The 264,542-nt window shown below is 40.2% G+C and overlaps 12 protein-coding genes and 2 long non-coding RNA genes across 26 annotated transcripts in view; 8 read left to right on the top strand and 6 right to left on the bottom strand.

The window, feature by feature from the left end:
* Nucleotides 1-18,926, bottom strand: part of LOC146556808 (electrogenic aspartate/glutamate antiporter SLC25A12, mitochondrial-like) — a 23,268-nt gene extending 4,342 nt beyond the window's left edge. Inside the window, exons 1-14 of one of the 3 annotated variants that reach the window (XM_085249202.1) lie at nt 18,776-18,926; nt 18,217-18,270; nt 15,476-15,618; nt 14,936-15,051; nt 14,130-14,269; nt 11,042-11,188; nt 10,714-10,852; nt 9,747-9,840; nt 7,639-7,723; nt 6,332-6,413; nt 4,894-5,052; nt 3,863-3,915; nt 3,560-3,640; nt 277-417 (exon numbers count right to left, since the gene is read on the bottom strand). In XM_085249202.1, coding sequence (XP_085105328.1) covers nt 277-417; nt 3,560-3,640; nt 3,863-3,915; nt 4,894-5,052; nt 6,332-6,413; nt 7,639-7,723; nt 9,747-9,840; nt 10,714-10,852; nt 11,042-11,188; nt 14,130-14,269; nt 14,936-15,051; nt 15,476-15,618; nt 18,217-18,270; nt 18,776-18,787 — 1,446 coding nt within the window. In that variant the 5' untranslated portion in view covers nt 18,788-18,926. The other 2 variants (XM_085249204.1, XM_085249203.1) reach the window with 2 other exon arrangements.
* Nucleotides 18,927-23,773: 4,847 nt separating this feature from the next.
* hat1 (histone acetyltransferase 1) lies at nt 23,774-42,658 on the top strand. Of its 2 annotated transcripts, none has more exons than XM_085249221.1 (11): nt 23,774-23,875; nt 25,256-25,327; nt 25,459-25,534; nt 29,082-29,202; nt 35,784-35,960; nt 36,110-36,231; nt 36,824-36,928; nt 37,301-37,407; nt 37,953-38,104; nt 39,024-39,110; nt 41,894-42,658. In XM_085249221.1, exons 1-11 carry the CDS (start codon nt 23,869-23,871, stop codon nt 42,062-42,064), a joined length of 1,197 nt encoding a protein of 398 aa, XP_085105347.1. In that variant the 5' UTR covers nt 23,774-23,868; the 3' UTR covers nt 42,065-42,658. The 2 variants fall into 2 exon arrangements, with proteins under 2 accessions (XP_085105347.1, XP_085105346.1); XM_085249220.1 differs by having other exon boundaries at nt 23,776-23,875; nt 39,024-39,140.
* A 654-nt stretch (nt 42,659-43,312) lies between these two features.
* On the top strand, nt 43,313-54,591 carry LOC146556806 (uncharacterized). The gene is made up of 4 exons (XR_014888926.1): nt 43,313-43,499; nt 52,913-53,128; nt 53,223-53,343; nt 53,421-54,591. It is a non-coding gene; the product is annotated as an uncharacterized LOC146556806 (long non-coding RNA).
* Nucleotides 54,592-62,815: 8,224 nt separating this feature from the next.
* Nucleotides 62,816-71,742, bottom strand: LOC146556804 (uncharacterized). The gene is made up of 2 exons (XR_014888928.1): nt 71,486-71,742; nt 62,816-62,946 (listed from the first exon to the last, which is right to left on the bottom strand). It is a non-coding gene; the product is annotated as an uncharacterized LOC146556804 (long non-coding RNA).
* Nucleotides 65,215-69,217, top strand: dlx1a (distal-less homeobox 1a). The gene is made up of 5 exons (XM_085249231.1): nt 65,215-65,560; nt 66,096-66,164; nt 66,468-67,059; nt 67,360-67,559; nt 67,888-69,217. The coding sequence occupies exons 3-5, from the start codon at nt 66,750-66,752 to the stop codon at nt 68,137-68,139; spliced, it is 762 nt and encodes a 253-aa protein (XP_085105357.1). The 5' UTR covers nt 65,215-65,560; nt 66,096-66,164; nt 66,468-66,749; the 3' UTR covers nt 68,140-69,217.
* A 1,586-nt stretch (nt 71,743-73,328) lies between the features above and the next one.
* Nucleotides 73,329-75,938, bottom strand: dlx2a (distal-less homeobox 2a). The gene is made up of 3 exons (XM_085249230.1): nt 75,401-75,938; nt 74,784-74,968; nt 73,329-74,627 (listed from the first exon to the last, which is right to left on the bottom strand). Exons 1-3 carry the CDS (start codon nt 75,717-75,719, stop codon nt 74,301-74,303), a joined length of 831 nt encoding a protein of 276 aa, XP_085105356.1. The 5' UTR covers nt 75,720-75,938; the 3' UTR covers nt 73,329-74,300.
* An 11,868-nt stretch (nt 75,939-87,806) lies between these two features.
* Nucleotides 87,807-106,396, top strand: itga6a (integrin, alpha 6a). Of its 4 annotated transcripts, none has more exons than XM_085249578.1 (26): nt 87,807-88,046; nt 95,669-95,793; nt 95,914-95,993; nt 96,081-96,342; nt 96,461-96,592; nt 97,531-97,741; nt 97,954-98,147; nt 98,231-98,325; nt 98,874-99,001; nt 99,088-99,177; nt 99,263-99,324; nt 99,400-99,566; nt 99,876-100,016; nt 100,111-100,229; nt 100,514-100,676; nt 101,863-101,949; nt 102,041-102,120; nt 102,218-102,292; nt 102,384-102,486; nt 102,979-103,155; nt 103,277-103,372; nt 103,448-103,558; nt 103,660-103,752; nt 103,848-103,976; nt 104,922-105,045; nt 105,551-105,682. In XM_085249578.1, the coding sequence occupies exons 1-25, from the start codon at nt 87,859-87,861 to the stop codon at nt 105,027-105,029; spliced, it is 3,216 nt and encodes a 1,071-aa protein (XP_085105704.1). In that variant the 5' UTR covers nt 87,807-87,858; the 3' UTR covers nt 105,030-105,045; nt 105,551-105,682. The 4 variants fall into 4 exon arrangements, with proteins under 4 accessions (XP_085105704.1, XP_085105705.1, XP_085105703.1 ...); XM_085249579.1 differs by having other exon boundaries at nt 104,922-105,049; nt 105,551-105,674; XM_085249577.1 differs by lacking the exon at nt 104,922-105,045 and having other exon boundaries at nt 103,280-103,372; nt 105,551-106,396.
* A 4,205-nt stretch (nt 106,397-110,601) lies between these two features.
* On the bottom strand, nt 110,602-113,183 carry nup62l (nucleoporin 62 like). Its single transcript, XM_085248894.1, has 3 exons — nt 112,732-113,183; nt 111,092-112,615; nt 110,602-110,999 (listed from the first exon to the last, which is right to left on the bottom strand). Exons 2-3 carry the CDS (start codon nt 112,607-112,609, stop codon nt 110,841-110,843), a joined length of 1,677 nt encoding a protein of 558 aa, XP_085105020.1. The 5' UTR covers nt 112,610-112,615; nt 112,732-113,183; the 3' UTR covers nt 110,602-110,840.
* A 294-nt stretch (nt 113,184-113,477) lies between these two features.
* pdk1 (pyruvate dehydrogenase kinase, isozyme 1) lies at nt 113,478-119,476 on the top strand. Its single transcript, XM_085248895.1, has 11 exons — nt 113,478-113,960; nt 115,011-115,152; nt 115,255-115,326; nt 115,416-115,600; nt 116,467-116,556; nt 116,664-116,741; nt 116,862-116,938; nt 117,035-117,133; nt 117,260-117,370; nt 117,695-117,808; nt 117,912-119,476. The coding sequence occupies exons 1-11, from the start codon at nt 113,852-113,854 to the stop codon at nt 118,050-118,052; spliced, it is 1,218 nt and encodes a 405-aa protein (XP_085105021.1). The 5' UTR covers nt 113,478-113,851; the 3' UTR covers nt 118,053-119,476.
* Nucleotides 119,477-120,043: 567 nt separating this feature from the next.
* On the bottom strand, nt 120,044-147,973 carry ppp1r9ala (protein phosphatase 1 regulatory subunit 9A-like A). 4 transcript variants are annotated; one of them, XM_085248625.1, is made up of 20 exons: nt 147,816-147,973; nt 145,268-147,298; nt 132,071-132,203; nt 131,388-131,508; nt 130,964-131,068; nt 130,454-130,589; nt 129,112-129,270; nt 128,962-129,015; nt 127,619-127,848; nt 126,660-126,756; nt 126,441-126,570; nt 126,161-126,312; nt 125,541-125,865; nt 125,396-125,453; nt 125,238-125,309; nt 124,718-124,919; nt 124,172-124,216; nt 123,230-123,346; nt 122,167-122,355; nt 120,044-121,182 (listed from the first exon to the last, which is right to left on the bottom strand). In XM_085248625.1, the coding sequence occupies exons 2-20, from the start codon at nt 147,128-147,130 to the stop codon at nt 121,024-121,026; spliced, it is 4,347 nt and encodes a 1,448-aa protein (XP_085104751.1). In that variant the 5' UTR covers nt 147,131-147,298; nt 147,816-147,973; the 3' UTR covers nt 120,044-121,023. The 4 variants fall into 4 exon arrangements, with proteins under 4 accessions (XP_085104751.1, XP_085104753.1, XP_085104752.1 ...); XM_085248627.1 differs by having other exon boundaries at nt 129,193-129,270; XM_085248626.1 differs by lacking the exon at nt 124,172-124,216.
* A 9,235-nt stretch (nt 147,974-157,208) lies between these two features.
* Nucleotides 157,209-194,145, top strand: rapgef4a (Rap guanine nucleotide exchange factor 4a). Of its 3 annotated transcripts, XM_085249304.1 has the most exons (31): nt 157,209-157,353; nt 160,516-160,658; nt 160,750-160,838; nt 161,368-161,514; nt 175,335-175,407; nt 178,310-178,371; nt 179,388-179,438; nt 179,512-179,618; nt 181,044-181,165; nt 181,264-181,447; nt 181,527-181,611; nt 182,115-182,175; nt 182,312-182,388; nt 182,507-182,653; nt 183,583-183,698; nt 184,616-184,701; nt 185,072-185,150; nt 185,276-185,426; nt 186,126-186,214; nt 186,380-186,410; nt 186,502-186,580; nt 187,229-187,375; nt 190,379-190,476; nt 190,714-190,839; nt 190,973-191,151; nt 191,228-191,318; nt 191,404-191,454; nt 191,558-191,645; nt 191,761-191,825; nt 191,922-191,976; nt 192,629-194,145. In XM_085249304.1, the coding sequence occupies exons 1-31, from the start codon at nt 157,286-157,288 to the stop codon at nt 192,754-192,756; spliced, it is 3,075 nt and encodes a 1,024-aa protein (XP_085105430.1). In that variant the 5' UTR covers nt 157,209-157,285; the 3' UTR covers nt 192,757-194,145. The 3 variants fall into 3 exon arrangements, with proteins under 3 accessions (XP_085105430.1, XP_085105431.1, XP_085105432.1); XM_085249305.1 differs by lacking the exon at nt 179,388-179,438; XM_085249306.1 differs by lacking the exons at nt 157,209-157,353; nt 160,516-160,658; nt 160,750-160,838; nt 161,368-161,514 and adding an exon at nt 168,578-168,815.
* Nucleotides 194,146-196,975: 2,830 nt separating this feature from the next.
* map3k20a (mitogen-activated protein kinase kinase kinase 20a) lies at nt 196,976-224,583 on the top strand. Its single transcript, XM_085249810.1, has 20 exons — nt 196,976-197,104; nt 198,566-198,755; nt 200,931-201,018; nt 204,410-204,511; nt 206,058-206,123; nt 206,214-206,242; nt 207,197-207,334; nt 211,167-211,253; nt 212,181-212,255; nt 212,332-212,438; nt 214,447-214,582; nt 220,327-220,371; nt 220,466-220,496; nt 220,604-220,743; nt 220,850-220,912; nt 221,000-221,089; nt 222,943-223,059; nt 223,199-223,273; nt 223,375-223,525; nt 223,621-224,583. The coding sequence occupies exons 2-20, from the start codon at nt 198,597-198,599 to the stop codon at nt 224,334-224,336; spliced, it is 2,415 nt and encodes an 804-aa protein (XP_085105936.1). The 5' UTR covers nt 196,976-197,104; nt 198,566-198,596; the 3' UTR covers nt 224,337-224,583.
* An 864-nt stretch (nt 224,584-225,447) lies between these two features.
* cdca7a (cell division cycle associated 7a) lies at nt 225,448-229,066 on the top strand. 2 transcript variants are annotated; one of them, XM_085250210.1, is made up of 10 exons: nt 225,448-225,468; nt 226,116-226,259; nt 226,344-226,466; nt 226,554-226,757; nt 226,837-226,908; nt 226,993-227,184; nt 227,289-227,417; nt 227,519-227,668; nt 227,750-227,886; nt 227,969-229,066. In XM_085250210.1, the coding sequence occupies exons 1-10, from the start codon at nt 225,448-225,450 to the stop codon at nt 228,000-228,002; spliced, it is 1,206 nt and encodes a 401-aa protein (XP_085106336.1). In that variant the 3' UTR covers nt 228,003-229,066. The 2 variants fall into 2 exon arrangements, with proteins under 2 accessions (XP_085106336.1, XP_085106335.1); XM_085250209.1 differs by having other exon boundaries at nt 226,837-227,184.
* A 35,072-nt stretch (nt 229,067-264,138) lies between these two features.
* Nucleotides 264,139-264,542, bottom strand: part of sp3a (sp3a transcription factor) — a 12,060-nt gene continuing 11,656 nt past the window's right edge. Inside the window, exon 6 of the mRNA XM_085249591.1 lies at nt 264,139-264,542. This exon is cut by the window's right edge and continues 1,704 nt beyond it. The gene's annotated coding sequence lies outside the window, so the exon portion shown is untranslated.

Raw genomic sequence — 264,542 nt, 5'->3', positions numbered from 1 at the left:
AAAATTACAAGCAGAAAATATTAAAGATGTCAGTCTCCACCTTTTTATTTAGAGGGATGTTGGTTGTGAATTTAATGTATCAAACAATTCATCAAATCAAGAAAAATCTGTGGAAAAAATGTTAGATGAGAAACTTACAAGTGACAACACCATGGCAAACAAAAATAAACTCATGTTGTTGGCTGCTTGTGTCTCGGGATCATCGGAGTACCTTTCACTGCCCTTGTATGACAGTTAAAGGAGGTTGATGCTGCAGACGTCATGGCGCTGACCTACCTTGTAGAGGCCAAAGAAGCCCAGGTCCCTCACAACAGTCAGGGCACTGACCCTTGGGCCAGTAGTGATCTCTCCAGCCACCTGCAGACGGATCTTAACAATCTCCAGAGGATTGGTGAAAATCACCTGGGAGCCTCCAGCCTGCAACGGGAAAAAAAATAAAATTAAACAAACAGCTGACTTGTGGCTTAAGAATGCTAGGATCAGGGTCTCTAAGTGGATTTTCAGTGGTGTGTGAGGCTGCACAAGTGAGGGGTGAATTCTGGGTGAAATGGTAATGATGTGTAAGCATTTCTTCCCCACAGGGATTCTAAAATCATCTCGGTAAACCTCTTGCACAAAGAATACTTTTTTTTTCCTCCTCCTAAATCTGATGTGATATTGTCAGAGCGTGGCCTTGACAGGAGGAGGAAAAAGCAAGCATTGATAGAAGAACAACCGGGGTCACAATAGAGCAGGAGAAGTCTCGGCTCATGGTTGGGAGGCTCTGACCCTGGCACCAGCCCTCTGCCCCCTCGCCTCCCCCGAGGCACCTCCTGTGGCAGGGTGAGTGGCCCAGCCTGGCCTCGGCCCGCACACTTCCCCAATTCACCCCTATTCCCAGGGGAGAGCGCTGAATCACCCAGACAGCTCAGAGTCCAGGAAAGCGATGCCCTAAAGGCACGGCACCCTCTGACTCAGGCACATTTATCACCCGCCCCACATCTAATCAGGCCTCAGGATGCCTGCTGGTGACATTCAGGGCAGGGGTCTTATCTGTAAACATCCGAGCAAAGGTCTAAAAAAAGCTCAGGCATATTTAGTCATCTTCAGAGTGGACGGGGAATATCCGCTTCTCTGAAGATTGATTCACTCGTCTGCTCCCTTTTATCTCCTTCAGTTCTGTCTGGTGGAAGCAATTATTTAACAAATTATCAGATTAAGCAGACTTCAAACTCTCATGAAGCAACACGAGAATATGGGGAAAGTCATAAAATACATTTCTATCAGGGTCCACAGATGGAATAACTTCTTCGCAGCAAGCATTGTAGTGGACACCATCCTCATCCTGTGCAAAGACCTGCACGGTGACTACGCCTCAGGTTCGTACCGCGTTGTCAAACTCAATCACAATGAGCTAGACCCCGCTTCATCCAGGGCCCTCCAGGGCCTCTTCCTTCAATTGCACCCTGACAGGGGTCACGACCCCGCAGACCTCAGCTCCTCTGAGTCCAACCTGCGGCCTCTGCTCCACAGCGCTCCTGCTTTATTTCAGCACAGCCGGCACAGAGGCATCTTTAATCCGATGATGCAATGACAAATTGCTACACAGAAAAAGGAATCACACCTGACCGCAGTCGCCATTTCAGACGATTCACAATCATAGTTTCTGTTTTGGGAAACTTCCGATGTGCTGACATTAGACGCTGAATTATAGCAACCTCTCTCACTTAATAAGAGTCACCATGGCAACAGTAAACACACTGGCAAATGAAGTCAGATTCAATTTAAAGCAAAAATCTGTAAATGAAATGAAATAAAACCACGATGCCTCCCTGTGTTTACAAATCCAAAACGGACACCTCACAAAGATCCAAACGCAGGTGAAAGACTTGTCTTTCAAAAACTTTAAACAAGCCGGGGCACCTTCTCCTTTAAATGGTGTGGTTACAACCAGAAACATACGCACAAAACATTACAACAAAACAGGAGTGTCATTTTTCTTCTGTGGGACTGTAAAAGTGCATCAAGCACTCTGCTTAGGTGCAAAGACAGGGTGACTATAGTCTACTCTTTTCATTACTCCACATCACCACATTAAAGAGGGAAACACTTCTTTCTGTACTATGTATTTATAATGTTCTGACCTGCAAAAAACTACTTACTCATCATGCAATAATATCTTACTTTTATGATTGTGGCATATGTATGTCTGTTCCTCTTAGACACATTGATCAGTCTGGATGAAACTCACTGTACAACCTGCCTAGGGTACCAGGATTATCAACATGTTTATAGCTTTTGGGAATAATTATATCCTAATAATTTGTTTAGATTATGCACAGTAGCTGATCTATGAGAAGTGTGCATTGTTTGTAAATACATTTTGCTCAATTTGTAGTGCAGTGGCACTTTGGGGCCACTGGAAAGTGCTGTCATCCATGTTTGTTAATAAGTGTTCATCAAACAGTGATAGTAATAGTGTCTGATTGATTACCTCGTCTTAAACGTATGTGTATATTATCATTTCTTTTGTGTTTCTGATGAATGGATGGACTATATACACTCATGTAGTGAAGATAAAAAGAATAGCAGTAAGTGAAACTTAACATACGTGTCTGTTTAAATACATGATTGAAGTGAACAAGTGCTGCAGGCCTCGTTAGTAACAATAAAGATATATACTTTTTATATATTTGTACTTTTAACTGACCTCTCTGGATGGTGATGCAGGATGTGGACTTGTAGAATGTTTTGATACTCTTATTTTAATTGGCTTTACACAAGTATTTTATTTTGAAAGATATTTGTGTTTTCCTACCTGACAGCTATGGATGGTCATGATTTACAAATATTTAAATGGTCATTAAGCTAAAAACTGAACTAGAATGGCAAAAGCCTGGCACAGCAAGGCAGTACATGAAGAATACTGAAAGCATTATGCGCCTGAAATGCTCATCCTTACTACCGACAGGTAAGATTAATATTGTGGTAGTCCTAGATTTCATTCAGCTGCCTCCACATTCAGTCTCTCTGACATGCCGACCTCAACTTGCAACAAATAAGAGATCTGGTTCCCGTGTTACTATGCAGAGCAGAACCAGCTCCCCCATCTTGGGCTTCCCAGCTGCAGCTGGTGGAGCTGGATCCATCCACTGGAGATATTTTAGAGACTCACTGGAGATGCAGCTAAATGACACTGAGGGCAGACATGATGGAGGGATGTTTAAAAAAAACCCAACGTACTTACATATAACACCAGTAAAGTAAAGTTGAATACCTCATCCGCACGGCATATAATGATCGTTTCATGCATGTTAAATACATTTCTCACCCTTCACATATGTTAAAACAAAAATTAAAACACTAAAAGAGCAGTATCAGTTTAGCTTTGGATCTGAAATACTTACACATTTAATTTCTGTACTTACTTATGAACCCAAGACTACAAAACGCACATAATCACTGCACTATTTTTTTTTTTACTCATGGATACATCGCTTATCTTTAAGGTGTCCCTTCACTCGGTTTTGAGTTCATCTACAGAGTGAATTTGAATGATGATCGCCTCAGTAATGCTTACACATCCACCAGCCAGAATCTCTGCAGGAAGAGGGATGGTATCATCCTGGTTGGTGAACTTGTCTCTGACAAAATCGTTCACCTGAAGAAAAAATAAAGGAAAGGAGACACAAAGAAGAAGAAGAAGAAGTCAGATGAGACACAATCGCAGTCTTGATGGCAGGGCATTAATGTTAACTTGTGGTTGCAGTCGCATCTTGATTGCAAAGTGTGTCTCTTCTTCTTTGCATGTTTTTTTCCATTCACAATGAATCGTTCAGAACAACTTTTTGAGCACTCTAAGCTATGCAGTGGAATGACTTGCCGTGAGTTTGATAGCTTTCTCCGGGGCAACGCCAATGAGCTGCGGGAGGAGACCTGCAAAATATTATTCATAGATACCATTAGAATACCTGACAGAGAGAGAGAGAAAGAGAGACAGTCTGGCTGGAAATGAATGCACTTTTTTTTTTTGTATCTTTGCTGAATGAATACATCCACTGACAGCTAGAACAATATAAGCTGCGGGGTTCTTGTGCGTGTAAAACAAACCCATAAATATTTACAGATGGTGCCTGATACAGCTGATGCACCAGCATACAAAGGTCCCACTGAAATTGAACAAAAGTCCCCAAAAATATGACACGGCTGCTCCATATGGGATCAGCATCGCGGAGACTTGATCCTGCTGTTAGCGGGGAACAGAGAGAGCTGTGTGGTCACGTACAAGATCGAGGGGGGAGGCTGGGTGCTACAGTGGCGATAACTGCCATACTGTTTCACCGTCTGTCCTTCATCAGGCCAGATAAACTTCTGAAGGAGCTGCTGAGTGACTGCTGCTGGTGTGCAGCCAGAAAACAGCCGAGCGTGTCTGTCTCTGAGTCAATCACCCTCTTATCATGTGCAAGAGATGAGGAAGGAGGGCAGGGGGACGCAGATCAGAGCAACAAAGCGCTGCAGCGGTAGAGGCAGCAGTAGATGGCAGTCTTGACTTCCCTCATATGAAAGAAGTGTTGTATATCACAAGCCTTCAGCACCATTATCACCACTCAGGCAGAGGCAGATCAGACACCGCTGCTGCTGTTGCTACATGAATACTGCTGGTCATTCTCCTCGGGCAACTCTCCCAGGAGATAATGAAAACGTGACCCCTGGGTGTTGCTTTATTCACTGCTGAACAGGGAGGGCAAAGGTTTCTGGTATCAATTAGCGAACCATGCTCCCGATATTAGCGCGCTGGCGAATGTTGATGCTTTCCCATCAGATGGTTTGTTTTGCACGACACCCACATGTTGGCTTGCACAGAGATTTCAGGTCTTTTCATTTACTGAAAAAAATAAATCTGTAAATGATTACCTCTGTAAAAGCCGAAGAAGCCCTCGTAACGGAGCACTTTCTTTGCGCAGTCGAAGCTGTTCTTGTACATCAGCTCTCCTACAAAGGAGCCGGTGGAGCGCTGGTTCTGCATGCGCGTCTTCACCAGGTCAATAGGGTACACAGCCGTAGCGCCGGCAGCTACAAACATTAAAAAAAATAAATAAATAAATAAAAAAAACACACAATGAACTAGTTTTGGGGGGGTTTCTGCTATTTTGGAAAGATTTTTTTTGAGCATCTAAACAATTCAGAAACCAAATTCACATTTTACTTGTGGCAAATGTGACAAAAAGAGCTGCAGTTTGTTTTCTGATTTGTGCAACTGGCAGACAAGAAAACCCAAAATGACAAAGAAACCCCCCCTTTTTTCAGTCTAGACAAGCTAGTAAATGTTTGATCTTTGTGCTTCTAACAATGAATTACTATTACTTTTTAATTTTTTTTTAACTCAATTAATAACCTGTTGATATTGGACAGCCCTTGGGAAGCCCTCTAATGCATACAAGCCATCACTTTATTTATCTAGAGTCCTACACAACTGAGATGTACAGCAATAATTCTGCAGCTACATTTGGGGATGGTTTACCACTTCAAAGAAATCATCATAAAGCTTAGAGTAGGAAGTCCTGCAAAGTGGACGACTGGGTGAAAAATACAAGATGAAATCAAGTTTAATGAGAAGGATTTGTGGAAAAGTAAGGAGAGAAGAGTGTTGAAGCTTTTATGTTCTCTGTTATTTCAAAAGAATGCACCTTCGAGCCTTTATTGTTATTGTAAATAACTGTTAAAAATCGCGGTTTGGCGGGTGTGAACTTTCTCAACTCCTGAAGGGAAGCTTGCCAGAAAAAGTTTGAGCAACACTGCACTAAACTGTTGTTATCAGTTACACTCGCCATGTCTTGTTTGGCATCAAGGCCTGCTGTAATGATGATTCCCAAACGTGCAAACAGAGAAAGCAGCACAGTGCGTGAGAAACAGCTCATTCCTGGTGGTTTCTCTGTATGCCTCATGACTTACAGTATATCTCTCTCTGACCTGGCCTGAATTGGCTTCTGCTGAATGATGACTGAAAACTCTTTGCGTATTTAAGGAGAACAAGTGCACACACACACATACAAAGGCCGTGTTCCTATCTGAGGGGCAGTTATGTCAGAAGTTCCTTGTATCAGTTCCCCCCAGCGTAATTAGAGAGGGAGATTCCAGGGAGTGCGGTTCCGGAAGATTTGTGTCATTCCAAAGCTTCGACTCCAACGACAGCCTGGAGCCACGGTGGCACGGCAGCACAATGCCGGAGCCTCACATCACAGCCCTTCTCCCTGCAGGACAATGGTCGGCCCCGGGGCCTCGGCGCGGCAGCCAGCCGGCTAAGGTTACCGCTCGGGCGGGCCGGGGGCTCCGCCGCAGACATGTCACTCACCTCCAGCGATTGAGCCCAGAGAAAACCTGTAGGCAGACTCCGCAGCCTGGAGCCAGATGGGCCGAGACGTTTCGTGAGCGTGCTGTATAGGAGAAAAAGACACCAGCGGTCAAATGAATCTGGAGAAAGACAGGAGGGGGGATCAGACACTAAACATGAATCGGCTGGCTATTAAACTATAGCGAACCAGATACATTGTGGAAAGAAAAATGCTATAGAGTACTCAACGGCGGAGGAAGGCGATGGAATGCAGACATGTCACATAATGTCTGATTCATCATCAGCCTGTATTAAATGTCACAGACAGACTAGCTCTGGATACAGTAAATGACTGTGTGAACCTGCGGCTGAGTTTTCCACGCATGCGACATGTGGGAGGCTAAAAGCTAAAAATGTCTTCTTTTATTTTTATAACAAAGCATAATTTCTCCCTTATCCACTTGATCTCAGGATTGGTGTTTGATGTTGAAAGCAAATGCCTTTGTTTACACTGGGAACTGATTAGCCTCACAACCCTTTTCCATGTCCAGATAAGAATCTACATGAATATTACACAGTCCGAGCGAGACATCGTCAAATGTGTGTGCAAGTCGATGTATTTAGCAACTTCTCCTGCCACCAGATGAGCAGGGAGTGGAGAAGATCTTTTTTTTTTTCCCTCTTCCCAGATGCTTCCACCCAGAGTTGCATGCTAACAAGATCGAGGTCTTGATCAAAGGGTTTAAACAATTAGCCTACTTCCACAGAAGGGCAAGGCTGAGAATTGCAGCATCCCCCCCAAAGGAATCAAATTCCAGACCTCTGAGCACGAGTCCCAGGAGTGGCCTGAAAGCTCTGACCACAGCCTGATATAGAGCCGTGTTATCCGGTGGAGGCAGGAACTATTTTGTTCTGCCACATCCACCTTGACTCCCACTCCCCTCCTGCCATTAGCAGACTTTGCTAAAGGCTCCTAAAACTTCTCAAGCCCCACACTGATAAAAGCCTCTTATTAGCGTCTCAGATGTGTGATTGCAGCTGATGTGTATGTACAGCCATACTGAATAAAATAGGCAGTGCCTTTCATGGAGAGGCGCAACGCAACAATCCATTCCTCCTCTTTGACTATAATTGGAGTACTTTTATCTGGGAGTTAAAGAAATGCACTTCACAAGGGAAGAAAAACATGGGCACTCTGCTAATTCAGCGACTGAACAGTCTTCCTTTTTCTCGCTTCTTTCTGAGAAGGAAGCAGGGCGAAGAAGTGGGAAAGGCTTTGATGAAAGGCAGGAGGATGTGAGGTGTATTAGAGGAGTCACTCAGGCTACCTGTCTGTGGCTCTCTGCTAGGTGGTATGGCATGTCTCCTTCCTCCAGCGGGGCAACTCTCTCGATATCTGCGTGGTTCAGCCGCCTTGAGGGGGAGAGAGAAAGGGATTTAGTCCAGGAAAAAGCAGAAAGCCGTGCATCTACTCTGAGCGGCAGCCAGTGATGTAAGATTTTCCACAGACCTTTTACTGCCATATAACTTAAAGTTCCTGCTACTCGAGCTTATACACACAACAGACAAACAAAGCTGGAAGGGGCCCAATGAGTAAATGAAAGTGTTTTGTTACTAAATGCTGGAGATCCAAGTATCCCCCGCTGGTCTGATGCATCATAAAGACTGCATTCATGTTTTATGTGTGTCTTGTTAATCAGCCACTGGAGCAACCATTGTTAAACAGAATGAGCAATAACTTTATCTTTACGACCAATAAACAGATGTTTATAACATATTCATTCCATTCGTGTCGGCTTAGAATAAAAACACGAGCTTGTGTAAATGTAAATTTGAGGGAATAGCAGGAGAAGCTACCTGGGCGACTGCATTAATGACAGTGGAAAAGAACATTTCTGCACTTCTTTGGACTCCACCTCGAGTTTGGTTCGTTCCATTTCATGTATTCCTCACATATATGCAGGTCGGACTTTGGCAATTTAGGAAAGCATTAGTCTGCTAGAAATCCAAACTACATTTAAAAAAATGACACAGTCAAAAACCACCCAAGTTAATCCAGGAGCTGGAATAATTATTTCCCCATTTATACACATAAACACTACAGAAAAAAAATAAAATATTAAGAAAGTTTGTCCAAGTTTCTTTTTGTACCCTTTTAATGAGAACATATTCATAATTTAGTTACAAATTTAAATGCCGCACTATGTACAAGAGCACTTTTTCAGCTTGTCCAACATGAACAGGTACAAATAAAAGAAACATTGTATATTACAGTACAAATATTCACTATTAGACATCTGTTTATTAGCATGTGTACTACTTTTTCAGTAAATCTTCATGAATAATTATAAAACACTTATTAATGCTTCATATACATGAAAACATTCTTCAATTTGTAGGTCATTAACTAAAGGTTTTCCATCAATATCCTCCTAGTGTTTTTCTTTATAATGTATGTTTTACTCAGGAGTCGGGACGGTCATTCTTCTTTAATAACACTTATTAAATACAGTCAAATGCAGTGGTTGCTGTTATAATAACGTCCCCCCACAGACCCGAGAACCGGGTCATTGCACTGTAATGTGTTCAGTATGGAACTGGACCAGGTTACCATTTACTCTTTCCCATTAGATTCACTTCACCATTTATCAGTTATGGTTAGTAAACTGTCTCAACTGCTTATCTATAAATATAAGCTTTTAATTTCAACCACTCCTTCCATTATGTTTAGCTAACTAGTTTTTTCTTAATATGCTCATGTTTGCTCAATAAATTCAACCTAATTACACCTTTAGTCAAGAATTTCCTAGTTTTTAAATCTAAATTTTCGATAGGTCTTTCCTTTGATTATCTATTATGCAGTGAGCGGACAACACTTTTAGTGGGGTGTACAACTTTTTTCCCTACGTACTTGTTTATTTACCGATTTTTATCATTTACGCAATCCTGTTTTTATTTAAAAATAACTTTTCTGCACAAACCTATGGAAGCTTCCATACAAACCTGTCCAGGTCAATCAGTTCTTTAATTAACTGTATTTTCTTGCTTTTTTTGTAGTTGTTTTTTTTTAAATGAGTTGAGCCTTTAGTTACTGTGAAAGTACTACTAGCGCTATTATTTGAGCATCACTGGTGTAACGTAATACAACTAAACTAGGGTTCATATTTTTTTTTAATAAATCTATATTAAGTGAACTTATAAAGCAGTTGAGTTATTGAGAGGTAATCTCTTAATGGCCTGCTAATTGCAAAATGTTTGAAATACAGATTTCACATAAGCATGGAAATAAGCTAATGGTAAATACAAGCACCTTATTATAAACTGTTGTCCAGTAAAGTCTTGTTACTCTTTAGTGTAAACGTGTTGTAGCCTGAAATATGTTCACTGACCAATAAACCAACTCCACAGGTGACAACAGAATAACTGGAGATCTTACCCAGAGTGAGAGTGGAGACCAACGAGCTGATACAGGATGTCAATTTCCATCGGAGTGATTTGACCAAACTTATTTGCAGCATGAACAAACTCCTCTACAATTTAACAAAGACAGGAGACGATGCAGTCACACAAACTGGATTTCAAACATCAGACATGAGGCCGAGAGGATAAAAACATTAGTTATTTTCTACTGGAGGTTTGTGTTATATAGTATTTGCAAATAATGGTCCTTGTATTTTTTTCTTTATGTGGCTCTTTGTTGCAGAAATTTTTTTAAAACCATTAAAACCAGTCCTGTGTGTGCTTTACTTCTTCCTCGACTACCACTAACTGAACCACTCTCAGCAGCACCCTGCACGGCTCTGCTATATGGGATTTATATTCACTTCTTTACTGCTGCCTGCTGAGAAACTCCATTGCCATCAGGTGGTCGTTCTAAAAGGAAACCTAATGGTAGTTGTTGAGAGAGGGGAAAGAGTTTGTTATTCACTTCCTCCACACCTTTAGTTACAAGTATGCTCGAGGTGTACAATGATATACTTTTCGGTGAAGGACAGCAGACATGCAAGTGCTCGCTTTAAACTTAATGATATTTGACATGCTCGGCAACAAATAACAATAATTATTTGCAAATACTGTTTGCTCAAAGTCTTTTCTACAAGGCGAAATACCAATGAAGAGGAAGCAGAAGTCTAAAGTTTGCATCTGAATGGGAAACACAACTGGGAACAAATGTGACTGACAGAACGACTATCAGTTACTCAGGTATACATGTGTGGGGAGGGGAGGGGATGATCTGATTACCAGATTGAAAATGTTCATTTACCTTAGTAATTTAGTGCTACAGTAAATGTTTCCTGAGTGTTCACTCACACCACTCTGTCAAGAAAGTTAAAATATGATCGAACATCTCACATCACATTTACGATGCAGACGTGATTATTTCGGGAGACGCTCGGCAGTACCTTTGGTGACGAGAGTGTCTTTGTGCGTGCCCGCCACCGTGCTGTAAATCTTGCGGATCAGCTCCATGTTGTTGAGGAGAGCATTGAAGGCATTGAAGTAGGAGAAGCTCACCATGTGGGAGGTGCTCCCTCCCGCAGCCTACAGCAAGACCAAAAGCCTGTCAGACCTACTGGATAGGAGGGACTACGGATGGATCTTATTATGTTCCTTCAAATCTTCCTTAACCAGCTAAATGACAGCAGCTCAGTAAGACATAAATCACTAACACAGATGCTAACTGTGAATTCTTGTGTCACTGTTTAAAAAAGGAAAATGTAATAACTCAACTGAAACCAGATTCTCCTCGACAAACGGAGTCAGCATGTGGTGCCTGATGGTGGCCATGATGTCACTGAAGTCCAAGGCAGTGATGGTGCCGCTTTTGCTCTTGTCTTTTTGTGCAAATGCCTGGCGGGCGTGCTCAAGCTGCAGCTCCTGTAGCACACACAGACACACAAGGTTAAGATGCTAAAAAGGAAAAAAAAAAAAAAGCAGAGTGCGTTCCCAGAACCTTGGAAGAAGAAAGTACAATAATATCAGTGTTAAACAGATGTGAAAGTCATGAGATGTGACCGTGTTAGACAGATTTTCTTTTTTGTTAATAGCAGTCGTTTCTCCAGAGACTAATGAAAACCACGTCCCGGGTAGTCTGATCCCGCATTCGAGCTGAGCGGCTGCCGAGGCGGCTGGCAGGTGTGTCCGCAACAAGATGATTCAATATGACAACCGTGCAATCAGAAGGGGATGCAGGGGAGGCTGACCCCGGGTCAGTGTCTGCTGTCAAAGCTCATCGCGTATAACCAGAGGACTGTGGAGGAACTCCAACACCGAGGTGCTTCTTCATCCTCATATTCTTGCTCTGATAACCTAATCAGTGGATTTATTCTCACAATGTTTGCTGATTAGAATGCTCAAAACTGGTCATGATACTCATTACACAGACATGTACTTTTTTTAGACTTACAAACACTCTGTGAACTCACTGAAGTTTCACATTCCTGTGAAAGAGCCCTAACTTTCAATAACAATCGGATCTACTTGCATCAATTTCAAGTAACGCTTAGAAGAAATGTAATGTGCTCGGACATGACAGAAAACAAGACAATAAAAATGATACATATAGATGAAATTCCGCACGCAGAGGAGTGTTTGGTGTAGTGGTGGGAAGCTCCAGTCAAGTATGATAAACCACAAAGCGCTCTGAGAGATCCCACACTGAAGTGGAGACAGAGTGCAGCCTGCATAACTCTTGGACCACCCAGCTTCTGCCTCAGACCACAGCCCTTGACTCTGAACCAGGTCGCTGCACTAGCCCCGCTCCCGCTTTTTCTTTTTGACAACACACACACACACACACACACACACACACACACCGAGCAATAATCAATCAAGAAAAATAGCAATTTTTGGGCATTGTTTGACAGTTTAACAGTGAAGCGAAGTTAGGAAGGAGAGAGAAAGCAAGGGAGGACACATAGCAAAGGGCTGCAGACTGGATTGAAACCTGGGCCACTGCATGTCAGCTGCAACTGAATGGGCGCCTGCTCAACAAGTGGGCTAAACTGATGCCCAACTTTAACTGTCTTAATGGCACAACAGGCTCCCTCAAACCCCCAGAACTACTGATTACACTCCCCTCCCTTTTAGTTATGCCAACTATATGCATGGCATATAGTCCAATTTGACCCCAAGTGGGATGAAATCCCCACAGGAGAAACGACTTCATGTTTTCTGATGCTATTGAAGCACTTTTGGCTGCTTTTCTGTACAAACTGTTTACTTTAAATACAGAAGATACTAAATTAACCTCCTAAGACCCGAACTCTTCCACGGCATGCATTTTTAATTTCTCTTTGATATTTGGTCACATTGGGGCCCAATTACCAGATTTTTTTTTTAACCTTATTTTTGTTTTTAAGAAAAATAAGAGCCACATATGAGGATATTCGTTTAAAGTTTTGATAGAACAGCAGCAGTATAATGTCCTCGTAAGTGGATATCAGGCCCATGTAGAGCAAAATTGAGTATTTCGGTCTAAATAACCCAAAATGTGATGTCCACATATGTGGACGACAGGTCCTAGGAGGTTAATCAGATTTAGATGAGAAAGTTGGATTATGTTCATTAAGTATTATCTTTAAAGACTTTTGCACTTATTTAGAGGGGACATGTTCTTAAATTAAAAAAAAAAGTCATGAAAAGAGCGTGAGATGTATATTTTACACTTTTTGGAATAGTGACGTTGTTGTGTGTTTTTTAAAAACCTTTTGATAGATACTACTTTTTAGACTAAGCAAAAGAAAAGTGGCTCCTCTGAACACAGATGTACACATGTAGATAGTGCAGGGGTCACTTCTGTTTCACTGGAAGATGCATCAACGCGGCCGCCATGTTTGACAGGGAATGCAGTTTTCCATAATATATATTGTATATATGTCTACAGAGGTCACAGGTCATCATTAGTTTTCAACTTTGTTTCAGTCCACCATTCCATATTTATAATATTATTGTTATAATATTAATAATATTATTTGTTTCCATAACAAAATACTGGCAATACTGGTTTCCATCCATTCATCCAAAGTTGACTAAGCATCAATTGCTTAGTCAACTTTGAGTCACATGGGGGCTGAAGCCTATCCTAGACGATATCTCATGTGATCCTGGGAGAAATCGCGCGCTTGCACTTTCACATCTACAGCCAATAAACAATTCGCCTAACGTGCATGTTTTTGGACTGGAAGTCAAAGCCAGATTACCCAGAGAGAACCCACACAGTCACAGGGAGAACGTGCAAAGCCAGGCAGCAGGTTCAAACCCCAAACCTTCTTGGTGTGAGATGAGAAACTACCACCCACTGCTCCACCATACTGCTTAACTTTTGGCAGGAATTTAACCAATCTGCTTGTCGGTAATATTCTGCCAAAAAAAGTTTGTGAAAATTAAAAATTGATCTAACAAATCTCGTCATTACAAAGACAGAACTGTGAACGTCAGACATGTAATGAAAGCTGCAGAAGAACACCAACAGAGTTAGAGCCAATTTAAATGACAGAAGGTAGTATTAAGTCAGCCTAAAAAGAAGGACCAGTCTACCAACTGAGATATGAAATGAACCACCCCACCGCCCCACCCCTCCGAGCAAGATAGCAGTAGAGGAGATACAAATTTCACAAGCCTAGATGCAGCTTCTGTTATCTGGCTTCTGTAGACGTAACATACACAGCACAGATTAAACAAATGAACTTATTTCCAAAATGTAAAATCATTCCTTTAATTTTAAAAATGGACCGATGCTCATCTGTGAAATTTAGCTCATTCCTTTAACACGCTGCACATCAGTTTTGACATAAAGCGCCAAGATAAAAATACATACCTGCAGAAATTGGGTGAACTCTGTGTAGCTGAGGTTCTTGTTCCTTTCATGGCCAAAGTGTAGCCTGATGAACTCACAGTCCCAGTTAAAGGGAATGTGGTGATGGACTGTAGTCTGGCTGAAGATGTCACGTACATTCTCTGGAAGAGAGAGGCCCGAGTGAGCAGTAACAAAAGACAGAAGGAAAAACCTGCAAGATGAAGCTGTAATGTCCATCTCGCGTGCTCATTCCCTTTGCAGAGAACCCAGTTAAAGGAGATGAAAGAGTCAGTTTGGATGGCGAATCTGAAGAGGCTGTTACATTTTGAGGGTCGTGAGTCCTTCCAGGAAATTTTCTGTATAAGCTCTACTCTCAATTCCAGAGCACGACAGCAGCTTCTTTGTAAGACTCTCTCGGTTTATGACAGACTAGATTCATGTCGAATGGAGCTGGGTATAATGTGATGTTTCACACAGCTCATTGCAGCACTGCCCAGAGACGAGACCTTAAAAAGGTCTCACTGCTAGCATATTTAATACTCTAAAGAAGAAGCCCCCAAAAGCTCCGATACTCCCATATTTATTGACTATACATGCTTACACACAAAAAAAGAACTTCTACAGTGTTTAATCATCCCCACCCCAGTAGTTTCTTAGTGTTTTTCATCATTATGTCATCAATGTTTTCTTTCAACAAGAAGCACTTTAAATTCCTTTTAATTATCTACATCAGGTCTACATCTTAAGTCAGACGTAGGTATAATAACATTATCCAGTTTAAATTATCCTCTGTGCTGAAACACTGACATTAACTACCATGCACATACCAAATGAGATGTTCCCTGTACCAGTCTTGTCAAACAGCTGAAAGGCAACTATGAACAGGGCATCGGGGGCACATAGAACTGCCTCAAAGGCCAGAAACTCCTGGAAAGAGATCAGTCTGTTTGGAGAAGAAAGAAAAAAATGAATGATGAAACATATATGGATCTTCAATATCAGTGTCCAGGACACGGACTGACGTTGAGGACAAGGCACAAAAAGCATTAAAGGTATACGTTTTATAGCCAAGCTTCAGTTTTCATTCTTAGCAACAACACAAACTAGCCAATGAAATAATGTTACTAACACTGGTTATACATTGATATATATACACGCATATCTATCTATCTATCTATCTATCTATCTATCTATCTATCCATCCATCCATCCTTTATTTATCAGTGAAGAAAAGAAAACGTTTGACAGGTTGTTGATGTACTAAAATAAATATCTGTTTATAGCAAAAAACAAAAACAAAAGATAAAAGATCTAAGCATAACAAACTCTTCATGGCAACCTTCATCGCACGACTTGTTCTTACTCACCCATCCTTGGTGGTGTCAGCCACTCCGGCTATCAGCTCCACAGTTTTGGGATTGTGTTGAGGCTGTGTATGCAGACCCAGGTAATGCTGCACAAAGTCCTTGGGGGTCATGTAATGCTCTCCATCCTGCACCACGTTGGCATACTGCAAAGAAGAAACAGACAAGCTATAAACAAGACTCAGTGTGGATCCATATGTGCATTTAATCGGAGAACCAGTAAGGCTGAAATTTTACTGTGTGCATAAAAAGAGGAAGATGTGGACATATCCCTTGTCTCTGTAACAATACGATGCATCCCGCTTCCTTTAACAGCATAAAGGAATCTAAGTTTATCGGCCCTATAGAGCATTTTAAGCATATATATAAAGCTTTGCCATAATGACAGGCAGCATTGAAAAAGCATCTCTGAGCTTTGTCATCTCTTGACTTCATTCTAACCATGAATCTCATTCTCGTACAAAAGACATGTTGCTACACACATAACAGACAATGATGCATGCTGTGCCACTGAAATTGCAAAGAAAAAAAAAGAAAAAGAAAAAAAGAAGTGTTATTGTGTGAGAGGAACACTGTATTACAATGATTTACCCCTTACTCATTCAGAGCAACGCTGCTGACAGCCCCTCTCTTTTTCAGGAACACCCTGTTCCCACTCACACACTTGCACACATTCAAACCTGGAAGCTGCAATACAATCTGCTGGCCGCTGAGCAGCTCCAGTGGCCTCCGTGTGAGAGGTTCAAGGCCTTTCTCAGGGGCTCCTCAGGGATGGGAAAATGTTTGTTTCACTCATCTCACCAGTGAGGGACTTGAACAGGCCCGCTTATCCAAAGTCTTAAGTTAGCAGGATACATTTTTCTATGATGTTCTATGTTGTTTTATCCTGTACAGTGGTGTGAAACGTGCTGTGCCACAGTATACTATGTAGAGATTTATTTGAGCGTGAACATCTATGGATGCCTTGTGTTTTGGGGGTATATGGTGTTACAGGGCTAAACACAAGTCTAATGAGGACGGTTGCTTTGGTATTCCGGTCTCGAGGTAATACTACTGGGGAGCCGATGTGAGAGGCCTTGCTTGTTGGAAGTAATAAAGATATGTCCCACTGTGGGTACTCCGTGAGACCTCAGCTGTTAAAAAGATACCCCTTTCCTATCTGTTGTTCTTCAGTTTTGCAGTCAGAGACAAATTAGCTCAACAAAACGTTGTTTAAAGTCCCCACAAATACCAACTCAGACAAAAGTAGCCTACAAGGCTTCTAGTATCTCCTTACATGCCCCAGTATGGCATAACCATCCTTTTAAACCTAGTCAGCTGAATGGGGCATGTTCAGCCTGGAGAGCAAAAGATACTGCAACTCTGACAGTTTGCATCCTTCCAAATTTACATTATTTTTTCATTACCTTCAAATTAGACACACTTAATGTCTAAGTTTGGGCAGCAGTTTGTTAACAGAGTTTTGGGAAGAAGCAATATCCCTTATTCATAGGTGTTCCAACACCACATGGTAGTTTGATTTAGTACAAGGTGATGCATAGCCTGTATTACTCCAAAACCAAAGTGAACCTCATCTTTCCATCAGTATCCTCTCCATGCAACAGTGCCTCTCACCAACTTTCTCCAGAGAAACGACAACTCGGACGCTCCATAGAAATTCCAGAGCTTCCACCTGACATGCAGATTGAAACTCTAGGAATGATGACTGGCAAGAACCTATAGCGGCAAAGATTGAAAAACTGTCCAACATTTTAAAAATAAAAAAAATTAAGTGGTGTAAATCCTTGCTGTTTCATGATATGCAATTCTAACCTCCAAATCTACTTGCAGTTAATAAAATGCATATAACAGAGCCTTGTGTTGCAAATGTGTTTTACTCCACTCTGCTGACGCAAAGCATGCAATACAGTGCCGTGCTGAACGGGAGATCTGGGTCACGCTCTAAGACATAAGGTCATTTTTAGAGCCCGGGTTGGTTTTCAAGTTGGAGCAGAGATAGCTCTGGGAACACAAGCACCACATGAACTGGCAACAGAAAGGCCACACTCATGGGCCCGAGCCAAGCTCAGACAGAGAGAGTACGACATGAACCCAGCTGAGAGTGTGGGAGGAGACCCCCATGCCAAGTGTTTTCAGGACAATTCAACGCAGTCTGCTGAATTAATCTTTTTAAGTGAAAATATTAATTCCGAGCAATTTATTGCCACATTTCTCCATCACATGATTGTGTATCTATTCACCCGCGCAGTAGGCCTCAAGTAGTTCTTAATCAAATTATACAGGCAGTCAGAATGAGCTTCCACTAATTAACTCTTCCACCTGAATATGCAACACAAATTACACAGCCCTGTTCTAGCAGAGTGAAGAGATGTTCAGGGACCATAAGGTGACTTAAGAAGTTGACACTCCAAACAAGACCTGGTGGGGGTAAACAAACTAACACCCTAATGCTGGGAATTGGTTGTCTCGGAAGAACGAAGAGGAATTCTTTAAGTTTTAAAGATAAAAAAATAAAATAAAAAGCACACACACTCTGCACATGCAGAAAGTTAAAGCCAAGGACGAATCTCTGTAGTAGCTGATCCATAATTAGTCAGAGTATTTATGTGACCTTTACAGAGCTACGTGTCCCTGTGGACGCCACACAAACTACTCACTCACTGCACCAGTAGGCTTTTAATGTATTTGTTTGATTTCATATGAGTTAGTATTAGAAACAGTTTTAATCCTGGAGCAAGCCTTACCTTCAGAAAAACAGTCTTCAAGTCTTGGGGGTCTGCCCTTTTGGTTGCTTGCACCTGTAACACACAAGTTGGAATTTGTTATGAAAAGCAGTTGAAAAACTGACCATACCACGTTAATGCCTGTAGTTTTTGGAGCTCCAGCAGGCAACTCTACCATCAATAAAGCTGAAGTTCAGTCTGTCACAGTTTAGCTTTGATTTTCCCCCCTTTTTACGCATCGATCGCAGGCTACTAACAGCAACAGCCTGGCACTGCATATGGAAGTAGCCGTGCTGCGATCCTTTCAGACAGCAAAATCCCATCAAATCTCCCAGAATCAGAAAAAAGCAGCAGAGAAAAAGAAATTACAGCTGTCTCTGCGAGGCCGGGAGAGATGCGCCTGTGTAAAGATGTAGAGCTTAAATAAAAGGGGGGGAGGACACCGCTGCGTTTCAGACTGAGGATTTGAACCCAAGCGTCCGCGCAGACGAGCCGTCCTCGGCATCCGACAGCGCAAAGCTCGCGGCCGTTTTATTGCCTTTAAAAATTATTATCTGATAAGAAATATTGACGGAGTCACCTTGACCGCCATGCTGGATGTGACGTCAGCCGCAGTGGACTAGCGCAGGCGCTGGGCATCGGGATGACAGCGGAGGTCCGAGACAGCGCACTATTTTTAGCCAGATTGTTGTCCTTGCTGTGAACAAGGCGCAGCTGAGATGGACGCTCCGGACAGAGACACTTGGTCAGCAGATGTGTTACAGCATTTCCGGTCTGCACGGGGTCAAGTGAGGACACGCTGTACTGTGTGGTAGCCCTGCTCATAACAAACAGCAGGACAGAGAGGTGAAAAGAACAAATGTGGATAAAGTCTCTAAACCGGGAGAGAATATCTTAATTTTTAAAAAATGCGTTATTTATTTAATTATATCGTGAAAAATCATATCGTAAAATGAAAAATTCCCATAAGAATTTTCCACAGTTCATATTCTTATAATAGTTTACTCGGTTTAGGACAATATAAAATAAAGAGAGAGAATCATTTTGGCGAAAGTGATCATATATGCTTAAAACCTCCACGTAAAAATACAGTTTCAGACATCAACTATCATATTTGTGTGTAGCCATGGTAAAATAAATAAAAATAAATAAAAATTACACCCCACGTCAATTCTAAGGTTTTATATGTCAGGACAATAAAACATATTCAAAGCCAGGACTTACATTTAAGTAAATGTATCCTTATCAGTCTCTCACATCACTGAAGAACATTGCTTCAGTTCACTGTTTTTATGCACAGCTCTCTTAGATCCCACCACAGCTTTTCAGTCAGGTTGGGATCTGGTATCTGGGCCATTGCAGCACTATGACTCTTTTTCAGTCATTCTGTTGTAAATTTTCTACTTTGACCATTGGATCGTTGTCCTGGTGGATGATCCAGTTTTGTCCGAGCTTTACCTGCCAAACACGTAGCCTCGCCTTTGACTCTAGAATACTTTAGTGCACATAGGTGGTCTCAGTGACTGCTCTATAGGTCCTCTGGCTGCAAAATAAGCCCAAATCGTCACTCCTCCATTGTGCTTGACAGTACGAGGTGTCAGTAGGCTATGTTTGGTTTGTGACAAACATGGTGCTCTGCATTATTAACATCTTGTCTTTGGTCTTGTCTGTCCAAAAGACATTTTACCAGAAGTTTTTCAGATGCACCTTTCCAAACCTAAGCTGTGCTGGCATGTTCTTTTTTGGGAAAACCCACCAACCCTTCCAAACAAGCCATACTCAAGGCATATTACGCTGTAAAATAAAGACCCTGTCGTATTAGAGAGAAAACTCCAACAATGACATGATTGCCTGTGAACTTGAATTAAATGACAGTGGGAAGGAAAAACACCCTTTTAACAGGAAGAAACATCTGGCAAAACAAGGTTCAGGGATGGGCAGCCATCTGCCTGGGGGTGAGGAGATATTGGTGGAACCACATCAAAAGTCACCAGCAGAAACTAATGAAACCACATTTCACTTATTGTTGGTTCTTCTTCAGTTCCAACAACATTTAATACATCCTGAACTGTCATCGATGGTCGGCCAACAGTTGCGTATAGCCTAGCTCATTGGGACTCTCAGGGTAAAACATCTGGCAAACATGTTTCACTGTAACATGAATCATTTTAGCAGCTCTGGTTAGGCTGCCTCCTCCAGCTCCCTCACAGATAAGAGAGCTGGTAGCTATAGTTGGGTTTGAGGTCCTGCTTTGGACTCGACTTGGAATCAGACAAAAATGGGGGTTCAGAAAGGTGGTTCTTCACAGGTTTATAGGTTGACTAGGTTTTGTTTTTCTATAATGTTACTCAGTATAACAGTGATTTTTTAAAGTGCAGTCTTTAGCTGTAATTGTGTGTCTTTATCTTTGTTGTGGTGCTGTTATAATTCTTCTTCTGGATGGCTCCCTTAGGGGTCACCAAAACAGGTAATCTGATCATCTATCACACCAACCCTCTACACGTCCTCCTTTACTACATCCATAAACCTTCTCCATGGTCTTCCATTTGTACTACTTTAACTGATCCCTTTAATTTGAATGTATTTATCCATTTCATAATGATAATGTGTCAGTCCTGGTGCTTGAGGCTTGGAAGGACCTGAGACTACCACAACCAGGTTGACTGAGAACCTATACATACACAAGAAGCCCTTTTCTTTCAGCGTCTTGTTTTTCTGGTTTTAAGGTCTATGATAAGGTTTATTTAGTTTTGAAAAAGTTTTTTCCACATAAAGGACTGGTGGATTTCCGTGTGCAACAGGGAAATGCAGTTAAATGCAACATTTCCCTTCAGTTACTGATGCATTATTTTATCCAAGTGTCATGGCCTTGAAAGGCAATGGCAGTTTGCAGTCCCTGAAGCAGAACCTGAGACTTGACAGTTTATAGTTCTACAGTTTTATTTGCATTTAATTAGGAGTGACAAGTGAAACGTGTAGGGGATTGGTGGGACTGGAGAGAGAATTAGTCCAGGCCACAATGTGAGTCATCGATTGCTTAATAGTGCAGATCAGTATTCTTACTTGGAAGAAGGAAGGAGAACACAAAGGGGGAGCTACTGGTCAGGTTTCTGTGGGAGTTCAGCACCACTGGAGGGCGAACAAGCAGGCGAGTCAGAGAGGTGAGTGTTTGGCCAGAATCTTCCAGATGAAATAGACCAGTTTTGTGGAAACAGGTAAGTGTATCTTGGAGGGACTGTGCTTTTAAGTTGTACAAGAACGACTGGAAAACAAGACAGTAAGGATGTAATCACTGCGTAAACTCAGTGGGGCACTAAAACCATGAAGGCGCCTGATTACCGCTCTACAATAAACAGCAATTTGGCAGAGATGGAATACTGGAGCTGGTTCTTAAATTCAGTTAGATGATGAGTCTGATACAGCAGGCACAGGAGACCCCACCTGCAGGTGAAGCCCAGGCATGTCCAGACCACCCATAAACTGAAGAGCAGTGTTAGAACAGAGGAAAACTACTGACGAGTGTAGGTCGCACCCAAGTCTCTGAGTATTATCTGATATAAGTTAACATAGTTTAGTCAGTGTTCCTATTATTTTGTGCTTAATCATAGTTATAACATATCAATAAATGCCAGGGTTCAAACTAATAACCTTACAGCTTGGCCATATCATTTTATTATCTGAGCTACTTTTGCTAACCACTGCCATGCCACTAACGCAGCCAATTCAAATGCAAACTATTGAATACGGTAGTAAATGTCTACAAGAGGAATTCCTGCACAAAACCTTTTTAATACTGCAATGTTATATTTCCTAACTTCCTCCACAGCGAGGACTTCTCCAAAAAAAGGGGGGGAAAAGTCCAAATGACTGTAGTTTGAGGTTCAGAGATCAAGCAGCATGCATTGCCTCCATGCAGACACAATTTGTTACCTAAGGATTGTAAAAGGTATAGTATTGTTCAGGAAAAGGATAATCTAGTGCTGATAGTGTGGTAGAGGTAAAATTACAGTGGCTTAAACATGACTGGGTAGGTCATTCATTGGTGCACCTGCAGGACAGAATAGCTTAGGCTGGGATGATAGCACAACATTACCTGGGCTCAGAGGGATGTTCAAAATTGCACTTTCCCCTAGAGAGTAAATTTCTGTTTATTTCATTGAGATATCACAGTAGTCTAACCTAACCACTTTCTTTATTCTCACCAACTTCACTGTCCAAATATGTTGGACTTTTATCCAAAATGTGCTGTTTTCCCCACATTTGTATGACAGTAATCAGCTGTGCATGTGGTGTGGGATGATTTCCCCTCGGGCTTTCATTTTACTGGATTTTTTTTTATTTTTTGAAGAAGAAAGAAAATATGAAAATACACATTTAAGTTAAACACATTACTGCCTTGACTCAGTAAAAATGCCTTTAACTGGGTGTTTAAGTCCACTGGATTTTACTCTTATTTCACATGACAAGTATAACTCTGATAATACTTTCTTTTTTTTTTTTCTTAGTCATAATACATTTAGATAGATATTTAGATGTTGAAACATCAACATCTAATTCTGTTTATATGTCATCACATAACACATCTGAACCACCTAAATTTCAGTATTAAGATTTGTGACTGATCTGAGTGGGAAATTGTATAGGTGAAAGTCAAAACTGTCTGGTCAATAAACCTCATTCTTGTCATTTTAATAATATTAGTATCATATCTTTGCCTCTTAGAGTAATGCAGCTTTAATATCATACTTAAATAATTGGAGTTAGTGATAATAAAGTTAGGCTACCTTCATTCATTATCATTATTTGCTAAATTTTAAAGATATGTGACATAACTACTTATCATTTATATTTGTCCTGCATTTTTCTAAGGTACAATCATGTGAAAAAGAAAAGAATACCCCCATTATACAATAGCTTGTAGAAACAGCTACATAAGCAATAATTTTCTGGTAAAGGTAAATATGTGTATATCATGTGTGTTTAGTTTTAGCCAAATGGGGTGCTGTGCATTATGGCCAAATATCTTATGTTTAACATTTTACACACTATCTGAGGCCTGTACAGTCTGAGATGGAACTCTTGGGTTTTCTGCAGTTTTCCTGAGCATTGCAAAGCCTGAAATTGGTTTGAATTTAATAGAATGTCCACTCCTGGGAAATGAGTTAACACACACATGAATGCTCCAGTCCAGCAAAATGCCAAAAGTTCTATTTTTTATAGGGATGGACACACTTGTTGATCAAGTTCATCAAGTGTTTATGAAAAAAAGGGCTATGAGAAATTACAATACGGTGTAGCATGTTAATAGCTAAAAAACAGAAAAGTGTTCCTTTAAGAAAAAAAGAAAAAACAGATAATCACTTTGATGAAACGATGAACGTATCTCAGTTCAGTGTTTTGTTTTTTATTTGGCGTGTAACGACGTAATCGTAACTTTTTTAACTTTTAGTTTAATCCTGTTTTTAGATATTCTGTTTTAAATCTTGTAATAACTTATAATACATTGTTGATATTTTGTGAAAGAAAAACTTTAAATGCTTTAATTTCTTTTACACTTTACTAAAAAAAAAAAAATCCACATCCTGTTGTCACGGAAACACGCTTACCCGGAAGTCCTACTAATTCCGCGGGTCTTTTGGGACAACACTGCTACGTACAACACAGTGTGCAGAAATGGCGGGTAAGGTCGCTAATCGTTTTAAGGTTGGGTTTCCTTGTCTTTGTTTTAATGCTGTTCACTGTCAGGTGGACTTCAGTGCTGCTTTAAGCTCGCTGGAGTTGTAAACCAGCTCGCGATGTCTTCGAAAACACAACGTTAGATTTCGGAGGCAGCAGCTGGCCTGTTTGCTAACGTTAGCACCCCGTTATCAAGCTGATAATGTTTGTATGCTTGTGTGCTTCTGTAAGGCTTTGATTTCAGGTTGAATATAGGCTTTGAATAGAGGGATGATGCGCATGTAATGTTAGTTTAGACCATTTTATGTAACGTGGAGTAGCTGACCAAGTGTTTATATTCTGTTTGCGTGCCTTTATATAACATCTTGACACATATTTTGAACTAAGAGGCTGGCATGCTTATTTGATAGGACCACACTAGTAGCTCATCCGGTCAGAGCACAGAATCTACAGTTTTACATCGTGGTAAATCTCTGTTTGTCCATGGGTTGCACAACTATAGTCCAGTTAGGTATAAGTCGGGCTTGAGGCAGAGTTTAAAAGAGCTGTTGATGTTTGCAACAATAGGGTTCTTGGTGGCAGGTGAGGTTGTTCACATCATCAGTCATAAGCTGGAGCAGTGGCTCTCTAATGGCCAGCCTCATTCTGCCGACTAGACATTATTGTAACTGCAAAAGTAATAATGAAATTTAAATTTACTACATTATTACACATCAGTGGCCCTTGTGGAAAGTGGCGAGGAGCTAAAACCTGTCACTTTTTATTTCCCTCTTGATAAACTGAGCAAACTCTGTTTGCAGTAGTGACCCACAGGTTGAGAAATTAGGACAGGCAGAAGTCCCTGCTGACTATGATGTTTGCAGATGACATTATGATCCGTAGTGAGAGTAGGGAGCAGGTGGAGGAGAGGCTGGAGGTGTTCTGTGGAGAAAAGAGGAATGAAAGTCAGTGGAAGCAAATCAGAATACGTGTGTGTGTACGTGAATAAGAGTTAGATGGATTGGAAGGAGTGGAGGTCATGAAGGTGGATGTTTAAATACTTGCGATGAACTCCGTGAAGGAAGAGATTGTACGAGAGAGGTGGAGATGAGTGTTTGGGGTGATTGTGGCAGGAGGAAGTTGGAGAGGCTGAGATGGTTTGGACATGTGCAGAGGCGGGATAGTAGATACATTGGACAAAGGATGTTGAAGATGGAGCTGCCTGGCAAGGAGATAAAGAGGAAGACCTCAAAGTAGATTGATGGATGTACTGAAGGAGGACATGCAGTGGATTTGTGTGACAGAGTTGGTGTGATGTGATGAGGTGGAGTCAGATGATCAGCTGTATTCTCAGGGTGAAATGGAACAATTGTTAACATACTTTGTTTCCTCTGTGTTGCCCCAGATGTAAACACCATGGAAAAGAAACTGGCTGAGTACAAGTGTGACACCAATGAAGCTATATCCTTGAAGCTGGGTAGGTTTTGTTTTTTCTTCATTTCCCATGTTGTGTTAATGAATAAATGCGTGTATACATTTCCAACATTTTGTGGTACGTTTTCCTAATTTCACACTTTAATTGAACATGTTTTTTTCCCCTTCACTCAGTTCGCTTTCCAGAGGATGTTGACGACGACAGCACCACATTCCACCCCGAGTACAGCCACCAAGTCTTTGGAGACGAGTGAGTATTTATAATGATACAAACATAATGTTATCAGGTTTAAAAAATGCAGTTTTTTCTATGCATAAAAACAAAATTAGACAGACACCTTAATGGTAGTTACTAAGTCTGTTCAAATCCAGCTCTCAGGCCCTCTTATCACTCAGGTGTTATGTCAGTTTACAGTTTAGTAAAATAAAACTACAGGGCTCAATACTTGTAGCAGTGTGACTATAAATTTTGTTTTTCACTATACATTTCCCTTGGCTTGTCTTTCTTTGGCTATAAAGTCTAGCGTTCCTTTTGGGTTCCTGCGTTGACTTTATAAAGATGTATTGAAGACATTAACAGTAATTGGCCTCCTTAAGAAAACATATTCATGAATCTTTAATTAAGACGCAGTAAACAGTCAATACATGAGCTGACTGGTAGTGGTTACTGTCTGTTTACATTTTGTGATTTAAGCAATAATTATAAGTGGCATGAATTTGGAGATTAATCTTGCAAATGCAGTAATATGAGGAGGAAATTATGGATGATTTTAGGCCAACAAGTTCATTTAATAACAGCACCCAAATTAAACTCACCTTCAACATCTTTTGAACAAGTAATTCTTTCACAGAAGTTATTGGTGATATAATGACTTGTAACTGTTTACTGCTGTTTGAGCTGAATGGTGGCTGGTTGATCTCTGACACAGAGTCTGCAAGAAATCAGCAAATTTTTAGATGTATAATAAGCATGAAGCTGATGATGATACAAGTTTTTTTTAGGGAGTCCAAAATTCAGATACTGTGCTACATATGATCAGTGATTTCTGGTGTTCTCTTGCTAATGCTGCGCAGCGCTGGACTGTGAGCACAGGTCCTACCAAAGAACGTTAGGACGTCTTGTCACCGTCCCAGATTCTGACACTTTGTTCTGCTGCATGCAAAGGAGCAGATAACAGTCTCTTCTACAGCCCGTACCAGCTCTGCTCTTGTAGCAGCCTGTCTCCTCCACTTATGCATGGATGTGCCATCCTGGTGAAGTTGAACTGCTTCTGTAACATGAATGGAATGCCGGTACCATCTCATGCTACCAGTAGTGACAGGGACACCAGGAAAAAGCAAAACTAGAGATAAATCGAACAGGTTGGCTTAGAAAAGAGTGGCGGTTTTGTGGCCACCACCTGGAAAACCATTTCCCTTTTTGGGGGTTGTCTTCTTGTTGCCTCTCCAGTCCCTTCAGCTTGCACTGATTTAGGTGAAATGGAGTCACAATCATTTCTGCTTCATAACTGGACCGATCAGTCTCCCCGAAGTTTAACAGAGTTTGTTTTATATTGTGATTAAGTGTTCCTATAATATTTTTTGAGCAGTGTAAACTGGCTGCCTCCCTAGAATTGATTTGTTCAAAGCTCTGCAAGCTGCGGCGAGATTAGATCTACTAAAACTTTATCCCAGTTTATTTAAAACTGACACACTTTGATGTTGTGCTTCTAGAAGTCATAATAACTTTGCCTTTTAACCATTTTTCAAAGTAAATATTTTTACAAGAGTCATATCGCACGCTTGTCTCTTAGTCTGACTGGAAGCAAACACAGGGGTGGCCTAAAGCAAATCACAGCTCGTGGTAGTTGAGAGACATTGTTCGTCTGGGACAAGCCACCAATCAATCACAAAGCATAGAGACAGAAAACAATTAAAGCTTGTATTCACACCAATGGGCATTTTTTATTTGCTAGTTAACCCAGCACTTATGGAAGAAGCTGGTGTGCCTGAGGAAACCCGTGCAAGCAGAGGGAGAATACACAAAATCCACACAGACAGGCCTCAACCAGTAGTGGGTCTGAATCCAGGACATTGTTGCAGAGAGGCAGCAAAACACCAGATAACAAAGTTGCAAGTTTATAACCCTGCTAAACATTAGGATCAGTGTCTACATCATGACTGTCTACATCCAAAATTCAGGAAAGGGAACAGTTTCAGAAGTACAGCAGAGCAAAACCAGTGTTAAGAACTGGATCCATCCATCTGCTTGTTCATGGTTGTGCGAGTGGTTCTGTTGCAGAAGAAATGGATCTGATCTACAACTTCACTACTGCTGCTAGTTTGACAGCAGCTCAGGAGATGTTATTGGACTAAGGCATTTCACAGATGGTGATAAGTTTCGGAGCATCAGACTTCACATGCTGCACTAAAATATACCTCTTTCCATATATACTTTAAAAGACTGAGCCATAAAAGTGGCAGTAAACTTTACCAGACATCCAGTCTTACATGCTGTATGTATTAATCAATATCAAAGTGGGCTACTTTTATGATGATTAATTTGCAAAAACACTGCAAGACTCAGAGGGCCCTGCGTATTTTTATGGACATGCCAATTCAAAGTCAGCCTGTATATACATCCACGTCACAGTGGTTCTCCTTTGTTGATAATAAGAATGATAAATAGTTCAGTCATTTCAGAAATGCAACAAAGCATGCTATTAGTGATGTTAAATGTTATGACAATGCAAAAATGAAGTACCAATTAATCATAAATGGCCCACTGCAGAGTCGTCACATAGCTAAAGATTTGAATCATTTTCACCTATTAGTAATGTTGATAGGCTAATTTATTTTAAAGCCTCTGGCATCTTCATTATAAGACTCAAATGTGTCTCCATACAGTTGTAATAGTAAAGGTCCTGAGCCTTGCACATTTTCTTTGCCCCTGTCAGGGTTTATGAAGTGTGATTCGGTCTGATAAGTGGCCCCTGGAGTGCATGAGTTACTCCACATTTAAACTGCCCACACCAGTGGTTTGATTAAGGATTTTTACTTGCATTTTAAGGTAACACATCCCCACCCCCCCCCCTAGTTTTAGTCAGTTAACTGATTTTATTAATGACTAGCAGAAAACTTTGCTGTTGCGTCACTGACAGAAAGTTTTAAAAATAATATACGTGATCTTTTTATGTGATTCTTCCTGATGGACAGCACACAGTGATGTTTCCAGTGTCGGATTCGCAGAAAGGAACATAATGTGCGAACATAAATGATAATTGGTCTTGCATGTTATTGTAGAGCTGCGAAATTACTGTAATGTGATGCACAAAAGAGGCACTGAACCGGAGCAACACTGCATTATTGGCAGTGACACCTGTGTCGGCGCATAGACTTACAGTAGCACGTCGTTAACGTTTCTAAATTGCATTTCCAAATTAGTCAAAACTAGGATTGGTTATTTTTGCACTTGCTGCAATCAGCTCAAAGGGAACTCTGTAATTGGGGCATTAATTATTTCGGCAAGCGTAATTGCTAGTAAACCTTAATCACAGTTGCATAATGATGAATCTATTTTGTCATAAACTGCCAGTGATATAACGATGAACGAAACAATGCAGCACAGCGAAATAAGTGACCTGTGATAAGCATTTATTATAAACTCCAGGTGTATATTTGTTTTTATGTAATGGGAATAATTGATGTTCGTTATTGTCCCTCTGAACATTACACAAAGCAGTCCTTTTTACAAATCACTGCCCGACTTTTTGTAATCTTGTTTGGATTTTTAGTAATTTCAGTCACTTTCTGTGCAGTGAGGTTGCTTTTGGCTACAAAGGTCTTCAGATTCAGCTCTTCTACGCCGCGGGGAACCTGAGTACCCTCTTCAAAGTGAAATATACCTCAAAAGTCACAGAGACGTTCGACTGTGTGGAGGTAAGTCATTTCTTTATGCCGTTCTTTTATCATACTTGCATCAGCCTCTTTGTTGTGTTATCGTGGGGACAATAGACAATAGATACCTGTGTTCTGCTCACTGTTTATCACAATCAGAGGCCGCCAGTATAGACATAAACATAAAAATAATACTTGAATATGAAGAAAAGATGACAAAACTTTGCCTCCTGCTGAAAAGTAGTGTTTTTCTTTCCAAAAACTGCTCTATTGTGCTTTTAATAATTATGTAAAACACAGTCTAGCCCGAGAGTGGATTTTTCACTTAGTCATTTATTGTGTAAGTGTTGTTGAGTCATGACGCCTGCATCAACACAGTCTTGCTTTATTTAAAAAAAAATTTTTGTTACAAAGTTTCTACATGCTAAATACCAGCTGCTAAAAGTTTGAATTTCATTCATCAGGTGGTAGATAATCAGTGAGAAACTCGTGTTACCCTGTGTCTGCGTAAGAATATGCTTGTCTGGTACAACTGTGTGAGTGGAGTCCAGTCATACCGATGTAATACACAGCACTGTAAACAAACATGCCACAACATCTAGTAACAATTAACCAGAGATGTTTTTAATGTCCAAATCAAGTCAGCTCAGTGTACTGATCCAAAACTTTGGGGGGGGGGGGTACTAAACGCTATGTTCAGCTTAATCCAGCTCAAAGTGAAACAATTCCTTGATAAAGATGCACTTCGTACTCTGTACTGTACCCTGGTTCTTCCATATCTTACATATTGTGTGGAAGTGTGGGGAAATACATATAAAAATACAACTAATCCATTAGTCACAGTACAGAAACGAGCACTGCGTATTATTCACAAGGCTGGTTATCTAGATCTTACTCACAAATTCTTTCTTCAGGCAAAGTTACTTAAATTCCAGGATCTGGTTAATTACAATACATCCATAATTTTTTATAAAGCTTTTACTAAACTTTTACCGGCAAATTTACAAACTAGATTTGAAATTCGAGAAAAGGTTTATAATGTGAGAGGCTTTGGAGAATTCAAATTACCCAGAACTCGAACAACCCGTAAAGGCTTTTGCGTGTCTGTATGTGGTGTGAAAATCTGGAACAGTCTGAGTTTACAATTGAAACAATGCAAAAATATTCATAGATTTAAATTTCTCTACAAACAGTTGGTCTGGTCACAGTATACTCAATGATGGGTTTTAGTGTGCTCTGTAATGTCTGTTCTCTTACCATTGCTGGTATGGATTCCAAAATAAAAAAATAAATAAATAAAGTGTGCGTATGTATGTACATATATGTACTTGTGTGTGTAGATATATATGTATGTATATGTATGTGTGTTTGTTACTTGTAGTTATTACTGCCTGTTACCTGTGGTAATGCAATTTATAATTTATATATTCTGTATTCAGTTATGAAGGCTCTAATTGTTGGTTGCGAGCTGCCGCTTAGATGCTTGTATGTGCCCGGAGCTGTTGATGGGTCTGTATGCAATGATGGGCGTAGCTGCGGGAAGTTTATTGTTTTTTTTGTTGATGAGTGAGTATAGGGGTGGGATTTAATAAGTTTTCTTCGTCCCACTCCTTTTTCAGGCAATTTTTGTTTTTTGTTTTGTGTATTTTATGTTCAATATAGGTATTTGTTGTGCCTGAAAATGAATAAATAAATGAATGAAATGAAATGAAGTGTACAAACAAGCCGACTGAGCTAATGGAAGTCTAGTGCGGAGGTGATAAATGTCTTTCTCTCTCTCTCTCTCTCTCTCACACACACACACACACACACACACACACACACACACACACACACACACACACACACACACAATTTTGTCACTGAATTAAAAGCAAGGTGGAAATGTTCAGGAGAGACGAGGTCCAATCACAACTAATTGAATTGTGTGGAAAGGCAGGACAAGTTTGGAATTGATCCAATCAGAAGTAATCTTGCCAATCTTATCCGTTTTCTAAACTTTGAACAAGGCCTGAAACTGGCTCTCAACCCCCTACTTGCTCTCTTTGGTACAGTGGGTGAGGATGATAAGTATGTTGCCGGCGCACAATGTCGGGTGCTGTCCTTTGGTTCCCTCCTGGCTAGGTGTGCCATTTTGATGAGGTGGAAGGCCACTGCCCCGCCCACCCATGTTCAGTGGCTTGCTGATCTTATGTCGTGTCTCAGTCTTGAAAAGAGCCACTGCTCCATCCAGAACCAAAAGGGCACATATGATAAAATCTGGGGTCTTCTTCTGTCAAACTTCTCTAACCTTGAATTTAAGGATGTTCCTGCTGACTAACAGATTTGCTTATTCCGTAGAGGTCTGATGTGTGTCTGTGTTAATGGGAATGTGAAGCTCAGTGATGTTGCAGCTAACTTCTGTGTGGTTTGTAATGAAAGGTCTTGTTAGTATCAATCACCCCTTCCGGGTTGTGGTGTTTTGTTAACTTTTCTTTTGCCTATGCTCTAACGTGAGAAGTTCTGCTCTCTATTCAATGTAACCAGTTTTTGCGTTTCCATTCTTTTTCCTTTTTGTAAACTGTATACACAATCACTCAACAAAAACACTTTGAGTCGAAGTAATCTTGTGCAGTAAGGTTTGATGTGCACATTTGATTTCCCCCATACAAACAGGGTGGGTACTGCTACCTCCCATGCTCCCTGTTTCATGGAAGCACGACACAATGTCAACACCCGGGAGGAGGAGAGTAGACATATGGAAATGTTTTGCATTTGATGTCACCTACAATAAGAATCTTCATAAACCATGTGGCTCAATTGTTGTTGATTTAGTCCGCTATAATCTTACACTCATCTAAATCGAGACTAAAAGTAGAACAGCTTAGGTAACTAAAATTTGACTAAAACAAAATCAAAGTTTGCTGTTAAAATTAACACTGTATACCGTTTGAATCGGTCCGGTTCGTTTGGGTGGATGTGAACACGCTAACGCGGTAATCACACTTTAGCATGTTGGGTGGGTGTGGTACAAAACTGCTTACAGCCTGAAAGGACAGTTTGATCTGTCCTTTAACAGTAACAGTTACCTGATAAGACGCATTAGTTACATTTTATGCAAAAAAAATGTAAAAAGAAATAAAAGAAAAAGCCTCTGTGCGTTAGGCTTTCACTGGGTCACTTTATGACCAGCTAGGCTTGCAGTCCACTGATGGAAACTCTGATAATGATAAAGAGGAAGGTGTTGCTAGCCAGGCTGCCAGCCTGGGACATCGTGTCGAACAACAACTGTATTTTTATTTGAACAAAACTAGATGACGTCATCAAATTCAAACTGATTCTTTCAGTTCAATTTTTGAAAAGGATACACATTCGCAGTTTATTCATACAAGTTTATCATTTTTTGAAATAGCAAAAACAAATAGCTGAAACTGCAACTTCGTCTCGAAGTTAACTTTGATTTCACCTTCCTGTATTTAGATTCTAGTTTAATTTGTGATGCCTGCTTCCATCACACATAGTCTTAAATTTAAAGCTGTCTTACGAGCGTCTTAAAAGAGTCCTAAATTTCCTCTGTAAACAAACAAGTCAACTCAGCTCCTCTCTGAATCCACTTTGGTAAACAGTAGAAAACTGTGTAAAAGATCTGAAGCGCCTACGACGCATTTCTGTTAATCTGAGAAGGGGGGGAGACATGTATTGTATTTTTGACAGTAGTTTTGCGAATGTTAGATTCGATACCCCGTGTCACGTATAATTTGTGTGTTTTGAACTAACAGCAGGTGACGGGAAAAGCGTAAATGGAACAGGATTTTATTTTATTTGTCAAAACATATCAAAAAAACAGCTCAACATATCAAAGTATGGCACAAAAGATGTCCTTATTAATCTGAACTTTTTAACAAATCAGGCTGTAATTTTCATAGACCAACACGAGGCAGCTTCCCTGAGGCGTTTCCTCCCTAATTGTGCGATCGATTACACTTTAAGGGAAGCAGATAAACCTAAGGCGCTTTAACAGAGGGCCCTCGCAGCCTCTCCCGGAGGGGAGAGCGTGACATTATTCCAGTTAGAGATCTCCTGTTTTGTTAGACTAAATCTCATCACACCACGGTCCCCTGTGTGTCTGCGCTAATCCCACTCCTCCCTCTGAAGAGAATGGTTGTATAAGCGGGGGTCCAACACGAGGCATTGATTTTTAGAGCTTTCTGTAATGGAATCAGCAGGGGGAGTAATGTGACCCGGTTGGATGTATCGTACACGTATTTGTAGGAGTGAATTATTGCTCGAGTTAGTGACAGTTGAGCTCCTTGAGGCCGAATGTGTGTAAACGTATCAAAAAAGGAGATGCTTGTTTTATCTAACGACGGCTGCTGATGACTTTATAGTTAATTTTAACTCTCGTCTGCTTAGTATGTAAAGTTTCCTGCCATTTCTTTTTCTTTTTCCCTTTTTTTTAATTGCCAGTCAGAGTTATTTACATATGAACAGCCAGTATTTGGACAAAAGCGGACAGTAAAGCGAAATGCTTGTCCTGGGTTCTCTTCTTCCTCTGAGACTTCACAAAAGGCCACTGGCAGCTTTGAATATTTCCTCACGCTGTCAAACATGCAAAATGAATACCAGAATTAGCAAGGGCCCCTACTGAGGTCAAATGATTCAACTGGGGGACATCTGTCTTGTCTGCAAGCAGCAGGGGGGCTTCGCTACTGGACAATGTGGCCTTCAACTGGTGGTAGTGGAAGTGCTGGTATAACTTAGTTTGGTGTGTCTGTGCATGCGGTGAAATTATAAATAACCTCATATGGAATATACAGACATGATTTCTTTCCTCTCAGGCAAATCCCCCCCCCCCCCCAAAAAAAGGCAACCAATTTACGTTTTTTAAAGGTAAAAGACAGCCATTACCTGTTTTTTAAAGCCGATATTCAGACGTGAAATGTGATGGCAGTGTGTGTGCCTCTACTTGGTGTTGACCCCTGAGTGTTCACCTTGTTAAGGGTTTGAGTGCAGCTGGTGTAGAGGCAGAGTGCGAGGGGAGCAGCAGAGTTCAGGCTGCATCTGAAGAGTGTTTGTCTCTGAGTGCGTGTGGACGGTCGGGGTGCGGTGCAGCTGGTGAGAAACGAGGGGAGGCTGAGATGGAGTTGATGCAGCTGCCACGCTGATACAAGACTGATCAAAACTCACCTTTCTCCCCTTTAAATCAGTCCAAACCCCCCCACACCCCCCACCCGCCATACTGCTGGACTTTTCCCAGAAGAAAAACAAATGTAGTACCAGATGTTTATTCCACGCAGGCTGGTAACTATAGGAAATTGCTGAATACCTCTAATAGTTTTATATTAGCCTCATAATCCACGTTAATGTGTAACACTTTGACTGTAAACAGAAAAATGACTGCAAATGTTCAGCGTGGCACGGCCTCAGGATTGGATTAAAGAGATGGAATAATGCCGACACAACAAATTAGGTGGTTTGTGCTCCCTTTGTGCTTCTTGTTAGAAATCAAAGACATTAACAAAGTGTTCTAAAGGAACATTATTAAGTTATATTCATGCCAAACTAAAGCATCTATTCTGGAAGGCTGTGCAATTTAGTGTCTAGTATGTAAGAGAGTGGCCAGCACAAAGAGACTTGTTTGTCCATGGCCTTTTAAGTGTGGTCCTTGTTCCCTAGAAATGTGGCCGAACAATTACAATGGCTAAGAGGCATTCAGCTGCAGGTGCATTACTTCCAGTTAGATATTAGCTGATGTCTGAAAGGGGGGAATTAGCAGTATGTTGTATTAGCCTTTTGTAGTGCATTTTGCTCAGACCTTCTTCATTTCCCAGTTTTCAATGCTGAGCAGCAAGGGTCTCTGTGCTGAAATAATGCCCATCACACATGTAAATGGTGTGAAAGGGCTGCTTAGCAAAGTGTTCTCATGTCAATCCTTGTGGAAATGGATACAATGCAAACATTACAGCTGAACTAACCACACGTTGCACTGAGTAAAAAGTCCAAGGGTAGGACCTCTTTGTCTCGGAGGCTCTTTGAAAACGCAGGGGCAAATTCATTTGATTGGGTTCACTTGGCAGGATTAGAGGAGAGGCCTCTATTATGGATGCCCAAAGGTTTGTTAAGTTGAGATCAATTCACAAGATTTTATTTCCCAGTGAGAAGCAGAAATGCGTTTATTGTGGCAACTTCATCACATATTCATGGTTTAACATAAGTAGTAAATGTACTGATTTAAGTGGGCTTTTCATCGTGGAGGGGCGGGAGGGAGGAGGGTGCTGCTGTGGTCTGCTCAGCTGACAGTTTTAATTGCCTAATGGTTTTCTTTTCATTGGCGCCAAACACGTATGCTCCCGGTTGGAGTTTGCGGGATATATTGCACTCTTTTTCAACGACAAAAATTACCACTCGGAAAAGTCCCCTAGGATCAAACTCGAAACCCTCGACGTGTTTGTAGACGTCAACTTTTTCCTGAAGTTTTATGATTATTCAGCTACATAAACGACACCACTCTGGTTTAGCGCCAATATATACATATATGTATAAATACGGGAAAGATGCAGAGATAGGCGAGATTAGGTGTTGAATCGCTAAATGTGTTCACCTTGTGTTTTATTGTTTTTGGGTTTTTTTTTTTCTTTCTCCAGGCTGATGACGTCGAGGGGAAAATTCGGGAAATCATTCCTGCTGGGTTCACCTGCAACACCGATGACTTCATCTCACTGCTGGAGAAGGAGGCCAATTTCAAGCCCTTCGGCACCCTGCTTCACACGTACACGGTCCACAGCGAGGAGGCAGGAGAACTCACGTACCAGATTCACAAGGTGGGGGACCAAAAAAGTCATCAAAGCAAACCCGCAAAGCCTTTTAGGTTTTAAAATCAGCTTGCTTTTTCATCTGGCGGATAGTTTTGCATCACAGCGATGCAGATGAGATTTAAACCCTCTTATTTTCGCTGCATTCGCCCCCACAGGCTGAGGTTACCTGCCCGGGATTCCGGGAGTACCACGAGCGCTTGCAGACCTTCCTCATGTGGTTCATAGAGACTGCCAGTTTCATTGACGCAGACGACGATCGTTGGGACTTCTTTCTTGTGTGAGTGCCCTCCTTAATTGACATCAACCCCCCGCACACACAACGCACGCACGCACACAGAGCTCTAGCCCGCAGCTTTTATTGTGTCATTGAAAAACAAAGCCCCCCTTTGAGGCGCTTGTGACCAATTACCATGCCAGTTTGATTATATTTCCCCCCGGTAGGAGAATTGTTGATCAGGCAAGAGCTTCCTTTGTGCCAGAAGGCCTTTTCAGATTTTTCAGGGGCAAGAGCTGAATTGAATACTGTTGTCTTTTGAAATACTGAACAATGTCTTAACAGTAAAAAGAGCCTCTGCCAGTGTTTTCTTTACCCTGGCACCTATTAATGGTTACAATGGGGAAAATGGGCTGAAGTGAGTTTGAGGAGCTCAGTCCGTCCTCCAACCTCTTCTCTTCCTCTAAGTTGCAGTACTCCAATTAAGTGCATAATGTATTCAGGTTGCAGCAGGTGTACCAATCGCGGCGCTGGCTTCTCCAACGTGCTGATGTCAGGGGGGTCAGGGGTGGGCACGGGAACAGAGAGGCTAAAATGGACACTGCATGGGAGTGTGCCTGTAATTGACCTGTTTTCCTTTGTGTTTTATCTGCAGATTTGAAAAGTACAATAAAGATGGGGAGACTCTCTACGCAACTGTTGGCTACATGACAGTTTATAATTACTACGTATACCCAGACAAAACCCGACCACGTGTAAGGTAATTGCCGGGGCAGCACGTGCCTTCCCATTCTTTTGTACGAGAAAGGAGTGGAAAATTATACATTTCTTTATCCTCTTCCCAAAGAGCCCAAATTACTGGCTTATATAGCCAACTATTCAACCAGATTTTGTTTCAGTACCAAACCAGGGTGATTTGTATCTGAAAACAACTTTATAGATAAGCTTTTGATTTGATTTGATTTGATTTGTTGCATTGATGGATCCGTGTATTATTTTCTGCTTTCAATCAAAGCGAATCTGCTCCTGCTGAGAAAAACAACAAATTCTGAAGAAACCTGTTTTCTTCTTGTTTTCTTTTCCTTTTTTTGGCATTTATATTTGTGTCTGTGTCTGACCTTTAACTAAACAGCCAAATGCTGATCCTGCCTCCGTTCCAAGGAGAAGGTCACGGAGCTCAGCTTCTGGAGGCAGTACACAGATTTTATTGCAGCTTGCCCAAAGTGCAAGACATCACAGGTGAGCATCTTACTTATTTTTAGTTATTTATCCCCCCCCCCCCCTTTAAAACGCAATTACTATGTTGAAGAAGGTGGGATAAACATTTAATCTAAGATCCAGGCGTCACCCACGAACAGTTTAAACGATTTTTCTCTGCAGTTGGTGGATCCAGACGGTGAGTTAATTTGGAGGGCTGGCTCGTATACCAGAATGTGCTCTATTGAAACTAGTTGGATCGAAATAGATGCTTTGCATGGAGATGGAGGGTGAATACTAAAGAGGCATCCCAGCCTTTTCTTTTCAGAATGAAAACCTATTCAAGACAGAACTTAAAAGTTTAGCAGTGAATAGGAAGAAGGGTTCCTGCTAACAGTTCCTCTGGTTTTTTGCCATATTTCTACTTTGAAAAGTTCCAAGGTGTGAAGTATATTGTTGTTTCTTTCACTCCTCCTCTATCTTAACACACTGGGATTGAACCAGGCCATCTGTGTCAGGGGTGTTGAAAAATCAGATTAACACCATCAGCTCATTTGAGTCTTATTGCGGTTTTTGTCTGTTCACAGCTGAAGACCCCTCTGAGAACTATGTGAAGCTGAGAGACTACGTGCTGGTGAAGCTTTGTCAGGGCCTGCCATCCTTCGCTGTAGACAAGCTGCACCTCGGCTTCTCAGCTGACATGATCAAAGAGGCGCAAGACAAGCTGAAAATTAACAAGGTGCCGTATGAGGGTGCAGCTGTGATAGGTTTGCAAAATTGAGTTTTATTAGTGAGGAAGAAAAGGTTTGATGACCTTTGTTATGTTTATTACTTTTTTTAGAGCAGAGATCCAAAAAGATTTTATTTGTTGTTACCAGAGGTGTGGAAAAGTCTCTGAAAGCACAGAGTTTAGTGCCTTAGTCCTGCTATTCTCTGTTTCCTGCCATATATGCACTGTTACAATAATGGATGGGAAAAATATTAAAATAATGTGGTCAGCGTTGTACAAGTCATCACTTCAGACTGCACTAAATGCTCCGTTTCTGGGGGTTTTCTCTACTCTCAGATCTGTGTGGGAACACAGCAGCCTCAGACACATGCACAAACCTTCTATTTGCCAGTGGAAGCAAATCCGAAGACAGTTGCGTTAAAAAGAGGGAGGAGCTTAAAAGCGGCTGCGCCACAGTCCAGTATCAGATAAATATTCAATATGTTGAATAGGGCTCCAAACACAGACGCAGGCAGTTCATTTCAGTATCAAATACAAAAACTGAGATATGCTTTTTTTCTTTTCCGCTGTTAAATATGTGCACGGTTGCAAATGTTAGCAAATCAGTTTGCACGCTTTATTTACTTACTGAGAAATGACCTCCCAAAAATACATAAATACTGCCTATACTAGTATAGTATATAGCATAGTAGCAACTCATTTTGTTCCTTTGCTCTAAATGCTACTCAGTTCTCTGTTCTTTGATGCTGCTGCATATCATATCATATTTTTGTTTTTTCTGTTTTTTTCTTTTACAACCTGCCCGTAACTGCTTAGGACTTCCTGTAGCCATTCAGCTGGGAAGTGTGTTTGACTCCTGTTGAGGCGTAATGATTTATTTTGAAAGTAATTAAATGAAAATAATTATCTTGTTTTTTATTGTCTGCAGAAACATGCCAGGCGAGTTTATGAAATCCTACGCCTCAGAGCGACAGACATGAGCGATGAAGACAAAGCGAGAGAGTACCGCTTAGAGGTGAAGAAGAGGCTGTTCGGACCCTACAGGGTGAAGTTTTAATTTTCACAGCTTCGCCGTGGTGTACTTTACATGTCAGTGTGGAGCGGGTCCAAAAAAGTGCCTGCAAAGTGACATTCAAAGTGATTCCTCGGTGCATTCGAATAAATCTGAACGTCAACTTGTCTCTGCTGCTGTCAAACAGGAATCCAGTGTGCAGTCTTCCACCTTTTGTTAGCATAACATTATAGCTATTCAGTGTAGGAAGAAAAGTGGCCCGTGTACTGCACACACTTGATCAGCTTACAGCCCCGTATTGTCACTGTTTATTATGTTACCTTTTAAAACAGCAGAAAAATTGATCTTCAGTCCTGTGAAAATTGATAGAATACTAGTGCCGCATTGTTACAGCCACAATAGGGCGCACCAGGCGTCTGTGGTTTTGCTGCCGCTGGAGCTTTTTTCTATTCAGGCACATGTCATTAGTCGGGATTTGCATTTCTTTGAAGGAAATAATTTTCATGAAAGTGTGTTTAAAGCACTTTGTCAGAAAGCTGCTACTATTCAGAATTCACTCCTTTTCATTTGATTCTTATCAAATGGTTTCTTGATGGACTTTTTTTTGGGGGGGGGGGTTGAGAGACTGAGCGAACAGAGTATCGAAAATGTCCGTTATTCTGCGTCTTGATTCTTGTCAGTGGGAAATGCTGTGTCTATGCACCAGAATAACTCCCTGCATCCTGTTTGGCTTGTGATATTTTATGTCCGATCTGCTCGCTGAGGCTTTGCATACTATCCATTAGAGACTTTGCTGTCATCAGGGCAACCGCATGTCTCAAAAAAGGCAGAATGTGACATGGAAAAGACCTATGCGGCGAAGTGGGAAGGAGGAATTCCTTGGGAGAGTGGCAACGAAGGATCTGGTGGCCAGATGCAGAGCCAGATTTTCCTTCCCTGAGGAGATTTTGCATGTAGTTAGCTGAATGGCAGAGCTGCTCTGTGAACGTGAAGGGGGATTTTGCATTTCTGCTCTTACCGCCAATTCCCCAGCGACTGTGTGTGCATGCACGTGTGTGCAGGCTTTTCACACAGCCGATTAGACTGCACAATGTAAGAGAAAATGCACAATAACACTTTTCAACACGACGTTACGGTGTGATAAACAAAAACTGTAGCCTTTAACAGGTGTGCTGATAACACAGATCCCCAAACACCGTGTACCCTTTGCCCAAGGGTGACTGAAAGCAGGTCATCTTCTTATTAGAAGGTTGGGTGTTGCTGCTCTAGTCTTCGTGCCAAAGGGGAAGAGAATTCCTCCTGATGCCTTCATCAGAAATCAGACTGTGTGTATAATGTTAGCTGGAAAGCACTTAGACATAGAAAAAAGTGCTTTTATTAAGGTGTGTGTGAACATGTGAACGACACACGTTGTATAAAGTCAAGTAGAAGAGCGGTGTATATATAAGAACCAGTCCATTTACCAATAAATACAGAAATAAAATAAATTACTAAATTGGAGTTTGGAGATGGGGAAGGCATCGTGTGTGTGGTCTGATTTATTATGTTTGATGCTGCGTTTGCAACGTGTCTGTCGCATGTTCATTATCTAACCTAACCACCCATGTCCAGAAATAGCAGCGATCAATTTCACTTCTTTTTCAAGTGTCAAGACATATAAATGATAATCACTGGTTATTAATTCTCTAGAGGTATAAAATAACCTAAAGTATATTTCTGTGTTGTATAGTATGTGTAACAGATCTTTAAACTTTAAAAGCTACTTGGCATTTAAGATGTTGTTTTTTTTATTTTTGTTTTTTTGTTTTTAATTTTCTTTTGAACGTTGTTTGCCTTTGTTAGACAGGACAGTTCAGAGAGTAAAGACAAAAAAAGGACCAGACCCCTGGAGTAAAGACTCTAGTCTATGCTTCACGGGTTTTGTATCAATCAGGTAAACCTACAGCAGAACCATCTCACCTAGAAGCAGGACCTCTTCTAGGTGAGATGGTTCAGGTGTATTTTACCTGTAGGCAGCCCCCGGGTAGATGAAGGACAGAAATTGGTAAAGCCCCCACAACTCGGACCCGCATAATTATGAGAAAATGGATTGATGGATCTCCATTGTTCACATTTTTGAGCTATTTAACGACTGTAAACTTCTGCCGTCGTCTTCTGTCATGAGGAGGATTTCAGACACTGTTTGATGGATTACTGTACACTAAGAACCCTTTATTAGAGAGTAACTCATTCTCTAACTTTCCAATAACGAGCCATGCAGTCAAAACCATGATGTTAAAGCCATTGAAAGAAGAATGTGTGTTACACAATAAAGACCGAATAAAGAGATGACTCCAAAGATGAGAGAGTAGCATATACAAAGACTTTAATGGAGGTTATTTTTCTGATATTTAATCAGTTTTTCATATAAAAAGACTCCAGTGCATTGAAGTTTAAGTCTTTTTTGGTATTGGAGGGTTAAAAAAAACCCTCAAATCTTTTCATAAACCAATTAAAAGAAAAATTATGCTAAGTAAACATTTTAAACTGATGACTTTCTGGCTGCAGTCTTTCTTCTCTATGCCAGACAGCAGCTTTAAACTCTTCCTCTATACAGAGTTTGTCTTTAATCAAAAACAAGACAAAAAAACTGCAACTACTATGCTGAAAAGACAAGAGAGCCTTCTTTAGGTGTTTATCCAACATGTGCTGAAGACACAGGAGAGCGTTTGAGCCAAAATTTGAAATCAGAAGAATTTGTATGCATGCGGCCTCAGCCACTGATTTATGTCATTTATTTTGTGCAGAAGAATCAGAGGGAGCTGGCGAAGATGAGGAAGTGCCTACGGCCAGAGGAGCTGGTGTCCCACATGAGTCAGATGGACACTCAGACACAGCACGAGGAGCTGGAGAAGAGTTACCAGGATGTTGTGGAGGACTACAGGAGAATCATTGAGAGGCTAGCATCACAGGCCTGATCTGACTGTGAGAGGCTCCTGACCTGGAGCGTACCCGCTCCCACATTACCACAGGCTTTTTGCAGCAGCCAAGAAGAAGACCTCTTGATGCAGCAAAAAAAAGGAAAACAAATAAAGAAATCACTGTTTTAATTGAAGAGTGTCACAAATGTATAGTAGCTGGTGATAGGCTGTAGTAGAAAAGGGCCTTTCTGTTTCCCAGCTGGTGTTGATACAGTAGAGGTGAGTAGTGCAGCCCAAGGGCAGAGACTTCCTGTTTGCTTCATGTGTTTAAATCACAACGTTTGACATGAAATGACACGTAATATTTCACAGGTGATCAGAGGTACACTGTCCTGCAGAGAAACCCTGCTTCTTTTCCATCATAGACATTTTTTAAGAGCTTTTGTCAGAACAGTTCCCTGTGTGTGTGTGTGTGTGTGTGTGTGTGTGTGTGTGTGTGTGTGTGTGTGTGTGTGTGTGTGTGTGTGTGTGTGTGTGTGTGTGTGTGTGTGTTTTGAAGCACTTCATACTGAAAGTTAAAAAAGAAAAGTGTTTTTTGTATTTTTGGTGTGATTCTTGTCATTGAGAAGAAAATAAAATGGAGCAACTGAGTTTCTGTTTTTGGTCGTTAAGCTTTATTTGATATAATGATTTTCTGCTCAGAAATACAAATGTACTGTTTGAAATAAACAATTTAGCATAAAAATATTTTGAAAGCAAATTAAGAAGACAAATTAAAATGTGGTCTATAGCACTGTTAGTGCTGCAGGATTTTTTTAAGATTATCAGGTTAGAATATGAATAGCACCAATAGGATTAGAACTACTTTATTTGGATTCAGTGTACTTCACCGATGTATTTACATTGTTCCTCCTGCTTTTTTACTCCACTTTGTTTTGGATGCAGTGATTGCACTTTGTACTCACTGGTCAACTGTGGCACAGGAAGTAGAGTGGTCTACTAATTAGAAGATCAGTGGTTTTATACGGGCTCCTCTGTATGTCAAAGTACACTCCCCCCCCCCCCCCCACCTCATTGAGCCCGCCCCTCATTGAGCCTGGTTCTGCCTGAGGTTTCTTCCTGTTAAAGGGGAGTTTTTCCTTCCCACTATTGCCACATCCTCAGATGGGTCCTCTGATTGTTGGGGTTTTCTCTATATTATTGTAGGGTCTTTAACTTACAATATATGAATGAGTTACTGCAAGTACTTTAAATATATTTAGTAGAATCTATGTACTATTAAGCTACTTAAGTAGGATTTTAACATTTACTTAAGTAAAAACAATTCACCTATTTAAATAATAGGGTTTAAATATGTGCAAATTTGGGGCGTGGTCACTAACTAACAGGTGTAGCCGTATGCTAGGTGTCGCCTCTGCTAAGAGAAGAAACTGAGCTGGACCTTCTAAAGTGGTCTCGTGTTTTTAATTGTACTAACTGTGCTGCAGTTTTGGTGAGTAAAAGTCTAGTGATTTATTTACGTGTTAGTTACGAGATGTCGGTATCTAGTTAAGCTTGTTAGCATTAGCTGATAATTCAGTGCTCCACACTCCTGCCTTAACAAGATCATTTTTGGCTCCAAGCATCCAGATGGCTGATCTACAATGATTAGCCAAACCCGAATTGTTAGCCTATAATTATTAACCGTTCGTGATCCTTAGAATACAATGTTCTGCTTTAAAAACCCTAGATCCAGGCAAGTACAGAAGCACCCACCTAAGTCTTAAGCATTGCTGCAGACCAACACACCCACTACCACGGGGAAATGCCACTATCCTACAGCTGGGACCTCCCCTAACAGATAACTTGCCCTCCATCACTGTAACATAAGTGCCCATGCCCTAACCCACACATTGTTAGTCAGGTAGCTTTTGTTTTTGAAACATTTTCACTCTACTAGAATGGCTTTGCATGAACCGCTGATCAAAATAATGCATATTTATGTAATTTTGGACCTTGGTGCAGCCTCTGATGGAAACTTAATTTCTTCTGATCAGCTAACCCTGGCAAACGTTAGGTTTGCCGTGTGCCTGACCACATTAAGGATATCCCTTCTCTTTGATATCATGCAGATCCACAAGTAAATGGTAAATGGCCTGTATTTGTATAGCGCTTTACTAGTCCCAAAGGACCCAAAAGCGCTTTACACATTCAGTCATCCACCCATTCACACACTGGTGATGGCAAGCTACATTGTAGCCACAGCCACCCTGGGGCGCACTGACAGAGGCGAGGCTGCCGGACACTGGCGCCACCGGGCCCTCTGACCACCACCAGTAGGCAACGGGTGAAGAGTCTTGCCCAAGGACACAATGACCAAGACTGTCCAAGCCAAGGCTCAAACCAGCAACCTTCCGATTACAAGGCAAACCCCCAACTCTTGAGCCACGATCGCTCCGAGTAGAGAAAACGGCCTGACACGGAGCTTTTATAGCAGTGTGAACTGTGAAATCTGTGATATGATCCTCTGGCATATAACTCTAGGAAAGCACGAAGGTCTCCTCTAAGGATTGACAGAGACAGACTCCCACACTGTTTCCTCACTGTGTGTGTTTTCAAAGGCGTAATAATTGTATTTCACATCCTCAAGCAATTCCCAGTCTTCTGATTAATGCTCTGTTCTTCTTGGTTGCATTATTTAATTGCACTTATTTATTTTCAGCTTTGAAACTAAATAGAGGGGTGTATTCATCATTTTGTGTTATCATACCCCCCTTCATCATAATCTTATGCTCAGTAGTGATGCATTCTTGTTCTTGTAAAGCAGTTTCCACCTTATAAATATGTCATCAGTGGAACGTAGTAAGGAAAGTTAACAACAGCCTTTCTATATACTTGTGTAAAATCTGCAGTTTTTCCTCTCTAATGCCATATCATAGATCGCAACTTGCCTGATTAATTCATTTTCCCTTGTGTGTTGTTATCCGTGTAAGGGGGGGAGGGGATTTTTGACCAGGCACCCTCTCACAGCTAATGCAACTTCTGATTGGTGCTGATGTTGAGTGTTGAGACTAATGAGTATTATGCTTTTCAATTGAAAACCTTTGTGCCACTGTATTGCCCCCGCTTGTGCAGATCACTGTGATGAATACCCATCATACTTTAAAATACTTTAGCACATTGTCGCTAAATGAAGGCTGCCAGGTCAATTTTCAATTTTTTTCCCCCTCTCTCCTCTTGAAACAAGACAAAACCTTGGAACCCTTCACATCCTCTAATTCAGACTGATTGAATCCACTCATGGCCACGAGGGGCCTCATCTCACTGTAGTTTTCTCTGCTTTTTCTGCTGTGAGTGCACATTTTGCATTGCGCTGCATAAGCTCAGCCGGCTGACCTGCTAGTGGGAAGTGGCATTATTGTTTAGTGAGTTTGTATGCTGTCTCATTAATTCCACTTTCAGACATTGTCAGACTCTCACAGCATGCTCACAGCTTCACATATCTGATGGACAAGGGCAACAAACTGCTGTGGATGTGGCCGGTTTGGAGGATTTGCAGGCCCCTTGCAGTTGTCAGAAGGGTGTGAAACCTCTTTTGACCCTTTAGACCACACAGTTGAGTTTAGAAAAGCTTAATTATGCTATCCTGGGTCTGATGTCTGTTGCATGTCTGCATCGTCATGACGCAGTATAGAGGAGACTGATTCGGTAGAAAGGAAACTGTGGCATGTTGGGAAATATGCATTTTCACTTACTAGACCAAGTGCATCTAAGGAAATGCTCACCAGGAAATATTCCAGTCACAAATGCTCGATTTTAATGCTGCTGGGTGAGTTTAAGATAAGACAGAGCCCAGCTAAGCTACACTCATCAGCCACTATTAAAAGACGTTCCTTTAAAGCCAATATCTAATCATGCAATCACATGGCAGCAACGTAGTGGATTTAGGCACATGCTCTAGACGATCTGCCGAAGTTCAAAGTGAGCATCAAAATGGGGTGAAAAAGGTGATTTAATCAACTTTGAATGTGGCATTCTTATTAGTGCCAGATGGGCTGGTCTGAGTATTTCAACTGGTGATTTGCTTTGATTTTCCCACACAACCATCACTAGGGTTTACAGAGGATTGTTAGAAAAGGAGGAAATATCCAGTAAGTGGCAGGTAAAAATGTCTTGTTGATGCCAGACATCAGAGGAGAATGGTCAGACTGCTTCAAGCTGATAGGAAGGGAACAGTAACTCAAATAACCACTGGCCACTACCAAAACACGCAGAAGGTCATTTCTGATGACGCCACACATCACTACCAAAGCCTACCTGACTATGTGCATCCCTTCATGACCACAATGATGGTTTCTTGAACATGACAATGAGTTCACTGTACTCAAATGGCTTCCGCAGTCAACAGATCCCAATCCAGCAGAGCACCTCTGGCAGTGGCGGAACAGGAAATCCACATCATGGTTGTACTGGTGTTGAAGAAAGTATTTGATTAATCATCGTTATTGTTTTTCAGCTGAAGTTCCAATAATCACTCCTCGCTTAGATTAACACGTTTTTATAAAAGAAAAAAAATATCCACTTATTTTGGAGAGAGAACTATTTTGGATACAAATCAGCAACTAATTTTAGTTTTCTTTCTCATTTACTCTCAATCCAACTGGAATATAATTAACAAAAGGTCAGATAGTGACACTTTCTGTGCTGTTTTTTTTTTTATTGAAGTGAATTTTTATGTTGAAATCCTAGTTTTCAGTTCAGGTCAGTTCTGAAGCCATATGAGCTGACACACACACACACACACACACACACACATATACATATCAAAGTCATCATAGTCCAGACTAACGTGCGGTATCCAACATTTCTATTCCAGTTTATTCACCCTCTGCAGTCAATCGGCCACTCGGGTGCAGTGAATTGAAATCTGAAGCAAGCAGTGCACTTTCTGCCGGAGTCGAAGCTATTACCGTGGATCCAGCCGTGGGCCCTCGGTTGCCGTGCTTTTGTAAGGGGGGGATACAGCCTGTTTGCGTCAGAGTGGAGATGTGGGAGGTTGATTTATGTCTGAAAGTCTCAGGGGTTTCAGTCTCCCCTCTCTCACTTTTCATATTTCACCGGATAAAAAGAAAAAAAAAACTGATGTGCATTAATGTTTGCATATCCTTGCTGCTCTTGATCATGTTTAATCATGCAAATAATTGCATGCAACCTGCATTAAAGCAGGCAGAAAGGCTTATTGCCAGTTCTTCTGTGAAATAACAACAACAGTATCAAGCTTGACTTAAATATTTAGTTTCACTTGTTGGCATTTGTGCTACTGTGACCTTATGGCGCCTGTACCTCTCTCCACTGAGGCAGACAGTCAGGGAGTTTGGACCGGAGCCCAGCTGTACTGAAGGACCTGCTGAATATGATACCTGCGTGGAGGAGCTCCAGCGTCTTAGCCCCCAGGTTCCCAGGAGAGAGCCAGGGAGGAAAGTTAGAATCCCCCCCAAACCCTTCCCACCCCCTCAACCCTCTCCCACCACTGCTGCTTTTCTTATCGGGTATCCATTTCTTTTGTGCTCCTTGGTTACCCACATACCCCCAGGCTACGGAGCCCCCTCGTCACCGCCAGTGAACCTGGCCAGTCCCTTTTCTCTGCTAAATGAGTCCTCTTTAAGATAATGTTTGATGCGTTGACAGCCAGAACCAAAACAGTGTAAAGGAAACCAAGTTTGACATCTTTTAATTGTGCGTCAGAAAGCACATATTGTGGTTTCTTGGACTGCTTTCAGATCATGCTGCTGATATGGTAATTTGCTCAAGTGAAGGATGTGATGAAAGTACTGCTGTTGATGGGTTTTGTAGCAGAAGTCCCCGGAGTCCAGTCCGCTGGTTCCCCTCTCCTTAAACATGACGTGATTGGTCATGTTTAAGTGCAGATTTAAACAGTGTTTGTTTCATCAAATCATCTTTAGTGTCAGCAAATTTGAAATGAGCAGCGGCAACAGTTGAAAAGGTTTTTCACACGGGGAATCTTTAATGTCCGCCGGCGTTCATAATGCTGCAGAACAAACGGCATCAGACGAATAAATCCCAGGAAGCTGACAGTGGTTTTTCCGAAATGCATGGTAATTGATTTCCATCTGCGTAGGACCAGAGCTTGTGGTTGTGATTACATGTGTCGGCTAAATGAATTGGGATCATGGTGCACTTCAAATCAAGCGTGCTTTACTCCGGGTTTCTATTCAGATGACATGAAAATGGATCAGTTGGTGTACATAAAGTGGTGGATGCTGTTGTCGTGATTGACAGCTGCGTGACGAGGCTTGTTATTTTTGTCACAAGCGATGCATGTTTGCAGAATAATCTTCTTGATAGCCTCATAAAGATGATGTAGCTTATTGAAAGGCTTAATTTATCGCATTGTTTTTAATCCTCCTCTCTTTCTGTTGCGCTGGTTTTAATTGACTTGTGGAAATGCAAATGACCCTACGCTTTTTAAATATTATCACACACTGACTGGAACCTGCTGTGGCATTCGGTTTTCATTTACTCCATTTGTGGTACCAAAATATGACATAACAGCATCTAGCAGGAAGTTGGGCTGTTTGTTGGAAATCCACGGAAGACCAATTTTCAGCGTGTGTTTTAAATCAAAATTAGTTGTGAGTAATTATTAGATGGAAGAACGGGAAACATTCATGTGTCAGTGTTATGCACAGCATGGAGGATTTAATTGTTAGTTATTCCTATAAAAAAAAAATCAACATTAACTGCAGGCTTTATGTTTTGATCTGCACATGAATGGCCCCCTTGACTAAAGCTGCTATTTCTTAAGAGTGCCTTTCTTGTGCTGCAGGACCTGGCTGAGTATTAATCTCTTAAATGAGCCATGCTGCGGAGCTGGATGAACATGTGCTTTGCTAGATGTAGTTTTCTAATTTAAACTGTCCCATTAGGCTGTAATTGTTGCTATCTGAGGTTGGGACAGAGCCGCGTGGGAGGCGAGCGAGAAGTCAGACAGAGATGCTATCGGGGCCGAGGAGACAGGAAGCCTCTGTGTAATCACGTCAAGTTGGAGATCAGGGGCCGAGATCAAGCCGAGCGGACTGAACTCTACTTGTCTTCTGCTGCGGTGAAGCTTCTCGGTGACTGCTGAGCTGCTGTGAACGTGTCTTTGTCGTTTCCACGGGGGAGACTCGGTTTCACCTGGGTGTTTACGTGTTTGAACGCTTTAAACCTTGAGGGCGCTGTCATAGATTTGATATGCAATTTGTGCCCGAGGAGATCAGTGGTTAGTTTATGTCTAAACAGGGGGAAAAGGGAATGGTGGCTTTTAGGAATAACACCAGTAGGGGCCAAACTTGTGAGGGCAGGTTGTTTTCTGAGCTGAGGTTATGGATTCCTGTTTGATGCTGTCAGTTTAAACAACTTCTCAGAGTCATAACAGGAAATTAATGTTATTATTTGGCTAAAGACAAAAAAAAAGAAACCCTCAACTTTTTATATAAAACTTAAGGAATTGAATTGGATAACAACGGTGGTATGAAGACCTCTAAGAAGGTTCTCAAATCTCATAATGACACATTCAAAATCAGTAGCAAAGTCCAATCGGGAGAATTAAACAAACACATATGAAAGGTATTTTTTTTAGTGTACTAACGTAGTAACGGATACGTCAGTGTGAGTGTACGGTGTGTGTGTACGGTGTGTGTGTGTGTGCCCTGCAGTGGTATGAGGAATGCTCAGTAAACCTCAAAAGAAACTGTGGATAATGAGATGACCGCTCTTGCATTGCACATACTGTATGTCACTCACAGTGCAATACCAAAGCACTCCCAGAACCTGAAGCACTGGAAAGCTCTCGCTGTGTTTGTTCCATCTGAAGTCAAGCTTACTAAGTAAATAGGAATGCTGCACACAGAGCCACGCTGACATTTGCCAGATGCTCGGTGCTAATTAGGGCCAAGTATTCCCCCTCGGATGGAGTGTGTGAGAAACCGTAAGTGCACTGTTGGCCGACCTGTAAGACCTGACTGGGGAGGAGTTCTGAACGCTTGAAAGTAAACTCGGGATTGTTATTTGGAGCAGGAATTTGTTCTGTTTTCGTTTACAAGGAAAAGTACATGGGTTTTATTTGATGTAAACTACCATGTCTGACTGAGTGTTGAAGCTCAGGGTCTCCTAGAAGTTCTGCTGATATGCATGGACTGATATTATTCTGCCTCTTGACTCATTTAAGATACTTTTTTGCAGCTTAGTGCTGCATGTGGGGGTGTGCCACGGCAAAACACAGGTGCTGAGGCAAAAAAGAAGCTTCTACCCTGCTGCTAGTTTCCCAACAGTTAGCTGCATTTATAACATTTTATCATCTAGCTTCCACATTTTCAAGTTTACTGCCTCCAACCATAATCTATCCAAAGCCTCCTCCATCCCCAGAAAGATGATGATGATGATGATGATGATGGTGGTGCATTAAGCAGGAAGTGAAAGCAGACCTGAAAGCTCCAGCCACCCACAGACCCACCCTTTACCTCTCCTAACCCTGCTCTCCCAGGCTGCAGCGGGGCTCTGTGTCCTGGCTCCTGTCCAGGCTCTGGTGCTGTGATGGGGAGGGTCACGGTTTGTGTCTGACCCCGGGCCTGCATGTTGGATGTTGTTGTTATTATTAGAGCTCCTTGCCCCCCCGGGCAGGCGGGCGGTCCCCAAAGCAGGAGGAACTGCTGGGCTCTGGAGAGGCTCTAGACCTGGAGAACAGCTGTGCGGGTTAGAGGCTGCTGGGGCCCCCTGGGAGGGTGGAGCAGTTACTGGGGTGGGGGTGCGGTGTTCTTGCACCTACCCGCCAAGAAGCAGTTTCTTTTTTTGTTTTTTTTTGGGACTTACTGCACAACCAACATATACACTAGCCCATTAATTGGCCTGCTGACTAATGTACTTGGACCAAGGGTGGTAACGGGAAGCTTGCAATATGTTACAGTACATCCAAAAAAATCACTCTAGAAACTTTGACTTCAAAACTGGGGTGAGTTTTTTTTTTCAAGATGGGCTGTGTTATGTTAGTATCTTAGTAAGAGCAGTGGCTTACATTCATTTTTTTAAAGACCTATTGGCCTGTGACCCTATTTGAAGCAAAAGAGCAATAAACAGACCAGGCTCTGGGTCTAAATAGTGAAGACAATGAGGAAGTGTCTTATACATAATAGTAGTTAATTCCGCTGCACAAAGACATCTGATAGTATGAGAAAATTACTCAAATTCTCAGCTGATCTATGAAAACTTCCCTAATATGTTTTAATTTGCAGTCTGTAGTTTTGTTTTTTTAATACAGGATTAATCTCACTTTGTAAATGATGCTATTTAAAGTAAAACAAACAATAAAGCATATATGTATGTGTGTGTGTGTGTGTGTGTGTAGATAGAGAGATACAGAGAGATATTAAGATATAAGTAGATGAGTTGTTACTAAGCGTGCAGTATCCTCAGTTTCTTGGTAGCATCCACGCCTCAGGCAACGAGCAAAATACTCAGATCAAGGCTTGGAAAAAGGTCACCATCAGTCACCATGACGTCATGATGACTGTTTCTACCTTTACAGCTCAGGATTCCTCCACAACTCAAAGTTTTAAAAAGAGCAGCATTACAAAGATGTTTGGAAAACTGCTCACTGTCTTGTGTGATGTGCATTGAAACCCATTTGAGGTCCTGGCTCTCAGTTTGGGGAACTACCTTTTAAGGCCTTTGTGAAAGCCGCTTTATGAATTATCTTGGTATTATCTGTTAATTAGGGTTTTTTTGTAATTAATATCACAGAGTCCTTTAATTATGTCCGCTCACATAGCAAAAATTAAAAAAATATATCAGACATTTTTGTATATCGTATTTATGGTGGACTATTTATTTGTATTGAACAGGTGCTACTCGGTGTGTGAGTGCCTTTATTTTGAAAATGCGTTTTAAAATGTTTCCTGTGTTTCATATATGCTGTATAATTCATATGAAGCGAGGAGAATTTTTATTTGTTTAAGCCATTAGTTGGTTTGTGAATGAATTACAGCCATAAGAGGCCAAAGGGTATTTAAAAGACCACCTTCCCTCTCTCTGCCATCTTAATTCTGCCTATTCTTGGCAGGTCTGGAGGGGGGGCCTTCTAACTGTGTAAATAGCTCTGGAAATTGCGTGTGGCCTTTGACTGTCTCTGTAATTGCGAGCCTCTTGCAGTATTTTGCTTGGCAGTCTGAGAGGTTAACCCCTGAGGGCTAGAGGCCTGAAGCTCTCCGGCTGACTGGCAGAGGGCTCCTCAAAGCCCCACTTGTTCACCTCCCTGCCTGGGCAGCTCTAAGCCACCGCTGATCCTCTTCTGGGCGAGAGGGAGAGAGTGGGAGGCAGTGCCTCATTCAGCTGTGGCTGAAGCTCTGAAGGTTGAAGCCTGGAGTGTTAACAGAAACCTCAGTCCTCCTGGGTGCACCTGGGACGGCAGTAGCTCTCATAGCTTTGTCACCTCTGCTAGAGAGCGTGGCTAAGTTTGGGCTTTTAGCCATAATCAGATTATATGGATGCTGGTGTACTAAGGGCTTGATCAGTTTCCCCTAAAAACCTTTTTCCCATATTCCCATGAAATTGTAAATATGGACTGTAGCTCCAGTTAATTGTGTGCAGATGGATGCACCTGGTTTCATTATATTTAACGGGCGCTTGATACAGTTTTGCGCTTAAATTTAAATTCATCAATTTATACACGGGATCGCTGTTGATTTACAAAATGCATTTGGCATCACTGAGAGAGAGTCGGATTAGGAAAGTAAATGTCGAGCATTTGGAAATGGCCAAAAATAACGTTGTGTTAAACTGATTTGATCTTAATTCTGCACATTAATCCTCTGTTTGGAACGTCTTCATCTCCGAAGAATTCCGGGTTCACGTCGGGGATTTGTGTTAAAGGTGCAGCCTAACCTGTCTGCCGTGATGGATGATGTTGCCGGATGAAATGGTCTGTAAAGATGCCGCCTCTTCTGGAGTCCCAGCATAAACTGTGGAGGAGAAGAAGAAGAAAAAAAAGACAACATGTGCAGTTTTGCCTCCTCGGATTCCCACATTGTTCTTGCCAGCTCTGCTCCCCCTGGGCCTCGAGAACGACTCGCTACACCCCAGACAAAAGTACACAGGCAGAAAAGAAATATCAAGGCACAAAGGCTCTTTATGTAATGCTGTCAGGCTGCATTGATTTTTTTTCTTCCTGTATATTTGACAGACAACATAAAATCGTTGCTTCATGTCATGTCAAGCTGGGCTTCAGAGATTGCATCGGCTCTACCAATACCATTCAGTCCTTTGGAAGAGATAGTTCTCGGTCTATACTTTGTGGAGAGGCTGTGAGTAATTCATTTGTGCAAATTCTGAATGTGTTTGTTGCCTTTACACAGTGACACATATACAAACCGCTCCACAGAACGCAAACCTCAAATCTGAGAGTTTGTTCACTGGACCACAAAGCAGTGGGTTGTGCAGCATCTGAGGCCTGGGTCTGTTTTATCAGTCTGACTCTGGATGGATGAATTCAAGGACTGAAGCAGGAATGGGGTGCTGGTTTGTCTCTGGGTTCTTGTGGAAGATCAGCAGCTGTGTAATCAGACCTGGCTCTGACCCTACCTGTCCGGACGTTCCTCCAAACCCTCCATCATGTCCCGGTGTCACGCACATGCTGATGAATCACTGGTCGCGTGCAACCTCTGAGCTGGCTTGACCTGCAGTCCTGATTTAGTGAGGATAAGACATAACTGCCAGCACTGTCGGGACTTCCAGGGAATACAGTACATTATTCTTCCTCCTTAACATTCATCAGGGGTTTATTTAAACTCTGCCTGATTTATAGCGGATCTGTGGCCACTCAAGCTGTCCAATAAAGAGACAGATAATAAGGCCATCATAAAACCCCAGCTTTCAGCGCAGATCTGAGGTATTTTTAGTTTACATGAGAATGCCGCATTTTTTTATATTTAACAAGGGAATGCTGTACACAAAAGTGCATGTTATGCATTATACTTTTCGGGAAGGATATTAAAATTAGCTCCAACGTAAACATGTCAGTGAACCAGTAATGCGGTTATTCATGTATTCTTTAAGGAAAAAGAGCATAACTGGGTTCTGTTCAAGCACTAACATGTAGAAAATGGGTTTTCAGACTGTCTGAAAAGCTGTGCACAGTTTTGTGCTTTTATTTTGTTTTATTTTTTAGCCCAGTTATGTCCCTGCCATAGTGCATTTATAATATCTGTTGAGATAAAATGTAGCTTTTTATTTTCTATAGGTTTACTGCTATTCATAGCAGCACAATCATATATTTTATTAGATATTCTATTTATTAAATCTCCAATCAAATACCAAACTGCATCACTTTCACTTAAATTACAAATCCAGACGACAGTTTTATCTAATTAGTTACCGTCTGCATGGGCTTACCCATTTTATTCTTCATTGTTTAATTCAGTGTCTACTTTTTTGGTCAGTGCAAATTGAATATGTTTTTGTGCATTTGTGCACTCTGCACTGCTGCAGCATTGCATATATAAATATGCTATACATGTTGTTGTTTTCTGTGTGTCTATTCTGTTGTCTGTTAAGAGCCTAATGTCTTGTATGTGTACACATACTTGGCCAATAAAGCTGATTTTGATTATGCATTACATATGTTTTTTCTTTTGATGCACTTTGATACACTGCTTACTTTTTACAGTAGTAACATGATTTTAGGGCTTTTTTTCCCTTTAACAATAACAATATTATTGAAATCGCTTTAGAAACTATAAAATATACTGATATTTTGGTAAGTAAAATTCATCTTTAACTTTCTTTGTTATGAGTTTTATCTCGTTTTTGGTGAATAAACACTGAGTCTGTAACACTGACTGTGCAAAAGCATACAAATAAGATATTATTCTATGTAATTATCATTATGATACCAATAAAATATCTTTTAGTACTGCTATATTGCAACACCAATATATTAATTCCTAATACTACTGCATTATAACATAATGACTTTTACTCAGGTGAGGATCCAAGTACATGTTCCACCTCTGCCCTCTGATAAAGAGCCCCAGTGAGTGCTCACATGGTTTATCTGATGACTGAATGTGACACAGTGGATGGAGCAGCCAGTGTGGAACATGTGGATGCTCTGTGGTCCCTGTTGAGAACACTAAGCTCTGTATTTGCCCTCCTCTTGCTGAGTATAACAGCCTCTCCAGCCCAGGTTAGGAGAGGGGCTCCCTGCAGCTGCTGTCTCTGAGGCTGATTAGCGCAGTGATGAGCGAATGGGGGCTGGGGGAGAGGCGCGCACACACACTATGAAAGGGTTAAGCAGCCGGTTAGGGAGGAGACCTGCTCTGTGTCCAGGATGTTGAGTGCTGCAGCACGATGGTGTGCTGTTACACTGCATGAGGCCTCGGCTCTACTTGGGGTTCTGATTGGGTCTGTAAGATCACAACAGCTACAACCTCCCCCCCAACCTCGCCACCCCCTCCTCCCTCAGGGTTTTTCTCTCTCCACATCCTCCCTGTTGATTATCACCACTGCCAGAGCTGACTCTTGCACTCCAGCTGCTGTCCACACTCTGGCTCTGGGGCTAATTTATCCAGGCTGCAAGGAGGGAGAAAACTTTCTCACACAGCACTGAGAAGCCAAGCTGCTGCACACCAAAACCATAGCTCGTTGCCCTCTGTGCAAACCACCATCAACAACTGCTGTTTGCTTTTCTGTCAGGCTTTCCCTGGTGGTGCATTTAAACAATATCCAGAGCTACAGATGTTCAGAACAAGTCCTCTTTACTTGGAAATAGTTCATCAGTGCAAAACAGACAGCGGAGGTTTCCCTGCAAACCACCATGTGTTGCTCTCTGCAGGTGTTTCCTCTGAGCAAAGCCAGGGCGGAGCGCTGCCTTCTCTGTCCAAAAGGTTGACTTTCAGCAGTCATCTTCAATGTGAAACTCAACCCTTAAGCTCTTAATATAAAACACACATACAACGTCTCGCTAGCTACTGTGAAGCTTTGTGTGCTTCCTTCACAATGCAACCACGAATAACAGACGTCAATGATGTGGGGAGGATTGTTGATTTCTTTTTCCAAGAAAGCAGACGGATGGATGAAAGAGAGCTGGAGTTTCTACCTGAATTGCTATTTCTGCATTAGGGTTTTTCAAGTTATTGTTATTTGATAAAAGCGTAGGCTAAATAATTCACACAAACATTGTCATAAAACGGAGCTACGAAAGCATCTATTTGACTTTGTGAGGCTGTGGGGGAGAAAAACATAGTAATTGACCAGTCAGACAAGTGACTTTGGGAGCAGGACAAAAAAGCTGGGACTAAAAGAAGAAAGGACTAAAACGTTGCCTTCAGGCTTCTGAGGGAAATTTGAATTTGAAATGTTCCTTGCAGAAAATGCTTGTGCAATTGTGCAAATCTGTAATTAATTTCTAAATAACTTATCATGGGAGATATTACAGTTTTGCATGTGTGTTTAATTCTTCGTGACAGTTAATAATTTAAACAACATGCACTCCATAAACATTAGGGCTATTCTCTGCCTTGGCATATATCCATAAACCACTTGGAAACTTGCCAGTGGCTCTCGGGTGTAGCCTCGTCTTACTTGCGAGTCCTTGCCAAAGCGGTATTATATGAGTGCTGATGGGGAGAGTCCTCTGTCAGCCCGCGGGGCTCCGGTGTCTCTCTGCTGTCAAGGGTCGTGCAGACAGGGTAACCTGTGGCTTCACAATCCCAGCCGCTGCCCCCCTCAGCTCATCATCTCATGTTGAGAGCATTGTGACTGAACAACACCCGCTCTCATCTTCATGTACTTTCCTTTTTTTGGTCTCATTCTCTCTTATTAACACAGATTTTGTAACATGTATGTGTATGGCAGTCCGCATAAAAAAGAAAAAGAAAAAAAGAGGATGTGAATCAGAGGTACACGTCTCTTGCTGCTGAGAAGTTTATCGACACACTTTTTCACGGTGTAAACTTTATAAACATTAGGGCATGTGGTAAATCTGTGGTGGGAGGGAATTTTTAATTTTGGGATTATACCTTTAATCCTGCCTAACACATTAAAATAAGTTGTGAGATAAATGTACACATAGCATGAACCCCTGCAATGTAACTCAATGATTCAGACATGATGGGGTTTTAATATCAGATGTGATTTGTTCACACGCACGCACGCACACACACACACACACACACACACATGAAATCCATTGTAGGAGAAAGAAGATTTATCCTGCTTTCCTCCCCCTTCCGTATAGAACTGTTCTTTCCATCATCTTTACTGTGAACAATGTGGTCACACTACACCTGACAGGTATTAAATCTCTCGTAGTCATTTTACCCTGGAATTCCCCTTTCTTTCAATTATCAATTGCAATTTAGAAATCAAACACAGCGGCACTGTTCACCCGCGGAGGAGTCATGAGAAGATCGCGTTTTCTGTTTTTCAGAGAAGCTGCACAGCAAACACTTCCATGGAAAGATGATGTATTCTTTGAAAAAAGGTGATTATTATTCCACCACGTGTGATGCAAACAATCCAGACTACATGGGTTTGTGCTGAAAGAGAGTGTCCTATTGGAAGTATTGCATGTACGTAGCTTGAGTTGGTACTGTACAAGCTCCTAGCAGGAACATTTTGTGGCTACTGCCCGAATATTAATTCAGCGTTTTGTTAAACTAACCACAGAGATATCATCTTGGGCCTCAGAAGGCAATTAAAAAGAAATTAACTCAAATTGTGTCTAATTTTGTGTTGTCTGCTATTTTCGTGTTTATTTTGAATAAGCTTTCTTGGAAACTCCCACTTTTTAATTGCACCAAATGCTTATTTTAGGGGTTTTTCCCTTCTTTTTTCCCTTGCCTTTCCACTGGTCAGCAGAAAGCTAAGATGCTATCAACGACCATGTCAGCATGGCTGTATACACTGATCTGGCGCATGTATAAATAATTCACATAGGTCAAGCTTTGATCCTCTGATACAGCCTCTCGGATTGCCAGTGGTGGCAGGAAAACCAGAAGATTGAAAACGAGGAATGCATCAAGGGGTGTGCTGTTTACTTGTAGCACGGGCAGCTGGTTAGCCACCCCTCTGCCGGTTTACACCCCCCTCCCTCACTTTTCAATTCCAGCCAGACCCCAGGCTCGGCTACTAACTGGGGGCTGGAATATTGTGCACTGGGGATCAATGCAGCCCTGAGTGAAATGTCAACTGTGGCCCTGCGATGTGTCAGGCTGTGAGGGAGTTGTAATGGCTATTGATCCACTGTGCGCTTAATGCAGAGCTGCCCCGCCATGATGCGAGCCAGCTGCAGCAGAAAGATATGTATGAGATGAGCTAAAAGTGAGAAAATAGAAAAGAAAGAGCCCACAGTTTTGTCCCCCTCCTTCCATCCCTCCCTCTCTGGCTGCAGATTGATCTTCCTCTTCCTGCTGATTCTAACTGGGGTCTGTCATTATCTTACTCTGTCATTAGGGGCTCCATTGACAGCCTTGGCTTGTCTGTGTCACTCTATTGAGACAGCAACACTTTTCCCATGCAGTGTTCCCTACATTTATTAAAGTCTCTGACAGCCTTGTCTTAGCTTTCTCCATAGATGGCTGAGCTTCAGGCTGCACCACAGCCTGAAGCTCAGCCTGTAATTGGAAGACGAGGCTCTCTGTCCCTGGTTAGTAATATCTGTGAGGTACAGCTGTAGGTCAGACTGGTTTATATCAGACTGCTGGTTATGAAGTACAAAATCAGACCACCTGTGTCCGAGGGTCAGTGGGAGCAGTAGTATAGACCCTACATTTATGCCTTTATCTATGAATCACATGAGGATGATTGGAGTTTTCTTGCTGCCGCTGCTGGGAGAATATTTTTTTTCTCCAAAAATGTAAGGGTAAGAGCCGGTGGGGAAAATTAAGAGATGAAAGGGATCACATATTGGCGAGGGTTATGCGTTTCCCATTTTGCAAAAGTTTAAACTTTCTATTCAAACTTTTGTTGGTTTATTCCCACCTGAATAAAATCATCCGAAAGCTAAACTAGGATACCAGTATAGGAGTATGGATTTCTGATTATGTATGTGAAATTAGGACACACTGTCTCATACCCAGTGTGCACTTTTAGTTATTACAGCCAAAGTGAGTTGTGATGGTGTCATATTCTCCAGCTATAATTGGCTGCAGACCCCAATAATTTTCACACAGTCCCTAAATCACATTTTTGCATGTATTTTGTGTTTAACTGCACGGTTTTATCAGCTGAAGTGGAGCTAGTTTTCCATTCATACATATATGTATACCAAATAAGTACAGCAGCTTCACAGGGCTTTAAGCAAAAAAGCAACTACAGCACATTGAACAAAAGTCCTATAGCTGGACTTTTGAGGTTGTAGCCAGAGCCACAGTGCACTGCTGTTACAGCAGATTATTTATGTTTTATTCAGACTCCATAAACGAGAGTTTCAGCAGCCTTTTATATCTCAGAATAACAGAAGGTTATTTTGGCTGCTAGTTTTTTTCTGTTAGTAAATGAGTATGAAGTTTAACCATATTCATGGCTCGCTAAACTTGAAGGACCAAAAACCTTTACAATAGCAACTAAATCAGCTGAGATATGGACAAGATAGTAACCAGTGCTGTAGCCTGACAGATGAAATTAAACCTCAGCCTTTCTTTTAATTGGCCTAATAATTTTCAGACGCTCCCTCGCTGCGGTCAGGATGCATAAACTTGTTTGCAAAACAACAAATTTGTGCTCAAATGTCTCAGCTGTTGCTGCTGCTGCTGCTGCTGCTGCAAAGAACAGCAAGTAAAGTGATTTGAGAAGCCAATTTGGTTCAGTGCCAAGGAGTCCAAACTGTTTAAATACCTCACCAGCTTTCCATGTGAAACAAAGTGAAAACAGCAAATGAAAGAGCCCGAGAGATGCAACCCAAACAGGCTCTTACGGTCCTTACATAACCTAAATATCTGATCACATGATTATTGTTTTGTTGTTTTCTCTGCTCCCAGACTATTACCGTAGAGATTTGACAACTTGAAAACATTTCTGGAGGCTGTCAGGAAGTTCACAGTGGGGTGCAGCGAACTGAGATTGGTGGTTTATGGAGAGAGCGTGTGTGCGTGTATTTGTGTGTTACACAAAAATGAAGCTGAGTATAGGCTTGTGCCGGGACCTAGCTGCTTTTCTGTGTTACTGGAGGCACAATCAAGTAAGACCGGGGGGTCTCTGGCTGTCTTGGCCCCGTAACACACAACACTGCTCAATGGGACGGAAGTTATTGGGGGGTTGGGGGTGAAACTGATGACATGGTGTGTGACAGAGACTCATCATTTGAGTGCGATACAAGTGTTTGAGCTGCAAGGCTGTAATGTTGCTCAGCTTGTCTGGAAAGATTTATTCTAGATTGCAGGGCCCGAGGGGTCAGTGGATGCACATGCGGGAGGTTTACCTGGGAAAAAAAATGGACTTTTTCTTTTAAGGAGGGGGGAAATGATGGTGTCCATAATGAAACAATTCACAAGAATCAGCTGGCTGAGAGTTAAAAACAATTAGTGTGGATATCTGACTACTTCTTCATCTGCTGTTTCCCTCAAACACAACAGCAAGTGTTAATGTAATGTTTCCTTTAATGGAGATCTACATAGGCGGGCTGCTTCTGAGAACACAATGCATTTAGGTCTCCACAGAAGTTGGATTTACAGCCACGTTTCTGCCTGACAGAAAAAAATGCTTTTATATATTTTTCACCCACCAAGGAAGGAGAAATGTTTAATCCAACACCCACTGCGAAAGGAAAAAGTAATGCATATCTCACTATCTCGTCTGTCTCGCAGCGAGATGAAATTGAAATTTTAATGCATTTCAGAGTTTTTTTTTTTCCTCCCGAATGGAGACGTTGATAGACACCAGGATGTCATATTTACAGTAGGAACACTCATGGTTTAATGCACTCTACAATACTGCCATCTCCAAGTTCTTCGGAATAAAACATGCTCTCGAACATAAAGGAAAAGCCAAAGGTAAAATTATTCCTCAAGCTTTCTATCAAGCTTCTGCATTCATGGCAAAGTCTAAAGGGCATGTCAGTCCTCCTGCCTCTGAGAGAGGTAATTATCCTTTTCCTGTCAGAGAACAACAAATGATAGCCAACTATGGGGGTGCATTTTCAGGAGCTGAAATTTGTCAAAAGGAAGGAGAAGGAGGTTTAATTTTCTGGCAGCTGCATATCTACTTTTATCATGTTTTTTTTCCCCCACTGGTCATTTGTTGCTTTTTTTTTTGCTCTTCACATGAGCTCGCACAGTGTAGAGCTGTTTGTTTATGTCTGCGAGCTTCTGAGGGTGTATTTATGTGCCCTGCATTAACATACCTATTTATAGTCCTACACTTTCTTACAGTCATCTTTTTTTTTTCTGTTGTGACCATTTCACAGATTATATATTGTCCAAGTAATTTCCCTTTCAGCATCTGTGTTTTTTACCTTTCAGAGAAGGCAGTGAATGGAGGGAAAATTATCACAATTACTCATATAATTGAGCCGTCTTTGTAGCAAGTGCAGCTTCAGTAGCCCCTTTTTTCCATCAGCCAAAATGGTTTCATTATATGGGTTTTTCATATTCCCTGACACAGGGCTCTGCTGAGGGCCTGGCACGTGGATGAGATGCAGGATGAACAGAGCGAATCATTAAGGTCACAGTAGGAATAATTATCCCAGCTATGGAAAGAGCATCTACAGCCTTTTTTCTCCCCCAGCACAAATGCAATGTCCACGGCTTTTAGTCACAAAGAACTTTGTTACAAATGGAGCTTCCACCTTCTACTTATACAAAGAAGAGAGGGGGAGAGCAAGACTTGTATCAACATGACAATTTTCCATCATTAAGACTAATGACAGGCACAGACTGTGGGGATCAAGGGGAGCACAAAAAAGAGAGGCGCATTCAGGTGTTGGCTGAGTGCTGACCTCCTTCCTGTCTTTGTTGGAGACTTAACTCTTAACAAAAACTAAAAAGGGTTTCAGACTAAAGGCGCAGTGGCAGCTGAACGTCAAGCAGCCCAGCTCTCCATGGGCAAATGACTTAATTGGCGAATTTGCATGTTTTCCATTTGTGAGGAAATTAATTCAATAAGGCCTGCATGTAAAGATGTTTAATCAATCGTTGTTTTACTGTAGGTGAAATAATTCTCCGTTATGGATGCATTTTATTGATTTCTACCCCTGTCATCCATCTCTCTCGCATCACTGCGCAGACTAAGACTTTAATTTTTCACTCATTTTTTTCTCCATCTAATTTGTTAACGTGAAAGTGGAGCTTAACAAGTGGGACTCTGCAATATGTCCACAAGTATGAAGCATCCGCCTGACACTAGTTTCTTTTACAGTTTAGCTGAATTAAGTAAAAGTCATATTTTTCCAAGTCCTCTCTCTCCCCAGCCTTCCCTCAGGTAATTGGTCATTTTGCAGCCAATTTTGGTCAGGTTGGATGCTTGCTGCCATGGCCTGACCCCTGCTGCTGCTGTAATGGGGACAGCATTTCTACCAGTTCACTAGGAGCCTTTCCACGCCGTGACCCCCAGCTTTCTGAAGAAAGAGCTGCTCTGAGCACTAAGATGGAAAGAAAAAAAGGAGTTTGAAATGTGACTTTTCAGCTCTGCAATGAGCCACCTTAAGTCAGTCAGCCAGCATATTAGAGGTATATTAGGGAGGCCCTGCTGGATATGAAAGACTTGGACATCATGTTTTTCCACAGGTGTGAAAATCAAGAAAGGATATTTTAAAAACAAGCAAATATATAAATATATATATTTTCAATTTGATTTATTGCCTCCAGGCTTCAGCACTTATAAGAGTGTCAGTCACTTCCGGAGCAACAAGTCCAGATTGTCCAGTTCCTCCCAAAGTGATGAGAAGCAGGAGCTCATGAGGTCACCAAAGCCTGAAAACAAACAAAAATAATGATTGTTATCCCGAACAATTTCTTAGTTTCATTTTTTAAATTGTTTAATTGTTTAAACAAGGAGAGAGAAAAAAACATTTTAGTTTGCTATTAAAATATGACAAAGTGCAAAGTTAACTTTGTCCTGCTTATAAACTGTCAATTAAAATCAAATGAGGAACACAAGCATGTTTTAATTAGGATGTGAAATTGAATGAAAAAAGTCACATTTATACAGGAAGAAAATGAAAATGAAAAACTCTAAATATATTTAAAAAATTTTCATTTCACACAACATAAATGATGAGCTGATAAAATATACTGTCAACTCCGATTATCACACAGAAATGCACCATTTGCTATTAAAACATATTCTGAGGGAAAAAAACTGACACCAAACTAATTTGAGTTCAGCTGTCCAAAATAAATTCTGCGTCCTTCTCTGTTTTATATAAACAGTCAAATAAAACCCAACATGATTTCATCTTCTCCCTCTTGACCCCTATGATAATGCAATAAATTAACCAATGCGACAATCTTGCCTCTCAGATACTATGATTCATTTTTTGTTGTTTTTTTTTTTTTGTTTACACGTAACTCGGTAAACAAAATCAATTCGCACTTTGATGCCGCATTGAACATGAAAATAGACATTGAATCGAGTTAATTGTAGTGCATCTAGTTTTCGTTCATTGAGGCTGCAAATTACAGGATGGCAGCGCGAAGCAACGCCAGAGAAGAAGCAGGACAAAAGGCAATTTCACTTGTCTGATCCGCTGCCTTTAAAAACGTGAAATGCAACCTTCGTATAGTTTGACATTTCTGCTGCAGCTCACTCACCGAATTGCATTTGGATTTGATGATGTGCTGAGGCCTGCTGTATTCATCTTTATTATTATTAATAATAATAAGATTTTACATCAGTTATATGGTTAGTGCTGTTTGAGATATCTGTGCCCTATAACCATTTAGTAAATAATAATAATAGCAATAAAAAAAAAAAAAGAAGGATTTGCACACTTCGGAAATAATTCAATATTCTCAGAAATTCTAAAATCAGAAGGAGGGGGAAATATACATATCCTAATAGGCATATTTGATCTTTTGCAGTTTAAGGAAGAGGAATTGCGATTTTATTTTATTTAAAAAAAAAAAAGGATTTAAATTTCCCTGCACCTCCAGTGTTGGTAATTAATCATCACTCCCATGCAGAGCCTGCAGGGTGCACAGGGAGCTGAGCCTCCACACAGCATGGATGCACAGTTTACCAGCGCACCGCGGTCGGGGTAATATTTGGCGGCTGTTAAAATGTGGGTTGGTATGGCAGTTGAGGAGGGCTTTCTATCACCGGACTGAAATGAAGTCTGTGACATCTTGGCCCGTTTACCCCACCACCACCACCATCACCACCACAAGCAGCAGCAGCAGCCCCCCTCTCTCTTTCTGTCTCTCCACCTCTGCACTAACCCTCAGGTGAAGAGCAGCAGGTGTTAAAACACCCTCAGCCACAGAGCTACTCACTCCTAATGAGTCCTGCCTCCGCGCTCCATCCATGCATGGAGGACTTTATTTTTAGTGTGGCTAGTTAGAGCCGTGCTGCCCCGCTGCAGGAAGGACCGCTGTGGCCTGCGCTGCCCTCCTGCCGGCGTGCGCAGGAGTCAAATTATTAATGAAAGCGGTAATATTATCACCGCGCCTGCCTCGTCCGAGCCACACCGAGGATGGCTTGAAAAAGAGAGAGAGAGAGAAAAAAATCCCCCTTAAATAGGAAATAAATAGTTGTCAAATTAAGTTTGTAAATGTTTGATTCTGCAAGAAGGATCAATGGGATGAATATAATTTATGCAGGATGTTTTTCTCCTCGTCTCCAAATGACATAAAAATCTCTCATTATTATTGCTATTATTAGGGTGTTATTTTACATTTTTCTGCAAATTCTGCCTCTATTCTGTTAATGGTTTTGCTTCACAGCTGTCTGTAGATACTATAATCGTGGGAAAATAATGACAGTTATCAGTCGCACCCACCAAGTACCCATAAAAATCTGTCCTCTGTTCTGGAAGATGATAATTATTGGTTGTACTACCATTATCATTGTCGTTGTTGATAGAGGAAATCTTGAAGCATTTTTCGAAAGTAATTCCAGAGAAATCACTTCAAATTGGCCTATTTTAGGGGGGACAAGGGACCAGCTTTCGTTATAGCCTAATATTTCACAGAAATCTTTAAATTCAGGCATCCGCAGCCGCCTGGCACATTGTGGCACACGCGCCGTGATGTCAGCGCCTGCATTTTGATAACACATTTTGCAACTTGCTAGTTCTGCTATGAGTTCAATTATGTAATTATACTGATAATCACAGTGACGGAATTTAACTGCCTTTAATTTGTTATTCAGGTGGAGATGGAGGGACTACGGATGGAGCAGCCAGGCTGTGTTTCTGCTCTGCGCAGACACCAGAAGAGAAGCAGCCTACAAATGAAGCCTAATAAAATGAAGAGCTGCTGCTGCTGCTGGATACTTTCTTCTTCTTTCAAGTGCATCCCGCGGAGGCTCCCTGACCCCGGATGATGCGGATTTATTTGCTTTTTTTCATGACTTAAAAAAAATTGAGTAAGTGAACAGATATGTATGTGTATCTATATTTTAAATTGCAGCTCCTGTACCAATTTGAATTTTGTTCTAAATCTGCCGCTGAGGGAAATTGCCTCCAGTCTTTTCAGTAGTAAGTTCAATTAAATCAAACGACAATTATTCTTGTTAGGCTGTGGGAGGCTGGCCGCACCCCATCCTCACTTAGATTCATAATAATCAAAGGTGGCGGTGTTTAACTAAACTGTGATCAGTAAATTGACTGCGGCAAAAAGGGTGCGTAAAGATGTTTGGAAAGCATTTAAATGCGACTAGAAAACGTGTCCATCCGGCCTAAAAAACAGGGAAAAAAGAAAAAGAAAAAAAAAGATGCGCAAAAATAAAACCGCAAGTTTGCCTAAATTTGCAAGACTAAATTTGGAAACTGTAGTTTAAATACAAGCAGTATCCCCGGGTTTAATTTAAAGGGATTGCTCTGCTACATTTGCCGTAATATGCTGTGATGCTGTGTTGTTGTTGTTGTTGTTTTAGTTGGTATTATTCTTGTCATCATCAGGCCTCAGACAGAGAAGCTTCTCATTTCACATCATTGCAGACTTTGCTGTTTCAGTCCTTCTGCTGCCAGGTGAGACCTCAAGTTGCACTAAGTGTTAAATACATGACTAATTACAGGCCTACTTATGAAAATTGAACGCTAGTGTTATGCTAATACGCGTTCACTCCTGATGCAGCATTGGGAGCTGTGATCATCATCTTAAGAAAAAAAGGCTTTAATGCAGAAAGAGCAGCCGAATATTTAAGTTTATTGGCCTTTTTTTTTTTTTGCAGTAGCAGTATCACTACTACAAATAATAATCATGTTATTATGGTGAATCTTGACATGTCAGGAGGAAATCTGAGGTTTTGCGGTTTTCCTTGACTTTATCAGGTTCTTCGGACCTAGCCTCAGCGTCACCAATCGGCTTCCCTCTTGGAGAGAGTGGACCAATCAGCGACAGTCTTGATGAATATTCATGAGTCCGAGATTCAAACCTTTGAGCGAGTTTGTCTTGGTCCACAGCATCATTCCTAGGACTTTTCACGGGCACAAACTACATTTTCTTATGAATGGAAAGAGAAAAAATCTGTTCGGCTTAAATTGGGATCCGTCCTTCACTGAGATCATAGAAGGAAAACAACAAAAGCGAGACAAGGGGAACCGCCAGAAGAGATGACAATGACTACGATTCCAGAAAGTCTTAATAGCCCTGCCTCAGGAAAAACCGTTTTCATGGAGTTTGGACCCCCGAGTCAACAAATGTCGCCTTCCTCCATGTCTCACGGACACTATCCCATGCACTGTTTACATTCTGCAGGTCACACACAGCACGACAGCTACAGTCCAGCCTCGTCGTTCCCCAGATCCTTGGGTTATCCATACGTAAATTCCGTCGGCAGCCATTCCACCAGTCCATATCTCAGCACAGTACAGACTTACCAAAACAGCTCGGGACTCACGCAGACACGATTAGAAGATGCAGGTAAGTGTGCCACAGAGTGCTCTGGATCCTAAATATCAACTTTCTGTGCTGGTACGGCTTTCCACTAGACGGTGTAGGCAAAAAAGACGACCCAGATGTGGAATTAGGCTTGGTAATTATTTATTGCGTAAGGCTATAAACAATGTATGCAATTAAGGGTAATTATACCTAAAGTACAGCCTGTAAAACTTGCGCTGCAGTATTCATTGCTGTGCAGCACTCTTTGCTACAACTGTCTCCTCATTTTTCTCCCCTTCTCTGCTTCTTCTTCTTCTTTGCTTTCTTCTGTGTCTCTGCCAGCGCCAGAAACAGAGAAAAACACAGTGGTGGAAGGCGGAGAGGTGCGCTTCAACGGCAAAGGGAAAAAGATTAGAAAACCAAGGACTATATATTCGAGTTTACAACTTCAAGCCCTGAACAGGAGATTTCAACAGACTCAGTATTTGGCGCTACCGGAGAGAGCTGAGCTCGCAGCGTCGCTGGGTCTCACCCAGACACAGGCGAGTGTGATCCGCACACACATAGCTTCACTGCGCAGCTGCGCCAACGACGCATTTCTGCACATTTTTAAATGTTTTTTTTATCTCTCACAGCATACATTCTTCTTCTTCTTCTTCTTATATTATTATTATTATTATTATTATTATTATTATTATTATTATTATAGACTATAATTTATTTAGTGTTGTTTATTAATAAAGATAATTTATATTTTTTATTATCATGTTTTGCTTTTCACTTTTCACGTGCGTAAAACCGCGTAAAATGGTTATATATATTTACATATATTTTAATGTCTCTCTTTAAAAAAAATATATATATCTGCAGGTAAAAATTTGGTTTCAGAATAAAAGATCCAAATTCAAGAAGCTGATGAAGCAAGGCGGTGGTACGATCGACAGCAACGCTTTGGCCACCGGCCGTGGACTTTCCAGTGGTTCTCCCTCGGTGGCACCTGTCTGGAGCTCGCCGACCACCGTGAAGACTTCAATGGGCACGACCGGATCTTACATTCCCAGCTACACCTCATGGTATCCAACCACACACCAAGAGTCTATGCAACAGTCACAGCTCATGTGAGCAGAGAGCTCAGCATCAGGATGGTGAAAGGCCCAGCAGCCGCTGAGCGCGGCTCAGCATTGACAATGCACAACAAACAACAAGATTCCCGGAGTTTGCTGCCGCATCCCGCCAGCTGACACAGAGGCCTCCTCATACCGAAGACGGCGAGCAGAGATACAGAAGAAGAGAAGAGGTCAGACAGAGTGAAAAGGCGCACAATGCGCCAGAGGGCAACCAGTCCGTGACCGTCCCTGACAGCGGAAATCGCAGACAAAAGGATCATTTGTTTTTTTTTGGCTGCTTTTGTTTGTTGTTTTTTTTTGTTTTTTTTCCAAATGTCGGTTTCTGTTTGTTTTCAAACTCATATTTGTGTGAACACTTCGGTTGTTGAGCTGTAGGCTACATGTTTATTAGAAAACACGTGTTTGTTTACGCCAGATTGTCGGGGCCCAAGGTGATGAGTCAATTTGCATTCATCGACAGTTAAAAGGGCCACTTAGGCCACAGCAGAGTTTCTCTAACCAAATAATTAACGATAAATTCCAGCGGTAGCCATCAAGCCGCTCCACTCACAGCGCATTCAACCGCAGAGCACAGGGTGCTGTGCGCAGAGCCTCGAGATGCTACTATGTTGTTTCTACGTGTTTGTTATTTAAGTTAAATTATTCGGGCTAGTTTTTTCTGTTTGAGGTCAGTCTGTGTTCAGTTTGTAAGCGTGTTTGAAATGACAACACTGTGTTGTTAATGCTGCACTAACGCAAGCAAAGCTTTTCTATGCCGTGCCCCGATGTTATGTGAAAAATGTAAAAGGCCTGACGATTTGCTGCTTTAGAAAAAAAATTGTCCTGAGGGTGAGCAGCTCATTTGTCACTGTATTTTGTACATAATTTTCTTTTTTTCTGTTCCTTTTTTTGTGCTGTATACTGGATACGCTGTGAAACAGGGTTTAGGCTTTGTGTAGCTTACTCGTCGAAATGTGTTTAGTCAACATAGGAAATATTTAGTTTTGTATTGATCACCTTAATTTATTTATCTGTTTCTGAAGTTTATGTACATAATGTGCAAAGTTTCAAAAGCAGTAAAATATGATTTAAATTATGTCAAGAACGGTGTCTGATTCACCCCACCTCTTCCTCCACCATACCGCCATCACCACCACCCCTCCATCCTCCTCTACCCACCCTGGCCCCTGAAAAGAAAGGCTTCAGCGTGGTGCAGGTTTAATGCGAGCTGACACAAAGGAGTATCATGTTGGCTATTGTAGCAGACACCATGTGAGCGCGTTTGAATTAACTGCAAAAGGGTCCTCGTTTAGATTTATGGTCATGTCTAGCGTTTAGCCTGCATGTGTTTGTGCTGCTGCTCGCTGGCTGCAGATGTTGTCAGACCTCTGGAGTCAAGCTCAGAATTAGAAATCTGGCCTCGCATGTAAAAATGCATCAAGACAGTGTTGTTACGAGGCCTAGTCTCTGCAGTGTGTGTGTGTGTATATATATATATATATATATATATATATATATATATATATATATATATATATATGATTTAACCACCACTGTGTCATTCAGCAAAATCGCCTTTCAGCCCTTTCTTAAAGATAACCTCCTTTCTGTTCTACTCTTTAACGATCCTCACTTTTTCACTTTTTCGTCATGAGAGAGATCAATTGGGTGTGTTAAGTGAATAATTGCTCAAGAGGCAGGTGCTGCAACAAGAAAAAAAAAAGTCTGGCAAAGGGCGGATCAGATGGAGATCAGTGAGAGTGAAAAGTTCAAAGGCCTTCTTGTTTGTTTAACACGGCCGAAGGCTGTGGTTAGAAATAGCCATCTACATGGGAAAAAAATGAAATAAATATTAATAATATTTTAAAAAGAAGAACGAGATCTGTTTTTCGCGCGCATTTCGGTGGTGATATAGGAAACAAATTCATTTATTATAGTTGGATTTTAGCAATATTCATAGAAAATCAAATAACACTTGGATGCATTGGGGAAAAATCAAAGTAAACGATATAAGTAATTAAGTAAATAATGATTTGAATAATTAATATTAAATTAAAGTAAAAAAATAAAAATAAATATTAACATAAATTAAAAATAAAATAAAGAATTGAAAAATATATTACAAAAATTAGAGTTTTGTATGTGCCTGCAAAGAAAAAAATTCAAAAAACAAAACAAAGAAAGAACAATTTTTTTGATGCACGGATGTGCTCGCTCTTGCAGCTGTCACAGCTCCATGAATAAATAAATGTTATTATAATAGCAAATTCGGCCTAAAAATATTATTTTCTGGCATCTGCGAAGTCCGTTTAAACCTGACTCAAGCCAACATCCAAAAAAGTAACCAACACAAGATTATTATTATTATTATTATTATTATTATTATTATTATTATTATTATTATTATTGTAGAACACGTTAAACTAGTAAGCGTGAGTAGTAGCCTTGTTTTTTATGGCATGCTTTGCTTCGATGCCGTCTCCTTTGTTATTCTAATACAAATCTTAAACATGTAGAGCTCTTTGTGTGCAGCCTCACATTTACAACAGGCCTTCGTATATTTCGATACCATTAGGAAAGCAGAGCTGCTGCTGCTGCAGTGAACATAAATCTGCCTACCTAGCCTTAGAAAAGGCGCAGCTGCACATCCAAGAGGGTCAGTGTTATTTCGCTGTATTCTCCCCTTGATTATACGAGCTGAGCCCATCAAACCCAGCATAATTACAGTAATTTCGCCCTTATTTATTCTAATGCAGTTTCCTATCTCTGAGGTAATTATGAGCAATTTTTTTCGCACCGAGGATCTTTCTGCGTTGACAAAAGAGATAGCGCTCTGAAAGACATTTTCTGCTGCAATAGGAGGGGGAAAAAAGTGAAATAGGTGAGGTGCCATTTCGTCACCGTTCCCTTTAGACTTAGCCTATGTATAAGACTGACAAATTGCTTGCAGGTGTACATCACCGAGTTGTCAATGCGAAGAGGCTTCAAAATGAGCAAAGCACAATGTAAGAGTAACGAGTGCAGCGACTATAAAGAAGAACTTCTCTGTCTCCTCTTCCTTGCATCTTCTCTCCATGTGAGCGGCTTTCTAAGCCATGGGAGATTTCAGCTAAAAGAAGCTCCTCGGTTGCACTTTAACACTGAAGTTGGAGATAAAATAGTCCACGTGTAATATATTTTTCTTTACCCCTCCTGCTTCTTGAGGATCTAGTCTTTGAAACGGCATCAAAGAATCAGCATCATTCACGGATGAGAATACAAATTAATAAAGGCTGTGCGCAATGAAAGAAATGGACAAATCGAGCCTCATTGCGCACTCGGCGAAGCCCCTAAAATGTAAGAAATAAACATGTGGTACACACCTTTCAGCTTGAAATTGAAGAGACAAGCTTGCCCTCTCTGGATTTTCAGATATCAGCATGGAGGCAGATCAGCACCACCAGCAAGAAGCAGCAGCAGTCCTTCAGCACAGACTCAAGACGAGCGCTTAAATCCCACAAAATGTGTCCCATGTGTCGGTCTAAGCTATAGCAGCAGAGTTCAGAATATGACTGAAAATGTCTGCTTTATTTCCCCTCTTTATAGCTGATGGGGAAAAAAATGTAGATTATTAGCATAAATGTTTACTCCTCATTACGCTGATGACATTGTGCACTCGAGATCTTGGTAATCTTTGGGGGAAATTATGAGTAATTTTTTAAAATTTAAAGCAGCAGTTACCATGCAATTCAGGCTAATTCTGCGTAGGCTCCACACGGATATAATTACCGTCGAGTCAAGATGTTAGGCTAAAAACTATGCATTGATATTCCCATTTATTATGTACATACAACTTTGACAATGTTGATGCTTGAAATAGCGGGAAATTGTCTTGTGTAAAAATTACACCCCATATTAGGACATCTAAAATTGCGAAGAATTATATAGTAATTGCAGGCTTTCAGATTTGAAAGCCAGAATGCTCAAACCAGAGCAAATGTGGATGAAATTACAGATCAGGGTATAAATTAGGATAGGGGGGTATGGCATTTACAAGTTGCCCAGAGAAATGCAAAAAGTATAAACCACAGCAGCTCTAATCCATGAATGAAATCACAGGGAGCAACAGAAAGCACCCAGAACCCCCCCCCCCCCCCCCCCTTTATTTTATTTTATGACGCAAACAATAAATTAAAGCAAGCAAAATGTGTTATTTTGGAGCATTTTTTAAGTGCACGCTTGTACACTATTTGCAACACTGATTTTTTTTAGACGTATGTACATAGGGGGGCTGCATGTGTCTGATACTGTCAGCCCTGGGGGGGGGGGGGGGGGGGGGTTGGTTGGTGGGGGGCTTCATCATGCAGATACAGCAACCGCTGACAAGCTGCAGTCTTAATTATGTACAAGGAAGAGGTCCCACTTTATGGCCTGTAGTCTTTTGAAGAGAAGCGTGTGGGACCATGCACCGTATATCACCATCTTTGTGTGGGAGCCATGTGTAAATTACACGAGCCCCGCTCTACCTGTCTGTTGGAGTCAAAACATCTCTAATAAACATTTTCTCAATTAAATCTATAATAAAACAGGGTTTCCTGCATGGCTCCAATAAATTGTTTTTTTGGACGTATGCCTGTGTTTTCCATGTTGCCCACAGGCCCTACAAGCAGCCAAATAATGTGGGTCAAGCTGCTCGTCTTCGAAGATCAGAGACCTCGCTTGTGAGGCGTGAGAAATGTTTCCATGATGTTGTAGCTGCAGGCTGTCTTGGCTCTCGAGTTCCTGTCTCTTTTCTCTTGTTAGGTTGAGTTCATAAAACGTCTGGAAAGCGGCTCTGTGACTCCACAGAGTCTGACGAGCTTGTGCTCATTCATACCCACCCTCGTCTTCTCCTCTCGCATGCCAAGGCGTGTTGGTGATGTTGTCGCTCTAAGCTCGGCGTGCGCCCCCCGGGCCTATGTCTCTGCTTGCCTGCCTGCCCGAGCCTCGGTTCGGATAAGCAGCTGCTGGCGGCAGTCAGAAGTAAATTTCAACCGAGACAACTCAGGAGTCCCCCTGGATGCCCTGGAGCTTGTCCACGCTCGTGATATAGCACCACAAGACCTTCATGTAACTACAGGCTACATTTTTACAACAAATTATTTCCTAAGATTTTTTATTTATTTATTTTTAAACCCATTTAATAAAAAAAGGCACAAATTTAATTAAATGAATAAATAAATAATAATAAATAAATCTTAATGCATCGACATGCCTTCATTTTCTAAAATGATTTATTTTTATTTATTTACTTTTTTTTTTTGAGAGGGTAAATCCAGCTTTAGTGAACATAGAATGTATTTATACACACATACAAACTCGGATGCAAATGCACAGAAAACATTTTATTTAAATAAAATCTGGCCATATATGAAACACTGCTAAAATAAATAAGACCAGAACAAAAAAAGAAAATACAATTTAGTGTTGATACAAGTCAGAGGGCGGGACAATCAGTAGCTCACGGTGGTTAATGGATGAGGAGCCAGAAAAAGACAAAAAAATAAAAAATAAAATTAAGTCAAAGCGAGGTGGGATATGAAAAAAAAGCTGTTGTAAAATATTTACAAACGTGGATCGGAACACTTATCCCCCCGGACTATTCAGATGAACTACGTGAGGAATGGATAAAGGTAAGCTGGTTTTGTTTTGATCGCACAACATAAATGAGGTCATATTGCAAAAAAGGCACCATACAGTTAACTTGTGCTACATTTGTGACAGGTTGTCCTGCGATTCATGTTTTATTTTATTTTATTTTTTTGCAGGGATGGCAACACACATAAAAAAGGAAGAGAAAAAAAACAAAAGAAAGAAGAAGAAAAAGTGACGTCCAAGTAAAAGTATATGGGCTCGCGCCCATGCTGTGATTGCTTTGGGTAATAGTGGTTCATTCATCACTCACATAAACAAAATAAATAAATACAAAAATAACTGTAGAAATCTGAGTCTACCATTTGTAAGCACGAAAACTGGCAAGGTCCATAAACCTGTCTGGTTCCATGAAATCTCCTAGATGCTGCGCGTAAAGTTCGTATGGTGCAAGCACGAGGTCTGCAAAATGAAGGTAATGGCATTTTATTTTCTCTTTATTCACCAGTATTGTCCGATTTACACCCGACGTTTTCTCGTTCTCTCGCTCGCTCTCTCTTTTAAATTTCAGAATATTGTCCCAGCGCTTATGGCGGAGTTGTGGTGATGCTGAACCAGAGGAGGCTGCAGATGCGTGGCAGAGTTCGTAGTTGAGTACCAGGAGTAGTTTGCCAAAAACGACGAAGGCGCAGTTGTGTTTGGAGGGCTGCTGCTCTGAGGTAAACTAGAGCTGACATTGTTCATTCTTTGAGTCTGTGGAAAGTCCCAGGCGGTAGTTGGTGGAGACGTGCACGGGGGAGATTCACTGGAAGCAACATGTTGTTCTGGGGGGATTTCTCCACTTTTCCACAGCTTCTTGAACTTGGAGCGGCGGTTTTGGAACCAGATTTTAACCTGAGAAAAAAAGAAAGAAACTAATTTAAGCTTAAAATCGATTATAAGCGATATTTCCCCCTTAAATCCCATCTTTGTCAGTTTTAATTTGTTTTCACACTGAGACATGCAGTGGATATTTGACAGCGCATGAGCCCACAGATGCAGACTACCCACCTGTGTTTGCGTAAGGCCCAGCGACGCTGCCAGCTCGGCCCGTTCTGGTAGAGCCAAATACTGAGTCTTTTGAAACCTCCGTTGAAGTGCAGCCAGTTGGAAGCTTGAGTAAATGGTTCGAGGTTTCCTGACCTTCTTTGGTTTTCCATTAACCATCCGGATTTCTGGCTCGCTCTCATCTTTCTCTGAGGGAACATTCAAATGCAATTCACGTTAGGCACGAAGGGTTTGGGCATTTTTCAGTGTTGCAGAACTGCTAGGCGTATTTGCACTGTTGTCACTTTAGGTTTGTCAGATTTGTGTACCCCAAATACCTTAAACCTGATTTGATTAAATTATGTATATTTATAAGGCCCTACTAAAAAAATACAAAAAGCCAAAATAGGCCACTTTGTGGATCTGTAGGCTCTTTCTTTGGAAATAAATAAAACAGTTTATCGTGTTACATATTCATACAAGAAAAATAAAGCATCAATACATTTTAGTCAGATAATAATATTTTGTCAAATACTGTGCATACAAATTAACTCAGACATGTTCTGCAGTGCGTTTTGGTCAAAGACAAAGCCACTGAATACATGCAAAATGCTCTAAAACGAACTTGAGAGCTCGCCTACCTGTGTCTGCGGGAGTTGGCGATGAGTTGGAGCCATAAGAACCGTATGTACCATACGATGAGTTGAAACCGAGGTCGTATGACTTTGCGTTATATGGCACAGAACTCGTGGCGCTGCTGTGGTACTGGTAAGTGCCCAGTTGTCCAAACGGTGACCCGGCGCAGTGCCCAGGCTGCTGGCCGTTGTAATAGCTGCTGTCCGTCGCCGTGGAAACCGGCAGAGTCGGGGACTCCTGCGATTTGTGCAAGCTGTGGTAATTGCTTGAGGTAATCTGGTTCGAATGCATATCAGTATTTAAGTTCTCGAAAACTCCAGTCATCTTGGAACTGGGGGAGAGCAGCCCACTAACCTATGCAAAAAAAAAAAAAGAATATCGCAAAAATCGCGACCTAGGCGATTGCGCGACAGGCTGTAAAGCACGACTCAAATCTTGCACTGATGACACCCTTTCGTGAATCAAAACGCATCCCCGTGTATACCTTGGCAAAATCAGCGCAAGGTGTGTCCTTCTCACAGTGGCCTGTGATTATCTGCTACGGTCGGCGGTGGGAGCGCATTTATGAGAGAGTGAGAGGGAGAGCTACTGTGTCTGAGGCAACCAATGAGTAAGGGCTGCACGACTGACTACTCCCCACCGCGTCCACCCTCCATTATTTCTTCAGGTCTGTCTGTCCCAGTTGTCTGCGGATAGTTTTACATAAAAGCATCTCAAAAGGTTTAGCCTGCAGAACCAGGCCTGATCTCCACGCGCAAACTGCCGTTTAAAACCAGATGAATATTGATTTTGGACAATGGATAACACCTACTGCACGTTAGGAAAACGATGCATTAAACTGGGCCAAGAAGCAGTTTTTGGCTTGCAGTACAGTGTATGTTTTTTGTTGGAATTTGTTTATTAAAGCTTAACAGTTCTTTATAGTAAAAAAAAAAAACCCTGAGCAACAGTAACACTTTTCTTCTTTTTTGTCAGAAGCAAACTAGATAAGGAGGGGACTGTTTAAGGGAAATCTCAAGGAGCTGACACAAAACCAAACCTTGTGGATATCGCCTAAAGGTGAAGGTTTTGTTGCTGTGGAGAATAACTACAGCGCCACCCAGAGGTCATAAAATTTACTTGTTCACAAAATCCCTTTTGTTCACTTACCTCTCTTTTTCTGTCTGCGCACAACTCTAAAAATAAATAAATAAATAAATAAACTAATGGTGATTTAAGCTACGTCACATCCGCGTGAGGAGTCCAGGTGTGTTGGTCGTTTGACACTGTGATGCGTTCAGATCTCCCGGAGATCCTGGGAAAGTTCAGGTAGTGACGGAGCGGAAGTGCAGTTGTCGCCATAAGATGGCAGCATAGTTCCTTTTATTAACACGCCTAAAGCCTAAAGCAGGCTGCTCTGTGTTGATGAGGTTAGCACCAGCATGCATCTCCACAAAAACAAGTCTCTCTCTGGAGGTTTATAAAGAAACCTGCACTGAACTCTGGCTACTCTTTATATAGTCATAAAGTGAAAGCCTAGAGATGAATCATCTCTGATAGTCTCCTCAGTCTCACAACGTATAATACATAACAACCACAAATACTGTCAAAATACCCTCAGAAAGTTCAACTCAAACTCCACACGTAAACTTTGTGCCACAAGTTGCTTAGATGTGTTGCTTAGCAGCTAACAGCTGACTACCCAGTCAGTTAAAAGAAGAAGTTTTTAGTTGAAAATGCACAAATCATCATATCTTTAAATAGAAGCCCACAAGGATTTCACAATCTAGTTCCCAAAGTTTCTAAAAGTAAAATGGGAGCAGAGCATTGTAGCTCTCCTCTCCTCTCCCTTGTGGAACCAGCTTCCAGTTTGCATTCAGGAGACAGAAACCCTCTTCCCTCTTTGAAGACTAGACCTAAAACTTTACTTTTTGGCAGACCTCATAGTTAGGGCTGGATCAGGTGACCACCCCTTTTATTTGCTGCTATGGGCTCAGACTTCTGGTGGACTTCTGACACACACTGAGCATTTCTTCTTTATTCACTCCTTTTATTTGTCCTTATTTCTCTTTGTGCTTCTTTTCTTTCTTCTTCTTCCTCTCCCCACCTAACTCACCACAATAGCTAGCTATTCCTTCCTGAGCCTGGTTTTGCTAGCTTTCTCTTCCTGTTAAAAAGGGAGTTCTTCCTTCCCACTATTGCCCATTTCTTTATAATAGTGGATCATCTGACTTTTTTGAGTTTTTAACTCTAATCTTGTTGGTTCTTTACCCTGCAGTATAAAGCACCATGAGGTAACTGTTGCTCCAAAGTGGCCCTACACACACACATATATAGTGATATATATATATATATATATATATATATATATATATATATATATATATATATATATATATAATGAACTGAATTAATCAAGAAATCTACTAGATATGACCAAGACAGATACACAAGCGAGAAGGATACAAATCAGTAATATCCATAGTTTTGGTGACAGGTCAAATAGAAATGCAGCAGAAATTATGAATTCATGCATCCTTGCAGCACCGTGTGTTTTAAAGTCTGCTTGATTATGAAAGAGCTGATTTCTAAATCTGTTGTTTCGAAGTCCAGGTAAAGATGTGCTGACACCAAACTAAAGCACATTCATCTGAGGCTTAAAAACATTTTTTTAAAACTAGCACTCAACTATTAATGACAGTGACAAATGAGTTAAATCTTCTGTATTATCAGTGAAGTTCCCTTTTAATTTTCTTTATCTGTGATAGCTCCGAGCAGTCACCCTTCTGATTCAATAAATCATCATCCATTATGACCCAGTTCAGGTCACACGAGTAACCATTTCCTTCTCAACAGTGAGGGTGTAGCAGGACCCCATAGCTCGAGTTCAGGGGGGATTCCATCAGTCCATTGTTTTGCTGATGTGGGCAGTCCTCTGTCACCATAGGTCAGTGTAGCTGCATGTCACTGCTCATTAGTGGAACAAAGTCTCTGCATTCAGCTGCCCCGTCATCATCATCAGAGCCAGAATGAGCAGAAATTCTCCAGGAGAGTCACATGGAAACCTTAAAAGACTGGAGAAGGGGGACACGAGTAGTCATACAAGAAAATATCTTCTTTTCATAGTTTGCTTGTTTGCTTCTTCCGAGTAAGATGCTTATGCTGTGTGTCATTTATGCCACAAAGAGGAAGAACTAAACAGCTTTAAAGTCAGTTGATGGGATAGAAGATTCCTCTGGAGAAGGCACAAATCATTAGATATTGGGATTACAGTGAGTGATTTCACAGTACAGTCACAATCAGCATCAGGATGTGCCAAAACAACAGCTCAGGCTCCGTGTGCTAACGATAGGTGACATTCCTCCCATACCTTTTCTGTCACCCTTAGGAGCAGTTCTTTCTTGCTGCGTCAAACTTTTCTGTTTTCATGTCACTCGCGTGTCACTCTTAGTGACTATAAATGTGATTTCATCCCTCTGTTGCAGAGCAGCTGGTGTAGCGGATCTTCCCCGTGTTCGGTGACATGGAAATGATGCCAAATGACTGCAGACAGATGTAAGCAGCTTTCATTGTGCATGTCAAATTTCCTATTTTTACACGAGTTGCTCTTGACCGGCTTTCAGCACAGTAATCAAACAAGCTTTGCGCACACACACACACACACACACACACACACACACACACACACACACACACACACACACACACACACACACACACAGAGTTGCATGTCAGTTTATTCCTAAAGTAAAAAAAAATTAAATAAATTTTAAAAATAACAAATAACAAGAGTGAAAGCACATAAATCTTTCAAAGCAGCTATGGCAGAAAATACTTCATTCGAATAATATATTAGCACTCGTATTATAAAAGAAATTTACTGTTTCTTGAATAGAAAGAGAAACTGTTACGCTGCTTCAAATTACAACATGTGTGTTGCTTGTCAAATATAACCTCAGCATTGTCACAACTTTGTTCAGACTTTATGTCAAGACTAAGAATACCATGAGGACATACATAGTAATTACTAATTTCTCAATCTAGCCGCACCACAAAACCTCTGTTGTTCTCCTTTTCAAGCAGTCTGCTGTACATAGAAACATCACATATGTTATCAAAAATATTTAACAATTTCTCTTTATAACTTCCTGTTTACAAATGAGTTAAAGTGTATCTATGGCATCGAGGTGTCACATAAACTTGTTAGATACAGAATAGACAGTCCAAATGATTAACTCTGACAATCATGGTTGAATTACAGTCTATAGGCTATCAGCCTGATTTTACCCTTTGAAAAGAGTGAAAGATGTGCTTATAAAAGGCCAACAGTGCTTAATATTGACAGTTTGTCACAGTTTGTCTTGAGGAATCAAAGTACACAAGCCAGGAAATCACTGTGAGAGATAAACACCCTGACATTTTTAGGAAGTATTGATCTCAAGCCTCACTTATCTGTTTTTATACTCAAACGGCAAACAGAGTCTGAGTTCTTCCTGATGTGATACCATGTGCACATCCTGAGTTTAGGTTATGGAAAACAGAAGTCAGAAAAGTGAAAAAAACAAAACAGAAAACAGCATACCCCTCCATGGCCGCACAGTGTCTAGTCTCTGTTTTTACTGCTTGTGCAAAAATAACAATACGGGCAGTACAGGAGGAAATCTCCTGCCATCTGGAGCGGATGTCAGACTCATTATTGACTGACCTGTTTATTTAGATACTAATTGCTACTGGTGCGAGGATATAATGGAAAGTCTGAAATCCTAAATAAACCCAAAGCAAGTTTAATTTCACTGTATTCTGCACGATCCGTTATGCGCAGAACAATGATGATGATGTTTTGATGATCTTTGCAGGAATGTTGACAGAAGCTGGCGAGAAACTGATGTTATTCTTCACAGCGCTTCGAATCCCACAGAGATAATATGCAAAGATCGTTCTGCAGGTTTTGGTTTTCATCATGTAGATCTTCTTTTTTATTACTCTTGTTCTGAGATATCACATCACTCTGCTTGATTTCAGATGATCAAAGGTAATGCCCACGATAGAGGTATCTGGCGTTTCGTGGCGTACATTTTGCTGGAGATTTGTCACATTTCTAAATCAGTGAGAAAGATATCAAGGTGAACCACTCAAAAGTTGCTCTGTGCTTTCAAGAAGCTTACCCAAAAACTAAGGACTCTGCTACTCTTCTGCACTTTATATACATTGTTTATGTACACCTATATGAGCTGTTTATATTTTTGACTGTTATCAGTATGTAAAGTTACATTTAATCTATTTGTTGCAAGATTATTTTTAATATAACTCACAACAGCTAACAGACTTGTGTAGAGTCAACAACCTGTCTCTGAACGTGGACAAAACAAAGAGATGATTGTTGACTTCAGGAGAGCACAGAGAGATCACTGCCTACTTAACATTAATGGATCCTCTGTGGAGATCATCAAGAGCACCAAATTCCTTGGTGTCCACCTGGCGGAGAACCTCTTCTGGTCCCTCCTGGTCCAGCTCCATAACCAAGAAGGCCCAGCAGTGTCTCTACTTCCCGCGGAAGCTGAGAAAAGCCCATCTCCTTCCACCCATTCTCACCACATTCTACAGAGCGACTATCCAGAGCCTCCTGAGCAGCTGCATCACTGCCTGGCATGGTAACTGCACCGTATCGGATCGCAATACACTACAACGGATAGTTAGAGCAGCTGAGAAGATCATTGGAGCTTATCTTCCCTCCATCAGGGACACTTACATACCCGCTCCATCCACAAAACCACCAGCATTGTGAAGAACCCCACACACCCCTCACACGCACTCTTCCCCCTGCTGCCTTCTGGAAAGAGGTACCGGAGCATCCGGGGCCTCACTAGCAGACTACGGAACAGTTTCTTCCCCCAAGACGTCAGACTCCTGAATGCTCAGTGAACGGACTGAAAGAAACACACACGCACACCTGCATACACATCACTACCAAGCACTTATCTGCAGTATCTCTCTCTCTCTCTCTCTCTCTCTCTCTCTCTCTCTCACACACACACCTACAGACACCAAGTTATTTTTGCACAATACTCAGCATTTTGTACATTTCCATTGCACTGTCTTGTCTTGTTTATTTTTGCATTTCTTTTTGCACATTGCACTTTACGTAGTCCTGTGTTTGTCCGTTATATGTCATATGTATGGTTGAAATGACAACAAAAGCCACTTCACATGACTTGACTTGATTTAAGAACGTTTTTGGATTGTAATGAAATTTGCATATTTTTGAAGTTCCCCTAATTTTAAATATGAATTAATGTATTAATATAGAGTTATTTTAAGTGTGCTTGTGGTAAAATATGTACAAAAAATGATGCCTAATTTAAAAAATTTATAAAACGTAATTGTATTTAATTATATCCTGAGTACAGTTGGAGAGACACCAAGGTCAACTTAAGTGGTTTTATTTCATTTAAAGTTACAGTCAGCTGATTTTAAATGGGAGAAAGGCACTAAATGACACATTATGATAATTTTCCAGATGTTTTGGGCTAACTGGGGCCAGCAGCAGCAACTCTTTCTGCATTGTCTCGCTGAGCGAAATTCAGGCAGGTTTAGACAGCAGTAGAGTGATTTGGATGTTGCTGATCTCCCGCTGTGTCAGCTGGAGCATTCATCACCCTGGCAACCCATCCTTTTCCTCAAATCACATAAATTCTCTCTGCAAAATGCTTTCACTGAAACCAAACTAAGAGCGGGCAGCTTCTTACAGAGTCAGGAGATAAAATCACCTGTGGGGTCTGCATACATTCAACTCGCTTCTCGCAAACATGGAAATGTGTTCCTTGACCTCTCCGTTTCAAAGGTTGAGCCTGTACTGCGAGGCTCCGGACATACGTGGAGTTTAAGTTGGAAACCTCCAGCGGGGACTTCATGATTGAGCATGTGTTTCCTTAGAATTAGTCACGGTGACTTTTCCCCTCAAGAGAAGTTATTTTTAACAACAAAGGCTTTCATGTTGAGCAACAGCAGCCAATAACAATTGAAAGGAAGTGTTAAGCTTTAAGCTCCAAGCAGATGCTAAGGTTAATGTTTGGTGCATCACACTGAGGAAATCTGTGCTAAAAGCCTTATGGTTGTGCTTCTGTTAAGCACAACATATAAGATTTGAATTCTTGCTTAAATCAGTGGAGGAATAGAGGAAAATATTCACAACCTCTTGGACGTGAAAAATGACATTTAAACCCGAAGGAATTAACAAATCCCCGTTCCTGATGTGACAGCTTTACATAGCTCTCGTTTCCTCTTTGTTCAGGAAAACCTGATTAATTAAAAGATGTGGTTTTCCCAGCTCATGTAAAAAGACTGCCTAGCGTATGATATGATTAGCATGACATAATGATAATACATCCCAGAGGGCAGTCCGTTGCACTAAAGCGGAAATTATTTCTCATTTTGCAGGGCTAACAAAGGAATTCCCTGTTTCATCTGCACAGCCTGGTTGAGAAAGATTTTGAAGAGGTCTGCGAGGTCCCACTCCCCTCACTGCTGACCCAGTAGCACCGTCCACCCCCGCCAAACCCAGGAGCCATAAATGGAACCAATCATTTGTGCGAGGGGAGTGGAGCAAATTTACTGCGGATGGTCTCCTTACAAAGAGCCACACCACTGTCACAACAGGACTGGGATCAGCTGCTCCAACTTTAGGGCATGCTTTACACAGCCACTGATGCAGACACAACTTCTGTTATCACTCAGCATTCATGCACCTCTCCGGTGCCTGTCTGCACCCACAGAGAGATACCATGTTCACTGTTCAGGCTGCTAAATTATAGGCATATCTCTTAGGGACACCACAAGTTGTTTGGATTTCACAACGTACCTAAAACGAATTCGAGGTCAGTTCCCACTCTCAGTCCTTTAAAATCAGGGCACTCACTCTCTTGTTGAATCTGTGGTACTCTACTTTAGTTTATTGTACTCCTGTTTGTGTCTTAACATATTTAACATATAATATAAGCATGGTGTATCACCTCGTTGAACGATCCATCCAACTGTTCTCTCTCTGGTTATCTAATTCAGGGTTAAGGGAAGCTGGAGCCTATTCTAGGTGACACAGGATGAGAGGCAGGCTACACCCTGGTTTAGCACAGAGAGCCGCATATTCATGCCTGTGGTCACTTCAGATTCGCCAGCTAACCTAACCCCATCAGCGTCTCTGGGAGGAAGCCACACAGACACAGGGAGAACATGCAAACTCCACACAGACAGACCCCAGGTTAGAGTCAAAGGTTGGACCTCCTCACTGCGAGGTGGCAGTGCTAACCACCACATCACCGTGATGCCCTTTGCCATTAAAAATAAAATTTCCTCAGCCAAACATTTATTGCTATACGTCCAGTGTTAACCTACTTTTATGAAGATCTAAAAGAAACAAAAAAATAAATTCAGTAACCAAAAGATGTTTTCTGCTTTTAATAACTTTGACCGTCATTCTGTCACCTTCAATAAGACTTGATTTCTTGGCTCACCAGCTGGCAAATTGCTTATGCCAGCTGTATGCTCCGGCCATGTTTTCTTGTGGGTTTGGTTTTGTTATGCTGACTTAATTTTGAAACTGATAGAGCTGGCATGTCCGCCTCGCCGGGAGTGTTAGTATTAGAGTTCCTGAAACTCCAACAGTTGATTTGACACCTTCACGCCTACAAGGTGGCAAATAAGTGAAATCCAAATTCAACATGAACACTTACACCACAGTCAACATCTCTGAGAGTGAATTGTCCTGAATGCTGCACAAAAAAGTGAAGCTCATGTCTAAATTAATATTCAGTTAATGTAAACTACATTTAAATATTACAGATGTCCTCCAAATTAAGTGGCAACATCCATCTGTTTACGTTTCGTTGCAATCATCAGTGTGTTGGCACGCCAGCAAATTGCCTGCACCAGCTGTGCCTTTTGGACATGCTTCCCAGTCTCTCCAATAACTTTGGGTTTAGTTTCCTCCATCAGTCTCTGACATGTCGACTTTGGTGCTGTGAAACTTAAGCTCCTCGCCTTTCTGCCTTGCCAGGATCTGAAGTAAAGGGCAAAGTTAGACTCAGCAAGAAATAGTATAAAGATTTGAAATGACATGCTCAGAAAGGAGGAAGATGTTGACATAAAGATTTTATTCTTAGATGTTATTGTAAACAGCTTTGTGAAATGATTACATTTCATTTAATTTTATTTCAAATTCTGCTGAATACTTGAAGACTTATTTAAGAGGTATTTCCCCCCCAAACACCTTAAAATATTGGCTTTACAGGAAGTTGATATGAGGTCAAACACACAGATTATGTTATTTTTCTGATCTGTAACACATCAGTAACATTGATGAGTTGCAACTGATTAAAAATATTATAATTTAATCCTGTAATGCAAAGTGTATCATATTTGATAGAGAAGTTTTTAAGACCCCTACATGATCAGTGTAATATTTCCCCTGAAAAAACTAAATAAATTGCACAAAATACAAATTCTGCAAAAATGATACAAATCCTAACCCATATATGCAAATGTATAATTAATTAAGCTTTAAAAACCCTCCAGTTTGAGTATTTTATCTGGCCTTTATTTCATTGTTCAGGCTTTATAGGACTGATATGTTTTTGCTGCATGTAAGTAAAACTGAAATCTGAAAAACAAATTATTGTGAACATTAAGAATTAAATTTGCTCACTTCTTTTAAGTCAGTGCAATAAGCGTGCACTCATAGAGAAAGGGGACTCCGGTTCTCCAGTGACTAATGAAAGCTGATATTGTTTCCAGTGATTCGACCTTGGGGGCCTCGCAAATCTTTCTCAAGTGAGTGTTCATTTTGCTCATACAAAGGTGCAGCTAATCTGTGAAGAAAGCCCTCGGCACCTGCAGGGGTCCACCTGTCTGACCTCTTTCTTCCCGCTGACCTGAGACAATGCAAAGCTGGGCGGCTTCACCTTCTCCCACAGCTTGTGTTACACAACCACCCAGGGCAACAGTGGACATGAAAGTGCTGTTGCTTTCAGGTGAACTCAACACACCTTTTAACTCTCTCATAGACACGTAGACAAAATCTAACAACAAAAAAAACCTCTTAGTTTCTTTACTGAGCATAAAATGAACACAAAAAAAATGAATGATTATGAATAATTATTGGAAATAATAATATCTGCAAATAAATACACTGTTTATGCTGAATAGTCCAGATGTTAATAATCCTAAATGCGTTGTCAGAGTCAAGAATGGTGTATTAATCAGCATTAAATGCTTTAAATTACAGGAAGAAGGTATAACCTTTTTTTGCTACTGCCCTGCTGTGAAGTTAATATTGAGCATTTGCCATACCAGATCTTGACTGTAAATATAGTTATCTATATTTTAATTGATCTGCTATAAAAAAGTTTTATGCCCGCACTCAGTGAAGAAAATGCGGATGACATCAGTGAACATGATCTGATCTGACGCATCTGTGACCGAACCCACCAACAGAGATGCCTTTCACATATCTTACACTAGAACCCCCCAATCTCTTGCCACATTAGGAATGTGGCTAAGACCCTGACGCAGACCCCAACCCCCTCACACAACCCCCGCCCGACAACACACACACACACACACACACACACACACACACACAAACTGGGCACTGGGCTTTCTAGTTTCAACAATGCCCACATTGTGTCGTCTTCTGCTGTGTAATTGTGGCCCAGTGCGGTTCAAACTTCACACCCGCACCGGCGAACAGCAGCTGATGCAGCGGGAGAAGAGAGCAGACAGAACAATGGATCTGTTTAATGCTCCTGGTTTTGGAAGATGTGACACAAAACGAATCAAATGACAATTTTCAGGGACTCAGCAGCTTCTGCTCAGCTGTTTGTGAGACTCCTTTATCATTTCCTCGTCTCCAGAGAGAGTACTCTGCGATACTTCAATAAGAGTTAAAACATGACCAGAAGCAGAAAGAGGAGCTTCGGACAGGAATGACTGCTGATTTTACTAATTAGTTATTTATGAACACGAGGCAGAGCAGGTGCTGCTAATGACAGCCCAAATAAATATTTAATTATGATTTTCTTAGACGATTGAATACAAGATTTTTTGTGATAGATGCTAACAATGGCAATTTTAAGGTAGTATAGCTATATAGTGACCTGCAGCATCTCGTCTCTGTTGTCTGGCTGAATTTGGAGGCTTTATTTGTCCACCTGATGCAAACATTTGCTGTTTACGTGCGTCCATTCAGCACAACCTGCATCAGTGCGTTTAATCTAAAAGCTGTCTTTTTAAGCATTTATCCGAGAAATAATAAATAGAGCAGTTCTTATGGCATTATTCTTGTTATGTGTATTTTTATTATACACATTTTATCCAGGAAGTATTCTTAAATTCACTTGTGAGAATATGAGGAATTCTGTAAAAGGTGGGTCATTTATTTGATATTTTTAAGGACTATAATTTAGAGTAAAACACGTGTCATAAATTAAGCCTGCTTATTTCAGCTGAGACTAAAAGATATTCAGTTTCTAACGTGTAATTATGACACTGATACAGTGGGGCAAAAAAGTATTTAGTCAGCCACCGATTGTGCAAGTTCCCCCACTTAAAATGATGACAGAGGTCAGTAATTTGCACCAGAGGTACACTTCAACTGTGAGAGACAGAATGAAAAAAAAAAATCCATGAATTCACATGGTAGGATTTGTAAAGAATTTATTCGTAAATTAGGGTGGAAAATAAGTATTTGGTCACCTCAAACAAGGAAAATCTCTGGCTCTCACAGACCTGTAACGTCTTCTGTAAGAAGCTTTTCTGTCCCCCACTCGTTACCTGTATGAATGGCACCTGTTTGAACTCATCATCTGTATAAAAGACACCTGTCCACAGCCTCAAACAGTCAGACTCCAAACTCCGCCATGGCCAAGACCAAAGAGCTTTCGAAGGACACCAGGAAAAGTATTGTAGACCTGCACCAGACTGGGAAGAGTGAATCTACAATAGGCAAGCAGCTTGGTGTGAAAAAATCAACTGTGGGAGCAATCATCAGAAAATGGAAGACATACAAGACCACTGATAATCTCCCTCGATCTGGGGTTATGTTACAAAGTATTGAGTTGTATTTTTGTTATTGACCAAATACTTATTTTCCACCCTGATTTACGAATAAATTCTTTACAAATCCTACCATGTGGATTCATGGATTTTCTTTCACATTCTGTCTCTCACAGTTGAAGTGTACCTCTGGTGCAAATTACTGACCTCTGTCATCATTTTAAGTGGGGGAACTTGCACAATCGGTGGCTGACTAAATACTTTTTTGCCCCACTGTAAGTGATTCAGTGACACACTCCGCCATCATGGCCAGAGGTGGCGCCGTGGAGTACCACCCTAACCCGGTGGGGTTCAAACAGAGGCAGCTTTCAGTCATCAATTGACAGAGCAGAGAGGAGCCTAATTTTGGGACGGTTGGGCAGATCTGTACGACGCTGCAATGCTGCCGCAGGGAGGACGCTCTGCTGCTCACGCTGCACTTTTATTCTTCGTTTATGTCCTGGAGGCAACTTTTGTGCTCGGCTTTAACCTGGACACCGATCATGTCCTCAGGAAAGACGGAGAGCCTGGGAGCCTGTTCGGCTTTTCTCTGGCCATGCACCGGCAGCTCAACCCGGACAAAGTCATGTGAGTGATGTCTCCAGATGTTCACGTCTGTAGAGCTGTCTGAGCTCCTTGGAACAGGTTCATTTAACAAGCAAGTTTAGGGACTTTTCTGTCAGGTGGCATCAGCGCAGAAATTCAAATGTGACTGGAAGTGCTGTGAGGACTGACTGGCTTACACTCTACCTACTTTCTGTTTAAACTTTAAATAATGAGAGAAAATAACTCTTTAACCCTCTCACGTGTTACAGTCGTGCGTTAGAGCAACTTTCTAATACAATGTCCTTTAACTTTATCTTTTTTTTTTTTTACCCAGTTTTCCCCAAACCCCACAGGGTTTCTCACACGTTTTGTTTCAATTCTCGGTGATATCAGCAGTTTCCCCGCTGATACTTTGAATATGAAGTAGGGAAACAGCCAAAGGATAACAAGTGAATTTACAATGCTTGTAGTGTCATGCAAATGTGCCTGCAGGGTCAAACCGAGGCAGCACTGCGAGGAGAGAGGTAATAGGAAATAAAAGGGTCTCAGGATTGCTTTGCAAACGAGTGGATTTTTCAATGTACATAAAAAGGATCGAAGCTATTATTCCTGACATTTCATTCACCGATTACAAACAGCCAAAAAATTTCCATTCAAGATGCTATAATAATGTGGCTTTCATTATTCTCTTGTCTTTTAATCTTCTAGGTTTCCTGTTATCAGCTTTGTTTGCTGGCGTTCTGCACGATCCTGGCAGTTTTTAGATTAGATTAGATTTTTGCTCTTGTGAGACAATTAAGAAGAGAAATCAGAACATGCTGACTAATGCAGCCTCACTCACATGTCAGTGAGTTTTGTTTGAGCAGTGCAGAAGGGGCAGAATCGACAGCGGTGTAGTGACCCTGATCATCCTGCCTCCTCAGTGTTGAGAAGAGGGTGTGGTGTATAAAAATGCTGGCACTCACGGGACCCTGCAGCAGCATGTTGAGAAAAAGAGATCAGGGATGAGAAGCCCTGATAACACGTTTACAAAAAACCCAAGAGATTCCTCAAAGACGGCAGAGATTACTCTTAAATTGTGTAATTTAATCTAACTGCTGTTTTGACCACCGTGCCAAGACAGGTCATGTTGAAGTGAAGTTTTTAAAGCTGGATTTTTCAGATCGCTTTTTCACAAACATTTCTTTGTTCACAAAGAAGCATTCAAACTGAAAAGAGGAACTTTAACATTTGTCTGGCTTGGCAAGTCTAAAGGGAGGGAAAAGTCATGAAACTGATGTCATATTTGTCGGGCAAATAGAGCCTTGAAATGTGACACTGGCTTGAGAGTTTGTTTTCAGCCTGTAAAAGTCTGGGGAGCGTGCCTCTTTTACATCCTGCTCAGTGAGGAAGCAAACCTTATTTAGGGGAGGAAAAACCAGAGCATCTTTTTTTATGTGAAAGGAACCTGAATATTTCAGGTTTTGGACTGTTGTTTAGACAAAAAATAAAAGCTTATAGGGAAAGCTGAGTGATGTGAGCATTTTCATATAGGAAATGTTTTCTTCCTAATCACCAAGCTCAACAGCTGTGCAGAAGTAAGCGCACATCTACCTGACAAGAGGCCTGTGCTTATTACAGGATGTAAACATAACCGCCTCGCTTGGTTGAGCTGTAAGGGCAGCAAGCTGTACGTTTTCATATGCTTGTCAGATATAGTTTGCAGTAAAAAAAAAAGAAAAGAAAACAGTACTCACAACAAGGTTTATGGAGCTTCAAGTAACTTGGTTTCATGAGCTGTTTTGTGTATTCAAGAGAACTCCCTTCAAAACAGTTTACATGTTTAAATAATGCCAGAAGAAAATATGCACTGCTAAAGAAATGTATTAGACCAGCTCTCGTAAAAACTAGAAGACACAAATATTTCAGAAATCTTTAAAAAACTTGTTTAAAACTAAAAATGATCCAAATTCATGTTTTCATACCGAAGTTTGAGTCGGCATGTTGAACTCCTCTGATAAGTCAGAGATAAAGCAAGCATAACCACTTGAACCACTCAAACAACTTCTTCTTTGCAGGAACCACTTTTTTTTTTTCCACATGTGAGCTAATTAATATTTGATTTAGCATTACTTAACCAGCCACACCCCCAACCACAGGGGGCCACAAACCAGTGTACTACCAGTGCCCATAAAAGGGGAGGGTTGTGCCAGGAAGGACATGCTGTGTAAGCTCAAAGATACGCATCATCTGTAAAATTTCCATGTTGGATCAATCAAAGCCTGAGTAACAACAGCTGTCACTTGTGCAGCTGACCAGCAAGATGTTAGTGGAAATTGTGCTATTGTTGGCTGAAGACAGATGAGGACATGCATGGGTTGGTGTGACACTGGAGGAGGCTAGGAATAAGGTGAGATGGAGGTAGACAGTCCACTGTGGGAGACCCCTGAAAAGAAGAAGATAACTCCACAGAGTAAGAATGAGTCCTCCTGATCATATAAAAGAAAGATATGTTTATGGTTTTATGTGGTTTTATATGGTTTTATTTAAAAACTGACTTAAATAATTACTTTGTTGTTTTAGTTGACAAAACGTACAAGCACTGAAGTGACTCATTAATTGGAGCCCTAGTTACAATGAGCTCACATTCTTCAGCTCTTCTTGGTTGAAACTTCAGACACTGAGACACTGAGAAAGTGTAGCTGTACGGAAATAATAAAAGGACAGTAATGACGTAATAAACAGCAGCTCAGTCATGATCTTAGCTCTAGATCCTTGTGTGACCCTGAGATAATCAGTCAGACGAGACAAGAGGAAGCTCAGCAGAACAGCAGAACAGCTCTGCGTGACCTAAAGCTCTGAGGACCTCTGAGCCGGCGAAACCGCAAGTCAGGGATGCGTCACGCTGTCCAACATCCGTCGCTCCCGATTTTTTACGAAAACGTGTCATGACAATCGCCGGCAGCTGCAAATCTCTGCTGGCTATCACTACTTACTGTGCATCAGTCTGATTATGATAAATCATATGTGACGAGAGGAATGCTGGACTTCACTGGCTCTTTTTTAGGCCCTCTGCCCTGATGAGCGGTAGATGTAACTCCTCTCATGCCAAACCTACACAGGCTGAATTTCAGCTAAAAAAACACATTTTTTTGACTCTTCTGATGATTAAAGTGCTGGTGAATTTAATAATCAGGAAACCATCGCGTTGGTTAAGTATAGTCATAAGGTGTTTTGTTTTTGTTTGATTTCTAAAGAGATAATTAAAGCAAAGTAGACTCTCATTTCCATAAGTCACTGAAAGTATTGCAAAAAGTTGCTATTTGGCATTTTGATGCCTCTTTCATGAGTAATATGTTAAAGATGGTTTTAACATTCTCTCAATGAAACCAGACTGGGCATGCACGGCCATCTGTGCACATGTAACCCGATAGATTAAACGCATCAGTGAATCATCAGTGGAGATACTCCAGTCAAACTTCACACCAATGTCTGGCTAGTGTCAAGATAACAGATAAGTGGTCAATAAACAGACCCCCCGAAAATCCTCTAAAAACTTTAATCGTTACTTAAAGTTGACACGATTCTGTGATGTGTGTCAGCCAATCACAGGTCAGCAACAATCAGTGTGCGATGTGTAAACTGAAACAGTTGGAACAGCTGTGAGTTTCTTCTTGCTTTGAGTGCACAGCTGTGAAGGCATTGGAGCACATCTGTTAACAGAGACCAGTGAGATCACTGTGAAAGCCAACACCCGCCACTATGCATTTACGCCGCAGTGAAAGACACCCCACATGATGACTCTGAGTGGGACATTTTACATCTGACATGGTTACATTTTTCCTCAGTAGCCCAGAAAAAACGAACAAACTTTCACACTCTTTCTTCATTTCTTGTTACTTACATACACATGCACATCCATGATGCTAATATCAGCATGTGTGGTCCCTGTTTCGTTGATTAGGCTGTGTTTTTGGCAGTTTACAAATTGGACCGTGCAAATTCTCACATGTTGCTCAATATGTTTTTTGTACTGAGTCTATCCTCATCTGTTCGGTATTAGTGTCTTTTTACTGTCCACTCTCAGATTAGGCTTTTTCTTTGCAGCTCTGCCTACATTCTCGTCACCTCCTCACTGTCACTGTTGGGGGTCTTTATTTTACAGGAGCCATTCATTAAAGCTGCGAGCTGAGGATGCTTTCTCAGTTTAGATCGATGTACTTGTTTTCTTTCTTGGTTGTACACAAAGGCCTCCCACTTCTGTTTCTATTCTGGTTAGAGCTTTTTATGCACATCTTCAGAAGAAAGTTCTGTTGGCAATATCATCACATGCACCAAGACTGACAGATACTCAGCTAACTACGTTGTTGCTTCTTTAATCATCAGTTTTCAGCTGTGCCAACATAATTAGCTTTTTAAGGTGATACAGTTGAATTAAATAACATGATGTGCTACAGGAACATAGGAATGATGGATCTTGAAAATGGGCTTCCATAGGCACTAGATATGTTGATATTCTGTTAAAAATGTCTTTATGACTGAAATTATATTTCAGAAGGAAAAACAAACAAAGCAAAGTGAGGGGTTGATCCTGACAACTACAGGTCATCAGTCAACGAGCATTCCCTTCATATTCCTTATTTCTAACACTTAAAATGACCTTTGTTTACAAAAGGGAGTTAATGATTTCATCAGCGTGGCCAGAAATGAGTGACTGAGCAGACTGGCAGAGAAGCTGGCGGTCCTTTGCAACCACAGGTATCAGATGGCCGATAAAAAGAAGGCAGGTTTTTCTAATATACTAAATATAGTTTAGATCTGAACAGGGCAGGAAATAAAACATACCACAAAGGAACAAGTAGGGGAAAACTTTTAACATTACATTTATTCTTTTATTTATTAAGTCATACCTTTTTTTGCACTTTTAAAAAAAACCCACTTTATGGTCTACTGTGTTGTGTTTTGTGTGTTTTAGTTGTGCTTAGGTCCAACATGTGACCGTTTCCAATTTCATTGAACCAAGTATGACTGTGCAATGAAAAGAAAGTGTTATCTCTTATCTTATGTTACAGCAGCTGCAGAGTGTTGCTTAAAGAGCTCACAAACACAGTGGCAAACACACCAACGTCCAGCTGCTTTTAAGATTTATTGAATGAACCTGCATTTAAAATAACTTTGATATTTCTTAGTTTTATCATTTACCCATAATCCCAAACTGTAACAAACTGTAAAGATTCCTTTTTAATATTTGCATGTCGCCGGGTTTTGTTTGAGAGGATGTTTAACGGCTCTGTTAGGAGGGTCCGTGTTGAGCAAATGAAACGCAGCGGGGCCGACCCTACAGATCAATAGGTGGGTCAGAGTCAGCTGCAGTGAGGAAGAAAGAGAGGATTTCCTTTCATTCCTTAAAACAAATTCCTTCATTGTAAGCTTGATGGTCAGCTAACATGTGAAGTGTTTAGATGACTGTTAGTGTAAAATGCGTCAAACTATTGTTTTGGTGCCAACTGGTCCCCAGTGACTCACATCCTGTAGTCTGATGTGTTCTGTTCACTGGCACACAGTTACAGTGTGTTAAAGTTTAAAATCAATCAAGCCTGAATATCAGACGTCTGTATCAAATGGCAAGTGTCACAATTTTCTGTTAAGAGCTGTGATTTATGTTAAGATTTTATCTATTTGTCTAAATGATAACAATAATATCATCCACTGTGTCTTTGACCTGTGCAAGTACCACAACACTGAGTGGAGGGAAGAGTTGTGGTTGAGTCTTGATGCATGCTCAATCATCCAGCTAAGGAAATCCCTGAAAGTTGACGTAGCGTTTTAAGGGGGAGAAACGCTTCATCCAACCAACTTCTTCAGTCTGTGGATGAGGTGATAGTATTTGTTAAAACTTATATGGCATACTGTTATATATGATGTGATTTTACTTGATCACAAGTAATAACCTTTATTTCCTTTTATTTTTAACAGGCCATCTCAGTTGTGTGCTCAGTGTTACTTTTAGTGCAGGAAGTGGTTCAACCCCACTCTATCTGATCAAGACTGCTTGTGGTTTTTCTCCCTCACTTCCTTGCACATTTACTTGACTCTGACACTGTGTAAAAAGTCACACAAAGCAGGTGCTCACTGCATTTCATACCCAGATACAGTATCTAATTGCAGATGCACTGCAACTGTATTTGAAGCTGCTGAATGAATCCTAAAAACGTTTTTAAAAAGTGTTAACAATTACATTTTCAAGCCAAGTAGTAAAATGTACTTTATGAGAAGCGCTGTATATCAGTGTATTTTGTACAGTTAATTCATAGAAATTTCATGTTTTTAGACCCTTTCACTTTCTTCCTGAAATAACTGTAAAACATGTTAAAAAACGCGTAAAATGTGACCGTTGCACACTGCACTGCACAGGAGGGACCATGATTCATGTGCAGTAAAAGCTCGAAAGAAAAACATAAAAATATTCAGATATATTTAAGTGCAAATGTAGGTGTATAATCAGCATAATCACACCCAGTCTTACTATTTCATAGTCCTGTAAAATAACCTGGTCTGCACATAATTTTTGGCAGAAACAGGCTGGGGTTTTTGAAAACTATTTGTTCATGCATTTGTCTGTGTTTCTTAAATCAATCTGTAAAAAGACAGTCTGTTGAACCCCAGTGACCTGTGTGTTGGTGCTGCGTATGTCATCGTACCGGCTGCTGAAAACATATAAAACACAGAATCTCTTTCTGAGATGTTAAAAGATGTGTGAGTCTCTGCGACAGTGCGGGGTTTCAAAGGGAAGTGTGTTTAGAAGAGAGCAACAACCACAATACTGAAAAGCAATAGTCTGGTTGAGTTCCCCCTTGCCCTCTGCAGGGTGTGAAAACACTAGTTTATTGCCATATTTGGAACTTCTCTAATTTTTGTTCCTAAAAAATAAAAGATGCTCCTGAGAGCCAAGAAAACAAAAATGTTTTGATGTTTTATTTTATTGTAAACAGTTTAAGAATTGTATTGTAGTATTGTAGCTTAAAGAAACATGCTTTTCAATTGTCAATTGTTATTTCTTTTTGATCTTCTGCTCCTGGTAGTGGACGTCTGGTGCTGCTTGATCCCAGAAGGATATGATGTAATGATATTGTTTTCATTTTTGTCTGGCTTTCTGGTGAAAGTTCTTTTTATTTTACGAATTTTAAAATGAAGCAAACACATCTGAGCATTAAAACATTATTTTAACAAATAATTTCTCATAGTCAAGCTTTTGTTAACCGGCATTCTGCATATCTGATAGTCACCTAAAGCGGGGTTGTTAGATCATGTCACCCATTGTACTAATAGGGATCATGAAAGGTATGACAGAGAACTGAGTGAGGCAGAAGGGAATTTACTCAGAATTGTGGAAGTGGAGCCATAAATTAGCCTCAGAGATAGGCATACTAGCACTTGAGGAGCCCCAGCAGGGCCAAAATGATGACAGCTGTCCTTTAACCATCAGTATTGCACTCATTTGTTGTTTCCCTTCATTATCACTGTTGATGTTTTTATATGTTTTTATATGTGTGTGAAATTCTACAAGCTGTGGCTTTGTTGAATGGTATCCCAGCAAAGGTAACTAAAGCAACAGTTCCCAAACTTTTTATGAAATAAGTTTTGGATTAAATATATTTCTGTCTTGTTTTTTGTGTGTTTTTTAGGGTACTGATTGGTGCACCCAGAGCCCGGTCTTTGCAAAACCAAAAAGCCAATATCACTGGAGGCCTGTATAAATGTGAAGTCACCCAGTCTAGTAATTGTGAGCGTATCAAATTTGATGATAATGGTGAGAACTCTGCCTGCATACCTACCTAAACAAAATCCACTGCCTTTGTAATTTTGACAATTTGTAGAAACCAAGCTTTCCAAGTAAAATGTTCAATTATGTCTGTTGGCAAATTTTCAGCGGATCTGAGACTTGAGAATAAAGAGAATCAGTGGATGGGGGTGTCAGTGAAGAGTCAGGGACCTGGGGGGAAGATTGTGGTGAGTCAAACTAAGTATTAAAACCATCGTTCTGTGGATCCTCGTGCCCTGGTTCAGTAAAGGTCTTACTCGTATCTTTTTCTTCAGACATGTGCTCATCGCTATCAGAGGCGTTTGAATGTGAATACTCCAGAGGAGACTCATCACATCCCCGGACGTTGTTATATTCTGAGTCAGGACCTAACCATTGACCCTCAGTCTTCTGAGGATGGAGGTGAATGGAAATTCTGCGATGGCAGACCTGAAGGCCACGCAATGTTTGGAACATGCCAGCAAGGACTGGCAGCTACTTTCACCAATGACTACCATTACATGGTTTTTGGAGCAGTGGGAGCTTACAACTGGAGAGGTCACTATGTGATTGTGTCTTTATATGCTGTTTATCTTCATTAGAGGATTTAATTTTTGTACATGAATCTCATTTTTTAATCCTAATTTTTCTCATCACTTTGTGCTCTTAAATCTAGGGATAGCGCGACTGGAGCAGAATAACAGTACTTTTCTGGACATGGGAATATTTGATGACGGCCCATATGAAGTTGGGAATGAAAAAGTCAGGAACCCTGATTTTGTGCCTGTACCTGCAAACAGCTACCTCGGTGAGTTGAACACCCACAGATATTTTTTTTTCCGTCACTTGTTTGATGTTAGTTCATTAATTTCCTCAAGCAAACGTGAATGAGCTAAAACAATAATGTAAAAAAGAGTGAGCCAAAATTCCTTTAAAAAGATGTAAAGACCAATATGGTCATACGGAAATATCCAGATAAACAGAAGTAACTTTCTGGGATTTCCTTACCTGGATGATTATGCATACATGAAGATATTCATCAAGTTATTATTGCTGCTACACGTGATTTTACAAACTACTGAATTCTGGGGTGTACTTAGTTTTTCAGAGGACTTCAGAGAGACCTGTAAAAACTTTGGTTTTCATATCATTGTATAAAGGGGGTCAGGGGGTCCTTTGTCCCACTTTGGGGGGAAACTCCCACTGGGTTTAAATCTGGGACTCTCCGCCATTTGACCTTAGAACTGAAGAAGCTTCTCGGATGAGAGGTGAAACGTCTTCAAGCAACTTCAAGAAGTCCAGACACTTTTCTTGCAAGCTCCTTTGACTACGATGACCTGGATGACTGAGAACCTTCACAGACATTGTATAAAAGTACAAAATTAGGCTTACCAAGCAAGCATGTCCCTCAAACCTGCTCAGGCCAACATCGAAAGAAGAGCTTTGATTGTCCTTCAAGAAGCCTGGAGAACTATTTCTGAAGACGAATTAGAGAAATTACAAGAAAGCTTGTGTCAGAGAGCTTTGAAGAGTAAAGCTGGTCATACCAAGCACTGACTTTCAAGTTTGTTAGATGTTCAGACTCACATGTTTCGGCCTTAGATACTATATTTCCATGTATTTTTGTGTATGTGTCAATAAACTGCTGCACCTACTTTCCATTTTTCTCGCAAAATATAAAGCAATGAGAGGTAGCTCAACACTTTTGCACAGCACTATAAACCTACTTCATTTAACACACTTTAGGATTCTCCCTTGATTCGGGACACCACATCACCACTAGGGGTAAGCTGACAGTGGTGGCTGGAGCGCCCAGGGCCAATCACAGCGGAGCTGTAGTCCTGTTCAAGCAGGACATGGTAGCAGGAAACCTCTCAACGGAGTACATTCTGCATGGTCCGGGTCTGGGATCCTGCTTTGGATACGACGTGGCTGTAGTGGACCTGAATAACGATGGGTGTGTAACATTTCTGACTGCCTTTGGGTACATTTATTAGATTGTTCAGAAGAGTAGACTCGATCCAAACTTAACAATTCACAAAAGAGTATAAAACACATAAATTTCAGATTTGCACAACTTTCTTTAATATCACTTCATTAAAAAAAATATTTTCCGTTTTTAAGTACTTTTAATAGCGTTTTTTGTTTTTTCACTCTATGTGATACTAGGTGGCAAGACATAGTAATAGGAGCCCCTCAGTTCTACATGAAGGGTGAAGACATTGGGGGAGCTGTTTATGTTTACATCAACAATGCAGGAGTTTGGGAAGGAAACACTCCTGTCCGTCTAATAGGGACCAAAGACTCGATGTTTGGCGTGGCAGTAGAGAACATCGGCGACATCAATCAAGACTCATATAAAGGTGATTAAGCTGACCTTTTTGCGCTGTGTTTGTCTTGTCTTTGTCATTTGCAGTCACATAAATTGTGTTTTTTCCTCATACAGACATTGCGATTGGAGCTCCGCAGGAAGATTCTGGGACAGGAAAAGTCTACATTTATCACGGCTCTGCACAGGGGATCAAAACGACCCCTGCACAGGTGGATATTTGTTTAGAAAATTATATTACATCAGTGTTTTGTTACAGTCTGAATGCTTTCATGAAGTCTGGTTTATGCTGTTGCAGAACCATGTTGCTAGTGATAAACCTCTAAAGCTAGCTGCCAAAGTTCAAAATGACTTTTTTTTTCCACCAGCATATTCCTGATGAACCTAATAACGGCTCCAAATGAATAAAAGTGTTTCTCCATAACTGCTGGACTTAAGAAACATCGGTTTGGTACAGTTTTTTAAAAAATAAGAAGAAGAAAAATACACGGCTACCCCTAATAGTGAGCCTTAACAGTCTTGGAAAAACAGGATTTTGCATCTGAAATTTTTTTCAGACTTGGGATCAAGAGATAGAAAGCCTGTGCTACAGCATTTTCTCATTATTAATATTTCTTCTTGCTCTTAAACTCAGACATACTAAGGTAAAGTAAAATCTTCAGCTAGTTTAGCTGCTAATTTAAAAAACCTCATTGGGACAACTTTGTCTTTACCGTGTTTCTTTTCCTCGCTTAATTTCAGTTCCATCTTTATTTTCCAGATCCTTTCAGGGAAAGACCACAACATTCGATTTTTCGGCTATTCTCTTGCAGGAAACATGGACCTGGATGATAACTCTTATCCAGACTTGGCTATAGGCTCTCTGTCAGATTCAGCTATGATTTACAGGTAACTGTGGCCTTAACCGTTAGTTTAAATTTAGTTAAAGTCCTACTGACCTCAATCACAGTTTTATTTAACCATCTTTCTTTTAGAACAAGGCCAGTCATTAGCCTCAACAGTGTTGTCAAAGTGTCTCCAAATGAAATAAGTCTTACAAATAAGACGTGTGGGGACCATGTTTGGTAGGTGTTCTTATATTATTATATTCAAACAGACTTCAGAGTGAAAACCTTCTTTTTCCTAACAATATCTGTTTTCTGTCCATAGTTTCACTGTGATGGCATGCTTTTCCTACAAAGCTAATCCTGCATCTTATAATCCAAAGCTTAGTATGTAAAAATTTATTACATTATTTTTCCATTTTCAAATTTATTTTTTTCTAACATTTTACTTCAACACTGCAGCTGTTAGCTATTCTGTGGAGGTGGACAGAGCTCACAGGAGAGGACTGACTTCCAGAGCGATGTTCTTAAACGACTCCAGCTCTGAACTAGAATACCAGTTCAACGGCACCTTAAAACTCAAAGAGCAAAATCAGCAAAAGTGTATCAAACTAATAGCCAGACTTAAGGTAAATCAAGTGTCACACAGCTACATCACTGAGAACAAGCTAGAAGCCTCTCTCAACTTTAAACTGGAGAAATTATTAAAAAAATGAAGACATGGACGTTGACGATAGTAATAACAATTTCTTGGAGATGTCAGTATTCGAAAAATGACCGTGCATGAACATATGTAGTGCTAACTTTGAGGTCATTTATAATAAATGAATAGTGAAATTATATAAATCAAAACTGTAATAGTATATATTAAAACAGAGACAGTAACAGTAAATCATAATAATAAATGCATTAAAAGCCTTTTTTTGTGATTCACGAAGGATAACATCAAGGACAAGATGCGTAGCATTCCCATTGAGGTGTCGGCAGATATAAGTACAAAACAAGAGGAATCAATCAATGGCCTCCCTCGCATGATTCCCATTTTAGACGCCACTCAACCGAGCAAAATCATTTCTGAGGTAAAGGCAACTTCTAAATGTAAACACTAAAACTCATTGTGTCGAGTTTGTTATGTAACATTTGTATATTTGTCGTCATTTCCTGTTGTTTCAGGTGAACTTTCTAAAAGAAGGATGTGGAAGCGATCATATTTGCAAAAGTAACCTAAAGATGAATTATAGTCTACACTACAAAGAAGCCAACAAAGAGGAGTACCCCCCGTTAAATAAGAGGTTAAAACTCATTCTCAGACTGTAGTAATATAAAGTAGCATTGATTGAGTTTTGTAATGGGACCAGTTGGACTTTAAAACCCACCCTGCTTTTTCATGCTTTGGCCTTTTGGATGACACACATCAAAGTGAATGGTTGAGTCTCACTGGGCCACCAACCCTACTTAAGCTCAGACATGCTGATTGCACAACATACACAGTTTGCTACACGATTGTTATCACTGAAGAAGCATGTTTTCTTTGTTTTTGTTTTTTTCATCACTGGTCATGACTGTGTGTCTGCAGCAAGAACGGCATCCCAGAGTTTATTGTGAAATCCCAGAGGAAGGACTTGGCTGTGTTGGTGACAGTAAGCAACATGAATGGTGACGATGCTTATGAGGCAAAGCTGGTGGGGACCTTCCCAAATACCATGTCATATTCTGGAGTCCGCACCGATCAAACAACAGTAAGTCGACTGTAAAATTACTTTGTTGTATTGTAAGAAAGTTACAAAATTTAAAGTCCTTTACCTGCAATTGATTCAAGCCCTAAAAGCATTAATCAAAATACTAAAAAATGACTTCCACTGTGGCTTAAAATACCTGGAGCATTTCCGCTGTTTAATATGCAGGAGGTATGAATACACAGTATATGGATGATGATGATGAGAGAGGTGGGCCTGGCAAGAGGAAAATCCAGTATTCAGATAATTAAACACAAATCCCTGACTGATTGAATCCATGACAGTGACTGCTTGTTCCACTCTTCTGGCATATAAAAAACAACGTAATGGGACTGTTACGGGTTTAAAAGCTTGGCCTTCTTTGTATGGAAGCCCGTTTCCGCCACTAAAAAAAAAAAGGATCCATAACTCAAAATTTCGAGTTATTTTCTCGAAATTCCGAGTTATTTTCTCAAAATTCTGAGTTATTTTCTCGAAATTTTGATTTATTAACTCAAAATTTTGAGAAAAGCAACTCGAAATTTCGAGTTAGCGCTGCCAATCAGTAATCTACGTGAATGACGTCATTTCCTTGTTACCCAGAAGCTGAAGCCCTCAGCTACAAATGCTACAGCTAAGCTACCGGTATTACATCCAGTCGTGAATACACAGATTGCTGAGTGTTTTCAGCCTGGCTTCACAAATGATGAAATCCCTGTGTTATTAGCTGAATCACATGGTGTTACTATCAGCAAACGTACTTGCGAAAGCGCCAATTTGTTGGGATCCGTTTTTGAGTGCGCGTTCCTCTGCGCCATATGCTTCTGGGTAACAAGAAAGCGACCTCATTCACGTATATCTTTGATTGGCAGAGCTAACTCGAAATTTTGACAAAAGTAACTCGAAATTTCGAGTTATGGATACTAGCTTTTTTATTTTTATTCAGTGGCGGAAACGGGCTTCCATATCTTTGTGCATGTTCTTTAGCGTTTGTAATAGTTTGCATGCTAGCAGCTAAGCTCAAGTACAGTTCTACATCATCAACAAGAGAGTCGCCCCCTGTTGGCCCTTTGGAAAATTGCAGGTTTAAGGGGCTTTACCTTTTCTAAAGCCTAGTGGCTACATCCATCTTTTATATACAGCTTATGACTGCGTCATAAAGTAAATACTTGGATATATTACACACGTTTTCCGATGTGTTCTTTTCTAGATGGAAAACCTGATCACCTGTGATGCAAATGTAAACAGCTCTCAAGCAGAATGTGAGCTGGGAAATCCTTTTAAGAGAAACTCAAAGGTACAGAAATGTCACGCTCCTGCGCTAATGCTTTCTAAGACACTTGGCTGTTGTAATTCATATGTAAGAAATGCTACTACTTTTTCACAAGGTTACCTTTAAAGTCATCCTGAGTGCTGCGCATGTGACTTTAGACACCACTGAGATTGAGATCGACCTGCAGCTGAATACGTAAGTAAAGATGCTGAGATTCGCTTTCTGTTATGTGCTGCACACTTTCAAACTGGAATGTGTTATTGTTATTAATATTACTATCCTTTTCGTTTAGGACCAGCTACCAAGAAGCAATCCATGTAAAAGTAAAGTGTAAAGTGATCATTGAATGGCCTTTGTCTGTCTCTGGGTAAGTTTGTTCTCGCAGAGATTCCTTGACTTGTTTGACTTCACCTTTATACCTATACAGGACCTCCAACCTTCTCGCTTGTTGTCATCAGGGAAGCTAATCCTACCCAGGTGTTTTTTGGAGGTGTTGTGAGAGGAGAAAGTGCAATGAAGTCAGAAGAAGAAATTGGAAGTTCGATTAACTTTACTTTCACTGTAAGTTCATACATTTCACCTATTTTTTTAATATTAATATTGTTTTCATAAAACTTACTGGTCACTTTATTGGGTATACCTGTTTGTTAATGCAAATATATAATTAGGTACTTACATGCGAGTATTGTTGCTGACCACGTCCATACCTTCATGATCACAGTGTCACAAAGCTCATACCCTCTCAAACTGGTTTCTTGAACATGACAATGAGGTGATTGTACTCAAATGGCCTCCAAAGTTACCAGAACTCAGGCCAATAGAGCATCATTGGGATGTGATGAAACGGGGGATTCAGATATCAGATATCACGTCAATATGGACCAAAATCTCAGTGTTGAATATTTCCAGCACCTTGTTCAAGCTATAATATGTAGATTTAAGACAGTTCAGGTTAAGGGAGATTCAACCCAGCGCTAGCAACGTGTACCTAATAAAGTGGTTGCAATGTTTATGTGAAATTGCAGAGTTGTTTCCTGTTAATTTCTCCTCCAGATAAACAACTCGTGGAAGCACTTGAAACCTTCTTTCGAAACCTCACTAAACATTTTTTGGCCCAAAATTCAAAAAAATGGGAAATGGCTTCTGTACCTGATGAGCATCACTTCTGAAGGACCAGAGAAAATCCATTGCTCCCCTAAAACTGAGATCAACCCTCTGAATATTGCTCAGGTAGCATATTTAAGCGTTCAGCTTCATGTGTTACAGCTGAAATTAGACCACTGATGAATGGGCCATTATGACACGCCTGCCCTGTTTGATTCTGTGTTGAATTAACGAGATGTTCTTTCAGCAGTCCTCTGTGCATCGAACAAAACGAGAAATTATGAAAGAAGAAAGAAAAACTGGTGGAAAAACGTCTTCGCTGAAGGACAAGAAGAGAGTTTTTGTAAGTGATATAAATGCACATGCACAGTTTAATAAAAGTGTTTATATGATGTTTAACTGTGTATTTGCCTACTAGTCCTGTGAAGATGGGATGGAAAAATGTGTGGTGTTCAAGTGCCCCCTGCAGGGGCTCGATGGTACAGTAGTCGTATTGAGATCCCGTCTGTGGAACTCAACCTTTATTGAGGTAATAAACAGCATTTTTATTGTTTTCACATGTCTCTTCATGTGAGATAAATCAAATCTCATGATTTTGCTTCATTAATAATTGTTGTTTTTTGCACACAGGAGTATGCCCCTAGTTCAACCTTGTCAGTAAAAGCCACACTTGAATTTGATACTCAGAGGGAAAACGTCATACTGACCAATCAAAACACAAATGTAAGCAATTCAAGCTGCATAACGACATTAACCTTATTGCTGTGTCGGTCCCAACTCAGTCTCTCGGATTTCCTCCCTTTTATGTTTTTTTCCAGGTGAATGTGAACGTGTCTCCTGACGATGAAGCAGCTAAGTATCAGGGAGGAGTTCCCTGGTGGATCATCCTGGTGGCAGTTTTCATAGGACTCTTGATTTTGATTCTACTGGTTTATCTGCTGTGGAAGGTGAGAACATGGATGTCACACCTACAGTTACACAATGGACATGGATATGAGAAAAGAACATGAATTTAGAGAACCCCTCGTGAAAATTAGCCAATTAGAAAAGGTAAATGAAGCCTGAAAATAAAGCTAAAGATACTTAAAAATAACATTTTCACCTTTTTTGCTAGATTTTTATGCTCTGATTGCCTTTCTCGGTTTGGTTTTATTGTGAGTATATGAGATATTGATACACTATATGGACAAAAGTGTTGGGCCCCACCTCTTATTCTTTGAATTCGAGTGTTTTCAGTCCAATCCCCACAGGATTATAAAGTCAAGCACCTAGCCATGCAGTCTGCCTTTGCAGACATTTGTGTGGAAACATGGCCTGTATTTGTATGGCGCTTTACTTAGTCCCTATGGGACCAAGACACATGGCTTTCAAAACAAGTATTTCGGTGCCTTGACATTAGTTGCCAGCCTAGCTCTGGTCAGCTGTAATAAAATCTGCCAACCGGCTCCATTAATAAAAACTTTCCCCCTTTTTTCACTTTACAGAAGGTGAAGTGTAAAAATGAAAATTCACTCTTTAATTATGGCAAAGAGCTCTGCACTGGAGAGCTTGTCAGCTCTAAATGATAGTTTATTGTTAGATTTGCATTAAAAGTTTCCATCCATATAAATCTGTTATTTGGTGACTAAAATACACTGTTGGGTAAACTCACTCAGGGTCTGGGTGGGTCATACCAAAACCTGGACATATAACTGATAATAAAACTCGCCACAACACAGTTTTAAGAAGGTGTAAATCATAACCCGAAGTTTAATATTTTCTACACGTTTGTTATTTGTCATATAACATCTGCACATCAACACTGGACTCCGGAGGAAGTATTTGCTTTAAAAATGTATGTTTGCTCCTGCTGGACATGTTTGTAACACTTCACCACCCTTGCTCCTCCTCAGTGTGGTTTCTTCAGGAGACCATCTAAAGACCAGTACAATGCTGCATATCAGAAGGCAGAGATCAACATTCAGCCGTCTGAAAAAGACAAACTCAGTGCTGAGGACTGATATATGCTCTCTGAACGTGGGTAAAGTCAGCATGGCGTGTGGTTACTGCAGTGACTAATGAACTTGCTTTTAAGCAAATTCTGCTGACTTGTTGAAGGAAAATTCAAATCAGACTCATATTGCACGTGTTATTTGTGGGGAAAAAGTCACTTTGCTCCTAAATTGAGTGAAATAGACATGCTGAAGAGAGATATTTTTCGTCTACATAAGAAAATAAATGTATATATATTTTTTTATTAATAAGCTCTTTGTGCAATATGGTTCTGTGGATTTTTCAAGAGTAATGCATTTTCTCGCCAGTAGACTTACTGGTTTCCCCTAGTGCTTCTGCAGGCGCTTTTCCTGACATCCCTGCACCTGTTCTGCTGCAAAAGTCAAGGTTGCAAGCATGCTCTGTTGCCACTGAGCATGCTTCCTCAGCATTTCTGCACAGCTCCTTTACAGACTGTGGGAATATTGCTGATACATTTTTTTTAAAGTTATTAATGCATTGTGTTTTCTTTAAAATTTCTCTTTCCTAGTGTGGATTCTTCAAACGCTCCAAAGAAAACGACAGCGTCCCTCGTTACCACGCAGTGCGGATAAGAAAGGAAACTCTTGAGCACAAAGATGGAAAAGTGAAACACGATCCTTTTGAAAAAAAGCAGTGGATGACGACTTGGATCGACAATGAAAGTTACTCATGACCTTTTTCTGCTCAGATGTTTGAACAAAGACAAAACTGATCTTAATTAATAATTTCATTAACATGTTGCTCAGATATAGTTTTTTTTATTGCTAAATGCAGATAATGCTTTTTACACTGTATAGCCTATGAACTATTTTTTTCTAATCGTTGTATATATTTGAATATGTCTGCGCATTTTATATTTATACTTTTTTTTTTGTTGAAAAAAAGAAATCAAATCAAGCAACCAAAGTTTTATTCACTCATGTCTGAAGCCAAATAACAATGGGCAAAGTTTACTGCTGTTTTTAAAGTTGTACTGTCTCACTGGAGGCCTGAGGTCTGTTCACAGAAGGTACAGCCAGTCACTGTAATATGAATGTAAATGAGGTTTTTTTTCTGTGAATGGTAAGTATGTAAATTTTCTGTTTTTTCTTCTTTGAAATGACATTTAGGTACATTGTCTTGTCACAAACAATAGATATTTGAAAATAACTGTGTGCGAGTCTAATGTGAGAGCAGCTCCATTTTTCCTCTCTGCTCACATTAGCTCACCTTGGTTCTCACATATGAACTCCATCTACTGTACTACGAGCCTCACTTTTTGGTCTCTGTGGGGAATTCAAAGCGAAGACGGTGAAAATCAAGTGAAACGCTTTAATTCAAAATGCCTTAAAAAAAAGTTTTTGCCAAGTAAAATAAAAATGCTTAAAGAAAATCTTTTCCTGTTGAATTTTCTTGTCATGAACATATCTGACATGAAAGCAGGACTGAAGTCAGTTATCTTTATAAAGTTATTTCACATTCAGCTGTAACAAACTCCTTTCTAATAGCGAGTTTTCAGATAGTCAGAAATCCAAACACATGAAGTATCTGATTTAATTCAATCTTATTTATGCACTGCCAAATTACAACAACAATCACCTCAAGGTGCTTTATACTGTAAAGTAGACCCCACACTAATACAACGGGGAAAACCCCAACAATCATATGATGCCATATGAGCAAGCGCTTTGGTGACAGTGGGAAGGAAAAACTCCCCTTTAACAGCAGAACCAGGCTCGGGGAGGGGCGGCCAGGGGTGGTTGGGGTGATGGAAGGAAGACGGGATAAAGACATGCTGTGGAAGAGAACCGCAGATTAATAATAAGTAGTGATTCAATGGAGGTGTATAAACACATGGTGAGTAAGAAAGGTGTCTGAAAAAGAAATACTCAATGCATTATGGGAATCCCACAGGAGCCTACACCTAATGGAGGATAACTAAGAGAGAATTCAGGGTCACCCGATCCAACCCTACCTGTATGATTTAGCAAAAAGCAAAGTTTTAAACCTGTTACTGAACAATTAACGATTAATTCATTTGCAGGTTTTGCAGGTTTTACTACTAAACGTAGTAAAACCTGCAAAACTACCACTGCCACTGCTTTTATGTTAGAACATGCATTTATATGTACTGTGTTTGGAGATATCACAACATGAAGAACTTAGTATGTTTTAAAAAGTGTTCTATAAATAATGGTATTATAAATTATTGTTCAGCACAAGATCTGAAAACTCTTTGCTGACGATAAGAGCCCGACTGATTTAGCAGCCAGTATTAGTTATCTGCTGATCTATCCGTATGAGCATTTTTAATGGCTGATAAATATAAATTTTACCCTTTAAAGTCTGAACCATGAAGCAGTTGTTAGAAAACTCTCATTTTTGAAAATCGAGTTTCTAGCCATTAAAATTTTTTTTATTAAATATTATTTTGCATACATGAGTTTTGATTTGTATTATATTTTCTTCATTTGCATTTTTTATTTATTTATTACTTCCAGACCCATTCTGCCCGACTCTTCCAGCCCAGTCAGGCAGAATGTAAATGAGTAATTACATAAAACATAACAAACAACTATTTATGGCACTAAAACTTGGACTCTACTGGCAGAATCACTTCCTCTTAATAAAAGCTGTAAACTGAAGAGTTAAGAGGCTTCCAGCACAATTTGTCTGCATTTTTAAAAAATAACCAGCAAATGAAAACTGAAATCTTAGCTTGGCTATGATCATCATCAGAAATGTATGGCTTTGCAAAGTGTAAAAAGTCCAGTGAAATCACTAGTTACTCCAGATTTTCAATGAAATGTGTTTTGGGGCTCTTATTGTGGTGAGCCCAGCTTCACTACACAGGAGTAGAAATTGATAGAAAGCTTTTTTTTTTAACTTGCTTTTTAAAAATAAATTTAATTGGTTTTTTTTGTTTTTAAAATTCAGTTTCATTTTGGTTTGATTCCACGGTGGGTTTCCTTGCTTCAGTTTAGCTGTCATTGTTTGAAAGTCTTTAGTTTTTATTAGTTTGGGTGTTTTTAATTTGCATATGTCAGAGACAAGATTTAGGAAAATCAGTACAGGTAATACCTTAAAAACAGAAATCTTTGAAAGCAGTTGACTTTCAGTCTTGAAGGCATTCAGAGTCTCGATAATCATCAAAGTCTCATCAGTTGTAATATTGTAATAACCGATGCTAAAACTAAGATTTACAGTAATTGTTTACTTTTCAGCTAGTAATAATTTCTTGAAAGTTTTTATTATAGTTATAAAAAACTTTTTTTCTTGTTTGGGATCCAGAACAAGTTTCTTCTTCAGGGAAAATAAAGTGTAAAGTAAATTAAAGTTATATAGTGGTGCTACTGGATTGGCCTACAGTGGGGCAAAAAAGTATTTAGTCAGCCACCGATTGTGCAAGTTCCCCCACTTAAAATGATGACAGAGGTCAGTAATTTGCACCAGAGGTACACTTCAACTGTGAGAGACAGAATGTGAAAAAAAAAATCCATGAATTCACATGGTAGGATTTGTAAAGAATTTATTCGTAAATTAGGGTGGAAAATAAGTATTTGGTCACCTCAAACAAGGAAAATCTCTGGCTCTCACAGACCTGTAACATCTTCTGTAAGAAGCTTTTCTGTCCCCCACTCGTTACCTGTATGAATGGCACCTGTTTGAACTCATCATCTGTATAAAAGACACCTGTCCACAGCCTCAAACAGTCAGACTCCAAACTCCGCCATGGCCAAGACCAAAGAGCTTTCGAAGGACACCAGGAAAAGTATTGTAGACCTGCACCAGACTGGGAAGAGTGAATCTACAATAGGCAAGCAGCTTGGTGTGAAAAAATCAACTGTGGGAGCAATCATCAGAAAATGGAAGACATACAAGACCACTGATAATCTCCCTCGATCTGGGGCTCCACGCAAGATCTCATCCCGTGGGGTCAAAATGATCATGAGAACCGTGAGCAAAGATCCCAGAACCACACGAGGGGACCTGGTGAATGACCTGCAGAGAGCTGGGAACAAAGGTCACCATCAGTAACACACTACAACGGCAGGGAATCAAATCCCGCAGTGCCAGACGTGTTCCGCTGCTGAAGCCAGTGCATGTCCAGGCCTGTCTGAAGTTTGCCAGAGAGCACATGGATGATACAGCAGAGGATTGGGAGAATGTCATGTGGTCAGATGAAACCAAAGTAGAACTTTTTGGTATAAACTCAACTCGTCGTGTTTGGAGGAAGAAGAATACTGAGTTGCATCCCAAGAACACCATACCTACTGTGAAGCATGGGGGTGGAAACATCATGCTATGGGGCTGTTTTTCTGCCAAGGGGACAGGACGACTGATCCGTGTTAAGGACAGAATGAATGGGGCCATGTATCGTGAGATTTTGAGCCAAAACCTCCTTCCATCAGTGAGAACTTTGAAGATGAAACGAGGCTGGGTCTTCCAACATGACAATGATCCAAAACACACCGCCCGGGCAACAAAGGAGTGGCTCCGTAAGAAGCATTTGAAAGTCCTGGAGTGGCCTAGCCAGTCTCCAGACCTCAACCCCATAGAAAATCTGTGGCGGGAGTTGGAAGTCCGTGTTGCTCGGCGACAGCCCCAAAACATCACTGCTCTCGAGAAGATCTGCATGGAGGAATGGGCCAAAATACCAGCTACTGTGTGTGCAAACCTGGTAAAGACCTATAGTAAACGTTTGACCTCTGTTATTGCCAACAAAGGTTATGTTACAAAGTATTGAGTTGTATTTTTGTTATTGACCAAATACTTATTTTCCACCCTGATTTACGAATAAATTCTTTACAAATCCTACCATGTGAATTCATGGATTTATTTTTCACATTCTGTCTCTCACAGTTGAAGTGTACCTCTGGTGCAAATTACTGACCTCTGTCATCATTTTAAGTGGGGGAACTTGCACAATCGGTGGCTGACTAAATACTTTTTTGCCCCACTGTACATGCCAGTTTAAGCTGTATTTGGCCCATGAACCAAAATGAGTTTGACACCCTGCGCTAGAGGCTAAGCCAGCCGACTTACCAACAAGTGCCAAAATCGGGAAATAGCACTTTAATGAAGTCCCAGAAACTTAATTTAGACCCTGATCCTTGTGATGGAAGCGCTTTGAGTATCACCAAATGGTTCCTGCAGGAAATGATTACTGATGTAAACATTTTCAGCTGCCAGTCTAACAAAATAAAAAGCAACAAATCCTGCATCCATTTCAGTCCAAGTATTATGTGGCCTGTTCAACGTGCCATGTTGACAACCTTTGAAAAACAGTTATCTTTAGTAATAAGAGATATGGCTTGTTTGCACCAGAAGGTGGCATGGTAGTTCATGTTTGCCTTATTTGTCCATCAACAGTTTGTTTTTTTGTTTACTGCACAAACTTAAATCTGTAAATAGAACAAATCAATTCCATCCACACCTCTCTTATCAAAATATATATGCTTAGCTGTAATTCAGCTATTACAGGGGCACAGGATATGTGAACAAAGCACTCCCTCTGACACAGAAAATAATTTTGTATTTAATGCCCGATAATTAAAAAACAAAACAAAAAAAAAAGACTTCCATTCCAAAGGTTTATTTAATCAGACTTTTTAGAACAAACATAACAATTGACATAGAAGGAGAGGATCCTTTTCACTACTCTAAAGGCAAATGCACTGAAAATATCAATCTTTATGCAACCAAGAAAACTCAAAATAACAGTAATGAAGGTTGGATCTACACCATCTAAAGCCCTGATGACACCCCTGATTACAGAGTAAAAATGTAAGCACACAAGTAAAAGTATTTACTGCAGATCAGTCGAATGTTAACCGGAAGGTTTTCTCCTGCTCCTTTCGTTGGGTGTCGCAAAGTTTGGACACTTCCTCGACCTTTCTCTGCAGCAGAACAGAGTTCTGATCGATCCACTGAAGTGAATCCATGTGGGCGTTGAGGATCTTACAGATCTGCTGCAGCTGATGATGAAAAAAAGGAAATTAGACATGAATTACGTGAGCAAATCTTTGTTAATCTTATCGATTATCAAAAACCGGAGGCGTCATCTTACCGGATCACTGGTGTCAGCCGGGCCGCTGGACGTGTTCAGGTGCTCGATGATCTCCTTCAGGTCCTGCGACATCCTCTTCAGCTGTGCGTCCACGTTCTCAGCGAGCTTGTATGTTCTTTCACGCTCCTCGTCGGCATTCTGCATGTAGATGGTTCCACTTTGCTCTTTTACCGACTCCTCGAGGGGACAGAGCAAATCTTCCAGCTCCTTCTGTTGGGACAGGATGAAATCCAGCTCCTGGTTCAGCCTCCTCTGATCCAGCTTCACTTTCTCCATCTCCTTGTGGAGGGATGTGATCTTCTCTCCGTTCTCCACCAGCATGCGGTCCCAGGCATTCACCTGAGTTGCCTGCTGTAAGAAATGTCTCTCCTGGTCCTCCAGCTCAAGACTCCACTTGTTAATGTGCCCCTCTAGCTGGGCATAGGTCATCACTGGAGGAGCTGTGCTGGTGGTGCTGGCAGTGGTTGTGGCTGAAGCAGCTGTCGTGGTGCTTGTGATCGATGAAGTTTTGGCTCCCAGCAAGAAGCCTGTAATAGTACCTGTCGTGGAGGCTGCAGCTGTAGCGGTAGAGGGGGGGGCAGATGTGGTGGTTGCTGGAACCAGAGGTTTGATCATAAAAGTCAAACCTCCACCAGTAGCCGTGGTTGTTGCTGTGGATGTGCTTGCTGCTGAAGCTGAAACGGCATTGAAAGCGAAGCCTGGACCTGCAGCTGTGGCAGTAGCTGTTGTGACAGGCTGAGCGAAGAGAGAAGGCCCGAAAGATGGTGGGGCCTGGGTGGATGCAGGAGGAGCTGGGGTTGATGACGGTTTAATCCCAAAGGTAAACCCTCCACCCTGTCCTGTTGCGGCAGCGGCGGCAGCAGCAGCAGCGGCGGTGGAGGTTGGCTGGGCAAGGCTGGAGGGAGCACTGGTGCCGAAGCTGAAGCCTCCACCTGTGGTGCTGGTGTTGGTTGTGGTGGTGGAGGCTGCCGCTGATGTCACCTGGACCTTGGTAGCTCCGAAGCTGAACCCTCCAAATGAGAGGCCACTTGGTGCTGTGGAGGCTGCTGGTGCGGCTGTTGCTACAGGCTGGGTTTGAGCCTGAGATGCAGCTCCAAAGGTGAAGCCCCCTCCTGCAGGTGCAGTAGCGGTGGTCTGCGCAGACAAAACTCCACCCAGAGTGAACCCCGACCCTGCTGCTTGAGTCGCCGTGGAGCCCAAAGTCAACCCTGAAGCTGCTGTTGTGGTTGGAGGAGCTGCATTCATTCCAAAGGTTGTGGTGGGTGCCCCAAAAGAGAAACCCCCGCCGGCTGCTGTGGACTTTGCTGGGGTGCCAAAGCTGAAACCACCGGTGGGGTTGGTAGTGCTCTGGGTCTGGATGGATGAGCCGAAAGTGAAGCCCCCTCCGGTGGCTGCAGGAGTGGACGTTGTCAGTCCAAAGCCGGTGGTAGGGGCCGGGGCCGGGGCCGAGGCTGTGGTTTTCTGCGTTCCGAAAGTAAAGCCCGAAGAGGGCTGCCCAAAGGTGAAAGCGCCGCTCATTTTCTCCTTAAAGATAAAAAAAATAACATTATTAAAATCGACGAACGCACAAAATGGTTACTTCCTCGCTGAATCATTTAGCTTTTGGCGGGTCACAAACACACAGACCAGGGGGAACTTACCGAAGAATCGGCTTCTCTTTTACGACGGCTTTCTAGACGTTGGCGTCTAATAAAGTTGACTACACCCTTCTTAATGTCACTTTAGTCGTAACAACTTTAGAAAACTGGCAACATATCCTTCTTAAAAACGTGGCCAGCTGCCTCGACACTTTTTCAAGTAGGCAGTTCAGTAGTCAACTAAAGGAAATGACGGCAGTTGGCCTGAAAAACAAGCTGTTTATTTGCCCTGTATTTTGTCTAGCGGAGTACAACCCGCCTTTCTTAGTAATATTGGCAGGTCTAACGACCAATTAGAATTATAATTTCAGACAACTCAAACTTTGATTGGTTTGGCTTGTCACCTAGCAGACATACGTCGGAGATTAGGACGCTCACGTTATCAAAGACCAAATTAACAACAAGAGGTTTTACGTTTGTACGCAGTTCGAGCTGCTTCCCACCAAAATCGAAAGTTACATAAAATGAACATTATTCTATAAAGTTAAGATACAAATAATTCTAAGTAACAAGAAGGCGCGTTATTAGAACGGTTTTCTAGAGCAAAACGAATATTGTTCTATTTTGTTGCACACGCCTATGTTAGTTTAACTCAAAAAATTGCTTCAAAACCACAAGAAGCCAGTTCACAAACTTCACGGGAACTTCTGAAAAACTCCTCGATTGTTTTTCAACGTTAACAGTTTGGCTGTGTAACGTTTAGCTATAACGTTACACCAAATTTTGGTCAATAAAGTTTGCTTGAAGAGGTAGCTTATCTTGATGTCGCTGTGACGTCTTTGAATTTACTGGCCGCACACTCTCCTTTCCACGGCATCTGACCAAGAGAAGCTGAAGTAAAAGGCGATTTAGGAAAACAGTGCCGAAGCTCTGAGAATGGAGGCTGAAACTGCACCAAATTACGAAAAAACAAATCATTAATTACTTGTGTGTTGGCAGGCTGTTAAGGTTAGCTAACAAGCTTGTGTCAACACAGATTAGCAAACCAAGCTGCAGCCCTCGCTAGGCTCTGTTGCTGTGGATGCTAATTGCAATTAAACCTAAAAAAAAAGAGTACCGCTTGTTTAATTATTTATTAAGCAGCAGTCACAGCTGGAAGTGAAGCAATACAAAACGTGCCAGCATGAGGATTTTAAGGTTTCTGAGGAGCAGCGTGTCCATAGGGAAGGACATCGACTACTATTCCAAATTCTCACCATCCCCTCTATCAATGAAGCAGTTTCTGGATTTTGGTAAGAAGCTGCAAGACTAGTAGATATTTACTAACATAATGCTTTACTACATCGTTAACGATACTCTGCCCTAAAATAAGGAGAATCATCATACAACGTGTATGATTCATACACATCCAGGAAACTATATGGAAATAGAAAAAACAAACTAATGTAAAGTTAAACCGAGGATAACTGCCACACAAACGGTCCTAACACAGGCTTTTCCTTCTGTGATGTAAAGGTAGTTGATACCACAAGGATGTATTTCACAAGACGAATGATACTCTTAAAATCATCTAGCCTCCCCTTATTACACTTCCTCGTATTAAACAGGAAGGGATTTTAAAGTATCTCTTAACACATGACTAATGGGATATATGCCCTGTCTGTGTAAGTCAAGCTTGAAGACTTGAATGTAAGAGTGAATGTTAGGCCCTTGATTGGTTGATTTTCTCTATTTCATACTGAAAATGGTCCAGTTTGCTGAAACTATGGAAGGTTTACAGTTATAAGAGGTTATGGAGCCTGAATGGTTTGGGGGTAGTTTTGCATCTGATATGTAATCCAGCCTTGATGCTAACTAGAAGTGGGTGACATGGAAAAACTTTTATCATGTTACATTTACAGGATTGTGCAAAAGTGTTGATTTATTTGAGTAATGCTTCTAAGGACCAGACTTTATTAGTGTTCATAGTAATCCTTGCATTTGTTTAAACTGGAAACTGGACAAGTAGGGCGCAAAAAAGAAGTGCCAGGCCTAAAAACTATCTGCAGCAGATGTCTTTGTAGGTTCTCAGTCATCCTGTTCATGGTAGTTTAAGGAGCTGGGAAAGAAAGTGACTGGACTTCTATAAGTGTCTTGAAGACGTTTCACCTCACATTGGAGAGGCTTCTTCAGTTCCAAAACCAAATGGCCGACAGTCCCAAGTATTCCAGTTTCCCAGTACATTTTTTGCCTTGTATATTTGTATTTATATGTATCTTTGCACATGTTCAGTAGCTTGCTCCACCTGTTTCCCATTTTTCAAGCAAAATTATTAAAAAATGTGCCTTTTGTTTCTCTCTCAGGTTCAGAAAATGCATGTGTGAAAACATCCTTCAACTTCCTCAGACAGGAGTTACCTGTGAGGCTGGCCAACATCATGAAGGAAATTAACTTGCTGCCAGACAACTTATTGAGGACGCCATCAGTCCGATTGGTCCAGAGCTGGTATGCAGGTTCTCCTTTTTTTCCACTTAATTTTAACGAATTAACAGTATTTAACTCTTGCCAGTCTGTGAAATACAAAAAGATAATTTTTCCCCCATGTAGGTACATGCAGAGTCTTCAGGAGATTCTCGAGTTCAAAGACAAAAATGCAGACGACGAGAAAGTCACATATGAGTAGGTTTCCTCTTTTAACCACTGCAACAGCTCATCTATTCCTGCAGATTCTTTTCACGCATTGCCTTAACTTTTATGTCTTCAATTAGTTTCACGGATGCTGTGATAAATATCAGAAATCGCCACAATGATGTCATTCCCACCATGGCTCAGGGCGTTGTGGAGTACAAGGAGGCGTACGGCACAGATCCCATCGTCAGCCAGAATGTTCAGTATTTTCTGGATCGCTTCTACATGAGCAGGATTTCCATCAGGATGCTGCTCAACCAGCACAGTGAGCACATGTTGTATTTTTTGTAATGTGATTGCTGAGCTGTACTTGTTTGGAAATGAAAGCCCTTGGGTTCAGGAGCCAGACTTCTGTGCTGAGAAGATATCTGAGGTTTCAGGCTGTCTGTGTCGTTTTAAAACTCCTGCTACAGTAAACCAGGAATCAACAGACCCCACCCAGTGTCATTTTCTGGCAGTTGCACGAAAACTAAATGACTTGTGTTTTATTTACAGACAGCAAAGACCAAAACAAGCTCACTTGCGTAAAGCTACGCTATAAAAACATTGTAGATAAATAAAAAAAATATGGCTTATTTTGGACATCGCTAAATATTGTGAGTCATTCAGAAGGGGCTCAGAGTAGAGTTTCCACTTTTCCACATCTAAAGGAGCCAGTTCAAGTGGTTCAGGCATCTGACCAGGATACCTAATCAATGCATGAGGTGTTTCAGGTATATCCTACCAGCAGAAGGCCCTGGAAGAGACCTAGCACACGCTGGAGAGTTTATGGCTCTCTTCTGGCTTAGGAACACCTCAATGTCCCCCTGGATAAATTGGAGGAGGTGGATGGGTAGAGGGAGGTCTGGGCATATCTGCTTAGGGTGGACTCTGTGACCTGAACCCAGATAAACAATGAGTGGATGGAATTTCAACCAAAGTTTTTATTAGAATTTCCTGCATATGGCGACACTGGAAGAACTCGTTACGGCTCAGGTCCCCTCAGGATGGTACTGCTCATCAGTTTTGTTTTAGCTCTAATCAAAAGGTCTCACATGAAACCCTGAACTTACAGAGACAAATATCAGTAAGTATTAAGACTTCACAATGTTCATGTTGTGTGTTTTTTTTTTTTTTTTTTTTTTTCTGTAGCTCTGCTCTTTGGAGGGAAGGTGAATCCTGCACACCCCAAACAGATTGGCAGTATTGATCCACACTGTCGGGTCAGCGAGGTTATCAGAGGTGATATATTCTTATATTTATAGAAACATGCCGGAGAAAAGTGTTAATCTATGCTGTTCTTCCAGTTTGCAAGCGCCATGTAACAAAAACAAACCACTTCCTTGTAGATGCCTACGAAAATGCAAGAAACCTTTGTGATCGGTATTACATGAACTCTCCTGAGCTGGTCCTGGAGGAATTCAATGGTAATTTATGTAGTTAGAAGAAACAACACAAACAGTTTCAATGATGCCGCTCTTTGAACTGGTTAATGAATGAATTGTAACGTAATCAAATGTTTTCCAATCATCTGTTTGTCCTGATAGCCAAAGAGAAGGGGAAACCTGTCACCATGGTCTATGTTCCATCTCATCTGTATCACATGGTGTTTGAACTTTATAAGGTGCTTTTTAAAAGCCTGTCTTCATATATGTCAGCATTTTATATTTCAAAATATCTCTTTTCCAATGTTAAACATTTGGATAAACACTTGTCACAGAACGCCATGAGGGCCACCATGGAGTTATACGGAGATGCCATGGAGTACCCTTCTATCCATACACAGGTTGCTCTGGGAACTGAAGATCTCACAGTCAAGGTAAATGTGCAGATAAACTCCTGTACAGTAAAGGTTAAAGCAGCAAACTTGGCATTGAAAACTCCTTCAGGTTTTTGTGTACGTTTCGGAGGAGCTTGTGTTTATTCATGCTGTTTGCTTTGTGAGGTGAGCGACCGTGGAGGTGGTGTGCCACTGCGTAAAATCGACAGGCTGTTCACCTACACGTACTCGACTGCTCCGAGACCCAGCATCGACGGATCTCGTGCTGCTCCTCTGGTGAATACTCCTAATTTATCATCACTAGTGACTGAATCAGTGTCAAAGAGAAATCAATCAGTGAGTGTTTGAAAATGGAAACAGCTGTACCAGCGTCTCCACAGCTGGGGTAGGTATCCAGCTATCCCGTATACGCCCTGAAGTTCTAGAGTTCCTTTTCGACACACATACTTGGCTTTTGCAGGGCTTTCACACGTCCCACCTATCAAAACAAAAAGCACTGCTGCAATTTTACCCTATGTTCCAGAGAATGCTGTCTTTGTCATGGAGCTGCTCTGTTGTTTCAGACTTTATCTGGATGAACTCTGCTTCATTTCTCTTTAGGCTGGTTATGGGTATGGCCTGCCCATCTCACGACTGTACGCTCGCTACTTTCAAGGAGACCTCAAGTTGTATTCTATGGAGGGTTACGGAATCGATGCTGTGATCTACATACGGGTAACCCAGTTTCACAGAAGCAGCATTAGTGCCTCTTTTAGAGAGAAGAGCACATTCCTAAAGTATCTTTTTTTTTTTTCTTTCCCCTTCAATCACGTTTTAGGCACTATCCACAGAGTCCATCGAGAGGCTCCCGGTGTACAACAAGTCAGCCTGGAAACACTACAACACCATCCACGAGGCAGACGACTGGTGCGTCCCGAGCAAAGAGCCAAAGGACATGACGACATTTCGTAGCTTGTAGATCAAATGTAAATGAAAGTGCGCAAGAGACGTAACCGAATGTGTGAGCGTGTGGCAGTAATTACATCAAACCCTTCAGTTATTTACAAACAAAGCTTAAAGAATAATAGAACAAAGTTTTAGTGCCATATAATCCACATGGAACAATGGCTTTGTTATGATCAGTACTTTAAAGTGCAGCAGCTCTTGGTTTTCCCCATTCATCTTAAATGTTAACTGTTATCTACCAGGACCAGGTTTCAACAAATGCAAGCTGTATGTTTTTTATGTTTTATATTTATATTCGACATGAAAAACTTGCAGGTGCAGAGAAATCAACAATTTAAACATACATTCATGTTTTCTCTTTAAATGATGAACAAGATGGTACTGCACAGCTGTCAGCGCTCTCTGGTGGACAAAGCTTGCAAAGGTGTCATGTTTGTCTGATGAGCTAAAGATCACCTGATGCGTTTATCAGGACACGTATAATTTTTGTGATGCTTTAAGAATAAGACTTAAAAGCCATGTTGTATTGTTTGTATTAGCAGAGGTCTCAGCAAAACAAGTGGTCTGCAGGGTTCAATGCCATCGGGGTCGGAGGACAATGTATTAAAGCTCTTATGTGAGGTTGTCCTTACAGGTATCAGCAAAAGTTTAGTTTGCTTTGCTGCTTTGAAGTTTTTCCTTTGTCTGGTTTAATTACGGTGAACTTTAGTTTCTCCTGTTACAGTTTATCTGTGCGTAGAGTTTCTCTCCCCTGTTTTTGTGGAGTCTGTTACTTTGAAAGAAAAGCACAGCTGATGTGAAATTAAAAGCTTTGCTTTTTGTTAAGCTGCTGTCTTCTAAGCACTTCTCGTGTTTCTTTTGTTTATTTATTAGGGCATTTCTAACAGGGTATTTGGTTAAAGTAACGTGATGGAAAAAAGGTTTGATTTGCTGTCTGTAAATTGTTGTATTGCACTTGTTTTACATGCTAGCTTGAGAATGTTGGGGGTATTTATTGGGAGGGTTGCAGCTGGTGTGGTTTATTGGGTCAGTGTTTGTGGTTTTCTGTTATGCTTTAAAAGAAGATACAACCCTGAACTCTTTTCCACATGATTCTTCTGTGTCCTATAAGGAAACTTAATACAGTATTTTAGTGCTGTGGTTGTATTATTTGGGCTCATTCAGCTAAACTGACAGAAGTCCTTGTTTTCCATGTTACACTATCTGCAGTTGTCTGAGTCATGTTCAGTATAGTAGGTTATTTTCCAGATAATTACTTTTGTTAAAATAGCTTTGTGCATGCAGAGTCGAGGTGAGACAAACTTGTTTATTTGTGATCACTGATTTCTTTCAAGTATGTAATTAAAACTGTAACACCAGCAGTTTGACTGTTGAAGGCATCAGATATGAAATCATTGCCGTGGGGCAAAAGTTTCAATAAACTGTTACAAACACTGACTACTGCCTGTTTTTAGTTTTAGACCACACGTCTGCTGGATCGAGGCTTATGTCACATGTTTAACTCATCCGGCAAATTGACTGATGTGCTGCCACGATGAGGCGTTTGTTATTGCTCTGACAGTATTGGTCAGAATGTAACTGGACTTGCACACAGTGATCTCATAACAAGTTTTCACACAAACTGAGTCCAAGAGAAAAATGGCTTTACTTTCTCAAGACTCACTCCTCCTCCTCTATTTTTAGTCGAATGAAATTAGTGCTGGATACGACTTTTGCAAGCTGCCTCAGCTACAGCAAACCAACGATGACAATAACATCACTTTCTTTACACTCACCTGTGAATTGTGTGCCAGATGAGCAACATCACTGACATCTGGTTAAAGCAGACTTTAATAGTCTGCAGCTGTATATAAAAGCTGTAGCAACATCTTAAGCAATCAGTCGAATATTCACCTCGTTACTTGGGTGGGTTTTGACTCAGGTCTGTGAAGCTAACCCTGAGACTGTTGTGCATACAAGCTTTGCTTTTTGAAAGAGCAGCAACATAAAAGCACACAGGCCACATAAAGTGAAAATTAGTTTATTGACGTTGCATACACCAAGAAACATTTCTCTGATTTTGCGGTTGCAGTCCAATGTCTCAATCGATACGCAACGTGGAGTCATGCTTGAGAGGAAAGGAAGCACTTCGGTTTCGCGGTGAACTCTTTACTGTTTAGACCTCAAATCCCGCATCGCACAAGTCATTGTCACAAGCTGTTTAATGGACCAGTGAGGTGCACGTGTAGCAGACCTGCACGCTGTTTGTATTTACATGGAGCATCACTAACGACACAGACTTGGGGACAGCAGAGCAGCATTCACCTTGTCCCAGCTTGATTTCTTTTTGCTTTTCCATTCAGCAAAAATGATGGCCTAGCTATTCTACTTAGTAGAAAATTTTTGATAATATAAAATGAACAATGATATTTAAGTAAAAATTAAAAAAAAAAAAGATATGCAGTTAATAGGCACATGTATAAAACTCATTTATACATTTAAAACCTTGTAGCCCCTTGAAGCTTAAAAGACAAATATAGTGCTTTTATCCAGCTGTACATTAACCGTTCAACACTGAAACGGGCATATCATTTTAGAAAAAATATAAAATGCTTTAACAAAAAAAGAAAAAAAAAATCAGTATACATTTGACTTCGATAGGTAAATGTGTGCATGATCTGCAGGAACTACATTATGTCTCAATACAGACTTTAATAATTATCACTTCTGACTTTTTAAGTGGTAAAAAGGCTAGGATCTCTTTTTTGGAAAACGTTTTGACGTTTGCCATCTTTGAGTTAAAATTTGATTTTGATGATGCATTTTGGAGAAAACAAACAGTATAAACATAAATCACAGCACAGGGCTGCTCCTGGCACGGATATGTTCTGTGGCTGCCGGCATGGACAATGTCACGTTATTTTAAAAACAAACAAACAAAACATTTCTCTCCGGATTGTGATGTTGATGAACTTTATGCAATGCATAATCGCCGAAGTGACGCCTCAGCAGACGGAGTCACTGGACAGGGGCAGTTTTGCACTGCGTCGAACCTCCTTCTCTCGTTTCTCCCGCTGCTTCTCCAGCTTCTCTTGGGCCTTCCGCATGTCCTTCAGCTTTTTCTTGATGGTTGAGCGATCACTCTGACTCGTCACTCCAAGTGCCTGACAGAAAAAAAATTAAAAATAAATCAATAAATCAAGCACAGACTTGGGGTAAATATAATTCCACCACATTTTCCATACCATTACTGAAACATTTCAAAATTAGGACATTTCAAACCATTTATTTCATCACAATTTAATTACGTTAACTGTCAGAAAATATCACAAAAAAACCCTGGGATCTTCAAACTGACATGTTTAGTAGAGAGACAGCGCTAACTGTGGATGTATGGAGAAATTGATGCCGTCCGTGTGTTGTCACTGCAAACCTCTCCTGTGCTACTAGGGACTACTTTTTCACAGCAGTTTTTGAATTTATCACTGAGTAAATAACAATCATTACCTCAATGTAAGGACTATATGCCAGCAAATGTTTAAAGGAAGGTTTGCTGAAACCACCAGGATGCATGTGAGGGAATGTAAAGTGGGAAAGCTTGAGGAACAAAAACCTGACCACATCAAAGAGTGAGGACCCAGGAGGGAAACAAGTCCTGGAGTTTTATTTGTTTCTATGAGCTGCCATTGAATATAAAACACCAGGTGATGACCACAAGGCATTTATGCCACACACCCACCCCCATAAATGCTGTCCACGATGTTGGCCTCTTACACAGGTTATATCGTAGGCTCCACAAAGATTCACTGCAGAAGTCTGAATCAGCTCTAACGCTGCCCTTTTACAAAGAAACAACTTTTTTAAATATACTTTTAACATATTTTAGTTTCAAACTTGTGTTATATGAAATGCAAATGTAGCAGTGAAATCAGACAAATATTTAGTCTTATAAACACCACAGTCTGACTAATACGCTTCGTGACATGACTTTAACCCCACACCCGTTAGAAATGTGAAACCTAAATCTGGCCACAAGGTGGCAGTCACAGGCTGACCTGACTGAAGATTTTTTTCTATAACAAACTTTGTTTGATCAATCTACAACACTGACTCATTTGTAAGTGCTGTATTTGAATTTTGTGTTTTACCTTTAATTTGTCGCTGTCCAAGTGTAAGAGCTGCTGGCCGTCCACTCCCTTAGCGGTGAATTCGGGTGTGTACTGGTCCATATTCATGCCCATCAACCAGTGACAGACCTGTTGATTGGTCCAATCAGACACTGGCCGGTTCTGCCACTGATACTCTTTTCCTGTGGCTGCTGGTTCATCATCCAAAGTCTGCAGAGGAAACATATTAACAAATATTAAAATCCTCATACTGTTGCTTCTGTTAGAGCAGCAAAGAATTTATACCACCCTTATACCACCTTTTTTTTGGGCCACATGTTTTTTTTTTTTGTTTTTTTTTAAAGATTATGACTCGAAATGCTGGGAAAATACATTATACAGAATAAAGATGTATAGTTCATGTTCATCGACTAAATAATGCCATGGGCTTGTGTTGCCTTGTGTAATGCAAAGTATAGTGATGGGTGTTGAGCAACAAATCTAAAAATGTCAGCAAGCTAAAATTGCAACTTTGTGTAGGTGAGAAAATTTTGCCAGGAATTATGAGCTGGTCGAGACACCCGAAGAAAGCCAACAAAAGGACATATCCTACGAGTTGATTTGCATTTCCTAATCTAGCTCAGAGAGAAAAACAAAAGCGTGCAAAGACAGCAAAGTACCAACAACACTCTGATGCATGTCAATGTCTTTATGTTTTCCTGAGACACCTGAAAAGAATTGACGACATCAGAAAAAACAGACAGTGAAACATCACTCAACAGGCAGCGGAGCAGTCAACAAGGTTCTGTGCGCTGCCAAAGCTTGTAAAAAAACAAAAAACAACAAACGAAGCACTGGTTGCACAAGTTCAAACTATTAACATCAGCTAACAGAAAAAGCTAAGCCACAAGACTCACTGTAACACAAAACAAAAAGATTTAACAGGCACACATGCAGCTCTCTTATATTCCCTCTCCATTCATGACTTAATCTGTACTATGAAAGGAGGGCGAAGCTCAAAGAGCATGCTTGAGAATGTCCCCTTTCAGCAGCATCAAGGCGTCCCACACGGCTTTTGTGACTGTGCAACAAGGAGAGCACTCACCTCGCTGGAAGAGAAGATTAAAGTGTGTGAGCGCCCAGACAGATTGGGTTCAGCAACTAACCCAGAGATGTCTGAACTGGGACTGGCAGGGTTAGAATCATCTATGACTGAAAAACTCTGGAACAAGTGGAAACAAGGAACTTGTTTACTAGAGTAACACAGCACCACTCAGCAGTTCTTTACGAGAGGCAAACAAACAGCATTAAGTATGAGGGTTAAAAGCTAGGTTGTCTTGCTTAAGACTGAAATTAAGATTTAATCTTATTACTATGGCAGCAGTCCATGTCATTGATTATAGGCATTGATTGACTGTGATCTTCAACATGTGGAAGGATTAACTATGTAAGAAGTACTGAAGCTGCTAGACTAACACTAATCCACCACCAAAACTACATCGACAACTTCTGAACTACCACAGCTGACACTAGAACACAAACACACAATTATTCAGGTATGGGGTAATGTTTTAATTAATTTGATGCTTGGATCATTCTTAGATATAATGCAGACTCAACTCTGGGTTAAATTTAGAGAGAGGGAATTTTTATCCAGGCCTCCAGGTTGTTGCACCAACTAAGAGCAAGTTCATATGCAGTTAAATTTTAAGACTGTTAGTTACAAGGTAGCAGTGAGTGCTGGATTTTCACACAAATCTCTGAGTAGATTTCTGATTAGCCAGCGCAACAGTCCCTGGAAACTAGTTTTGGCGTCTCTGTTTCATTTAATAAAAGCCAGAAGGCTCTCTCAGCTATAACGAAGGAAAATTAGACAAAAGTTTCCTGAAACAGTACCACATACCCACTACAAAAAACAAAATAAAACTGTGCACTATACATGGGATGCAGCTGAGGTGAGAACTTAGGCATCCAGAGCTATGATTGTTAGTATTTCTCTACTGTGTCATCTAAAACCAAAGGTGAAACAAAAATGTGCATACTGTACCAAATCTAACGAGCGACTGAATAAAGAGGACCAGGAGAGATTTGTCTGTTTAAAGGGAAAAAATGCCATAAAGCACACAGCAATAGAACCAAAAGCAATTTTTTTCCCAGTAATCTCCTTTTGGTGCGATCATGATCTCATTAAAGAGCATTCTGGGAATAATCCAACCACACAGCCTTAAATGAAAATCAGACTTTTCACTGGGGGCAGCTGATGTGTCACTACTTCCAAAGTTACTGAAAAGGGAACCAAATCCCTCACTGATGTGTCTCTCTAATGGCAAACTCGTGGATCTACTTATTAGAGCCTTTGGAAAGCACAGTGTATCTGAAGAACAAGCCCACAACAGGAAGTCAGCCTAACACTGTTTTATATAATAATGATAAGACTACAGTCAAGCCATCAGTACTGAGAGCTGGTCACTCTCTTTAAAGTTCAAGTGAAATTCCATAAAACAGTGTTAATCTATTAAGGCTGTGCTCGATACAAATATTTTCTCTATATTCCACGTTTACTTCTTTACATACATTTTCAGGAACTTCATACCTTATTCTTGCGATCTTGACTTTGCTCGCTGCCAGTTTCATTGGCAGCATATGCCAGGCTGTTGCTGGAGGAAGAGGGCTCTCTGTCTCGGTCCCTGTCTTTGTCTCCAAACCAGGAGAAAGGCATACAGGTGGGGATGGAGGTCATTGATTCTGCAGGGGACAGGTTCCCTCCAGATTCCTCTAGTAACTCTGCTGAGCCCCTGGTCATAAAAGAAAAGTTTAAATGTAATTAGAGAGACACAAACTTACACGTGTTTATGCTGAAAATGCGCCACATTCTATAAAATTAATAATTGTTAATAAACACCAGCTATTTGAGTAATGAGCAAGCAAACCTTTGGAAGATTTGGAATCAACAATGAAGAAAACCAAACAGGATTTCTATAAATACTGCAAAATTAAAATCTTGTTCACCTTCCAATGTGGCAAAAGCAACGTCCCCATAAACAAATCAGACTTTTTCAAATATATTCATTTTTTTTATAAACTAGATTCAACTGTGAGTAGCCATAAAATACCTGCTGTCCAAAGATGCCCTCATTGCATCTTTCTCATGTTTTCTTCCTTTTCCACCCGACTTCCTGAGACCCCTGTTTCGATCATTGGAAACATTCATTTAGTTAGTTTAAAAAGCCAAAAGCTTACACATACAATAGTGCTTGATTTGGATATTTACCCAAAGTCTGGAAATCTTCTTTTAGGCTTTCCTCCACTTGAAGGCTCATTAAACTCCTCTGTAATGAAGCAATAAATTTCAGTCTTGGGAGCAATGCAAGAAAAAGCCTTGCTATTCCACACATCTCAAAACAGACCTTGCATACCTTTGGAATCTTTGATCTTGCCTTTGGACTCCCTCTTCTTCGCATTTCGTGTGATACCAGAAGGAGACTGTGGTGATGAGCTGTGTTTTTGGGGCGACAAAGAGGAACTTTCAATGCTTTCAACACTCTCTCCCTGTGATGGGGACAGAGATGGGCTATTGGAATGCTCTCCTTTACTCCTGGAACCATCTCTAGTCTCGCCTGGATCATCTTTCTGTCCATTCCCAGGATAGAAGACCGGCACTGGGAGGGACAGACTCTCCTGGATGGACCTCCTCCTGCAGGGAGATTGTAGCTCCTCCTGCTCGTCCTCGCCGTCACTTTCCTGTTGGGACCAAAACCATAATTTACAAGGACAATGCAAGGAAGAGGGGATAAAAGCTATTTATATAATAGCTTTATATAAGCTCTGCCTCCAAGTAATGTTTGGCTGTTGTCTGTCTCAGTATAATGGCGCACTATTATATTGTTTATTAAAAAAAAGAGAAAAAGAACAACATTCCCTAGCCTGTCAGTATGTTTAAACATCTTCTGGACAGAAGTGGTCTCACATGGCTTACAGTTCAATCACATGCCGATATTATGCTCTTTGACAGGATCACAAGCTTTTTCTTTCAGACCTGTGAGTATGACGAAGCCACAGCAAGACTCTCCTTCAGTTTGCTCCGAGACGGAGGCTGACGCCTGGACTTCTGAGCCAACAGGGCCTTTTCTCTGTGTGCACTGGTGTTCAGGCGCTCCGTTTCAGGAAGCAGCTCACTCCAGTCTTTTTCTATAGCAGAGAAAAAAACAAATGCACACCTTTTCAGCAATTTACAAGAGTTCAGAGTTTATTTGTACTTATGAATGATTTACAGATCTCAAAATAAAAGTGTGACATGTACACTTCAGTTTTGGTACCTAGATTTGAGTCAACAGACTGTGTGTGTGTGACCGAGTGCTGGCTGCTCAGTCTATCCTCTGCAGCAGATTCCTGAACAATCTGACTCTCCAAAGCTGACTGAGCTCCTCTGGACTCCAGGACAGCTATCTGTGGACAAAGCATCACACTCTGGTTCATTTCAGTATCTTACAAGTCTGGTTATATATAAGCATTTATTTTTTGAGCTGCAGTCTTACTCTGTTCTGCAAGCTCTCCAGCTGCTCCTTGTACCACTTGTCTTTTTCATCTAGACTTTTTTTCAGTTCCTCCTCTCTCTTCACAAAGTCAATCTCTCTGGGGAGGAAACAAGGAAATGTGGCTCCCATCAGGATTTAAGCTTATAAACATGTTCAGTTTTATGTGATTATCACTAAACCATGCAATTCCACAGAGATATTTTCTGCGGAGGATCACAAAATAAGAGGCTAAGTTTAGACCCAACTGTTTTTTCTGTTGTTTTTTAATGCATAGACACAAATACATATACTCTTAATTTACACATATACTCTTTTCCAAGATCTTCCCACCATCCCTGAGTTACATGGTTGATCTCAAGCGACGTCAGTGATGTAAATCCATGCAAATAATAAATAAGCACTCTCCCACACAACACAGAGACATTATTTGCTGTCACACACTCTCAGACGACTCTCTTAGACCAAAACAGTTTTCCAAAAAATATTTTAAGATGCACCGCAAACGACTGCCTTCTGGGTGTTTTGATAATGCACTCTGTATAAAACGAAGATAGTGAAATACCTCCGTTATAACGTAACAGTATGGCTGTTAATAAATGTCCATTTGGTTGTAAAGTACTGTGTTGTTACTGGAAATCCCCCTGGCTCCCTCTAGTACTTGCTTCCAGTTACAGTGTTAAGCTCTGTTCATATTTGGTGCTAACAGGCATTGTGGGTGATCAAATCACAATTGGGGAGCTCAATGTATGCAATTTCAAATGTTCAGTTCACAACTGGTATTATCTGTATATCCTGTAATAACAATTCTATAGTTTGAAACAACAGAAAGGCATCCTTCTCACATTTGCTCATGAACTGCTTCAATCAGATTTGACCAACTTAAACCAACTTTTATAAACATCTGAATTCAACAGCGATGGTTTTTTTAAACAGTGTTTTGTAATTTATGACAAACTTACTTTTGCTGGTAATCCTTAAGCAGTTTCTTGGCTTTGTTGTACTTCTTGTCCAGGGTCTCATACTGGGTCTGAGTCTCAGCTAATTGTTCATTCACAGTCTTACACAGAGCCTGGGCTTCCAGCCAGTAATTCTCCAGCTTAAGGATCTTGTCATTATTCTCCTCAATCTTAAGCTCCAGTTCAGACTCCCTGGCTTCCCACACCGATTTATCCTCCTCTGCTGCCATTAGCTGTGCAGAGAGATGGTGAATGTTAGGCTACGTTCACACTGCAGGTCTTGATGCTCAATTCCGATTTTTTGATCAAATCCGATTTTTTTGTCTGCTCGTTCACACTACAAATAAAATGCGACAGCAAACGCGGCCCACATGCGCAAAAGAAGACGTCACACACAACGCACTCTGTTTAGACCCAGAGCAAACAATATTGTTTGACTGATGGCCGTTAATATAAAGACTTCGGACTTTACGTTTCCCAATTTTTGCTTTAAGTTATTTACATAATAATGTAGATAACCTAATAATTATCCTTATTGCTGTTTTAGAGGAGCGGTGCTTCAAAGGATAGTTGCAGATTTCTGTCAGAATCTGCAGATTATACAGTACAAATAAAATGTTCACGTTTCTCCAACGTTGTCTTCCCAACAGTTTCACTGACATCTACACGGGATGGCCAGGAAGCGTTCGTGATGTCTTCTCCGGCGCTGATAATTGGCGTCTGTCTTGTGTCAGTGATGTAAAAGACGGATTTAATGCGACTTGACCATTCACACAGCAGTCGCTTTCTAAAACATCGGATATGTATCGGATTCAGGACCACATACGAAAGTGACCCAGATCGGATTTGAAAATATCGGATTTGTGCCGTTCACACTGTCATAGCATGATCGGATATGGGTCGCATAGGGTCAAAAAAAAAAAAAAAAAAAAAAAATCGGATTTGATGCGCTTTCGCCTGCAGTGTGAACGTAGCCTTAGTTGGGGTTGGTAAAATAACTTAATAGATGAGCAGTGTTATTTTATTTGTTAAATACTGACTAAAAAGACACACGTCACAAATTCTGAATGTGTTTTTTTTTCCTCCACAAGTCAAACTTTGGGGTATGTAAGGTTTACTAACTCAGACTTCTGAGATGATAACTTAAAAATCTGGCCAAAAATAAATACATAAATAAATAAATAAATATTATTGCAGACATGGGTGAGCAATAAAAGAAACTCAACTTTTTCTATTTTGGTTTCTTTTTTTTTTTTAAATAAAAATAGCATGGTACATATTATTTAAACTTAAGTTTTTATTACTACTGTATTATGTTATATGTTACATCAAGAGCTTCACCATACCTTTTCTTTTAACTGGTTTATTTCAGCTGTGGCAATGTTGTGTTTGAGCTGGAGCTGGGGGAAAAAGAAAATTGAATATTTTGTTACCTACATTATGTTCATTAAACACTTGAGTATTAACTTTAAATAACCAAATGTCGATAGTAATGCCTCTTTAAACTTGAAGGCCATCTGAGAGCTGTTCATGTTGGTCGGCATAAACAGGGACTCCGAATCAGGGAGTTCAAACACCTCTACATTTCGCCCAGGAGAGAAATTGGATCCCAGAATCCTTTCATCCATTCCATCGTCGTCTTCATACCGGTCCTCCTAAAATGTGATATCACACATGACATTTGATATTGCCAATAGCAACACACCCTCTGTGCACAGGACAAAGGTTAGCATGTGTCAACATTGATCCCAATGTCTGGAAGAAACACTGTAATTATTTTATCATATTCAAACACCTGTAGGTTGACTACACCTATCTGCAGTAACAAATGTAAATACTATGATGACAATTTTAGTTCATACCTTGGCTTTTCTTTCAAAGAAATTAATTTAAACAAAAGAAAAAGAATATCTCAAGGAAAGAAAATGTCACTTGCATTTATTTATTTTTGAGCCAAGCCTAATGATGTGATCATTAACTGATCACAAACAAAGAGGTGAATTCACCATTCAAGCATGCTTAAACTGCCATTAACAGCTCCACATGGGAAATCACTGGAAGCGGATGTGACATTCTGGACAGCTGTACTGCTCAGTTTTAGAACTGTTACAGCGTGAGCAACTGCTATGAATTAAATGAATAATTAAATGAATACTGGAATTTTGTGCTCCTTTTTCTCAGAATCAACCCTTAAAACATGGAGCTTTAAAAAAAAAAGGAAAAAAAAGGGGGTGGGGTTGCTATGCTTGATAAGAGTACAGTGTTTAAAATTAAGTGAATGAATTTAATCCATCTTAGAATGAGTCAAAAAAAAAAATTAAGAACAATGTGGATCACTTTAAAAAAGTGCCTGAAAACCTCCTGTTTGCACTGCATATCCTCTCGCTCTCTCTGCTGCAAAAGCTCAGGCCTGTGGCAGCTTGAACTTCAGAAAGCAAACATTTCACAACTCCAGCAGACAGACGGTAGTTAAATGAACACTTTCCAACACAGCCGAATGGTGACACATGGTTTACTCACAGCCAGCTGCTCATTTGCTGGTTGAGCTGAGTGGGATAGGTCAGGGCGTGGCAAAAGGAGATAGTGCTATTATCGTGGCATGTGAGCTTTATAATAATTACCAGTTTTCAAGCAGCAGACGCTTAATTTTTCTTTGGACGGTCTGATGTACAACATGGTTTTACAATTTCTGTTCACAGTACTTTAATGATGTCATGTCATCACTATGGGAATTTTCACATCTCTATCTTTCATCCCACGTGACAACAATATAGCATAAGGATGACCAATGATTAATCCCTTAAAGATATGAGAGGGGTGAAGGAGCAGCTGACTCACCTCTTCTGTTGAATGTTCATACGGGTCATCCAGGTCTTCCTGCTGCTGCTGCTGGTTCTTCTCCTGTTCTAGTGTCTCACTTATGAGGCGGGCTACCTCGCTTTGTGTTCCTGGCTTCTCCCGACCAATCAGAAACCTGTTAATGTTAACCTTGTTAGTAAACTATTTATCATAATACTTTACATGCTGCTTTGAAATACCACACTGCAGAGCATCTGTTATGCCTACTAGGGGGAAATGCAAATTTTGGGTTGCATTTCAGGCCTCCCCGTGTCACGCAGGGGTGTTTGATTTTCCTATGATAAATCAGTAATATAATGCATACTTTGTGCAACCTTTCCTCAAAAGAGAAAACAAACACACCTCACCTCTGACCTCTTATGGGAAAAAACACAGACTCAACTACTAGCTTTATTTTAATATTTTAAGATAACAGCGATACATTCTTGTTACCAGTAAGGTATTTTAACTAAAGTTGTTTTTAATTAAAGTTTTGGAGTTTGAACTGACCTGACTGTGCCTTTGGTGTTCTTTAGCACTGTGGCAGCAAACAGTTGAGTGACTCCCACCAGACTGATACCATCCACCTCCACTATCTGGTCATTGACCTGAATGCTAAAGACAGAAAATGAGGTGATCACAAAATGGAGTATTTCAAAGTACTTCAAATGGGGAGTTATATTACACACCCCTTCTTTAGATGACAATAAAACACATCTAAATATCACAACAAACAGAAACCGAACGATTACTAAAGTGGAGAATTTCTTGAGTATATCCATTAGCTTCGTTGCAAAGTTATAAATAAACATGTTTTTTCAGGTGTGTCAGTAGCTGTGTGACATTACACTGTGGTGTAGTACACGGTGCATTTTATGCATTTTTTTTTTTCTTCGAAGTCTAATCAGAAGAAGGTTGGAGCAGTGTGACTCACCGTCCATCTTTCTCAGCTGCTCCACTCTCAGTTATGGTTTTCACAAAAATCCCAAGCTTTTCCAGACCCTGGTCAGCTCCCACTCCCATTCCTATTATGCTGATACCAAGCCCATTGTCTCCTGGATAAAGAGAAAATAAGCACATTTTAAAGAATGGGTAGAAAGAACTGCATAACAGCAAACTTGAATTCCCACCTTTTAACTCTAGATAGCCTCCACATGTGAAAACATAAACGACTGGGTGAGCTCATCTGTAGCCTGTGCTATCGTCAACCTGTGAAACTGCTGGTGTTGAATACAATCTCTAGGAGTGTCGTTGACTTTTGGGGGGGTTTGGCAGCTTCATGCCATGTGTATACTTGGAAGATGAAGATGTAAAGCTTTGGCACGTAGAGTTAAATTTAATAATATTTTAATACATTAATGATTGGCAAGCTATCACCTCTCTTTATATTTTCAATGTCAGCACATCCTTGCAAAATTGTTTTTAGGTCTATGCACACCATACGCCATCATTTGATTAAAGAAACTGCTGACTGTCATAAATACTATTAATGCAAATCTATTCCAAAGTTACAATGGTCAACTGTTAAGATCTGTGAACATACGGTTGGCTTTGGAGAACAAACTTATCTTATTCTTTAATATGTGTTATTTATTCATTTAGTTATGGAAAACCCACCTTTCTCAATCTCCACGGGAAACACGTCCATCTTCTCCACCCTCTTCTCCAGCTCATACTCTGCAGATGCTGCAACTGGGTCAACATCATCGTTACGCCGATCGTATTCCTCATTAGAGAAGGTACTGAAAACCTGTGGCAAGAAAAATAGTCCATGGCATCAACAGAGTCGTTCTACGTCCTGACCTGGCAGATAAGCATCACACAAATTTATGAGTTAAATCCACAGGATCCTCACAGGCACAGGCTTTTTTTTGTTTCTTTTTAATAAATCTCGGCAAGCTTAACAAGGACACATTCTTGATATGGTTTGGGGAAGAAGGAATTTCACTCATGCACTGATCTTTGCTAGAGAAAATAAGTCATCAGTTCACTCACTACTTAACTGTAACAACGTGCTGGGCGACAGCTGAACCCATTGACTTGGACCAGTTTCACTAACATTTGCTCTTTCAAGTTCTGTTACACTTTCACCATTTTTGTCACCATTGGGTTTAACTTAGGATATATAGTAGCTTACATTTATAGTATTGATCTTCATGTCTTGAATCAAAGTAAAATGTCAGTGACACTAAAGCTCAAGAGACATTTTAAAACATGCTCTATGTAAGAAGTTGTGAACTTTGCAAGCAGGCTTCACAAAGTACTGGATGTGTCCCAAAGGCAGCATGTGTGTGCAATTATAAAGCACACACAAGCCGTATGTCAGAACAAGAGCAGCATGGAAAGCGGGGCGCAGCTGGGGGAACCAAGCAGTGGATGTAGCAATGATCAATATTCAAAGACGACAAGTGCGGCCATCAGCACAGGAAAAAGAGACACAGGAGAAAACCCCCCAAAAACATTAGCCTTGGTTAGCAGGCATTATCCAGGGCTCGGAAACAGCCCCATGGTTTAAAACACACAGCAAGACAACAAGTTCCATTTATCCATTTAGCAGAAATTATATTCATAATCCACTTTGAAAAACAACAAGGGTCAAGCCAAAGTGAGCAGCATAATACTGGGAAAAATGGACATTGATCGCCATCTGTGGTCACTCAGTTATTAAAATATGTAACCCAAAAATACTTTGATTAAAACAAGAGAATTTTTTTCCAGCAAAATGCCATAAAGTGAAGACAGCAAATTACATTTGGTATTACAGATATAACATTACTGTTTTTAAAAGAAGAAAAGAAAAAGAAGTAGATTACAGTTTAGCAGACTCCATCAGAAGCTAATGCCTGATTATGCATTGGTAAGATAACCCCCCTGCTTGGCATTCATTGTTAATCTTAATCTGGGTGGAGTTATAATGATGCCAGTGTTTAATAGTACATCCACGCAGGTATGTAAAGGTTTTAGAGAAAACCGCTCTAAGCCAGAAGGCATCTTTTTCAGGAAAGGCCTCGGATATTTCAGCAAGACAATACTAAACTACATACTGCAGCTATTACAACAGCTTTACAGTAGACAAGTACGTATGCTGAGCTGTACTGCCTGCACTGCTGTTCCCAGATATTTATAGACTGTTGCAAAAAGAAAAGAAAGAATTGGTGTTGTAGATTAAAAGCAATATTATTAATTTCTCAAAATATAAATGTAGGGTTCTAAAAAATGTAGGTTTTTTGTTTCATTAACAGAGCATTCTCATGAAACAATTTATTTATTTTTTTTTTTTTTAAACAGAAAATTTCACATGAATCTTGTAACTATTAAGCAGATGTATTGTGCTCTAGTGTACATTCCTGGGAAACACTAAAACAAGAATCCTAGAACAAAAGATGACACAAACAAAAAACAGAAACTACAAAGTCTATAGGATTAGACTGATTGAGACATTTACCTTCAGATTAAATGATGTAATTAAATAAACATTTCCACTGAGGTCTAGATCCTGCAGCATGTCAAGACTTGAGGAATCAACCACAAACAATCTCATCCTTCCTCAGTCTTTCTTTCTCCTCACAATGTAGCCTTTGGATGAAGCCCAAATACACTGCTGATAGCAAGTTTCCCGAATAACTCACTAAGCTTTATGTTAAATCTGTCAGAGTGAATTACTGCAACCATTTCTGTTTTACAACATCCCACTGATTATCATCAAAGTGGACACATGGAATACATAACACTGCTTCCTTTAGCAGTCTTTTACAGAGGGGAATTCAGACACAGGTCAGTTATACCTTAATGTTCCTCACGGCTTCATTCAGACATAACCATGACAGTGCTGCAGAGTCATTTCCTGTTAAATCCTGTCTCAGTGACGGGGATAATTTATTTTTAGTATTTCAAGAAGTTACTACTGCTGTGCAATAGCACATGCAATTATCTTGCTTTGGAAAGCATGGGGTATATCCAAGATCCTAGAACCTGTTCTTTTATATGCTATATTACATATCTCCAGCAATTTATTTATTTAAGCAGTGCTATGCAAAAGACCCACATCTGAATAGCTTTTGCAGTGTGAGACCACTGTGAGGAGTCTAGATGGATTTATAGTCTAGGAAGAAACGCTATTACTAGTTACACTAGTATAGCATTTCAAACCCCTTTAAAAAAAAAATAAAAAAAAATACCGTATTTCCCGGACTACAAAGCGCACCTAAATATTAGCTGCACAAGCTAAAATCAGGAGAAAATCCTGTTTTGTACATACATTAGCCGCACCTGACCAAAAGCCGCAGGTGTTTCAATGTTGACTTATCATATGTAAGAGAATATGCACAAAGGGAATTGTCAGGAAAGAGATGGCTGTTTGGAGACATCACTTTTATTAATATTTTGAAAAACAAGTTATGGGTACATATTTGCACATGTAGTACATAACAGTAGCCTACAGCACACCAGAAAAATAGATTTGGACTACCTTTTAGGCTCAGGTGCAGTGACACAGCTTTAACAAGAAGAAAAGTCAGTCATTCACCACCATCTTTCTCTTCTTCCTGCGCACTAAAACCACCAAAGTCCTCTTCTCCAGTGTCGGATACAAACAGGCTCAGGATGGCTTCGTCATCCACTCTTCTTCTCTCCTTCGTTGTCACTTTCAAAACCAAAGAAATCCTCATTGTCAGTGTCAGAGTCGAACACCCTCAGAAGGGCCGTGGCGGTGTCCTCCTCTCCATCATGCAGCAGTCCAGCCCTTCAAAATCCGTTGGTGATCGTGGATGTTTTCACACTTTTCCACGCTGTCAGAATCCACCGGTGGAGTTGGGCATAACTTGCAAGTTTATCGCCGCTCATCATCCACGACTTCCGCTGAACGCGTACCGCTACTTTGAAGTTTGTTTTTCGCGCTACTTCGTACGGCACTACGTTGCCTGGCGGACGGACATGTGACTAACATACCACTCTTGAACCCCGATCCTTCCGCCAGGCAACGTAGTGCCGTACAACAGCGGAACACACAAAACAAATCGTCTTACGATATGACAAAAATCACGGACAATCCATAGAAAAGCCGCACCTGACTAAAAGCCGCAGGGTTCAAAGCTTGTGCAAAAAGTAGCGGCTTATAGCCCGACATTTACGGTACTGAAATAATGTTATTCCAGGTGTAGAATTAATATTCCTGTGCTCCCTTCCCACATGTCTTTTTTTTTTTTTTTTTTAAATCTACATCAAACTAAAGCAAGGTGTCTATACATAGTGTGAAGCTTACATATTTCTATTTAACAACAAGCCACTCAAACACATGAGGGTTACTAATACTGCAAGTCTGTGACTGTCTTTATAAATAGAAGTGGCAGCTATTAATTTACGCAGTTTACATGGATTTATCAGAACTCAGCAAAAGTCTTCACTAAGGATAAAATCTACTGTTTGGTTTATACTTTAAAGAGTTAGTAGTTGAGGGATGAAAATGTAGGTTAATGGAATGCAACAAGCACCACTGAATCCTGGTCTGTGGCATTAGCTGAGGAGCAGCTTGGCTTCTACCCCATACCTTTCCCTGATCTCTCACGTCTGACTTCCCTGTTGCCATGGACTCCTGGGCCTTTTTCAAACAATGTCCTGTTCTGTCCAGAAACCTAATCACTCAACCGCTGTCTTCTTTGCAAGAAAGAGAAAAATCTATCTTTATTAGCGTCTCCCTTTACAAAAACACCCTTAAACACAGCTCGCTGTTTCCAGATCAGACAGATAAATTCATTTTCATTTTATGTGCAGAACATGCCCAGCACAGTAACCACTTGAAATGTAAACACGCAAATGTCGATCAGACAACTGACTCCAACAAGTATGAGAAACCAAAGAATGGAAGAACTAAAAAAATTCCTTTAAGTTTATACAGAACAAGGTATTTAGTGCGCATGGGAACCAGACAAATCCAAGAGCTCGTGTTTCATTTGCTCTGGTTCCCCTCCCGATCAAACAAATTTCCACACAGACTTGCTCGTGCTGGGCCAATCACAGCTGTTTGTGTAATATGGGTGGGTTTAAGATAATGATCAGCCTCTCCTCACACTGTAGTTTTCTTACATTTTGCCATCATTTAGTAGTGCATCACATACAAGGTTATTATACACAACTAAAGGCTCAACTATCACGCTTTCTTATTTTAATAGAAAACTGGACTTGAAATAAAAATGACCATAAACTGAAAGAATACTTATTTACTACCTTTAGAAAATACAAAACTGTAATGCTGATCATGTGTTTTGTTACTTCTACCCTTAATTGACCCCTTTCTTTGATTTCTGGTTCTTTGGTTCTTTAGTAAATTAATAAAATAAGACGTACTTTAAGTATGCCATCTATACGTTTCCATGTCTTTCAATACACTAGCTGTCTGCAACATATGATATCTTAACAACTCCCACAACTGTAATGGTTGTCTGTTCTCTCCATGTGGGCTCACATGCACAGATGGATACATGCCCACACCCAAACTGAAATCCTTTCCATCTTTCCCTCCCCACAACAGAATACCAGTGTGGGAAATGAGTCAGCAGCTGTGAGGAAAAGTCAACCCAGAGAAATATTTTGCCAATGCAAAAAAAACAAAAAAAACAAGGGCTGACCACTGATTTGGAAAGCTCATAATGTAAGCAGACCTACAAAAAGACAACAAATCAAAACATGCTGTGGGAGCTAGATGGGGCAGGGGTGGTGGTCTGGCACAGATCAGAGAGTAAATGGGAAAAAAAAAGCAAAGGGGCCCAGTGCTGTGATCCTGGGTAAATGCACCAGCAAACAGAAAAATATGCATCTACTACTTCCTGCATGCATTCTCCTAAAATGAGTTTGTAGAGTTCACCATGACTGACTGTAAGTCAAGTTTGAGTTTGCCTTTTTTAGACTTCAAAGTGTAAAGAACTGCAGCAGGAAGAGGTGGAGTCTGAGAAGCGCACAGTGCCATAACAGAGTCAAATTTCCAAAAGGAGCGCAAACATAAACAGGTTGAACAGGTTTGTTTATAAATAGCACAAAAGCCACTTTTGTACAGCAAGAGCTTCTGAAAACTACAGTTATCTTTGAGTGAAATATACACAGCATCTGTTAAATGTGCTCGCTGGTAAAGGGATAATGAAACCGTTTAAGGCCATCACAATCAAGACTCATCCCATGCCAAGCTGTTTAATGAACAGCATTGAGCTGACGGCATTAGTATTCTGCCCTGTTTCGTCAGAGTCACTCACCAGTCCAGGTGGCTGAAGCAAAATCGAATCCCCTCCATTTGTTGGATTAGGGTGGGACCAAGTCAGACAAATTCCCGAACACAAGACCCATTTTAGTTAGGAAATGGAAAGCATAACGCTAAGGGGTGGATTGGCTGCAGAGGGTAGCATCCAAATGTCAACCCCCCCCCCCCCTTTTTTTTTTTAAACTTTCTATGTAAAATACAACTAGAAGGACAAGCCTTCTGCCTTGCTTCAATTAAGTTTAGCTTGGCAAAAATGGGGGGGGGGGGGGGGGGGGGACACTCCTGGCTCTCCCGGTTTTTCACCTCATTTTAAAGTCATTAAACTGTGATCTTCATGACAGTTGAAATGTCTAAAGATCCCAAACAAAAGCTTTACTGCGGGCATATGGGACACCAACCAATAAAAGAAGGTGCGTGCTTGGGCAGCAACCCATGTGTACAGTGTAATCACCAACAGTGCAAACAAAGAAAGATGTGCTATGAACTGTACAATCCTAAACCACACCCTGTGTGTTTGAGAAAGGACAATACAGTCACTTGACCAGCAACTGCTAGTAACACTTCCTGTGACTCTGTAAGTGCAGCAAAGCAGCAGGTGCAGATCCTTTTTTTGTGTGTTATGAACCACTTATGTATAATGTTCAAATTTCTTTGTGTGCAACACAACACACAAAACCGTGACAATTTGGACAGATGTAGAAAATATGTGGCCCGACAGTGATTTTGCAGACTTTGACCCCAAACAGCTAACACACCTACAGGAGAGATTGTTTATTTTAAAGAGTTCATTTGATCATGCTTGATGTTTTGCTCTATTACAGTGTTCAGGAAGAATGAGAAATCCAGGTTATACAAACATACTGTGCTACACGAAGATTTGTTTAATGGTTTATAGTAGAGCTGGGCGATATGAGATTTTTTCATATCACGATATGTTTTTTTCATTTCAGGCGATAACGATATCTATCACGATATAAGCCAAATAACTATATTTGTAAGATTTAAATGTGCCGTTGCTCACAAGTAAAATGTGAAATAATCAGCAGCTTGTTTTTATTTATTTATTATATTATTTATTTCCCATAATAAGTTCAACAGGGTAGATGTACTTAAGGAACATGAGACTTTTTCAGATAAATAAAGGCAAATATTGCAAACTACACAAAAGGCAGCCGCTAAAGCGTTTAAGTTTCAAAATAGAACAAACGAAACAGACTAAATTGTCAATTCCACTTAGAAACAAAATATTAATTCTAAAAATAAATCTTAGTTTGTGTTACAGAAGAACAGACAAAACTGACTAACTTTTGTCAATATCAAATAAACTGAGAACTAAAAGGAAATTCTCAATCTCTCCTTGTTGTATAGCTTAGCTTTTCAAACAGTTTTAACGGTTACTTTAGTCTGACAAAAGCCGAATGACGAATTAGCGTTTCCAGTCAGAGACTGAGGCTACGTCCACACGTACACGGGTATTTTTGAAAACGGAGATTTTCCGTTTTCGTTTTAAAAAATAATCCCGTCCACACATAAAGGCAGAAATGAAGGAAAACGCTGCTATGAACATGCCAAAGCAGCAGGTGGCGCTAGATTCCTAACCGTGCAGAAATGTTGGCCAATCAGAAGTCTAGAAGCCTCGGTGGGAAAAAGTAAACAAAGCTGGGGCATAGAAGCAGAACCGAGTCGTATGTGTGGAGGGACAGTAACTGTGTGTATATGTAAGCATTTAAACACTGCAGAGAGTAGAATTAACAGTATTGTAGAAATTCATTTCACCGAAACAATAACGTGGCGCACAGTGTGACGCATGCACCAGTTCATTGTATTTCCAGACTTGCTTTCGGCACAATTTACAGTGCACGCTACTCTGTTTTTTGTCAGACTTGAAATAGCCGAAATACCTTCACACTACGGAACTTCTATGGCTCTTCCGTTCGACAATCTCTCCGGCGTTGGAACCATTATCTGTTTTCTCTTCGGTCACGCTCGGTTGATTTTTCTAGTCGGCACACTCATTTCCTCCATTACCCGCTGGCTGCTTCCCAAACAAACACACATGCGGCTTGGCACTTGTGCTGTACGTTACAAGTCACGCGACGTGACGCTGCGGCTGTGATTGGTTCGGCTCTGCGCTACTTAATTTGGATTGGCTGATCTTTTTTTTTTTTTTTTTTTTAAGAGGACAAGAGCGGCGAGGTCTATCGCGATAGCTTAATTTCTCTATTGAGTAAAAGTTATATCGCGATACATATCGTTATCGTTCTATCGCCCAGCTCTAGTTATAGGCATGTCCTTGTTCAGAATTTGTTTGGTGACGATTAAAAACAGACAGTCGGCTCCCTGAGTGACCATTTTGCTTTTAAATCCGAGTATGTACGATATGATATATAAGAGCATGTAGACTTCATCAGACAGTGTCACAGTAACAAAAACTAGACTTCAACAGTGCAGTGCCTTGGTAAATGACTCCAGTGTTTTGGCAGTTTTTCCTTGTGTAAATGGGCCACGTTAATGTCAACATTTCATTGTTATTCTGTTGTCTAACAACAGGAGCAGAAAAATATGCCCGTAAGAAGAGACTGATTGTGAATTCAGCTGTATCGAAATATGATATAAATGAGTGCAGAGAAGAGAGAAGAAAACAAAACAGATGTAAACTGAACAGAAAGCCAGCTGTGTTTAGCTGCAATGAAAAAGACAAAGCAAAATTAAGTCCAAGTAACACACGACTCTTCTCTATTGGTTATAAATTGGTCAAGTTTCCACAGTTCATGGCCAGCATTTTATTTTCCTGGAGATCTGATCTGTGTACAGTGATTAAAGCTAATCATTATGTTGACCACATTAGATGCACCAGGCAATGTTTGGTTTCTTTTACTGAAACTATCAGACTCAAGGGGGAAAAGCAAAAAACTCCTATTACCTCAGAACACCAGGTTACTGTTGTTCGAGTCAGAATTAAGATGTTTGTACATTAGTCATACCAACACATTAACTAGTTATGCATTCTGCAAGGTAAAATTACTGTTTTTGTTATCAGCAGAGACTGATGGTTTTAACCAAGACAACAGCTTCAGTTCCTTTTTATAAAGAGTGGTCTGACAACAGCTTCTACCTAAAAAAACAACTTTAAATACAGCCTACAGTTAAACTCCTAATGATCTTTAAGTCTGCTAAAATACATTTTGCTCCTGTCCATGCACAGTAGTGCATGTTAGCAGCATGCTTTGATACTCCGTTATCAGTAAATTCTAGCTCAATTCCAGCCTATTAGTTACCCATTTTCTAAGTAGAAAGAGGGGGAAACTGGCATGCAAACGTTCTTGTTACAAAGGGGCTGAAAGACTGCTGGGAATAAGAGACTTTACATATTCACAACTCGTACTTTCATTTAGAAAATTCTCAGCAGAAATGTATTTTAATGATATGGGACCTGTAATGCAGTAGTGCAACATTTTATCCTGCTGATTCAGCTAGAAGGCCTCACAGGCTAACAGCACAGCAACATTTCCTTGTCCTACTAAAGTGTAACTATCCTACCTGCTTTATTTTCAACACCTTTATTCATCTTATATAGAACATCATGAGTATCATATTCGTGAAATGCATTTGGTAGTCAATCATTTGGTATTTTACATGTTGCTGGACTGCCTTAGAAGAGCTCTTCATCCAGCGTGATTCGTTTTGACACTGGACATGTCTGTCTTTCCTCCATAAAGAGGAAAGACATGTCCAGTGTCTTTCCTTCATAAAGAGGACCTTTGTTTCACACAGCACACCTCCTCCGTCAATAATACTCAGGTTACTTAGAGAGTTAATACTGTTCTGAGGCAGAGTACAAAGAACTTCCTCTCTCCTAGTCAGCTACAACTCAAGTGCACTCAGTCCCAGTGCCAACTATGACTAATAGACAGTGGAGAATGATGCTGTGCTAGCAAAAGGCTTTAGTTTTCCAGGTAGGAATGTTCGCTGTGGGACAATCATGAGAGCACAACCAGCCCACGCTGTTGTGGTCCAAATCCGGGCAGATATCATCGTTTTAACAAACTCCTGCCCTATGATGCAGTGTGTGCATCAATCAGCCCTACTTTTCAAAAAGAATCACAGTCTAAGTAGAGCCACATAGAATATCCACCTGATCACATATTTGTCTGTTGCATAAGGTATCTGGTTTTCAGTTTCTATATTTGGGCGTTCATTATCTTTTGTTTTCAAATGGGAAACTATTTAACCACACAGCCCTGAAGCCTCAACATACTTTTCACTCCAGACAATGATCATCATGTCATGTCACGTCATTATCGACATCTTGGCGACATCAGTGAAAGATTCCACCACTTTTCTCAGTCTTTTAGCAACTCTTTCCCAAACTAAATAAATAAATCACCAACCTAAAAATCTATGGACAGTAATGCTGCCAATCTCAAGTCTTCTCCACCACGAGAATGCTGCTCAGTCTGAGCTAGCTAAACTGTACACACAAAGGTGTCACCCAAAAAAAGTCTTTACATAGCCTGAGGAAAAACGTAAGAAACTTGGTTTCTTCTGTCTTTTTCTCAGAGTGATACTTGTAAATGTAGCTAAAAATCACAGGCATCATCTTCAACTTATATCTTTAGTTACTTGTCAAGTAACGTCTCAAATATCTGAAGCAAAAACAAGCTCGTATTGTGGACAGCACTCATACTAACTAACATTAGTCCATACATGTAAATCAACAGGGAAATTCATTTTAACATCATTGATCAAAATCCATCCAACCTAACCACTTATTTACCTGAGGAGGGGCTGGAGCCTATGCCACTGACAAAGGGTGAGAAGTTGCGAGTCAACCAAGTAAGATTAATAACTAGGTGTACTTACTACACTGCCGACTTGCCCACATCATGGATGACAATATCCATAATGTGCATCCACATACTGTCCACACAGCAATCAGTGCTCTGGTTAGATGTGCCACATATTGATCAAAATTGTGGTTCTTTTTCAGAATTGACTATGTATGCACCACCTGATGCACCATCAGTGAAGCAAACATTTTGACCTAGCAAACTATGACACACTTGTTTTTTTGTTATGAACAAAGTAACTCATTCGTTAGTTGAGAAAACTGATTTATATATAATTCATTATATATAAATCAGTTTTCTGAAAACGAGATGTCCAAGGCTAAGAGGGATAGTGGATATACTGGCCAACGGATGTTGAATATGAAGCTGCCAGGCAGGAAGAAAAAAGGAAGACCACAAAGATTCATGGATGCAGTGAAAAAGGACATGCAGAGCATTGGTGTAATAGAGGAAGATGCTAGGGTGGGATTGACACAAATGAGCCACTGTGGTGACCCCTAAAGGGAGCAGCCGAAAGAAGAAGAAAACAGTATATTAAAAGGACTATAATTTTCATATTGTTCACATACTTAAGTGTCATGCCAGCAGTTTAGTATGTGAAAATTTGGAACAAGCCCTGCAGATGCCCACTGATACAAACTTACATATGAACTAATTTAACCTGATATCAAGGAGTTCTCTTTTACAGACAGTGAATTGCTACAGAGAAGACAGCTTAGTGTTTTGCTGTGACATGTGTCTATAAAGCTGTGTTTATTCCTGTCATAGCTAGATTTTGGGGGGCTAAGGCACACAGTTTGTGTCCCCTTCAGGCCAGGTCAGCTTCTGGTCCCCTCTCTCAGGACCCCCTACCAGGATGACTGGGATAGGGAGGAGGACCCCACACCCTCAGATAACAGCACATTTCAAGGCCTGGATAAACACTGGGCTGTTCAAATGCTGTGTGAAATCTGCTGGTGTGATTCGTTTCCCCTGTTTTAGCAAAAAGTTGATGAGATATGATGACAGTTAAGTATCAGTAGCAGGAAAAAAATAAATAAATCACTTCTGCTTCACACCCCCTAATAACTAGGTGGTGATGTTTGCGCTCGTGATCTGTGTCAATACCAAAAGAGATTACATCAGCTGAAAAACAAGAGTGCAAACGTCTACAATATATAAAACAAATGATAGTACAGGGTTGTCTTTGCTACATCTAAATTCAATGTGATGCATTATCCCCTAGTCTAGAAGTCTGTATATTCCCACTTATGTGCCTACTCTAGGAAGATGAAATTCACCACTGCTTATTTGGGGAATTATGTTTTTAAAACAGGGACTGAAAGAGAAACATCCCAGAGGAATTTGTGCAGAGGAATTTGCTACCCCCCCAACAAAACCCAAAACAAACAAATACAAAACAAAACAAAAAAAGAAACAAACTAGCATTTAAATTTTTTAATTGGCCTTGTTAATTGACAATGCCTTTGCTCAAGTATAACTGATATTTGTGTTTATGCAGTGGTGGGTAATAACAGGAAAATTGAATAGTTTAATAAGGTGACACAGACTCTTTAATGTCCATGAATTAATGTTTAGAAGGTTCCTTTAGGTCAGGGGTGTCAAACTCAAATACACAGTGGGCCAAAATTCAAAACTGGAACAAAGCCGCGGGCTAACATTAATATTTATTGAGAAAAAAAAAAAATCTTCCTCTAGATATAAGAATGAATCTTTTCTTATGGACTCAAACAAGTTTTGCTGAAAAACTGAATATGGAACAAGCAAAGCTTAATACTAAACAATATATATATTAGCTGTATAATACCAGTAGGCCTGCTCCAATAGTAATTTGGTATGGCTTCGCGGGCCAAATGACATTAGGCTGCGGGCCAAATTTGGCCCACGGGCCAGAGTTTGACACCTATGCTTTAGGTGGTGACTAAGCCTGGAAAACCCCCATCTCTGGGTAAAATGAGATGAGTCATAAGAAAGAAGTCAAAAATATGTTAATTACAATTGTCCTCTCAATGTTCACCAACACCAACAAAACTAGAGACTCAGGTGGACTATAATGTAAATAAAAAATAACAAGTGTTACTGTTAGCCAGGGTCAACCAAAAAGAACTGTTGGACAAACTGGATAAATACGCACATCCATGTTGGACAGACATGAAAAATTCCTTATGACAGAAACAAATAATTCATGATCAAAAGGATAACCTGTCTAAATGAGTTAAAAAAAAAAAAAATTTGTACAGTGCAGTTTCTATGAGTCTACCTCCTTGCAGTCTTGTTCAGCAACACCTACTCTTGGACGCTTTTAAGCAAAGTCAACATTATTATAAAAAATATGACCAAACAAAACCACTACCCCCCTTATCCCCAAACAGCTCCCCTATTAGTCATGGGGATTAGGGAGACAAGGTTGTCAAACTACCTGTTTTCCTTGACCCTATGATTAAATGAAGCATCGTTTAGATTTTCTCAGCTGTGGCAAAACTCATCTGATGATACAGTGCAGCAGCTGTGACGTCAACAAGTCCAACAAAAGCATTCATTCTGAGCATACACTCATTTGTCTTGTGTCTTCTGGGAAACACCCCCAGTCAGACACCACTGCTGAGTCAGTGCGACGGTGGTTTATAATGAAGGTGCTGTGCAATTTGTTTTAGGTTTTTTTGTTTTTGTCTCAGATGAGCAAGAATGCTTCAGATGCAAACAACACAAAATACTTACCAGAATGGGATCCGTAGAGAACTTGATTTTCCTTTTTAAGGGAGGCTCTTCCTCATCTGACAAACCAAGGACCTCATAACAGTCATCGTATTCCCCATACATCTGATCCTCCTCATCTTCCTCCTCCTCTTCCCTGAGGACCTGGTCCACTTCCCTGTCATCCACAAACGCTGCATTTTCTATACCATACACTACTGGAGAAGCTCTATCCTGTATGCCCTGGCCCACCTGCTCCTCCAGCTCACCCTCTTCTTCTGCTGCTGCTTCATCATCTACGTCACGTGTGTCTTCACTATCCCGACTCACAACTACATTGTCTTCCATTCTCTCTTTCAGCCCAAATTCCCCATTATCCTCTAAGAGTGTACCTTCGCCTACATCCTCTGCAGTCCATTGTGCCTCTTTTGTGTCATCTCTTAATAAGACCTGGTGGGCAGGGGTACAGTTCAGTTTTTCTGGAGCATGGGTTCTTTTCAGGTCTAACTGCTGATCTTTGGGTTGCTGAACCTTCTGAGCCTGAAACACATCGTCATTATTCTCATCTTCATTCTCCTCACTTTCCGAGGACTCATGCTGAACCACTACCAGTTCAGCACGTACCATGCCCACCCCTTTGGATTCTGGAGAGGAGTTTTGACTGGGAATCTTGTCCCCAACAGGACTGCGTGCTACACGGTCATTACTCTTGGCTTTTTCAGGGTATTTGCCCCCGTTGTCATTCTGTAAGCCACCAGCTGATGGAAGAGGCTGTTTCACATCCCTTGGGGGTGGACTTTGTGGTTTGCCCCTCTCTGAGTCAACAGATGTCCTACTAAATCCATCACCAGATGATGTCAAGCACTTGTGACCATGGCTAACTGGGCTTGTTTGCTCTGGTGAGAGAGGTTTGTGGGTGGCATCGGTTGTAAAAGAAACTGATTTGGATGCTGAACTGGTAGCTGGAAATGTTGGTTTTGGCCCAATATTTGTCCCTAAAGGTGTTGGTTTGTTGTCTCTCTTTTTGTTAGTGGCATCAGAGAAAGAGTCTACGGCGTCTTTAACAGGAGATGTAGGTTTATGTAAGGTGTCCCCTGTTGGAGAGGTAGGCACTATGTGTGCAGTGGTACTGTGTTGTTTAGCAGATGTTGTGCTACTGTCTTCTGAGTCATTCTCAACTATATAATTCTCCAACCTCTTTGACAAGGGCCCCGCATTTAGTGACACCCGAGGCAGTTTCTCAATATCAGCCTTCTCATCTGGCCGATTTTTAACTGCAGGTGAAGGAGTTTGCTCTGATTTGTTAGTGGTCTCTGATCCTGATACTCTCCTTGTGCTTTTCCCTTCATCAGAGGCACTTCCAAGTGACAAACGATTTACTACTCTGTTTGGAGATTGTTTTTCCACGGCAGGCTGCTCTTTAATGCCCCTTTCAAAGAGTTTTCTGGTCACAGAAAACTTCTCTGCCAAGGCCACTTTGTCAATCTCAGCATCTTCTCCCTTGGGCGTTTTATCCAAAATGTGCGATTCTGGGCTTGCTGCACTGTTCAAGTTAAGTCTGTGAGTGCTGACCGGAAACTGCACCTTTGGTGGAGACACCTGGGTTACATCAGACTTTAAATTCACTTTCCCATCTTGGCTCTCCTGTTGCTGACCATCCATCTGTAGGAATATATTCTTTATCTTGTTCACTCTGGTCCCAAAAGGCCTCCCCCTTGAGTCCTCCCGGTTGTCACTGGATCCATTTGCAAAGGTATTAGACGCATTTTCGGACTTTGTCCCATCAAAGGAGCACTTAATGGCGTGGAAGTCAGACTTGTATGCATTTCTGTGAGGGGACGCGCTCCTCAGGCTCCTCTCGCCTGCTTTGCTCTCCGCTTTGATCATTCTGTTTGTTTACGCTGCACACAACTCTTAAAATCCAGCTCTGGAGAGAGTTACAGTGTTTGACGGTGAGCAATTGTCCCTCGACAACTTTACACAACTGATGTCATGGGTCCGGCGGAGAATTTCTGGAGCACGGTTGTATCAACTAAGCACAAGCAGTAAAGTCTCCTACAGAGAGAAAAGCAGAGCAAAGTCTATCAGTGCATGGACGAAACAATGCGGTCTCACCACAGCCAACGACAACGTTAGCTATTTTAGAAACTGCACGCAAACAGGTCGTTCAACTTTCAAATCAAAATAGCCTGAAATGTAGCTTCAGGTAAGCCTGCAACTTATGTTGCACTTCATTTGGCTAGCAACTTGGAAAGGTTAGCGTGAACAGCCGATTGTGTGTATTAGCGCTAAGGTACAGCAACATTATGAGGCTCTAAAGCCACTTTAATGAACTACGAACTTCTTTTTGAACAAATTAAACCGGTTAAACATTACTCAAAACGTCGGCACCGCCAAACATTGATTTAAAAAAAAGCGCGACCAACTTCAGCTTAGTCGGCCAACAGTTCAATAGGAGCGAACGTTGGTATCTCGCTCTCGACAACTCATTGTGGCAATTCCAGCACGAGTTGTTGACAATATTTCAACATAAAACACCACACCAAGGTGAACAACTTTCTCAGCCTCTCACCTCTTTGTTGTTCCATCGTGCTAGCCCTCTAAAACTCGTCAAGCGTTTCAGTTTTACACTAGCAAAGTTGTCCCTTCTCCTTGCTCACCGCCATCATTCCCCCGCTCCAGCGGCTTTTTCCCCCTGCCTCCTCTTTGCACTTCCAGACCTGCCGCGGAGCTGCGCGCGCACACGAGTCTTCTGTCTGTCTGCACGGGCGCGCCGCTGGGACAGACGGAGTGATCGGGAGCGCGCGCACATTCCAGGACTGTAACCCACCGCTTTCCTCGCTCCACCCTCCACTCTATTTCTCCACAGACACGAGGAGGAGTGGAGGGAAAGGCGTGGGAAGCTCACCCTAAAAGTCAGAGAGCTCACCTAAACCTTCGGGCGGATAAAATGGAAACCTTTAACAGTACTCGTTGCAGAACATGTAGAGCATGTCAACAATACTATTATTTTTCTTTAGATAGGCCCCAATGAAAAAGGCATTTCCTTACAACCTTTCCAGTAGAATGGGATCTCTGACTTTTTGCTGTTATAATATGTCACACATTAAGTTCAGTTTGGCCAACATACCACAGCAGGAGCACTCCTCAAGCTGTAACAAAGTTATGATACCGTTAGGTGTATCTGGGCTTCGGATTAAAGATTAATATAAAAGCAATAAAATAAGTTGGTAGTGTGGACCAAACAGATCTGAGATTAAACAGGCGAAGGCTGTGTAATAAAAAATGTCAATGATCATAGTGTCACGTACGGTATTGCACAAAGGTTTTGAGCCACCATTCATTTTTCTATATTTCACTTCCAAGGAGTCAGGCTTTCTTGTAATTTTTAAGAAGAATATTTCTCCAGGCTTTATATAGACATAGTTGCTTTTTCACTCATTTCCAGCCCAGCCTTTGTATCTGACCATTTTCAGAGGAATGTTTGTGCTTACACTAAACACTGACCTATGAATCATTCAAGCATAAAAAGCGCACTTAACGCAAGAGATGGAGTGTTGTGTCTACGCAAAACTGTCACACACAAAAACACATAATATTGTGCCCCGATATTTTCCTATTTCTGTTCCTATTTCTTTAACTGAATGTCAAATGTCAAACATAAGAAACTGACAGGCATACAATAATATTTCTGAGTCAACAAGCTGATTCCCAAAAAACTTGTGTACTGTGTCCTTAAGAAATCTAAGGAAACTGGACAGAAGAAATGGCAGGCATAAGAAAACAGCTGAACTATATCTGAAAGTCATGTCCTTAAGAATTGAGAAAAAAAAATCCAACAAAGACCTGACACAGAATGTCAGGTCAGTCATGAATTGGCCCTGGAGCTCAACATTGCAGAAGTAGTGTGGGATCATCTTGAAAGAGAATAGCACAAAAGGCAACGATCATCCAGCTTTGACAGCTTTGAATGTCTTTCAAAAAGCCTGGCCTGTTCCTGAGGACTGCTTATGAAAAGACAAGAAGTCTTATCTAAAAGAGCTCGGGCTGTGTTGATGAATAAGGGTGGTCGTACCAAATATTGAGTTTCAAATGCATTAGAATTGTACAACCTCTGCATTTGCTTTTAATTACAACGCTGACTTGTATGTTTGCATTATTGTTTAAATAAATCAATGAATTTGCTTCCAACTTTAATAACAAAATATAAAGAAATGAGGGGTGGATCAAGACCTTTTGCACAGTGCTGTAATTGAAAATCGTCTCTGCTTTTATAGCTTGGACATCTTTGACCTTCCTCAAAGGCCCAAGACCCAGGGGAGTCAGTAGTTTCTGGTATCAGATTAATAGGTCTTTTGACACCACACAGGTGGAGCAATAAAATGAAATTGTAGTTTACTGATTTCATGCTGAGCTTTTCACATAAGGACGGTCAGTGTTACACTGGGATATTTGAGTAGAACAGAGTGGTTGTTAATATTAGCTGCACTGACATTTTTTTCCTTCAATCACAATTCAAAATGTGTGAAAAGGGCCCATTGTTCAGAGCAGATAATACGGTCATGTAACGCAAAGAAGTCTTATTCTGTGAGCGAGAAATGCATTTCTATGCTTGCCTTTCTTATCATTCTCTTATCACATCTTTTGACCACTCAGATTTATCTCAGGAATGATGCTGGGGTTGTTAAAAGCCTTCAATTCTAAAGCCACTGGAGCAGAGCTCATTTCATGATAAGGTCCAAAGTATACATCCTGTATGTCCTCCAGGCAGATGGTTAGAAATTTACAGAAATGTATAGCTTCTGGGGGGAAGTGCAACCAGGAATATGGCAAAGCAGAGAAAGTTTGTAACACATAATCATACAAACACACGCTAAAGAGCCATTTTGGGTTAAAATATGAAACAGGAAGTGCAGCGCTAAACGCTAAGAGACAAATTAAACAATTCCAACAAGACCAAACTGAAATGCATACGGTTAGGTCCAGAAGATTTTTTTGCAATCTTACCTTTTCCGTCTTTATGACCAGTTGACACTTGTTGATTCGAAGCACTGAACTTGAGTTCTGTAGATGTTCACTTTAACTCTCAAAACAAGGTTACAAAAAGATGCTGATGCTAATGAAGAAGAGCATCATTCGACTGGAAAAACAATATAAATCTATCAGACCGAGGGCAAAACATTTAGGACTGACTAAATAAAAAATCTTGTACATATTAAAAAAGAAATAGAGAGAATGCTTTGACCTGTTCAGCAGCACAACTTTTGCAACCTGTTCTTTAATCTGTGCCTTTTCTATTACGTGCCTTTCTCTTGTTTTGTATATATTTCTCCTGTTTGTTATTTTTTCTTGCTGTCTTACTATTTATATTTTATTCCTACAGATTTGGTGTGAAGCATGGACAATAAAGGGCCATTCTATTCTATTCTATTCTATTCTATTCTATTCTATTCTAGCCCTGGTGGACCACAAAAGATAATTAAAGTGCATGATGGTAGAATTATTTCTATGGTTAAGAAAAACTTCAAAAACACCTTCATAATATCAAACAAAGTCATAAACACTCTCCAGGGGGTGGGCGTATCATTGTCATCAACAGACGCCTGAATACAGAGAGTTTTCAGAAGGTTTTCAAATAGGTGCAAACCACTGATTATGTTCAAGAACAGAAAGGCCAGATTAGACTTGGCAGAAAACTCTGAAAAGAGCACGCACAAAATAATTCTTTAAACAGAGGAAACCAAGATTAATTTGAACCAGAATGGTGGGGGCGAGAGAACATGGTGGAAGCAATGTTGTGACATGGGCATATTTGGCTGCCAGTGGAACTAGTCACTAGTTTTTATTGATGATGTGACTGCTGCTAGAAGTAGCAGGATGAATTCTGAAGTGTACATGGTTTTAAGCACCGGTCAGATTCAGGCAAATGCTGGAAAACTGACCAGGCAGCTCTTCACAATGTAAATGGATAATGGCTGAATGCATAATGGGAAAACAACCCAAGAGAAATGTGATATTCAACTCAACAGAGCTTTTCAGTCCCTGAAGACAACTCTGAAGAGAGGACTCACAAACAAGCAGCAACTGAAGGTTGTTTGTATAGCTGTGGGCGTGACAGAGCATCTCAAGGGAGGAAGTGCAGCATTTAATGATCTCAATGGTTTGTAGACTTCAGACATTCATTGGCTGCAAAGGATTTTCACTCAAGTATTAAAAACAGTCCTCATATTTCAAATCACTGTATTTTGTTCAATTACTTTTGAGTTAACTTTTGTTACACTCTTTGAATTAAAGGTGAAAGTCTACAAGTTCATATTTTAATTGTTTGATTTAAAATCCACTGCGGTGGTACGCAGAGGCAAAACAAACAAACAAACAAAAAAAAAAACCTGCAGAAACTGCATAAATATATTGACTACAAGTGCAAGGCAGTTTGGCTCAGCTGTAGTGTGTAGTGTAATACTTTGCTTGTGTTAATTAAAAATATAACACGGACTAACGGTGTCATGAATTCAGCAATGTCATGTGTCTCAGCAGTGATCGTGACTTGGTATTTCTCCATACAACACAAAGTCTGTCAGAAGTATCTACTGAGAATATATATGACCTCAATAAAAAATGGGTCACCAGCAGAGATCTTATATCCTTTATGTGCTCGCTCTAGCTTTAATTAGTATTTTGGGTCAGTTTTTAGTACCTAATTTCATATTCATTATGCTTAAATTATCTGTCAAAGTGAGTGTACAGGGCAGTCAGTTTCTCATCGTAGCAGGATAAAACTCCCAAAACACAAAGCCTGCAGATTTTACTTGATATTCACTTTACAAATCAGGTCCCCTCCCAGGAGAGCCATAGTTGTGCGAGTTAACTCTCCACTACACAGTCCATGTACAGTGGTTTGATTCAGAAAAAAAGAGACATTCTCTCTTTTGAGCTCAGCTACAAAGATGCTGAATGAGAGCGCAGTCAGATTTCCTCAGTGGCTAAGAACCTACATTGCAAAAATATCATCCAGTCAAGCTGACCTAGGAAACAGAAGCCAGATCAAGTGCGAGAAGACATCAACGGAATATTTGAATATTTTGTTACAAACTGGCGAATCAGAGTCCACCTTTGAATTAATAATGGTATATAGATTTTAGCTTAGCAGATATTTGTTTGGATGTTTTAAACATGTGTAGTGTTACATTTGAAGAAATATTTATATGTGTTGAAGACAGTCTGTAGTAAGTGTATATGCAACTACAAGGAGCATTATATAACAAAATGCAAATAGATTAGTAATTATTGATAAAGAGAAACCAGACAGTAGCAAGAGCTTTGAGCAGATGGTGTTATTTATTCAGCTGCCTAAGGAATAATCCCATCTACATTTTTAATTGTATAAGTTATGAAATATTAAATGAACAACTCTGATTTTTTTTCCTATCACAGATCACTACTTTAGGATCCCGATTACTAAATTCTCCTCAGAGTATATTTATAAATAAAATAAGAAAGCATTTTGGGCTGTTTTAGCCCATCATTGTAAATTTGCGCCTTAAAACATTGATGGAGACGTCTCTGGAAAAGATCCAGTCCTCAGGCATTTCCTCTGGAGTTATCTGCCCTAGCATTCCATCTGAGACGTGGTTATCTGATATATAAAGTTTTATGTAGCTCCTTAAAGCCGCTCCCATGTAGTTTATGCAAGCTTCTTGCTTGTTTACGCCGTACTGCACGGCTTTCAAAGGTGTTCTGTGCTCATTTGTTTTATGTAAATCCAGTGACATTTAACCGCCATGGGAATGCTGAAACTCGTGCTGGAACAGTGTAAATTATGGAGCACATTGCTTTAAACACAACTTCTTTTGAATGTGGCATTGTAATTCAGTAATTTAGGTCTACAAACACATATATCATGGCTCAGAATTATTATCTGACAAGAAGAAATTTAACACGTTTAATCCTGAAGATACTTTTTTGTGAAGCACGGATTTCAAAAGAGTTATATACCAGCAGTAGCAAATATTTCTCCAAATGCTCATCAGCATTTTGAAATTATGCTGTGTGTGCACATAAGGGTTGCATGTGTCCATGTGTTTACCATTTTCAGCTTGCAGGAGCATCTCCTAGCAACTGTGGGCCTGAAAAGCCACATACACAGTCAGTGGGCTCAGGATACGATGGCACATTGCAGCCAGTGGTCCCTATAGCAACATTTCAAACACCATCGAATGCACGGGGAAAACCAAATGGAAAAAGGAGCAGGTGAGCTGCTGAGAGTGGAACCTTTGAGACAGTGTCTCAGACTCTTGCAGGCACAAGAAATACTCCACACCTGGTGTCTTGTCTTTTTTTCTGCAGAACTACTCTTTTCTGTTTTCTTTTACAACAAATATTTGTTTGCAGCAGAAAGAAATGAAAACCCTTTCAGTCGTTACCTTCGTAAATCTTTTTGTTATGTCTTGAACTGATAGCTTGCAGAGTTGCAGTGCATGGCAAATTACTGCAGCGCATGTTGACGTCTTCGCACATTGTTATGTGTTGGTCCATTGCTGCTGTGAGTTAGTGGTATGCAGCATTACAGGAATGTGTGTTTTGTGTTATGCATGCCCTGGCCTGAACTCAGCCTCACACCTCAGCTATTTATTTTAACAAGAAAGGGCAAGACATGTAAGTTCAGCTCACTGGGAAGAAAAACATGTGGGCTGACAACGCAATCTTAATTTAAGGTCCACTGAAAGATCAGAAACAGACAGAGAAACACCTAAAAGTTTCCTTCAGGTGCAGGGCACAGCTCCCTTTGGTTAGACGCCTACATTTTTAAAATCAAAACAAGACTGAGTGCACTTCCCTTTTCTCTGCTCCAGGAATCGAATAGGTTTGTGCCCGGATTCATCTGTTCTTAGGTGTTTTCTTAGAACAAATGCTGACATCTTGCTGTCGGTAAAGGAACTGGATTTTAAATATTGGCTTGGTGAAATTCTCCTGAAGGAGAACCACTTTGGAACCGGTGTTGGGTGCAGATCTGATGTTTCGAAACATTTCCTTTATCTTTAAGATCTTCCATTTTTATCACTGTCTTATTATTTATGTAATGCTATCCCCACAAAGAAGGTTATGCAGTGTTTGCAAGCGTGTCATTACTCTGTCTGTAAAAAAAAAAAGAGTTTTGAATGAATTCTGATAAAAAAAAAAAAATCTTGTAGAGTTGGGTCATATTAACACTTTGTTGAAAATTGAAATTTGTCTTTCACCCACCAAGGTCACCAAGGTCAACTTAATGATTTGTTGGTCAAAAATTAACATTTGACCTCTGACCTCTCCTTCAACATCAACAGATGATCTGAAGGTCAAAGTGATAATAATGCTACATAGAGTTATTTGAAATGACAATAGTTGTCAGACTGACAAGAACATGCTGGCATGGGATACATTTGGAGAAAAGCTGATTCATTTTATTATGGCTTTGTTGTGTGTATTACAATAAGACGTTATAACCATTTAAGTATGTAATAATATGAATAAATGTACAATATTTCTTAATAATAATAATTATTATTAATTGAAAAAAATTAACTTGTGATAACAAAAAAATCACTTGATATTTATTAAACATAATTTTAATAAATGAACTTTACTAAACGGGAAGATGAATGCTCGGTATTTACTGTATCTACTCAAGTAAAAAAAATAAATAAATAAAAAAGTAATTGTACTCAAAATTATATCAGTTATATTAAATCTTCCAGTAGTCACAGATTTCAAAAGGCCAAGTAAATCTTTGCACTTATTTTTACTGCACTACAAACATCTTAACGTAAAACAAAATGAATATATAGAAAGTACAAGATTATTCCTGCTCTGGTCGAGGGTTTTACTCTTGGACTGCTTCTTGTTTGGTTTTTCTCTCAAACTATCCAAACCTCACCCTGAAAGGCATTAACTAAATATTTAGTTAAATGATGGAAACAGGACTATACTTAGAAGCCCTACTTTTATTATGATTTAGTCAACTTGTGGATGAAACTTTCTTTACTTGAGATTAGAGACAAAAATCTTTTTTTAGGAAGAGTTTTCTTTTATGCCTTTTAGTGCTGATGACTTGTGTTCAGTAAAAATTAAGTAAATAAATAAATAAATAAATAAACCAATAACATAAGCCTGTAACTTAGGTACCAAGGTATCTGAGCATCAGATGATGGAAAAGAAAATAATTACAGAGGCTTGGTATTTCTTTCTATGAGGTACTTTGTTGCCAGGGTAACTGAAGTAAAGCAATGGGCTTTTTATTATGTGGCTTGTCATAACAAAGCCCAATTTTCTCATGGCTATTATGAAAATGTTCCCACTTTGATATGTTGGAAATGTCATCCACTATACAGGGATGAGAGGCGTGCTGCAGTCAGTTAAAACAGCCATGTGTACTCAGATAGTTTGCTTCAGTGTTTTGGACTTGACTGTATGCAGTCTGTAATTGATCAGATCCACAATCTATAAGAAAAAAAAGATTTTGTTGCCATTTTGCATCTTTACACCATCACAGTGATTTTAAATCAGACAATCAAAATGTGATTTAAGTGCAGAATTTCAGCTTAAATTAAAGGGATTTAACTTAAACTGTTTAGGTGGTAGCTATTTCTAAGCACAGACCTCCATTGACAGACCCTCAAAATTAAACAAATATTAAATAAATAAGGGATTGTTTTAAATACATGTCCTAACATTTCCAGTCAATGACTGCGTGAAGTCCAGAATCTATGGATTTCACCAAATGTTGTTTCCTCCCTTGAGATGCTCCATTAGGTCTTTTGTAAAGCCACCTTTGGATGCTGCTTGTTTGTGGGTGTCTCTCCATTCAGTTTTGTGTTAAATGTCTGAACAGCATGCTCCACTGGGTTAGATCGGGTGACTGGCTTGGCCGTCGAAGACTATCCTATTTCTTTGCCCTGAGAAATCTTGGGTTGCCTTTGCGACTTTGGCTCTTTGTCCATTTGCACTGTGAAGAGCTGTCTGGTTAGTTTTTCAGCATTTGCCTGAATCTGAGTGGAGCTTATATCCCTGTACACTTCAGAGTTCATCCTGCTACTTCTATCAGCTGTAACATCACACGTTATTCTGTGGTCTTCCGGGTCTTTTGTTGTTGTTTAGTCAACCTGTTATTCCATTCTGTTTATAAAAAAATTAAAGTGGTTTGCTGTTGGTTTATTTTTGCATCACTTTGGACCTCATATTGAAAATGCCAGTGGAAAACTGAACAACAGGTCTCACCTAGCCATGGAGCTGCTTTTCAGTCAATTTTCCAACTAATTTTGATCTTCTGAAAATGGGGAAACTCAGAAAATAAGGTCTGTAAAAACCAATAAATCAAAGCTGAAAGTCTGCACTTCAATCACATCTCGATTGTTTGATTTTAAACCATCTGTGGCGGTTCACAGAAGCAAAACTACAAAAGCTTTATCACTGTCTAAATACTTATGAACATTAATGTGATTACGACCAATCACAGGTCACCTGTATGCCCTCCACCTCACCTTTGCAACAGTATCCTTCAGTAGAGAAGTGCCACTTTGTGCTGACTCACCTCATTCAAGCAACAAAAGCTGCTTCTATTTACAGCTCTCGGTGTAAGTTCAACAGCTCTAAAAATGAAATGACTGGAAAATTCCAAGCAACAGTTTGATCTTAACACGAACACTGGGACATACTGATCTATGAGACTGCGTTCATTTTACCTGCATGTGCCTAATAGCAGAAACTGACCTCCATTGCTGAAAAAAATAATGAGTGACCGAGCTCTGTTTCCCCCCAGCCACATCTCTGCTGAAAACTGTTGCCGTCCTCAGTTTGAGATTTTCTTTCTTAACAACATAGCTTTTCACTACAGCTGCATAAAACCCGTCAGTGTGGGCTGTTTTTCGTCCACGCTGCTCCCGCCCAGGTAAGGAGGGACAGCGAGGACTGTCAGCAGTGAGTGAGTGAAGGCAGATGAAGCTGCTGTCGTTGGTCCAGCCCTCTCCTCCGCATTAGCAGCAGCAGCAGCAACAGCAGGATCGCAAGATGGTAGCAGCGCACACTTCTTCACATTCCTCGGAATCTGCCGAGTGGATGATTTGTCTGGATAAGAGGTAATCACTTTATACCATTTCACCCGACCCATCTCAGGCTAGTGTAAGAGCGATGAATTAACGAGGAAATATCGCGATTTGGATTTTTATCCTGTAAGGAACTTGGGCGTTGTGTTTCAGTGGCTGCATTTAAACATTCAAATAAACGGAATTAGGACGTCGTGAGTCCGATCACAGCTTGAGTTAGTGCATCCTTGGACGCGCCAAGGTTACCTTTCCTACAGCCTCTGACCTCACTGTTGACTAAAGGAGTCACGCACAGTGATCCACTTAGCTGTAGAGTTGGGGAAAGCAAAGGCATCAGCTTCAGACTGGGATTTATTAATTATGTCAAATTACTTGCCAATTACTTGGCTCTTTGATGCATTCTACTTACTTCAATTGCTCACTATCTGGGATTATTGTAATAATCAGCAGCAAACTGCTTTCTGTGACTACTGGAAGATCAAAGATCAAATACTGATATCATTATAATAAGACATTAAAAGATATTTAATATGTGTCATGGTTATAATGTATAGTACTTTTTTATTTGAGAGAAATTTGTTCTGCAACTTTTGCCGTGAGCAGTAATGAAATTGCTGAATGCAGGCGGACATAGAGGATTATTGCAAGGGTGGCCAAGCTATGACCATTAACTATATTGGAGTCCTTCAGCTAGCAAAAATCTTTTTTCTGCTTGGCATAATGCTGCAGGAAAATCAGTCAACTTTTCAATCTTGTGCTCTTTTGACTTGATTGTGCCAACATGGCAGCCATGTACAAGTATTACTGAGGACTCATATAAAGTACTGCTTCTTTCTGCTGCTCCCTTATTCACAAACAGTCACCACAGCAGGTAACTCTGCGTGTTTAACCTCATAGATTTTTTTTTTAACGATTGCCCCTCCTTGACTCTTTCTATCTTCTGCTGGATCAAACAGGGATCTTTCACTTTTTAGGTGAATGTGTTAACCTCTACACTATGAAGTCAGAAAAACTGCAGGCAGGCTGGCTTCACCATTTGTTGTGTTGATGGTTTTGTCACAGAGATGTGGCCCTTTAGTCTGTTTTGGCCACGGCCACATCTATCTATCTATCTATCTATCTATCTATCTATCTATCTATCTATCTATCTATCTATCTATCTATCTATCTATCTATCTATCTATCTATCTATCTATCTATCTATCTATCTATCTATCTATCTATCTATCTATCTATTTTAATTCTTACTGCATGTTTTTTTTTTTTTTACATTATTTTTTACATTTACATGCTTAGACAGTTTGGCCAATATGCAAGTATATACTGGATGCAGCTCAGGTGTTAGTGGGTTGCTTACTATTGATCTACAGGATGATGACAATAAGGGGTGCAGCATATATCAAAAGGTCCAAAGTACAACAGCTACACACAGCAAAGTGACACAGGGTGCCAGACGTGTTTACACAGTAATATCCTCTGCTTGCTTGTAGAAGCCACCTGTGTCCCTCAAGTCAAATGGTTCTTGGGTGACTCACCTTTTCCAAACAGCAAACAGCATCCATGAGTCACCCTATCATTCATTTGACACTTTTACATTGAAATTCAGTGGATGATAGACATCTAAGTTTATCCAAACTGCTTGATTATTTAACAGTTTGGAAAAGATTGGTGAATACGAAAAGCAGTTGTGTCATTTCCTGAACTAAGCTCACAGACAAATTACATCTCACTCATCAATACGCTCATTATTTGACATCTCAGGTTGGATTACTGGTCATTAGGTTGATCATTGTTTGCATTGTACAAATTGTAACAAGCTTGCATGATGAAGATAATCGTTTCTCACTTGCACGTCAAACTGGCACTTTCTGCTTTTTTCTCTGTTCTTTCTGTTTTTTTCATCTAGGTCAGTTTTCAAACAGACACTGGCTTTGAAAGTCAGGCTCCCACACATCTCGCTCTTTCTCGCAGTCTCTCTTTCTCTTGCCTTGTCCTGATTATGATAATGCAGGGTAGAAAAACAGAATACATTCAAAGCGGCTGCACTGCTGAACATAGGGTCTTATCAAGGAGTACATACAATTATAGAGGCATAATGTGAGGTTAAAGGTTTCCAGGGAATACACGATGAAAAGTCTTTTTTTTCCCCGCAAGCTGTTACTTAGTGTATTGTAAAACTATAGAGCAGTACATTTTCAAAAAACAAAAGCACAAAGGTTGTTTCCATCTTTGAATTATTGATAATGTTTGGTTTCACTTTTTTTCAAAAGCCGGACCTTGTTTCAAAGGTGATGTAAGCTGCAGTTTATCCACCCACCAGTTACATCAGAGGCTCTGGACTGAGTGTAACAAAAGTGAGACAGGCACAGAACAGAGAGGTAAAAATTCAGTGCAGGGATTAGTGCAATAACAAATGATATTCAGTTTGAACGTGCCATTAAAAATGGAGTCAAAACTGGGTCAGGCTTTTCAATTTAAATAAAAGAACAAAAGAAATTTTTACTCTAAGGTCTGTGCAACTTTGGAAATAAAGCCTTTCTTATTGCTGCAATGCAACTCATGAATGCAGCAGCCGTGCACACTGGGAAATTGACAGTTATTGTTTGAGAGGAACGAAATTATTGGTTCAACAAAAATCTGACTGTAGAATAAAAACAAATTGTTCTAAATGAGACAGATGCGAGAGATAATCTCAAACTAAATTTGGTGTGCTTTTATTAAAGAGTACATATTCTGTTAATTGCTATATTTTTATTCCTGGACTCAGTTAAAATAGGTTTGCATGATCCACAGCTTAAAATAACCCATGCAAGAGTCTTGAGACTTTCTTTTAATTTTTAAGGTGCTCTTGAGCAATAGTTGTCCAACATCCAAACAAGAGCTTTCGAGAAACCTGGAAAACTATTCCCAAAGACTACTTAATTACAAGAAAGAATTTGTCAGAGATTTTGAGGCTGTATTGAAGAATAAATGTGGTCATACCAAATATTGACTTTCAAGTTTGTTAAATAGAATAGTACAGTGTTAGAATTTAATGGTGTCTACTGCAGACTTCATGTTTCAGAGTTCAAAGTAAACTTTACTTAAAAAAAGGTTCAGTTGCTTTGAATGATGCAGGCTCTGCAGCTCTGCAGTTAGCTTTTCATGTAGATTTTTAGTTAACTGTACATCACGCTGTTCTTTGTATTTCTCCAGACCAGCAGAGCGCTCGGGGGCAGATGTTGACATAATCCTGGCACGGCTGAAAAATGTGAAGGCCTTTGAGAGATTCCACCCCAGTTTGCTGCAGCAGATATGCCTGTGCGGATTTTACGAGTGCTTGGAAAAAGGCATCACCAGTAGGTGAAAATGCGAGCTCTGAAACTAATCTGAGGACAAGACGGTGCATCTATTTTTATCTTCTTTTCTCAAACTGTTCCCCCCCCCCAGTATTTCGACAAGGAGATATTGGCACGTGCTGGTATGCTGTTCTCTCAGGTTCGCTGGATGTAAAGGTGTCCGAGACATCAAGTTATCAGGTATAATTTCACGAGCATTACATAAAGCCCCAGATTAAAATGAAGGCTGATGAAGTAATTGATAATTAAAAGAAATCGCTCTCTTCTTTCATACGTATCACACAAGATCACACTCATCTTAATCAATCTTAGCTTCACACACTAATGCTCCAAATTTGCACCCAAAGCTGAATTACTCTTTCTGTGAAGATCTCGGTAACTTTGTAAGCAAAGCTCCACCTGAAATTCATCAGACTTGAAAAATAAAAGTTAGATGAGGGAATATTACTGACCATTTGTTAACAGTGGAACTTTGCACACCTTAGCCTATTTGTCTGGGTGCTTACTGGAGTGATATGTTTGTATCTTGTTGAGTGTATGGAGTGCTCAGGAGTTCTTTAACCTTCGAGAGTTGTGCGATCGGCATAAATTCATTTGCTAAGAATATTACATTTGAACTTCACAGCATTCTCATCTAGTTGAAAGCTTTTAATCCCAATGAAGGAATGATCTAAGAGGAATGTGTGTGATGTTGGTGTGTCTCATGTAGGATGCTGTTACTATATGCACACTGGGGACGGGAACGGCCTTTGGGGAGTCAATCCTGGATAACACTCCCCGACATGCTACCATCATTACACGGGAATTCAGTGAGCTCCTACGCATCGAGCAGAGGGAGTTTAGGTCTCTGTGGGAGGTATGTGCCTCGTTTTGCTCCGTCTATACTTGTTGCAGAGTACAGAAATTATCTGGGTCATTACGATTTGTGGCACATCTCAGATATCAAAGTCTCAAAGTAAGATTTGAAAATGCTATGGAATAAATGTGTCCATAGGAACTAACTTCTCTCATTTTAGTGATAAACAGAAAATTCAGACCGCTTTTGATCATTTGAAGACAAAGCAGCGCCTTATCAGCTGAGTGGGTAGCTCAAAGGCAGCACATGCTGGTTTCCAGTTATCATTTAATTTGTGAGTAACTGAGGGGGCTGCTTAAAGTCAGAGAACAGCCACCTGTCCTAGCTTGTTCTTGTTGCAGCTGAAATGTTAAATCTGAAAACTGTGACGAATTGAGCTGAGCGTTCTCCAGAGCGTAGGTGGTGTACACCACCTGTGGATCAGCGAAGGTTGGGTTATGAATTTATTGTTGGGCCTCTGGAGGAAAAAATCTGTCCAATTCTTTTACTGTAACCTTCTGCTAGTGCTCCGTCTGATTTTGACTTATGAGTGGTTGGTTTATCCCTTTTGACCACTAGATGGAAGTGTAGCTCTGAGGAGAAACTCTCTCTCCAGCCTTGTGTTTTCACTCACACTAGCATCATTTCAGCAGTCATTCAGTGTAAGTATAAAACTGGGCAGTAACATTCAGTATAAAACGTTTAAATACTGTAAATTAAAGACAAACATAATGTTCATGGACCGCTTCAGTCAGAAATATCTCACTCGTCTTTCTGTCTCCTGCTACTGTGAGCCGGTGGGTGCCATGCTGTGTAGAAGTTCCTCTCGTCACTCACCTCCCCCTCAGCTGGGCTGGGTTCCTGAGAGAGAGACAGCCCATTTCCTTTGGGACCAAAGGGCATCAGCAGGTTAAGTTATAGGCTGTGTCTGTTCCAGCACACTGACCATCAGAAGCTGTGTGTGGCTGGATACTTTAATTTGGCTGTGTGTATGCTCACGCGGAAGTTCAACGGGGATACACATTTCACCTCTGCCCCCGGGCGACCTCTTCAGTTCGGTTCGTCTCAAATTAGATTTTCGAGCTTCTGTATCTGGTGTCCAGATTGTCTTATCTCACTCTTGGATCTTTCTGGTCTTGTTTGTTACTTAATATAAAGACTCACTGCAAAGTGATGGTGAAGATGCTGTTTGGCGCATGAAGATAAACAGATACTATTTTTTCGAGGCTTCTGATTTTTTTAAATTAATGAGTGTCTATATTTGGAAAGAGTTTCCCACAGCACCAGTTTCAAACTCAGGTTTGTGAAGGGCGTCACACCCATGATAGATACATTCCTTAGATAATGGCACTGAAATGCTTTCTGCTCAACCTTGGTCCTCTTTGTTGCTTGTTTGACGGTCCATTCTTGTATTTTCTAACTAATAATATTACAGTATAAGTGTTTAAATCTAACTTTAAGACTTGGGCTTGTAAGTATTATTTTGCAGCATCACAGGTACAGCTGTTAAAAGGCAAGGATCTTACCAGGCACTTTTCTGAGTTCTCCAGTGCTCATTATGGTTTTAATGTAGTACGTTTGCACATGGAATTTTGAGGCTTTTTAAAAATTTCTCAAGGTAATTGGTATTTTTGTGTAGGAAAAAAAGGATAATGGGTAGTTTAAAGTTGAAGCTCTCTAAATGATATATGTCCTACGCTGAGATGTCTCCCGTCCTTGCAGTGTTTCTTGTACAGAACTTCATCTAAAAAAACAGAAAAGTGATTTACAGCATTAGCATCAATACATGGATCTTCTATTGTTAGATGTGCTGAGTTAGCCAGCCTGTACCTGAGCAGCACTGCGGTCAAAATTCACACAATCGAGACAGATGATCATTTCTGTATTTTGCAGTTTGTTGGTCATACAAACAGTTCGCCTGAATGTTCTTCCAGGCATATGTGCTTATTTTTTTCCTCCTAGTTTTACTGCAGTGCTGAACGATTGTTTAAGGTGTATCTTGTTACTGGTGGCATCAGACATCAGACTGTGTGAGCCACTTCTGATGTGCTGTGGTGACTCTAAGTTTCCTGCGTGTCTTGATGGTTGCTTTTGCAGATAAAGCTCAGCTGCTTCACAGGGTCTTAATTTAAGCTGAATTGCATTCTGTGGTGCATGATGAATGTTAAGCTGCATGAGGTCAGTGTTCTTACTGCTTCCAGCCCCTGAAAGATTGGGTGAAAAGAAGAATACAGCTTGATTACAGCTAATGTGAGGAGATGGGAAAAGAGTGATGCTAAAGGAAATATATTACCTGCTCCGGTCTGAGCCAAAGGAAGCATTTAAACAAAGCTACACGCCTCCTCCTTCACCACCTCCTCCTCCACCACCTCCTCCTCCCTACAACACAGAACTGTCCCCTTGCCTTTGGCCAAGCAGTCTTAGAAAATTTTGCAAGAGTGAGAACAACACTAGCTTTATTTATGATTATACTCGTGAATAATTTAGTGTATTTTTTCTGTAGGTGTTTCAACCTTCTGTTTGGAATAATACAGTAAATAAAAGAATTACAGAGAGGTGACAAATTGGATAAACGTAACATAGTAAATGCATTTGGGAAAATACTTTGACGTGCCTTAGCACGTTGATTCTTCAAGTCTCCGGAAGTCACTTGGAGTTATAAAGTACACTCACCATTCACCATTTTCCCATTAGAAGTGCCTCAATTCTTTGTGGAATAGATTCAACAGGGTGCTGGAAACATTCTTCAGAGACTGTGGTCCATATTGATATGATAGCATCACAAGGTTACACCACCTTTGTTGCCTTCAAATCTATTACATGACATGTTATCCTGCCTAAAAACCACTTATATAAGGCATGATGGATCCATGCTTTCATGTTGTTTACACCAAATCTTTACCCTGCCACCCACTGCATCAGAACTCGACACAGTGTGCCAATTTTGGCTTCAGTTGTCTGTTTACAGCTGACAGGTGTGGCACCTGGTATGGTCTTCTGCTGCTGTGGCCCATCTGCTTCAGTGTTTCATGTGTTGATTATTCAGGGATGCTCCTCTGTATACCTTGGTTGTAATGATTGGTTGTTTGTATTACTGTTGTCTTCGTCTCAGCTTGAAGCAGTCTGGCCATTCTTCTCTAACATCTGATATCAACAAGAGTTCTCCTAGAGAACTGCTGCTCAGTCACTGGATATTTTCTCTCTTTCAGACCATTCTCTGTAAATCTTAGAGATTGTTGTGAAGAAAAATCCCAGGAGATCAGCAGTTTGTGAAACTCTCAGACCAAGTCGTCTAGGACCAACAACTGTGACACATTTAGTGTCACTTGACCCACCTTTTGCCCCCATCCTTGACCATGTCTACATTCGCAAATCTAATGAGTCGCCTCCAAATTTGAAAGTCGCAGTAAGGAGCAGTTGAACAGATATACCTAATAAAGTGGCTGGTAAATATATATTATCTCAATTGGTGTTTTGATGATGGTTGTCTTGTGAAATGGTCTTTCAGATGATGATAAATTACGTCAACATCTGGTCCACAGGGGGTCAAAGGTTCAGGTTTTGTCCTTTCATTTTCACCATTTTCACCAGTTCATATAAATAAAGGTTTTCTACACTAATGTTAACAAGACACTTTGCTCCATATTTGTTCCTTAAAATGTTGTATGTCTTGGTGTATGACATCTATGCATATTAAAGCCTGAGCGCCCATGCGTGCAATTTTAATATTTATGTTCTTATGCTGAATCGTCCGAGCACCGAGAGCGCCTTTCATGTAGCTCGGCACGTGACAGAAGCTGTCCGTGTGCTTGTTTGTTTAACATAGCAGACATGAGCCAAGCTCAGCATACACAGGGAGGCTGACTGAAGCATAGACGGCCTGGTCATCAGCTTACTCTTTACTTTGTTTCCTGCTTCCGATGGCCACTGTGATTGAAACAACACAATTGTAATTTGTGCTTGTTGGGTGGCAAGGCGGCTGTATTACAATCACATCAGCCTGGGGGCCGCCTGGACGGGAGGCTTTGTTATCTTCTATCAGATCTGACAAAGGGAGTTTTATAGGCATGTGCACACTCAACATATAGTATATTGAGTAAAATGGAATTACAGATGCTTATATGTGTAGTGTTTTCATCCTTAGGGCAGGTCTGTTGGTTGCTGAGCCCAGCAGGGAGGTTGGTATGTCAGTATCATCAGTCTATAGAAGCAACCCGGTGTGCAACCCGTGGAAAAAAGTGATGAATAGGAAGTGGCAGGGATGCAACATGCCCTCTAGAGTCTGAGGACTGGGTAAGGGGGAGGTTGGAAAAATCAGGCCACATATATCCTCTGATAGGAGCGGTCGGTGGATACGTGCAACGAAAGGGCAGGAAGATTGTATCAACATAGTATAATTGCCTTATCTCCGCCCAGAGTTGTTACATCATCGTAAGCCTGCAACATGAATTTCTGTAAAATAAAACAGCACCTGTGAAGCTGCAGCTGCCCTTGCTGATCTTTGTAATCCTATTCAGCTAGACTAGAAGAATTGCTCCGTGGATAGCAATGTGGCTGACTGACTCATCACAGTCATTGTGTCAAGAGGATGAACCCTGTTGACTTTGTTGACACACGTTTATTTTTTATTTTTTTACGGCAAACCAGATTTTACAACCAACTATGATAACACTGCCAGCATGGCTGCTTATTTTTCTTAATTCACAAAAACAGAGCCAAATTGCAAGGCAGAGTAATGCAACCAGCGTCCCCGACCTCAGTTAAGCTTGCAAGTTAAGGCACATAGTCCTACAGGTCAAATTTGTGACACGAGAGGAAAATAAGGAAAATGGGATATCTTCTTCTTCCACTGTCTTTATCAGCTACAAAAGATAATTTATGCTATTGCCTGTTCAGTACAAGCCTGTATTAATTCAAATTCAAGATTGTTAAATCAAAATATGATTTGATTTGCAAAATTCTCTTGAAGTTGTTGCAGAATCTAGGCCCCTTATTGTTCTCTCGGCTGGATGTGACAGGCTGTCAGATTTGACAGTGACACACTCACCTACACCTGTGTGATCAGTGTGTGTTTCAGCACCTTCTCTCATTAGTAATCCCATTTTCTTCTCTGTCTTAGATCAATAGCTGTAGAAACTGAATAACTATTTAAATTTGTAGGTATTTTCATATTGTCTTATGTTGAGAAATTAGAATGTAAATGACAAAATACTTAATAAATAAGTAAAATGACTCTCGGTTGTTTTTGATGGATTAAGAGAGATAAGACATGTGATGTGACTAATTAATAATTAAAATATTTTTAAAATAAATAAACATCCATTAGATGACACTTGGTGTAGTATTTTGCTTTCTGGCTTCTTTTACTTTCTACTTTTTCACTTTGCTGATGATATATTCTTTGTATGCACTCCCTGGCCATGTCATTAGTTATACCTTGCTTCATTAGTTAATGGGGACTCTCTTTTAACTTCATGCTTTAAATATTTGTAGCATAGATTCATCAACGTGCTGGAAACATTCTTCAGAGATTTTGATCTATATTGGTATCATAGCATTACACAGTTGCTACAGATTTGTCTTTTCCACAATTTGAATACAGTTAACTCTATGTCATGTTTGCGTCAATCAATCTCAGGTATGATTTAGGCTCAAAATGTGCCCTAAAGAATATAAGGCAGGATGGATCTGTGCTTCGATGTTGTTCATGACAAATTCTGACCACACCCTACAGGAGACATCCCAGATTGGGACCTTCTAAAAATGCGATTTAAACTTCAGCAGGTCATCTTAATCGTGTTGTTGAGTTGCTGCCATGTGGTTGACTGATCAGATATTTGTGTTAACAAATAATTGAACAGGTGTATCTAATGAAGTGGCCAGTGAGCATATAGGTTAAACACTTAATAGTGTGAATAATCACCTCCAGGAATCCAATATGGCTGTCTTGTGGCTCCGATAAGTAACAAAGTCAGAGATAAGATTCAGATTTTCTCTGTTCTTGAAAGGGACATTGATATGAATTTAAATCTTTATGTATCTCTACTACCGCAAATATGAAGCTAGTATTGGGTTATTTTGATAAGTTACACCGGGAAATACGCAAAACAACATTTTTTTTCCTTTTCGAAAAAACACAACACAACTGATTGGTTCAGTGTCTGTGCTGCACAGTTTTTATGTACTTCTTCAGCCTTTTATAAGACACACATAAGTTCTGGAAATGCAATAAAAACAACTCATTAACTGTCAACTCACACATTTTTAATGTCATATGTCAGACAACCATAAAAAGGCAAAATACAAAAATGAGCAGTGTTTTAACTCTGTTTTAACTGCAAAAAGCTGTTGTTTTATGAGACAGCACAGCTGTACTGAGTCATATTCTGTTTAAAGATTGGCACAATTTTTCAGTGGAAAATTAAAGTGCACTAAACTGGAAACACTGAACTGTTTTATATTACTTATTGGGTGTAGCTCAGCAGCCTATGCTACTCATTCAGCATGTACTACCTATGTATTTTTAATTAAAGTTTTTCTTTATATTGTATTCATAGCTTCTTGGTATTCTAAAGTATTTTTCAACCATTTCCCTGTTTAATTTCTTAATATTGATTGAAGTATATTGAAGTATATACTTCAATATATACTGGCAGATGTCAAACACCTGACAAACTAGAAGCAGGGTGGTACTTTTCCAAGTATAACACATAATGTGCAAAGCCACAAGACTTTTTCTGTCTGCAGACGAAAACATCCAAACATCCAAATATCAGTTTTTAGACTTTACTTGAAATAAAAATCAAACCACAATTCAGCTTTGATTGGCACATCTGCAGTTCATTGCAGTCAGTTTTATCTTCCTGAACATTAGTCTTCGCATCCTGTCTGTGATTGGCTTTTGCTCTTGCTTTATGAAGGTGGCCATGCTGAAAATGAGCAGGATTGTGTGAATAGATAAGCTTGAGCTTGTGACAGAGAGAGGGAGAGAGAGGGAGAGATTGAGCATGCTCTCCCGTGTGCTCGGTGACTGGAGTTGAGTAATCACCTAGCAACTGCTGCTCAGAAGAAGTCAGCAGCTGACTGGCACACTGCTGAGCTCTCCGGCTGAGACGGTCTGCTCGCACTGCTCTGAGAGCAGTTTTGAGGGCGTTGCTGGATCCTGCTGGACCATGCTGACTGTGACCTGCGACAGACTGCTTGATACCCTGGAAATCTTAAAATCAGACATACATGCTTGGAGTGTTTGCCAACATCTGGATTAAGAGAGCGTGGCGAAGCTTTCAGTAGCAGGCTGCATGGGACTCTGGTAGCATCTTTAGGTAACATTTGCAAAGCTTTCCAGCGATAAAAAATTGATTTGTTGCATTTGAAACAAAATGTAGAAATGAAAAATGCTTCATAGAAATTTATCTTTCTAGTTGCAGGATAGTTACCTTGTAATTACCGGGGCAAATTTAGATATATGAGGATAACCTGAATGTTCAGTTTAAAAGCTTAAATTTACTTTTTTCAGTCCTACCTCATGGTTTGAATTTAGTTTGGAAGAAAATCTATAACTGTAGAAATGAAGCTCTTTTCCCTAAATGGTTTCCCTTTAACTCAAAGCATCCCTATAAATATTCAGAATAACTGCTGAATACTTTCAGAACAGTTTGCACTACGTTTGCTTATGTAATCTCTCGTGAATCATTCAAAATACAGGCGTGCATTCATGCACGGTGATGCTCACAACGCAGTAACGTACTCAAGCGTGAAAGACCGTGAAGGAACTTGAACTGAGACTGCACTGAGATGACCCGGTTAATAGCTTCACTGATCTGCTGTTATGACATAGATAATATAAAACATATATGTCATCTCTTTAAAGTACACCACCTTTGTGCATTAGATGCTTATTTTGCAATTTTCAAATCACGGTGACAGTTTTTTTAGTTGTTTAATGCATATGGAAAAACATAAAATGACATATCATAAGAGAACAGGGTTAAGAGATGTATAAGAGCACATCCAGACTTATTCATTTGATCTTTCAAACGCCACTATACTTACACGCTCCTAGCTAACGTGACGCTTACAGCATTACGTGGCTCGTCTGTCAGTTTGAACCGTGTTTTTGGATGTTTGTGACCTTTTCTGGTTGAATCCTTCCTAACAAATTAAGATGAGCAAATGGAAATCTAAATTTTGGCTCTTTAAAAAAAAGTCAGATGTGCACTAATGACTGTCAGTGTTTGTTACTGCACAACAAGCAATCACCAAGGGTGATATTAGATATTACACTTACACAAAATAACAAAAAAATAAAAGTAGTGATCCTCTCTGAGAGATTATGATGCAAAATTAATTAAAAAATCTTGACTTCACTATTGTTAATCTGTGGTATTGCTCAGAAGTGCAAGATTACCTTTTCTGTTGAAATCTGCTCACTTTTAGTCTCTATAGAGTGAATGTGGACAAACATTACATTTGAACCTTTTGTTTTCAGAAATTTCAGGAACATAGTTTTTTTATTATTTATAATTCTTTGAACTTCATCCTTTGTTCTGGGTTCAGCTTTGAAGATGCTACTTCAAATGAGTAAATTCATATTTTTAAAGCATGTTTATACCTCATTTCTATACTTCAGGTTGAAAAGGGGACCTTTTTAAGCTGCTCTTTGAGTTGAACTTTTTAGATCTATTATCTATAGTTCTGCTTTTACTCCGAGCATTCGACTCCAACGATGAGCTTTTTCTCATTGCAATTGTTTGAAATATTTATGAAATATAGAGTTTTTGCACAAAGGTAAAAACCAAACTTAACAGTAAGTGAAATGTAATTGTAAAAATGAATAGAAAAAAATGGATGAAAACAATATTCCCATGTTGAATTTACACCACAGTGTCCTATTTCACCATGTTTGATGTCCAAAACTGTAAATAATTGTAAATAATAATTTCATGATGTGTTGGTCTGCTCTATTATCAGTTTAAACAGCATCATTCTTAGTTTTGAAGTATTTGTAAAATTACTGATCTGCTTTAAGCAAAAGTTCATGAATTTAGTCATGGAAATAAAACAGTCATTCATTTGGATAAAGGGTTGAATCAAAAACTGTGGGCTGACTAATCCATTGTGCTTGCTGACTTAATGACAAACTGTGAAGGATAATTTGATTTGCATATCTTATTTGGTCTTTCTAATTGATGCTTTGCACATTATGCTGTCAGAATCAGCTCAAGTACAAGTGTGGATGTTATTTTCCAAACTGCTTGTGAGTCCTAATACGGACTCTGTGTTAAAAACTTGAACCAGTACATTCTCCCTTCCTAAAGATACTTTCACACAACCATCATCAGGGTTCACAGAAAATGGACTTAAAAGAGAAAACATCCAGTGAGCAGCTATTCTCTGGGTTAAAATAGCTTGGTGATGTCACAGGTCAAAGGCGAATTGATAAAATGCTTACAGCTGTTATAACACTTGCCAGCAACACTTGTTACAACCAACGTATGCAGAACATCATCTCTGAAAGCAGAACACATTGAAAATTAGAAAATTAGAAAAAACATTACTGCTACAACATTTGGATAGTTTGATCACAATTTGTTGTAAACAACATGAAAGGTGGTTCATGTTCACTTTGTGGTGTAATTGCTGTGAATAGTGTAGTGCTGTATGCGCCCCTGAGTGCCAATCAAGCATCTTTTTTTTTTCAATGCAATTCAGTTTTATTTATACAGCACCAAATCACAACAGTCGCATCAATGCACTTTATATTGTAAAGTAGACCCTACAATAATACATACAGAGAAAAACCAAAGAATGTCTTTCCCACTGTGAGCAAGCACTTTGGCAACAGTGGGAAGGAAAAACTCAATTTTAACAAGAAGAAATTTCCAGCAACGGATGTATCGCCAGATATGTTATTTATTTGTTTATTTATTTATTTATTTTTGCCTGTCCTGTTTGGCTCTTTTGCCATCATAATTATTGTCTAAAGGCAAAGAAAAATGTCCAACAGATTTACTTTACCAACCCAGCCTTGCCGTATTGGTCTATTTGAGTCGCCTTTTATTGTTTATTTTATTTTAACCTGCTAAATACGGGACAGACTTGACTGGGGAAAAGAAAGAGAGGAATCAATCAAGCATCATTTAAAGGCCAAAGCCTACCTGAGTATTGTTAGTGTCCATGTTGTCATGGTTGAAAGATTTCTGGATCCAAGTTACCTACCAAAGTTAAGGACTTTAATTATAATAAATGATCAAAAAGGCTGAATCAAAGTTGGCTCTAAATTCAGTCTTAGGAATAAGGTAATGTCTGAGAGGCACAGTTAGACTGGGCAGGTATGGCTGAGTAGGGCTACTGCGAGTTTGGTGAGTTTGATGAGTCTGGCAGACCACAGAGCAGCAGATGCTGTTGCTATTTTATTGAGAAATAAATATTTGAATTAGCATTTCAGAGGAGCAATCCCGGCACATTTAGACAGCTTAATAAACGAGCCTCATAAAATGTCAGAAATGACTTTTGCGCCAAATCTACTTATCAAAGTAATTGTAGTATAGCTGCAGTTTGAACCAGTCTAGCTGATCTGCGAGCTGATTTGATGCTCTAATAATCTTCTAATCTGGATGAAAGCAATAAAGGCCAGTGAGTGAATAATCAGACTGATTCATTTCAGTTAAGCAGCAGTTTGACATTTCAGGAAGTACGCCTCGACGAGATTGTTGCCTCTCTAATGTCTGGCTTATAAATGCTAATTTTCTCCAGAAGATACCGACTAGATTGTTTTATGTTGTGTTTTTATACATTAAAAATATAACTGTCTAACTATTTGTTTAACTTGTTACAAAGAAATAAGAAATGTCCGTTTTGAATGTTCCCTTTGCAGTATGGTAAACGAATCTGCATGAAGCTTTACTATTTCTTAAAAGAGCGTAAACATGAGAGTATGGATTTTTAGAAGCAAAACCACAACTAACTGTTATTACTATTTGATGCATTTATAAAAAAGAAAAAAATACATTTATTAAATAAAAGAAAATGATATACATTTTGAACTAATTTTCTCATCCGAGACTTTTATGAAAAAACGAATATGTTTTTTTTTCATTTAATATACCATCAAACCAGAAGAAACTGAGTGAAGAATGATGATAAAAAATGACATCCGAGTGAGAAACTTCTTTTTTAATGACTTAAAAGATTTTATTATTACATGCCTGATGTTTTAAAATAAAACAAAGACAGTTTTTATACAGGCAAAAGGTTAGACAGTCCTGAAAACATGGCAGGTTACAGTGAGCTGGTATTAAAACAATTCCCTGCAGAAAATATCGTGTTGTGTATCACAAGAGTCAAAGACGTCATTACGAATAAAATAGAAACTGATTGCTTTTTACACACCTGACAGTGGTCCTAATCCCCCTCGAAAACAACGCTCCCATCCCATCTGCTGCATTCAGTCCCTCAGGGAGCATGGCTTTACTGGCTCAGAGGGATTGAGTTCATTTGTTCATGCGTGCCTCAGTTTAATCCTAAATCCTTTAATTGTCAGCCAAGATTGATAGAATTGCCGGACTCTGACTGAATCACTGCTTTTGCATTGATTAATTTAAAATTAAATATCTTGTTTTGCATGTTCACAGCAGGCACATTATCAAAATCGGAGCTTGGAGAGCTTATATCTTTTAGTATCTTGGTGAGCAACAAGTCAAGTTACAACCTGAGGCCACTGAGGTATATCTAAAAGGCTTGAGGGAAAAGGTTGTGTGCCACTGAGGGCTTGCTTAAGTGATTAACTGACTTCAGAGTGCAGAATTGAGTTTAAAGCATGACCTCTGAGTACGCTGCCATCAGAGGAACAAAGGGCTCTAGAGTTCTTGCCTTCATTCAGTCTCCACTGACCAGAAGATAGGATGGTGGGGAAAATTGGTCTGGCACTAAGTGGTCCTCAATCAGTTTTTTATTGACCTATTACGCAGTGGCTGCAGCACATAATCAGTTTTTGTTTGTCTTTCACCCCATATTAATCTTGAGTTGTCAATCTACTTGGCAAATTCCTATTAAGAAGATATAATTTTAACAATCAGCTGTGTTGGAGTGATGTATTTATGTATGCAGATCTCGTTATTTGATTGACAAAGTTTAAAATACGATAACAAATGCACACTCACTCAATGCTTTATTATTTGTACCTTTTTAGTACCAGTTCAACCCAATTCTGTCTTCAGATATGCTTTAGTTTTTTGTGGAACAACAAAGAAACATTCCTCAGAGATTTTCAGATATGCAGATTCTTCAGCTGCATGTCCATGATGAGAATCTACCACATCCCAAAGGTGCTCTATTGAAGCTCCGCTGACTATGGAGGTGACTCGCATACAGTGAAATCATTGTCATATTCAAAAATAAAGCCTGAGTTAATCTGAATTTTGTGGCACATTAACCTGGTGCAAGCAGCCATCAGAAGGTATACACTGTGTATGGACCTGGTGTGGTCTTCTGCTGTACTTTCAGAGATGTTCTTCTGCATACATTGCATGTTAAAAATGGTTATTTGAATTACTGCTGCCTTCCTATCAGTTCAAAGCAGAACTGTTGCTCACTGAATCTTTTCTCTTTTTAGACTATTATCTTTAAAGTCTAGAGGTGGTTGTGTGGGAAAATCCCATCAGATCAGCAGTTTCTGGAGTTTCAGCCCGTCTTCCGACAACAATCACGGCATGTGCAAAGTTCCTTAAATCCCCTTTCTTCCCCAAATGCTCAGATCGTACTTTAGCCGGTCACCTTGACCATGTCTACATGCCTAAATGCATCAAGCTACTGCTGTGTGACTGGCTAAGTGTACGTTATTAAAAGGTAGTTGTCTGTACCATCTAACTATACTTTACTTCCAAAGCTGGCTGAACACAATTTGTACAGTAATATGCTGCTAGGAAAACAGTGTTAGTTTAAAAATCACAGAAATAATTTGGAATTAAATGGTATTCTATGCATCTTTTTAGTGTTTTTTATTCCTGAATTTGAAAAAAAAAAACCTGTCTCGCTGGTTACTGTTGGAGTGTCCTATTAGTGCTCCAGTGTCATAAACATTGCATTTGTAAGTGCACGGGTGCAGTATGATGTTCATTATGTAATATCTGTGCTGCCTCAGGACACAATTATGGTACGAGGGAAGTATACTTGTATTGTCTTGCTGTGCTTGTTCTGTGGCTCTCTGCAGTTGGAACAGCATTAATGGACATGTACTTAGTGGCAAAAAGAAATATGCAACATACAAGAGGTATTTGTATGTGGTTTTCCCCTATTTTTAATAATTATGCACTGAACCGTTCTTACATTTGCATGTTAGGACTAATAAGAATGAAATATCATCAGACACCCGAAACCCTCATTGACTTTTTATTTTTTCCACACAGCCTAGAGACAAGTGATGACAGTGGGGGTGATTTCTATTCCTCTTGTCCTGCCTTTGTTAGACAACACATTAATGAGAGGCAGAGATGGGAAATGCTGGAAAAGAGGGAGCTAAAGAACATGGAAAGACATTTAAGAAGTATAGATTTTTGAGTCCTAGAGTGATTCCTGAGACACATTTAAGTATTTTTCCAGTTATTGTGATCTTTTTGCTGCCATAGATCATCAGCCACCTTGATGAGTCAGAAGCAGCTAAATAAAGGCCATCGAGAGTATATTTTAATTTCAGTTTTGGTGTAATAATGATGGATTGACTCCACCTGTATGCATTTATTTGATTCCTATTGATACATATTATATATATATTATACAATTTACTTTACATTAAACATTATTTTATTTACAAGTGTAACTGGTATTTGCTTTTATTTTTATAGAAATATCATCACTGTATGGCTGGACTACTCGCCCCACCCTATGGTGTCATGGAAAGCGGTTGTAACGCAGACAGTAAGTGACCTCGTTTGGACCTAACAACTATATATTTCATTCCTAACTTTGTCAGTTATTATTAGCAGTTACGCCATCATAATCAACAAATGCCTCAAAATCACAGCCTGTCCTGTGATTTTGAAGCGTTCACTGAACATTGCATAAAATGTCATGCTAACATTCAACTGTAAAATGTCGCAGTGCTGATGCTCCGACACGTTTAAACACAGTAGCTTGTACAGATGGTTATAGTCTTAAAAGCTTGTGGATTTGTTTTACTTTCAGCAGCTTTTATGTCACAAATGATAAAACATTTTTGTGGCCGACGGTGTAGAGAGACAGGAAATTTAGAGAAAGGGCGCCTCCGTTTCACTAAATGAAATGGAGCAGGAGTACAGGCAGAAAAAAAGTACTCACTGCTGATGTGCTTCCTAATTGCTCGGCTGTCATGCCGTCCTCAAGTTGATTCAGTTTACTTCAGTGTTAGTATGTTGATTGTTTTCAGAGTTTATCAAGATGAAGAAGAAATTCTTCATTTTACAGTAAATGGCTCCTCTGACTTTATAAATGTTTTTACAAACAACCAATTTTTCTGCTCCTACGAATAAAAAGGATCTTTTATTGTATTTCTTTCTGACTAACTCCATTACTGTTGGAACCTCTGGCATTGTGTCGAGGCTGATACTATTATTTCTGCTTTTCTGTTGCAACCTAACTTGATATTGACTTTGCTCTGCTCAAACAGAGCACTTAACTTGCTTCAAAGTCACGTATCATAAAAATGATGAACGGCAGTCCATAAATCCATAGTCTGCTGGTTTACCAACACTGGGGTCACTGTCTATTGTTATGTATTTTTAATGATGATGGACATATTTGAAAGAAAATGCTTTTTAAAGATTTTCTTGTAAAGAACTCCCAGCCTCAAACTTACAGTCCCTAAAGCTAAGATTTTATTAACTACTGTAGCTTTTAAAAGTGGATGTGCCTTTTTGGTTGCTGCATGCTTTGCTGCAGCAATATAAGAGCTGGGGTTTGAGTATTTTTGCAGCATAGAGTTGAGTACTGAGGGGTTTTACAGCCTGAACTCGATGCACGGATGCAGAAAGACATAAGTCACACAAGCACCGGCGGCTCGAGGCTGAAGCACTCTCCTGTGCAGAGGCTCAGCCGCTTTGTTACTGTCACAGCAAATCAAATGAATTAAACATGTTTTAAACTGTTTTCTTACAGTGCGCTTTTAAATCACTTTGTTATTAACAGGTCAGCATTGTTTCCTTCACTCCAGTCATGCACTCCACCTAAGCATGCATTTGTTTGGCCACTACAATGGAAAATATTTCTTTCCTGGCAAATGACTAACACTTGGTTTAACTTTCACTTTACTCTACATTCCTGGTTGAATGAACGGACTGATATCACAGCTTTGCAAACAGAATGATGGGCAGATGTGTTAACTTCTGTAAACATGCACAAATTCTATACAAACACATAACATGAAAAATATAATTCATACTAAAACCGTGCAAGGCTGGTACATGTCTTTAATGTTAGCATGAAATGCAATGACCCTCTCTGCTGCTGAAGGTTTCAATAAAATGCAGAAATCCTCCGGGCTGAACCACGTATACAGTAGGTTATATAAGATGTTTGTGCTTTCAGTGTTTTTCACTCTTTTTTGCACTTGTGGTGAGGAGAACTTTGGGGAAATTTATTTTTTTAAGGATTAATATTAAACAGAAACCATGATGTCAACTGTAAAAGCAACTATGTATGGAGTTTTTTCACAAAATGTTAGGATGTAAACATTTTTCCATCCTGTACTAAAAGTGAGTACTTTTATTTTTATTTTTGACAGTTGTTTGCACGCTGGCAGTAGAGCAGATAAAATGTAGAAAGAAATGAAACAACGCGATACAATTTTAGGCATGTAGATATTTTCAAGACATCTTTGAACGTGGTTTGGTTGTTGGTTCTTGACAGGCTGGTTGGAGTATTTCAGAACACAACTTACAGTATTGGTTTACAGAGAATGGTCAGAAGAAGAGCGGGAGTTCTCTTCGTAAATATGCCTTGTTGAAGCCAAAGGTCAGAGAAACATGGCCAGACTACTTCAAGCTGATTTAAAGGCAAGAGTAACTCAATTAACCATGTGTTACAACCAAGGTTTGCAGAAGAGCAACTCTGCATATGTAACACATTGAACACAGAAGCAGATGGGCTGCAGCGGCAGAAGACCACAGTGGTGCCACTCCTGTCAGCTGAGAACAGGAAACTGAAGCTACAGTTTGCACAGTGTCACCAAAACTGGAAAAACACCAAAGATGTCCAGCTGAGAAATCTGCAGCAACTATGTGATGTTATCGTGTCAATGTGAGCCAAAATCAGCACCTTGTTGAATGTATGCCATGAGTAATGAAGGCACTTCTGAAGTCAGGGTGGTCCAACAAAAAGAAATAGTATGAAGAAAGTGTAGTAATGCAGGCCAACATAGTCTGACATTCAAACCACTGACAGTTGTTCTACAGAGTCTATGGAGGAACCTAATTATTCAGCATAAAAAAAATGACCATTGAACAGTCTAAGGAGCTTGGAAAGAAAAGCTTCCGAGAAGCTTCTCGGATGAGAGGAGGTGGAGGTGACTGAGAATCTTCACACCACCACTGAATATTCAGGATGCAATTTTTAATTAAAAAATTCTAACAGAACATGTACAGTATATGCAACTTTTTTGTTTTCAAGGATTAGTTGATTTTTGTTATAGTAAATTTGAGTCCCCTGTAAAGCTTCTTGTGTGTGTGTTTTACTTATAACTTTAGCGGACATCTCAGTGATTATAAAGTCTTTTTTTCTCTGCAGCTTTGCAGGATCTTTACAGATCCTTCATGACTAACATACATCCTCTGTTTTTCCCCACCAGGACTGCCTGACAAAGAGAACATAAGCAACAACTCGTTTGTTGTCTCCAAACCTCTGAATAAGGTAATTCCTCTGTCTCTATTTAGGATGAAACCTTTTCATTTTATGAGGCCGCAAGAGCATCCTGTACTGTTGCTCACCTCCTCAGTGGGGCACAGAAATAAGTGTGGAATGTGAAGTTTGTTTAAAGTTGCTCTAAATATAAACACAGTACTGGATTTCTCGTCTCCATCCAGAACAGTTCCTGTCCCCTCTCCTGCTGTCATTTCCTGACCACTGAGTTGATAACGCTGCACTACAGCAGATTTATGGAGCTACATGCGTTGTTCACTTATGGAGTTTAGCCACATCACAATCGCTCTCTTGCACAAAAAGAGAAACTGAAAGTGTGCATTCTTGTTATGTAACCGACAAAGACAGAATTAATTTACTATAACATATATAAATAAGCCCAGTTTCTTTGGCAACTGAGTGGTCTAATGTCTTGTAAATAAATGATGAGGCTTTAAAGCTTTCACATAAATGCATGACTTGCACTGCTCTCTGAAGCATTCAGAATGCATTTTAAATGTCAAAGTCCTGCAGCCCACCCCATGGCCATCCTCAGCTGGAAAAATCAAAAACAACAACAACAACAACAACAACAAAAAAGCACTCCCAGACTGTAATTCACAGTATCTGTGTCCCATTAAAGCAACTGAATGCATCAGTCAAGACTCTGCTAACGGAACGGTATGGAAAGTAAATAAAAAGTAAATAAAAATCAAATTTGAATGCAATAAAATCATAATGTCAGCTGTGAGTCATGCAGTAACAGCGAGGATGAGATCCTGTGGCCCCACAGTGAGAGGAAAAACATCAGACCGGACTTGTCTCTCTGACACATTGTTTCTTCCCCGATGTATTTTATCGCAAATTACTGGACTGTTTTGTTCTTTGGCGAACCTTCAGTTTTACCCACTTTGTGAGATTCAGTGTAATGCCATCAGTAGATCCTGAGTTTCAGTGTCATGCATGAGGCATTTTATTTCACCTCCTCTCATTTTTTTTTTTTTTTTATGTTTCACTTTATTTTGCAGAAGTCATTCATTCAAAGTCCAGCCAAACCCCACCCTAAATGCTTTTCTCAGGTAGTAAACACAATCACTGCACTCAGTCAGACTCCACAGTGTGCTGAGATTTAACTAAAATTCTACCGTGCAGGTCCCCTCCGAGAAGATCCTCCGTGCAGGGCAGATTCTCCGGAATGCCATCCTCTCCAGGGCGCCTCACATGATCAGAGACAGGAAGTACCATTTGAAGACGTACAGGTTAGTTCAATAAGGAGAGATCATTAGACAGAGATGAACATGATTTATTGATGCAGAGAATTTAGATAGAGGTATTTGGTGGTTAGACTTCAACAGAAGCCCAGCGGTGATAGGGAATAGAGCAGGACCCCCCCGGGTTTAGACGCTGGTGGTGGAGATGATTTAAGATTTAAAGTAGACGTTGTGAATTAGCCTGAAGAAGGCTGGGAGAAAGATGATTGGACTAGACCAGTGATGTCACAAACAGCTTGATGGCATGGGAAAGTGGAAGTGATGTGAAGCTTAGATTTAGCTGGCAACACCTGGGAACAGAAAGATGTGAGACCCCTTATTGAACTTATGCATAAGCTTCATTTGGCACCCCTTTGTTTTTAATGGAAACACTCAAGCAAAGTGTATTCATTAATTTTTTTCTATTTTTATCACTCTCTAAAAGCAAAGAAAGCAGTTGAAGAACATTAAGGATTTATGCCAGTATCCAACATCAAAAGCTGGGATGTGTGGGATGAACTTTGGCCAGTGTCACATGGTTTAGTATGGTGTTTTGCCTGAGTAGAGCTGACAGCTATTGGACTGAGGAGCTTCACCAGGTAATGTCCAGAAGAGATCAGGGTTGTTGTGCAGGTGTGAAAACACTTCATGGTAAAATCTCGAAACTCTAATCTGCATTGTAACCAGAGGGGCACAGATGAAAACCCAGCCAGTGGGTGGCCATCGGTTCTCTTCCGGTACTCGAGCTTCCTCCCACAGTCCCACAGTTATTTTGGTGATTCTAAATAGCCCATAGGTGGGAGAGTGAGTGTGAATAGTTGTTTTTCTCTCTGTGTTAGCCCCGTGATAGACTGCCAACCTGCCTCTCCCCTCAGTAACAGCTAGGATAGGCTCCACTACATGTTCTGGAGCTTATTTTGGACTGACAGGTGCAAAAAGGGCAGTAAACACACTTTTTGCTTCTACTGCTTTAGAGTAAATGGCAGCCAGGTAGATTTATCTGGTGAGAGCTAAAAGGTGAGTAAATATCATTAGTGGATTCAAAGAAATGATAATGTTGAACTGTGTTTGCCTGATGTGTAAATGTAAAGGTTCACCACGTCTTAGTGTTGCATTTATAGTTTGTTGTCAATCATCAGTTATATTTATTTTAAGAAATCTTCATAATTTTGTTTGTTATGAAGACATTAAATGTATTCACATAATATTCAATTTTATTTACCACATCTATCAGTACAAGCTGTAGACAGCGGCTGAATATAAAAGCTCTTTTATAGCAAAGCCCTGTTTGCACTTCAAGAGAATAAAATATAACAGCAGAAAATCATGAAAAAGGAAATCAGTTCATAAAACACAGAACAAACAGAAAATCAAAGTGATCTTTCGTACCTGCTCAGCCATGTAGGAGCTCATATAGGCATTTGTCTTTCCTAGGCGGTGTTGTGTGGGGACAGAACTGGTTGACTGGCAATTGCAGCAGAGCTCATGTGTCCACTCTCGCGCTCAGGCTGTAGGCATGTGGCAGGTGCTGCTGGAAGAAGGTGTTCTCAACCACGGTGAGGCTCTGCGTGATGTGTGTCTGCACGTGTGCAGCGCGCGACCCAGTGATTTGAAATTGAATGCCCGCTGTCTGCGCTGTGTTTCTGTGATGCAGTGGACCAGGAGCTGAGCTTCCAGGACAAGTACCTTTTTTACCGCTTTCTGGACGATGAACAGGAGGATGCCAGTTTCCCCACTGAAGACGAAAGAAGGGAGAGCCAAGAGGAGCTACAGGATACCTTGCTGCTTCTCTCGCAGATTGGGCCTGATGCCCATCTGAGGATGATCCTGAGGAAACCGTAAGAATCTGAAGCAGAAATCAGTAAAGGAATAAAAAGGGTGATTGTTTCATGACTTCTTTCATCCTCTGTCTTTTAGTCCATCTGAAAGGACAGCAGATGATTTGGAGATCATTTATGAGGAGTTGCTTCATATTAAGGCCTTGTCACACCTCTCCACCACTGTGAGTACAGTTTACCTGCATTATGTGACCATATTATTCCTTCTCTTAATGCACAGATTGAAATTGCATCTTTCTCCTGGTGAAAAACATCATATCTGGCTCATTAGGCCTTTTGGTCCCATTTGAGTGGTGAGAGTGAAGAAAAATGATGCAAAGATGAAAACTTGCGTATTAAACACTCATTCACTGATCCTGTCCAAGAACACTTTGACATACACGCTGGATAAGCAAGGCATTAAGTATGTACTGCATAGCTTCAGGGGATTATTCTACAACTAAAATCATCCGTTTGTCTTGCTGCTCGGATTCAGCCAAACCAAAAAACAAGATATGTGATGTGGGACTGCTGTGCGTTTCACTCACATTCAGTTTTAAAGAAATCTTTCAAACACCTGTGCTGCATTGAATAGCTGGAATATTAAGCTTTGCACACATACAGCATGCCTTTACTTTTATTTTGGCTGCTTTCTCTTAATGTTGATCCTCCTGATCTTCCTCTGCAGGTGAAGAGAGAGCTGGCCGGAGTGCTGATCTTTGAGTCCCATGCAAAGGCAGGAACAGTATGTAAGTAATCTGATAAAAATAGTAATGTGTAATAGATGCATTGTTAATGCTGATTAATGATTGAATTTGCTCAGCACACAATCAGTATTAATTCAACAAAGACAGCCTATATGAAATCAAATCTTCTCTCCCTTAGTGTTCAATCAGGGTGAGGAGGGCACATCCTGGTACATCATTTTAAAGGGCTCAGTCAATGTTGTCATCTATGGAAAAGTAGGTATTTTCCTCTTGTGAAATCATGTTAGTTCTAGAGACATCAAACTGATTATACTGCTTTGACCGGGACGTTGATTCATCACCCAGTAACTGATCAGTATGCCGTCCTGGACAGGGTGTTGTTTGCACTCTTCATGAAGGAGACGACTTTGGGAAGCTGGCGCTTGTCAACGACGCCCCCCGCGCCGCCTCCATTGTCCTGCGAGAGGACAACTGTCATTTCTTGAGAGTCGACAAGGAGGACTTTAACAGGATTTTGAGGGTTAGTGTCTGTTTAAACTCATCTCATTAACAATGAAAAAGCACCAACACCCTCTGTTGGCAAAAATGTAGTAATGCATCCATAAAAGTTATTTAATGCATCTTTTGTGATCGTATGCCAGTCCCTTGCACCCACTAGCTCAATCATCCCACTAAATATGAAATATGTTGATAATGACCTCTTTTACTGATTTGAGGTTAATTAGGTGTGGATGTAAACTAACATCTGGGAGCTCTGACACGTCATAGATTTCCTGCTTGAAATAGAAAATAGAAGCAGAGATTTTTGTTCTAGATTAACTACGTAGTGATGGTCTGCAGATCTAAATGTGTTGAAATTACACATGTAGTGACTGATGGAGTGACATCACATGTTTTTTTAACATATTTTATTAAAGTTGTTAAACGTGTATGATTGATTTACAGAATATCATATTAGGTCTGCATTTGCTTCTTTGGACCACATTAAGTGTGTTAAACATGCTATTAAAAATGCTTAAACAAACAATTAAAAAATTGTACTGAAATTTAGTATTACAGATAGTTTATGCATGCTTATTGCATGGCTCAAAATAGTGCAATGATGGTTCTGAATATTAAATAAATAAAATAGGGAATGAATAATAAGAATAATAATAAGAAAAAAATTAATTAAAAAGCATATATTTATAGTAAAATATCCAAATATGTATAAAAATTGTAAATATCATATAATAACTGATACTTTACATTTCTAAAGAATAACATTTTCACGAAGCTGCTTATGTACTGGCAAACACGTCACTACTGTTTAACACTGTTTAAATGTGACCTCTGGCAGGTGACCTGGGTCGATCAGGTCACATGACTTTATAAACTGAAACAACATTTTCATAGGTCAGTGGTCTCCATAGTAAATGCATTACTGTGTTTGTGTTTATTTGTATGAAGGATGTGGAAGCCAACACTGTGCGACTGAAGGAGCACGGTCAGGACGTTCTGGTGTTAGAGAAGAGCCTCAGCAGCAGTCGAACATCTGTCCAGGGATCCTCTTCCTCTCATTACAAGTAAATATGCCCACCACTAATGCATGTATAGTACAGAGCTGCACTTTCTGGCAGTTGTCTGTTAAACTTGTATCCTTAACTGTCTTCATGTTACAATATAAATTAAGTTGCTGCTTTTATTTAACAGCAAAGAAAAATTGATACTTAAAAATATTTAAAATTGTTTCAGCCATCCTTTTTCTTTGAAGTAATAAGTATGAGCTTTAAAAAAATATATTTGTCCAATCACATGACTATCCCAGGTTGCTGCAGGAGTGATCCTTTCATGGTCACTTTTGAACTTGTGATTACATTTGTGAACAATAGGAAAAATGCTGGACGCTAACAGTCAGTGTGACCAGCAGATAACATGCAGGCAGCACACACACAGCAATCCTGTGAGCTGCAGCCAACGAGCATTATCTTAATAGAGGCATCTGTCACTGCAGCACAGTTGCTAGAGAGACATATTAATGGTTATGATGGCCTTGCTCCTAGGGGGAAAAGAAGACCTGGCAAGTCACAATTACTTGTTTAGGGTCGCCCTCTAATCAACTCCACTCCTCAAACGTAAGAGTGTCAAGACTGTGTTCTCCCCCATGAGTGGGGAAGACATGGCGTTGCTTGTGTAGCTCCCTCTTGCCATGCTGTTATCAAGTAATGAAAACAACCGAGGCTGGATTGTGTTGATTCTCCTTCACGTAGAAGATGCCCCCTCATTTTTTTTTCTCCCCTCGGCTTTTCTCGTGGCACTTAGCCCAGACTCCCCTTCATCTTCAGCTGGCCAAGAACACTGATTGTAAATAGGATTGTTATCAAATGAAGCAATCACAGACACACGTTGAAGGAACAGTCGAGGGCCATAGCTGTGTCATCAAGCATTAAGAGCCAGTGTTTCTTGATTAGTGAAGGGTGTGTTTTATTCTGTTTTCCTGCAGATACAACGTAATGTCTGGGACGCCGGAGAAGATTTTGGAGCACCTCCTTGAAATGATGCGATTGGATTCTCAATTCACAGAGTCAGGTACTGCTCACCATGACACATCCCATGTGTCGAATTAGTGCCATCTAACACGGCCTGTCAATACGATGATCATTTATTGTGGAGAGTTGTCACCTATGCAACATTCTCCTCCGCCCTCGCCGGCTCTGTTTCTCTCCTCTGTCCTCTGCCGACTGTTCTGCACTGACCCGTTTGTTCTTGCCTATAATTAGCCACACATCACAGGGCTGATCTAATTACTCTCGCTTGCGTGGATACATATGGTTTTCATTCGTCGGCAGAGGTGACACAGACGGGGCCGCGAGGATCAAGGCCCGATGCTACTCTTTGATGCTCTCTTTCGCTGGCTACACAGGTGTTTGACATAAGCGTCTTTCTTTTTTTGTTACAGACTCAGCCTTAGATGACTTTGTGCTCATGCACTGTGTCTTCATACCCAACACTCAGCTGTGTCCGGTGTTGATGTCCCAATATCCTTTCAGCATTATGTTCCCTAATTTTTTTTTTATGTTCTTTACCATTCCTGTGAACCTGAAAACATAGAGCTCACTGGTTTGCTGCAGCTACATTGTTTCAATCTTTAACTGCTGTGCAGCTACCATGCCCAGGCCTCGCAGGGATCTGAACAGGAGAAGCTGGACTACACGCTTAATAACAAGCGCAGGGTGATCCGGCTGGTGATGCACTGGGCTGCCGTAAATGGGGATCACCTGCAGGAAGAGGATGTCTCAGGGTTGTTTCTGGAGGTCAGCCTAAACATATATGAAGGTTGTTCTAACCTCTGATATAGGTACAGAATAGTCACAACAGCAGAACCGTCTGCAGCTCTGACCAAGACTTGTTCCAGTGTTTCAGATGTGTTCCTAATCAGTTTGCTTTACTTAAAAACAATTAATTGTTAATCATCTTCTTAGATTTTTTGATTCTTGATAATGATAAGATTTTGAAATGTTTTAATAAAGCGAAGGCGCCACACCACTAACCATAACTGATAAATTGATAGAAAATCAGATTTATGTCTGAGTGCATGATGTTCAAATCCAAGAATATCCACAGCTATAATGCTGACAGCCACTCTTTTGTTTCATGGTTGATATTAATTATTTACAACCGTAAACACATACCTTTGCAGTTATCCAAGGTGTTTGCACCTTCTGCTAAGTTTAATTGCACTCTCTCCTCACTATAAATAAACAGACACATGTCAGAAAATCAAAATCACTGAAACTGCAATTTTAAATGTGCATTTATTATAGATGTGAGCATTAGAATATACATATATATATATAAACTCTTATTAAATGAAAGGACTTATGATTCTTGATGATATGCTAACTTAATGTGGTGTGGTGCTTGAGAAAAACTCTTTGTAATTGTATGTTAAAATGAGTTTTAATTAGTTCTTCTGAATCATTGTTTTGCTCAGAGCTTGCTGTGTTTTTCAGGAGTTTTTCATGGCAGTATCTAATGATGCCAAAGCCTTTCCTGCCCTCAGGGATCAACTAACAGAACTGGAAAGAATTGTAAAACGCAAGTAAGTCAGAGCTTTGTTTTTTTGTTTTTAGGTTTTGATATGGATGAAAGGTGCTGTATGTGGTTAGTGTTGAGAATTTAAAGGAGAAAGGCTCTTTAGATAATGATCAAACTTAACTAAAGAGTCATTAACTGTTTTTTTAAATATTTTTATTTTATTCTTCAGTGCTGAAGATGCCAGATCCTCACAGAAAAAGGTATAAGACCGACTCTTTCTGTTCCAAATTAAAGTTCGTGTTTTTTCAAACGTCTGTGAACCTAAACTGTGAACCTAAAATTCCCACACAGCACAAAGTCCTGCTGCGGCATTTCAGTGTGGGAGAGGAGAAGCTTCAGAAACGTCAGCCCATCAGGAGTAACGATGAAAGTGAGTTGTGGATGAACATCCACTCTCCGGTTTCATAAACATGGATAGCTGGGCTGCTGACTGTCACATTCAGCTATCTATTTGGAACTCTTTATCATGCAGTGATAGCGATAGTCAGTATTTTGAAATAGCGACAGAGGTTCGCTACTCATAAACTCAAAGGATGTTTTCTGTTAAAGCATGATGATTTGGTACCGCTTGTTCTTCAAGTCATCTCTCCAATCTCCAAAAGACACACTGAAAATTGTTGTTCTTGGTTTGGTTTTTGTTCTTTGTACTGATTTAAATAATTTGTTTAGGGGCAGTTCAGTGGTGCAGTGATTAGCGCTGTCACCTCGCTCAGCTGGAGCCTTTCTGTGCAGAATATGCATGTGTGGGTGCTCCAGTTTCCTCCCACAGTCCAAAGAGATGCTTGTTAGGTTAATTGGTGACTTTAAATTAGTTGTGAGGATGAGGATGCGAGAGGTTGTGGGTGTCTCTCTCTCTATCTCTGTGGTAGCTGTGCTAATTTGGATAAATGTTTTGGTCTCTTTAAGGCCATTTAGTGTATTATAGTGACATCTTGCCTTTTTCTCTTCCTTGCTACTTTACCATGCCATCATTCCTTCTTGTTTACAGTCTTATTTTTGTTCTAATTCATTCCTTCAGTCCTGTTCAAAGTCTACTGCTGTGACCACACCTACACCACAATCCGGGTCCCTGTAGCCGCTTCAGTTAGGGAGGTTATCGGTGCTGTGGCTGACAAGCTGGGGTCAGCGGAGGACCTGCTCCTGGTCGGCCTCAGTTCGGCAGGAGGTGAGAGCAACGGCAGTTACTTGTCAAATGATTGGAGATGACAAAAGGTAGAGCTAAAGCCGGGTGATGTATTAATTCTTTCTGGGTGATGTGTGACCTTTTGCGGTGAGTTTGGTGACGGTAATAGGCTGCTTTAGTAGGGGCTAAAGAATGGCCTTGAAGTGGCCCAAGAAATAACCTGAGCTCAGTTTTCCTCATTACATTCAGCAGAAAGCTGTTGGTTCAAGTGGCTGCTCTTTATTGTACTGATATTTGTGTCCGCCAGAAAGTACTAATGCAGCTCTGCCTTCCTCTGAACTTGACCTGGACTTTCCTTACCAGTGGCAAGTCAACAAAGCTGAGGCTGCTCTTATTTGGAGTGGATTATCACAAGGCTCATAAAGAGCATCCAGAAAGTTTTCTGGATCCTAAAATCGATATATTTATTTTTATAGTCACAAATGTACACATAGTTATCCGCAATGAAAAAGCAAAGCAGGTTTTGAAGTTATTCTCCGGTGCCTGTGCAACTGTGTCGGATCCACTGATAAAAAAGAAAAGATACAAAAGGACAACTGTGTTAGAAGGAAAAAATAAAACTATGAGGTAGAGAGAGAGATGTCATCAAGGAACAGATCAAGCAAAGGACACAAGAAAATTATGCTGCATTGAAAGTACCCATGAGTGCAACATCCTCTATTATTCCTAAATGCTGGATTTAAAAAAAATAATTCCCAACAATGTGTGGATGAAACTAGGCATCATGTCATTAATACCATCTCTGCAGTCAGAAACAGTGCTGTGGGGTTGTTTTCCTGCAGGGCATTGAGACTGGTCGGTATCAAGTAAACTTTTTTCCAGGCTACTCAGGATCTCAGGCTGGTAAAAGAACAATACCAAAGAAAAGCTCCCTTGGTCTCATTTATAAACTGTGCCTGCTAAAAAATTCTCTTCCCCACGCATAAAATTATATCTATAAAGGATGAATTTTGGAATAAATCAGACTTTTTTTGAAAGTGAGCCAAGCCATATGTGAAATGGAGATTTTAAAAAGCATGACGGGACTTATCATAAAAGAAAGCAGACTATTCTTAGCAAACCTAGCTATATTAAAATGAACTATTTATTATTCACAAACCTCACTGCAAATTTACTATCTAATTGTATCAGTCCTTTCATTAATGTTAATAATATTTGTAGCCAGTGTTGGTGCCAAAATCACTGGAGCTTTGCATAATGATCTGCTTTTTTTCTGTGAACCGATGTGCTTTTGTGCTTCTTTTTGTTTGTAGTCTGACTGTTTATTTTTACCTCTGCCAGAGTCCTTTGGTATGAACTTCCCAGCTCAACCTGCATTACTTTTTTATTCTTCAGTAGCCTTTCTTCTCTTTGTTAGGTACTGACACCAAAGACACCTTTTTTGTTTTGTTTTCTCCGTGTCTCTGGTTAGGCAAAATGCACATCTTCCCCTGTTTAGTAAATGGATGAAGATGAGAAAAAAAAATAAGAGGTACATGTGGTCAATTTTAGGTTGACACTTATAGAAGTCTTTGTGTTAGAGCAGCTTCATAAATCTAATGAAAAGAATGTGTATGCACTTTTCGTCCTTTTTGCATACACAAAGTTGGTAGTCATGAATTTGAATGATTATTGTGCGTCTGATCTGTAAACTTAAACCCAACAGTGCATCTGGTGAGACCTGAAAGCAGCACTAATGATCTACAATCAGGCTGGTTGAGTTTGAATATTTCTGCCAAGAAAAATCTGGGCATGACTTTCAAAGAAAGACAGCCAGGTTTATGGGATCAGGTCTGTTAAGTTTGTAGGAACAAGTCTGCAGGCTATTGCTGCTGCTAGAGTGTTTAAAGGTGTTTTAACCAAGTAAGCTAGCAAATATGATGTTAGTCTTTTATTGGTAATGCATTTGGATAACACTTCATGAAATATTGTGTCTAGATATATATAAATAAATAAGCACAATTTATCTGAATTTCAGGACCAGGAGCACACCTCATACATACACCTTCCAGTTCTTTGTCTGTTTGTAATATAGAGAGGGCCGGTACTACAAGCTGTTCTCGTTTCCATGCTTCCCTTTTTCAGTTCATTCACCTCTCATAAGAACATGCTTACAGTTCTGTCTGAGGCCTTCCCCAAACCGCAGCCTGAATTCATGCTCATGCCATCTGTTCCAAAAGTTTCGAAGCATGACTTCAATTCAAATTAGTAGTGCCAATTCGCAACAATAGTTATACTGTAAGGTAAAGCCTCTAGAATATTAGAAAGAAGACCGCTACTATGAACAAGCATTTGGCAACAGTGGGAAAGAAAAACGTCCTTTTAACAGCAAGAGACCTCTAGCAGATGCAGCCTCAGGGAGGGGCAGCCATTTATTATGACCAGATGAAGGTGAGAGGAAAAACAGGAGAGTAGAGGGATTCAGGACGAATGCACACTAGAAGACAGCCAAATTAATAATTACTAATTTTGGCTTGAACCTCTAAATTGTGGTCTATAAATATGGATGGTCAAGGGTCCAAATGTATGCAGTGTTTTCTATCAAATACACTACAGCAAAACTAAAGCTTTAATCACCTGGATATATATATTTTAAAAAAAAAGCATATGCAGACAAAGACAGGTTATTCTGGTTGTTTGATACTACACACAGCAGTAAATATCTAATGTCAGCATGGTAACATGTTTGCAAAGAAAATACTATTTGATTTCTGAAGTTTATACATGCCAATTAATTCTGATGGTATTAATTCTTTCATTATTTGGACAAATGTTTAAAAAAGAATTGGAGGAAATGTTTTGGGATCACATAAGGTGTGATCCTCATGCTAAAAATAGAAAAAAGTAACAACTAAATAGGGCACTGAGCACCTGCATGCCTATTCTAAAATCTTTTGGCAAGCCATCTAATGGTTATTATTTTTCAGTCTGAGTGAAAACGGTAGACAAATGGATGTTTTCCATTCATTTTTTTAACCTTTGTGTGTTGTGGTCTTCCTTTTGCAGAGAAAACCATCTTTAAGCCCAGTGATATGTCGGTGTTCTCCACACTCAGCATTAATGGACGGCTGTTTGTGTGTCGGAGGGACCAGTTGGATTCTTTGGTGTGTTACAAATTACATTTACATGAGAAACTCGCATATTAACATGTAGTTCAGCTGCAGCTCCAACCCCAGCTGTACACTATATCAATATCACCCAACACGTCATGTGTATGAACTCATCTACACTCCCAACCAGTTGGCTTTAAACACTTCATCAAATTGATAGAAATGACAGTTAGTTTAGTTCAGCTTTCAGTCTCTGTTTTATAAATGTAATGTGTTTTTCATGCTTTGGAGACCACTTTACCTGAGCAGGAGGGTCCCTCTACAGGATCACTGGCCAGCTTTGAGTTAATGAGCTCTAAGGACGTGGCTTACCACATGACTTCCTATGACTGGGAACTTTTCCACTGTGTACATGAGGTATTCAACAGCAACTGAGTCTGATTAGAAGAGCTGAATATATATCTTCTTTTATTTATTGGTATGAAATATTCAGTTACTTCACTTGCTTATTTTACATGAAAATCAGTTGTTTTTCTTCTGCATCTTGCAGCTTGAACTCATCTATCACACATTTGGGAGACAATATGTGAAGAAAACCACTGTGAACCTGGACCTGTTCCTGAGGAGGTTCAATGAAATTCAGTTTTGGGTGATCACTGAGATGTGTTTGTGTCCTCAGCTGAGCAAGCGAGTACAGCTTCTTAAGAAGTTTATCAAGATCGCTGCCCAGTATGTGGATTTCATGTTCTAGTTCAGTTTGTAGTTTGGTTTATTTGCCACACTAATTTCATGTTTCCTGTTAAAGCTGCAAGGAGTACAGAAATCTGAATGCCTTCTTTGCTATCATTATGGGCCTAAGTAACCCGGCTGTTTGCAGACTGAGTCAGACATGGGAGGTGTGTATTTGTGCATTGTCCGTCTTTGGAAAACTATTAATTACTCAACTGCAAGGAAACTTTTGTCTGGTGTTTTTGTTCACAGAAACTTCCCAGTAAATTCAAGAAGTTTTATGTGGAATTTGAAAACTTGATGGTAAGCTCCAAAGTAAAAAATTTAAGATGAGCCACCTGATCAGAGTAAAATATGAGGTTAGTGTCCAGACTGTGATTGATCCACAGCATGACTGTCTCCACAGGATCCGTCCAGGAACCACAGGGCGTACCGGCTAACAGTAGCCAAACTGGAACCTCCCATCATTCCTTTCATGCCCCTGTTGATCAAAGGTTAGGCCAATTTATTGGGTGACAGTTTATCATTTTGGCCTGTAGACCACAATTGTTTCGCTGCTGAATTGCTTCAACAGCTTTAACACTTTCCAATTGGTCCTTTTTTTTCTAGACATGACATTTACTCATGAGGGCAACAAAACATTTATCGACAGTTTGGTCAATTTTGAGAAAATGGTGAGGCTCTGCTGCGCATCTGTGAATCTTTTTTTTTTTTGTTCTTCTCAGCTAATTGGCGATATTTGCTGCTGATCATTGCTCTTTGTCTTGCAGCGGATGATAGCTAACACAGTGAAAATAGTGAGATACTGTAGAAGCCAGAGATTCAGTAAGTTTTAAATGTTTTCTTTTTTTTTTTTTTTTTTGTACTAATTTCACATATGTCGCACTTAAGACAACAAAAGGACACTTTATAAAATTAAACATAAAAATAAATAACCAAAATATATCTTGGAAACACAATATCAAAAAACTGTATGATGAAGAAACAACAATAAAAGACTTTATGTCCTGTTAATTTGATGTCTTTTAGATACATCTTAGAATAAATCTGCAAGCTGGAATAGAACTAACAGAAGAGGCCGTTCTTCTAGAAAGCACATTGGGAGAAATTCTGACAACGACTAGCTTCCCATAATTTTAATTTCTTATTTCTAAAATAAAAAATAAAGTAATATTCTCACAATAGGTCGAGAAAAGTACCTGTTTTGACTGACTGACAGCAAGCTGTAATATTGATCTTTTGAAGTTTAGTTGGAGTATATTATTGGTATCGCTGAACCTTTAACATCTATATTCAATCATTTATCCAGCAGTTTCCTATTAATCCCTTTATATTGATTGCCCGTACAGCTTAGATATACTCAATCAGCACAAATATTTTATTAAAAAGCACAAATATTTTAGGTTCCTATATGATGAACTTACAAATTCTTCTTGCATTTTTTTCCTGACACTGCCCATCTTTTCAATTAAATCAGGTCCAGAGTCACCACTGCCAAGCAAGAACCACCCTGACGTTTGGACTTATATTCGTCAGCTTAACGTGATCGATAACCAAAGGATGCTTACTCAGCTCTCTCATGGACTTGAGCCCCGCAGGTCTTGAAATCCACTCAGGGACAGAAACATTACACGAAGACACTACTCCATGACGTGATGTGCGCTCGCTTGGGATGAGTTTACTTAGTACAGGATTGAGGACCTGATGTTGTATCAGATAATGAGATGTTGTTTCAGAAGCCTGCCTTGTTAAGCTTTTTCTTACAGTAATTAGTGATATTTTAGCAGTAGTTGTTGGCGGGTGACGTACCTCCTCGTATCATTGTCGTACAGATATCACAACAAACAGCATGAAGAAATGAATGATGTTTGGAGGGATCTCATTCATCAAACTGTGTAAGATTTTAGATGTAAACGCTATATGATGCTGACGCTTACAGGTCTCAGTATTCCTGATATTCAGCTGTTTCGTATATTTTGTATCAGACAATATTTATATATATTTACGTTTTTAAGACTCTTGTGTTGTAAATTGTATACAGATATTTATTTTGACAAGCATGCAGAGGATTATGATTGTTTTACGTTTTTATTCATGTGAGCACATTTCTCTTTAAAGCCTGAGATATCATAAGTGTCTGAAAACCTTTTTGTGCGCTCTAAATAATAAAAAACCTTTAGATGTATTTGTTCAACTTTATATTTATTATCTAGTATAAAGACAGTTTGGTCAGTATAGTGTCAGTGTATAACATTGAAATCAACCAAGACAACTCATGAAACGTTTTCTTACATCTTATTGAATTAGAGCAGCAGAGCAGCAGCAGAACAGGTCAGCTGATCACAGTCTGTACATTATGAAAATCTACTGGAGCACAGAATAGAAATGACTGTGAGCTGTTCAAATCATTGTCGATATCTACGGAGGAGGTCAGGAGAGTGAGTGAGTGTCTGCAGCCATTTGTAAAACATGGTGGAAGCGCTGCAATAATTTGGAGCTTCATTTCAGCCAGTGGTGTTGGACCTCTTGTCAGAAATAATGGAAATATGAACACAAATGTACCATCAGATTTTGATCCACCATGCAATACCATCTGGACACCTCTGACTGGCTTCATTTTTCAGCATGACAATCATCCCAAAAGGCCTACGCAGTAAAAAAAACCCAAACAAAACAAAATCCAAAAGAGACATGGATAACAAAACAATGGAGTATTATCACTCATGGACTGGCCTCCCCAGACCCCGAACCTTAACATCACTGAAGCAACATGGGATCTTAACAGACAACAGAACAAAAGTCAGCCAACATCCAAAGACGAGCTTTGAATGGCCATCAAGACATGTCCATATTCCCGAAGACTACCTAAAGAAATTACAAGATGTTTACCTAAGAGAGTTCAGGCTGTGTTGAAGAATAAAGGTGGTCATACAAGATATTGACTTTCAAGCTAATTTGAATGGTATAAAGAAATAAAACAAAAATATAAAGAAATGGGAGACTGACAGACTGCTTTCTATCTTGTAAATCAGGTTCTGCTTTAAGAAATAGTAATTTATTAGTGCTGCTAAACTTCTAGTGTATATTTGTTTAGTTAAGAGTTGGTTTAAATGACTTTTTTCTGAAAGCTTAAGCTGAAAATATTTGGGGCAGCAAGAAGGAATTAAATGTAAATTAATTCTTATCTCAGGTTTAGCTTTGAGTGATTTGGCGTGTCTGATCAAACATTAATCATCATCACTTCCATTCATTTCTAGAAGTGCATTAAACATTTTTATTGTTGACTTATACTGTTGACCTGTGAATTGTGTCAACAGTGAAGCAGATGGTTGCTTTATATTTTCCATTCGCCACTACATGAGGAAAGAATGAGTCATTGACAGCTTTTAAGTTTGCAGAAATGTATTACCTAGATTTAATATGCGATGAATAGAGAATCAGTGAATCTGATATCTCACAGTGTTTCTGACGTCACAGTGGAGACTGGAGAAGTACTCATATTCTTCCTCCTGGAGCAGGGGTGTCGAACTCCAGGCCTTGGGGGCTGGTGTCCTGCATGTTTTAGATCTCACCCTGGGTTAACACACCTGAATCAAATTATTCATTCATTTTTAGGCCTCTGGAGAACTTCAAGACATGTTGAGGAGGTCATTTAGCCATTTAAATCAGCTGTGTTGGATCAAGGACACATCTAAAACCTGCAGGACACCGGCCCTCGAGGCCTGGACTTTGACACCCCTGTCCTAAAGCATGTTGTAAATGTACAGTTAAATTTATAAGCTGTATTATTGTTATTAGTGAGGAAGCTCTGATGTTGCTCTGATGTAGCTGGCCAAAGGTTTCCTGATGGTAAACACTTATAGACAGTTGGGGTACATGTGTACGCAATAAATCACAACCTTGAACTCATCTGATATTTTGTTTATAAAGTCTCGATGTGGAGCAACATTAGTTCTTGTGGAGTCAAAAGTAAATTGAAGTGAATGAAAAATTGTTTTATATAAATTGTACTTTATTCTTAAATGCTTTATTAAGATGAAAAATACTTTTGAAGGGTTTTTGAGTGATATATTTCTGTATTAGTTCATATAGATAGTACAGTACATTTGAATGATTCCTTTGCTTTACGTGGTCTTATTGATTAAGAAATCCACATTGTCATGAGTTTACATGGATTAAATGAGTGGTTGGTGATCTTATTGATTTCCCACCAAGCTTCCTGAGTTGCTGAAATGATGAAGGTCTTACAGCAATTATGTTTTTTGATAGATTGGGACATGAGTATAGGTCTTTAATAGAGAGAAATGCACAGAATGACTTTTCGATTTTAAGTCAAGGATCTTGTTGCATATCTGAATATATCAATTTTATTACGTCGTGTCATCACCCAAAAAAAAAACAACAAAAAAACAATCTGACAATCCAATGAAAAGATTTAACACTGCAGACTGATCTAAGCTTTTGCACATATACAAATACATCTGAAAACATCTGTGATGAACAACTGCATAGTGCAGTTAATCCAAGATAACATTATGCATAGATCACATATTAACAATTGTAGAATGTACCTCGTGGGCTTCAAGGATACAAATGTTCCCAAATTTCTAGTAAATTTCCACTTTCCAGATTTCTGAGTCACAGCTTTGCACTGCGCTCACCTTTTTGCCTTCTATCAGTCATCTTCACCTATAATAACAACCTAACCAAAGGGACAACCCCATTAACCCCACCTAGGCTGACCAGGAGGTTTCATTTCAGAACCTGGTTGCTGTGAGAAGTCACACACCTCATCAACCCTTAACTTTCTTGACAGTGGCAATGCAGAAGTCTTTGGGTGTAGCCTGGGTTTAATTGCTAATTGTGTATACCTGAAAAGGTGTTGACAAAGACATTTCTTAGACTTGATTTGGACTGTCAATGCCTTTTAGAGCATTTAGAGTGGTCTCATCCAGATAATGTCTTTTTCAGGGAAACCCTTCCATATTTCAGTGAGACAATGCTAAACTACACACTTTTATTACAACAGCATGGCTTCATTTTAGAAGAATGTGGTTGCTGAACTGGCCTACAAGACCTTTCTACAACTCTAAACATTTGGCAAAGAAGACCCAGAGCAATTAAGCAGCTAGAATCTTATATAAGGCAAGAAAGGGACATTCCTCTCGCAGAAGTCCAGCTGATCGCTCTTTTCAGATGTTCATAGGCTATTGTCCTGATGCATGCTCAATCATCCAGGTAAGTAAATCCCAAAAGGTTGATTCTGTTCATCTGGACGTAGTGTTTTCAATGGGAGAAAGGTTTCGTCACTCATCTAAGTTCATAGGCTATTGTTATACAAAGAGGACATACTGTGCATTATTAAGCACGACCCTGTCCAAACCTTTTTGAAATGTGTTGCTGCCTAGAAATGGCCTTACTTTTTCCCGAAAATTGTAATTTTCTAATTAGAAACATGTATGATTATATGATTTCTATTATTCTATTGTGTATAAAATATCAGTTTCTGAAACTGCAAATCATCACATTATTTTTTATTTACACTTTACACGTTTAAAAAAGAAATTGCGGTTTTAAAAGACATTTTAAAACATTTTTACAGAATCAAATTAATTACAACTATTTTGTTTTTAGTGTACCACTGAGCTGCCCAGTAAGAGCTTGTTAATGAGAAAGAAATAACTGTAATATCCATCACCACGCACAATGTAGGCGTTCGTGCTCGTGTCCAGCAGGGGGAGCTGTTGCCATCAGTATCAAAAGCTGGATGCTGTCCAGTTCAGCTGGCTGAAAGTTGTGCAACCAGTGAAACCACACTGGATCGGGGAAATCAAGCGACGTCACGTGAGATTTCCCGGAACTATCCTTTCTTTCGCAAAGTTTGTCTTGTGCCCGGTGCTACCTGCGTGGAGGAACAGCCGCTCCGGAGCGCCAGCCTTCACACTGAATGTCGGTATGTGTGTTTCGATAATGTTCACCAGTTATCCAATTAGTCTCAATGAGCAGTTTCGACATAGGCTCACTGTCCAGCAGATTAAATATAATGCGAGTCTTGTTTGATATTAAACACACATTCGTGCAGATGTGTTGATGCGGGCTGTTGAGTGTGACGTGGTGCATTAATATAAGACTGTTATAAACATGTAATAATAACAAAGTAATACCGCTTTAAGTTTACTCCTAATGTTGCTCATACTGTATCTAGTTGTTGTTGAATGTTTTGAGCAGTGAGTTAACCCTCACTCAGGTATTATCTGCATCTCATACACAGCATAGTAACTGAGTAGGGGTTAGATTGGTTAAGATTGTAACATCTGCATATAACCACACTTTTAGCTGTGAAGAAGTGACACAAAAGCTGACCTCGCTGTCTCAGTGATTAATTCATCATTTAGTTGAGATTACAGTGACTACCTGTGGTTTGACATATGGCTGTCAGGCCTTATTGTTGCGGCGCTTGCAGTCGTGTTTGCTATTAAGTGAGAAACTGCCAGCGATGACTGCAGGAGTACTCCCGTATCCCTGTAACCCTGGCTTCTTGAGTGGTCAGACAATACTTGGGGGGCTGGTCCACTGAGCAAATTGCTGCCAGGCTAAGTATAGCATGAATACAAGTAAATCAGCAGAGAGCAATGGCTCCCCTCTGTGACAATGGTGGCATTTCCCGTTGTGATGGATAGTAATCCCAATGAGGACCCAGGTAACAGCCTTTTAAAAGCCGTAATTGCTCAGCTGTAAATGGGAAACCTATGAACAATAGCAATGCTATAATTTCCTGTAATGATGGAATTATTTCTTTACAAGATGCTTTTATGTCGCTACAGACAAACAAAAGGATATGATAATAAATCTGTGTGGTGTCCGGTTTGGAAGCATTATACCACTAACCCTGGCTTACACACACATCATCATGTTTGGCCTCAACACAAGCAAGAAGAGCTCATCTTTTCTGTTAAATAGAGAAAGAGAATATGTGGATCTCTCAAGGTGTTTTTGTCTTGAAACAAAAGAAGCTTTTATTGTCAAAATTGTATGATCTCCCAGCTTGTTGTCCTACTTGAACCAAACCTGCTGGAGTAATCTGCGACTTTAGCTGCATGATCCCAGCATACCAGACATGCCTTTGTCCTTATACAAGCAGAGTCTGGACCCTGAGTCCATTGCTTACTGGTACTGATGAGGTGGACTGTATGTGTAAAAGTGGAAGAGACAGGGGGTGGTAGTTTAAAATGAGCGATATCACCCTGCAATGCTCAATCAACCGATGGCAAAGCAGCCTCAAACCTGCAGCCACACTCACAAATGGTGTTTGACAGTGAAGCTTCGCTTTGATGGATTAAGTTTGTTTTACCGCAAAGGATTTTGTTGTGAACCCAACTTCCTTCCTTTCCCGTAATTCCCCTCGCTCTTTTAGGAGCTGACTTGGAACTGAGTGCCATTATGAGATGATGTCTCCCAGCTCGTCTTTCGTGCAAGTCAATTTCGATGACATCCACTTCTTCGAAAACTGTGGTGGCGGCAGCTTTGGAAGTGTGTACCGGGCCAAGTGGATTTCCCAGGACAAAGAGGTGGCGGTGAAAAAACTGCTCAAGATTGAAAATGAGGTAAGAATCTTAATTACCTGGATCTTTTTTTTTTTCATATATATTTTTAATTGTCAGCATAGTAATCATTTTAATTGCTATCCCATTTAGCGAGATCTGGTGACTTCTGTACCCATCACTCATGGTCATTATACTCCCCCTCTCTGAGCAGTGTGCTGCGAAAGAAACATTATAGCCAAATGAAAGAATGTATTTGGTCCAATTACAGCAAAGGCTGCTCCTGAAGTGTCTTTGAAAGCACAGGCCTATTGTCTTAAAGACAAAACAGAATTATCTTTGAAATCTTTTCAGGGAAATCGTATTATGTGTGTCGGCCTGTGATCGGATGTTCAGAAAATTGTTCATTGTTTCTTTTATGAAATTGTAAAAGATCACAGATATCCATTCAACTTCACTCAACTGTTGGGGAGAAGATTGTTCAATGGGAATAATAATGTAATCCTTGCACGTTGAACCAGATGTTCCTTTAATTATAGTGTTTGGTTGCGATTAAATGAGATCGTTTTATCAGGTTCATTCAAAAAAAAAAAAGAGGTTACACATTAACCTTTCTGTGCCACGATTATGCATTGATACGTCTTTGTATACGCTCCAGAAGACTCCATAGGACCATTGGCGTCCAGTCAGAGTTTGAGAGCCATGCCACTGAGTTCTGTAAAAGTCTGAAAAAGTCAAAGTCTGCTTTGACCTTTCCTGTTGGGGCATCAGGATAACCAGCAAGTTCTCACTTCTGCTTTTTATTAAATTCTTTTTTTTATGAATTCACAAATGGTGACTCCTTCAATCATCCACTTTAAGTTAACTGGGTTCTAAATGGATTGCAGTAAATCTTATACAAGCACTCATTTCTAGGTTAGGGTGGTGGAGCTTTTATAATCAATTTGAGGAAGTATTTTATGCAGTTATCAGGTCATAATTTTAACTTTTATACTTTGGGATACTTTGTGGTTTGGTGTTAATAACAGTCATGTGAAAAAAAAGTTCTCACAGGACTCTGTGCAGTCCTTTGAATAACCAAGCATTAATTCCATAGGAATTAAGAGGTTAAACAGCAGCCAAATGCACGTAACAAAATGATCATCAGCAAGTGTGATCAACTCTATAAAGTTAGAAGTTTTGACAGTTTGCTTGTTCGGGGCATTCAGGGATATGCCGCATTCTTTCCAGGACCAGATGTCCCAGTGAAATTACCCCAAAGTCAGATTACGCAGTGCTCTGACAAAAAGCAAAAAACCCAAGAGCTGTATTTCAGACTTTACAGACCACAGTTAGCATGTTAAATCTCAAAGTTCGTGAAAGCACAATTCAAAAAAGTCTGAACAAATATGGCTTTTTGGAAGGATCATGAGGAGAAAGCTTCTTTTGTCTAAAAAGAACATGGTAGCGCAGCTTAGGCTTGTACGATTGTATCTGAACAAACCACAAGACTTCTGGGACTATTTTTGACAGAGAAGATGTTTGGTAATGTTACATGTGTACGGTGAAATAGAGTATATCAGCATGAACACCTCATACCAACTGTCATGCATGGTAGTGGGAGGGGTGATTTTTTAGGTTTGTTTGCAGCTACAGGAAATGAGCACCTTGAAGTCACTGAGTTGATCTTGAACTTCTCTGAATACCAAAGTATTCTAGAGTCAAACGTCAATAAAGTTGGGCCATGCAACAGGACAACAGCAAAGGAAAGAATGAAGGTGTTGCAATGTCCAAGTCAAAGTCCAAACCTCAACAGCAGATTTGTCAAGAAGTGTGGTGATACGAAAGACTGATGAAGTCATACAGAAAGTGATTATTTTAAGCTATTGCTGTGAAAGTTGGTTCTGCAAGGTATGTCATCATGAGGTGTAGTAATCAAATATGTAGCTTGTTCGTAAAAGAATGTAGTTATCTGTAGCATAGTAAATATGCTATAAGGAAAGTATACTCAGTGCATGAACGGTATGTGCAATTCTGCTATGTACATGCTGAATAGAGTGTGAATGTTGTCATTTCCTGAGACTTAAATGAACCTTTGGTAAAGGTGATTTAAAGATAAAATATTACTTCACACACACTGAAATCATGTGTGTACTAAATTATTGATCCAGACTTCATTTATTTAAACTCTAATGCAAATAAGGCTTCTATTTTCTCTTCTATTCTCATGAAAATTCCTTGTGTGTGTTCACTGGTCAGGCTGAAATCCTCAGCGTCCTCAGCCACCGCAACATCATCCAGTTTTACGGCGCGATTGTCGAGGCTCCCAACTATGGAATTGTCACCGGTAAGTTTATAAATAATGATGCATATTTACAGCAAAGAAACCTCAGTGAAAAACAGAATACAACAGAGCCACCAGATAACATCATGATAGAAAAGGCAGCAGCCAAATCTGTTCGCACCAGTTGCTCAATGGAGCAGAAGTTTCTATGGAAGTGTGAGTGAATGCCAGAGGCCTCAGGACGTGCACACATTCATACAGTAGTTGTGTGAGCCTGTTTTCAGTTTTTGTCTAGGTCAAAGACCGAAAAGAATAAAGCCTCAAATGCTCGTGTAGCTGTGAACTGTTGTAAACAAGGGGCCCATCATGCTCGCATCTATCAGGGAATCCTGCAGAAAAGTCGTTTAAATCGAGCCCCAGCTCAAAAATGTGCCTAACATATTGTTCGACCTTCACTGCAGAATGGTGTATATGGAGTTTGACTGTTAAATGTGCCTAATGGTGTCGCTCAGTATAGGTAGAAAGGATGCTATTTTTAGGCTCGTAATGTAGTTACTCATTCGATATAAAAGATTAAACTTCGCTTTGCTTCTAGTGGTGAACTGACACCTAGAGTTTCGGTTTCATTGTGCTACTATGAAAAAAAATGCCCATGAGATTCAGGAACTGCTGCATGTTTGGAAATCCTGGTTCTTCCCTTCATCCATCATCTTTCTAATATGTTGTCTTTGCTTTGACAGCTCACTATCTGTTTACGAAACTGTAAAAAAACAAAACAATGAATGAATGAGTGAAACACCCTGACTCACAACAAACATAAGGCATCAAATATAAGATCTTTGTTCTTCTGAAGAGGAAAAACGATAAAGCAGTAGTTTACATGAGTCTCCACTAAATACTTCAAATCGCTTTGAAAGTAAAGCCACGGGATGCAATGCACTTTTTTTCTCTCTCTATAAAACATGGCTCTATTTAATAAGTGTGCGGCGTTACAAACAAGTGAGAGAGACATGCTAACAGATTGTGGTTTTCTGTATTTACCTTTATGCTAATGTTTTACAAGGGTGTTGCATTTCCTCTGCAGCTTGTAATATCTAATAATGAAAACATGTCAGAGCGATTCATGATAATCTTTGTTGTCCTGGAAAAGAAATTGAATCTTTAGCCATGGTTGAAGACCAGGCCAACTAATATTATGATATAAAAGGAAAGTTAGGAAAAACAAAATAATACAACAATAAAAAATATTTTACAAAAAGTAATAAAAAAAAAATTGCACTTTTAAAGTTTGTTGACATATGAGAGAACAAGAGGTAGTTAAATGAACAAAAGATAACAATAAAACAGTAAAATTCTTGATCAACTTCAACTGAAAGATAGATCCATCATTGTCAGCACCGGAAACAATTGTTCTTTAAAAGCTACATTTTATTGTGGAGTACCTCAGGGTTCCATCGTGGGTCCCATCTTGTTCTCTCTGTACATGTTTTCCCAGTGTCAAATGAGCCATAAAAATATCTCAAGAGAGATTTCTCATGCACTCATTTCTACTACTACCTTAGTTCTGCTGGACACTGAGGACTTTCTCAAAGCAATCAGAAAGGAAAGCAAAATTTTTTAAACAGTTTAGATTATTTCATGCAAATCGAATTTCTTTTGACCATGCAAAACCTTCCTGTCATTAACTGCTGCTAGCCACATTCCACTGTCCCTTATTTACAAGGGATTGCCACAGCGGGTAGTTTTGCATGTTTGATGTGGCAAAACTTTTGACCTGGATTTCCTTCCTGATGAAAATCCAGGATTGAACCGGGATCTTTTGTGTGTTAGGTGAAGGTGTAATCTACTACACTATGGAGTCAGTAAAATGTTATTACTTAAATTATTTTGTGTAGCGCAGTTATGTAAAACCAAGTCCATACTTTCAGTGTAATTATTTATCTGTAGACGTTATCTAAGTGTTCTAAGTGTCTCTCATATAGAAGTGTAGAAAGACCTTTGATATTCTTAAAGAGGTGCTCTTTCACACACGGATATTTGGCTGCATCAGAAAGAAAACTAAGATTATTATGAAAAGGCTAATCAGGCCTAACCACATTTTGTAAAATGTTATTCATTTGCCATTTTCTATGTAATAGTGTTAAAAAAGAAAAAGCACAAAAGAATCAGAAATCAAATCAAAGTTTAGTGGAAAAACGATCAGTGCACTCCACTCCTTTGCAGGATCGGTTGTACTACAGAGCTCCGAAAGGGAAGGTTTTGTTGTCAAGGAGTAGGTTGTGGTCTCTATTTAATAAGGCAGAATCTAATTAGCAGCAGATAGAGGGGAAAAAAACGTTTGCCGTGCTCACATTCATCATCTCTGTTATGACTGTGTTGACACACAGCATCAGTTCCCTCTTTCTCGCAGCCACTATCTACAACCTATCTGAGATACCTGATTGTCTCTGTTGACCTGCAGGAGTTTAACAATAACTGCCGTCACTCAGCGGCTTCATAAACCTGATGAATTATAGGAGAGTATTGTTTCAGGGTTAAAGTACATTTGCCAGTTACAGTCATTTTAAGGCGTTTTTTTTTTTCCTTCCACTGATTAAGACTCTGCCGTGACACTACGCTAAACTGAAAGTGCATTTTACATTGAAGCTGGCACAGATTATCTAAGGAATGTGGATGGGTGCAAAGTGCAGAAGGAGACATGTATTCGCAGTTGAACTAGCTGCATGATGTCTCACACATGAGTTTGCTTGTCCATTTTCATTCAGTTTTTCCTGTATCAAAGTCAAAAAGCAAACAAAAAAGGGTCAACAGGAAACTCTGGCTCATAATAATAATAAAAGTCCTCGGTGTATTTTATGGTTGTTAATTATGTTCCTATCTCGGTGCTTGTGCGTGTTTACAGTATTGTGTTGGGATATGATGGGGTTATTGCGCACAAATGGAGGGTCCCTGCTGTTTAGCTGGTGCTTGTTTATCTCTGTTGAAGGACTTTACTTCACAAGATTGCCTCTGTCTACACATAGTAAAGCTTAAAGTTTGTGTTCCTGTTTCAATCTTTGTTTCATCATAGTTGTCTTTTAGTGTCGTCAGCGGTCTTATGAAGGAGATTTTGCAAAAGTCCACATAATTAGCAAGTTTCATACATTTCTAATGGCCCATTAGAAATGCACGAATCCTTTGACAACAGAGCACGAGCAACTTTGTGTTGTAGACATTTAACAGCCATGTCCGGAGGGGACAAGAGAGCTCGTTACGACTGGTGCTCACCCACAGCGTCAAGCCGTAGCAATCTAGCGAGACACTCTATGAGTGGTGTGGCCGAATATCCAATTTGTGTTTGCATAACCCTTTCGCATACTGCACTCATATGCATGCTGTAAAACTCGTTTTACCACTGTAACATCATTCATTTTTATTCATTAAGCAGCAGTATAAAGTTTTCGTGTTTCCTCAGAATATGCAAGCGGCGGCTCACTCTATGATTACCTGTCCAGTGATGTCAGTGAGGAGATGGACATGGGGCAGATCATGACATGGGCTGCAGAGATCGCCAAAGGTAAACTTCAGATGTATCTTACTAGTAAATAACAGCTGAAATGTTGTGAGATTGATTGATGAACTTGAAAGCTTAATTCTTACTTAAGGACGGTAGTAAATAATTTTATTTTATTTCATTTTATTTATTTGACAGTTATTAAAAAAAACAACGGAGTTAGCTCCATAGAATTTCTGGCCAATTCTTAGAAATGCAGCTTATAGAATAAAATGAGGTATATTAAAAAATAAAGAGACACACAATTTAACACCCAAAGTAGTAAAATGAATACTGATATTAGAAGTTTTTTCTTAGCTTGTTATATGTTAACCAGCCATACAGTAAATAGATCTACTGCATTAGCAGCAGTCTTGCAGTTCAGTTTTGTAGTGATCTGCTTGAGCTGTGTAGTCATCCTTCATGGAAATATAAAGAAAATGAGTCAACAAGGCTGCAGGTTGCAGCTCCATGCCTCATTGCTCATTGCTGATATACAACAGGCATGCTTTAAATGACAATGTCATTTAAAGCATGTATTATCTTCTCATCAGAGCAACTACAAACCCAATTTCCCCAAAATTTGTGATGCTGTGTAAAATGTAAATAAAAACAGAATGCAGTGGTTTGCAAATCTCATAAACACATATTTTATTCAGGATGGAACAAAGAAAACACCGGATGTTTAAACAGAAAATGTGCCATTTTAAGGAAAGTATTAGCTCATTTTGTATTTGATGTCAGAAACACGTCACAGAACAGTTGGGACAGAGCCATGTTTACTACTCTGCACTGTCCTGGCTTTCTTTAACAACACTCTGTAAACATCTGGGGACTGAGGAGACCAGCTGCTGGATTTTTCCAAGAGGAGCGTTGTCCTGTTTTTGACTGATATTAGGTTCTAGCTGCTCGACAGTCCTGGCTCTCATCGTGTCGTATTTTTTAATTTCATGATGTTGCAGATATTTTAGTTGGGGAAAGGTGTGGACTTCAGCAAACGGGCTTTTCTCTATGAAGCCACACTGTTGTAATAGCTGCAGTATGCCTTTTAGTATTGTCCTATTAATATATACAAGACGTCATTGGGTGAGAGCATATGTTGCTCTAAAACCTGTATATACCTTTCAGTGTTGATGGTTCTTGTCCAGATGTGCAAGCTGTCAATTTCATAGACGGCGGTGCACAACCACACCATCAGAGATGTAGGTTTTTAGACGAGGCACTGACATTCCTCCTCATCTTTAGTCATCTTCAGTTTTGTTTTTCAAAAATGAATTCATTTTTTTTATTTCAAATTTGGATTTATCTGACCACAGAACAGTTTTCCGCTTTGCCTCAGTCCATTTTAAATGCCCTTTGACCTAAAAAAAGACGGCAGTTTTAATGTTAATGTAGTTCTGGCTGAGGTCATGAAAATCGAAATATGGTTTCATGAGATTTGCATATCTTTGCGTTCCCCTTTTTATTTATGTTTTACACAGTGTCCCAATGCTCGTGTTATTAGGATTGTAGTTTCCAAATGAGTTTTTATTAATGTTCCTCTGAAAATTTGTCTTTATTTCTGCTTCAGGAATGCACTATTTACACTCAGAAGCTCCTGTTAAGGTGATCCACAGAGACCTGAAGTCCAGGAATGGTAACTGACCACGACACGAGTTTACCAAATTTAATTTCTTAAATATTTTAAGTAAACATCTGCATTTACTGACTTTTTTTTCTCTTTCAGTTGTTTTATCTGCAGAGAAAGTTCTCAAAGTAAGCCTTTTTATATAACCTATGGACTGAAACCTAATCTCAGATGATCATAAAATAATTGGAAATAATCCGAATTCTGTAATCATAAAATCTGGTCCTTTCCAGCCACCTTGAAACACCTCCAGGCACTTTTTAGGACAAAAACATTATTCAAACAAACTTTGATAAGGTGGAAAAAAAAAGTGTTTACAATGTTGAATTTGTCTTAAATTTAAGTTTTAACAGCTTTTCCTGACTGAGAAATTGTACCTTGTTGCTGTGGCTCTGTTGCATAGATTTGAATTCAGGGTTCTTGGAGTGCCATGTCTCACTTCTACAAACTCAACCTGCTCTTTGATGTGATGGCCCTGTTAGCTAAGGATTCACATTCTATTCAGTGTTAAAAGAAATATAAGCATGAAATCCTCATTTGATATTTTCAGCAGTATACGGACACAAGAGGGCAGTGACTAACTTGGCATGTTCAAGTAATCAGGGACAGTGTTACGGTGTTTCTCGCCATAGGTGGATGAGATTGAGAGAAAGGAGATCCTCTTTGCTGATCTGCTGCTGACCGGTGACCAGTTCTTCTCTGATAAGACTTAGATAGATAGACACAAAACCAAAGTTGATAGTAATTGTGTTGGTACAGTATGTGATTGCTTTAAGAGTCCTGCAAAGTACATCCACTTGTAAATCTGCCAAAACCTTATGTTATATATGTCAGTGCTTTGAGGCTTTTTCTGTATCATAGAGACATTTAATTTGCCTGTGGCGTCACAGTGACTGAAACATACGATGACTCCAGGAATAATTATATGATTACAGTGCTGTAGATTTGTTGCATCAGCAGCAGGTGAATCTAAATCTGCATGCTGCTATTGATTGCTATATTTTAAGTGTGACACAAGGTTTATGAATGACAGGTTACTCTGGATACCCAAATAAACATTAATATTATTGTTATTTCTACAGATCTGTGATTTTGGGGCATCTAAGTTTGTCACCCACACAACGCACATGTCCTTAGTGGGTACGTTTCCCTGGATGGCTCCGGAGGTGATCCAGAGCCTGCCTGTATCTGAGACCTGTGACACCTTCTCCTACGGAGTAGTAAGTGGCAAAAAAGAACCTGAGTTGAAACACACACACACAAAAATGGTAGAAAATGCTGATTTCAGCTAATTTAATTACATGTACATTTTCCCTTGTAGTGTTGTTGCATAAGTACAGTGTAAAATGCTGAATGTAATGGAACCTGGTGAAATTAAATATGCTTGAGTGTTACATCACTTTATACAGAGCACATTTTCCTTAATGACTAATTGTTTGAATAAATAACCCGTCCTTGCTTTATATCTATTGAGGGTGAAGATTTTTTTTTTATTGCATTTTCATAAATCTGATGTTTACTTTTCATCCTCAGGGCAACATAAAGATCTTTAGGGGTGTCATAAAACCATCGTGTATGAATTAGATCATTTGGACACAAAATATACCATCTGTTTCCTGTTGTGTTTATGATATAAATATAGTTATGCACGCTTTAAACATCTAAACAATTTCATAATAATATACTTCTTCTATCTCAGTGCCAAAAATGTTTGGCATCTTAGCCCTTTGATTTTTATTTTTTATGTTTCAGTTTAAAAAAAAAATGAAATAGTTTTGTCTGGTTTTCTTCTTTCTGGTCTGAGTTTTGCCGTTTTAAATGTAAGCCCCGTGAAGCTGGAGCTGGTGCCATTTTTCTGTATAGTTACCATTTATTCGCCTCTATTCTAAGGTTAATAGAAAAGTCTTAGTGTTCGTGTCCTTTTGCCCTCCCTTAACACATAACATCCTAAGAGTTAACAGTTAAAGTTTATCACTTGCAGTCTCTGACTGTTTGAACAGACCTGCTTTCTCCTCCTGTCCTGCTCACCTAGCACCTAGCCTCTCCCATACAGAGCAGCGTAGTCATTCAGAGGACAATTTTCTTACTTCTACACTAAAATCAGCTTCCTGGGTTTAACAAGAAAAGAGCGGTTGGGTAATAGCAACACATTTATCCGCAAGTATTTTGTTAGAGATCCTAGAGGTTTGTAGTGTCGTTATTAATCCTGAGCTGACTCATTCCTTTTGATGTGTCACGAAAGACGTCAGACCGAACGTAACGCTAACATTGCACGCACACAATTTCTGTTGCAGTAATGTTGTTACGTCTTTTTAATGTGACCTTCTTGTATTTGTTGAATGCTGCCTGTGTGTTTGTAGCTTGTCTCAACCTGTTATGTGGCCACTTCTTCTCACTGTGACGAGTTTAGATCATAAGCCTGTTTTTGTCCGGGAACCGGTAACTCCAAATGGTATCATAATGAAAGATGCAATAAGCTTCTTATAAGAACCACAGACCAAACAGATAAATTTACTGAACATGAGCGAATTTTGGCAAACTAAACTTTTTAGGAGCTACCATGAGGGACCTGTTTTTGAAAAGTGAAACAAATGAGGAAGCGTTGATTCCAGAAAGTTTATTCACTTCATCCAGATGTTTCTTCAGTGGAAGAAACATTTCATCACTCATCCAAGCGACTTCTTCCATTTCTTTCAGCTGACTGCAGATTTCCCCGACCTTATAGCAAGTACAGTTTCATAAGGATCTGTTTATACGGTTGGGGGAATTTGCCGTCAGCTGAGACACATGAAGTCACTTGGATAATGTTTTGTCACATCAACAGCGTTGCATCCAGGTAAAATGGATCAACTTTCTGGCATTGAGAAAGTACTTTAAACCTGCATTCTTGCTTGTGGTTGCAAAAAGAAATTTCATAGAAGACTTTGGTCAAATAACTACCGGTACTTCTTCCTTACTTTTATGACCTATGGCGGGGGAAAAAGACACTTTCTCAAAGAGTTTATGGTTTCATTCACCAGTTAAAGAATTTACTAAATTCTGGTCCCCATTTGAGTCAAAAAGGATTATGACGAAGGTTGTGCTTCATACTGGGCCTGCTTTTGGTACCTATTTCAAATCCATCTCTCACTCAACACGTGCATTTTTAAAACACTGAAATGGAGTCAGCCTAACAGAGAATCAGAATCAGAATCAGAATACTTTATTGATCCCTGGGGGAAATTATTTTTTGTTACAGTGCTCCATTTTAAACCAACATTAAGACAAGACAGACAATACGCTAACTAAGAATAGTACAATAAGAAGTTGGGATATCTCTAATGAGTGATGTCACAGTGGCTTTATCCATTTGTTTTGTGAACTACTGGCCAGTGGGCAGTGTGGAGACCTACGCTTGTGAATGCAAGAACGAGGCGATGTAGGATCTTCAAATTGATACCATAGTAGTATCTACTAAAAATCTTGAACGAGTTACAATCTCTGTGACCTTGACCTCAAGGTCAGAGGTTAAGTTTTCTGAAAATCAAGGCCACGTAGGATTTTGAAATTTATACCATAGGTGTGTCTACCAGGAAGCTGAGGGGTATTTTCCTCGTATATTTATGTACTGTATGATTATATTTTATAAAGAGTAAATGTAAAGAAAATAACAAATAGCAGCACTCTTTCAAAGAGATGAATAATTAGACACTATATCAAAACTGATGACAGCTTTAGGCAGAATCAGTGCTTAAAGGATGCCATTGTGAACGCGTATAACAGAGGTCCTTCACAACAGGAGTCTTTGAAGAAAGTTTCTTTTTGCTTCTTTTTTTCCAAATCTGTAAAGTTGAGCAAGAATCTATTGGCTCATAGAGCAGGTCAAGGCCATTTCATTGGAGCTTTGTACCGCCTGCTAGATTTCTGTTATTTCTCATTCAGTCTCGTGGTAATAATATAATCAAAACCATTGAAAAGGTGTTCATTATTGTACTTCAAAGATCACAGAAGTGAATAATTCACCAGGAAGTGCAGCTAAAAGCCTGAGGTCAAGAAGTTGGAGCCAATTTATGTTATTATTTTTTTTTTTATCTTTTTTTTAGAGGAAACATATGATTGGCAAGCTTTTTATTTCAGTCTAAAAATAAGATTTTATCAAATAGAACGAACGCAGTCGACCAAATAGCACTAAAATCTCTCAAGAGGAAAAAAACAAAAAACAAAATCAGGCAACCGGTCCCATTGATGCTTTTCATTTGAACATTTCTTCTCTCTAAGTGGAAAAAAAACAGCATTTACGACCTTTGCAGGATTACAGCCTCTTAGAAACTTAGTGTCGAGAGTAATTTGGAAGTAGTTTCACTATGGAATCGCTTATCGGTTGCCCCAAAGTGGTTTTGAAAGTTGCTTTCACTATTATAAAAGATTGAGTCACTCTGGTAAAATGCAAACGCATTAATTAAAATTATTTTTCCTTGGATCTATGTAGGATTTTACAATCTGCCGTTGGTAAAATTACCTCAGCAGCCGTGAGTTTCTCGCTCAGACGCCTGCACGTTCATCTGATTTCTGTAGTCAAATACATACGTGTAATTAGACACAGCTGTCAAGAAGCATACATTTAGGAATGTGGTATACATATACAGTCTTACTCTTTGATGTTTGAAAGCGGCACTCCGCCACCTTTTCATTATGTGGTTTTTAAGATGTTGACACAGGTGATTATTTCTGACACTAGTGAAGCCCAGCTGAAAAGAAGCTGACTTATGAAGGGAGTACTTCAGCGGCCCAACAGCATTTAAATCATGCGTGATTCTTTTTTGATGTTTTTAATGTTTCGTGTGGTCTTCAAGGGAAATGCATAAATGTTTTTAGTGTTTTGCTATGAATACACATGCTATATAAACAGAGGGTATTGATATATTTATGATATTTCTGTGTAATTCAACCATGTGGTGATGGGTAACAGCAGCAGATCCATGCTTATCACGGCTCATGTGTACATTCACACATGTAGTGTGCTGTTGTGTAATTTTACAACACTGTTACCTGACTCTCTACCTTCTGTGACAGGTGCTTTGGGAAATGCTCACCCGTGAGATACCATTCAAAGGCCTGGAAGGCTTACAAGTGGCCTGGCTTGTGGTTGAGAAGAATGAGGTATTTTACTGCATGATTACATGAATGCAATTCTGAAAGGAGAAGTGAAACTGGCATATAAAAATATCTAAATAAATAAATGAAAAAGTAAATAAATGACTTACCGAATAAATCAATAATCCACTAATTACACCAGAATAATATTAGAGGTTTAATTAATTTATAACGTTATACTTGTTTTAATTTCCTCTTGTGTTTAATTACCTTTGCATCAATAACCCTTTTCCAAATTATAAAAAACAAAAAGTTCAACTTTGATGTATGCCAAACTGAAACGCACTTTTATTCAGAGTATTAACAACAACAACTAGTAATAATCAACACGTAAATAATCATTACTGGGCTTAATTTTTGGCTAGGTTAGCTAAGCGCCTCTGGGTTTCGGGGACCCCCGTTTGCGACAGTTGGCTGCATCCTTTAAGATGCGTTTTCCCTCCTTTGGTGGGTGTCTGAAGCATTAGGTCAGCGGCGACTTGTACCCTACAGTATTCAGGCAGTGCACACACTGAATCAGCTGCAATTGGTGGAACATTTTGGCAGTATAACAGGGTGTTTTGCCATATTTTGTCAGGACTGAATGCAGGCCTGGCAACTGCTGTGGGGAGCAAGGCATGATGGAGATTAGGCAGTAGGTGGAAAGTTGACGAAAATGATACAGTGTGAATGAGTCTTGGCCTCATTCACATAATGATGCCAGGTGTACTCAATAAAATGGTCACAGGTGTATTTATGTGTATCTTTATTTTTTGATTATGGCAGTTGTGATCCTTCATATAGAGCAATAATTAAATGCTTGACAAACAGGAGACCCTTTAGGACAAAGGCAATCTAACAGACACAAGAATGGTATTGAGCTTCTTATCTAAGTTAGCATATTAAGGTTCCTTTAAAGCTGTTCTTTCCTCTGCCTGTGTGTGTGGGGTTTAGAGGCTAACCATCCCCAGTGGCTGTCCTTCCAGCTTTGCTGAGCTCATGAAAAAGTGTTGGGCAACAGAACCAAAAGTAAGTTGTACAAGCATGCAAATATGAAGCAGATATATGAATTATATACACTGCTAATGGTTTTATGTTCATTTAGGAGCGACCAATGTTCAAGCAGATCCTCTCTACTTTAGAGTCCATGTCTAATGACAGCCAGCTTCCTCAACAGTGCAACTCTTTCCTTCACAACAAGGCTGAATGGAGGTAATGTGATCAGCTATTCTTCAAACCCAGTAAATGTATTTATAACTGTCTTTTTTTTCGCCGGTATACTGCCTCAGTGTAGGGAGATGTGTGACTGTTTTCAAAGAATGATGTGGAAATGTAGCTGACGGGGGCCGTGAAACACAAAAAAGGACTTGAGATCATGCATATAGATCTTTAATAATCACACTGATAGCTACATAAAGACATAAAAAACCCCCAAAGAATCATCCATCTGGATATACTTCCTCTCTTTACCCATAAGACCCTAAAAATAATCACCATCTTTTTCAAGTAGAAGTGTTTAATTGGCCTGTATGAGCAGCTGGAGGTTTGGTGGTGTTCGGCACAGCCTGAGTCTCAGCTGTTACTTTATTCTCTGTCTGCCTCTCCCCGGGCCTTGTCTGCGCTTGGAGTTTTTTTTCCTCAGAAGTTGTGTTGGTGTTATTGTGTCCAGGCAGCCATCTGCAGGTGGAGCAGGTTGAAGTAAATCTCTGCTTGAAAACAGAAAGCGACAATGTGTTTTGGCCCAAGAAGTTAGATCCGGCAACATTAGAGGGCTCAAAGTGAAAGATGGCACCTCCAGTCGTAAAAAAGCGATGTTGAGAAACCTGTTGTACCTGTTTCTAGCTTCCCAGGTATCTGTGTTACCAAGAAAAGCCCAAATAGTTCTATTTTTATAGATGCTATTTTTGGCTCTTTCCTTCTTAGTATTTAACTTAAATTGAAAGATTTTGAGTTTCATTTTAAGGTTCATATTCTTTCCTGTTTTAGCTGTATTGTTACATTTGTCACATTTACATAATGGACCTGAAGTGCTTGTGTAAATTAAAAATGAATGCATTCTCCCTTCCAAGTACAATAACTTAAAAATACAATAACGTGACTGCTGGATAATACCAGTATGTAACTGTATGCACCTGAGATGTGGGGCTGGAAGCTGACACGTGGTCGATTCCTTCATTGCTAGGATTCACACGCTGATTATTTCAGTTTTAAGTATTTTTTTTCTATAAAAGGTTTTTATCTGTTTATAATGCTCACTGAGCAGGAAGGGTCAGGGCAATGCCAAACGTAGAGGCCTGTCAGTACAGCGGGAGGCCGTAGAGCTCACTATTTGTGAAGGAAGTGGGTGGAGGAACTGGAGGACTGGGAGGAGTAAGTCATGGCCTTCCTGCCTGGGCTGCATTTGTTTATAAAAAGAGTGTGGGAGTTTTAGCGGGCCTGAAGTTCAGCATGGCTTTCTACGATACATTGCGCAGCCCCACCTGCTGGGCAAAACAAATCCCAACATGCTTTGTCCTGCACTTGGTATTTAAAGTGTCGGCGTAACTCGTAATCACCTCCTGAGTGCAGGGCTTTATTTTGGATTCATTTTAATGTTGTGTCACTGGATGCTGTCCTAAAACTCTCTGTCTTATTTTGTGGTTATATTCTTTATTTTTCTCACTCTACAAATCCCCTCAAAGACCAAAAGCAACAGTGGAATGATTCTTCTCACGAATTTCACTAAAGTCAGACTGATATATTGAGATTGCCAGTGGATTTCTCTTTTGTTCCCTAATCGTCTTTCTGAAATGTGATTTGTCAATAGAACTCGGAAACCAGAAAACTTCCCATACATAACAATATTATCCTTTGTTTGTGGTTGCTGTCAGTTATACACATATTTAAGAAAAGAAAAAAGAAAACCTGGATTATTATTGAGCCACTTCGTTTATTCCTTCAAACACATACCTTGTCCTGCTGTCATGAATAGTCTAACTGAATGTAGTCCCAGATCCATTGGATGTTCGATCACTGCTTTACAGAGGTTCGTTAAAAACTACAGGGCAGCTGTTTTTGGAAATTATGTAAGGAGTGAGCTCAGACTGAGTGGTGCAGACTGTAGGGAAGCCAGAAAATAAAGAGACATGGTTTAAAAAAAGAAAAATGTTGGTTTTGGTTTTTATAAGAAAAATCCAGCCATCCTTAAATGTTAACAGTTTTCTCCTGCTGTATGATGAAGGTGTGAGATTGAAGCTACACTTGAGAGACTTAAGAAGCTGGAGAGAGACCTGAGCACTAAAGAGCAAGAGCTGAAGGAGCGTGAGCGGCGACTAAAGATGTGGGAGCGCAAACTCATCGAACAGTCCAACAGTCCGGTGAGTTCCTCATTATCCCCTCTTCACTTTGGTCCACCTTCACCTTCAGGACAGCCGCATCACTTTGTGAAGTGGTCTCGGCGGCAGCACGTCGACTCTGCGCTGTTGTTCACGTTCGCGTTTTCATGTAGAGGCTTATTTTCTGAGCTACCTTCTGAAGTCCCCTCAACCTTATTCTGAAATGAGAAGGAAAGTAGAAGAGTATGAAACAGAGTTGTGAACATTTGCATCGTGACAATAAAAAATTACTATTAGATTGTAAGCATCCAGCCTCTGACATGACAGTCACAGCTTTAATTCTATTCCTTTTTCTGCCTTTTTTGCATCTAACATCCAATGCAAAACGATTTAGGGCTCAACTAATGATCATTTTTATTACTGACCAAAATCTTATCAGCCCACAGCTCCTCCACCAGCAACTGAGTAGCCAGAATTGGCACACACATCTGGGGTGATCGTGGCTCAAGAGTTGGGAGTTCGCCTTGTAATTGGAAGGTTACCGGTTCGAGCCTCGGCTTGGACAGTCTTGGTCGTTGTGTCTTTGGGCAAGACACTTCACCTGTTGCCTACTGGTGGTGGTCAGAGGACCTGGTGGCGCCAGTGTCCGGCAGCCTCGCCTCTGTCAGTGTGCCCCAGGGTGGCTGTGGCTACAATGTAGCTTGCCATCACCAGTGTGTGAATGGGTGAATGACTGGATGTGTAAAGCCATACAAGTACAGGTCATTTACCATCTTAGGCCCCTGAAGTTTCTCATCTATATTAGAACATCATAATGTTGTACTAGAGGGACAAGATGACCCATTTGTAGCATTTATACAGCCTTATATAATTAAATAATTTCATGATGATAACATTTCATTTATGTCCAAAAGCCTTGAATTTTTGGTATATTGTGATATCATCATGTTGCTTAGTAATCGCCTACCAACGTTAAAATGATCCAGCTTGTCTGGGGTTCCCAGAACAACTGAGAGATATAAGCTTTCCAGCTTGTCCTGGGTCTTCCCCCTGGCCTCTTCTTGTTGGGACATGCCCAGAACATATCACCCAGGAGGTGCCAAGGAGGCATCCTTGTCAGATACCCGAACCAGATCATCTGGCTCCTTTTGATGTGGAGGAGTAGTGGCTCTACTCTGAGCCCCTCCTGGATGGCCGAGCTCTTCACCCTAAATTAAAGGGGGAGGCCAGTATCTGCAAACATGTTCGTGTAGTCACTACCCAGCGCTCGTGACCTTAGGTGAGGGTAGGGGAGTAGCTCGACCGGTAAATATTACACTTTTATGCTTAGCTCTCTCTTCACCATGACAGACCGGTACAGCATCCGCTTCACTGCAGTCGGAGCACCACTGCTTCACACTCGGCTGCAAACTGCTTCAGTGCAAACTGAAGCCCACCACTTAATGAAGCCAACAGAACCACATCATCTGCAAAAAGCAGAGACGAGATTCTGAGTCTGCCCAGGTGGAAGCCTTCCACCACTTGGCTACGCCTAGAAATTATGAAAATTATGAACATAATCGGTAACAAAGGGCAGTCCTTTAGGGAATCCAACACCCACTGGGAACGAGTCCGACTTATTGCTGGCTATGCGGACCAAGCTCTAGCAACGGTTGTATAAGGATCAAATGGCCCGTAGCAACGGGACACGGTCAAATGCCTTCTCCAAGTCCACAAAACAAATGTAGACTGGTTGGGCAAACTCCAATGCACCCTCAAGTATCCTCAAGAGCATAAAGACCTGGTCCAGTGTTTTTTGTGAATGATACCTAGTCATTTGTCTTAACCTATATATGGCCATGCATCAGAATCATGCACATGTTAGATACCTGGAAGCTGTCTCTCCCACATAGACAACTCACAATTTCTTTAACAAGTCAGTTGAGCCTTTGAATAAACTGCATTAAACGTGCTTCTTTTCTATGTGCTCTGTCGTTCTGCTGTCCTGTTAACTTCACTTTAAAATTTGGCTTCTTAAATTATTTTATTAAGGGTTCATGCTACGTCCAAATGGGCAGAATCAACTTTTGGGGGTTTTAGGGTTCACATTGTTGATTTTTCTCATTTACCTTTTTCTTTGTTATTTACTTCTATGTCTCTTCTTTTCTATCCTGTTTTCTTGTCTTTTCCCACGGTGTCCCTGCTTTTGACATCGTCCTGCCTCTCAGCTGTTCTTACCTCTAAAGATAAGTACTAATCCGTGCTTTCAGTCTGTGATTGAGGAGTCTTAATAATTCACAGATGTCTTCTCATATCACAACCTCTGGTAATGAGTATGTGAGTCTGCAGTCTGTGATAGAAGACTTGAGGCTTTATTGGCTGGCCTGTCCTGCACTCTAACATGCAGGTCAACACGTGAGTCGAGCAACTCCTCCAGGTCTGTGAGCTGTGTCAACATGACAGTGGAAATGGGACACTTCCTGTGGTCTGATGACACTGAATGAACCCTTCAAGTGTTTGGTATTGTTCCACCTGCATCCATCACATAGTGTGATCTCACTGAATATAGTGGGGGAAATAATTATTTGATACCCAGTTGGATTTGCATATTTTCTCACTTACAAAGAAATGAACAGTCTCTAATTTGTGTGGTAGCTTCATTTAATGGAAAGAAAAAAAACATATTACACAAAGATTATAAATTGATCTGCTAATTGAGTGAAATATTATTGATCTCCTACAACCCAGAATTCTGGCACCTATAGATTGGGTGTGTGCCCATTTGACATGCTGACAACAATCAATCAATTAATGAATTACAGCTACTCCTGATCTCAACTTGTTATGTATATAAACACACCTGTTTATATACATAAACACACCACACTATAAAGCACACCTGTCCACCACCATGGCCAAGACCAAAGAGCTTTCAAAGAGACAAGATTGCAGACCTGCAGAAGTCTGGAAATGCCTATAAGACCATATGCAAGAAGCAAGAAGTGGCGAGAAGGGGACAATTATTGGTGCAAAGAAATATAAAATGACCATCACTTGCCCTCAGTCTGGAGCTCCATGCGAGGTCTTTCCTCCTGGAGGATGATCATGAGAAAGCTGGTGGATCAGCCCAAAAACAGGAGGAGCTTGTTAATGATATGAAGGCAGTTGTGACAGCCACCAAGAACACTATTGGAAGCACACTACGCTGTGATGGATTGGAATCTTGCAGTACTTGCAAGGTGCCACTGCTCAAGTAGTCACATAGACAAGCCAATCTTAAGTTTGATCAGCAGAAATGTTGAGTTCCCAAGCAACAGCCATAAAACCTAAGGGTTTCGAGAGCTTCTGTAAAATCCCTCCCCGGATGTGTGGAAACCTGGTGACCAACTGCAAGAAATGTTACGGGTTTTTCCACCAGGGTACCAAGTCATGTTATGCTTGTGTTATGCTAGTCATGTTATGAGATATTAATAATCAAATACTTATTTTAGACAATGATATGCAAATCAGCTTATAACTTTTATGTAATTTATTGATTTTTGGTTTGAAATTCAGTTTCTCTCCATTAAACTAAAACTACCATATAAACTAAAAACTGTTCATTTCTTTGTAAGTGAGCAAACTTACAAATTCAGCAGGGGATCAAATAATTACATCCCCCACTGTATATTACTGGTGTTGTGAAAGCACTAATATGAACAGCTTGTTAAGTTGCGTTATTAATTATTCGACAATTATTTCATTAATCATTACTTTGTCACACCATAAAAGAGCATTTATTCTGCTTTATAAGCTGCGTTCATGATGTATTTCCACCACATATGGCGCGGGAACTTGGTCACAATTATAGAACATATTTGAAGCCCTCCACCTGTGGATATTATGGATGTAATTTGCCGTATGCCTAATGTTCTGGATGTATAGTGCCATGCTGTGAAGAAAGAGCCATGTGATCCAGTTGCCTAGAGAAGGCCAGGCTTTTATGATGAAGTGACATTTTGCTGACATTAAGATTGGCCAATTTGTTCTGGTTGTGGTGGAGTGCAGTTGTTGAGACACAGTCTCTTACCAGGATAAGAAAGTACATGTTTTTTCCTCTGAGTGACCCAGGTTCAAAACAGTAGGAGAGGGACTTTGCTGTGTGGCTGTCAGCTTCATTCTCTCATTTTACTTTTGAAAACAGGTTTCTTCCTAAGGCCTCCAAAAAAACATGAATTTTCAGCCAAAGAATTTACATTTTAGAGCTTAACAAAGTAACATCTTTCTATAGACGCCACGCTGTATTTATCCACACAAAATCACGTCTCAAGAGCTGCTCTTTACAGTACAGAAAATCATATTAGCATTAGTGTTCACTTAGGTATTATGCCTCTTGTGGGGGAAGGACATGCTTCCTTGAGCATAGCCCATTAAATTGTCCCCTTCGCTTGTTATAATCAGTCAGTCTCATGAGGATGTAATCCTCTGTATTCCTCTGTTGTTGCTTGTTAGCTTGTTGCCATGAGCTAATAATCCTGTACAAATATTGCCTATCCTCTTGTGCCATCAACTCGTAGACATATTACACTAGACATAACAATCAGCATTTTGTGTTTTTCCATGGGAAAACTTCTTATTTCCTTTATTTTCCATTATAATAGTGAAACTTCTTCATCTGATTTATTTTCCTGTTAACAGATGATTTTCTTTTGACTTTCTCCTAATCTGCCTTGGCTCGATTTCATTACTTTCCACATCTGAACAATTAGTGACTAATAAAACAAACGTTTTGCCATTAAAATGATATTAGTTACATTTCTATAGCTAGTATTAATAAACGTAATGATAACAGAGGATGGCTTTTAGTGTTTTCATTTAAAAAAAAAGAAGTAAAAAATGCTTTTCCTGTGGCCATTTTTCAATCTTTTGTTGAGACATTAACTACATGCTTCTTTATAGGTATATCCATGGCCTGACTACCCATCATCCACTTAGTCCACATGGGGGCACAATTGTGTGAATTAAACCCAACTCAAAGTCCTTTTCTCCTGCATGTTCCACATATAAATCTTAAAACACAAAGACTGTATCCCCCATTTCAAATTTTTAGATTTAACCACACTTGCCAATGACGTGCCACACGAGCATGGCTGCTCATTTGTGAGATACAATGTGGCTTTTGAAGAGTGATGTTAAGTCACTCCAGTGGGATTCTGGCATTGGCTTAGTGTTTCCGAATCTGTTTACTTCTGAACTGCATTATAGGAGGAGGCGGAAAAGCTCTGTAGGGCTGAGTGGCTTTATGAGGCAGCAGCCTCAGCGACTGTCGACTGAGCCTGGCATTTAGTTCATAATCCGAGCTGTTACAGGATGTCGTGGGAAGAAGACAGTGAATGGGGGATTACTCATTCATTTAGACGTATTTTCTCCAATTTCCCATTGCATTATTTCTGTCATTACACACCAGTCTCATAATCACAATGATGAAATCTTTATTTTGGCTGGCAAGTTTCTGCCTGATTGCATTTAATGAGCAATAAATGATTTTTTTTTTCATTCAAATAGATCACATTAGATCAGTCAGATGGGCATTTCTGTTGGATATAGTCCATTATGGCTACATCCAGTCTTCTTAATCACAAAGCACAATAACTGAAAAAGTAATGGTTTCAAAGATGTGGACAAAAATATGGATATTTTCCATTTTAATAATATTTACTAGTCTTGTGAGTTTTACTTTGGAGTTCTGGCCTTTTTTAGATGGACACATGATGCCTATATCCAACCACATTCTGTTGCTTTGGATTAAATTTGTCTTGTCTTCGCAGTTGCTCCCCACGTTGGACATATATACCTGGACAGAGGAGCATGTGGTTGGTATCAGTGTGTTTTTACTTGCAGCCATTTAAATTGTGATACAGTCATGATTGCTATTAAAACGATTACATCGTGATTTTCTTCCTTTAGTATTTCTGGATGCAGCAAATATTTGGCGCAGGTTTGTTCATTTACTTTCTAAACAGTTCAGATCGTCTTAAATGTTTTCTGTTTCGCATTCTTCATTCTTTCCGCGCTCGTTTCAATGTTTGGTTGTGTCTTTGCCAGGAGACAGCGCATGTGACATGCAGCTTTATGCGGATCTGTTTAAAGAAAACCACATCACCGGACGGAGGCTGCTGCTGCTCACAGAAACCGACATGCGGGACATGGGGGTCAAGTCCAAAGGTCACGTCATGCACCTTAAGGCAAGACACTGTTAACCATTAACCGAAAACTTTTACGGGGTATCGGCAGAGCTCTCTGATATTTGGCTCTGCGGTGAATTCAAAGGGAATTTTTTTCTTTTTCCAGTGTGAGATCGAAAAGCTAACTAATGATTACCTCGGGTTCGTCCACTTCCCGCCACTGCTGAAGGTATCTTCATCTGTTAGACGTGTTACATTTTTATTGTCACGCACCTTTTGGGGCTTATGTTTATGTGCTTTTGTTTTCTTCCCCAAGGATGAACTAGAAAAGGAGGTGGAGCAGAGTAAAACTGTAAATCTGGAGCTGGTGTTTGGGTACCACTGGAAACCAGCAACAGGAAAGTCTGTAAGTCTGTCAGAAAACACATTCAAACACTGACTCCAACATATTTTGCAGCTGTGAGCAAGCGATGAAACCCAAAAAAATAAGAATATCACAAAGAAATGTTTTCTGCTTTGAGCATTTTTGGCATAATTGATACTTTCTAAGGAGATATAGAGACATGCGATTGAATCGGCCCACTACAACTGAAGCTGTTTGTTCTGAGGATTCGTGATGGCGGCTGTTATGCTGACCATTCAAGGCATCACTAGACATGTATTAAACCAGACAAATAAACATTTCAGGCTCAGCCATGTACCACATCCACCTCGACTTGCTCACAGCCCTTTGTTAGGGTCTCAAACTGTGGAGAAAGGGTGGCTCTTCACTTGCTGTTTGAATTTAATCAAAAATAGCCCATTTAGCCAGAAGTCATTTTCTTTTAAAAGGCAAACGTTATTTAATCTTTCAGCTGTTCATTGTCCCATCATAAATAGTCCTCTTTCAGTGTGTTCGGCAGGGCTGAAACGAGCCTGCTAATTGCCTCCCATTTCTTCTGACATGTGGTGGTTTAGTGGGTAGAAAACACAGCAGGGAGAAGGAAACAGGAGGCTGAGAAAATGAGAGCTAATTATTTTCCCCTGCCTGGTGTCAGGTTCCGTGTCAGCCTTGTTTTTACAAACTGGAAGGTTTTTTGCACTAAATAAAACAAACCCGCACTGCATTTTTTTCTTCGCCCCTCTTTGCTGGCGATGTCATGGAAGCAGCTGCACTTCTCAAAGACAAAATGAGGGCCTGCGATTGTGCGGCCACCATCTGACAGCCACTGAGGGTCCCCTACTAATGAGGATATCACCGTGCAGCCAAGTGAAAGGTGCTGAATTATGTATGAGTTGTCATTAGACGCACTCGGGTCCTAGGCATCATTACCAGACATTGTTTCTGCTGGAGTGATTAGACTAGCATAGACCTGGGAGCCCCGGTGCGACCGTCCAGGCCCGACACCAGGCCAGCGTTGGGCCACTGGTGTGTTTCTGAGCCAGAGGCTTGCTCAAGCTTCCCCCTTTGAGTCATTTCCAGCCCCCGGGGACGATGAAGGAGAGGGCGAAGGCTCCTCAGACGAGTGTGTTAGTGCCACTCCTCTGATGTCTTTCTCTGTGATCACTACACAATGGATTGGCCTGTGCCATGAACCCTGTGTGGTTAAGCAGTGACCTGTAGCTTCCTGGCAGCTTTTAGGGATTGGCGAAATCATTACGTGCGTCGTCAGCATTCAGTATGCAGAAGAAGAGGGCTGGGGACCGCTTCGATTTGTGCCTCCCCAGTTTGATGTGTGTCTCTCTGCAGCAGTCCATGAGGAGAAAAAAAAGGTTTTATCAACTAAAATCTGACAGTTTCCTGCTCCAAAAAATTAATCCTGGATTCTGAAAAGGCCTAAATGTTTGGAATTTAGAATAGCGGCATGAAAATATTTGCTGCTGATTTTTGTTTCCGTTTCTCTGTTAGAGTAATTTAATGAAATGTGCCGAATTTGAGGTATATTTATGTAGAGAACCTAATTCCATAAAGATCAGTCTTTTAACTTAGGTTTGCATTGCTGTAGACATTACATGCAAACTGCATTTTACATGTATACTCTGTCTTTTCTCCCCTTTGGTCTGCTAGCAGTTTATTTTAAAAGTTTTATTTCATACTTATCTGTCTTCACCCACAATGTGAGGCTTTCTGGCCACTGTCATTCAACTACCTGTAGGTTGTGCTGTTGGTTTATATACAAGATTTACCAAGTTCTCCACACAGATGAGTGAAATTAAAAACTTTTACATCTATTGTCGCTGAGACCTACATTATCTGACCGGCAATTATTTTATTTCAAGGACTGCAAATGGAAAATGTACATGGAACTCGACGGCGATGAAGTCGCTATAACCTACATCAAAGATGTCATCTTTAACGCCAACAGACAAGACGTTGAAATCCTGCGGATGACTAAGGTGCCGTCAGAAACGCATTTCTGTAACACATCTAATTGCTTTAAATGTTTTGATTGGTGCATTTTAACCTGACGTATTGTGGTGGTTGCAATTGTCTATTTTTTGTTTTTTTCAAACAAAATAATGTTTTTCAATGCAGCCACCTTTTGTGATGGACAAATGGGTCACTGGGCTACAGGAGAACCAGAGAGTGGACTATACCGTCAATTATGAGGTGGGTCATTTTAGCAGCTGCAGTTTGAAAATGCATCACACAGGCAGTCACGCACAATCATGTTTAACAACATACATTAAATATCACTACTTTCACTTCAGAATGATGTCAAGTCTCCCAAGTCCACCAGACACAGCTGCTCGATGACATGGAGCGTCAATGGTGGACGAGACGAGATCAAGACTGTGGAGCTCGTCATTGAAACAGCCCCAGCTAGCACAGACTGGAACCTCAAGGACAGATCAAACCGCGGTAAATATTTATTATTTATTCATATCGTTTTTTTAGCGGAAAAAAAAAATTCTTCATATAGGAGGTGTATATGAGGTACGTGTTTTCTGTTTTAGATATTGATCCAAAGTGGATGTACAATGTAAGACTGAAGCAGATGATAGCCCAGAAATCCCAGCCGACGACTGCTGCTCACACTGCCTTCACGAGCTCTGATGCTCGCACTCTGCCTCAGTTCCTGTCTGCACATGAAAGACATGTGTCTTCTTATGCTGCAGCTGTGCGCCGCTCTCCAAACCGCGTCAACTCTTCTCACTGGGCCGACTCACGCAGCTCCTCGCCAACTGCCAGCCTGTCGGCCAAACTCTCAACGCTCTATCTGGGGTCAAAGGGCAGCAGTCCCTCCAGCACTACGTCAGAGAGCACCTCAGACAGAGAGCGCCCGCTCAGTGCAGGGGCAGTGCATAACTATCGCAGAAATAGCAACACGGGCAATACATTTACTGTGGGTGGGGTGCAGGGTTGGGGTCATACAGAGAGTAGTGGTAGAGGTGGACATGCTCATAATAAAGGTGGCAAAACCCCCCGACATCCATGGAGACCGCCGTCCAACAATTACAGTGCCAGACCACAGAGCCGCACACCATCGATACCGGGTTTATTGTCTGTGACACAAAATGCCAGTGAGGAAAAGGAGGGGGGCCAAAGCAGTGACGGAGGGTGGATCAAAGTGGAGCGTCATAAGAGATTACCACGGCAGGACAATAAACAAGTCAGAGGTCGACCGAGGAGGGGGGGCAGGGGAGGGCGCGGTGGTGGTGGAAGAACTTAATGTAGGCCACACAAGAACTGAACATGTTACACACTGAAAAGGTTTTACACATGGATTATGTCTGCTCACATGACATAATTAGTAACTGGGATTTGTATTTTAAAAAAATGAGCTTATTTGTTCACGTATTTTTAAAAACGACAGTGTAGTCTGTGATTTTTGCAGATGACATTCAAAACTGTGGTTCGCATTGAAAATATGATGCTATTTATCAATCCTAAAAATAAAGATTTAAATTTAAACTACATTCCTGCCTCACCAATTCTATTGTGTGTGTGTGTTTTTAAACATATAATAATTCAGAAGTGCAAAGTTTTATTTGAACTGATTTACCTCACCCCACCCCATTATTCCCTTTGATGTATAAGCAATCATGCCCACTTCCTGTTGTTTACAGCCATTCTTTTGTCTTATCGCACCTTTACAGCAGTCTGCAGGGTAACTTTCTCTTTGAAATTTAACTTAATTCAGTTAAATTCTCTCTTTTTCCTATCTCAATCCCACATTTGCCAACAAATCTATCCAATCTATCCTATTTAGCAACAAAAACCCGTATAAATTCCACCATAAATATTTATATGTATAAATATAAACCAGGATTCATAAATTGTATTTGATTTCCTGGCTTCTAACTTAAGTGTGGATGCTGAACTTTGGTCTGAACATGAAATAACCTTGCAGAAAAAAAGGGGGGGGAAATCTGGTCTGTTTGTGAAGTTGGAAAAGAATCAACATTTTACCCGCCTTGTATGCAAATAGCTCTGTAAAAAAATTCGCGCCGCGGTAAAGGCCGTGGAAGATACATACCTCAAATGATTCATTAATTCATTAGTTTTTACGTCTGGCGGTTCACATAAACATAGAGCACACTTCAAGCAATTATAAAGGCTTGTTTAAGAGTTTGGCACTTATGCTTTTCATAATAAATTTGCTCTGTTACTTAAAAAACGTGTCGCTGCGTTTTATGCAGCTTTCAGGACCTTGCGTTGGCGCGGGAAATGAACGGAGTGTGGACCGCTTGCAGCTGCAGGTCCTGCTTTGTTCGCTGCAGAGCTGCTGCACGGATTGGATCCGTTTCTGTTCGTGTGTCACGAGTTTTAAAAGAAAAAAAATGCCTCTCACTCGCTCCAAGGTAAGAAAAACACCCTGACGTTTTTAATAAAATTACTTCCTTTATCATTTGTGCTTTTATTAACTTTTTGAGTGGATAATATACTTTTTTGAATAAATTATCTTAGTTAAGTTGGACTGTAAACACCAACTTTCCCTTATCCTTATAGTCCGTGTTTATTGTTGGCGCTGTTGAAAAAAAACGAACTGAAATGCAACATATACGGCGGAATGAACGTTTTTATTGCGTACATCCACGTTTTTTTAATGCAGATCAATCAGGGTCCAATTGTCTGCCTTTGCTAGCTTTATAGTCAGGGGTGTGTCCCATAAATCCGAAGCTCAAGCATTAATGAAAAGCCCATCGAAAGAATTAACTGTGAAAGTGGTTTTAAGCAATTTCTTTTCCTTTAATTTTTGTTTTTTAAAGAACCTCTGTCTGGTTTTTGGACCTCAGCTTGGGCTTCAGAGACTTTTCTTTCTTGTTGCTCAGTTTTCATATGAAGCTCCACCATTTCTTTTCTTTTGAGGCTTTGCAAGGAAGTCTCGGTGGTTTTGTTAGCGTCTTCATTGAGAACAGTAAATCACGTGGCTCTATAGGCCCTCCTGATTTTTGAGCAGTTGTGCTCCTGTACCTGTTCTCTAAATGCTCTTGCTGTTCTTTTGTAGAAACTGGCCGCCCAGTCTCCATCCACCAGGATGAGCTTGAGGAGCTTCCGCAGCGTCCCGCTAGTCCCCATTGAGACTTCCTCCTCTTCTTCTTCTGATGACAGTTGCGACAGTTTTGGCTCCGATGGAGGCTATGCAAATATGGTAACGATACAATGCCAATGAAATACTTAGGCTAAATGTTATTATGTGTGAACTGTATGAAACTAATGCTCGTGTCCGTTGTAGAGGAACAACTTGAGGCAGACGAGGAGAATGGTGGAGAAGCGGAAAGTGTTTGAGGCTACCTCGGAGGAGGACACGTGCAGCGGGTTTGAGGAGAATGTGATCAGCAGTCGGATAAAAGCTATGGTAAGGTCTGCGCAAAGCAAAACGGAACTGAACATCTTCAGAAAGCCCAAGCGTTTCCTCTAATTTCATGTTTATATTTTTGTTTAGAAAGTAGATGCTGAACCCCCGAGACGTGGCCGCAAGTCCAACACCCTGAAGGTTGCCTTAAATTTCCCCACCAAAAAGACGAGCATGAAGAGGCCTGCATCCGAACCACTGCCTCAGCCTAAAGTGCGAGACTCTGACTTGGAGGATGAAGAGGAGAACTTCATGAGCAAAAGAGCCCTGAATATTAAGGAGAACAAAGAAATGGTAAAATTGGTTACATTCAATTCACTTTGTAAACTGACCATGGTTTGGCCTTATTTACTTATGGCGACTTGTTTTACAGCTTGCAAAGCTCATGGCAGAACTGAACAAAGTGCCTGGACTCTTTCCTGGAAGGCGGATGTCGTTAACTACGGTAACGGAGATAAACAAATCGTCTGTTTTATTTTTACCTCGCCAATTGGTTCTCTATACTATATTAACATTTGCACATCTTCAGCCCCGACAGGCACCTCGGCGGTCCATGGGAACCCCGGGATCCTGCAGGAGAAACCAAGAGCGTTTGTCTCGGCCCCACACACGGTCCCGCTCCCTGGTGGACGGACCTCCCAGCCCACCTCCAGAGGAAGAGCTTGAGGACAAGTTCAGCCTGGTTCGCAAAAGTCGCTTCTATGAGGAAGTTGATGAACCTGTAAGTCAGATTGCACCGTTAATCATTTTAAAAAGTTCTAGACTCGCTTAAAAGACATAATAGCATGCTAATTAACTTTTTTTTAAAAACAAATTGGTGTGCAGCCCCGTCGCCGATCCTTCACTGGATGCAAGGCCATTCCCCATGTAGTGAGGCCTGTGGAGGACATCACAGAGATGGAGCTGCAGCGCATCTGCCACAATGTGCGAGAGAAAGTCTACAACAGCTCCACTGTAAGTCTTTGACTCAGAATGTGAAACATTTGAGCAGTTTAAAACAAACAAACAAACAAAAAACACCCCAACTCGGCTTCACAAACCTCCTTTCTTTTCAGGGAACCACTTGCCACCAGTGCCGCCAGAAGACAGTCGACACCAAAACTAACTGCCGTAGTCCGGAGTGCGTGGGCGTCAGGGGTCAGTTCTGCGGGCCGTGTCTTCGTAACCGCTATGGGGAAGAGGTCCGAGATGCTCTGCTGAATCCGGTAAGTTTGCAAACATGTACTGTGTTCTGTGTATGTATGCGTTGTACGTGTGACTCATTTCATTCTCATTGTTCCGGGTAGGAGTGGCAGTGCCCACCATGCAGAGGGATCTGTAACTGCAGCTTCTGCCGGGCCCGAGAAGGCCGCTGCGCGACGGGAGTGTTGGTGTACCTGGCCAAATACCACGGCTTTGACAATGTGCACGCCTACCTGAAAAGGCGAGTGGCACATTTGTCTTAAAATCTTTATCTCACTATGTTATGGGGTAAGGTTATTAACAGATTTATTTTCTCTCTGCAGCTTGAGAAAGGAGCTGGAAGAAAGCAGTGAGTGAGACGTGAATGCGAAGCAGCCTCTGCACCTGACTGACTTGCTCTGTGACCACTTTTTACACACACAGCCATCACGATGTTCATAGCTTTGAAGCGTTGTAGCGCGTTGCATTTATTCCGCTGGTTAATCTGACACTTCAGTGACAGAAGAAGAACAAAGGCTGTTTCTCTTCTGCACATTTTTCTTGTCTGTTCTCAAGAACTGAGCTTTACATTAAGGCTAGTTGTTTGTAAGCTAGGGTTGAGCGAAACACTCCAAATCTGCAATCTTAACTGTAAGATGATTCTTAAATCCTACAATGTACATATGGCTCGAATGTAAAGTCTGTTATTATAGCTGAATCATCATATTTGCTGCAGAAAGGCTTGTTTAGATGATCTGCTCTGTTTTACATTGTTTTAAATGTAATGATTTTTGTACTGCACTCATTGACTGACCCCCAGTTGCAGATTTATGCTTGTTTCTCACCTCTTTTTTTAAAAAAGATGTTTGCTTGGGATTGCCTGTAGGAATGGTCCAGTGATGTGCATGCCGTGAGTGGGAGGGGGGTGCAGCTGGGAAAAAAACCTAGAGGAACTGTGAGATATACTACAGCGCCTGGTTAAATATCCTTCATTAGATAACTGTCGCTAATGGTGTGGAAACAATTAGCACACTCTAATGGGAATCTCATACCTGTAAATCATTTTATCCTGTTAAAGCACATTCTCGCTTTGCTCCAGTCTCTTTGGCTCATTTTCTGCCTTACGCAGTTAAGTAGGAATGGTTGAAGGTGCAGTAGAGTTATGGCCTGCATTTTCTGTTCAGAAGTGATACTCGTATGCACAATGAGATGAAATTAACCTTTGTGCAGTTCGTCTTTGAAATGTACTTCATTTGACCTGGAAATACTCTAATTGTATGATACTATTTGACAAAGAATTAAAAAAGGTTGGAGTTTCCTCACTGTAGGTGGAGGTTATCTTACTGCTGCTTGGTTATAAGGCTCTGTACACCTTTGGTGATGCTTGCTTTGTGTTCATTGGGTTCGCTGTACAGTTTCAATAAAGTGTTGATTTCTGCAAAGTGCTGTCAGTGTTCTTTGACTTGACCATCACTCCATCCTCGACAGCGGCAGCTGCATATACTCTTGATATACTCGAGGTGGGGGGGTTTCTGTGTGATTGCAGTGACGTAAAAGGCAAATGCACTATACCAGCGGTCCCCAACCTTTTTAGCGCCACGGACCGGTTTATGCCCGACAATATTTTCACGGACCGGCCTTTAAGGTGTCGCGGATAAATACAACAAAATAAAACTAGTACCGGTACCAAAAAAGATGTATTCATAACACGTGAAAAGACCCAGGAAAACAGAGTTAACAATAAAAACCCTGAAAACCATACATTTCACACCTGAGCCTCAACTCTCGCGGCCCGGTACCAGTCCGAGGCCCGGGGGTTGGGGACCGCTGCACTATATTGGCAGTATTCACTAAGTATTCACTCACACATCCAAATTACTGAATTCAGGTGTTTCAATCACTTCCATGGCCACGGGTGTTTTTAAGAAAAAGAAAAAAAATCAAGCTGGCTGCTTCTACAAACATTTGTGAAAGAATGGGTCTCTCTCAGGAGCTCGGTGAACTTAAGCGTGGTACCGTGCGAGGATGCCACCTGTGCATATTCCATAGTCAACTTACAAAAAAGTGGAAGCGATTGGGAACGACAACAAATTAGTGACAAAGTGGTAGGCCACCTAAGACCACAGAGCAGAGTCTGCAGATGCTGAACCACATAGTGCACAGAGGTCGGCAACTTTCTGCAGGGTCAATCGCTAAAGATCTCCGAACTTCACGTGGTCTTCATATTAGCTAAAGAACGGTGTGTAGAGCGCTTCATGGAATGAGTTTCCATCGCCGAGGGCTGAGTCCGAGTCTGGGTTTAGCAGTTACCAGGAGAATGGTACTTGTTTGACTGCATTGTGCCAAGTGTCAAGTTTGGTGGAGGGGGTTGTTTTTCAGGAGTTAGTTGCAGTGAAAGAAATTAAATGCTTCAGCATACCAAGACATTTTGGACAATTTCATGCTCCCGACCTTGTAGGAACAGTTTGGGCCTCTTCTTTTTCCAACATGACTCGAACTAGTGCGCTAAGCAAGGTCCATAGAGATATGGATGAGCGATATCGGTGTGGAAGAACTTGACTGAGTCCTCAACCTGAAAGAACACCTTTGGGATGAATTAGAGCAGAGGCTGTGAGCCAGGCCTTGTCTTCCAACATCATTGTCTGACCTCACCAATGTACCCCTGGAAGAAAAATTCCTATGAATGCACTCCTAAATCTTGTGTAAAGCCTTCTCAGAAGATTTTAAGCTGTTAAACCTGCATAGAGTGGGCTGAGTCGGCTGACGTAATATTAAACCCTACTGATTAAGAATGAGACATCACTTTTGTCACCTAGCATGATGTTAGCTAGGTGTCATGAGGGTTTATGGTAAGCTGGAATTCCTTCACACAGAGTAAAACATTTAACAAGGCAGACACCATCCTTCAGGGCTGCCACAACCACTGCACTGTGAGGGGGGTGTAGGTTGTCATTCATCTGCCGGCACAAGCTTGAATGGGTCTGATAATCACCATTTACACCAACCATGCTGCATTAAAGGCACCACACAAGTCAAAATACAAATAAAAGTGGTTTTGCTGATCTGCTGAAGTGTGAGCAAAACATCCAGTGTGCCTTCAGTCTAATATTTTTTACATGCTCACAATCAGGATTGCCACAAACAATCTTTTCATTTTAGCTCAGAACTGGAGAACAGTTGACATTTTTATGTGATAAAAGCCCAAAACAGCTTTTCCCTAAATCCCACTCACTATTATAAGACTAAATAAGGATGCACATTAAATTAATGCAAAAACAAATATACAAAATGCTGAATTGATATTAATACTGTAGTTTTAAATAAGCAATATTTTTGTACTTAATTAATCTCACTTCATTACCCAGAGCACAGAAAATCCTTATAATAACAAATACCTGTCCACCTTGAAGTTTTTCAGCTCTTCATCACACAATTTTTATACATTGAACCGTTCCTCCAAATTCAGTCATTTTTGGTGATTGACTAGCTTATAAAATCACCTTTACCAGCAACAACTTGAAGTTATCATTTCTCAAGCTCCCACCACAGCATTTTAGTTGGGTTCAAGTCTGGACTTTGGGCCACTGAAACACACATAGATGAGATTTTCAGCTGTGATTGGGATCATCGTCCTTTTGCATCACCCAGCTTCAGCCAAGCTTTAGCTTTCAAATAGACGCTCTTATATCTGACTCTAGAATATTTTTTATGCAGAGGAGTTCATGGTCGACCCGATGATAATAAGCCCAAATCATCATTCCTCTACCACCTTGGCTAACTCAGTGTTTGGATTTCTCTGAACTTGGCCAACTTCTTCACTTTGGTAGTGTGTCTATAAGGATTTTGTTCCAAATGTTTTGTGGTTTGTTCAGATACAAACCTTGCTCAGCCATGCTGCCATATTGTTTTCAGAGAGATGAGGCTTTCTCCTGGCAGTTCTTCTGAAGAAGCCATACTTTTTCAGTCTTCTTCTGATTGTACTGTCGTGAACTTTGACATTTAACAAGCTAACTGAGGCCTGTGGAGTGTGAGATGTAGGTTTTTTGCAGTTTCTCTGAGCTTTGCATGGTCTGACCTTGACATGAATTTAATGGGACGTCCACTCCTGGGAAGATTGGCAACTGCCTTTAATGTTTTCCACTCGTGAATAATCTTTCTCACTGTAGAATGATGGACTTCAAATTGCTTGGAAATGGCTTTATAACCCTTCCCAGATTGATGGGCACCAACAATTGCTTCTCTAAGATCATCGCTGATGTTTTTCCTCCTTGGTATTGTGCTAACGCACACCTGAATGCCCCACATCAACAAACCGCCAAAACGTATGCTTTATAGAGCTTTATGCTCACACTTACAGGTGATCAAATGCATTTGATTAACAGCACCTGGCTGCTACTTACCCTCTTAAATACAATCGAAGCAGTAAAGGTGCACTTAGTTGTTCACACTCTCAATTTTCTGCTTAGTTTTTGTTAAATAAATAATGAAAATGCCAGGTGTTATTGCGCACCTGAGGTTGTATTTAAAGAATTTTAATAGCTGCTGAGGACCAGATGATTTTTAAATTATTCCAGATATAGACAACCTTCGAATTGAAACAGAATATACTTTTCTTTTCACATGACTGTATGTGCCGTACGGAGGTTAGAAGGCTTTGTGGTGTTGCAGCAGAACAAATTTAAGCTTTTCCGTGTTGTTGTTTATCAGTAAGTTTGTTACAGCTGACCTTCACTGTTGGCCCGTCTGTCTAGTCCCTCATTACTGCCCACGTCATCACTGCTCTGCATCCTGCCATTTGTTGAAGCGAAATGTACACAAGAGAGGAGAACTAAAAATAAATAACATTAGCTATACCCATACAATGCATGCAGAAGGCTGAAAAAAGAATGCAGTGATCTCTCAGCACAGCTGCAGAGTCTTAATCTTCTGCAGATCACTGCCTGCTTGACTTCATCCAGGATTTATGCCTGAATTCATTCATCATGCAGGTCAGTATGGTGGCTTCAGACCAGTCCGTACACACGGAGTGTAGACAATCTGATCAATAATCTAACTAATAATCACTCGTTTAAAGACAGTAAACACTTATGAGCAGAGATCTTTAGGATATCCCAACTACTGATTCACAGAGATTCATGAAGATAGCACAGCTGTAGGATTTGTCCGTAGCCTAATATGCACCGTGCACAAACAAATTCATTATAAAAAAATTATAAACAGAAAATAATTGAACATTTGTACACACCCAACATCGCCACATTATGACTGTTACTATCTGTGACATGCAGCAGCTTATCCTCAAAAAAGTAGAAATATGATGTACAGTAGAGATAACTGATCTATGCTATGTACCATTTATGCTTCATGTTACTCCTGATTTGTATGAGGAATGTCAGTCCTGAGGTTTCTTCGAGTGAGGAATAATATAATCAGTGGCCTCTTCAGAGGAGCTAATGCATCCCCACAGCATGACAGTGTTTGCTTCAGCACTCTAGAGGAAAAATGTATGCATTCAACAGCATACATACTCATCTGTATATGTATTTGAAAGTTAAAACCATCTCAATGAGAGTTGCCTGCTCCAGTTTGAGCCTCTCATGAATATCATTGCACTGAAGCCAGAGAGATGAAAATCAATCTCTTTGAGAAATATTTTCATTAAAAAATTATTTTAAAGAACTGGGTGATCTAATTAATATCCTTCCAATGTCTGCATAATTAATGTGTTTCTAAGGCCAACAGCTTAAATGAGCAGAATGTAGAAAATGGGGGAAAACCAAGACAGACTATAAAGAATTATTTGCACTGCTCCCGTTTAATGTTAATTGAAACCGGTTGAGGATTGTAGTGTGATGAATGCAAACAATAAGAACACTTAACATAACTTGCTGAGGAGGAGGAGAGAGATAAGAGATGAGAGATATGCTAAGCTAACCAGCTGCTGGCTCCTGCTGCATGTTGGCAGCACAGACATGAGGGTGATATCTTCTTCTTCTTCTTCTTCTTTCGGCTGCTCCCTTCAGGGGTCACCCCAGCAGATCATCCTGCCTCCTTCTCACACTGTCCCTAGAATCCTCTTCTGTCACACAAACCCTCTGCATGTTCACATCCATGAATCTTCTCTGTGGTCTTCTTCTTTACCTCCTGCCCTGCAGCTCCATCTTCAACATCCTCCAACGTAACCCTCCTCAGCACATGTCCAAACCCTCTGAGCCTTGCCTCCCTAACTGGCTCCAAACTGTTCAACCTGATCTTCCCCTCCAAATGTACTCATTCCTAATCTTGTCCATCCTCCCAATGAAAATCTTCAACTCTGGCACCTCCAGCTCACTCTCTTGTAATTTTGTCAGTGCCACCATCTCTGGTCTTTGGTAGCACGGTGAAGGGATTGCTTTAAGGTTAAAAAATTGCTATTGTAAAAGACCACCATTATTTGATTAAAGCTGTTGGACCATGTGATGGTATTTTAGTCACACTTTAGGCAGACTGTGTGTGTAAAAATGACTTAAATAACACTAGCCCATAATAATTCTGTCAACTTACAAATTTGTAATCTTCTCTCATTTCTAATTAAGTCTGTGAGTCTGGTGTTTCTTAATTAATAATTAGAAAATAATCATCGTATCCTCACACTTTTAAAGAATGCATTATTATATATATAGCTACCAATACAACATCTCTTCTCTTCACCCCCCTTTTTTTCCCTCCAAAAGCAACATTTCAAAAACTATTATTAGTATAATAAAGATGCACTTGAAAATACTAGTCCTGTATTAAATACCAATGATCATCCACTTTGGGGTGATGAATATTTAGGGAAGTAATTGTTTACAACGCTCAAGCATTGAGCTGATCTGGTAATCAGGCTATGAAATACAATATTTATTCATTAGAGCAGATTTAATGAGGCCTTGCGGCGCTAATTATGAAAACCAGTGTAGCAGTAAATGAGTAGCGCACGGTGGTGTCGGGGCTGCTGCGGGGTACCTGTAAGGAGGGACTAGGGGTTGAAGTGCCCTGAGTGCTATGGCACAGTGAACAGCAACACACAGCCCTGACTGTGACCGTCCAGCCCACAGCAATACATCACCGGACCTGCAGACAGGTCGCCGATGGGCTCCACATCCCTGCATGCCCTGCTCTCCCACCTCCAGGTATTAAGGCTGGAATCCCCAAAAGCATCTTAATGCCCAAATCATCTCTTCTATTGCATGTCAACAGACACAATGGCAGTGTAAAAAACCCAGTACAGTGGCTTTTAAAAATTGCTTTATTGATGTACTTCCAGCGATAAAGCCAGAACAGGTGGCGCGCTTATTCTGCAGTTACTATTTGTATGCAGGTCTGGAGATATGTGGTAGGATTTCACAGCATAATATGGGTTTTGATTGACTGATATTTTCATTATGGCTGCAGGGTAGCGTGAAGACTGTTAATTTGCTTGAGAGTCCTGCAGGTCTATGGTGATTGTAGCAGAGCCAGAAGAAAAGCTGAATAAATGAAACTCACAGGGCACAATCACAATCTGTGGGTCAAAATCAACTGATTAATTATAATTTAGAATCAATCTGTCAGGCCTCTGTAATAAACACCCTTTCAGGCTTCAGGCTGCTTAATAACCAGCTTTACATGGTACGAATGTAACATGGTACACTGTGGTAGACCATGTAAAGCTAAGTCCTTACTGTGAATATGCTAATTAAATACTTACATATTTCCCATGATAAATCGAGACAAACAATAGGACGTGAAAGAGGAGTTACACCGGGCGCTCCTACTATTTGACGCCGCTCAGCAAGAAGACTTTCCACACAAGAGTCACCCACTGGCTCTGACCTCTACATCCTGTAAAGTATAGTGAGCAGAGTGCTGTTAAATGCATAGTGAGCGACTCTGGGGTGGCAGGAGGCTCATGACACGTTCCTTTCCCTCCTGTTCCAGCCTAGAAAGTGATGGAAACAGCAGTTTGGTCCAGGTGTCAGGGACATTATCAAAGAAAAGGGCTGCCTGCAGTTGCTCCATCTCACAGGAAATTGCCAACTCACCCTAACAAAGGAAGGCATAAGTGCACTTGCTGCTGCCTTCAAGGGGAGCGTGATAAGATGACATTATAAATACAGAATTGTTCATGGAGGTGGAGGGGTAGGCACATCAGGCAGCTGAACTTGACAATTCAGTTTTTCATGTACACTTCCAAAGCCTGTACGGGTTTATGTAAAACAAAACCTGCCTCTTATCCACCTTTGACTGCAATTGCGAATGTTAATCGTTTAAGGTAGTTGAGAGAGGAGCATTGCGAAGTTTGCAGCTTCACTTCCAGGATAAACTGACGAGACAAAAAAAAAAAAATGACAGAAAGAACATTTAAATGGGGAAATTATTTCATGTATATTGTTTATATAGCAGATGCACCATTACTGCAAGTATACAGGTGAGTGTACAGTCTGCTTTAAAAGGTAAAGATGGATTTACAGGAGAGAGTCTGCACATTTAACAACTGGACAAATAATTAAAGGAATTTAAATCACGTTCTTCGCGTTTTCCTTGCAGTTATCACTAAGGCACTGCCAAATATATTTGTAAAAATAACGATCTAAAAATAGACACTCATGATCTCAGTGTGTGTCTGGTAAATAATGTGCTGTACGCTGTCGTGTAACGCTGCTGCTCTTCATCATGTGAAGGAGTTCAGTCCCTAGATGCATCGTTCTCTGTGGCACCTGAAGGGGGAGCTCTAATACAGGTAACTCGGTGCACTTGGTCTGTCTTCAACTTTCAGAAAGTCTTTAGGAGTCGAGAAGAAAGTGGAAGGACCATCAGAGCTTTATCCGAAAAAACCCGACACCCTAGACGTGTGTGCTTCTCCGCAAAGTCGTATTGTACGAGACGGAAATTCAGTCAATTTCGAGCCTTTGAGGAAAAAGTAGCGAGGGGTTGTGAGGCTTTGCATCCGGTGGATCACAGCTGAATATTCAGCTTTTTGACAGGAAGACCATGAATGTGTCTGTGTACAACGTTCTGAAGCTTTACATAAAAAACATCTAAAGGAGCTGAAGTAGGGTAAGGTGGTGGGGTAATTATGACCAGGGGAACACAGGGCTGTAATCTGTAAATCTATTCTTACCCTAAGTAAGAACTGGTACATTGGATTGATTTTATTGAGATCATACATTATAAATGAGGCATGGAGGAGCTTACAGCCTTGAGATGGTGGTGCTCACGTGCTTCATTAATTTTTACTTCATTAACTCTCTCCTTCAGACTCTTCATTGGAGAATTCATTGCTGGTCATGAATCCGGGCTACAGGCAAATGGACAAGCCCGGCATGACTTTCAGTGGAGTGGATACAGTGAGTAAGGCTGTCAAAACAAATCAGTAACACATGAAACATACATAATCTCAGATCAGTCTGTGGAACTTGTGTCTTTACATTTAAAAAACATGTTCATAGGGGATGTAACATTTTATTGCACACACAATAAGATGAAGTGCTGTATCAGTAACAGTCATTACAGCTGCAGAAAACAGAAAGCAAAAAAACCCCTAAAAACATGGAAACAAAAACTTCTTTCTGGAGTGTTTCTTAATATCGAGGATGTAAAATTCTGTTATCAACAACAAGGCATTTTCACACAATTATCCACGTCACTGTCGCCGTTCTCTCAGAATGCATCAGTGACTGGTTAAAATCCAGCCTGATAATTACAGACCCTCATCCTCAGATAGCTGCTGTATTTTCACTGCAGTGTGTTTACTCACTCCCGTGGCTGCAAGGTGCTTTTTGTTTCACAGCGAGGATTTCAAAATTTCCCTTGGGCCCTTTAGAATGGACCATTTGTTTAATATTGTAGCCTTAAACCCAACAATATCAATCAGTCATGAAAGCACCTATGCATGCTGCTATGCCCTGCGTCACCATTAACTCCAGACAGGTGACGCTGGATTGCAAGGCGAGCGGAGGGAGGGTGTCGGGAGGTAAAGAGGGATAAATGGATGGTGTTGGTTTGCTTTTTTGCCCCCACCCTCTAAACCACGCCACCCTACCTAACTTTTTTTTAAGTGATTGACCATTTCTGTAACAGTACACTTTGTGTGTGTTGTAATGGGGGGAAAATGAAGACTGCATGCAGAACTTCTGAGAAAAGTTGGAGTACACCTTACTTTTTATTTGATGTTTGATGTGAGAAACTGTGAGTTGGACAAGTTGTGGTAAACTTTGTTTGAGGTTTAAAAACAGAACTAATAATCTGGTTGGAATAATATGTGATTTAATACACCTTAAAATGTTCTACCTCTGTAAAATAATCCAGACTCTCTAGAGAGTATATCAGTCTTCTTTCTAAGGCACACCTCCAAGTGCAAATTAAGCTCTCAGTAGAGAAGTATATAAAAAGGCCTTATTGTGCGAAGGTCTGCGCATCATTCTGCACCGCAAGTGTCAATCATCCTGAAATGCAACCCTATCCCTAACCTTAAACAAAAAAAAAGTGTTTTTAATAACATTATAGCTCCCAGTTTCAAAAGAAACTGATATTTTAACCATAATAAAATTTGAGGTTTTAAAAATATTGCATTTTTATGTGGTTGAGTGCATCACAGATTCTTGCTTGGAAGCAGTGAAGTTGTTCATGCCTTGGACTTGTTGTCAAACTCTTCCCTCGCTGAGCATGAGAACAACTCACATCAGTGAGCAGGCGCTAAGTGCTTCTCCTTTGAGGCAGTCTAAACTTCTTAACATTTCAAATCTGTCACGACAGCTGTCCCGGAGAACATTTGTGAGATCTGTTTCACCACACATGTTGAAATGATGATTCCCTCATTACATTTGCCATCAAATAATATCTCCAAAGCTAACAGTTGACAAAATCCAGTAAAAACATGCAGGGCGAGCTCTTAAAGGAAGAATTAATGGGAGCCAAAGAAAAACAGCTCTTAGACAATTAGCACCAGAGACCACTCTGTAATCTTAAGATTATTTTCACCACTTAAAAGCAGTACACATGGTTTGCATTGTGGCAGGGCAGAATGAACAACACTTGAGTGGATTTGATTTGGTCTCCCTAATCTGCATTTCCTTTAACATGCCTTTCTTCTGTTCCAAAATGTCAGCGTTGATCAACTCCAGCTGGAACAAGTCAGTGTCTGTCATCCCAGTTGCAAAATCTTTGAGATTTTTCCCAAGAGGAAGGAATGAAGTGTTTTGGTTTGTAGCTGACGCTATGCAGATTCAACACTCAGTCAGTTGGTTTTGTTTATTCCTTGAGACGGAGACTCATTCCCAAAGTATTTTTATTTAAATCAAAACTCCACAGTCTCCTACAGTCTTCCGCAGGCTGGCACAGGGATACCACAAATATCCTCATATATAGAGATGTCTTGTTGATGACCCAAAAACTGTTCTATTCTCTCTGTATGAAATTGTGAGTTAGAATAGAGTGAAATTAATCTACAATTCATTTTTCTGGAGAACAGCCCCCAAGGCGCTCCCAAGGACCCTCGGGGGTACCCAGACCTGACTTTCAGAACCAATACATTGGATCTGGTTAACAGAAACATCCCAAAGCTATGTTCATTTAAATAACACAATGTATTTTGCGGATAAAAAAAAAACCTGTAATTGCAAAATCAGAAATTTAACCCTGGGGGTGGTTGCTTAACCAAACATGCTTTGGCTGGTTAGGCTTAGTCACAGAGGAAATGTCTGGCACGCAGATTGAATTTGTTCTCTCTAAAGTCAAAGGCAGGAAAACAATTAAGTGTCTGCCGCACATTTCACAGTGTACCACTTGACACAGTTTTTCACATCACTGGGGCAATTGTCTGCAGAGAGCGCCGAGACAAAGCCATTACTTTCAATGTCTCAAAAAGATGGCATTGTTATTTTCTGATTTTGAAACATTTCAATTAAGCCACTGATGGATATAATAAATATAATGGCGTGAGACTTGAACTGTTTACTCTTGTCCAGTCGTGTCCGGTTTTTAGGAGTTACTGCTATTAAACCTGAGGTACATCAGAGGGAGCTTTGGTCTCAGAGGTGGGTTTTGTGTGTGTGTGTGTGTGTGTGTGTGTGTGTGTGTGTGTGTGTGTGTGTGTGTGTGCGTGCGCGTGTCCCCTTCCCCTTCTCAAACCTCGTCTTTCATTCAACGTCTAGTCCTTTCAAAACAAGGTGAAGTTCAGCAAAGTTTCTCTGCAGAGATGATCAAACAGTCACATCACTAATGGCGATGGGTGACAGGGCCAGTGAATACAGATCAGCTTTAATTGTGGTGGGTCTTACTGCCACTGTCTGTCAATCTGAGCCTTTGAATTGGTGAAAATTTGCTCTGTTCATTCTGTTAAATGATGTATCCAATTAAATGCTTTAGAATTCATGATCTTCAGTCAAGGTTAAATGAAAGCAGTTACTCCTGTCAGTAAGGTGATTAAAAGCTGCCTACATCAGGCACATTTTGTGCAAAAATTTAAATTTGGGACTAAAGCATGAATCTTTATTCATTATGTGCAGTCCTGCTCTATAAATGTCCAGCACGGTCGCTCTTAATCACCTTGTTCATTTTAAATCTCACTTTAGTCCTTTTTTTTTTTTCTATTAAAAGGCATCCTGGTATTCAAATCACAGTGTTTTACATATTCTGATTAAACTGAACTTTCTCAACAGCAAACACGCGTTTCAAAAAAGACCTTTCTGTTGTTTAGCCCGAACATTTGTGCTTGTTATGGCAAAAAAAAGAGAGAGAGAAGGCTTTAACTTTCAAAACAGTTTTTAATAGCCGGCCAGATTAACAATGCAGTAAAACATTTGTCCTATTACCTTTTTTAACTATGATTAAATGGATACTGGAAGTCCTGCTTGGCAAAACAAAGAAAAAGGATTTTTTGACAATTGACATTAAAATGAACAAGTGCACAAGAGCAAGGAAATTAATTTTCTTTCTGCAAGATGAATGTTGTACCAGGTTATTAATGAGCATACAATGTGCTTGTGCAAGTAAGTTTTCTGTGCCTTCGTGATAAATGCGATGATGAAGGTGAAGAGCATGTTGACTAATGAGTATTGTCCAGGGATCTGATCTCGGTGCCCTCTTGGGGGGATAGAAGCCACTGTCTGAATTTCACACATCACATGATGTTAATACCCCCAAGGTCCAGCAGTCAAGCTGCTTGTTAGACAACTGGCTCTGGCATTGCTACAGCCACCTAGGCTCGGGTTAGGGTGCAGGTCTTGAGATGCAATTAAAAGTCAGGTACTAACTGCTTCTTTTACTAGTGTATTTGATTTGAAATAACACAACTTAAACTGCGCCCGTGGCAACTAATGAACAAAATAAGATTTGAACTGAAGTTTTGTGCAATGTTTGACTCATTCATCCAGTATTCGGGGTAATAAGTCAGTAAGCACTCACATATGTATTCGCAGACGTCCGAATAAACACGCAAATTAAAGAGACTTTAAAAAGAAATGCACATGACTCATTTAAATATAACAAAAGATCTGAAACTTTTTCTGTTTTTTTGTTTGTTTTACATGTGTCCGTAATGCACGTACAATCTCAGTTCCCATAAATCAAGAATTATTATAGGGTATCCTCATTTGTGCATAGCTGGTTTATGCATGAAAGAACCACAAGATGCTAAAATTGAAAGCTCCCAGAAAGATGTCAAGTTGGCAAAGAGTGGTTCAACTTTCTGTAAAAGTTACAAGCGAGAAAGAATGCCGCAGGAGCGGCAGATAAACTTTAAAGGGGAGCAAAATAAAACCTTCAGTGTATGCACTGAGTCCTATAGATGCATAATGGGACGTGGGCCTGAGGGCCAAGATGCACATTTGAATGACTGCCAAATACATAAACCAGGCTCACTCAGGGGCTCGTGTTGAATAAAGAAGGCTGTGGATTACATCAAATCTCTTCTCAAACCTCTACTCCTGCACGCCACTCCCAGTGTAGAGACCATTTAAACTCTAGAAGGGGCCAAACATCAGCAGTTGGTCTCCTTTAAACAAGCCTGACTAAAGTAGAAAAATAAATAAAGCCTCCGGCGCTCTACTTTAATGTATTCAATTAACTGGGGTCCCTCTAGAGAGCTCCAGCGCACACTTGGATAAAGAGAGAGCATATCGCCTGGAGATGAATACGCTGAATGCACTCATTCTGAAGACCATGATTGGAAATCTTCCTCAACAGGTTCTTACTTAATTAAACTTCCCTTCATATGACTTTCTGTCGCTTTCGAGGGAAAATTGGGAGAGGCATATTCAAAGCCATGCAGGGAAACTTTGTTCACTATTGCATGTTGTTTACAGGGCAATTCGGGGGACTTGTAGAGCCCTGTGATAACCTCCACCATCTCTGTGGAAAGTCAACTCAGCCTGAAAGAACAGAGAAGTATATAAAATCTCCAGTTCAATCATAGACAATTATGTGGTGAAATGAAAGAAATTCAGCAGCCGTCAAGTCTGAGTGGGAGGGATAATTATCTGGCAGTCATTACTGCTCCCATTATAGCATTTACCGACATTCATATACTGTATGAACATACTGCACTTGTTGGAAACATGTAAGTTGAAAATAATCACACCAGCCTTTCCTTCAGACTATATGAAACCCTGGTGAGAAATAGGCTATAACATGTTCATCATGTCCTTGAGTGAATGATGTATGTTAGTGTGAAATTTATCTAATTATCTCAAATATGTCTCGTGAGAATCCATTCAGCATCCCTTTGTACCTTATTTTCCCTCTGCAGCCCCATTGTGCAGCAAAGCCCCAACAGTGTTCTCTATCTATTAAAATCAATCTCTCATCACATCGCCTACATCCACCATTTGCCGCACTTTTTCCATAACAAATCAACTTAATCAAGCTCATTAAGTGCCATTATTAGCTATTTATTGTTATCTCTCTCAATGTAGCGCTGACAGGTCCACCCCGCCCACGCGTGTCCCCCCTGATACCGGGACCTTTGCTTGTCACAGCGGCTCTGCACTCAGTTCTAATTGGCCTCAATTGTGTTGTTCTTGCAAGAAAAGAGGAAAAAAAAGAAGAGATGCGACATCAGTCGAATCCACAAGTTTCACATTTATATAAGTATCTCTTCACTGCAACCTATTCTTCAATAAAAGAAAAAAAAAATCCTGTCAGGATTTGGGGAAAAAAAGCATTAAATTTGAAAGATATTTTCATTAAAGAGCTGCGTATTTGGGGCAAGGCTGTGTAAAATAGGCATGGAGAAGGTGCCCCAGATTTCTTTTGTGTTTAAGTGTGGTGTTAAACACTGTGGGTGCTCCTTAATGCAGCATGTCGAATGTATTTCCACAGCTGTCAGAGTGATGGACAGAGGGGCGAGTCTCTCCACTGCAACGGCATGCTCCTACCTGCACACAATAAACCTGCAGGATGGCAGAAAAAGAGAGAGAGAGAGGGGGGGAGAGGGGATATACGTGTGTTATACTGTGGAGGAGGTGGAGGAGGTGGAGGTTGCGGGGAAGTTCGTCCCATCGCAGGAGTTATTAAGTTTGTCTCTCGGACACACTTGGTTTCACCAGGGTGCTCGTCCCTCATTCATAATAGATGCTAATCTGTTCAGGGCTGACTGATGACAGAGCTTCCTGCCCTTCATAGAATTAGTCCCCAGCTTTATCAAAGGACCCAAACTGCCTGCTAATTAGACTCATTTCCTCCAGCATGAATTATTTATTTCCATTGTAACTGATCAGAGGCGATTGTGACGCATCACGCAGCCACCGGTTTTCACACAGATGCGCATGCCACCACAAGTTCTCAAACTCGCGGCTCAGTGTATGGGGTTTAATGTTAGGAGGGATTGGCTCAGCTGCTTTCTCGGTAAATAATGGGGGATTTTCAGAGGAGTTTAAATGACACAATACAAAGGAATGCCTTATTTACATCGACAAATAATGCACATCAGTGTTTCGGTATAAACTTCAGGAAAAAGTCTATCTTAGGAGAATACTTACAAAGTATACATTTTATACTGTACTTTAACACATTTTTGAGGTACTTGTAGTTGACTCATTTCTTTAAATTTAAGTTATAACTTCCCTCCAACATGCGTAGAAATTAAAGATAAAAAAAATGCATTTCCAAATAAATGCATAATAATAAATGAAGATGTATTTCTATTGATTAAATGAAACTTTAAGGATCCCCTGGGGGAAATTTAAAACATATACAGCAGCATCTAAAGTTGCCTTTACTCTTATAAATGTTACTGTTCATACATTCTTTCATTACATCTTTGGGTGATTCACTTTCTGACTTGTTTGTAATAAAAGTAAAAGATCTATGCACTTCTTACACCTTACATCTTCAAATGCCCCTTTAATGCTATTTCAGTATAAGTGATGAGGACCAAGTGTAGTCTGTGGAAAATTCTACCAAATGATAATAAATGTAACCAATGTAAATGTAAATGGGTATATTCTGAAGAGCTGTGCCCTTAATTTAAGTTTAATTCTTATATTTAGTCTTTATGTGTCTCGGCAAGAAAACACCGTCCAGGGAGACAGAAATATGGACACAGATGGAAAATTACATGCTTCGAATCTTCATGTGGACTATGCAAAGACATCAGTCTGTATTTTAAATGAGAAACACAACACAATCTGCAAATGCACATTTTCTATAGCTGCTCTATGTTTCTCCACAGTGAAGGCTTATAGATATATTCCATAAGTTCTATTCTCCTCATCAAAACATTCGCTCCCTAATTACATCTACTTAAGCAATTTTGCGAAGGGGGGGGGGGGGGGGGGAGTGTTGTGCTTAATTGCATTACTATCTGGAAGGCAGAAATATGCAGAGCGAAAAAAACATATAGCAACGTGAGGGAGCTGCTAATTAGTCAGATATTTGTTATGCATTACCAAATAGCACATTACACCCCACACAGATAGAAGGCTAAAGAGAGTGAGGCTTCTGTTCTTCAGACTGTAATCAAACAAAGACAGATGTACAGATAAACACTAGAAGGAAAGTTTGAGATGATTGTTCATCTGCTCGCTCTGTGCACGGAGCCGATTTCTTCTCGAGACGAAAAATCTCCAACCACAATACCTACTGATAAGGTTAATAAAAACAGTCCAAGTATTACAATAGCACGGAAAGTGTAACAGCTGAAATATTCATGATGGAGCATTGTACTGCATTTCAAAAGCTTATATTTACAAATCAGTCCAATACAATGTGCTGCAGAAGGCTGCCATTTTCTCTCCCAGCGAGGGTCAATGCGCAATAAGGCTCAGTTTTATCTCACAATTTCAAAGTTTATTCAGATTTTGAAGCAGTCTTTAAAAAAATCCCTCTACAATAACACTTAAAATGCCCTTTTGGTTGCCATTTTCACACGAACAATAGGAAATTATGTCGAGGCAAGGGAGAAAAAAAATCTTTTTTCTAATGAACACCACCTTTAGTGATTGCAAATAATTGCGTTAAGTGGCTTATTTGCCTTAGGTCGGGGAGGGTGACTCCTGTATAACTAATATAAGGATCTGAACCCTCACCCTCACTGATGAGGTCTATTCACAGCTCGGCTGCCCTGTGCCCCCTCCCAGCTCCTTATGCTCCAACATGATGAGGAGTGTGATGTCAAAGTTTCAAATCAATGATTTTACAAAGCGATACTGTTATGTAGCTGTGAGCAACAACAGCTGTTTCTGTCCTCGGCATGGAGGGGGACAGTGGGAGTTAAAAGACACACCAGAAACCGCAACATATGGAGAGAATACTAAACTTACAGCGGCATAGACTTTAAATCACTGATAGTGTTTGAAAAACGTGTATGATACCTTAAAAGTAAGTATTTGAATACTTCAGTTTCACTTCATTAGATTTATCAGGTGGATGCAGCAGGCTTCTTTTAAGGTAACTTCTGTATGATAAATGCCTTTAATGCTTTTACATTTTCCTTACTTAAAGGTTAGATAAATGCTCAAATAACCTTCCCAATGCTGCTCTTTTACTTGTAACTCACCTCTTAAAGAGACAGAGACATTTCACATCAAACTAAATCGTTTTTGCATTGTGGTAGAAAACACATGTTGTGTAAAAGCTTATTTCCACCTGTAAACATTTTTTTTGCGATGCCGTAAGTCAAAATTTGTATTATCATCTCAAATTTAAACTGAATAATTCAGAATTTTAATTTACTTTACGTTCAGATTTTGAGATTTTCAGTAGTAGAAACAAGCTAACATAGTAATCTTTACAGGAATGAGCAGGTTACTCAAAACATTCACAAAACCTTTTTCTAAATGTACATTTTTGTCCCTACGGTTTTCTTTCCTCTGAACTGCACCTGCCAACTGTGTATCTGGGCCGAAGGAAGTGTTCATCTAACCGTGAGATAGGATGTAAACACTTGTGGCATCCCTTTTGGCTACACGCTCCCTTTAGCTGTCAGGTGTAATTTGGTACGCACAAAATACAACTTTCTCTTTTTCGGCTGAATTTTTGGAAAGACTCTGACAAAAATGTTATTTATCTCTTGTTTAGGAAATTGTTTTGTTACAGCATTGAAATGGATGATAATAATAATACTAACAATGATAATAATACTAATAATAATATAATCTGGCAGATGGTTATCTGCCATGCAGGTGTATTGTATTACATAAAAGTGAAAAGCTTTGATATGAAAACTTTCTAGGGTCTGTCTTCTAGCTTTATTATGTTCCAGAGGAGGCAGATATCACAATCTTTCCAACTATTACACCAAAGCATAGCCGACAGTTAAATAGGGCTATAAACCAAAGGGAACACATTTAGACTAACACACGTACCTTAGATTTTGGTGTGAACTGCTTTAAATATACATGTATATCCAACATGTTAAATGTTTTCATAGAATATCCTTTAGTTAATTTGTTCTCACAATGGTAGTGTTAACCCCTCGTCTGCGTTCTTGTGGGATTAAACTCATATATTTTCCACTCCGGCCTTTTGCCCAACTTGAAAGTAGTTTTAAAAATTCCTAATAAAGAGGGGTGGATATTGTACCTCACAGAGAGACTATTACAACATAACCTTAAATTTTACATTTTTCTTCTACTATCATCTTATCTGAGCAATTTAAACCCGATCTTCAAGCAGTTCTTAGAAATAAATATGTTATTTACAGACATGCAAGGCTAAACAACAAAACGTAATGCGTTTTGTTTCAGCACTGACCCTTCCTGTTTGTCTGGGCCAGGTTACAGTTTACCTTTTAGGATAAAAAAAATGCCTTCATGGATTATTAGCAGTGTCCTGGCTGACGGTGGAAAACAAAAATATAGAAATGACTGCACACATTGTCCTCCATTTGAAAAGAGATACCCAGGGAAATCATGAAGAGAACAAAAAACCCCAAAATAATTCAGGATGCCGCTATAATTACGTTAGGGTATCCAGTACTCTCTCATGGAATATATCAGTGGCCACCATGTCTGAGGTCTGACCCACAGTAGCTGCAGAAATCTCAAGCAAACAAGGGACAAGAAATGTTCCTCCCATCATGGACGGCTAAAACAATTCCTTCATAAGAAAAGAAAACCCTGCAGAAACTGACCACCTCGACAGGGACGACACAGAAGGCTTCCAGTCAACTAGTAAAAAGTAATCTATACCATTTATGATTTATAAACAAATACAGAGTAAAGTATCTGGCATTCTTCTGTGCTTAAATGTACTCTGTAAGTATGGCTTTGTTTTCACAGGCACAGAAAGTTCGACTTTCACCAAAACAGCACACAAAGAAAGACACAGTTTAGCACTTTTAAAAATAAAAGTCATAATTATGAAAATGGGGGGGGGGGGGGGGGGGGGTTGGTGCTGAGCATTTTCCTCCACAACCAAGTGTAAAACCCTAGAAATAAATAACCACTTATTACGACCAAGATATGGAGAAGAGCATCTCTTAATGCAAAACCTGTTGAATCTTGAAGCAGATGGCCTACAGCAGCAGAAGACCACAGCAGGTGCCTCTCGAATTTAGGCTATGATGTGCATGAGCATCAAAAATAAATTAAATAAGACTAGAAAAAATGGTCTAGAATTAGGATAAAGCGCCGTGTCACGAAGCTCAGATCATCTCAAACTGTTTTTTTGAACATGACAGTGAGTTGACTGTACTTAAATGGCCTCCACAGTCACCAGAAATCAATACAATAGAGAACCTGTGGGATGTGCTGGAATCGGAGAGTCACATCATGCAAATTTGTGATGCTATCAAGTCAATATGGAAAATCTGATCGTAATTTGATGAATTACGGCAGTTCTGAAGGAAAAAAAGAGGTCCAACCCTAGTAGTAGAAGCAAGGTGTACGTCCACAAACGTTTTTGGTTTTTTGCGTGTGGAGTGAAACTGTGGAGCAGATTTTATATAGTTGTTAAAACAAGATAAGATGATAATAATTTGTATTTTATGTAGTGTAATACATACATATACATATATATGTAGTGCATGTGTTATGTATTATTAGAAATTTGCCCCATGTTGTTATTAAGGTTTATATAAGTAAGGAGGCCGGATAAATAATAACTGATAACTGATGGAGAAGGGTGTGATGTGACACATTAAATAAGCGTGCACTTCAACCTAATCTTTTTAATATGTCAACTGAATGAGAATAAGTGGAGCGATACTGGAGTGCTTTATTTTGTATAGCATGACTTTCTGTATATTGAAACACAATAAAAAAAAAATTAATAGAATATTTAAATCAGTTAAAAGATGATCCACCCACAGTAGATTACTACAAATCCTGTGTGTGGGTAGGGGGTTCACCTCAAAAGGCTTAAAATCCTGTATGCCTTTCCCTCCTGTTTGTTCATTATATTTAGTCTTGATTAATTTTTGTAGAAATGGAGAACAAAGTGCTTCCTGTAAGTAATTACATACAGCATATACATTTCTCTTGCTGCTCTCTGTGTGTATAAAATAAAATACTTTTAAAACTAAGGATCAAACAAGCAGAAGGTCATTACACTGAAAACAAATAATACATTTTTAAATTTCAACAGTGTTTCATTAGGTGTGATGTATCCATGATGAAAGATTAACCTTAGTGTTGAATAAACTTTATTGGTCTTTTCCAGTATTCTGTTAGATTGGCCAAACCTGCTGGAATATTTAATGGGAGCTTAAATATAAAGCACTATTAAGTTCTGCTGATCTTTACATTTATAGTGTAGCTGGATTATCCAAGGTCTAAATAGCACATTTTGGCCTCTGTGGAGCCATACTGGGCTCAGCATGACTGGAATATATAAGAGAATATTTGCTTTCTTATACACACATTAGTGACTTTCAGTTTGACACAATTCAATTTCATATATTCCAGTGCTTTTGAACCCAATCTAGTGAGCAAACCTTTAAACAATTATGTTTTTATTTTGGATTTAACTGATCTTAAATAGTTACAGAGCTTTGCAACCCATCGAATAACGCTTTAAAGGAATTCCTCGCAATGAAGGGGATGTTTTTATGATAATGTATGAGTTAATTGACACAAACTTACCATGATTAGACAACAAAGTAAGCTGTCTAAGTTGATTAATATAATGAACAGTGAAGGGTTTAGGAAGGAGGAAAGTTTTGCAGTTCATGGACAGTTCATATAGCCTCTGTAGGAGCCAACACTTAGCCTATTAGGTCTAACGCTTAAGCAGCACGCAATTAAATGTCTCCACGCAAAATGAGCACTCAGGCCATGTTTAATGGGCAGAGAGCTAATAAAGGTTGGACCGAGTGACAGGAGAGGTGACTCACCTTACAGTAGAAGCATAAATGTGTTGCAAAGACAAAGAGGGGGGCTGGTGGTCACCTGTATGGATTCAATCATCAACATCCTGCACGGAGCCATAGTGAAGAGGATAAAAATAAACAGCTTACATACTGAAAGCTGTAGAAAATACGTGCACACAAGCTGCTCTGCTGTTATGAATGTCATATTTGCTTTACCTGTAGCTATTTCCTCAGTAATAATATAGGCAAAGAGACAACATGACACATGACACGTGAAGCTTTGAGTCGATGCCTCGCTTTTAATGGAGAAAGATGAAAATATCAATACCAGCTCATTTACAAATACATTTTCTTGCCCAGTTACTTATAGCTAATTGATTTTAACAGCTGCACAGGAGACGGAGCAAGAAATCAATTAAAGGGCCAAGTTAAGTGACTGCATGACAGCTCGTATTGAAGACAATTCAGCAAAGTGTAATCTGGAAAGACAATAATCCAGAGAGAACCCAGAGGAGGAGTGAATATTACCTGCCCACCGCCACAACAGCAATACCAAGCTGTCTGGTGAGAAAACATGAGATGAGGTGGAATAAATTTTTCTGGTAAATGTTATTACAAACAATATGCCTGGGTGAAAAGGAAAGAGGGAAGAGCAATCTGCGCAGACTGACCATCCTGTGAACCGTTTATCAGCTTGAAATGCTATTTCATGCATTAATACTCCACGGACCGCATTCCCCCCAACACTTTCTGTACAAAAGCCTCCGATTTATGATTACCAGTCGACTAAGCAATAGGCTGCGGCCCCCGCCGATACACCACTTCCTTTTACTTCCCTCGCCGTGAGCTCGTCTCAGGGCCCCTGCAGGTTCAGAGACAAGGCTGGCAGGATAATGTGATCAAGGTGGATGCAGGCTGAGAGAAGCTAAATTGTGGCTGGGGGGATGACATTCTTTGATTTTTAACCATTACAGAGTTTTCATAGAGCTGCAGTCAATTTATTTTATTTATTCTAATGAAGAGCATTAGGAGTGCCATAGTGTGCTGCACTGCACATTGATCGCCTCGTTAATCACACTTTGCAGACACTCGCAAATCAAGTTCTAACAGCAAGCACTGAATCAAGTGCAATGAAGCATAAGCTCCTTCACAATTTATGATCTTTCAAATTGCATCTTTTCAACCATTAAATTGCAAGATACCATAAATTTTTATCCCCTCTTCTTCAGTCCTGCTATCGATTCTGTCGTGTGAAAAATAGAAGAGTAGTAAATTCAGGCAGTTAGACAAAATTTAAGCCTTGTCTTCAGAAAGGAAACTGAATGGCACGAGGAAGGCTGTTAATTTGCCATTGAGAACAAATATCAGGAGTGATAAAAATTTAAAAGTCCAACAGGGGCTTCAGAGACGTGGCTCAGATGGGCTTCAGTCCTCTGCAACCTTGAGCTCTTTTACTTCACTACCTCTCAAATGCCAGTGCACCTTCAGGGTCTTTTACCGACCATTTTTTAAGATTAGGTACCTGATGTGGTGCAGAATTAGAATTAAAGCCTCACCATGAAAATGACCGGATCTCCTCTTTTTCTGAGGCAGACAGTCACAGATCCTGAAGCTTTTAAAGAAAATGCAAGAAAGAGGATACGAGGATGGGCATTTTGTAAATGTTACAATATCGCATCCAGTACAGATAGTTGACTTTCTTTTCTCTTTCCTGCAGGAAGCAGTGAGGTTTGACTATATTTATAAAAAAAAAAAAATCCCCCCAAAAACTCTGAAATTCTGTACTTAAGAGTAGCCATTACATTTAACCTGCAAAAATCCCAAATGCCCCATACTGTTCTCAGAAAATGGCATAATTGTTCTCAGATTGCATTTCACTCACACCAAGCTGTAAGGAACACTTGTCAAACAATACAGTCAAATTAGTTCTCTGTGATTGAGCATGTTGAGGATCTATCCAGTACATTATATATCTAGGAAAAGAAACAGAAGTACCATGAAAGAGTCTCAATTACTGTGATAAAGTAAAGGAGAGGCAAGAAAACCAGCCAGCGGCTTCCAAAAGTGAAGGTTTAACCTCTTCACATCTGTACAGGGACCAACTCTCAAGTTATGATTAGAATGAGTGCCTGCTGTTACATGTGGCATGAAAATAACAATGCCTGCATCACGAGGCTGTGTCTCGGAAAAGTTGTAAGTTAGATACGTGTGAACGTCTTATTTCTTTTCAAGTCTAAATCATGTTAAAGCGGAAAGGCAGCTTAATTATGGAAGTATGTAAATATCTTAATGCGGATGAGTGCTTTCACTAAAGATGACATGACATTTCTGTGACTCTTTAGTGGAAAAGAAAGTCTTTACTAACCTCCGCGCAGAGGAGAAAGCGGGGGCAGCGTTAATCATAAAGCACTGTAACAGACAACTGCTCTGAAAAGGTGACCAGTGAGACTGCAGCAGCATGGCAGAAAGGCGTGGAAGATGATACTGCTCCAGTCGCTTCCACGGGAGGTGCTGCCCGACTCAGGCAGCACACAAAATCCTGAGCAAAGTAGAGCTGGTCAGGCAGAGAGTGTTTTTGACACAGACACTCCCCAAGGGAAGGCAAATCAGCAGAGGAAATAGCACGTAAGGAAAACAAACCATAAGAAAAGGCATAAAAGCTCACAAACATTGGATTGATCAGACAATTACAACCCATCTGGCTTGTTAAACTCAATCTGCTATCGCACACAGGCTCGCAGTTTAGCTTTTTCCATTTGGACTGTTCCCAGATCTGCCGGCAAGTGAAATGTGAAGACATATGTCTGGTGATATTCTATACATGTATTTTTCTCCGTGCAAACAATTCCCCAAATCAAAAGTGACTTGAGCTTATTATTAGAGTGGAAGCAACAAAGACTGTACTTTATGTAGGCTGCAGATTTTCAGTGAGAAAGTGCTTTTTTTTTTTTACAAATCTAGTCTGAGAGTGTTAAGCATTCTTTACACTTTTCAATATGGAAATTGAAATGTGTGACAAACGAAACATAGTCAGGGTAGTTACTGAAGTCACCAGTAAACCAAACCCATCACAGAAAGAAAGATCTGTCACTACAGAGTCCGGACAGTTCTCCTGATGTCTGTTCACAATACATAAATAAATCAAAAGAAATTAAAAGTTTAGTCATATTTAAACAAAGTGGTAAACTATGGGACTAAAAAATGAAGCCAACTTTGAAGCATCACAGGCCCAAAAGTGAATCAATCCCCATAGACTCCAAACTAGACCTTAAATAATCATTTCTGATACAGCCTAGCACAAAAAAATGATTTTAATATTTATAGCTTACATCCACACTTCATGACAACTGTATGAGAATGAATCTTTTTATATAGCCATTAAGGTTGCCACATTACTGGGCACAGGTAAGCCAGAAGCTATCTGCTAAGCTTCTGCTCAGCTACTCTGAGTTGCTAAACTGGACCATTTCACCTGCGCTGGCCAATTCTGAAGCATTATTAATGCAATTATCTAACAAATATTAAAGCTAGCTTGGTTGTACAAACAAAAGTCACCACCAAAAAGGCTATTCTCAGGTAAATCCTTATGTTTTATGTGCACGCTACTCCGTTTTTAGCAAGTATCTATCTCTGTGTAATGCACTGATACCATTTATGGATGCACCTTGCTAACTGTGACACGTGACTACATCTTTCTTTTATTCACAATAGTTTTAAGAACATTTGCCAAAAGCTACAGAGCCCAGCCGTCATCTCAAAAGTAAGGATGTACATTTGTTTTAAAGATCGACGGCTTAATTCGTATCAATTTTTCTCAATTTGATAAGGATCATAAAAATCTTTATTATTTCCAGACTCATTCTTCAACCTACAAACACCCACATTTCCAATGTAAACCCGGCGAGTATGGCATGCTACGCATTTGAGATAAAGTGTGACAAAACAAACGCCGCCATTGAGATCTAATTTGGCAACCCATGACTAAGGGATCGCCTGACGTGCAGTGCTGCTCTGCAGTCACAGCTCAACTGTACAATATACCACATTACACATTCCTCTTGTGATGACTCGAATAGATTGCTGGACCAAAACACTATCTGACTCTGTAGGCAAGCGCACATCAACAAGCACACAATAGTGCACTCAAAAAGACACTTTCACCAGCCCAACAATGGGAGATGCTATGGGGTATGACAACTTCTTGTGAACAACAAAATGCTGCCTGACAAGCTTTCAAGGGATGGTTGAGCTCTGGCAGATTACAGAGATCTTTATCTTTTCATAAAATGGAGTGCAGCATTTAAGTGCCAATGACTGAGAAGACAATCTGAATTGTAAAGTGTGCCACAGCCATTACATGGAGATGTAGGGCCAGTAATGGTGAGCGTAATAGTGTGATGACAGTTTCACTGCACAGTGACATTCTCCAGGGCATTGTCATCATCCCTGACAGGTAATATGGTCCCACTGGGAATTGCGTATGCCTTACAGTTGGATTTTCTTCTTTCGTAAACACCCATCTTTACTTACAGCTTCATCAAACCCCAGAACTCGCACTGACTTCAATATAGCTGCGGGTCTGAGTGAGGTAATTAGATGTTAATGTGAAATAATGGAATCATAGCGGGCTGTTACATAGGGAGAAATGCAGACCTGGGCCATGATCTCGGAGTGAAAAGCACAATTGCTTAAAAATCAAAACATGCTGTCAGCGGCTCACCTAAGCAGCAGAAAATGCCCTGACTTTGGAATACATTACAATGGTAATTGCTCCGACAAAATTACCTTGTCTAAGATGAGCTCGACCAGACATCTGAGACATGCATGTCGATTGGCTCAATTTCATGATCATTGGGAGGCTGAAATCAAGGCCTTTATGTGCAAGAAATTCAACGAGGAAATTGACATAAACATCTCATCTGAGACATTAGGCTGAATGGGAGAGAGCGCTTCATTTTCACGAGGCATTGTCACAAATCTATTTAAGGTGAAGCTGTATTCTCCTGGTGTAAAGTGTCAACTTCATATAGAAATGCTGTGCATCCCTTATTAACTTGATATTCCTGTTTATATATCAGACACGTTGCTCCCTGTCGAGGTGAAATCACCCTTTTTTTGTATACATATAGAACGCCTTTAGTGCAGCTGGATGTCAGCTTTCTCTTTTCACAGCTGCATTAGAAACCAAAACCTGTGTTTTTTCCTTTTTAAGAGTAACAACAAAGGAGGCTGAACAACAGAGATGACTTAATAAACAAAAACACAGCGTCATTCATGGACTCCACCTTTGATTGTTGGTTGTGTCTCCTTCCGTCTGGGCTTTTCCTCGCACGTATCAGGACAGGGAGCGTTAAAATGTTCCCTGTGTCTGTGATCTGATGAGGATCACCTTCATCCATTTGAAAGGTGATTTCCGAGCAAAATTGTTTCTCCGAACACATGCTGCTTGAGACGAGAGCACATTTTTCCAGCATGTTAACAAACATGTAATTTCCATAAACACGTCCAGTAATTGACAGCTTGATTTGGGCTCTGCCAGGAAAGCTGACAGACACTTCTTGGCTGCTTTAATGCAGACAGCACAGGCTTAAGGCCTCACCAGGCTGTAATGAGCTTCTCAGGGCTTTGTCTGGATTAGACCCCCAAACACAAACAAAATGTCACCCAAATCCCATCCAAGATTCTTCATCTTGTTAGATTATGCCACGTGCTGCAATTTGAAATTAGCTAAAGTAAAAAAAATGATCAAAAATAAGATTTTAACATGAAAAGTTAAGCCATAAGCAGGTTTCTGTAGATATCAGTGAGCTAAAGATGTTTTTCAGGTAGGAAGATTATGCAGGTAAGAGTTTATCTATAACAAAAACATGTCATAGCAGGTAAGCATAAAAGATATACATGCTTATGTTAGGTTAGTGTGGTTTATAAGTCATCCAATCATGTAATTTTGTTATGAAGATATAAAAAATATTGTCAAAAACAAATATAAAGGGTGCCAATATGTTACCACTTGAATTACGGCTTACTTTAGGGAACAGCAGAAGGCAGATTAGGGATTTTTAATCTATTTATTAATATTTTTATGCACGCAATGTTGCACAACACACCTCTTCTCACGCTTTTTGGTTATTTGGTGGAGTCAACATTAAACCCTCTAGGATCTCCAGACTGCTTGAACATCAGCAGCACATTCAGGTCTATTCTCCTCATAAAAAGCTGTGGTTCAAGAGCAGCACAGAGATGATGGTGAACACAAGAGGAAAAATGGAGTCTGATAAATCTGTATTGAACAGTGTGTGAAGGATGTTAATACATATTAATGGTGACAGGAATATTTGCAAGTGAATACACTGGTAAAGGGGATTAAACATAACTCTCCATAGAAGGGGAGGTATCATCACTCCCATTCTGGCGTGGGACTCGGCCGTATCAGATTCCTCCCCATGCACATTGCCAGCAAACACTAAGCCCTTATCTCTCCACTGGGCCTCTCCGGAGAGTTTACAATTTCTCGCTTCGTTGGAGCCTGAGCTGAGCTTGTTACTGGCACAAAGGCTGAGAGGTGGCCTGGTTGAGAGCACAAAGCCGCCCCCACCTCTGGACAGACACATTTCCCTCAGATAACGGACGACTTGTTGGACAGCGGCACTACACTGTCCCTATACATTAGTATGACAGCCACACATCCTCCGCACACAGGGACTCACAACAAAGTTAAAGTTAAATAAATAACTAAATAAATGTCACTGAAAGCTCCTTATTAATGAGACGTGTCAGAGGTGGTAGAGGGACATGAACTCAGCAGATGTGGTCTCGGTCCCTGGGAGACACTTTACCTTCCCGCCATGGGCGCTATTCTCCGAGGGCATGAGCATCACAGACAACGTCCCATTTGCTACTCCGCTGATTACATTAGGTCCCGAGGGGATTGTTGAGCAGAACACAGGCTTGAAATTTAGGGCAAATGTGCCTTTTAACCACATCAAAATCCATGTTCAGTCATTTTTAGGCAAATGAATCTATTTCAACTCTTCTGGGTAACGTTCATACACATTTTCAGTCCTTTTCCAACCCTTTAAAACCACATGCACTGCTACAAATGTCAAAAGATTTCTTTTTGGAAACCCCCCCCCCCCCCCCCCCCCCCCCCCCCCCCCCACAAAAACAAAAAACAAGGTAATGACATCCTGGGTCGATCCTTTTGACAGTTTAAATACTGCACCAATTAATACAAAGTTATCAAAAATAAACTAAACAAGATGTCGTAAAGAAAATTTGCTCAGCTAAAGAAATTTAAAGAAGAAAAAACATATTAACTTGTGAGGAAAAAAACCTTTACAGTAGAACACAAAACAAAAACACATGAAAATAAATAAGTGCTGTTTTCTTGAAATATGTCATCTCTCTTTGAGAACAAGCCTCAGTGACACATGGAAAAAAAGGGAGAAATGGTGAATTATTCATGTGTAACTAAACCAGAAAATATTGCCATCGTCTGAGCATAAAAGTACACTCCAGTTTGCAGCTGATTAATAACCTGGAGATTCAAAGACAAAAAATATTCTGCACATAATCAGCCGATGAGGTAACCCAAATCTCCTCTTACTGATGACATCTCAAGTTCAAATGTTGATACTGTAATTTCACCATTTTTGTTTACAGATACTGATTACGCTGTTACATGCAAACAGAAACCCCCCGAGGTCGAGCGACAGTAAATGGAAGCGTTTACCCTCAACGGGATGCACAGAGACCCTCGAATCCAGTGTGGGTTATAAGACAACGCTAAATGTGTCGATAAGGCTCGGTGTAGCGCATTGCTAAATAAAGAACTGCATGCGGCCTTGCTTCACAGCTGAAGGGACGATGACAGCAGAAAAACTGCAAGTTATTTCACTGTATTCTGCAACACAAGAAAGTGCCAACACGGTTTCAGTAGATTTTACGTTGACAAGTAATATTGGATTGCTGCTTGTCTTACAGTAGGTCTCCCAGTCATGGCAATTTCAGCAGACATGTTGCTGAGACAGCTCCGGCATTGTTTTCTGGGACACAGTGAAATTCTATTTTCAGTTTTACTTGGTGCAGTAATTATCTGCATTGTTGGTGAGAATAAAGAAAATAAAGTGCATGAATATGTGCCGGTCAATTGGATTCTGTCAGTTCAAGCAGAATTGGGTACACAAGCGAGCAGCTTGCCAGCTTGTAATAACGATGGTGTTTGCGTGGAACAATTTCCCCTCTAAAACAGCTCATCAACAGCAGAGAGAGTCTGTCACCCAGGGTACGGAGTGACAAGTCTTCTGCATCTCCGTCTGTTATTAACATGTCTCTTACGACAAGCTCAATTATCTGACACTGCCCGCAATTTCCATTCCTTTTTCTGGCACAATGTAAAGTTCCTCTCCTTCATTTTCGAAGCTGGTCGTTTTGGATCCGGCAAATACTGATATAAGACATGTGTGGGAGGAGGAAGTGAAAACCGAGAGAAAAACATCTGCAAGTCAGAGCAAAGTTGCTGCAGGCTTTGAGGCCTTGATAATTTCGGATATTTGTCATTCAAAAAATGTGAAATATTTTTAATATGGTAAAGTGACTGGCTAGTTTCTATGTAATAGTGACTTTTACATCTTTTCATGTCTTCTTACATCTTAGTTACCTGCCCAGAGAGCAGAAACAAAACCTTTTATAAAGTACAAACTACTGACTGAATTCATTTAACACAGTCAGACAGTGTAAATTTAATGGATACGTTGAAATCATGAATTTAGACGTGGCCGTTTCAGTATTGCTTTGTTTTTAGACTTTAATGATGTGTGTTCTTGTTTTCAGCATTTATGTGTTAAAGAACTGCGGACCACCATGTATGGGATTCCTGGAAATTCACCTTCAGGGTGTCAAAATACTGAATGTAGCAAGATGCAGCGCAAGGAGTGAAAGGATATATTTGAAAAGACAGGAAACTGAGTTCACGGTACATACAATATTATGTTACATTATCTTTTTATGGCGATTACAGCATGAATACCAAAATAACTATGTAATGGCACTCGCCAGTCATAAACTGTAAAACCTATATTCTGGACTTTCCCGTGATAGTTTTAACAGTAAGAAGCTGCTGTTGTGGATTAGAGTGGTGACACTGTACAATTATAGCTTAATGGTGTCAAATGTAGCTGTCAGTACCTTACTGTAATTTAACAGACACGTTTCTGAAAACAACCTGTGCGAGAGAATTCTCCAAATATTTAAACAGTAAGTGAATATTGCTGTTTTTAACTCAAAGGCTTTGTGAAATCGGGTGAATCTACTAAATCTTTTCAAAAGTCCTCAGAAGAAAAAAAGAAATTAAGAAAAAAATTGAAAACTTAAACATCTGCAATTCAGATGGAGAGAACTACCTGCTGATTAATATCACGATACAGGATGGAAAACACCTCTGCAGCCACTAAGTAGATCCTGCGGTGAGATCATTTGTCGACAAACCTGCGAGGAAAGACTCGCGTCTCTGCAGTTGTTTGTTCTGTCCACATTAGTCTTAATGTAACTACTGTTAAAGCACGAAGAAGTTGTCATAATTGTTGATTAGTCCCGATTTCAGACGGCGTTGTAATCAGTAAGCTGTACGTGCGTGATGTCTGTGACCTCCACAGTTTTGATTCCTCCTCTGTCTGTAGTGTAGCTACATATTTAAATGCAGAACAATTTCAAAAGGATTGCACTAATGAAAAATACAAATTAAGTTAAAGGTGCTTTCTAACAGCAAGTCTTGATTAAGTAACTAATGCAGGAGCTTGTTCCGTTTCTGATTCACTTTAATGAACCATTCAAACAGCTTTTTTCTCGGAACTGCCAAATGATTATTTTCAGACTGTACAATCTCGCAATCACTTTGAATAACCCAACTAAAATAGAGGATGAATGCCATTCAAATGACTAACCTCATATTCTTCATATTTTGACACAGAAAGAATATGGGCAGACGTCTTTCACAACCTTTTTTTCCTTAAGATTTTTCCCTTTTGGAAAGCGTCTTCTTCAATCGAAAAAGTTCAAGTCAGATCATAGCTTGTAACTGGGGCCTGTTCTGGAAATGTTATGTTTTAGTGCGGACCCCAAAACGCCTGCCAGAGGTTACCGTACTGCTTCGAAACTAAAAGCTAGACTCTTCCACTCGTATACGGGGGGAAGCGTGTAAAAAAAAAAAAGTGAAAATGTTCCACCAAAGTGAAATATCGCTGTAAGTGGGAGTGTCTGGGTTGCTGCGGGGGAACGTTAGAGGAAGTGGTAATGATGACAGCTCTAACTCAGTGCAGGTGCAGTAAAGCATGGCAGGTTGGTCAATTGCCCAGAACCCATTACTTCTCCCTGGAGACCAACCTTGTAATGTGCTAGGTACCTTCTGTAAAGGATTGACCTATTGTCAACAGAGAAATCTCTCAGGTTTTACATAAAGACACAAGAGTACCCCGCAAGGTTATTCAGACAGGTTATGAGTGTATTACGTGTGCGAGTGTGCTGTTTGCAAACATGACATATTATGCAAGAAAATACCCCGAAATAATGGTTTGCTTCATCATTAGACCAGTTAAATGCCTTCTTTGTACAGAGAACAATAGAGCACTAAAAGCTACCGACAGCATGTTCTCTCTTTGTTGCTGGAAAGGTTTAATATTGGCCTGTTGAGCTCTAGGAGACACTTTGCATGTTGCCAGTGAATGTAACATTCATATTGCTCCGCTCTCTCGCTGTGAGTGCCTTTACAGGAGCTCTAAACATTTGTGACTGCGCTGGAGATGGGAATAGGATGACCTTGGGTGTCAGATACATCTCTGTTCCTGTGTCATCTTCAGACAGCCACTGTTTGACCACTATCTACTAGATGCATTCTATCCGACACTTGTAACAATAGTGTAAATGGGACGAAAATTGAGCTCACCTTAAAGGCGGACTTCAGTCCTCTTGAAGGCTGAAAGCCCTGGATGAGCCCAGTGCCCAGTGGCAGCTCAGAGTCCTTGTTTTGCTCCCTGAGACGTGTGTAATCAGAGAGAAAGTCCAGCACAGATTACAGTCTTCAATCAGTCAGTGAGGAAAATGATATGTACATCATTGTCTCTGCCGCACATCTCAGGCACTGTCAGCCTGCATGCATATTACCTGTGTCAAAGCTGCCAGGGACATGACGAGAGAAACTGAGAGCCATCACAGAGCCGCCACTCAGGGGGGGTGTCTGGTCTCTGAGCGCAGCAGCCAGATTCAGTCTCCATGGGGACTCTGCTCTGACCTCTGGGATGTTGTTGACACCATTTAATGTACATTTTCAGATACAAAACGTCTCCTTTCATGTCGGAAATTGTTTTCAATGGTCCGGAGGCCAGCTCTTGTCACAGAAAGAAAATACTCAGCGCACACTCGCAGCGTTTCTTTTTCTTTCTTTTTTTTTTCCTCCCCTCGACTCGGGAAAGTTGAAGCTGTTTGACCTTGAGGTTCACAATAAAGAGAGTTATTTCATACAGAGTGAAAACTATATGACTGCTGTGAGGAAAGGCTAAAAACTATCCCTGCTAATCTTCTCATAGATCTCTAACGTTATCTTATGCAATTGTCTCCACACTAAAAACAGACTCATACTGTGTATGAGTACAAAGAATGGCATAATGTGGGAAATTTCAAATGGAGGTCTTGCATTGTTGTTGATTCAATTTTCTCAGCTGGATTTGCAAAAAAAACCCACCCAAAAACATACATTGAATAAATGCAAAACGGCAGGAGAGCGAAATTTCACAATAAAGATAGCAAAGACAGATCAGATCTGAACTCCACCCTCTTGAAACAGAACATAGCCAGACCATAATTTTCCTGAGACAAGAGTGTTAAATTTGTCGCTGTGAAGGGCACCTCTGCATAGAAGGATGATGGAAGACGATTTGCAGCTACACGCACACACCTTACTCTTCTACTGGCTGTACATCTATAATGTTATTATCAATAATAACCAAAAAACACATGCATACGCGCGCAAACAAAATCAAATCCACAAGCATGCAACTACTAGTCTTGGCCACCAGGTTTACATAATAGCCCCCCTGTCCCACGCCAGGTATCTGTTCACCTTGACAAGTCCAGACCTTAAAGCAATGTCAGCACCAGCACTTTCTAGCTCGACGATTCTGTTTGTCTCTTCTGGTCCTGCTGGGGCTCTGGAGGGAGGTCACCAAATAGTCTCTGAAGTTAAAAAAAAAGGCACTGACCTTCTGCTAAATTGGCCACATTCAGAAGACAGCGAATATCAGGTTATTGAGTTGATCCACGCTGTGTTTCCTTGCCTGGGGAAAATGATCTGCACTATTGTCTGCCTTCTGCAGTTGATCAAGGGCAAGAATGTGTCAGGAATGTTGAAACGGGAGGCACTTTTAAAAAAACACATACTTTCAAATGTCCTCCTAATGGTTAAAGAGAAAAACAACATAAGTACCCCGCTGTAAACAAAATATTAAGCGGCATGGTAAGTGCTTTTCACTTATGAAGAGGCTTGCAGCTCATATCTAAGCAAAAATTAGATAAAGGCTTTATGCTTTAAATTCTGTGAAATGTTTTGAGGGGGTGGGGGGGGCACATTGTAAATGAATGCAGCTGCAGAACCCCAACAATTCATTGCACTGTACTTTCAAGTTGTTGATTCCTTGGGAAAGGCAAATAATAGTCATTCTGCAAAATTGCAGGCCTATCCTTCAACAACTGGGGAAAACAGTTAAAATTGGGCACGGATAGGGAAGAAGCAGCCCTCTCGCTGAAGTATTTCGTATATTTGGGACAGCATAATGAAATAAGTCATTTCTGCCAACAGTTCACATTACCTCCCAATGGTTAAGAACCATAATCCCAATATCATTTTGAATTCTATCACACATACAGTTGGAAATGTTATTGCATGATTACAGTGTTCCTTTCCCTCTGCACAGTTATTGTATTTATGCATTTTGCACATGAATTGGAAGAGAAGTTGAGCACCATGTACAATTACACCGCTGTTCAAAAACAGAGTTAGAAGAACCAAATCTATTTGGTACAATGGAGGCGTACAAGCAACTTGTAGTGTAAGCGCTGCTTGAAATGATACCTGTCTATCACAAAAACACAACACAGAAGTCATATGATGGAAATCTCTTTGCTTCTGCTCTCCAAAGCAGGGCACAGGATGAATTCTGATTCATTGTTGTTCTGCGAAAATGTGCTCCACGTAGTCTTCAAACGACATCACTTACAATTTGCAACTAAGTGCGTGCTGCGAAGACATCACCTGATCAAATCTAAGCCTTGCATGTAGCTGTGCCTCTTTTCTTTTTTTTTAAAAATGTAAGATGTATCTCAAAATTCATTAACTGGACTGCCGAAAGCTCTTGTCGTTATTATATACTGCGGGGTGATGTTGACACAAGCGTCTCAGAACACAAAAAGAGGAGCTTGAACAAAGTTCGCCTCAAATCTAGGTGGCTAGTTGAAAAGTGAGTGTGGATAGTGTCACGCTTAGCAGCCACCCGATCTCTCTTTCCTCCCTTTAACCTGCCGAGCTGCCACGGAGGATCGCCCACTGATGGCACCTTTTATCTGCCACGGCCAGAAGAACCGCGGCTCTTCCTGTTACGAGGCAGTGGCACTTTGTCAAGCAAGACAAAGTTATCCTGGGGTCTGATACTGGTCTAGGAGTATGATTTGCATCATAAAAGCTTAAAGCAGATGACACAAAACCAGTGGTAAGCAATATTAAGCTGCACAGACCTAAAAAAAAAACTAAAAGAAAATACCTTAAAGCACCTGAATTTTTCTCAAATCTGCAACAATTCACAACTGGAAAAACCACGATACTCCGCGCTGATCGTCCCTGAGGTCTGTGCATCACAGATTTCATTCCTGCAGGGGAGCAAAGATTATTACAATATTCAGATTACCGAGCAGAGGAAATTAATTGGACTAATTAACATACAAGTAAATGATGATACCGTTAACACATTTCATTAACTCTAACTGTCATTCTATGTTCCTGGTGCACTTGGTATTGCATTACAATGAATTGGATTCATTAAATTATGCAAATGAAAGGAACGACAAAATGAACGAGTCCTTTTGAACATTATGGACCACATTTTCAAACTCAAATTGACTAAGAGTCAAAAAGCATGTGCTTTCCACTCAGATTTACCAGATAAAGCTTTTCATAGACTACCACTTTAATTATGTTCACAGGTACTAAAACCAGGTAGGCTATAATATGTAACCAACTCCCTGATTCTGCAGACTTGAGTCTAATGTTATAGAACAAAATAGAAACACTACCTAATTAGCAAAATGTCCCATTTAGTGGACGAGTTAAAGATAGTGATGCGGCACGTGTCAGGTCAGGAAATGGCGTGCACATTTTGAAGTCGGAGGCAGAGCAGCTGTTACGTCTCGTGCCTCTCTGCAGGGTTTGTTCAAAGTCACGAGACTGCAGTTGGTTCTCCAGCAGCAGAATATGTTCCTGACATTTCTGTGTGACATTAACTTGCGGTTAATTGTGGGGTCTGCACTTCTCATTGGCCTCGGAGACTTCTGTCTTCATCTTAGCTGCAGCTACACGGGGAAGGTCAAGGGGTCAAACGTACCTCCCGTCCTCATCCCTTGGCTGTAGTGACATCTACTGGACTACTAACCCACAGTATGCGCTTTGCAAAGAGCTGATGCGTCTTTGGGGGAAAAGAAAAAAGAAAAAAAATCAAACTGGTCTCACGTTTAGTCGTTTTAGTATTAAATATCAAACTGCCCTCAGACAGCAGACATGGTACAACCAAGATACATTAAAAAAAATGAAGAAATCAAAAAATAAAGAGCATTCAAGTATAACAGAAACATTTATATTGATGCTATATTGACATATTTATACAGAAGACTGGAGTGAGGATAAACCTTCAGTGTTTAGCACAGAATATGAAGATTCTTCTTCATGCGTTTCTTGCTATTTGACTCAGATGGCATTTTAATCTCTCTTGAAGAGGAAGGTCTCAAAATAGGGGAAAAAACTAAAGAATAAATATGAAACAAGTAAATTTAATGTTCAGTGTGTATGTGTATTCAATTTAATAGTTAAGCAGTTTGGGAGGTGGCAGTAGAAGAAAGAAATAAGAGACATA

The sequence above is a fragment of the Mchenga conophoros genome, linkage group LG16, assembly GCF_057382185.1.
Source record: "Mchenga conophoros isolate Kocher_MC1m ecotype Shallow Benthic linkage group LG16, M_conophoros_male_GT1.1, whole genome shotgun sequence".
NCBI lineage: Eukaryota > Metazoa > Chordata > Actinopteri > Cichliformes > Cichlidae > Mchenga > Mchenga conophoros.
This window is presented reverse-complemented; position numbering and strand designations above follow the sequence as displayed.

Excerpts from the sequence above, each read along its gene's own strand:
- dlx1a (XM_085249231.1), top strand. The coding sequence starts at position 66,750 with ATGACAATGACTACGATTCCAGAAAGTCTTAATAGCCCTGCCTCAGGA. Across the intron at positions 67,060-67,359 it reads GACACGATTAGAAGATGCAG|CGCCAGAAACAGAGAAAAAC; the intron begins GTAAGTGTGCCA and ends TGTCTCTGCCAG. Across the intron at positions 67,560-67,887 it reads TGGGTCTCACCCAGACACAG|GTAAAAATTTGGTTTCAGAA; the intron begins GCGAGTGTGATC and ends ATATATCTGCAG.
- dlx2a (XM_085249230.1), bottom strand. The coding sequence starts at position 75,719 with ATGACTGGAGTTTTCGAGAACTTAAATACTGATATGCATTCGAACCAG. Across the intron at positions 74,969-75,400 it reads GCCAACTCCCGCAGACACAG|AGAAAGATGAGAGCGAGCCA; the intron begins GTAGGCGAGCTC and ends ATGTTCCCTCAG. Across the intron at positions 74,628-74,783 it reads TGGGCCTTACGCAAACACAG|GTTAAAATCTGGTTCCAAAA; the intron begins GTGGGTAGTCTG and ends TTTTTTTCTCAG.
- map3k20a (XM_085249810.1), top strand. The coding sequence starts at position 198,597 with ATGATGTCTCCCAGCTCGTCTTTCGTGCAAGTCAATTTCGATGACATC. Across the intron at positions 220,372-220,465 it reads CCTGGACAGAGGAGCATGTG|TATTTCTGGATGCAGCAAAT; the intron begins GTTGGTATCAGT and ends TTCTTCCTTTAG. Across the intron at positions 223,274-223,374 it reads ACTATACCGTCAATTATGAG|AATGATGTCAAGTCTCCCAA; the intron begins GTGGGTCATTTT and ends CTTTCACTTCAG.
- nup62l (XM_085248894.1), bottom strand. The coding sequence starts at position 112,609 with ATGAGCGGCGCTTTCACCTTTGGGCAGCCCTCTTCGGGCTTTACTTTC. Across the intron at positions 111,000-111,091 it reads CGGCTGACACCAGTGATCCG|CTGCAGCAGATCTGTAAGAT; the intron begins GTAAGATGACGC and ends TTTCATCATCAG.
- hat1 (XM_085249220.1), top strand. Across the intron at positions 25,328-25,458 it reads AGCTATATCCTTGAAGCTGG|TTCGCTTTCCAGAGGATGTT; the intron begins GTAGGTTTTGTT and ends CCCTTCACTCAG. Across the intron at positions 37,408-37,952 it reads CAAAGTGCAAGACATCACAG|CTGAAGACCCCTCTGAGAAC; the intron begins GTGAGCATCTTA and ends GTCTGTTCACAG.
- cdca7a (XM_085250209.1), top strand. The coding sequence starts at position 225,448 with ATGCCTCTCACTCGCTCCAAG. Across the intron at positions 225,469-226,115 it reads TGCCTCTCACTCGCTCCAAG|AAACTGGCCGCCCAGTCTCC; the intron begins GTAAGAAAAACA and ends GTTCTTTTGTAG. Across the intron at positions 226,467-226,553 it reads GCAGTCGGATAAAAGCTATG|AAAGTAGATGCTGAACCCCC; the intron begins GTAAGGTCTGCG and ends ATTTTTGTTTAG.
- rapgef4a (XM_085249304.1), top strand. The coding sequence starts at position 157,286 with ATGGTAGCAGCGCACACTTCTTCACATTCCTCGGAATCTGCCGAGTGG. Across the intron at positions 183,699-184,615 it reads TCCTCTTCCTCTCATTACAA|ATACAACGTAATGTCTGGGA; the intron begins GTAAATATGCCC and ends GTTTTCCTGCAG. Across the intron at positions 186,215-186,379 it reads GAAAGAATTGTAAAACGCAA|TGCTGAAGATGCCAGATCCT; the intron begins GTAAGTCAGAGC and ends TTTATTCTTCAG.
- itga6a (XM_085249575.1), top strand. The coding sequence starts at position 87,859 with ATGCTGCCGCAGGGAGGACGCTCTGCTGCTCACGCTGCACTTTTATTC. Across the intron at positions 98,326-98,873 it reads TCAAAACGACCCCTGCACAG|ATCCTTTCAGGGAAAGACCA; the intron begins GTGGATATTTGT and ends TTTATTTTCCAG. Across the intron at positions 103,559-103,659 it reads GGAACTCAACCTTTATTGAG|GAGTATGCCCCTAGTTCAAC; the intron begins GTAATAAACAGC and ends TTTTGCACACAG.
- ppp1r9ala (XM_085248625.1), bottom strand. The coding sequence starts at position 147,130 with ATGATCAAAGCGGAGAGCAAAGCAGGCGAGAGGAGCCTGAGGAGCGCG. Across the intron at positions 125,866-126,160 it reads TGGCTTCGTCATACTCACAG|GAAAGTGACGGCGAGGACGA; the intron begins GTCTGAAAGAAA and ends TGGTCCCAACAG. Across the intron at positions 125,310-125,395 it reads AGAAGATTTCCAGACTTTGG|GGGTCTCAGGAAGTCGGGTG; the intron begins GTAAATATCCAA and ends TGATCGAAACAG.
- pdk1 (XM_085248895.1), top strand. The coding sequence starts at position 113,852 with ATGAGGATTTTAAGGTTTCTGAGGAGCAGCGTGTCCATAGGGAAGGAC. Across the intron at positions 116,557-116,663 it reads GGTCAGCGAGGTTATCAGAG|ATGCCTACGAAAATGCAAGA; the intron begins GTGATATATTCT and ends ACTTCCTTGTAG. Across the intron at positions 117,134-117,259 it reads CTGAAGATCTCACAGTCAAG|GTGAGCGACCGTGGAGGTGG; the intron begins GTAAATGTGCAG and ends TTGCTTTGTGAG.